Source organism: Rhopalosiphum padi, chromosome 1, assembly GCF_020882245.1.
Source record: "Rhopalosiphum padi isolate XX-2018 chromosome 1, ASM2088224v1, whole genome shotgun sequence".
Lineage (NCBI taxonomy): Eukaryota > Metazoa > Arthropoda > Insecta > Hemiptera > Aphididae > Rhopalosiphum > Rhopalosiphum padi.
Window position 1 is genome coordinate 38,687,550 of NC_083597.1, and position 239,777 is coordinate 38,927,326.

The following is a 239,777-nucleotide window of genomic DNA, read 5'->3' on the forward strand; positions in this document are numbered from 1 at the left end:
TGAGTGTGCTAACAGTATAAAAAAAAACTAAATAAAGCCAATATGATTAATCTATTCCTAGCTAAGCTTATAAAATTATTACTACATAATGTCCATCAGCATTACCAATAATATAATAACATATAAATTTAAAAATACGAATATTAAACACATACACTACAATCAAATTTTATAGGAGGGAGGTTAAGTTAAAATTACATTTTTTTTTCATTAGCAAATATTTGGTTTAACAAAATATTATTTACTACTTGTGTCGATCAGTGAATGTGATTATATTTTTTTTAATTATTATGTAATTAAAAAGTTTACGAGACTTAGAATTTATTTCATAATAAATTAATTAGCTCAATATTAACGAAAATTTTAATTTACATACGGTTACTACATTCTGGGAAAATTGTACGAAAAAATGCATTTATTATAGGTGCTTACTAGGTGTGACTTCATGGAACCGGTAACCGTATATTTTTACATTTATTTAAAATTCTAGCAATAAATTCTATGTCAGTATGTGCATCATTATTGTCACAATACTTACTCAATATTGTGTTACTATAATAAATAAAAATCAAACCTCTTATTTATAATTATTTAAACAATTTTATTTTTCATTCAATTATTAAATGTTTCCACAAGTTATAACTTATATTTTTACGAATCTGAACGAAATCAAGTCGAAATGATGAGCTGAAACGGAAGCAAATAATAACATAGCGATGAACCGGAATGGCATTCCAGTGCATCTGGTACATTCCAAGAGCATTGACTTAAAAAAAATTTTTGTAATCCAGAATTGTCTATTATTTATTCAATTACATGATATTGTTTTGTAAAACAATAATATAAATAACAATATCAATAATTCTTTATTTTTAATAGAAAATAAATTATTCAATTAGACTATATTTTTTAGACCATTTAATTTCAGTTATAATATGCATTTTTAAAATATACACTGTTTTTTTTTTTTTTTGTTCAATCTGATAGGATTATTTAAAATACCTAAGAGAGTCGTATTCCTCTATCACCCAACAAAGGTAAACAAAGCCTTCTAAAAATAAACAACTTTTCTTTCTAATTAGAGTAAAATACAAATCTTTAATCATTTTAAGTTGTAGCCTTTTCATTATTATACATAAGTCTAACACTAATCCCTTGTAAAAAACTTGGTATGTTTCTCTTTTATCCTGATTTTACTTAATTTAAAATTCGAAAACCAAAGAAGTTGCTCTGCTATGTAGTAGATTTTGAGTGTAATACGACGTTCAGTAAGTCAGTAAATTGGATGTGTTAAATTTAATTTTAATCCAGTGATAAATAATTATATACAATAGACGATTTTGTGTAAAAAATGGTGTATCAGAATTTATTTCTAATAAGGATATTTTATAATTGACTTATAATAATAATTTATATTTTCATTAGTCATACCAATTATTTTAAGTCTTAGAAATTTTTTTCTTTTAACCATACCTCCTAGTCCCCTACCAATTACAATTCGTTAATGCAAACCGCTCTTAAAGTTGAAGATTGATCCATTCTCACTATTACAAAATATACTGATAAACTGATAACGAACACAATTTATAGGTATTGTCTATACATTATTTAGGTATTAGTATATGCGAGTTATTTTCAATGCGATTCCAGTGTTAGCTACAACTAGTGATGACGACATATCAGTCGATTATCTTCAGTAAAAAATCACATTTTTGGTTCAGGTAGATTTTGTTGATTTGATAATATTATATGTATATATTATTGATGTTTATCAATTTCGTTTTGATAATTTATTATTCTATATAAATAGTACATTGTTGTGATTTGCAGCAAGTGATTGTGCATTACTCCACGACAATTTCGCGAACTCGGAAGCGTCGAGAATAATATTAATGACGACAAGATTGTTTTGAAAACTGATCAAAATAAAATTACTATTAATAATAATGCACCCTTCGTTAGTCCTATCGCATTTACGAATAACGGCGTAAAAGAAAATCGTTTACATGAAAAATACGCTCATACTATTATACTAGGGTGTCCATATTTTTTTTTTTAAATTAAAAACAGGACGTTATTTTTATGATTTCCGATTGAGATTACTGCGTTTGGTGCGCTTGCGGGCAATCGGCGCGTCTATTCAATTATATTATATTATATTGTCGTCGATGTCATTTCCTGTGCTTATCACTGCGGCTCCGCCAGTCGAAAAAATATCGAACAATAGCAGACACTACAGTCTATATTATGACATCGTCGATAAAATGGTTTTTTTATCGGTACAAATGAAAACTCAAAAATATAACAACATATTTTTCAATAATAGAAAAAAATGATTAGTATAATATTATATTTTTACAAATAAACGCTTATTTAATTGCAGTGTAGCTAAACTGTATTTTTGTATGGTGTAGACAGAAAATCTTTATAAAAACGAAAGAAAAAAATTCAAAAAATTGTAACTACAAAGCTGCAAATCATTGAACAATACTATAAGAAAGAGTGCTGTGATCAGCGGGTCACTTCTCGTCACATTTTATTTTGCTCTTTTATTTCAATAATAAAATGTCATCCGATAAATTTAACTACCGCGTGTAATGAGCATAAATTGTATAGATATTCTCTTTTTCTTAAGTAATAATAATAATAATAAAAAAAAAAAATTGACTCGTATTATTCGACTGAGAACAATGTCATTAGGTTCCGACGTACGATCACGCAAGCTTATTTTAATCGTATTTGTCGTCAACATCGGTGAGCGAAACAATCCAATGGAAATTAAATAACGACCGCGATAAAGGGCTTAAACGAACCGTATACGACGAAAGTATTTAATGTAATAATATACACACATATAATACACTTAAACAGGTGTGAGTGTGTGTGCGAGTGTGCACAATATATCCATAAAGGTGTGTGTAGATGCGACGCCATGAGTAGCTCCTTTAATGTAATGTATCTCCGTCGTAAAGACCCGACGGAGATAAACCGACGGACACGAAAATATATTACATTATTGTATAATATATTGTCATAAAGTGTTCTGCCAGCTTTCGGAATCCGTGCGAAATAATTATAGTAATGCTGGCGAAAGAAGAAGGAAAAAAAAGCGCCACATACAACAGCCCTGACGATATATGACGTGAATAATAATTAGCTCTCCCAATCGGTTTTCAGCTTAACTTTTTAACGTTACGAGCGGGGCTGTGAATTTCACGCGTTTTCTCTTGTTGTTTTTTTTTTTTTTTTTTGCTACCGAGTCGAACGAATTATAATATATCGATCAAATTGCGGTTTACATTGCCACTATATAGGCATAATATGCACATAATATTTGAAATATTCTGATTTGAATATCTTGTCATACTTGGCGGTCGGCCCATAATTTGCACATATTATATTAAAATATTCTCATTTTACCACATTTTTCGTACTTCGGTAGGTTATTATACCCGAATCGATATTAAGTATTATTTACTTTTTAAATTTGGAGTAATTTTTAGAAAACAGACATTTTTCAACACTGAGATTCTTCTACAGTGAACGTGAATTCGAAATTCGAGAATTGAAAGTCAGGTATCAATTTAATTTTGTAACACATAAAATTTCGTCATTGAATAGTGACAACAATTTTAGCAGTTAATTTATTGTATCGATAACAAATTAAATATAATAATAATAACACAAAACAAAAGGCTATTGTTAAATGAAAATCAATAAAATATTAATCATCAAAGATTAAATTCAAAATACACAGTTATTCAAAAGTAAGCTGAGTAAATTTATGATAGAAAATCATTCAGTACAATTCGTAAAAAAACACTTAGAGTGAAGGAATTTGACACCACAAATCGCTGCTACCCTTATAAATGGTTGTTTTGTATGAACTGATTGAAGACGGCGTTTACGTGTACTTGGCAATTCGAGTCGCCAAACGACAGAGTGTATGAAACACTATAGTATATATACTAGAAGGTAATGATTATTGTGGTTTCCTTTAATGGTCCCACGTTTGAAGATTGTTTTTTTTGTGAGTTTTTCTTTTATAATATAGTTTGAAGTCTAATTCGATTATATAATATACAATACATTAAACTAACTACGGGCAATTTATAATATTCCTGCGTTTAGTCCAAACCCCGTTTTGTGAACACTTCTCTGTCATGGTTCACAGACATCAAAGTAATTTTGAATTCCCCATGGGTCTTATAATAATTGTTATTAAATTCTTGAATCCGTAACACATTATATTACATAAAGCTGTTTGGTAATGACCATCGACTTTCAATGTTTCTTTGTGATTCTAATAAATTCATTGTGATTTACCCGGAAAGTTGTTTTTGAAGTTTGTGTACAATAGTAATTTTTTAATTATACCATAGTTTTAAATATATTTTTTTTATATATTATATAGTACTCGGTTTTTTGTTGTTTTCGTATTAGCTTTGATATAAAAATCTCTGACTGTGTGTAAATACTAATATACAGTTTGAAAAGAAAAATAAACTATTATATACATCATACAATTTCGACGTTTTAAATAGTTTTAAAAGTAGAATAATATAAATAAAAAAATTAATTAAGTACTTAGGTACGTGAATGTTTTTAAATATTAAAATATCTTTTGTTTGTATGTTAAAAAATTACGAGATTTTCTTTTCAATATCATAGTTAACAATTCTACAAAAATTTCAGACTAAAGACTAAAATCATAGTGATAGATACAGTCGATACGGACATTTTATCTCGAAGAAAATATCTATCGTTTTACACTTTTTATTCCTCTCAATAATTAATAACTAGGTTCGAAATAAAGATAATGGAAAACATTTTTTTTTTTTTTTTACTACAACACAATCTGTTATCTAACCTATTTACATTTGCATTAGATAAACGAATGAACATTACTAACATTTACTATTCAATGGACAAAAGAAGACATATTTTATGGGACGCGCAAGAAGATATTTTTTTGACAGTGACATATTTTTTTACTTATTTCTACAATCTATTTTCGCCACTCTTTTCGTAGCAACTGTGTGCAAGTTCTTGTTCAATTTACAGTGAAATTCAACCTTACTCCCTTCACACTATCCTTTTCTAAAAGTGACAATAGTACAACCAGTACCTACTGAGAAAGTTATTCGATTAATTGTTACTATGGTTATACAGTTGTCAGTTACAAATTACAAGAGCTATACATCAGCCACGGGCCACGAACCCAAAAATTTCGACTCATTTATAGATATAGTGACCGGTCACAACGCTGTAATTGTATCAAAGATTGAATTTTGACTCATAGCTTAGATAGAGATTCGAATATAACACTTGTATAGACTATTTCAAACAAATCATCCGATCATCGATGAACGATTTATACTTTATAGCGACCAAAAAATGGCCGTTCTCGTGGAAAAAAAGTTTGCATTTTCACAGGACGTTCCTTCAATGGTAAAAAAAAAAAATATGTGATATTGAAATTTTATAATTTTAATATTTTATAAAGACGTCAAAAATATACGTCTTAAAAATTCCAAAAATATGAATTTGAAGTAATATTTAATTAAGCATTGTCGTAGTTTCTCGATGAATCACTGTATGCCTACGCATATATTGTGTAAACGTGTATATAGGTGATGTATGAGCTTTGTAATATTACATGTGATTTCCGACGTGGTACAGGTGCGTAAAGACAGTCACAATGAAAATAATAATAATAATAATAATAACAACGAGCATCATTAAACGAGTAGGAAGTGCGCGTATACATATTATTATGATTATTATTATTTACGCGAAAGGCCGTGGCATAAGAGAAAGACGCTACGACGGGGGAAAAAAAATAGTAATAATAATAATAATACTAACAATAACGGCGACGACGACAATAATAATAATAACAATAAAGTCGTGGTGGATATCACACGTACCTATATATATATATATATACATACATGTATATATAATACACCTTAAAAACGTATACACATATATACACGGTTGGCTCAGGTGTGACACGTGAGTATTTATATATATACACACATATGTATATATATATATTATATATAAAACGTCTGACCGAGAAACGTGTTGTATATACATATATATATATATATACATAATATATATAGTGTCGCGAGCGCCACACGGCTTGTCCGAGCGTCCTGTGCCACAGAATAAATGGCTTTTCGGTATATATAGAAGGTTTTCCCCTATATTTTTTCTCTCTCTCGCTCTCTCTTTTCCCGCCGCCGCGCGTCCTGCCGTCCTAGTCCTGGCCACTTCTCATCCCCGCGAAGACCGGCAGGGGTCGTGACGCGATCCTCCGCGTGCGCGGGGGGGCCGGGAAGGATTCTATGCGGGGCCGGGGAGGGTCGTCGGCGGGGGTGGCGGCTGGGAGTTTCGTGCGTAGTGCGTGTGCGCGCGGACGCATAAACGCGCGCGCGCGCTTGTGTGTGTACAAGCGTGTGCGTGTGCGCGCGTGTGTGTGTGGTCTGCGGCGGCGGGCAACGGTCTCTATCCTTTTGGTCGGGGAAAACGGCGACAGTGCTGTGCGAGTGTTGCGGCCGGATGAACGTGCAGGCGCTGTAGCGGCTGTGTGTGTATACTGCGCGCGGCACGGTCGGTGTGTCTATCGAGAGCTGCGAGCGCGTCTGGACGTGTAGACGACGAGCGCACCAGTCGGTCGGATGTGCCCGCCGCACGAGTCTAACTCAAACAGACTATATGATATAATATAATATAATTTATATATATATATACATACATACCGTCGTATCCGTGCGCTACGTGTCATAGACAGTGATAACTGCGACGACGGCGAGTTCGGTGGTTGTATGCATGTGCGCGACTTCGGGTCCTGCAGCCGGTCGTCGACGGGAAAAAGCGCACGGGAAACGACCGCCGGGCGGCAGCGGATACGCGCGTGAAGCCCCGGAAGTGTTCCGATAACGCTGCGCGCACATCACACGCGGCGGCAAAAGTCTCCGCGATAACGGCGCTCGCGGATCGGGTAAAAGCGGCTGCAGCAGCGGTGCAGTAGGTTGTGCAGGTGCAGTTGCAAGCGGCGACGACGGCGGCGGTGGTGATAAAATCGTCGGAGTTGCAGTAGACGTCGTCGTCGCGGAAGAGTGGCTCGCGTCTCCGCGTGACGAGAGACGTCCCGGAGAGGGCTATTGTTGCGCGCGGATGGGCTGCGATCTGGGCAAACTGGCCAGCTCGGCCACGTCCGGCGACGACCGCGGCGGCAAGCACAAGGATGCGTTGGAGGAACCGCCGAGCCCGGGCCCGCCAGACCCCCGACTCCCGCTGACGGCCAAGCAGAAATACAGCATGATCGCATCGTGGAAGGGCATATCCAGGGCAATGGAACCCACGGGGGTGTACATGTTCATCAAGTACGTACCGCTATAGTACCTATGTATATATTATACTATGGTATTACCGTGCCTGTTTCCGATATACCTACGAGGGTGTTCAAATAGTGAATCGTCCGATTTAAAATGCATATACATATTTAGTTTTTAAGTTTAGCGTAGGTATAGTTTATACGCGGGTATGTGTATTAAATAAATTAATAACAAAAATAAAAATGTATTTAACGGTATATATTATAAACTGCCTATGTAGTGACTTCCTTCAGTCACACGAACAACATTAAGTTGGATCTCAAATGTTTTCCTTGCACATCCGTCGTTAATTGACTCCTCTAATTTGTTGGCCCTCCTGTAGTTGTTGACGATTATTGTGGTATGTACACAGTATTCTCAAAATTAGTATAGTCGCATGGCGTAAGATCGGGTGATCTAAGCATTGCGTATGATTTATTTTGAATAATCCTGTATTACATTATAGAGCAAATTCACATGACTTCACCATTAATTGTTACTATTTTTATTCGTAGGTAGTTCATATGATATTTTTTTTCCCGCAATACAAATAATAATCGTGTAGATATAGATATATAATGTGGGCACATCTATAATGATAATTAGTTTCCCCCCCTAATCCACTTTAGAAAAATCGTTTAGGGACGCTACCGATATTGTAACGTTGTCATTATCACGACAAAATTATTCACGTCATATTTTATAATATATGCATATAATGTGGTCTTGGGTTTATGTTTATGTAGGTAAGGTAGCTACTATATTATAATATACCTAAACGCGTAAATTAACATTGGAGTTCAACCCCATTATACTGTTGCAGGCTAAATATTATTGAGTAGGTGTTTTTAAATATAAAATATTTTTATAAAAAAAAATAATAAGCAACCACCTTCAACAACCGTTCAATGTTTTACAACGACCGATCAAAGTTTCCTAATATCATTTTAGTGTCTACTTTATTCCAGTACATTGATCAGAAGTCTCGCGCTTCATTGGCTCTGGTGTACCTATCAAAATGTTCATAGTAATATACCATAACCATACAAATAGTATAACAACTATTTGTTTATTAGACTTGTGTTTGCTTAATTATTCGAGTATGGTATATGTAACATTCATTATTTGTTTTACTCTTATTCTTGAAGAAGATGAGTGGCAAAAAATTAATAACGTTTCAATCAAAACTTATGTTTAGGGATCCATTGCAGCGTGCATACCTCTGGGTCCTGTACAACCTAGTAAAGTTAATTTCACGACCGTCTTGGACCGTTTTCGTATATACAAATAGGTTATTATGAATTGTTATAATATAATATTGTAATAATACCAAAAATAATAATATTTTTCGGCTGTTATCGCAACTTAATAGGATGTGCTGACATGACCGTGCAACCATAGGGCCACTCGCCGGCAGGTGAGGTTTTTGAGACTGACCTCGACCGATTATAATAATATGCACCACGTTAGGTTAGAGCGATGTTGTGTAAAAGCTATTTGCACGCGTCGTCGACGCCGAAGGGATATAATATATTATAAAGAGTTCTCGGGCACTTTATATAACCACGACCGTGGTATATACGTATATACACGTATGGTGTCGATGACGACGACGACGGGCAAATAACACTTGACTCTTCAAACGTGGTATTTGCGTCTAGTGAATTATAGTTTAGTTTTTTTTCTCAAGCACGTCCGAACAATGACAGCGTTTCCGAGAAAAATAAAATAAGGTCGGAACGGAAAAGTATGCATCGTACTTTTTCCTGCACGAAAAAAAAATCTGTTGTTACTTACGATTATAATATTATAAAAAAAATTAATATTATTATTATTTACACTTTATTATGTGCAGATAGTCTGCATATGATTATTGATAATATTATAATACATATAAATCTATTCTACGTGTACGTTTGAATTTTTTACACACTGCTGATTGTGCGGAAAGGCGTATATACGTATATTATATTCAACTTGACTCACCCGACTTTAGGGTCTAACGTTTAAATCCAGCTGAATTACCCACTCAAAAAGCTCGGTATAATAATGCGAAAACGGAATGCGATGACATAACTACATAATTCAACGGGCGCATCAATACAATATATATAATAATATGACGCCACTCCGACAAAATGTTTTCTAAATTCTATAGCCAGTCTTTTTTATATATATATTATACTGGGTGATTATTTTATCAACTTACACTCGTTATTTAAAAATTTATTAACGTGTTTAAACATATTTTTTACATAATATTCAATCAAAATAAAACAAATTTTAATTTTTTACCTTAAATATTTAATTTAAAGTGTTACCGGAGTATATCAACATTTTGCGAGGTGTCCCGGCCCTGCGGGCGGCCCGTACCACTCTATGCCGCACTACTCTACTATAGACTTCGAATAATTATAACTCATAAACTGCTTGTCCGAATTTAGATTTTTATGAATCAAAATACTTTGAAAAATATTCTACTTTAGAATTATAAAATTAAAAACGTTTGTTGTAATTTAAAAAAGAAAAAACTTTAAAAATGTATATATTTTTTAGAACTGTTGTTTTATTTTGACTGTAAAATTATGTGAAAAAATATTTTCAGATACTTTAATAGATTTTGAAATAACACGAATGTTGGTCGATAAAAGAACCACCCTGTATATAATGCAAGAGATGAAAATAATTTCCTGATATTGAAAAGAAATCGGTATAATACTGTAGGTATACACGTCAAGGTGCGCACGTTTATATATTATAATAATAATAATATTATTATAATGCATCGGATCGAATCAATTCCTGGGTGGAGGGTTGAAAACGGAAATCGCGGCGATCGGCGGAGAACTCACCCGCGTATATAGATAACGTATATATACATAAATAGAATGAATAATCGATGCACGGTACCTGTCGCGAAGATATATCACAATGATAATATGACGATATGATTAATAATATTTAATAAGCAAACCGTAGCCAATGTGGCGAATGTTTGGTTGATGGTTTAAATTTTAACTAGACGTGTCAAACTACCAATACGTGTTCGAAGTTTCACGATATAAAATAATAATAACTGTAATGAATAAACGGATGTTCGTCAGTTATTGTGGTATATTGCAGGACGAACGTGTGGAGGAGAATTGTAATTTTTTAAATTGTGTTTCAATACCATTATATTGGATTAGCCATGTTGAAAAATGCAGTACGTGTTATTTCTGTGGCATCATTAAGTTTGAGTTTCTCTTAGAACTTATACGCAAGTGCATACAATTCTTTGCACGTTTCAATTACTATTATAATAAATTCTCGAAACTTAAAAGTATAAATATAAGTATTACGAAATTTACAATTATTTCAATGTACACAAAAGTTGTGTGATAAAAAAAAAAAACAGAAAAATATAATATTTTTGTAAACAAAAAAAAAACTTTTTTTTCATTAAATCAATTGGGTTTTTTAATTAATTTTCATCGTTTTCAGTAGTAATCAATATATAAAAAAAACTGAGTCATTCTTCGACGTACGCTATTATAGTATTATTCAACTCATACTTCATAAAAGTGTGTAACTTTTATGTTTTCATATATATTCGCTCCGTTTTCGAATAGATATCAAATACATTTGAATTTTAAAATTTGTTTTGTAACTTTATAAAGTCGTTTCGAAATTGATTTCAAAGTACGAAACATTCGAATATATAGTAGTGCTAAAATAATACTATTCATACAATAATACATATTGTGTTCATTTTTTGTTATATATGATATTATTTTATCTTCTTTCGGCCACCAGAACCAATGTCGTAATCTTAAACTCAATATTTCGTACATTTATGTTAAATGTTATGTATAAAAAATTCAAAACCTCTTCACAAGAGGATGAACCATAATAGATAAAATTTTCGTCAAGAGTTGTTAGAGTTTTTTTTTTTATATATATATAACTGTATTCAAAGATTTGGGTTGACTTGTTTGCAATATGGCCATAGTTAAAGTTTTATTTATTTTAAACAATACAATAATAAAATTTTATGAACAAACAACTTACAAAAATATGCAAACTATACAAAATACCTATTATTAATACAAAACATTGTTTGCAAATGTTTTTAATTTTTTAATACGTATTGGTGTTGACCTACTTCTTTTCTGGTTTTTATGGGATAGTCTTTTTTTTATTCATTTTATCCGATTATTTTACTCGTATAACTTTTAGCTTTATTATGACATTATTATTTTTTTTAAACACATAATAATTTAGAGCTTTTGTAAAATATACTATTTAGCTTAAAAATTATAAAAACTAACAAATTTAGCACGAACAATATTTAAAGGAAAATCACTATATGTCTATATGGATATGAACAAATTATAGTAGGGTGATGTTTGAAGTGGAATTCAGAAGATTTGTCAACTGTTAATGGCTATATGTCAGTTTTAAATACAATTCAAAATGAATCGAATCGATCTTGCGGAAATTTAATAGTCATTCGTCGACGTCGTCCGTGACTGCCTCATAAGTGTGCGTGGCCATAGTGCGTTTCAATGTCGAAATAATAGTTATTATCGTTGATTGAACTCACGGAAAATAGGTTTTTGTAGTGAATACAACAATAATTTGTGATTGGCTGGACGAGCACTATGACTATACGCGGGGCGCAATTTGCTGGTGATTCACGTGGTTTAGTACAACCCTCGGTCGGGTGAACTTTAATGCATTTCAGTATTGAGGGGTGTGCGCACAACCTCTGTACAAATATAACTGCTGCAATTCCGGCACGACTTACATCGAGAAAGCTACGAGGAAAGCGGTGGGGGTTTGTTTTCAACAACAATAGTTGAGAGTAAGTAAGTTGCTTTGATTATATTATTATGATAACTATGATGGAAGTCCGTGAAACTATATTTTGTGTATACTCGGGGAACGTGTTACCGGGCCATTCATTTCCTAACTTATAACTGTACTTTGCTAAGAGACATTTAAAAAGTATTCATGTTACAAATCAGTTTGATCACAACACAGTTCAACAAAATTAATTAATATTTTTTATATTCTTATTTTATCTAAGACTTTTACGTGTGACTTATGGTTTATAGTAATTGTAATTACTATAAATAATATATAATATCACCTTTGTTTTTGACAATACAATTTCATAAATAACACTAAATATTTTTTACTTGCGTTTTTATTTTTTAAATTGGCTGCAGATGTTGTACAATAATATTCAACTTAAAGACAAAACTGGCACAAAGCCATTTTCACGAATAAATTTTTATTTTATAATTTACTGTCACATACGAATGTTTCTTCAAGACAAAAAAAAATCATTATTTTTCGATCATTAAACTTTTAGACAATATAAGTATAAACGTTTTTGATTCGATTTATGGTTTAAATAAGTCTTACAAAAAATTATAAAATTTTGTATTTCGCAACAAATTTAAAATGTAATTATATTACTTTACTTATTGTTTTCTTTAGCTAAAACCATGAACAAAAATAACGATAATCGAGCGTAAACATAATAGTATATTATAGTATAAGTAATAATAATAAAACAATATCACGAGTATACGAGTAGGGGGAAGGGTACGTTGAACATGAATAACTTTCTTCCGTACATTTTTATAAACCTTTGTTTTGTTTGAACCAGATTTCTGTGAAAAACAACTCAATTTAAACGATTTTTGTCTCCCACCGTATAACTTTACCTGCGGTCGAAAAAAGGTAGGTGTGTTAAAGATATTTAATCAAGAGTTTAAATATAGTCATTATATACTATTTATAATTCTGTAAATGGATGCAATCTGTTCGACGACAGATGGCTTGGACCGGTGCGTCACATAGGTTGGGAGATTAAGTTCCCTATCAGTTAGTACCTGTAGTATGCATAATTGTTTGACCTCCTCCGAAAAAAATCATGTCAATGGACTTTGGTGTTTACGGTGCTTTATACTGCGCGCAGGAATAATAACAATGGCATTAATTATTTACATTACAATAACACTGCACTCAAACGAGCTACTTACTTAGTTCAGAAATTCGTATGGGCGTATATTTCGGCGAGTGACGGCTATGATTGATATTATATACATCATCCTACCGCATTAACAGAACGTACCTATACATCAAATAATTAAAATATCTACGGCGGAATCGGCAATTTTACGCGGTGAGGGGGGGGGGCTGCGATTAAAATATGTTGCGTATAATATCTCCTCCCATCACGCACGCGCTATGTATAATATTATTATTTTTTATCAAATATTTTACGCGCTCTATGCGGTTAAATCGGACGAGAATCACTATTTACAATTGGTATATATTATTATTATTGTTGTTATTATGTACTTGCGGCGAACGTTTATCCGATCCAAAGAAATTCCGTAACAAATACACGTTTTCGTAACCAGAAATGTATACCTCCTCCTGCTGTATATATTATCATTTTATGACGTAGTAGATTTTATATACCCTCAGCACCATTCGGAACACATAATATATATATATATATATATATACATAATAATCACATATAGCCGTATAACATTGCCGATATCGCGCCGCATCAGGGACGAAAATATTTAAACGATCGTAATTTAGTATACGCGTACGGTATACCGCCCGTACCGCCGCGGTGCAGCAATCATATCACGACGGCCCCGTCTTTAAGAATCATGAATAATTCCCCGATTTGGGGTTGACGCGCGAGGTGCATGAAATATACATGGCGGATTTACACGTCCATTGTGGAGGTCTTATGTTCTTATGTAATGGATTTTGATGGACCCTAACCGTTTGTTTACGGTAATGTTTAAATAATTCATTAGTTCATTACTGTCACCTTTTTTTTTTTTCGCCATATGAATATTTCATTATTATTATTATTATTTCGAACGATTATATAAAAATTAGCATTTTCGCGTAGACAATATTACGGTCACGAATCCCATTAGATTAATTTTACGAAAAACGTTCGGTCTTACTATATATATAGACAGGTAATGTAGGTAATCTTACATTATTCTATGAGTATATCCACAAACTCGCGATAATAATCTATTTCTATTATAAAGATTTGTGTTTTGCTCGACATAATCGAGCGAGAGTAAACTATATATTATTTCGCTTTGTTCTATTATGGCGGTGAATACCTGCCTTGGTGTATACAATATGATGTCGCGTCCATATCGTGTTATTTCCCATTTCGCGAAATCGAACTTTATATTTTTCAAACACATTTTCTCTTCACTTTGAGTAATTACACAATATGGTGGATAACATTTCGTGAAATGGATACTCGGACTATACTTAACAGACTCGTTCCATCATTTAGAGGTCAAAAATATATTTTATCAATGTATAGCTTTTGTTTAAACGAATCTCGTTTTTCATAATTTATTTTACTTGACGATCTATTGATTTGATTTATTATTATTATTAAACCATAAAACGTTTTGAAACATTTTTAAACTAATAATATTGTGAAAACGAAATTCTGTTTAAAAATGTATTATTTATTTATTTTTTTTTTTTTTTGGGGTTCATGAATAATTCGGGGTAGAAAACTATGCCATTAACACGATATAATATATTATTCGACATTTTCTTAAAACCTTGGCGACGTGAGCATTATATTGTAATGAGAAGAACCTAATCAACGGTAGGCGGAAAAAAAATAAACACACCCCGGAAAAAACACACAGAAATAAAAGTCCACGCGAGTGCCATATAATTTTTCTATTTAACATTTAGTTGATTATAGGTACTGTAATATAATAATAATATCTCATACATAATAACATAGATAACAGATAATAATCATAGGCATAACAATATAATAATAATAATAATCGTGATACGTGATTTGTCGCACGTCAGTCAATTTTCAATAGTTCGATGATAAAATAATACAAAATGTAATAATTAAAGTATGTACATAAAGTTAATCGAATAATCTGTCTATCTATTAAATGAAATAGCCTCTAAGAAATGTTCGATTGTTCTTTTTCCTTCGATGTAGTTTATGCATAACCGTTTTAATGTAGTTTGATTTTTTACTGTTAGTCTTTGTACTGCTTTATTTTGGTATCATCTACAGCAATTAATTTCTTGTCTTATTATTATTATTTTTTTATTAAAGTCCAAATAGAATATAGATAGATGGTTATGACTTATTAGATTGGAGAATCTATGATCCCATCTTTCAGTTGTATTATCGGTTTAAATAAAATGTAAAGCTCAATTTTTTTTTTTTTGTGGGTATGTTTTCCGGGATTCACAACCAATAGAACAGATTTAACACTAGAGAATATTATATTCACATATTAACAATATACAATATTTGTATAATAAATAATAACAATTATAATACATTAATACGTATCTCTAATTCATTAAGTATTTGGATTTTTTTTTTTGAAAACTTAATAGTATTATTTAAATTCTTCAAATTTGGGCCTAAACTCTCTACAATAATAAGATGGCTTATGTTGAATAATTCTTCTCTATGTTTTTTTTTAAATTTACTAGATAAATTACATAATATGTGTTCAGTTGTTATAATTATTGTGCCAAAGTTTATAAATTTAAAACTTATTTTTTCGCAATGTGGACATCCAAGCTATAACACAACCTGCAGTTCTTCGTATATAGTTTTTAGGTACCAATTTAATACCATTTAGTCAAATGCTAAACATATTATAGATAGTTATACAATTTGAAGTGATTGTTGCTCGACTTCGACAAAAGAATATTATTTTTCTTCGCGATATGAGTGCTATATAGATGTACATAATATTATAGATCGAAATCACGAGATTCGATGTTGTCCGTACATTGTAATGATAATATTATTTTAAGCCACTCAAACATGTTTGTATATTATTTATGTGAGAATACTTATTAATCAATTATTCTTAAGAACGTCAAATTTTATTTCCATACCTACTGCGCTCGTCTCTTTAAAAGACCGGTTTTAACTAAAAATTAATTATGCAACTAATAATGATCCATACCTGTTAAGTTCCAACATTAAAACAAGTGAAATATATTTATTATTTTGGATAAATTAATTTTCATTTTCACGATTTCCAATTATTTTCGTGAACTTTTATAGTACATGTTATTTTTATTATTTTATTATTGGTTATGCCTATTGTTTAATCAAATATATTAAATCGATAAATTTATTTCATAATCATTATTATGGTTTTTGATTATGATTCGCTCCTGAAAATTTATACTTTACTATATTAGATTTAAAATACGTAATCTCATTTCGTTTTTCGATACCTATGGATGTAATTAAATTCGAAATTTCGAAATTCAATTAATAATCCATTGCGAATCAAACGCGTTCTCGTGTTTATTATGCGTAAAATAAATAAGCGAGTGTTACATATAGGCAGTCCCAGCTGAGCATAATATCTCTTTCTCAGCATTCAGCTTTATATGTTGGCCTCGCTGTTTTCAAATTACACTTTTCGAGTGCTTCGAACCCTTAAAATCAACCAGGATTTTCACACGTACCATTATTTGTACCGACTCGAATATGTGGTTATAGCGAACACATTTTTTGTAGTCGCGCAAGTACTGTATGTATATTGTATATAAACCACTTGTGCGTGAGCGTTACATGACGTAGGTATACGACATAATGCGTATGATCGAATATTGCACGAATAAACCCATTATTTTTATTTTTTTTTGTGTACAATAAGCAAATAACAGGCATAAAACCAGATGCTTTACAAACGCAGGCAGCAGTGTTACATTAAGTTTATTATAGTAAATTACATTTTATAATTTACAAAAAAAAATTTAAAAATTTGTAATTAAGTTTCGTATAGTTACATAATATAATATTATCATTTATTATATTACAAAAACGTATATTATATAAATATACAGTTTAGTAAATAAGCAAATGTATAGTTGTTTAAGATTACAGAAAATTATTTTTTTTTTTCATTCCTCGATTGTAAATTAATAATCTAATTAGTTAATAAATATTAACTATTTATGTTATTATTTTAAATATAAGAAACGACTAATAACAAAAAATTAATAATTCTTTAACATTTTAGGCAATACATTGAAAAGAAATAGACTCATTCATAGGAGGTAAATTTTTGTTACGTAAATCGATTAAACATACATATATTACCATTGATTAAGTAAAGTGTATACTTAAGAAAACTGCACTTTTTTAAATACATTTATACACAACATCAAGTTATGATCAAATTTTAATACATAATATACTACGTTTTATTTATTCTCAATTAACATCAACAATAAAATAATTAAACAAATTAAACCGTGTTCCCAACAAACTACATACATAGAATATATTTAATTCTGAGTTTAATATTAAATTAATAGTTTATGAGTTGTACACATCACACAGCTCTTTATTATATAGTTGATAAATACTAATATCGGGATGAACTGAAAAAGAGAAAAACCTTTGTAAGAGCTCCTATTGTTATACTCAACTTTCTGAAGCTGAAAATAGTATTAGAAAATAATATTAATTAAATAATTGTATTATAATGAACTTACCAATTCATATAATTTAAAGAATTTAGTATAAAGTTTGATAATAATACTAAAACTACTTCATATATTTTACATAATATACAATATTGCAAATATATATATACATATTGTGCGTATACTATATATATTATATATTGTATAAAGTTTATATTTGATTTTCGTTATATTGTATTTGTTTTGTAGGGTTAAAAATAAAGTTATATGATTTGAATGATTGCGGAAATATAAATGTAAATTGTACAAAAAAATAAAATAAAACATCGTCAAAATTAATTATAGAGATTTATATTCTTCCTCAATTAAACGAATCTAAACATTTAAACAAAAAATCCAATTAATTAAAATATATAATTAAAGTAAAAATCCGTGATAAATATTATTATAGAACATAAAAAAGAATATTATTATTTGATTTTTATATTATCGTATTAATTTTACAACGATTTGATTATTTATATTTATATATTTTTTTTGTCTTTAAAGACACTTATTATTAGAATAAATCCTTCGATGATCAACTTAAAGAAAAGTTTCTGATAAAAACTGTACATAGCATATACTTTTGGGAAGTCGAAATTGAAAAATCTCAGTATTTTTTTAATAATCCGAAAACAAATACGAACATCTATAAAAAAGTAATATTAATAATATTATTATTAAAATAATTGTTTTTTTTAATTCAAGATTAAATTTTCATTTATTAGATGTTAATTTTTGATATTATAAAATTTTAACTAATCAAAACAAATACTTAGGTACTTAATAATAAATCATCGAAACAACAAAAAAAAAAAGAAAATCAAAGTGTAACGTAGTGAAAATTTAAAACAATAATAAGTGAAATATCGTAAAAAATATTATCTGTAATTAATAGTATTTTTATTATATTGAATAATTCAAGATATCGCACATTCAAAGAAACATCTATATAATAATTAATTTCTACAAAAATAATCTGTGATTATACTTTTCGATCATCCTATTCTAAAAATAATTTTCAAATAACTTAATAACAATTTAAACAGTTCATATGAAAAATTATTATAAAACAAAAAATAATACATTCCAAATATTTAGGTAAAATTTAAAAACATACAAAACTGTTATTCGATTTTTTTCAAATATTCGTATGAATAATTACAGTGATTAGTGTTATCTTAGATTTATAATGAAGTGAGAAATGTATATAAGTTATCTCTTGACGTTTTATTTTTTTTATATTTTATTAATATTATTATACATCTTTGTTTGCTAGACCACGAGTTTAAACAAATATAAATATCTTAAGAAAAGCACGATATCTAACACTATGAAACAAAAATTATTAAAACGCCTTTTATGATTTCAGTGTTTATTTTATTTTTTTTAATGTGATATTATAAAACGCGAAATTTATAATCAACTTTTGATTTGTACAAATAATGAACTACTATCATACTCTTTACGTTAGTGTCTATTTTTCTGAAGTTATCATTTTGCGATCTTTTCTGTTAACAATTTTTTTTTTTTTAATTTATTCAATTGGTAGTACATTTTATCGAAACCTAATCAATTTTAGATAATTTTATAAGACCAGAAATTAATTATTACATAATCGTATTTATTCAAAAGGTTTATGAGGTCTCGTACTAGAGATGGAATATTCTGAGGATGATTATATTGCAGCTTGCGGGCTTAGTGAACGCTGCCAATTTAATTTATTTAACCAATCGATGTTTATAAGACCCATCGACGTTTTACGTGGCTTAACTCATTCTCTTACCATTTTGAATTTGTTGGATAAATATATTTTCTGCGTACTTTATGTAACCGATAATGTTTTTTTTTCCAATAGATTTAAAAACTTTTAATGCTTATAGAAATAGGCCCTTGTAACACGTTTGTTTCTAACGTTATACGTAGATATAAGTGTATAACTTTAGTATATTATAAAGTTGTTTATACTCAAAAAATATATGACATACTTTAATTTTACCATAATATTACATAAACATATAAATTAAATATTTCCACAATCTATAATATGTTCAATTTCGAATTATATTTTATTAAGTTTTAATATGAAAAATGTTCTTAACATTATTACGCATTAATTATTATTATTAATATGAATTTTTACTTATTATTTATAATTAATAAATGTATAAATACATTTCACGAATAATAATTTCTATTAAAATACATTAAATTACTTTTTATATATATATATGTATCAGATTAAGGAAGCTTTTTACAGTTGTATGTGTGTGTGTTTTATCGTTGTATATCGCTAACATTTGCTTGGGGTGTATTATTCAAGTTCATCAAGTCCTTTATTTATATAAATCTTTTAATATCTATATTAATATTTGAATACATAATATAATATACTTAATAACCATTCAAATGTTTATGTACCTAGCTTCAATTAAACTGTAAAAATTGATGCAAAAAGGTGAAGAAATGTAAAAATATTGTTTTTTAAAATAAAATGTTGATAATTTATGGGTTAACGGAGATACACTAAGAATTGTATTTGGAATGTAATGATTTATTACTGCTTTAAAATGTCAAAATATCCTTGTAGCAGCTCATAAAACTTCTTTACAGTTTTTTCAATATTATATAAGTTTGAAGAATAAGTAATTTAAATGATTGATTACTCATAATAAGTTATCGAGTTTTTATTTTTAGCTCCTTTCTGTGTATTTTATTACTAAATATTAAATTATAAAATTATAATTATTGTGTTCAATTATTTTTAAATGCGGGTACTTATATATCGTGATATATTGTGCTAATATAATATATATATATATATATATATCTACAAATAAATTTAAATCAAATAACTATCTATAGTTATTTTGTATGTAGTTTTATGAATTAGAAAGGTGATTTTTTCAAGTATATGTGAGGCTAAACATTCACGAACGAAAACATATTTTACATCGATACTGTTTGATGATTACATAGGTATCCATTCAATATTCTTATTTCACCCTTGGGAATACAAAAAGATCTACTGACGGCATATATGTACCGTTACACGTTCGGCACGCCATTTGAACACGCAACTTATACGATAGATCCCTAGGGCTGCTTCGGATAAGACCATTGCAATATAATAATAATAATAATAATATAATAAAAAATACAATAATAAGTTCCAATGAGATTTATTTTAATGTAGATAACCTTATACTTATTTGAATAATTATTAAGGAAGATAAAAAAAAAATTTTAAAAACTATATTATGATTATAAAAAAAAATGACTGAATATAATAAAATATAAAAAATATAATGAGTAATAACTTTAAAACTTAGTAAATAATATAAATTTAAAAGTTATATTTTTTAATCAATACTTAACAATTTCCGAACGAAAAATAAAATAGTTTTTACAATTTAAATGATGCCATTAAGATAAATTGAAGGATAATAAATTTCTATAGATAGGAGTCGTGTGACACCAACAAAGTTATGGTAGATGAATATAGATACTAAGTACAACGATTTGTAAAAAAAAAATATATTTAAATAATTTAGGAAATACTTTTTTATTTAAAACTGAGCGTTAATAGATATTCATGTTTGTATTGATTCTCCTGCCTGAATTATCATTACTAATTAAAATATACAACTTAGTATAAATTATATTATATTTATGGATCAATAATTCGCAATTAGTATATAATAGAAGTATAAATTTAAAAATCACTTTCAACGCACAAAAAATATGATATGACATTTTGGAATTTAAATAATAAAATATATATTTAATTATTCGAACATTTTGATTTAAAACTAATTTACTAAAAATAAAGTCAGCTTAATGCCAAATGATTTGCTCATGTGAACAATTTTTACTAAGTTATTTACAATACTAAATGTTGTTTTAAATAACTCCTTATCGGTTTAATTCTGTTATAATATTAGTATTTGTATTATTTTAATTTGCTGTATAGTATAAAAAATTTCACAACAATAAAATTATGATTCACCATAATTCTCTGATAATTTGTAACCTTAAATATTAAAAATGTATGATAATATGCTAAGAAGTTCTAACATTTTTCTAGAGATGTACATAAAATATAAAAATCATAAAATAATGTAAATGAATGGTTCTTTTTCATTGGACTTAGTCTAACCATTTACATTTATTAATTAGTAACAATTGATGCTTATTTTAAAATTTAAAGAGATTAAAATAAACTTTAATTAAACTTTTGTAACTCATTTACATTCAAAACTAGTGAAATAAAAATGTATATTTTGAGTCATTTTTTAATAATTATTTAATCGTGTTCTTGTGGGTATAATGGGTACATATTATTATGTACTGTACAACGAAATATTCCTATTCCTTATTATACTGCATTTTATATACACCTAATTAAGTTACCTAATTAGTATTATTTTTAATTTAAATTCTTGTTTTTCTTTACTTTTTTTTATATAGCTTAAAATACTCGTGCGCTGCAATGCCATTTCGTCTAAATCCCGTTATATCGCAAAATGACGTGAATAGCAAGAGGACTAAATTATACCTATCACGCACACGCCGCATACGAAATGTTGAACATAATATAATATTTTAATATTTATTTGAAAATTCATACTCCGATGCCTATTTTTTTTTTTACGTCGTATTCTGTGCGGGGGCTATCAATGTACATCAAATTCAATAAATCAAATACTGCATTTCCGTGTCACCATTTGAAATATAAATCAATAATAATAAAAAAAAAAAAGTCGAAGAAAATATAAATACCAAACAAATGTTGATTTTCTACAGAATGGCTGGGTCGACAATTATATTATAGTTATTAAAAAAAAAAATCCTTTATGGTGGAAACATAAATCATGCATTAAGTGTACAACTATAAGCATAAAAATATTATTGATTTTTTACTACTTGCGTGTATTACGACTGTATAATAAAGAGGATGCTCAAGTGTTTTTATGCGGCTTAAAATTTTGAAATACGTATCGTGTATATTATATTGTATTCTCGTAAAAAGATTAATATTACGCGAGAGTTGTTTATTATATAAAAAAAATGGAATTATAATAATAATATGTAGTAATAATATTGATGATAATTCGTAGTAAGTTATAATTAACACTGACAGACATGTCCCAAACGACCAAACAGTACAAACGAAGTTTATCAGTAGGTTACCTATTATTTTGTAAAAATATTATCACAGAATAATAATATTTATCCGAGATAACCTTAAACATATTTAATATTGTTATATATTTTTAAATTATATTTTGAATTAAAACTTAGATTATGCAAAATAATATTATTTTATCTCTGAACTTTTGTATTAAATAAAATTTGTATTTTATACACAATAAATAAATACGAATTAATAATAAATTACTTACACCGAATGTATTGATTTGTCAAATTAATTACACACAACTGTTTTAAAAATGATTTATTAATTTTTAAATAATTTAAATTGTATCTAACTATACAAACTTTTGAATAAATGGGACACGGGGTACTAATATATAAATTAATATTAGCGAAAAACACAAAAAAGTTCTTTTTGTTGTACATGTATACGAATATATATATTTAGATTAAATAAACTAAAGGTTTATTTACATTGATTAAATGTCGAACATTTTGTTATATGAGAAGCTTATAATAATATTACATTTACATTTTTTTTAACATAAAAATACCTTGAGTTAACACATCAAACGAAACACTATGAAAAATATTAAATTATAATTATAAACATTTTAAAATCATTTAATTATTGAAATCATTTAATTATGTCTTTAAACCAATGAGTTTATTATTTAAAATTATAATGTTGATTTTTTGATTTTTAATAGTTTATAATTCGTTTAATTCCTTAATTAAATATTTCACAGAATACTAAAACTGTAGGCATTGCTTAAAAAAACTGAAAGCATGTCTTTTGAAAAATTTTAATTTACAAACATAACAATAGGTACATACTAATATAGCGTACTTTTTTTTTTATCCTACAACGTTAAGTTTTAATTAAAACGTAATATTATATAATTCTGATAATATAATGTTATTTTCAAGTTTAAATAATCGATAAGAAACTGATAAAATTATTGCAGTATTTTTTGTGGATTACAGTAAATTTATAAAATTATAATATTTTAATCCCTCCAAAAAACGTCATATTAAGCCATAAAGCCCTGTGGACTGTGGTATATTAATAAGCACCTGGGGTGTCTAACACAGATTTTTTAAAGATAAAATGTCGTTTGAAAACAAAAATAAACCCCGTTTAGTTTGTTAAAGCGAATTTATATTCACGTTTCATAATAATTGTGCAATAGATATTATTTTAAATCTCTTCCGCCTCATAAAAATATTGTCCTCTCCGTTGTAATAATTAGTCGGTGATAGATAAAATAAATTCAAGTTAAATAAGGCGTATATGTATTCGAAACATAAAATAATGATGTTTATTTCAAAATGATAAAGAATCAAAATCAAAAAAAATATATATATATACATTGGAACTACTGAATTGTATTGTAATGTACCAATATTATAATATATTTATAATTATAATATGACATGTATGCCACGAAATATAACACGAAATCGTATGCTAAGTAATACTACGTAAATACTTAGTATTATACGTGTTTAATTAAATACTTTGAACGTTTTATGATAGGTACAATGATGTCATTACCTTTGATAGTAATTTATTAAATAAACAAAATATGTAACACCTCTATAATTGGATACCTCCTAATAAAATCAATCATCATAAATTGAGATGAAGATAAATAATATCATATCGGTCGTTGGTACGGAATCAGTGATGTTTATTGAAGATATTTTATTTTCTGAAAATGCAAAGGATACCAAATGGTAAATATTTGACAAAACACAGGGAATGTAAACGTGTGTTCTTTGACATCAGTTTATCAAACTCGAGTCGGCACGGACATACTTTCGCGAACATTTCATCATTTCTATGGATTTTGCATTTTATGCACCAACGCCTAATCAAATATTTTTGTTGGTATAAATAATGTATTTTTTAAATTGAAAATCGAATATTTTTAACATATATATATATATATATATATACTCGACAAATCATCGGCACACCGTAAGAAATAATAATAAGTTTACATTTTTAGAAAAGTAAGGCGTAAAATTGGTTTCCGTGGAATTTATGTAACTACGTAATTTATTCCCATACACGATTACATTTCAATTATATTTAAATATGTAATACAATATAGGTATACACAAAGTTATCGTTGATACTTTATTATAATAATATACTTACACGACAAGTCACCTATAACTATGACTATGACTATGACTATCTATATTATAATTTAAGTGTGAGTAAAAAAAAAAATTTATATTATAATATTATAACATCATATTATATTTTCTAAAACAATTTGTCGAAAAACTGAAAATTGAATGGCGACGTTCACTCTACGCGCATTTATATTTATGAGAGTATTTAACTTGAATTCTCGTTAAGAACGATTTCACGGATTGGACGGTGTAAAAACGTTATGGCGTCATACAACACAATTAAAAAATAAAATCGAAAAAAATGGTACAATATTATCAAATATACAATAATAATGATAATAATTCGACTCTCTCTCTCTCTCTCTCTCTTTCTCACACACACACACACACAGACACACACGGTAGAGAACAGATAAGTTTCGATTTATCTAATAATTTCGTGACATATTAATTTGTCGGTACCTAATAATAATAATGTGCACTGAGAAGTTGGCTATAACTATAAACATATTTTGTTTTCGGTTAATTATTTGATAATTGCGTTTGGATTATTATGGTAAATTTTTTTTCTTAAATTTATATATCGTTTTAATATCGTCCATAATTATTTGTGTTTCCGCATTCTTCTATATATATAGTACGTTGCAAATCGAACATTTTTTTTTCACCCTAACTGTTTTCCACGAACGTCGCAAATACAATACGCGTGTTTTCACTACAGCCCCCCGTGCAGATCCTCTTATATAGACGATAATATTTAAAACAATAATAGTAAGATGTATTATCGTATTATAATATACGTCGACAATAATGTGAATCGTTGTCGAGTCGCGGAAGGAAAACGCGTCGGTATAATGCTACCGGTGTACCTACGTCATAAACGTATTATTGTGTTCCTCATCTATACTATGTCACTCTATATGAAATCCATAACAGTTAAGTGACGACACCTACGGAATTCTTTTATTTTATTTTTTCTCCTCACTCTATCGCCTCTGACACTTTGTCGCGAAATACATTGCTAAAGTATACAGTTGCACGTATCTATTATACCCACGTATCTTTTTGATCCGAATAAATCGAACACGCGAGTGTTTTATTTCTCAGGAGTTTTTAAACGTTTTTCTACACAGTGTCGGTTAGGTCGCCGTTTCTCTTGTTACTCTCGAGTCCCGACATTCCGTTCGAATAGTCGTTTATCGTTCGAATTCAACACTCAGCCAGACGTTTTGTCATGAATCGTCATTTGTAGACAAAAAAAATAAAAATAAACGATGTTCGGTTATATAGGTACCTCGAGAAACACGACTACAACACTTCACCTACTCGCCGTGGCTCGACGACGTCGTCACACACCGTTCATTAATAATTTACCTACATCATAGAATAAATAATCAATATAACGGACTATTTATATATACATAACTTATGATGGCTAGGAATCGATTCGTAAACTCGTGTACATACGTCACGAACGTCACGAACAGAGATGGCGATAACAATAACGCACTTTTAAATACCTATTAATAATAATATTTATGTCTGTTTTAATCAATTTCAATGCAATATATGATGTAGTATTACAACATATCGCACTGCGTTTGATAATAATTCAGCACACGTCATCCTTCTCTTTCCTGTGACATCGCCTCTCGACAAAATGGAATATTATATTATGTACAATGTATATTGTACATACCTAAATAAAAGATTGTTTTTTTTACGTGTGATAACGTCGTATCATTATAATACACTTCCGAGTAGGTACTTGTATACTTTCTGTATAATTATAGACATTTCATTAAAAAATAACTTTTCTTATAAATGTTATACAACAATAAGCTACCTCCAATGCAAATTTTCTAAGTACCATACTCGTATAAAAAAAAAACTATGACGTGTATTTTTTCAAACAATTTTATTTTAAAAAGTAAGCACAATTTGTTTAGTTTTTTATCTTGTTTGTATTTATCAATAATAAATAGATTAGTATGAGAAATCAGCTTAAAACGAATAAAAATCATTATCAAAACAAGAAATACCCTTTAAGAAAATATATTTTTATTATATTTTGTCTTATTTAAATCAACATTTTTACATAATATATTTGATTAGGTAAATATATTTTTTTTATTATACAATAAAGTATAAAATATAGTATAATTAAATTTTAATTACTCACTAGTCACTTTGAAGAATCTTAATAACCTGTAATGTTTAATTTTTTTGTAAGCTTATTAGATAAAATGTATTTTTTATTTAATTTTGTTTAACGGCTTCTAAAAATCATTAAATTGTATTATTATAATATGCTAATATTACTTCAGAATGTAATGGGTTGACTTTATTGTTTACTTTATGGATTGCGTAATATTCTATAGTATATAAAAACTATAACTGTTAAATTATTTTACTTCTTGTCTCCAATATTACTGTAACCATACTACTATTCATCTTAAATTATTTGTGGCACTATATATACAATACTGTTATGTTTTTCAACGTGCATGTTTCATGAGACAAACAACAATAATATATAGTTACGAGTATTATTATGACTATTATATCTTTCAACTTAAACTATACACTATATTACAGATTAGGGGCTTGTCGGCTGACTTTATTTCATGATTTGCATACAAGAATAACACTGATATTTATGTAAATCTGTAAATTATAACTTATTTACATATTTCTTTTTATCGAGCTTATAAAGAATATCAAATCTTTAAGGTTTAAATGGTTATGGTCACGTTTGTATTGCGTTACAATCTTCAAAAACAACGCTTGGTACGAATTTAAATAACAATAGATTCATTAACTCCACTGTCTGGTCTTGGTGAACTTGAGTTACACATATTTAAATTATTTATGGATCTACAAAATTTAATCTTGGAATATTTTTCATTGATTTTCATTACTGAGCAGATATCAAATTCTAAATTAATACCTATAATCTATTATATTACGAGCATTGCGCACCACTATACCAGAATTTATAGTTCGTTATGAATGTGTTTTATTTCATATCTATTTCATTAAATAAAATAAAGAGTTAAATTTAAAAAGAATAATGGGTATTGAAAAATCGGATACTGAACACTCATTTCACTTCGATTTCCTCATCGACGACAGAGAACCATGTAAATAAAACCATAAAACTCTCTAAAAACAAATTCTGAACAAAACTTATTAAATCCACGTTAGCTCGTTTAATTTTCTTAATTTATAATATATTTTGCAGTTCACAGTAAAATGTCTTAACATAGGCTACCCAAATCACAAAAAAAAACCAAAAAAAAATTTATCAATAAAGACGATTTGATTTTCGAACAACGATTAGGGCTCAAAAATAGTCAAAAGTATTAGTGTTCAGAAATAAAGAAAAACATTATAAACATTGCTAGTAAAACTCATAATCTAAAATTAATAACTTTAATTAGTTCCTATAAGTTTTCAATATTTATTAAAATATAAGTTTTAAGTAATAAAAAAAACTATATTAAGTAACACCTAATAATATTGTATTTTTTTTTCAAAGGTAGTACATTTTAAAACAAACACAGTTATATGATTAAATAATAATTCCATATAATATTATCCTCATAATACTTATAAGTATAAGATATTATGGTGGTTCATTTTTTAAATGATTTAAAAATTAATTAAATTCAAGCTCCAGAATTATTATTAGTTAACATTTTATTTGTAGTTTTATCAACAAATAATATAACATATAACAATTGATATTCTATATTTTTCATACCTATTTATAGTTTTTTTTATCTTTCTGAACACATATTTATGAAAACGGTAATCAACTTTAAATTTTCAAATGTTCGTCAATGATTCTATTTTTCAATATATTCAAAATTATGATTTTATGCATAAATCCAATTTAATCGGCTTTCTAGTTAATTATTTATAGATTATGATTATTTATAGGTTTAATAGGAAGATTAGATTAGAGTAGTTTAAAAATAGATAATATATTTGTATCTCTCCTTGTAGGTCTAAACTTAAATTAATTATATTTAATAAACCGTTATCTAAATCTATTCTAAATATATGCAAATCAAAATGTTTAGAAAATCAACCCTTTGTAGTATTTTAGATATTATCGGCTATTGATCGTGTACTGTGTAGCAACGAAAAACTCGTCTACGACTATAATATAATTTTTCATAAGTAGTAATATGGTAATGATGTAAACTTTTTTTTTGTTTCATAAAAATAAAACTTTAATTAACAACAAATAAATAAATTAGCGTAGACGATGGGCTGAATTCAAACAAATTCCCGGTCAATTAGGGTTTTATAAATTTATTGTTTGATGCGAACGCTCACTGTGACAACAGACGAAATTAACAACAGGTGCGCATTTACAACACTCAACAGATAGTCTAACGGGCAACGATTTATACAATTTACAATTTACAAGGAAAACGATCGCTAAAAGCATTATCCTTTCGTGTTTAGCATACGACATCGACTGAATATATATAATACTTAATATCCGATCGTCAATAAATTATTTATATCACGTAAAACATTGGAATGGCCAGAGTGGCAAAAAGTTTTCTCCTTCTTCCCAGTGCAGCCCAGTCGTTTGTAACAAATAATCATTCCTATATAAACACGAAACACCAGTACCCTGTGAATTTGCAAGCTCAAATCGTGTGACTTAACCCGATTTTTTTTTCCTTTCTTTCTGTACAGGCTTTTTGAAGAACACCAAGAACTTCTCCAGCTGTTCACCAAATTCGGCGAACTAAAAACCAGGGACGCACAGGCTAACAGTATGGAGTTAGCCGAACACGCAAACAAAGTGATGACCACATTAGACGAAGGCATCAAAGAACTGGACGACCTTGACAACTTCTTCCAGTATCTGACCCAAGTGGGCGCTACACACAAGACCATACCAGGCTTCAACCCAGACTATTTTTGGGTAAGGACAATATTACATGTTGTGCACTACGATTAGACGATATAATAAAAAAAATTAGGTACAGTTTATTTACAAGTGATTACATAGAGTAAGGCAATAGAGTAACCTATTCGTATTTACTACCTATACCTGATAATAAGATATAAATATTATTCTGTTATGATCTCATTTTATAGGTTTTGTTAGTTTGAGTAACTTAACCTAATCTTACATTTTTATTAATCGCTATTTTCTACAAATTTGAAATATTATATGAATACAAAATTATTGTAAATTTAAATATGTATATCTAATTTTATAATTTAATAAGATGATCACTAGATAAATACAATTAATGTTACCGATACTAAAAATCGATATTAACAACAACAACTAAAAAACCATTATTAATTTATTTCATCACTGGTTATATTATGTCGTTATAATTTTACTTTTATTTTTATTTTATGTATATTTAAAAGTGATAATTATTGTATATAATTTACTTTAATTATATAATTTATTGACTATCATATTATAATGAAAAACTAATTTATAATATAGGTAAACAATCTTGCTATACATTTTAGAAACAAACGATTTTAATGTAATTACTAAGGGAAGTTTTCCTAGCTATCATTATTTATTATGAATTATGACCTTAAGTATTTATAAAACACAGGAAACTTAAAATACTAAAACTCCCTCAACGCACAATTTCTATTTCTATAACTACCACTAATATGTACATAACAATATGAAAATTAGTATTAATGATATCAGACTGCATAATTGTTTATGGTTTACTCAAAAACTTAAAAGTTTAAACGAGATCATGTATTTGATTTATTTTAACTTCAATAATAATTTTATTGTTTTAACTCAGATTTTTCAGCAAAAAGTAATTAAAAAATAACAAGTTGCATTAGTGATTTAAATTTACTTGTATGCTTAAGAAATACATTTATATTATCAAAACAGCAATTAGAATTTTTTAAATGTTAATGTATTTCTAATGATATTTAAACTCAATAAAATGTATTTACTCTTAATATATACCTACCTAAAAATCTAAATATTATAATAGTATATGTTTTATACATATGATTTTTTATCTTAGTGACGAATAATTAAACTAAAAATAATATGAAACATGCTAAGAAAATTTAAAAATATTTTGTAATTAAATTATTTAGCATATTAAAACTTGATATATTTCAAATTTTAAATGGAATGATGGAAGTGTTGGTTTAAAAATAATATATTTTTCCTACCACACAACCTATAAGGTAATAGACAATAGAAATCACACATCACGTATTGTATAAATACATAATTCAAGTGCTTCCGATTGAGAATTTGAGACGTATTTCAATATAAAAATATAAATATATTATTATATGAATTATTATAATAGTTGTTAATTGATCATTACTTACATAATATTTTTTGATCTTAAAAAACTCATAATTATAATAACAAATTAAATATTTATTTACTAACATTTTAATGTTATGCTAAATATGACAGAATTTCGGTTTTAAAATTCATAAAATCTCCATAGTTTTTTCTTAGGTTTTTTTATTGGCACTGTCGTTTCAAATTTTAATGTAACAAATTCCGACTAAATACCAACAAGTTTCAATTAGTTATTATATACCCATGAGAGACGAGAGTCTAACATAAATACTATAAGTAGCCTAATGAACGTGCCTTTGTATTTATAATTTTTCTATTATTGGATTTAGTATAAAAACTTTTTATTATTTTACTGTTTTACATATTATTCATTAAAATTCATATTTATAAAACTCGAGGAAAAGGCGCTCATTTTTTTACGTTAAAATTAAGTTAACTTTTTGGCAACTTCTTACGTAAACCTTTTATTTAACTTTGAAATTTTGGAAGTTTATTATGCATATTATAATATGGTAATAACAAAGAACTTTTGATCATTTTCAACGAACTATGTTGATGAAATTCTAAATGCTTTCATGTATTTCTTATTTGTATTAATTCAAGCGGGAACAAGTAAACAACGTTTTAAAACATTTCACAAAAAAATAGCGTTTGTCTAAAAATAAATAAATACATATACAACCCAAGTGGTTGATTTCCGTTCACATAAAACTTCAATACATAAAATCACAAACTAACAGTGTGACCTGTCTAAAATAATCTGTACAAAAAATAAAAATCTAATTTTAATTTTTTTAATTAAAAAAATATTACCGAATTAAAATATGTAAAGATTTCTTCATAGTAAGTTATTTTAATTACATTTAAATATATAACAGAAATAATAAAATAAAAGAGCATTGGATCGAGCCAAAGTTAGTTTTGAACATATTTGGGGTTATCGGGGATTATTCTGGGAGATAGTCGGTTAATTATAGAGGGTTTTGATGATGCTTTAACTTTGAATGGAATGATAGCTAGAAGTATTTGGTGAATTTAGTTAGTGTTGGAATTTTTAAGTCATTGTGGAGATTCTTGATGAACCAAGGAGCATATTATACGTTAATATGACGATACCCAATTGACCGGAAGACCTCGATATTATTTTTTTAAGTTTGGAAATTTGACAGAGCTCCATATCTGAATGTCATATGTCAATGTTGTCTGATAATAAGGACCTAATTTCATATGAAAATAAACTACACCATAAAAAGTTGTTTTATTAAAATCGATACCCTTGACTAAAAAATATTCAGCAATTGTAAACTTGATGAAAAACTTTCGTCTAACGAACGAACGACAGAGGATTGAATGGAAATCGTACATCAACAAATCACACAATATATCTACGGACCGGAGTGATAATAAATCGCTCTGAGATAGGCCACATCTGTCACACCTATTTGCATTTAATGAAATGAGAAGAATTTCCATGCGTGCGGAATGTATTCGCCACCAGCCGCGGATAAATAAATAACTCTTACCGTTAAACAAACCCTATTCACTTATATTAAACAATTTAAACATCTGTGGCTTGCTTGCAAATTGAGATATCCTTAGAAATCGATGTTGGTCCCATTCACCACTAATCGAAAAATCTTCAGAAATTATTATAATATGTATCTATGTATGTATGTGTGTGTGTGTGTAATTACAATACAGTTTTTATTTTCAAATATTTTTGAAATACATTTAGAAAATATTGTTTGAAAAATAATCGAAATATGTTTTATTTCTATGGTTTTAGATTTAAAAACAACAAAAAATCTCGATTATAATTGTATGCTAAATTTTATAGGAATTTGTTTGTTGACCTTTGTCTTTGCTAAATTAAAATATATATTTAACTATCGTAAAATAACTAAAAGATACATGCAAAACAAATTCCAATTATAAAAAGCTTTCAATAAGTAAGCATCCATTTGCAGAAAATATTTACATATATTATATAGTGTGTATATTTACATACTTATTGAAAAATGTATTTGGGTTTTAAACGCTTATTTGAAATACATTTCAGAAGGGTTTTAAGAAGTATGATATATAGGTACATACACACACCTAACTACAATATAGAAATAAAATAATTAATAATAATATCATACATATTTGAAATAAAAACACAAATTGTATTAATATAAAGTCGACGTTTCGATTATCGTAATCTGCGACGTGTTTTTGAGTAAAATTAAAACTTAAAATTCAATACATAATAATAATATATAGCTCGTGTATATGACTTACTAAAATCGCTAAATCATGAATTATTATTCAGATACCAATATACCTACCATAATAAATTTTGTATAAAAGTTTTGAAAACTCGTTACAAATTACATTATTGCGTTGTATTATTGTTTCCTTTCTGTTATATATTTGAAATCATCGTCTTTATAACGGGCCATTGAATAATTTGTAGCTCCCGTTTAAATACGACAACGCTTTTTAACATTAAATTTACATTTTGCATTAATTTATTTTCTGAAAAGAGTGAGCTAATATTTGTATAGTTAAACGGTAGGTACATGAGATAACCCGAACTTCGTAGCCATCCTGTCATGGTTCGGCGAGGTAAGTATGTAAATTATTTCGGGTCGACTATAATTATTATCAGGCATCAGCGCAGTTAAAAAATGACTTCATTATACAATTATACTTACACGAATACAAAATAGTGCAAGGAGAATTTATAAATCATAATAATTTTGTTGTTTTTAATGTATATATTTTTTTAAGAAATTCAGTAAATTTTACGAATACAGTTACAATAAATATTGATATAAAATCGAGAATAATCTGTTATAATTTAAGATTCCGAGTGAAATGATTTCCACTATGCTGGTTTTTTTATTATCTTTTTTGAGAAACACTTTTTAAGTTCGAAGTTTCAATGACTCCCCTTTATACGTAAACGAGAAATCTTATCTAGATGGTCCTTTGAAGAGGTAATTTTTCGATTTTCTTAGTCATTGCTCTAAGCGTAAAGAAAAACCATTACTAACAATGAATGGGAGGATTTAGCCATATAGGAGTTGTAACCTTTCTCCAAATGTTTTATTATTTTTTTTTTTTAATTAAAATAAATTACCAATTTTTGAGCTATGCAACACAATAAATGAAAACTATTAGTATCTGCTGTATGATAATACAGTTATTATATATGGTTAACAATACGTCATATACTTTGATGCGCTATTAATATGGAAGTATTATAATTTAAATATTATTGTACTACGCAAAGCCGCGGATATGACTATTATAGTAGATAGAACTAATGGTCTATAGCCTGATAGATGATGACGAATTGAAAAATAAAATGTAGATGTCACAACCGTCTTATAGGTTTTAAGATTTATGTGAATAAAATTATTTGAATCAAAATTCGAATAATCTAAAACTATTTTTTAGTTGCAATAAAAAAACTAACTTACTTTATATTATGTTATAAATGTGTATAAAAAATTTAAGCAAGTTAATCAATTGTTTTTTTTTTACTTTTATAAGTTTTTTTTATTTCATACGGTTTTTTCTTCTAGTCATTACTTATCTAGTTATCTCTTACCTATCGTGCTATTATTATTATAGATTATATCTTTTAAATAATAATAAAAAATAAATAAAGTTTAAAACCAATATAATAGATTTTAATATAATAAAATTATAATTATAATTATTTTAAATTTGTCATTTTCTAACCAACAATTACAATGCAAATTATTTTTTAACTTAATCAAATATTTTAAATCCGTAAATAGTAGGTAGTGATTTTATCTTAGATATTTGAAATATCTTTCCAAAGAAATATAATATTAAAATACTTTTAATATTAAATTTCAATATCTTTGTATAAAATAAAAACGTCAGGTATCAGTGCATCCAAATTTAAAAGTAACTTTTTAAATAAATAACAAAAATAAGAAATTTCTTCAGTATTAATACTAAATTATATACCTACGTTAGAAATTTTACTTTAATTTTTTTTTTTATTATTTATATAATTGTCTTTCGGTAAAAATTAACGTGAAAATGAATAATTTACCTACTTAAAAATACCAACGACAGTATTTCCAATACGCATTACGCAACACACAGCGAGATAGATGAATGCGAAACTTTTAGTGCATTAATTAATCCAATTGAATATTGATTGTTAATGGAAACATAGATACAAAGTAAGTACATGACTCAAAACGAAAATAACTAGATACGTGAACAGTCGGGCTAATGTATTTTTCGCTGCGTTCAGAATCTAAAATCGATGATTATAATAATATTAGTGACAGCAATATTCACAACCAAACTGTATCTGTTCATCACCAGGTGCAACAGGTATACACCTACTTGCTGCTATTAAAGTAGGCGATTTGTCACCCATAATATATTGTGTTATTATTGGAAAACGGTTGGGTTTGATGAATTTGTTCGGGTAACGAGAATAATAGCAATAATATAATGGCAATCGTTTTTGGGGCACACATCAGTGGTTCCATTGTTTTTGGTTGTTCTTCGACATCGTAGAACAATTAACTGCACCCTGTGATTTGTTGATGCAATTACGTACAATATGTTCGATGGAATTATGGGTGAAACCATTAGTTTTAACAGTTCCATACACCATACAAATTGATTTCGTCGTCTGGTTAATTATTCAAAATTCATTATAAATATAAAATAAATCATGTCTAGCTGCGGCAAAAAATTGAAATTTCAAAAATTTAACAAAATTTAAACACTAGTATTTTTTTTTACTTGCCTAGGTTAGGTTTTACCGTTTTTTTATCGTGTGGTTTTATTAACACGAAAATCAGTAAACATCTTTAATTTAAAAGCTTGTTAAGCCTTTACGCATGCAAGAATAATGTTTGTTACGTGTAGATGTCTAAGCCTGAAATTTAAATGCATGCATTGATGCTATACAATGATTAAATATTTTATCGTTAAATATATAATATTCATAATATTATACATAGATTGAAATAATAACCGCTCATTAGCAGATAAAATTAATTACTGTTAGAATTTATAGGTTAGAACGTTTTGAAATTTTAGTGTCAAAAAAGTATCTCTGACAAAACACGATAAATATTGTTACCTATAGATAGAGTATAGATTTGATTTTACGTGAATATATTATTTTAATAGATATTAAAACTAGCGATGGTTAACGCGAACTTGTGCTTTAAGTGTAACGCACCTTGTAAAACGAAAACAACAAGACGATAAGGATTTGGTGTTCTGTGTAAAATACGATTGAGGACAGAATTTTTGATAACACGATTGAGAACGCTTGATTTTTATTTTTTTTTTCAACGTTTCCAAGCTTAATAACTGTTGTCAAACTGTAATTTGAGTACGATAATGTATTGATGTTTATCGGACTTTTATCGGATTAACCGGATGTATTAGTAACTTAGATACTAGATGCGATATGATATACCGTAACTCATTTGTCATTAATATGTCATATTTATTACTTTTGTATACATATATATTACATATCTTACATTTTTTTTAAGCATAATATATATTACATATTTTTATAAGTTCATAATTATTACTTATTAGGTATAATCATGGAGACCGTTCCAAATATTATTATTTATTAGATGACAGGTACCCCCATATATTTGTATGAAATTATTATAATCATTGACTTTTTTTAAGAATATTTATTAATGTTTATATTACTGAATCGTTTAATATCCAAATAAATGATATGGCAACGTTGCACATAAATTCGTTCGATAGCCGGTATTCTCTTATTAATTAATTTTTATTTTATTTACAAATTCCTTAAACGAAATTTACCTATAAATTGCTTTCGATTACTTCAATTTATTGTCCCGAGCTTCCGGCTACATTATTAATAAAATCTATCTCATGCTGAGAATGAAACAGACATCTCATGAATATGTTCAATGCTTACAATAAATTTCGTATACCAAGTTTCCCCGATAACGCATGTTTGTAATAAACTGAGGAAAATCTGTTTCATAACTCCGACACAGAAAATAACAATATATTGACATGCAATCACTGATGCTGGGCCTGGGTTGATAACGTCTGACGTGTGATTAATGTCCAAAAATAACAGACCGAAGAAAAACTAGATAATAATAACGTTTACAAAACTTTCAACTGTCAAGACGAAATGTATATACATTTATTGGAAGAAAATAATTCACAGCTATTATATTTGACAAAGCATTGCAATCATTGTACGGTTACCAACATTTTTTTATTGGTTTTCAATACATTTAGCAATGAATCTAATTGGAATAATGATATAAAACGGATGTAGATTGGTTCTATATTAAAAGCGGTTATAAAATGATAATTTAAAATTTACGAAGACAGTGTATTTATAATCAATAAATTATATAATATTATGGAATTGTTGTAGTTGTATTAAGTGTTTAGAATATAAATTGCATATAAATTAATTTTGAAAAAAAAAATACTGAAAAAATCGTATAGCTGTACAACAGATTTTGAGTATAAGAGTGTAGTACCTGTACCTACTACCTTGTCAAAGTGGATCACCGAATTTGATGTGTTAAATATAAATTCTATGACTAAATGCTTATGTAGGATAAACTATTTTGAGCGAAAACGGAATTTATTAGTTATATTATAATATGTTGAACTAATTCGACTGAAACATCGCATACATTATATATTATAATAATGGTTATAATATTGTTTTAATATAGTTAAATGATTGATTCACCCACCATGCCCACCCACCCTAATTATTCATTTATAATATTGAATTTATTCAAATTATTGAAATTTTTGTAACTATGTGAGGTGTGTGTTGTGGCAAAAGTAGACAATAGAAGGTTGTCAAACTTTGAAAAACAAAAGTATGTATATCTTCACTGAACATGCTTTAAGTATTACAATAAATCTCAAAAAATTAAATACATGATGTTAAATATATATTTATTATTTAAAAATTTAAATTTTAAATAACTGCATTATTAAAGACGAAAAAGTATGTGAGCATGTTTGACGAATCATATTGTGTATTATAATATTTTAGAAATATAATTCTGTATAGAAAATAATAATAAGCGCAATGGAGAAAAGACTTAATGATTATTTTCTTAAGTAAAACATAGTAACTAAAATTGTTAATTTGTATTTAAGTGTCAAAATTTAATCTTAAAACGAAAAATCATAGCTAAAAGTCGTATAACTGCTAAAGGTATAATGTACACCTTATGAAGAATCTGGTATTATATTCTGAAGTTTTTTTTTTTACTGATAAAAAATATTTATTGATATTTATAAAATAAAATAAACAAATTCTAAAATTTAAAATGCTTATAAATAGCTCAAAAAGACCTAAAATATTTTGGAAATTACATAATGTCTTTATAAATTTAATCAAAATATCAAACAACTACGGTTATTTATATTTGAACTAAAACAAATTAACAAAATCGATTTTCTTAAAAACTGATAATACTTAAATATTCGTATTTTGTGGTTTTGTCATAATTTTTTTTCAATTATATTGTTGAATAGTATAATGGAAATTTTTTACTTTGTTAAAACGTATACCAACTGGTAAATAGATACAATTCGCTAACAGGAACTTTCAAGTTGAAACTTTCAAAGCATTTTTACTACTCCAAAAGGTTATGACAGGTATAAAAATAAAAAATAAAACACTCATTCCTGTAAAATCAATAAATTCATAACTCCGTTCAGAGTTTAAAATAACTATTTAATAATCATTCAAAACAGTACCATAGATTCAGAATTCATTGGAATTTATGAATCGTTATAAAATGAATTAATAATTATTATTTAATAGGATTCTTATAGGTTATCAACCTAAATCATAAGGTAATATATGTAATAAATCGAGTATGATATTTAAAGGCAAAGTATTGTTTTGTTTCTGTTGTCTATACATTATCCAATCTGCCATAATACTTTTACAACATATTATACAATAGTTGGTGTATATAAAAAAAATACACATTGACGAATACATAATAACAATAATAATTAACAATTTATTATTTTTATGTTTAATAATATTATATTTAGTATAATATATTATTATGTTTTTTTTTTTTTTTAGAAAATTGAAGTGCCATTTTTGGAAGCAGTAAAAACTACATTAGGTGATCGGTTCACAGAAAACATCGAAACAATATATAAAATCACCATTAAACTCATCATAGAGACATTAATCAAAGGATATACGGAAGCCGCTGGGCCATGAAAAAAGAACCACACAGGAGCTTAATGAAATCGCAAATTTCATATCATTACAAATGTTCAAGTGACCGAACGTAACAATATTATATTCCATTGTCAAATAATAAGTTTTAATATGTCATTTGGAAATTAAATTTAAAAAAAAATAAATAAATAAACGATGAGCTCAAATTTAATTAACTGAGCGCAATTTGTATTAATGTCATAATGTCAATTTGATTATCAACGTGTACCTATACATATAATGAAATCATATTTATATAATTATAAACATATAAATAAAAATGTGTAATTATTGTTATTGATTGTTAATTGGCTATTATTATTTATTACTTATATTAAATCAACGTTGTATACATACTGTATGTTATATAGTGACGAGACTAGTTATATATATATATTATTTGTATGTGTATATACATATATATATATTAGATAAACAATATGATTTCGATTTGAATTGTTTTTGTTTATTTATTTTTTGATTATTTGCGTTTAGAAAGTAATTATCTTATTATGGCTTTACTGCAGCAGTCGTTACGCGAACGTTTGGTTGCATTTGTTTCAAGTGAGTTATATTACATTAATTGTGTGTCGTATAATAGTACGTTTAGTCCGTGCGTAGTAGGTACATGTTATTAACAAAGTACAATTATGATTCATAAGTCATATAACCATAAGATATTATTGGGAATAGCAATAAATAACTGATAATTATTACATTCGATGTTAGAAACACACATATCCGTATATACACATATTATTTTGAGTACTATATATACTTTCATAAAAGGTTTCCCGTTTCTTTTGCCCCTTGTTATATTTTTAACAAAGTATAGTTTGTCCGGAAACTTTAGATGGCGACCAAAGTGTGTACAAACGGATTGTTGACCAGTTGGAAGATCTACAGCGGTTTCACCAAGAGTTGATACGAACAGCAGAAAGTGGCGTCAGCGAAGACCCTAAAACGTTCGAAAGTAAACAAAAGGGTATTTTAACAATGTCAACAGGAAAAGGTCCTTCGACCACACCCCAGTAGCCGCAGGACCTTATAGCCTCATTAATTTCCCCTCGAGATCCCCACCGCCGGTGACCAATTTTTCAAACTTTCCTTGTTGGGATGAAATGCATTTCCAAAGACTTGACATAACTACCCGTCTACCCCGAAAAAAAACCCTAAAAAAATAAATAAAAACGAAGCCTATAATATTCTCTGTGTGACAATGATAAATCATGAATGCCACATAAAGTTAAAAAAATATCTTGGATAAATAAATAACTCTTAGACTGTATATAGGGTGATAATTGTTTTTAACATAATGTTTGTAATATTTCTTTGTGTTATCGTATTCATCGTCAATTAATGCATAATTTGAATAAACGAATTATATATGTTACTGCGAATGTCCGCAATTGGTGAGTGCTGACAGTCACCGGTTAATGTCGTCATACACCAAAGTTATTGGTGAATGTTGGCATATTGATTAAATTTGTACTGTTTGTAAACATTTACTAGCGAATGTTGAAATTTATATGAAGATATTGGTGAATGTTGGTAATGCCGATATTATTTAATCTAATCTTATCTAAAATTCTAGTGCCTACCTACACAAGATGTAATTGCAAAACAAAGTGCACCACAAAATTATGGTTGTAGAAATGATGGCATTTTATGCAGTTCAAAATTTCATGACAGTTTGTCGTGTTGCAATAAGTAGAACATTTTTCGCCGTTGTTTTAAAATAATAATTTTCGTATGGCAAAATAATCATAATTTAAATTAATAATATAGGTATAATATTGTTCAATAATAATAATCATAATTAATAAAAGTAATTGTTAATATTTATAACTAAACATATAATTTCAATTTTATATTATTGTCTATACTCTATAGTACTATACTACAATAGTATGTGTGAATACATAACTTATGTCAACATTAACCAAAACCGTGTTGTATATGTCAACATTAACCAAAATCCTAATGTAAATGTCAACATTCACTAGTAAATATCTATATTATTTTAATTTTTCAACATTCACTAATTTAGTAGGTGTATGTCGACATTCACTAGGTGATTGTCAGCACTCACCAATTGCGGACATTCACAGTAACATATATAACAATCATATTTTTTTATCATTATGGATGTTAGGTATTAACACAGAACAACTGTTTTTGTTCTTTGGTATTACTTGATATTATAAATTGCAGTGTTATTCATTTAAATTTCCGAAACCCCGAAGGACAGAGCCAATCTTAATATTTGTGCGTATAAATATGGAATATTGAAAAAATAATTTATTGTTTATACTTTATAGGCATATTAATATAGAAAAACTGTATTAAACATTCGAAGGGTATCTTTTGCGTGCCACTATCCTACTAATATCCAAACAATAAAACCCTTATAAATAACAAATTATTAGTTTAATATTAAACTCGTATAACTTATCATTTTCAGAAAAATATGCTACCTACTTTGGGGTATAAAATTGAAAATAGGGGTTATATTAAAAACAAAAACCTGAGGTGCACCAAAGCGCACAAAAAATGTCATCGTTAATTAAAATTGTATTTTCGCGTAATTAAATTGCTCTGGATCAAAGTAAAAAATTTAAAAACTTGAAAAATCATTAATAATAATACTATTTTGTTTTTTGTTTTAAGATATAATCATGTTATACCTAATGCTACACCAATGCGAAATATTGCAAAGTTATAAGTAACAAAAATCAAAAATAATAGTAACATTTTGGTTAGTTATTCACGATTGAATTCTTTACTATATCATAAATCTTAAACTGTAGTGGACGAATTAAATTAGTTTCTGCTAAATACTTATTACCTACACTAATATCATACGTCTATATCCATATAAAGTTACCATAGTTACTGCAGCAAACCATTATTTATAGATGAATAAATATGAAATAATTAGTTGGATACCCGAAGTAGAAGGGTATATTGACGTACCTAACATAGTTAATTAAATATAAGTGTATTATGATACAAGCTTTCCACCGGGAAGTCTTAAGTATTTTAAGCTGAAAGCACTACGAATGTCATTATACTCCACATATACATACATACATATATACATACATACATACGCATATACATAGCCAGAAGCAAAATTTATAACTGAAAATCTATTTGAATTTGTTATTATTTTTATTAATATTAAAAAATAAAATAAGAATTTTAAGATACTTTAATATTTATATTACGTGATTATAAGATTATGAACTAATATCCATTTTATAGAATTTTCAAAAGCATAAGATAATTCTGTTTATTGAAAATTGGGTTTCGATCAGTACAGTAGCAGACATAATAATCATAAAAAAAACCTTTGATTGATGTAACCTCGATAAATAAAAATAAAACCTTTATAGTGGCCTAAAATGTTTTTAATGCGGAATATACAATATACAATTTATTTTTAAAAATACATACAGAATAAATTGAAAATAATTCAATACCAAAATATGACCTATATTTGAGAGCAATTTTTTTTTGTTTAAATATAATTTTTATATTATAGATATTTATTAAAAGTATAAAGTATTAATAGCTGTTTAAACTGACTTCGCGCACCCGAGAAAAAATAAACAATATAAAATAACGCGCTATATTTCGGTTCACGGCCAAATCGAAGGCGGTGTACCTCGCTTTGTGAACTAATTCCGCTGAAATTATCAGATTTTGTCACAGATTGGATATAGAGCACTTGTTATAGTTTTGACTGTTTTGAGAGTAATCTAAACATTTCTAAAATTTCTAAAAATAATCTTTTAAATTTTCGTTAAAACCCATTTAATTATATGAGCTACAAATATACATTAATTAATTTAGACTATATATATAATTATCTTTTATTTCTGTAACCAATGGTAACCATTATAATAAATTGTATGAACAAATAAATATTCGATTTTCAATTCTAATGAGAGTATAGATTTCTAACGACATACAAATGTTAAAAACAGTTTTGAGAAAAAAAATGGATACTACTCTTTTCTTACATACATACTTAACCTATTGAGATTTTTTTTATTATTATGCCAGCAACCTAATACAACTAGTCTAACTTTTTTTTTAAAAGCGCTCATGATTTACTTTTAAAAGAACGAAACATTTTCACGTTATTATCAAAGTCATAATTACAGTGAGTCAAATAAATGAATATAATATTTATTTCTGTGAAATTTAAATGATGAACATTGATTAAGGAATCCTAAAGAATTCTAGAAAACCTTATTATTTTTATTTTTATCAAAATATAAAGCAATAAAAATAAGCGCACCACGGGATTTTGAAGGCTCTTCAACACACTACTTTTATTTTTTTATCACCAAACCGAACGTCCGATTATTTTTCCAAATCACGTACCAAAATCATATTGATAATCGTGGCTGACAATTTCATTTCCAATTAAACCATCTTGTTTTTTAAAAAGACGTCGTGATAAAATCAGTTGTCTCACCGCAGTCTCCATCACATCGTAAACCGTGAAATCGCATTTCGCATACTTCCAATTGTACTAGTCTTAGTTTAGCTTTTTAATCTACAATTCATTATATAAAAAAAAGGATAACTATCGCCGTTTTTTGAAATGTTTTTTTTTTTTTAAAACGAATTTAGTTTCAATATCTAATTATTTTTACTGTATTTGTATTAATATTAAATTCTATGTATTTCTTATTTACTTGAAAATTAAATTATTAAATTAATTTCGGAAACAATAAAATTCGGGAAATTATAATAAAACAATAAATGACTTGGTATTTATAAAAAAAAAATAAAAAAATTAGCTACACAGTTAAAAAGTATATTTTTACTATACCTATTAAAATAATACACAAATTAATATAAACACAAATAGCTATATCTAGGTAATAATATATGATTGAAGTTTAAAAATGTACAAGGCTTATGTTATATTATAATATTGTTCAACTTCGATTTTTTGCAACATTTTTAAATCTTATAAATATTTAACGAAAAGTCTACATTCTTTTTTTTATTTTGGATTCGACTGAAAACTTCGTCTAAAAATAATAAAAATAATTTATAATAGTAATAGAAATTAAAATACGATATTAACGAATTCATAATATGTCAGTTAAGTTAGTCTTATAGTTAAAGTGAAGAGTAGGATTATTAAAGAAAAAAAAATTAAAAACAATATGATCTAAGGGAAATAGAAAAAGACGATCAAAAATTAAATGGCAATAAATGACAAATTACTCGTTGTATAATGTGAATAATGAAGATTTAAACGAAAAAATATTAAATTTAAAAATTAAATATAATGTACATTATTGTGTATTTCAATTACAAATTAATTGTACTTGTGATCAAACAAAAATATGCCTGTACTTAACAATTAATAATGATACCGCTTTAGGAATTAGATAATTTAATTGCATTATTTGCTCGTATAATTGTCTATACTTATTCTAATTACAGCATTAATTTAAATAATTAATTTATTATTAAAAAAAACTCGTCCTATCAAAATAACTTTCCGCTGTGGCTTGTGGGTTCCATTTCACGCCTTATCAAGTCAATCACGTCTTAATTAATAATTAAGTTTATATAATGTACATATTATAATATAGACTAGACCACAATGAAAAAAATGAAGTAAAAATCATTTACTGACCGATTTTCTTAATTTAGAAATTTACATAAAAAACAATTTAAAACCAGGACATACACTTTAATAGAATTTCTTAATTAATCGATTATTGATTTTTTTTAAATATTATTATAAATAATAATAATACCTATTTAATTATTTTGACATACAGGATAGTATATAAATTATAGTTCTCGTTACATGCTAATGTAACTAAGGTTTTAACTAACTTAAAAATGTAATAAATATTCACCATAATTTATTTTATATAAATATTAAATATGTTTATTGTAAACTACAGAATTATTAATTTATTCATTTACAAAGATCCTAATAAAATAGTAATTTTTTGTTGATGAACCTATTTTTTTTCAAATCGTTTTAATTGATGTAAAAGAAAAGTTTAAATATACATTTAAATTCATTAATTTAACACTCAGAGATCAAAGTAAATTTCTGTTTTAAATAGTTGTCTCTATAAACGAACAATTAATAATAATATTATCACAGCATTCCAAAGGATAGTAATGTATAAATTAATATAAACAATATCTATTCTCTATCCATAGAAGATTTGGAGGGCATACAAAATGAAACGTTTAAATCAATAAAGTCTCTCTTGAATATGTTTGAGAATATGTGTGCACAGTATCGTCAGAATATAATTTCAGCAAAACCTTGTGTCTCTAATCACATAAATGAAATTGAACTTCAAACTAGGTGCGTCGATGTATTTTATTTTCATTGTGATATTATTTATGAATTAAAGACGAATATTTCAGATCCGATTCGCTAGCAATCACACATCACGTACAAAATGCGATTCATGAATGTATTAGAACTAAAAGTAACATTACTAGAATCGTCATGAATCACGATCGTGTCAGACACACAAACGGAACAATCGTGATAAAGGTAAAAACTAACTCTTTGATAAGTAATAAAGTTAGCTTTCACATTCTATTTTAGGAAACTTATACATATAGGAAAATGCTTAACCATGAAATTTTATTCGGCACGAAACATATCAAATTCTGCAAGAACTTTCTAACCTACAATATTATAAATAGATACACTTAACATAGAAACCTTTTTTTTATTTCTCAAATTAAATGTAAAATTAAATCTATATCAACGTCAATGATTAATTTTTGAAACCATTTTTACCCCAAAATTTTAACTTTGTGTTGCCAGGGTCCGTGACCTATCTTAAAACTGTATATATATATAAACTATAATTTGACTATACAGTCCTCGTCCAAACTTAAAATAATGATTATAATAATAATTAAGAGTTTGAATGTCAGAAATAACTATATATGAGTATTGAGTAGAACAAAAATAACTCTTTACTACGTGATAATGAGGCATACATTTCTACGACAATATAAATTACGTAAATTCAAATTTTAAAAACGGTAATTACTTCAAAATTCTATTACTGAAATAACTGTTGAATTTTACATTTTTAAATTGTAACTTTAAGTTCAACGATATTTATGGCACACGGGCGTGTAATAAGATTATATATACAGTAGTATCGTATCATAGCGTAACGTTGGTAACGTTTTAAGAGTTAATTTTTTTTCTTTGAAATAACTACTATGTAAATAGCTTTTAAAATGAGATTAAATAAGCTATATACATTTATTAAGAATGTTCTATTACACCAAAAACTAAACTTGTTTATAAATTACAAAAATATATTACAGTGCATAGAACAGGTATTTGTTTTAAATTATGGTTGAAATGATACTGAGACGTTAAGATATACTGATATTCGTACCAATATCAAATTATTATGATTCGAAATTATACACGTATAAATATTCAATATTTCAAATTAAGATTGCTATTAAAAAATAGTTAAAGCTCAACCATGTTATATTTTATGTTCACAATCCATAGTAATCAAATTTTTACGATAACCCGTTGATTCGGAATAATAAAAAACAACGTTCCGAGCCGAATGAAGCAGCAAATCGAAAAACGATTTCCTTGTGAAATAGAGTATATAGGTATAATATGTTTATGAATTGTATGACGATGATCGAAATTCGAAACCATTAAAAACACAAGTACCTAGTAATATTTGAGTTAAAATATGAGTAAATGGTTTGTTTTTATAAAACTACGTATTTTTTTTATGGAAATGTATTACAGTTTATAATTTTATTTCAAGTTGTATATCATATATTTATAAGTTAATAACCTGCAGACAATCTGGAGATATCCATGATATACTTTAAAAATCAATTGTATACTCGTGAAGTCGAGATTTCGAGACAGGATAACTGAAATGTAAAATGCAATATTCCTTAGCCCATAGGTATATGCTACAATGACATGTAACATAATAATTGTTAAATAATACAATTGTGACATCTGACGTTATATTTTATATTTTTTTTCCATTATTTGTTTTTTTACATCATAAGCTGAATAAATTACTTTTATATCCGTAAACCAAATTTCGTTATTAAATAAGTTTGTATGCAATTTGTAATACTTGTGTACAGTAAGTCTATATAGTCTGTACCTACTTGCTACCCATAATTGGTGCCTACTATATCTCAGCTAACGTATATTCAGAAATGATGGCGTATAACGTTTTGACTATTATAAATTTATAACATACCTAAACACATAAGAGAAGTTCCTGAAAAATATTTGGTGACGGCTAAGTATTTGTTAGCAAACAGATTCATTGGGGACTTGCTTCTATTATTTTAGAGCATTAAAACAACAGTTCTTTATAATAAATGTAAAATACATACACGTATAAAATAGTTATAATTTGTTTTTGTTTGTTTTTTTTTTTTTTGAAGGAAATAGGAAGGATTTAGACCACAAAAAATTATTTAAAGGTGGTTAAGCCCCCGTAAGACCCCTTGTACTGATCTCAGCCTACGCTTAAGCCTCTATTCCCGCATATTTCACCACATTATTACTTCAGCAACTGCTTCACAATAATAATACATTAAATCTGCTCTAATCAGGTGGATCTAAGCAATGGGGTTCAGCAGATTTCTCGTAAGTTTACTGGTCTTAAATTACGTTCATTTAATTTAAATAAATATAACTCATAAAATTATCTGTTATTTCTCGATCTTTCGCTAATTCAGAGTTGGCGTGTAATTTTATAAGTAATTCAGCTAAATTATTTTTATTGAAGTAATACTTGTTCACGGGCTTAATTAAAAACTGAAATTAAATAAACAAAATATATATCATGATTTCATGTTACATGCAGACTTCAATATCTGTACTCCACTTTTCCGTCACTGTGCGATAAAATTCCGATTTCAATAAAGCAATACCTACATCTATAACACCTATTGTCTATAATATGAGTTCAGACTTGTATTCTTTTCAAACATTGATTTGTATTTATCATGATAAGTTTATACAGGGACATACTCGGAATAATTGACAATAGAATAGGAAGAACAAACAAGAAAAATTAAGAAAAATAAAAAAATAAGAATATATTTTTCGTACATAATACCTCCGTTAATTATGTGTAACAACCAACATTTATTATAGCATGGTACAAAGTTATGCACTGTATAACACTTAAGATAAAATATATTAGTTTTAGTTTATATAATTCAATGAGCAATAATAAAATATGACGAAAAAAATAAATGTTTAAGCATACAATAATACATTATGTAAAATATGTGAAACCAGTCGAATTTAAATAAATAAAATATAATCAATAGCAACATTTTATTTTTAAATCAAAACTATAAATATTAAAAATTATCTACCAAAGTGTGAACTTTAAACGGTCTTTAAACACAGAACAACACGGGCTCGTTGATTAAAAACAAGCAACCTACTCCGGACTAAAGTACTAATTAATTGTTTTTACTACAATATAAGAAGATTATTTCATAATAATAACAGTATGCATTAAAACATTAAAACATTCAAGACTTCGTTAATTTCCTGTCGTACTGTTTTTAAATATTAATTTGAAAATTATAAGACAAGTTACCAATGATTAAAAAATCTAATTGTTTTAAATAATATTAATCAATTAAAACATTTTTTGTAGTACCCCAACTATATTATTTCGTTTAAACAAATTAACGTATACATATCATGAATAGCACGTACTCATTGCTTATGATTTATTCATGCGCTTTTATTCATTGATAATAAGCTAAACGCAGTTTATCAGCAAATATTTTAGTGACTGACACTCTTAGTCTTCAATCCAGTTTTAAAATTATTAGATACCGTTATTTTTTTTTTTTTTTTAATTTCTTGAATAAAAAATACCGCAAGAAATTTGAAAAATCATTATTTTTTAAGCGAGTTTTCCAAAAAAGACATAATAATTTTATCGATTCATATTATATATTTTATATCAATCGTTTCATTGGAGTCTCGAATACTGAAATTTTGTAGTTTTACGCCACTTTTACGTCATACGCGTATAATGTATTGCCTGTATCAATACAAACGTTAAACAAGGTGCATTATTAATTAGTGCAACACAGCTACTGAAGATAATATTAATTTAAACTTAATAACATTAATTAATTTATAAAAACAAACAAAATTTGAGTATTTTGTATTAACATACGAACAAAAGCGTGTGCTTACTCCCTCCTCACACTTAAATACAATTTTTAACAGTTTGCCGTTGTATTATATTAATTTGTGAAAACTATACAGCATAATATTATATACCTAACGTGTACTTATTCCAATACTAAGTAAAAGTATAAATTGATTTTATAAGATTATATGAGTGTCCTGTAGCCTTACAACTCTTTCTCAGAAAATATTATCCCTCTTTTTTTCAATAACTATTAAGTAGATTATTTTTTTGTAGATGTTGATGTATCTGAATTGAAAATAAAACTACGAGTTTCTGAGACATTAAACTTTATGTACTAAGCCACTAAGGATAAAAAAAAAAATGTCATACTAACTCAACCTAGGGTGACAGGTCAATACTTCGTTTAATGTATCAATATTTTCAATGTGTCTAAAGATAATGTGCTATGATGATAATTGATTTATCGATGTAAGCGTTTTGTAATTTGTAAAAATTGTCTGAGTATTAAAAATGCCAAACTATAAATCTTATGTATTTTATTTTAAAATATATGTTTTTTGTATTTACTAATAATATATATGTATGAATCAGCGGAGAGATTCTGATGATTCTTATTACATATACTTAAAAATTCTCATAATTAAAAGGTAAAATGGCGGAAAGCATGTTTGTAAAGTAACGAGTTATTAATTTTTAAATAATTTTAAATTCACGCAAGTTACTTGATCTTTCCGGCCTATCTGAAACAAAGCTTATATGTGTACACACTATGTGCGTAGAATATATATGTAGTTTTCTGAATTACACTCAGATGGTATATTTTTACCGTTGACATAATATATTATCGTAGCGATTGCATTAATACGTTATTAAAAAAATAAGGTGTCAGACTTTTAAGGTAGGCTTGGTGTACCCGGACGAGTGTATTAAATCTTGAAGCAATGATAAATGATCGCATTCGAAAACAATTCTGAATGGAGCTTAGTTAACTATGTTATTAATTTTACGTAACGTATAAATTGGTATTAACCTAACGATAACAACAATATAATGAACAATTATTATAAATCGAAATTTTCAAAAAAAAATAGCATTAAACCTTTTTTTAACACGTCAATGCTTAATAATCTGAATCAAAACCATAAATATCATACAAAAAATCTAAATGTTGTTATATAATTTAAAAAATAAAAAAAATACTGCCATTTAAATACGTGTGATAAAAATAAGTTGATTATTCAAAATAGAATTGACTTTCAATCATTTGATATTTATTAATTTTTAAAGTATTTCATAATATTACAAAAAAATAATTCCTAAGTCCTAATTGAGTTTGTTATAAACTAAACATTATATCGGATTAATTTTATTTATACAAAAGTTGTGTTTAAGTTTGTTAATTGCATGTATGTATAACTACTCGAGAATGAGTATATAGACATTATTAATAAATATTTCAATTAACTTAGATAATATACTTCAAAAATGGAATTAGAATAATTTCTTGGTATCGACTAAGCGTATAATTTAACTAATTTTACACAATTTAATAATTTGTAATATAAAATAAAAATGTGAACCCACGTTTTATTTGTTTTATTTAAAGATGACATTTTTATTCGGTTAGTTGAATACGGCCACAAGTTATAAAAGTTAGTTAGTAAAATTGAGTATCTAGTTACAAGAAAGAATAAATAAATATACTTTTAGAAATTTATAACTAGTTATTAGTTAAGTAACTCAATGCATTTACTAAATAAATTAAAAGTTACAAATTACTAAACTGGTATTTATATTTTATGCTTATTTCACTGAAAATAATGAAAACGCTAAATAATTAGTTCGTATGAAATTCAAGAGAAAAATGTGTTATGTAAGTTTTGTATCACTAAAATATTTAAGATTGTTATTATTGAAAAATATTAAAACATTGATTACGAAATAGAATAATTAATATATATTCATATATTATGATACTATTATATAAATATCAAAGAGCAAATTATAATATATTATTTTGATAGGAAATAATATTATGTAAAACTTCGTCGTATGTATACATTATACATAACATCATAAATCATTTAAGTTATATAATAAAATAAAATTACAGTAACTTTTAAGGTACATAAGTTAAAAAAACAAACAATTATATTTTTGATATTACTGATATGGAAGGCGAAGACTAAAGACAACGTAAAATAAGTACCTAGTTCAGTGTATATATTTCATACGTATAAAAATATTATTTTTTTCAAACTAAATCAGTAGATAATAATTATATTAAATTTATTAAAAAAAAAATCCATATTTCATATTGATTTTAGTTATACAAAATACTTAAATATTTGAAAATTATATTATAAATTAAAATTTTAATTTAACTTTATTATATCAGGTATACATAATATTATTAATTGTATTTAAAGTTACCGTAAAAACATTAACGACATACATTTTAATGTTACTCGAAAATCATGTCACTGACTATACAAGTTACAAGTTGTAAATTAATGTAACATTATTACATAGCTTTAATTCATGTTATTGATAACAGCGCAACCATATATTTTATGAAGTTTACTTTTGTTTTTGGCAAAACACATTTTCAGCATAAAAATTACGTCACATTAAAATTATACACTGCATTTTAAAACAATAATTTTCCAATCGCATAGTTGATAAAGATATTGATCCGTGTATTCAATATAATATGTTTTATAAAATATAATATTAATTAGGCAATTTAACATAACAAAATTCCCCAAGTGAACATCCCAGGTAGTTCATATGCGGCAATAAAGGTTGTAAAAGTTTAATTAAATGAATAGTTGAAAATGAAGATCAGGAATATATCGTTTATTTTTGTCAGAGACGAGAACCCATTACTCTTCCGAAAGTTTTAAATGAGGTAGAAAATCCCGGTCTGCGGGATTGGCTAAAATAATTTGAGTAGGTCATCTAAATCAAAAGTATAAATATTCTAGACAGCCTTAGGGGCAAAATCTTTATTAGCCCATCGTAACTTAGTTTCTCGAATAATTTTATATCACCCTATACTGCTCTCGATTTTGGTTTCTTATCATCGCATCTGAACAAGATTATCGCATGACATGTATTAAAGTACACCAGTATTATGACACTTTCTTCTGAGTAGTATATATTCTGAAAAAATGTGGAGTTGATGTAACATCGAGTACAAAATTGTGATTGACAATATGCACGATTTCATATTATTTTTTTCCCAAATATTATGTATTGAACCATATTTGACATTATACACCGAGAATATTTCACTATATTTGAACATCCAAGTTAGATAAATTATGAACAACTGTATAAGACAAAAATGTAAGTCACCAAAATCATATGTCACGCTTTTTAAATAAAAATATTATTATTATTACTAACGGTAAATGCAGTGTTTCTTAATATTGTGTCTTGAATGTATACATTTTACCTATACACCACGCCGTGTTAAAAAAAAACGTGCTACCTATTTTATTTTGTTTTAACTGGCAAGAACGAAATTATAAAATATGTAAATATTATTATAAACATTTGCATATCAACAGTTTTGTTCTATACCAAACCAAATATATTAATCATCTTTAAACAATCATTTCAACTTTGATGATTATCGTTTGTAAATTAAATTATTTTAAATTATTTGCATAAAATAGTAACTATTGCGTGACTTGATGTTATGGTTTTTTTTTTATATATAGTGGGATTCATGTTGTGAAAATAATATAAAAAATATAATAGAACAATTAGAAAGGCAAAAACAGTATTATGCAGACATCATTAACGAACTAAAAAATAGAATATTGTCAATAGAGGAAGAAAATCGAGCAACGTTTGCAGTGTTTTCACGGATAATGAGGTAAAATCTAAAAATAAAAATGTTTTAATATTATTTAACTCTGATTTAATTTTTTTTTTTAAATGAGTTAAATTATGATGATAAGTAACGAGGCTGCGAACAGCAGGGGTAGCTAAGTTAATACATATAACAACGAAAGTATTTCATAATCAGTATTATGCCTTTTTGTAGTATTAGTCCACGGAGGTGAATTTTAATTCCGTTTTTTAAGAATTTTTTTTTTCAAACCTACTTATTTCATATTTTAAAAAAATAAATAAATAAAAATATGTTCATCTATGAAAATTCTACAAACCGCAACCAATAAAATATTAAAATATGGTTTTGGACAAATTTCGAGATTGAAAGCGGTACTGATTTGAAACCACTTCTACATTTCTTTAATATTATATCTTCATATTTTTTAATATTATTTCGTCAATATTTATTTTGTTTAAGAATCCCTTGACTTCTTACCGTTGCCTAACCTCTTAAAAGAATATTATATTTTCTGAATAATGGAAGGATATAAATTAGAAATTTATTAGAAATGGTAATAAAATATGCACGAATGACGATCTCAAGTCTGAGTGTAAAATGAAAATAAATTATTGATAATTTATAATTGCATATAAATAAAATTATCGTTATGATGTTGACATAAAGTAAATAAAAATTCAATTGAAAACATCAATGATTTATTTGAAAATACATTAAAAAGAAAAAATGGAAATGGCTCGATGAGAAAAATTCCATAAATAAAAGATTAAAATAAAATATATGTTTTCGTGTAACAGATAAATAAAATATTTCTACCAATATATTTGTAAGAAATATACAATTTTACATTTACCAAATAAAACTAGGAAAGTCCAAAAATAAAACGAAAACAGAGAAAATCACATCGTAATAATCATTTCCTTTTTCGGATTACGACAAGACAAATGTATGTGGTGTATGGCTTTCTCGCTGTTATGTTTCTTGTCATTTCCTATAAAATATGCAAAGGCTTGGCGAAAGGAAAAAAATACATCGATTTATTCGCCGCAACGAAAATTAAATATATTACCGTATTATATACCTAATCGTGTTTAAATATCATCGCTATACACACACAATATCATATCTATTAGTTTATAAATATTTGAACCGTCTAACAGTGTATATATAGGTCCCCGTATATCGCTGTTTTGTACAAATTATAATAACAAACGAGTTCAAAATAAATAAACCGATAGATATTTTATTTCGCCGAAATACCCGACGGAATAGAGTATTATATATAACGTAACGGTATTCCGGGCCGTACAGCAATTATTTAAAAACAATAAGAAATGACGGGCTTGATCGATCTCGTGCTGCACCCGAAACCGCGCGCGCGAGTCTGCGCACGCTTAGAATATAATAATAATAGAGAGACAAAGACGTGTATAGCTGTCATAATTTATGATCGACAACGTTATGATAAAAGCCGCGGACGACCAATCAAACGTGTTTAGTGACATTTTTTTCTTTTCTCGTCACGCCGAGTAGACGAGTACGAATCAGTGGCGTACTCAGCTTTTTTTAAATGGGTGGGGGGCGATATTCATTTTTTACTTGTCACAGACCCTAAATTTTTTTTACATGTAGATAATGTATCATTAAAAAAAAAATCCATAGGGGGGGATATGACACCCTGGTCCCCCCTCCATGAACACGCCACTGGTACGCGTATATTACGTTTTAATTATTATTATCATTGTGCAGAGACGCCCGACAACGATATACCAGACACGGTCATACGAGACACAGTTGCTCGAGCTGTGTCGTCGGTGCGTGCGGTAGTGTTGCAATTTTTACACCACTTTATCGACGTCCCTCGACGGGAAGGTCGCGGCCGAAAAAAAAAGTTGATCGTCCGCGTGGCATTCGTATCTCTCACACGCGCGCTGTGATGATCGATTGCCACGCGTGGGCATAATAATAATTCATACGGTGCGCGATATCCGAACGACTCCGCGTTTTCAGACGGACGCGGAAAAAGAAGTCGGCTGACGTCTTGGCGTGACGAATTATATATATATGAATGATTGTTACTTTAACGGTTGACAGATTACCGAATAGTCTGTTACGCGTAATATTATGTCGTATACTCGTCGGTGAACTCGTCGTGCAATGCGCCTACGGGTTAACAGACACAACCGGAATGCCGAGTAGGAGCGTATATATATATTATTATTATATTTTATACTATAACAGTCTGAATCGGGAAATGGATGTACTAACGCTGAGCGTTGCCAATTACCTCCATAAACTTTTATTTAGGTACATATTATTATATATTGTGTGGTAAAATATTTTTTGATAGACAAACCGTATAAATTTAATTGTTCTACTCGTGTTTACCTATGCTCTCTTCGGTTGTATTATATTATTTTAGACATTAAATAAATCTTTGTATACATGTTGCATGTGCATTGTGTTTGTTCGAACACGGGTCATAATAAGTTTCTAGGACTTGTAAAATATAACTAAGAAAACATGATTTATAATATTATTAATCCAAGAACTAGGTTCTCAGATCGGTTAGTGAAATAGTAATTAGCCATCTGACTACCATTATAACTAACTACCCTATAACCGAAAAGGATTAAGTGTAATTATCAACAGTTAATTGGTTTGAAATAACGATGGAGATGTATCGCATTATGTATACCTACAAAAAAAAAAACATAAAGTAACCAGTGTGTTCATACAATATTTGATGGAAAACCCTAATTACCCCTTATAATCTGAATTTTCCTCTTTTTAGAAAACATACTCATAGACGGCAGCAGCTGGTCGTAATTTAGGGTGACAATACGTCCTGACAAATTTCGAACAGAACGTTTTTTTTACTCGTTTTTTGTGTATAATATAGTCCCGTTGGCCGTTATATGCACCTCCATATAATTATACGTATATAGGTATGCGAGTAAAAAAAACCTGTACATATAAAAAAAAAAAAAATTATTTTTACTGTTTTACACTGAAAGGTTATTGTAATGACAGTTTTAATAGTTATAACTTATAATTAATAGTTTTTGTGTAATGAACTATGAGCGTGGTGTATCGACGAACAGTTGTCAGCAATAAGAACGAGATGTGTCCTATAATAATATAAACGTATTTCAAAGCATAATATTATATGGGCTCATAACAAGGGCCTTAACCACACATTATAATAGGCAAACATTATCTACAAAATATCATTAAAAACATGAAATCACTATACAATAATCTACGGGTTTTTTTTTTAAGTTGTGCCAAAATCATTCGTCTCGTTTTATATATAAATAACTGTGGTCGCCCTATCGTAATTTGAATTGCACATTTGCACACCAATCACAATTGCCTTAACATCTTTCAAAACATGACATTAATCCGACCATATGGGTATAATTATTTCTAAACCCGTATTGTTAAAATTATTATAATATTGGGTCATGCGTAATATTTATTAATTTATAATAGCTATACACAATATAGTATTGCAACTCGTCGGTTTTTAAATTAATTCTATAACCAATCGAACTATCCACTATCACAATTCTATATACATAATATATTGTCAAACATCTAAGACACTCTCGGGTACAAACGTAATCAATAGTTTTCATCCCATAACATCCTATAATCCCGTGAGCATGTACTCCTTATGTATTTCGGATTATAATTACCTATTCTAAATACGAAAAATGTATGACTTAAGACCGAGTCAACATGCTCTATGAAAATAATTAGAAAACAGAATAAGAAATGACTGGCAAACAATTGCCGTTCTTTTTTTATATTTATGTCTTATTTTTTGACGCAACACAAAATATATTTCCAATAGGATTCGGACACAACTAAATAATAATAATAATAATAATAAAATCCAAAAAATAGCTCTAACATCGAAATTTGAGTAATTTAATTAAGTAACGAAATATTTTAGTAACGCGATGAATCTTCAAATGAAATGTGATTGTATACAAATAGTATGCGAAACTTGTTCAAAAGTGTACATCAAAGTATCGGATTACGAAGATATTTGCCGTCAGACTAGCAAGAATTTGACTTTAAAAATTGAAGACTGTAAATCAGAACTTTCTATAGCTGAAGAAAAACGGTGATTATATAGACTATTAGTTTAAAGGAATTTTTACACTAAAATACACAAACGTTTACTATATTTTAACGAGAAATTCGTCATGCCCAAACTCAAAAAATAGTAATTGCTGTTTAATTGTATTTATTACCTATTGGCTATTATACGCATTAAATATATTATAATCATCTATCATTATTTTTTGTTTCGTTTAATTCTATAGGAAATCAATATTGTCGGAATGGAATGATTTTCAAAAACAATCAGATGAAATATCAGTTAGTTTATCCGAAAACATCAACAAAGTAAAATTATTTATTATAATATAGAATAGAATTGACGGGTAATTTAAATAGGCAAGATTAAACATTTAAATTGACTGTTCAAAAATGTTCGCTCCTTATTATTATTCATACGGTGTAACGGAACTATCGATTCTCAGAACTTAGGGAATATGTTTGTTTCACAGTAACCGTAACAGCATTTATTTTATATAATTCGATACTGAAAAGTGATTGTAGATCAACGCGTATTAGCTGAATACTTTAAATTATTGCAAATATTATGCGCATGTCAACCACACAATTCATAAAATATTATTGCATAGCTACAAGCTTTGCTCGAGGGACATAATATTATTATACCTACACCACTCGACTGTATCCGCCATAATTAAATGGTATTTTTCAACGGTACCTGCCTACATTATTTAACAACGAATTAATTAGACACAATAATTTCCGTGTATTTACAATTATTCAGAATACCGCGTGCGTACGAGGCATTTGCTTTTCTGCTAATATAGGTACCGCATTATTATAATATTATAAAATAACAATAATAATAATTCTATACTCTCGACTCTCGAGTGTCTCCGGTGTTTAATTAATTTCATAATATTCTTCCAAGTTGTGCGTGGCACCTATAGTTAATGTTATTCAAAAATCGTGTTGTTGGGACACCAGGCGTGCACATTATGGAATATAGTTCATAAATTACATAAATTACACGCAGCTATAGTTTCCGGTTAAGAAAGCCACTTGTCAATACAATACTATATCTATCTGCAAAGGTGTTATATACTTTTATAATATATATATATATATATAGACATGAAAACATTGCCGTGCACGTAGATTTAATCTTGAGGTGTTGGAGTGGAAGTTTGGCGGAATGGTGGGATGTTCTCCCCTGAGATTTTATAGTTAGACCAAAGATATCTTTTTTTCTCATTTTATGCAGGTCGTTGCTCCGAATTAACCAGAAACACCTCTAATAACCCTTTAAAAAATCCGACACTCGAGACCCACATAACCCGAATAATTTTAGATTTTACAATAATATGTGTTATTTTTTTTTTCTAAAACCCTATTTTTAGTATAAAAAATAATCCGATTATCCAACTTTGATTGCATTCTCTTTTAGAAATAGGATCTAGTTGATATTTTAAAGATTTTAAAATTAAAAATATTTAAAACTTTTTAAAATAAATAAAAAAAAAGAAAATACGAATATTTATTACAATTTAAATATTATTATTAAAATAATTATTTGATAACCTTGGTTACCAAAAAGTTTGACATCTTCGCTCAGAATCATTTTTCATCATGTACAATGATTTATTTTTGAATTTAGATTAAATTATCGCATCAATTACTGTACCTACTAGATGATTAGGTATAATGAACCTTCTCTATATAACAAATCGGTTACATACTTTTTATTTTACGAGTTTTGTGTGATAATTTGTAACTTTAAATTTATTTATTGCGATTTCTTACATTTTATATTATACAAGTCATTTAATAATTATATTGTACAATCGATTGAAATTAGTTATTCAAATTATCGAAATACTTTATCATATTATATAATGCATTATGCTTAAAAGACATTCAATAATATTCTTGGACAGTCAAACAGTCATGTCAAGTATAAAGTAGCAACTGTACCAAAAATATTGGATAAAAAACTAGCGGTCCGCATACACATTTTTTTTTTTTGGAAAAAATATTGTATTTTCATTTAATTGTCCAATGATTTTGGTATCAGTTAGTCGCAAAAAAAACTAAGAGCGTTTTACATGCTCTTTTAGTATATTTCAAAGAATATTCCAAGTATCTTATAATCTAAAAAAAAAATGGTTTTCAAATTAAGTTTTTCCTTATTCTTTTATATTAACCCGAAAAATAACGGTTATGAGCACACCCAAATGTTTGTTTAAATTTTTTATTCTGGTGTTTGAACACCCAAATACACTCAGCACTAAAAACCCGAAACCCAAGTAAATGATTCGGGTTTAATGATCTCTGGTTTCAAGCTCTAATTTATTGCAGTATATTACAATTTACATAGCATTTTTAAAAGCATTATACTTGAATATTTTGTCTGTGTGCGTTTTATGTAATTACTTATAATTAGTCTTTAAAATGTTTGTATTGTATAAGTACCTAACTTAATTTTCACTAATTTTAATAACCTAAGACTCCTATACGGTATATACGTATAAAAACTTATTATTGATTAATTATTTTATATGTAAAAAGGGGAATTTGCCCCATCCCAAAATAATGCACTATAAATTATACCAATAGTTTTACAGTAACAAGATATGGATACATCCTCATTTTTTATAACAAAGACCCAAATAATAATAACAACTCGTATACCGATCACTATATGTCGTCACATTGCTTTTATTCTTGTCTTAGACAACTTTTTTTTGTATTTTAACGATACGCGTTTTAAACGATCAAACAACTTTTTAGGAATTCCAAATTTATATCTCATGAAATAATATTAACCAAGCGTTAATATTGTAAAACAAGTTTAAAAAACAGTTGCCTTCCTCAAATAAACAAATAAATAAAAAAAAAAACTTAAAAAATATTACCTATTACTTATAATTATTATAGTCTAACATCACGTAAAAATGATATTATTAGTAATGCGCTTAATGCGATTCGACACTAATTTAATAATATCGTATTAGTTCTAAAATAATTAATTTAATTAAAATGTCGAAATTTATACATAACTGTTTGTTTTTCCTGCATTTTTTTAAAAATAATATTTACAATAAACATATGCACAACGTGTTTACCTTATTGGCCCGAGATATTATCCTTCTCGCATTACATCGGGATAACGATTAGAATGATTAGATATAAGGAAATATATACCTTCGTGTTCGAATCCGGCACAATTCGCATACCAAAATACACTAAACAAACCCCCCAGTGGCCCATATTGTGGTTTATTTTTATACTTAAGCATTAGTCAACAAAACGCAGGTACTTACAAAAGTTTTCTAACTATAATATTATGCAAAATGGCGCTTTGATCATAACTATACGCTATAAAAATGATTTTAATATTCATCATAGACTTATAATTATACAATATAAATATTAATAATATCATTTTTAGTACATTGAAATGAATGAATCATTAGAAGTGTTAATACTACAAAAAACCAGCCAACTACATCGTTTGAAAAGTGGTAAGTATTGTCAACTAACTAAAAATTATAAATTATAATACTTTTATACTCCTTTTATAACTAAAAAAAATTTATTGAACCAAAATAATTCCTTTTTTAACATAATTATATTGCTATTCGCTACACTTTAAATTCAAATTATTAAAATGTAATTATATATTTTGTTCCAATGAAAACAACCTTAAAAATGATATTTATTTGAGAAAATATTGAGGTAATAAACATAATTTTTAGATTCTGAAAGGAACGAGGAATATTTTTAATCTATTTAAGGTCAAAATAATACATTTATATATATTTATAAAATAAAAACCAAGTTAAAAATGAAAATTAAAACTAACTTATAAACTTTTTTTTCAATCGCTAACTGAAGAATACGTGACATGCGTAATATCCGTCTATAAAATTTAAATAAATCGAGAGACGGAAAAAACTTCTATAAAATGCTCCAAGATATTAAACTTAAATACAAATAATACATTTAAGTCTATATAATAGGATATTGCATAGGAACAGGACCTTAGCGATTAATATAAGTTACGTTACCGAGTTAACAGGACGCCGCAACCACATGCGTTGTCTACGTCTTATAATATAAAATATCAAGTTTTTGTTCAGAAGTTTCAATTTAATATAGTTATCTTTAATAATAAAGTAAATTGCATTAAACATAATATTATAACTGGAAAGTAAAAACATATTATCTTTGGATTCACTTTTTTTACTACCTACATATATTTTAGTTTTTGAGCACGCTATAAGTATATTATATAAAATATTAAAATTCAAAATTTCTCCTATATTGCTTAAAAATTAAAATATCATAAAAAACTTACGAAAAACACAAATAATAATATATTCTTACCTTTAAATTTGGTAATAGCATGTCAATTTTCTCTAATAATATCAAAGCTTACTGTACAAAATAGAAACTGCTGAACACAAATTTTCCATGTTTGTAATACATAGATAACACATAATATATGGGTGTTGCATCCTCTTCTTAGAATCATATTATCATGTGTAGAATCGTAATAAAATATAATATTTTATATAAGTGTTACCAATATTACGAAATTAAGCTTTAAAAGGGAAAAAATATGATAAAAATGGAAAAAAAAATCAAATTAAGACGTTTTATATATTTTAGATTATTTATCCAGAAAAGTAAACGTGATAACTATACGTAATAAGTCAATGACTAATTATAAGTTTTATTGAATCGTAAGTTTTATTATTTTCATTTAAATGTATACGTTACATATTAGAAATTTAAAAGTTCATTATGAACATAAATTACGTCCAATATAAATTATATTACATTTTTTGTATCATATACGATACGATAATGCAAAGAAGTATTGTGAAATAAGAATATATAAGTACAAGACGACAATAACTCTTATCGGTTATCATCATAAACTCTTATCATGTGCTCTATGTCATTTCTATAAAATATAATATTCTTACAAATCGTTATGTATCGTTTCGAGCAAAGAAAGTGTATTAATTAGTGAGTACATTTCCGTGTATTTATCGTTAGGTAAGTTTTTGGTTGACAATCGTTTTCTTAACATTGAACGTCGGAAATAAAGATTGAATAGTATAAGGTGTTTTCGTATTTAACTTGTTTATTCAAACAAAATAAAATATAGATATACTCTTACAGTTCAAGTTGATTTTCCTTGAATTCCTTGTACATTAATGTTCAATATTGACAGACAATTCAAAAAAAAAAAAATAACATATGTACAAAAACTACGCATAGAGTGTCAACGTATATACGCACGTACTTGTAGTTGGTAACACACAAGTATTTGCGGTGCATTTTTTTTTGTTCAAATATAGTAGTCTAAATAAAACATAAAAATCTGAGAGATTAGAAAACGAAACAAAAAGGTTTTCATCGCAGGTAAGTTATTATTTTTACCAGACAAAAAAATGTCAGTTCTATTTTTTTAAATTATGGGCAGATTACAGTTATAAAATTATGTATTTATCAAAGTCGTGTTTTATGACATATTTTGAACATTTACAATTATATCATAATCATATAAGAATAAAACAATTATTTAGTAAACAACACACATCACATGAATTCCACGGCTAAATAATATAGTATAATATGCATAATCCGAAATTGGGTTGTTTAAAATTTAAATTAAGTAATTAACTCTCCAACGTTAGATTTGTATACGTCCGTCAACAAAATTAAAATTTGATTTATTTTCTACCTACACGTCTTCACATTGTAAAACTTTATTATTGACATATTCAAAATATAATCAATTTTAAATTATATACAATTGCACATAATATATTAATGTGTCATACTATCATAAACTTAATAACAGTTTTAAATAGAATTACTCAAGTTGTCAATTTGTATAGATAATCATATAATTATTATATTATAAAATTATTTATAATTAATGAAACAAAAATTAATGCTTGTTATAACAATCATTTTAAATGGTTATTTGTTGGTGTGCAATAAATATTTTTTCCAAACACAGACATCAATAAAATCAAAAAATCGAAGCAACGATTAAAAAAAAAAAAGATTTATGATGAAATAATCTTGCAAAAACTAAATACTACATTAACAGATTTAAGAAAATCAAAAGACACTTGCAAGACTCGGGCTGACGAGCAAGACGCGTCCGAAAAAAAATTATTGTCTTCGATAAAGTAATTTTGTTACAATATTATTATAGCTCAATACAATTAACCTTTTATTGTATTTTTATTATATTTCATAAAAAAAAAAAACGTTTATAATAGCAATATCTTAAACTTTCGTAGTAAACTAAAGAAGCAAGTTTTTTTTGATTGGTAATTAATGAAAACAAATCGACGGACATTTTATAAATTCTTAGAATAAAATAGATTTTTAATACGAGTATTATTATGGTTCGGTGTTCATGAAAAAAATAATATATGTCGAGGAAAATCTAAAAGATAATTTATTACTGCAAACCGTTTAGGTATTATTATTTATTTTTTAACTCGAAAATAATGTATTAAACTTGTAGATAATTTACACCCATATTATACCATAATACTCGCACATAAGACGTGTACAATATTAATGTATTTCCCTGTGATTATTTTCGAAGATATTGTTACCTGAACCTGTATATAATATACCTATACGTTTATTGTTTGAGAGACAATTGGTCATAATCAATTTTTAAAATGCGAATAAGTCTCAGTAATCAATATAAAATGTGCTTGCTATTAATATTATTATTACATTTGACTGTCTAGTAGGTAGGATCCAGCTTACTTCTGATAGTAGGACTGACTATTAAATATTTAAAGCTTTGCGTTGTTGTTTTTAAATCAATAAGGTATAAAAGCGGTAGGCTTTCCATTTCAATCATCAATATAACAATACGTTTAATTACTTAAACGATTTAAACGTATAATATTTATTTTTTATTATTATTATTATTATTATTAGATAAAACCTGTAGGCAACTATAGCCATTGGAAAAATTAAATTACAATGTTACTATTATAATTTATAATATATTATTTTTTTAATCAAGTAAAATAAATCGAATTATTTTAAATCGTAATATATTACATAGGTATACCTGTATATTACACTGATGTTATACCTATATATCCATTTGCAATGCACCGGGAGAAACCGTAAACCCAAACAACGACTCGGTATATCATTCACATTAAAATAACTATTTTTGAAAATCAAATTATAATCTTTTATTATAACATATCACAATATACCTACTACCTACCCCAAAGACTACTTCACGCCGCGATAAACGGATTTAAAACACAGTACGGTGTTTGCATACACAAATCCATATTCAACGGAAACGACTACCGAAAAAATCATGTAATTTTCAGGTATATACCTCCTATACCGCGTTAAAAAAAAAAAAAATAATAATAATAATTTCAGAAACACTACGCGTCCCACGTGCAGACGTGCGCCACATCGCGGGCATTCATTATTTTTCATTTTTATCATTTCTCTTCGTCGTGTATATTATTATATTCCGCTGGGCGTTATTATTAATCATGCGGACCGGCTGGATAGCGCCCGACATAATTCGTACGTTATAATATTACGTTGTGTGCGCTCGAGCCGTTTGTATAAATATTCGTCTATATATTATTATTTAATAGCACATTCGAGTTTGTTTTAATAACAAGACTGCACCAAAAACTAAATGGATAAGAGCGCAGCTGTGCGAGACGAGTTCGTTTGCGAGAATTATGACTGGTCAAAACAAAGTTACAGTGAATTCTTACGAAACATTTACGAGATATGCATAATACTATAATTTATAATATTCGCGTGTAGCCGGCAACCACCTGAATAAATCGTAGACCATTGTCAGAAACGGTTATAAAATTCTTGTCGGTCGTTGTATAAATTATTACCTATACATACGTGCGGAATTATTACGTCATCTGCGAGTGAAATGGAATCAGTTCGATGATAAAAGGAAAGGATTTGTCGGTCTCCAGACGAGTAGTATAAATGTATAACATTATGTTCGAACACTAATACCACTGTATAGCTTTATATATATATATATATATATATATATATAGTATATACGTATATATGTATATATAATACGTAGTTACGGCACTCGTCTGCGAGCTTTTATCGTCCGTTTTATTTTATCGCAGAAATAATACAATCGTCTTCGGTATATTGACAATAAATACATCACGCATTAATAATCCTACATAATGTTCAAGGGAGCTGTATTGTTTACATTTTTATTGCAACTGTATAGATCACAAGCTAAACGAGAATTCGGTCTTACGTCGGCATGATGTTTTTGTTTCTGCCGGCGCTCGTTTTCAGTTAAGGTTAAAGTTCATGTGGAGTATCGTATAACATATTTATTTGTAAATTTGAAATCTTATCTACACGCCATTATATGATGGGTACTTGTTGAAGACAATATAGTTTCGTATATGGTTTCCGCAGACAAACGCGATCGATATTAGATATTATCCTGGTTGATTTTTATTCAAACATTGTTGATGGAGAGAAATTTCATTATTCGAGCAATAATTTTAATTGGTGTTGATGTAGAACCGTCGTACGAATAATTTTATAATATTAATGTACACCATATTACTCATAAACATTTGAAATATTCTTGCCACTTATCCAAGCTTTTAATCTGAGACTTCTATACATTTTTCGAGCCCACTATAGGGTTAAATCATTGGAATAAATAAATTTACTTTGAGTTATACTTACTTTACATACAAATTTTGAATAAAGTTTAACTTGCTAATTGCTTACACTTTCATAATATTCTATTTCCAAACACTATTTTATGGCAGCGTTAAACTTTGCGATAAAAATGTATGGAAGAAATATATCACACTCAGCTAAATATATTTATTATAACTATTTTTATAACTTTTAGAGACTTGGATGAAAACATCGAGAAACTTACAAACAAGATGATTGCTGAATTTAATAAAGTTTTTATTGAAAATTACATTAGCAATCTTGTGGCATGTGAATTTTATTCAGAACAAAATGTGAAGTTAAAAATACCAAATGTTCTGTTTGATGAGATGACAATAAAAGTAAGAAAACAATATTAATCGTTGGCTAGATTAGCGCAGTACATTTATAGTATATACTATATATTGTATTATATATTTTAACACTATATGTTGAGAACAATGTTTTAACGAAACAATTATACATTTATAAGTATAAATATTGTTTGGACAAGATTTTTTTAAGAAGACCTAAAATATGTTTATATAACTCCTTAAAAAAGTTATCTCATCTATTAATAATTTTTAAATTATTTCATTTATTTAAATTTGAATAATATAGTATGTCAATTAATTAAAAACCTTAAACCAGTAGCCAGTTATATTTCAAATTACAATTCAATATATATTGCAGATACTGTAATACAGTTTTTTTCAATATATGATATAATTAATAACAACCTCCCTTATATAAATAAAATAAAATAAAAAATCATTTAACTTTTAAAAAAAACTTTTTTTGAAAAGTTCAAAAATAGCCGCCATTTTTATAATTACTTATTTTTAGTATAGAAAAAAAATAATTTTGAAATTAGTTGAATTTTGAATGCACGGAAGAAACTTATTTCAAAAAATACAGCATGATATGCACATTATTCTCTGGTGGCAAGAGATTAGTTTCCCGGAAAAATAAATTGGTAGAGATAACTATATTTGTACACTATAATTATTGCTACTTTTGAGAGTTATTTTTCAATTTTTGGACATTTTAAGTGAGAGCTTAAAAAACTATAAAAAATTACGGTAAAAATGATAAAATGAGTACCTATATAGTTATATTATAATTTATTCTTTATTGATGTTTAATCTTATGATGTTATATTAAACATACTGAACACATGCCCAACAATAAAAGTTATGCGCCAAAGCTTATCTGATTATCTCATAATCGTTTCATTGAATGCAACGGTACATAGCTTTCAATTTCAGTAGGTGCATATGTATTACATTAATATATTTAATAAGAAATACACTTTTATTTTGGCTATTTTAATTATATATATGTGTGTGCGTGTGTGTTTATTCGACCATGAACATATTTTATTATTGAATAGCTTTACTGGTATATATAGTATTAACATTACTCCTATAATACTTACATTTTCATTATCATCATGAGTCACCCTGTTTAATAAGTAGAATATGTATATATTTATCGTTCTAATATTTAAACGTTATTATTACATTAAATATTTGATGTTTCATAGTAGTTCTTCTAAACAAATTATAAAATTACGATATTTATATTTTATAACAATAATAATATCATAATATAAAAACCATAACAATACGGCGCAATAGATAGGCAATTTCGCTACACCACTGTTATGAATTAATTAATTGTATACCCAAGTATTATGGTTAACTGTTATAAGGTTAAACTTTAAATGATTGAATTATATTATTGATTATACTAATACATTTTTATGAAAATGTTTCATTATACAAAATAGTGTTACCCAAATAGTATCTTAGCACAATGTAATTTAAAAATTTTTAATATAATATACGTTCTACGATTATGTTTAGTCAATTCGGTAAAAAAAATCTAAAAAAGAATTAAACATCAATACACATATAATATTCCAATATTTTTTTCGTATTTTTATAAATAAAAATAATGACTAGCTTTAATCTTAAGAGGATGCCGCACCCACGTGTGTTGTAATCGTCTTACAAAAAAATATATAATGATATAATACAGCAAATTTTCGTTTTACAGAATCAATTTTGTCGTTTAATACTAAAAAAACCTATTATCAGTTATATTTATAAGTTATGTGGTTTAAGTATGATAAAAATCAATATATAAATACAATAATAATGGTACTTAAATAGTTATATTTTAATTTGATAATATGACCTATTCACTATATTATTATTAAAACATTGAACACATAACTGATTTCCCTCACACTAATTCGGAGTATTGTAGATAAGTTGTAACATTCGTAAGATGATAACTTTGGCACTCGCCAAAATTCCAGATAACATGAATATTTACGAGAATTTAATTAAATGGAATCAATTCCAGATGTAATAATAATTTTTTTTTAAATGTGTATTTTTTTTTTAATAATAGACGAGTACTATATATTTTAAAATTAAGCAATATATTAAAAATATTTTTTTTTTAATTAAACGCGGTATCCATACGAAATATATATTATTAAATAAATCGTTACTGAATCGTTCAAACATTAAAGTATAAATTGACTATTTATGGTTGAACTGATTTAATCTCTTACGAATTTCATTTTTATGATAGGCTGTATCACTTTATAACCGCAGAATAACAGCTGTTATTCTGCGGTATAACCAAGCTATGATAAGCATGGAAGGAATATTATAATTCATCAGTTATCAATAATTAACTACAAATGTTGGTCTCGTCTATCGTTTTAACATGATATTTTTAAATCTGAATTTTAATAGTTTGCGTACATGATACATCTTCAATGTTCTTCATCTTCTTCGTTTACACGGTATAATTAATTTATTATATATTTCAAGATGACATAATTAAAAGAAAATTACAAATTATTTTGGTTTTCACTTTTAATGCATAATATTTTAATAATAAATCTTATTTGATATACATCATTCATTTTTGTTTTTGATAACATAATAATTGTTATTTATTAAATACTAATTTTTATTACCGTGAATTCTTCAATATTCCCGGTTATTTCCAAAGTTCGTCAGTTACTCCCACGAATTTCCACAAAATTACGTTACCAAAAATTGACCAATCTAAGACGGGAGCAACACCCATGAGTGTTACTTCTACTTAAATTACAAAAGTTGAATGTAATTGGGCATAATATTATAATCAAAATATCGATCTAATTTATATTCGTTTAAGCAGTATAATATAATATAATCATTCTGAAATTTAAATCTTGCCAATCTCGGAACGACATGGTGATTTATAACTAAACCGTGCAAACTAAAAAAAGTGACAACCGCTTAGTATTCTTTTAGAAATCTACAAGGACAATATTTACAGAACGAATAAAAGTAATGTCGTCGTTTAACATAAAAACAATAATTTCTAATAGTGGGAAAAAAGTATAACTAATGGCTTACTGGTAGCATAGTTATTATTTGTTAACGACCCACATTTGTAAACTGGGTAGTTTTTAATAGTCTACCATTTCGTTAGCAAATAGCTTCAATAATAATACAAATAACTTTATACTCATAGCGTCTCATAACATTACGTTATGATATTCTCTTTACTTATTACGAAAAAAGAATGTATACAAGTTTGAAATGAAACATTAGTTATCATTATAACATTTCATCTACAAGCATAATATTATAACAATTAATACGCTGAAACAATAATATATATATATATATATATATTTACATTCAAGTCAACTCAGACAAATACTTTCAAATGACAACCAATTTAAATATAGTTCAGAAAAATAAAAATAATATTATGACAATGACATTATAAAATAATGGCTACAATATGAGTAATATACTTTAATGTTCTGTTTACAGTATAACTAAAGTGTAGTTTTTAAATTTATATAAAATGATGATATTGCAGGAATGTACACAAAGCAGATGTTTATTTTATAAAATATTATTGTATTTGAATATTATGTTTGTCACGGGACGCGAATCCATTTGATAATAATTAATATATATATATATATATATTTATAACATTTGCTATTTTATGAGATAATCATTGTAACACGAATATAATAGGTGCTTACCAAAACACAGTCACTCGAAAATGTTTTTCATTAATTATAATTAACAGTTATTGCCAAAAATTATATCGTTCACATTTCCATGTCTGGTTTTGTTTTGATCTAGTTTAATCGAACGAGTACGATAAATAAAAATAATAATAAACCAATAAATTAATTGTGTTATACATCATGCATTTATATTTAGATAAATGAATTAGAGATTGAAGCAAACAAACTACGAAAGTTGACCGACACGCGTGTTGACATGTTGAAACAAGAAAGAAAAAAGAACGAAGAAAGTCAAACTAAAATATTAAGTTTAGAAGTGGATGAAAGACGAAAGTCATTGAAAAAGTCTAATAAAATAATAAAAAATACCAAGGTCAAGATATCGCAATGTAAAGACCTTTTCACGGAAGCCGTTCACGTGGGCAACGGATTAGAGGGCTGCATCAAAGGTACGTGGTCTTGAATTATATATATATATAGTTGTTTGTCAATATGTTCAATTGATTTTTATTATCCAAATATAATTTAGTGTTGTCGAACTGTTCACGAAGTGTGATGATTGAAAACCATGGGAAAACTCTAGTGAAAATAATGGAAGAAGAAAAGGAAGTGTCTTCGTCCAACGTAAGATAATATGCCATATATCTATTATGATAAATGCGACAAAATGTAAAGAATATAAGCACAAAAGTACTTCGTGGAGTAGGGAATACTAAGAAAAGTAAAAGTCTGACAATCGGGAAAAAACCATCATATAGCTATGGCCGGGAAGAGTGGGGGTTAGTGTGGGCAAAGATCGATATAATGGGAGTTGGGCAGTCGGTAAGACATAACAAATAGCCCGTGAAGACTTGGAACTTGGAACTACCTACTTATAGTAATAGAAATGCTACTCTGAGATATTTAGAAAATCAGTATCAATTGATGTTTAAAGAGTAGTATTACATTTTAAACTAATACTATACATGTGTTATAAATTGCATTTAGGTTTTCAACATCGCAGTATAGAGTTTGAAGTTAGTAGTTATTACTTTCAATTATAAAATCCCAGTTAAGTTAATTAATACAAATAATTATTTTTAAGAAATTAAAAATTCTTATTAAATCTATATCGAATTATCTATTTCATCAGATTCATTTTATTTTTTATAATTATACTGATAGACAATTTGACACCTGTGAGCTGCATCCGTTACTATCTACATATTTTTTTAAATAAATTAAAACTTGATCTTTGTGGTACTTTAAAAATCAAGAAAATTAAGTACTTAACTATATAAACTGAATAAAGTTAATCGAGACATACTAAGGTTTACTTGTGTCTCAAAAATGATTAAGTATTACAGAAATATTATTAAAATTCAATGGGTGAGAGGGAAAAAAATAAAAAAGGAAAAATAAGTTAACAACCCTAGTAAAACTTAACTTTTGGTCTTGGTGAATCTACTTCCTGCTACACTAATACACCTTCTTTGGATGACTCAAAACTAGACAAACTAATGATTATCATTCATCGTTTACCCGTGATCTGTCCTGGTTGTCCTATTTTAAATAATTTATAATTCGTATATTTCGTACTAATTATCCAAACGCCGCATGGAACTTTTACTGAGAATTTCTTTACCTGTCCTAGGAACGTGTATCTGGTTAGTAGTTAAAACAATTCATAAAATAATAATCCTATATAAATAATATTACGTAGTATATAGAAACAAACTTCAAAAAATATTTCTGAATTATAATTTAATATTAATTCAAAAATTATAACCTTGAGGAAGTTATGCATTAAAATTGTTTTATTGTTCACTACAAAAGCTTAACTGCATTTGTTTGTGACAACTGAAGGGAAATTTAAGGGATGACAACGAACCGTTCAAACATAATAATACACTGTAGAACTTTGTGGAAATGAAATGACCATTATAGCAAAAGTCACAAGTCAAGCGTAGTTTTTTATTGATTAAAAACCGATGTGTATACCAAACATTACTATAGTAACTTTGATAACCACTATATTTAGAGAATTTTGATTTATTTTTCTTTCATTATTTTTTTTATATGTATGTATAATGTACATATATTATTTTACTTCTACGTACAAAATTTTCTATTTATTTTTTTTTTTTTGATTTTTAAATTAATTAAATGTGATCACTTATTATAATATAGTTTTTGGTATGGACATTTGAATCATCATTTTTATTCTTAGTATTGGTATTATTATTTTCCCCAGATTTTTGACCAGAAATTTTAATTTCTATTTTCTACATTTATAAATACTTGTGAATCTTATAACAAATTTGCACAGAAAATAAATCTTATTTCAATCGATAAATAAATAAATATCAAGCCAGTACGCGTGACGTTTTTTCTTCTTGAATTTTTTTCAACTTTAAATTTTATTGATTAAACAATCTATTTTTCAATTTATTTTATGTATTTTATCTGGTATAAAATAATTATTTACAATAAGTACAAGTATTCTATCGATATGTATTGGATTGATTGTGGGTGGATCAAGAGCAAGAGGCACCCAATTGAAGTTATTTCGATTTTTTCGTAATAAAATATATTAATATTACCGGGTATGTAGTATTGATACACGATATAATAATTATACAGTTGCTGATATTTCATTTGAAAACACTAAACGATAAATTGTCATTTAGTCAATATATACAATTAAAAAACTCTAAATCATAATATTTCTCAAAATTTGTTTATAATTACTAATCAGTGTAATCACAGTCAATTTATTTTGAAATCAAATTTCAACTTAATTATTCTTTCTTGCGTCAACACAAATTGTTGTTATATAAATAAAGAACACTATTGTTTTATCTTTCTACTCGATTTACTTGAAAATCACTTTTCATTGTCCTTAAGCTATTTTTACAACCCTGTACTTATAACAAGAAAACTCATTCAGTAGAAATACGGTATTAAAAGTATACACAAAAAGTTCATTAACTTTAATTCAAAAGGCTCATATTTTGGTGTACATTTTTAATACTCGCTGCTTTACTCCCTTATTGTTTAAATGTTTCAAGCAATATTCCATAAAGTCGTCATTTTTTAAAACAGAATGTTCTTTTTATAGCCATTTTCAATTATTTATTTATTTGATGCGCAAAACCAACAAGATTATTTATTCGGCTAATAGATTAACCTAGAATTTATTAAATTTACTTTTCCTACTATGATTAGCAGAATTATATGAACATTTTTGTGATATCATCCAAATAATTTCAAACATTATTTAAAAGCGATAACTTTTAAATGTCAAGAGTTTTTGTTCGACGATATTGTTCGCAAGCCATTAGTTTATCGAACTACGGTACCTATCAACCGCAACCACTTAGAGGGTCATAAAAAGAAGTGCATTTGAAATAAATTTCATCTTTATTGGTACGGTAGTTGTAAATTATATTGAAACGGCTTTATATGGATTTTGTAAAATCGTATCAGATGAAATTTTATAACTCGTAACTATACAAGTTTATTTGAAATACAATATAAACAAAATTATTAATTAAATAAACCTTTAAAAATTTCAAATTATGGCGCCAGTTTTAAATTATTATTATTATTATTATTTACAATTATACACATATACCTATCTTATATATATATATATATATATATATATATATATATATATGTATAGACTATGTTAACAGGGCCAGTGATCATTTTATTGTAAACCTGCAAGCAATACCAACAAATCAAAAAATAAGAATACGAAAAATTAAAAAAAAAAAAAATCTAAACGTTTAAGATCATATTATTATCGGACATTTTTTTATGATAATCACACATCAAAAATTGGAAATTCTTTGTATTTTCTAAGATATATTTCATGAATATCTTCGAACGAAACTATGTCCCCTCTCTCTTCAAACTTTTCACACTAGTTGAGCATTTGAATAGTATTATTATTTTATTTTTTTTGTCGCCCGCTACCAATCTCGGTATATAATAATATATTGGACCCAATAGCAACACCATCAACACGCACACTCATACCATTGTACGACTAACGGCGCTGGCGCACGTCCAGAACCCTATGGTAATTATAGACATGGTGTACCGCGCACATACACACACACACAGAAACGACATGTATACGCTATACGTTATACTTACACACGCACACACATTGTACATGATATGCACGTCCACATTCGGTGTCCAACGACGTTCGTGCACATCAACGCATACGGCTCTCGTTATTTTCTGCGCGCGAATAACTACGTATAATATTACAATAACGTCTAATTGTTGTTGTTTTTATTATTGCTATTATTTTCATCGTCATTGTCGACGTGTGCAGCTGTGCCTCGCCGACGAACTGCAAAACTTGAGCCACGCCGACTCGGGACAAAAAATGGAGGCACTGTTGGAAGAGAGGATACAACTACTGCAGGAACGCATGAAAGCGATTACTGCGCAGCGAGAACAAATCGAAGAAGCAAACCGCGGGCTCGAAGAAGAGCTCAACAAGTAAGTTCAATCGCTCGTTGTAGTGTGCACCGCAGATGTGAGTGAGTTGATTCCCGAGACTTAGTTAACTTAATGTCTTAAGTCCCAAATTAATTTAGGGGACATGCACAAGTTGATTTCCAGCACACATATTATAGTTGATTTCCAAACTTTCGGGCTACAAGCGTTAGGTTATAGGATTAGTTATTATTAGGTCGGCAGACGAGTGTCACGAAACAATATTTTCAGTTATATAATGTTGACAATCTTCTTCATAGTCGGCTTTTTTCATAATATAATATACTATGAGATACTATTGAAGTGAAAGTAAAAATACGAAACACATCGCATTCAAGAATTGATATCTGCCGATGAGGTTTTGATCATACTTGGGTATCATTTCTATCGTATAAATACTTTTTTTCTTTTCATTTCCCATTGATGTACTACAAACATTGAGTACTTCTGTATTTTTCTAACCATCCGTATTATTTTGTTAAGATAACTGAACGATTGAAACTCCTTATATTTACTGTCCGTCTGAATAAGCTTCTATTGTGCTTGCACTGTGTCCACTGAACTGCTAGACGGGCATTTAAGTGACAATAAAATATTAGGTATGTGATAGTCGTCTTAATTAAAATAAATAATCGTATATACTAAATTTAAGAGAGGAAAACTGCGGCCATATTACATTGATCAACACAAATACATTCGAATCACGTGGTTTCTTTCCCATGTATAAATAACACACCATTTCAACGGTTGTGTTATGTAATATATGGTACGCGATGTAACATTCGACCTAGCAATTTAATAAAAGTTCTGCAAAGCTGATTACTGCACTGCGCTGCCTCAGAATTAAACTTTATTGAGTTTGAAGATAAAGTTTTGCGTTTAAAAAAATATTTTTTCCAGGTAAACCGTAAAATAATATTCTTATAAACATAATGTTAAAAATAATTATGTAAATATTATTAACATCACAAACTTGTCGAGATGATAAAATACAAAGTGTCTATATGTATTCTGAAATACCAAACGGATTTTCCATTCAAATTTAATTTTTAAACCCGTCTCATTGCTTCTATAAATTAGTAATAGTTATATATAATTATCAAAGTTTATCACTGCCTACTTGTTTTCATTTATTTAAATATTATTGTTTTTATCGTGATACGTGTGTTCGTAAATTAGGCACTGTTTTTTTATCGTGTGTTAACAATACTCCTCAATAACACAAGGTCAATGTATATACGAGTAGATAATGTGGAATGTCACTGTAATGGTTGAGTAATATAATTCAAATTCATTATAATATGATATAAATCATTGCATACGGAAAACGGTTCTGAACAAAGATTATGTGTCAACCTATATTAGGAACTGAGTACCTATATTTTATTATATATTTCTATAATTCTATTAATAATTTATTTTATTGTTAGTAATACGGTAAATAAAATTTTATGCTAGCAGAATTCACCCTTGAAATAAAAAAATTGAATCGTTTTGCTTTAAAAAGTGATGATAGAAAAAAAATTAAAAATTAAAAACACAATCATTGTTTAACCAATGCATTCTCGCTCCGTTTAGAATTTAAAATCATTGTTTATTTTTCATAAAATCGTATAATTTTTTTAAGGTCTTTGTTCGTTTATGCACACCAATTTAAATATCAATGCGTAGTATTTGCGCAAGTACTGATAAATTGGTTCAATTACGGTTTACAAATAACAGTGAGAATTTAGAAAGAAAAAAGAAAACAGCGACATTGTGATATTGTTGTGGTACCTAAGGAAAATGACACAGACGTGACGGGATTTATTCAAAAGTCTGAAGCTTTTAACTCCATATAAAATCCCTCATTATTAAATTGTTTCAATACATATATTGTAACAAATATGCTATACAAAAATGCCAAATAGACAAATTCCTAAATGTCTACATTTGAATAATCACAAAAAATAACATTTTGAAAGTACCTAATACATTATACGTACGTACCCTAATCCACATCAATCTATCCAATCATTTTTCATAGTAAAATATCTCTGATAATTTTTTATACAAACAAAAACATTACGATATATATGTTTTAGTTTCATTATTTGCCATTTATCATCAACTAATGATTTAATAAATAAATAAAATAGCTTTAATATGTATCAATAAATTAAAATAATATAAAGTCTCATTAACTCATCTTCCGATATAATACAATCATTTTTATTGTAGATAGTGTATTTTATATAATTGCAAAATATATTAAACAACTGTAATATCCTTATATAATATAAAAAATATATTATTATATAATATAAAAGTAATATTATAATATACAACGCGCTATCAAAGTGAATGAAGAAACCAAAAATAAATATTTATGATTTATTCTAATTATTTAAGGTGTTGTTTTATTGGATCGACAACAAAATAATTTCTGAAGGAAAACGTGCAAGGGTTTGAGGACAAAGAATTTAATATTAACTCGTAGAAAAGAATAACTAATAAAAAGTTAAAAAACAAATATTCTATTACAACGCATATCGTAATAAATAAATAAAAGTATAAAATATCTATTGTTGTTGAAACAAACAATACATTTTAAATAATAGACTTTCTTTTAAATAAGAACTCAATTAAAAAATATTTTTTTAATTAACTTAAAAAAAACTATATTATTTACATAAGTAAAAGTAATTTATGTTACTAAGAATCCCTACAACTTGTGCTACAATCATTAACTTAATCTCAATAAATAAAATATAACTATACCATACCTATAGCTAACACATTTTATGAAAAAAAAAATAGAAAAAAAAATACGGTTAAGTTATATATGACAAAATTGTACTGTCAAAACCCTATTGTTTTTAAAAATATGAAAATATAATAAAAAAAACAATGAGCAAAATATAAGAAGTATACTATTTTATAAAAGTTTATTTATTAGATAAATATTACAGTACTTAACTGAATAACTTCATATACCTATATATAAATATATCAAAAAACAATACATACCTAAATATACCATGCGATTTATACCTAATACTAATATCACGCATTATAGAAATGTTGAATGGATTTTTCCTATTATTTAAGTTTGATTTATTTTGATTTCAGACTCAGTAAGAATTTCGTGAAAATTACAAACAATGTAAAAGTTACGGATGAAACAGAAGAAGAAAAAACGAATTAATCAGTTCCTTGATGTATTCAATTATATTAATTGGACTATAACAATAATTATTTAAAACTACTTTGAATTTGTTTGTATTTATTCAGTCTTTTCACCCAAATCGTCCAATAATCGAGGCATGCCTGTTTCGTCAGTTTAAAAACGTTGGCCGGATGACCGTCGCTGTACGCGACGACTACTAATCCTTCTTCGACCTAAATAATAAAATTGCATGATATATTAATAATTTTAAAAGCTTTAAGCGTGGATCTTTGCAAAATACATTCCATTTATATATGATAACAAATAGGCTTATTACACAAAAACAATTTCGTGGTATATATAGTGTAAATTATAGGTATACGACGAAACTTAAATAACGAAACCTCTGTCTACCCGGTACGCCGCCTACCACCAGTATCATAACCGCCTTAAATTACGGCGATTTTTTTAGTCCCAGAGATTTTTTTCACCGTCCGAAAAAAATGTATCACGGAACACGCGTATATGATGGCGAGTAATCCACTAAATTTTCCCAGAGACCCATAACTCACTCGAAAATAAAATAGGTATATCGTGTACATGGCGCGTATCATATATTCTATTATGCCAATAACAACACGCTCGAAACGTACCGAAAAAAAAGTTGCGTTTCATAATTAATGTTTATAATAGTAAAAAAAAAAATAATAATAATAACGTCTGAACATGAACACAACTTTGTAAAACGCGAATTCAGACAGAATCATCATCATCCATTATTTTTTATACATCAAACTTTGAAAGTAAATACGTATCATGTATACCTATATATACATTATATTATATCATAAACGTAATTAATTATCGGTAAAAAAAAAAAGTTTTTTCTAAAAATTTGAAAATAATTAATTCAACAAAAATCGCGTACTATACAGTTTACCTTAAAGTCGTAGGAAATATCGTTATTCACAGCTCCCATGTAAGCCGCCAATTGAATAGGCGCGTCATACGTCGCCTGCAAACTCGATTTATCACGTGACGACTTCTTCCATTCGATCACGACAGGAGTATTTCTATATGTAAAACATGACGAGCAATTATTGTCGTTTATGTATATTATTATAACCGATTTGCAGTATTAACGTTAAATATACTATAGTTTTGTCAGTTCATTAATTCATATTATGTATAAGTAAGTATAAATTACTTGTAAAACGCGACGCAGTCCACGATGCCTTTGTACGACAATCCGTCGTGTACGACCATTTTTTCCACCAAAATTGGTTTCGAAACGTTTTTTATAACTGCATCCAAACTTTTCCAACAGTTTTCTACTTCCTCGTAATGGCTTACGTCCGGTGGGCAGCCGGTTAAATGTGACCGTATTTTACTATGCATAGCGCTTCCCATGGCCATTAGTTCTGAAAATGTTACAACGAGTTTTACGTATACCTATAATTATTGTAATAGTAGCGTAGAAACATTTTGCTCGCAACACTTTTGTTTGTATAAAACTTGCTTTTACAATACGGTACAGGTACAATAAATTAATTTCGAGGATCCTGTTTGGTGTATGGTACCTACCTATAAGCCTAAAAAGTTTCAATCTACTAACATATTATACTTACATAAACTATATATATATATAATATAATTTCTATTACGGTTTATAAAAAATCATTTTAAAAAAAACCATCGTTGATAATAATTGAATAAAAATCTTGTAACATAAAAAGAAAAAATTAATTTAAAAAAAAGCACAGTTCACGTCGTGTAAAAAAAAATAAATTATAGCGATGACGGGCAAAATTAAATACCTGGCACGAATGAAATCAATAAAGTTTAAAAATAAGTATAATGCATATTATCTAAATATTTGGACAATATTATAGGATAACTAACAATGACAGTAGCTGTAACTTTTACCCATAATCAGAAAACGTAATCCGCACCTAATCCTTTTTAACCGAAATAATTAATAAAACTTAAACCTGAAAAAAATTAAAACCCGTTGAAACCATCATAAATGTCAATTGTATTCCAGCTCAATCATAATAAGCCAAACAAATTCACAAAATAATATTAGACCGACTTATCAATAAAACATTAATACATTTCAATACATATCCACAGTTAATTTTGTCAGAGTAGATATAGGTATTAAAACCTAAAATACGTAAGTACCTATATAAATAACCCTATAATAATATATAAGCCGACGATGTGTACGGGTTATGAGTAGAGTAATTATAGCCTTAAATTATAGGGTTTAGATTAATCGATATTGTTTAAAGAATTTTTATATTGTCAAAACTTAAGTGGCACATCGATTCTGTTGATATTTTACTGGAAAGTTTTATGATAATATATTATATTTTAATTTTAAACTACTATAAATATATCTCTCCGGGAGTTTATCTAAATTTTATCTTTATCGTCTGATAATTTATTTTAGATAAATATTTTATATTTTTTGATTTAGATTCGAATCGAATTCCAGTATGATCACCGCAGTGTCTCCCGTACAGGTAATTCTCGCATCACGATATAACGTACTTGCAGAGCTGCCTGCAGTAAGTACGATCATTCGAAACGAATAACTTGACACGAACAAATAATATAATTTGTATTTATTCCGTTGTTAATAAGTAATAAACGCCCACGGTGTGTGTAACTATATTATAGTAGTATACCGTATTTTGCAAAAACAGAATTTTATGGGCTGTCGGACTAGCTATTTCAACTTTCAGGTATTTCATAGTAGCGTTTTCTCCAAAATAAACTCCGCGGGGAATTATCTCCACTCCACGCCCCATTTTTATGAGTATTTTCAAAGCCGTGGAGACGATACCTAGCTGCTGCAGCACAGTTACAATCAAATTAAACGATTTTCCATTTGTGATTAAAACGGCTCACGCCGCTGTGCAGATTGAATTATATACTGCGCTGAATGAAACATTGTTGAAATAATTTTAGAAAGCTAAGTACTACTGATTGAGACATTCGAGCGCTCGCACGCGTACGTGTGTTGTTAATGGACATATTATTATCGTAAAGAATAATATTATGTATTTAATTTCGTCAAACAGTCCTCCGCCGATTAGCCGACGACTGCAGCAAACTAGTGTCGCAGTAAAAAAAAAAATTAGTTTGATCGGGAGGATTTGGAGCTCACAATACATAACTTCGTACACACACTGCTAGTTAATGCAAAATTATTATACGCTGTGATAATATGGTATAACAGCTGCTAATTTCGAGATTACACTTTTAAGCGCGTTGCACTATATAATGCATTTATTTTAATTGCGTAAACGAATTTGCATTTTCCGCGAAATTCAGTATTCATCATTGCTATGCATCGTTACTTGTTTAGATTGTGTACATTTCGTCGAACTTATATCGCCTTCGTGAATTTAATTCTGATTATGTGCCTACCTATATATACAAATATAATATATATACCTACTGTTATTCCATATTATTATACGGTAAGAGAGTACCAATAAATTATTATGAGTGCGACTTCTCTCGGAATTCACTCCAGCGGGTCAATACCGACGCCGGCGCTAAATTACAACAACGATGTTGAATTATAATGTGTATATTGGTTAGCTATTTATTTAGATGGACTGCAAAATTTCAACATAATGTATCTTTAAGTAGGTTAAATAATACGCTATATAACTATATATTAGCAATTTAAACGGAACACTTTAAAATATTATAGAAGGAAAATCACCCGAATTCTAAGTAAAAAATAACTATTAAAACGACAAAGACTATACCCGACTTGGAAAAATAATGAAATGTAATAAAATAAAATATACTGTACCCACTCTACGCGTTATTTCAAAAGCACAATACACTAAAAGTTAATAGTAAAAATAATATAAAGGTAAGTACTGCAGTTAAAAATTAATGACACACTTGGCGGTTTATTATAAAAGTATATAGTAAATTGTATTTAATTTTTAAGTGGTTAAAATAGTTTAATTAAAAACCTTTATATCCGATTAGAGGTAATGGGTACTAATAGTGCTATATTATATAACAGCTAATATTGTAGGTATTATAAATTATTATAGTTCTCGTATAATATATGGCAAAAACTATTCATAACGTCTACAATACATAATAAAGGTATTTTACATTATTTTATGAAATATGAATTGAATTATTCGGAAAAGCAAACTATAGTTATTTAGGATTGCGTAACAATTCACTGGTGCATTATTATATTATGTCCGGTAGTATATTGGATTTACGGTGTTAAATCGAATTTTCAAATAATAAAATTATTTTTTCATCCGATATCGAGATCGAAAACAAAATATGTATTATTAAATATTTCGTATATCGTATACATCTGCGTATAAATGCAATATAGAAGCAGTGGCGTAATTATGAGGGGGTGAAATATGCGGTTCGAAAAGGGGGATCTTTGAGCCGAGTTAATAGAGTGATACAGGGTGGTTCTTTTAACGATGAATATTTTTTATTTCAAAAAGTATTAGAAATTCGAAAAATTCAACTACCTACAATTCAGGATTTTTTTTGGAAAATAATAATTCCAAATACTAGTCGTATAATAGCCAACTATAAGTAATTTTTTGTTTTTGATTCGATTACAATAAACATATTAATTGATCTCGTATTTAGGAAACCATTGTTGGTAGTGATGCATCACTTAATCCATGGATTCACAAACTAAAAAAGTAAACAATAGATACCGCTCTGCTGTACCTACAATAAGTGTCAAATAAGCCATTGTAATGGATGTGTTAGATAAGATTCAAATGCTGATAAAAATAAATTATGCTCGTGTATTTTCAATATTTTTAAATAGTGATAATCACAATTTATATATAATAATAAACTTCGCATTAAATTTTCAAGCTTTTGGAACTAGCAAATTTAATAATTTTTTATCAATAGACAATAGTTATTATTAGTTAAAAAAAATTAAATTTGTAAATTTATTGTGTCTAATATAAATAGCTTAAAAAGTTTAAATATTTTGAAAACTTTGTCATGTAAGTATATAGATAATAATATAAACAGTTGGAAAAAAATTTAAATACCTACGGTTAAATGTTTTTAAATTACAATAAACCATCAAATCAACGTTTGAGGAGAAATAGTTACTTTACAGACGATGCAAATTTGAACTTTATTAACACGCTCATAATAAATAAATTGACTTTTCAGCAATTTTTTTCTTTTATTTTACGCAGAATAACTTATAAAGAGTCTTGTATTAAATTTTCAACCAATTGCATAATTTTTAATCGACAATTATAAAAAAAAAAAATTTAATGAAAAATGTCTAAAAATAGCTCAACAATTCAAAATATTTGGATTATTTTCCATAATGTAGAAATTGTTCACATAAAAATTAGGTAAATATGCCAATCATCTGTGGTATTTTATTTTTGTATATAACAGAGATTTTATAGAATATTTATTTTTCATAAAAATGACCGTTTTTCTTTCATTTTTTTTTATGAATTCCAGTTATTTTTTAAAGTACCATAAGTACCTAAAAATACTATACCTAAGTATTACTATATTTTTTACTTTCTAAAGAACATACTAGATTCAATTTCCTATCAGAAACCACCCTCCCCTCCAAGTTGGAAATTAAAACATATTTACTATCCCAAACGGTGAAAAAAACAGATCATTATAAAACCAATATATTTATCAGGATATTCAGAATCTAAAGTCACTGCATTAGATTAGGTTAAAATTGTATGTACCTATCTAAAATTAGCAAAAAATAAGATTTGCCAAAAATGTAATATTTTTGAAATAATAAATGTTCAAAGTTTAAAAAATGTTACTGTATATTTTAATATATTAAATTATAGGTCTTTAATACCTATAAATTAAAATAAGTTGCCTATATCATTTTTATCTTATTTACTCTAATCCCATTTTCTCTAACCGTAAAGACCGCAAAGAAGTATTATAATTTATAATAATTATGTAATAATAATAAATAATAATATTAATACATGGGTAGGTACTTAACATAATTAATTTGTGTAATCAGTAAAAACCAGATCATAAAAAAACCATTAAAACTTATTAATATTCAATTCTTGTAATTTTTTTGCTTCTGATAAAAATGTTAAGTGCGTTATTACTTATTACATTTTACGAGGATTTTATGTTTATTTTAATAGTTTAAAAAATAAGAAAATCAAAATTTGTAAAATTAATTTTAGACATTTTAGTAAAAATTGATATTTGAAAAAAACTTTAATTTATAAAATGAAGCATAAGAAATTATTATTTTTATACTACTGAGTCGGTGTATTATAATTTAATCCAACGCATTTTTCTGTTTCGCCGTTTATAGAAAAATAAAACTATTTATATTATTATAAAATAATGACATTTTCCGAATTTTATATAAGCCAATAACATGTTATTTTTTTTCGTTCGACTACACAATAGTAAAAGCATTAATTCAGATGTATATAGTACTTAAGTATAGCAGATACCATATTATATTATTTTTTTTAACCATTAAAAAAATTTAGTTGCTTTTCTAAAACACAAATGTTACCTCTGCTGTATTTATTAAAACCGTCTTCTCCCAGCTTTTCAATCATACTCTTTTTCCAATTTTCTAAAGCTGCTTTTGACTTCTCTGACATTGTGGTATTAAGAATGTTTGTTACTGAAGGTAGATCACGTTTTGGGGTTTCGTGAATAATCATTTCGGAAGGTATTTCGACGGTGAGCTTTTCGTAGTATTCTTGGTTTAAATTCTGCTTTGAATCATTTACCATACTATTGATACTATCTATAAATTACATTGTATAACGGTAAGATAAACATTTAAATTAAAATGATGTGTTTATAGTTGGCTGCAGGCAAGCCCCGTGTACCTTCCGCCGTCGGTTTGATCTTTGACTTTAATCGATTGAGGTAATTGTTTTCTTTTTCCTTCTCGTCGCCCACGATTTTCTCTGCCAATTTCATACGGTGTTTTCGCGTTTTGTTCGTTTCCAATAGATCACCGAATAACTGCTTGGTATCTTTATTCATCTGTTTAAACACGGTGCCCAGAGATTTTTTACAATCGGTTGTTTTAAAACGTAACGAAGACCGTATTCCGATCATACTGATGCCGATTAGTGATGACTTACAAGCGTCTGCTACTTAAAAGTCTAGGAATGCAGCACCTACACAAACAATTAAAACAATAAAGTGATTAAAAATAATGATAAAAATATATTATAATATAATAATCACAAATAAGACCTGATAATATATTTAAAATGCATACGTTACATTTTGAATAAATATAATAATGGGACTGAAAACACATTAATTGTATAAAAAGCACATTAAACAAAAGCAAATCGTATTATTTGTAATTTTATAATTAATTTAATTCTGTTCTTTTCCTTGACGTAATGAGGTCCCATGTCAAAATTTACTGTAAAAATGAAAAATTCAAATAATTTAAAACTCGAAATTATCCTATTATCCGTTACTCTCCCCTATAAAGAACATTCACGGTAAAATAATGTAGATTAAGTATATATACATTTTTAAATTAAATTTGACGGAAAAAATGTGCCTGATATAGTTACCTATGTGGCTATATAGTTTGAAAGTATTATAAACAATTTTTAATATTTTAACTCTTAAGTACTATTACAGCGAAGTTGGCCTTTTTCTCAACGTTTTATCTTTTAAGTAGGTTAAATTATAACTTATGGCATATATGATATTAATTCAATTATATGATACGTGATATTATATACATATTACATATATGATTATACGTAAGCTTGGTGAATTTATAAATAACGTATAATCAAACCTAAGAAGAATGTAAATGATTTAACTTAAAGTAAGTATATATTTTTTTTAAACAATAATTTGTAGACACCTAATAGAAAGTAGTAAAAATAATGTTAACATATTTTAATTATAAAAATACCTATCACACCTATGCCTCATCACTATAAGAGACCAAAACTATTATAATTATTTATTAACCATTACTATTAAATGCCATAAAGTTCGGTTCAAAAAATAACACAAATAAATTCGTGTAATTGGATCAGATACTTAGATGTGATGAACAGAAAAGTAAATTTAAAATTTTTATAGAATGTGATATCATAAAAATTTAAAATAATCCATATTTTTCAAATTAACTATATTAATGTTTAATGCTTTTTCTTATCGCCAAAATGAATACTTATTAAAATTCAGACAGGTAATCTATTCAAAATTATGTGACCCCGATTAAATAATATTTCATACCATAAAATAGCATAATGATAACATGCATTAAAAAACAAACGACTGACGAGTGTTTGACAGTTTTACTGTTGAGTCTCTATTAAAATGCTGATAATCTATTTCGCGAATCAAAATTAAGAATCCTCCTATAGTAAAATATGTGTTGTTATTAAACACAGAAAAAACAATCAAAATAAATCAGATAAAAAGTTGACTGAAAACATAGTGTAGGAAATATTAGAAATAGTTTACAAAATTACGCAAATTACTATTTTAAAAATTAATATGGAAATAAAAAACAAATTTTTATACAACTAAAAACAAAATATACTTGTACATAAAGTGAATACAGATGATCAATACTGAAAAAAATTAACATAGGTATTCATTGAATAATCTTTAAAGCATTAAAAATTTAAAATATACAAAAATAATTTTTCCTCTATATGCGTATCACATACAAATTTACAGAATTGCTGCATTTCGTGGTATTTCATAAAAAAATATGCAAATCCGTTATCCGAATTTATTTATAACTATTACAATTCAATTTTACCTGCACACAATTGTTTATATTTAAAAATATAGACCTGTTTAAATTAATTTAAAAATAGTCAGATTCATTTTATAATAGTTAATATATAATTATAATATTTAGTTTAGTTATAACGTATAATATAGATAAGACTAAAGACATACGAGTAAAAATATTGTACCTACTTAAACAATCATTTAATGTCAGTTTTAATTTAATATACAAATGTAAATTTGAATGTCTGACTTAGGTATTAAATGATTAAAATTTTATAATCAGCCAAAACGTAACTGATTTTAAAAGTTGTATTATATTTGTTTACAAAAATACTATTCGTCATAGTAGCTATTCGATATAATATTATGTACATACAATTGTTTAGAAAATAAAATCTATAGGGAACCTTCTCCAAACCCACTTGAACAAAATTGCACACTGGGCAAATGATTGAAAAATAAAAATAAACGAAGAGATATCAATTCAAGTGAGTTTCACTTTAAGTTGCAATGAATATTTCCAATTCCAAATAAATTAAAAGCCAACCCCAATTCAATTATCAACAAAATAATATTAGGTCTATTTTCTTAAAAAGCAACTCACGGCTCACCATAATAAAGCTTAACGTAAGCAGGCTAATATCCAACTCGATTTCCTTAAAACACTCTTCAGATCAAAATTTCGTCACAATCAAAAACCATGTTTTATAGATTAATATTTATTTTATGCTTCGTTTCAGGTAACACTTAACTTCAAGATCATTTCACCAAACGGCAAGTTAAATTTATTTTGCAAATTTGCTGTTTTAATAAAGACGGTGTGTGCATAACCAATACCAGTTAATAATATTATTGTTCTTACCTAACACGCCTTTAACGACTATAACCTTTCTCGTAACAAATAAAAATACATTCGTAATATCTAATGTCTAACTAATTTCTTTAAAAATACATAATATATAAATGCAAAATGATAATTCCGTTAAAATTGTTTCAAAATAAATTAATAAAAAAATTAAAAATATCTCATAGTAGTTACAATGCATAGGTGTACATGTCTTTAAAAACATTATATCGTCTTTATGAAGTTTTATGCACAAATATAATACGAATACCTATATGCATATTCATTGCATATTCTCGGAATTTAACGATGCACAGATATGTGCATATTCTACAATATATTTTGCATAAAAATGCGGTCTCTAATTATTATGATACAATATTATTTATATTTCATCATGTACGGTATAACACGTACCTTTTATCTCTATAATACTTATTGGTACACTCGTACACTGTGCCATATGTCAATAAATCTGTATAGCTTATAGGGGTATAATTTCGACAATATACTATATTTTCATTTAAAGTAAATGGGAATACTTTTGTAAATTTATTGTAAATGTTATGAATTTTATTTACCTACATAATATGTATACAACTGCAATGATGGTCAATAACAAATGAGTTGAACTTTTACAAGACCTGTACATACCTGTACATGAGTATTGGGTGTGTGATAATTTTTTTTTTTTTTCATAAATTTCTTTTGTTTATTTTAAAATTCAAACCAGATATATGTACATAAAAATTCGATTTAGGTACCTGTTCTAAATAATTCGTTTCCGTCCACGACATCGGGTTACAACATATTATATTATTCATTTTGTGTGCACACTAATCGCATCGGTAGTTTATTTTTCTAAGTTAATATTGTTTTAACCTCGCTGTTATTGCAGACACATACATAAATTATAAATGTACTTGCGCGTCATTACTCATTCGAATGGGCATATTATAACCTACATAATATGTAACGAATTAATAAATTATAATATATTATATATTATGTATAATTATATAATAGTAATATCTATTAATTAAACCTCCATTAAAACTATTATTTTGTCATTTATTAATATGGGTAATGAAAACACCAACGATAAATTATATTTTTATTTGCCGTGAATCCAATACAAAAATAATAAATATCGTCTGCGGTACGAGGAAATTATACCTAATTAAATGTTGAAACAAAAAACATGATACTTTTTTACAACAAAAGCTATAAACGTATACCTGTTTACACTGCAGTTGCTATCGAGGGACACGAGAAGAGTATAAAAATAGGTATAGATAGTTAATAAATATTTTATTTTTGTATAACAAACATATTAAGGAAAGTACAGTATAAACTGTTTACAGTAAGACTGGATACAGTTCACACTATAGACACCATAATATAGAATGTCGATTGTATATTGCAAAATGTGTTGTGCGCAATGATTAAAAAAAAATACTGGTTTCACATCAACAAATATAACGAGCACAATAATGCGTTCTCGTTGGATATGGATTAGGTATATGCGTTGGTTTGTTTTGCAAATTATATAAATTTATCGCGTGGATTAAACAAAATTGTTTTTGCGGGCCGAAAGCTGCAGGCCCTCCCCCCCCCTTGTATATAGTGTTATTCGTGCAGTAACTGCATGTACGAGTTGTTTTTGTATAAAAATTGTTAAATACTATCCGTATATAAAATTGTGCTCGATCGAGGGCATCAGCTTCGCAAGTGGGTATGTATTTATTATACGCAAAAGTGTTTCGGGCACGCTAATAATACAATTTTAGTCACTAAAAACGATTTTAGCAGAACATATTCGTAACATGTCTCGAAGTATAATATGAGGTAGGTAGAGGCGCCTATTTACGATTTCGGCGATGAGGCTAATTCACGGACAATGGGTAGGCGTTTCCGACAGCGTAAACGCCACCACACATTGAACGCGTAATAATAAATTAGGTATGTCTCGAGTTCTGCGATAATACGATATTTTTTTGTTTTTTCGCCTACGAAGCCGTTTCAGCGACGTACTTATCTATACCCATATATACGTATTACGTATAGATTGTATATATGCAAGACAGTATCCAAAAAATTGTTCGGGGATGGAGGGAATTCCAAAGCATGAATATTGTGATTTTACTGAATTTAGGTTTTGACTTTTAAAAACAAGACAAAAAAAATATTTATCTTCTTATGAACAAATAATGTACTTGTCACGATTCTAGCGAACGACGGTATAATATTATAACAATATTTTCAATTTACACAAATTTAATAATGTTGTTAATCGTCGCCGACCGACGTCGATAACGGTGGTTGTCCATCAATCAATATTATTAGACGCTATAATAATATTTTCATATAATATTATGATACATAACAGTGAATAGTTAATTTAATTGGAGTTTGAGCCATTTATAACTGAAAATATTTATGTTGGTATTAAAAATAAATAGTTATTTTAAACATAATATGGAAAACATAGAAGGATTTTCGGGTCCTGACACCCTCCCTTCACACGGATACGGCCCAGCATATTATATATTGTGTTATAGGTGTATCTGGTAAACCACTAATATCGTAGCACGAGGTTTTACGTTTACGCCGGTACAATATACAACAAGTATCTGACGATTTACATGCCTGCCTAATTTAAAGTATCTAATGACTAATTTCGATGTACTATTATCAGATCTTCGCGTTACACGCTGTATATACAGTGTGGGTAAAGACTACAGACGATGAGAGAGTCCGTTCGCCCACGAGTCCAATTAAACCGAATTTTTCCGCCACATTAAACGATTACAATACACGTATTATAAATCAACAATGTCCAATTCAATTTATTATAATTTAAAGTCCTATAATGGCCCGCGCTTGTCATATAATTTTGTGTATACGTGCTCTATGCGGCGGGACGCTGGTCAACCCCTATGCGCACAGCAGGGCTGTCCTCGAGATGATACTGATGATAGTGGTGATTCATACTCTCACCGACCACATGTTTTGAGACTAGCTAGGACAGAAGCAATATTATTATTTCTAGTTTCCATTATATTTTATGTATAGGAAATGTAAACGACTTTTAGAATGTGCGGGTGATTGTCCATAAAGATAATAATATAAAGATCTTTAATATCTATGATCTATGAACATACATATATAATAATGATACTTATATAAATATATGTTGCACATAGTCCGGAATCGTACATTTATCAATGTGTACAACAATCGTTGTAAAATTCAAAAAATTTAAAAAAAAAACTCATTCTAAAAATCACATTTTAACCACGGTTATACAATTTTTCATAGAAAAAAATATATTATTATAAAACTACATATTACTAAAACCATTAAAAATGTATTATGCAACTCTCGCTGTCATAACTCACTTGGTTGTTAGAATAAATAATGATACAATAATATGTAAGAACCTACATACTTACAGTGATTTTTATGCTGACATATTTGACAAACTATATGAAATTATATTTTATTTTAGTAGTACGTAGTTTTATATAATAAGTAATATTTTTTTTACATGAAAAATTTTATGATCGTGGTTAAAATGTGATTTTTAGAATATGTTTATACATTTTGTGATTTGTACAACGATTGTTGTACACATCGCGAATTCGCGAATCGTATAATGTATGACTTGTACAATCTAATTACTTTGTACTTGTACAGCAACATTGTTCAGTTTAAATGTACAATTCCAGACTTTGTATAAAACATACATTACATGCAATTTAGTGTTTACATTATACGTAATCTACTGGTTACCTATCTGAAATGGTCAGACCAGACAAACCGTTCCGTCGAAAAATAATAATTATATAAAACCTAAAGCCCGGGCTGTAATGCCTTAACGCTATCTGAAAATGCACAAAAAAATAAAAATAAATTCCTTAATAAAATATATTTTAACTACAATAATGTTCTTAAAAAATGACCCAATATTTTTTTACATTTTTTATTCTATTTATTCGTAATTTTTACCTGATTTTAAAAATCTGAAAAACTTAAATAAATACGTAGACGATGATTATGAGTATTGATCGTCAAAAAACATAACTTTTAAGGTAAAATTACTCGTTCTAAATATATAAATTAAATTGTATAATTTAGTATATATTAAATATAATTCTACGTTTGTACGTGTTCAGAACGTATAACGGCCGTTAAACTGTTGAAAGACGTTATTAACGTATCGAAATCATTATCGAATGATAATAAATTATGATCGGAACATTTTTTGAGCTATAACATTTTGAATTACCAATTAAATTGTAATTACAAATCCATACAATGTAATCATATACTAAAAACTAATATGATACCTAAAAGATAAAAATTATAAAACGTGCTAAAATTATTAAACATAGAAAATAAAAGTTTAAATTTTTAATTCTTTAACAGTCTAACGTATGATACGGATTCGTAGGTACTTGAAAAGCATTACCGGGGACTTTCCATAAAATAATGCATTTTGTATTCAAATCGACCTCATACATTAAAGTTTACATAACAATTTTCAAATTTCATGGTTGTAACTATTTAAATTATTATTATTGAATCTGCGTTGTTTTACGTCTATATAAAATATTAATATAAGATTGACACTTATACAGTTATGTACTATACAGTATTACATATATTTTATTTTTTATATGTTGTGTAGTTATGCGTGCCATCGTTTACAGCGTTTTGCTAACTAAAATAAATTTAACATTACATAGAAATATCAATTAAATAATTATATTTTGTATTATGATTTTAAAATCATGAACAAATTGATGTACATGCATTGTACATATTGACCTATGTACCTACAAGAAAAAGTTTGTTATTATAAAAGGTACTATTGTTTATTTCTGTAATTGTTTTTAAACTCAATAGACTTTATCAAATGAATTTATTCTCTGAAAGTTATTATTTCTTCTACAATGTTTAGATAGGTAGCTATTTTATACACTTAATATTATCAATGTAACTACATATACGTATAGAAAATATAAACTCATAAAATATGAGTAAATAATAAATATACCTAAAAATAATGTTATTTTTTTACGAAACAAAAAAATAGATACCAAATTGGTCTCTACGCTTATAAATACCGAGTTTCAATTCAAAACCTTGCACAGTCACACCTTGGTACATTTATGTCATCGTAAACAATGTTAGACAACTTCGAGTTTCAGCTATCATTGAAAAATACTAATTAATGTGATAATTTATTATAAATACCTATTACTTGTTTAAAAATTCCAAACAGTATAGGTTACAACATTATTAATTGTTTAAACATCGTAGAAACAGTCACCAGAACCCTAATTTTTAACGTAGCTATAAAATAAACTTAATATAGTTATAAACCGGATAATCATACATCAAGTAAAGCAATGGAATGATTTATTCGAATGGTACATACATGTCATGGTACATATACGTCATAAAATTAAAATTTTAAAAATATACACATATAAGTGCATTATGTTAGTACTGTTAGTAGTACTAAACATACTAATAATATATATATTTAAATAGTATATTATACAGTATGCAAATTAAATTAAATTCAAATATAATATTATAAAATATAACGTGGGTTAAAATGAATGTTTTTTTAAAATCTGTTTTTGTTCTTGTGTATTTTTAACTTGAACTATAATATTTTTGCCAATGTAGACAGGCTTTTACAATTAAAGTACCTCCTATAGCAGGATATTACCAACGCTGGGCCAAAAAATTCTATTATTAACCAATGATTATAGTTTATAACTTATAAGGATTATAATATTATATATAATTTGAATACTATAAGCTTCAATAATATATATATTTATTCAAATTGTGATATAATAGATCAATATAATATAGGTAATAATGTAAATTAAGTCTTTTTATGATAAAAAAAAAAATTAAATTAAACAAATTTAATGAAATCATGAACTATAAGAGCAATTAGAATCAATGAGTATGATAAATTCCATTATAAATTATTTTTTTTTTCATGGTCAAATTGTATTTATTTTAACATATTCATAATCAAATTAAAGAATTATAAATTTATTGAAATGTGTCGTTTTTAAATAATATAGATGTAATCTTTAAAAAAATTAATCAACAGCTAATCATAAATTGTTTTACCAAACATTGTAGTCTCTTTCAATAACTTTATTACAACAATAACAGATTAAGTATACATTTTATAAATTGTTGATTTAAATTTTAAATATACCAGTATCCCCTAAAGCTAAGCTTGGTGAGTGGGCAGAGTGGTCCTTGTCAACTTATTTTTACATTTGATAATATAATATTAGTAGTAATTTAAAATAAACTAAGTACCCAACTGACTGTAGTAATTAAGACCTATATTTATTTTAATATTGTTATGAATTTTTAGTTTTTCTCAATTAAAAATTAAAAATTTGTCTTTATGATTCTTTAAATTCTGCAATTGACAACTTATAGCCAAGCCTTAGGATTAATAATTAATGTAAGAATTTTAAAAGACAAATTATTTATTCCATGAAGTATCTACTTACAATATAATTTTGAACTTCTAACAGGAGGTAGATCAGATAGAGCTATACTATAATATGGGTAGGAATTAAAATTCCTTATGCAATATAAATAATATTCAAGTATATTGGATAAGAAAATAACTTAAAAACAAAATATGATTGTAAATAAATAAATACTTAGGTAAATAAATATTGAGCAAAACAATAAATTATAAATAATAAAAAAAAATATTTTAATTAGGTAATTCAATTTTAGTTATTTTGTTCATATAAAATTTTAATTTAGAAATTTGTCTTAATTGTTATATCTTATTCTATGGTTTGGTTAAAGCAAAATACAAAATGTATATTAACTATAAGTGCACTTGTTTTAAAAAGTTAAAAATATTCAATCAACATAATTATAATGTATTAACAATTTGTTTTAAATTTTCTTAAAATTTGTTTAAAAATTTAAAATAATGTTTTTACAATAATGCAAGTGACATAGTATACAAAATATATAAATTAAAAAGTTAAACAATTACTAATTAAATATTATAATACTCATTAACACATAATATTACAGTCTAATCTTTACATGTGTATAATTAAAAAAATATAACATCATCACTTTTTAAGTTTTTCATTGCCTTGCGTTGTTCTTCGATTGCTTTTCTTCTAGCCGCATCATATTTTGAATTTAAAACAACTGGTTTTTTTGCTTTCGTTTTTACTTTAATAGTTTTGATAGGTTTCTCTTTGTTTTGGTCTTCGTCATCAGGCCAACCTTTATTACTTATATCAATAATATTTCGCATTTCAGTTTTCACCTGATTTACTTGTATTTTGACCATATCCCAAAACCCTTCTAAATCATTATTTTTTGGTCTAGACAAATCATCATGTGCACAAGATATATTACTCTCACATAAACCAACAAATTGTTGAATTTTTTTGGACATTAACAGATTTGATTTACCAATGATTGCTTGAATACGAGCCTGACCATGTTCAGGAGCAATTGGTAATAAGCATTCTACCTGTGATATTAATTTTTTTATTGCATCACATTCTAAGTTAACTAATTTAATAAAGTAGTTACCACCATTAATTTCTACATCACTACCATTAGTAGTTATTTGTGAAGGTTTTATTTTTGGAGATGGTGAATTATGATTTATTACTAGTTTTGCCCGGAATTGGGGGTTGAGCAACTTTAAGACAGGTAAATCAGCATGTTCTCTTTGTATTACAGTTGATGTAGGAATGTTGTTTAATCTTTTTTCCTTAGGTGACACTTTAACACTAGAACCGTAAAGTCTTTGAATTGTGTTTACAACTATTGAATTGGCAGATTCAGTTCTATAATCAACTGTATCAGTTATTGAACATTTCGTCATAATATTTTGGTCTTCCATGTTACAATTAACTGTACGTACATTGATAGGGCTACAATCCCTAGAGCGACTCTCGCGTTTCTTGCTATCGTACTGTGTTAAAGATGATGTATAACCATTTATAGATCTAGATATGTTGACATATGATGGTGACTTTACCTTGTAAGGTGGTTTTTTGCAAGTTCTGATAGGATCGTCAATATAGCGGTCATCTGTTGCGTCTCTAGTACTCATCACTGTCAAGATAGCACACTGGTTTAATCACTTGATCAGCTTCATCGTTCCTGTTGAATTCACACAATTAAAATATTTAAAAAAAAATGTATTTTCTGATAGGTACTTAAAATAATTAATAAATAAAATAACTAGGTACTGTATAATAATATAATATTGTTAAAGTTCTAAAGGAACAATGAGTTACTGAACAACTAAATAAAACAAAACAAAATCATCCAAAAATTGGGAAAAATTTTGTAAGAAACTGAACTAAAAATTAATAGTTAAATAAAATTGAATACCTATAACCCTATGTGAATGTACAAGAACAATAAGTTTTATAATTTAGATAAATAAACTAAAAAAATGCTATATGTATTCAAGTATTTTGCACATTTAATTTTAGCCCTAACCAATAAAAATAGTTTTAAACAAGTATTTTATTACAGAAACTTACGTTGAAATTTCCGTGTATAATCTGGTATCTCATTTTTTTCTAATTAACTTGATAGCTACTTCTAAAAATAATAATATGAAATAGATAAAAAAAAATGACTATTTTATATTTCTTAAAACTTGAAAGTTATTTTAATACACTAAACAAAAAATTATACTAGTTGACAGTATATTTAAAATTCTTTAAGAGGTTTCAACAAATTAATCTATTTGAATCAATAAATAATTGGTTTACACAAAAATATTTATTTGAAATGGTAGGTTACGTATAAAATAAATTAATAAAAACCAACTACAAGGATAACATATAGGTACGAGTATAGGTAGCTAATATATAACAAAACAATAAAATAATTTGGTTAATTTATCAATATACCTATATACCTATACTATACTATTTGTATGTTTAAAAACTACAAATAAAAGTTAAATTATTGGTTCATTACATCACAGCAAATAAGACACGAAAAATATGATTAAAATAAACAAATGTTAGTTAGTTCGTAAAAGATTTATGTTAATTCCAGTGCTATTCTTTTATTTTTTATTATTTAATGTAACTAACCACAACCATACATAATTTAAATGTATTTTCAAAAATATTTTGTTTATTTACTACCTACTTTAATAACAAATTATAATTTAAGTTTATAAACAACATAAATGTCATATAATATGTAAACATATAAATACCTTGCTAACTTTAAGTAAGCTTTTGAATAATAGGTAACAATGTAACATCCAAGGATATTAATGTTAGTTTTATTTATAAGGAAAACCGTGGGCGGTGTTAAATATCAAATATTTTAAATATATATATATGATTATTGTTAAATCTGAAGAGTAACTTTAAGAAAAAATGATACCTTTCACATTGTACATCAAAAAATTAGATTTAAATAGCAGAAAAACTAGTAGTGATATAAAATTTGGTGAGAACACATACAATAACAGTGCATTGGACAATTATTTGGCAAACATTACCCATAGAATGATGAGCGTACAGACTGGTAACGTTAAAAGTTTAGCGAGAGTGACTCATCAAAGGGCGATAATCCGAAATTTTTTTTGACCAAAAACAATATCCTTAATGCTTAACATGTAAAAGCAGTACCACAATCTACAAGATTACAATAAACCCATAACATTCATAAGGTATGGGAGGGAGGTAGTGGACCGTGAAAGTTAGATTTGTTGACAAAACACACCCCAAGGGGCATCATTACCTTGGAGCCCACAATCAGTTGCAGTGTTGGACAGCAACGTTCGCAATAACAGTAACCGCGAGGTGCACACACAATAGACGTCGCGCCACCGGGAAATTGATTACGTAAAAAGTCTCCCTCGAGGCGATCGACGGAACGGTCTATTATTACGATTATAATGATTTATTGTGTGCACCGCTACAGCTTCGATTATAGAAACTCAACCATTATGTACGTAAATTAGACTGCCACATGTGTGTAGGTAGGTAACAATATTCGAACGGTTATTAATTATTAGAATATTTCGAAAGAAGTACCTGTGTCGGAGTAATAAATAAACCAACAACAGTAAAATAGAGAGACTGCTGATTGGAACGTCTAGTATTCTACAGCCTTGAAAGCCAAAACGAGAGCACAAACTTTGGTAGATATTAACATTAAACTTACTTACTTGTTCAGAGATGACGACAACGACTTTAGCACGAAACCGAACACAATTTTATATTCAATATAATAATAAATATTGATATTATTTTGGTCGGTACTGTAATAGTACGTGATAGGTAGAAGACCGACTACGACTCGTCAACTATTTCTGTACGACAGACGACGATCGGCGAGTGACAACGACGACGACGAATTAGAAACTACTCGTGACTCGTGAGTGGCGAGTCATGAACTCGCGAATCGGTAGGTAGTATCCGATAATAAAATAATAACAATATTATCGTTATTCGAAATATTTAAATTGGCCCGATGACGGCAACGACTTATCGTCAATCGTCATTATTATTGTTATTATTATCGCCGCCGATTTAATTATTATGATTGTTATATATTATTTTTAAAAGCCACCTCAAATTTAACCTAAAATAGATAATACAACATTCCTATACACAATCATACCTTCACCGCTCTAGATGTTTCGACTTTTCGAGGTTATGTCGTTTCCGTTCTGGTTTTAGTGTCTTACTGTCGCGTCCGTTTTTGTTCTATACACCTACTTAACTGGCCGCGAAAATATTGATATTGTGTTTTAACAATATTATAATTTATAATATTGTCTGTAATTCCTCCCAACTGTTACAGTAAGTTGTAGTTCCCTACTCACTACAAATACTATAATTAACCATCTGGTACTCAGTGGTATAGTGTGTGGTCCCAAGACGTACTTCCAACCACGGATATAGATACTATAGTATCTATATCCGTGCTTCCAACAAGCAACACGATCGTCGGGGGCCCGTTATCACAATAATGTGTTATTCAATTTATATAAGTTTTTTATTTACTTATCCGTCGTGTAATTCATGTGTTCTCTTGTCTCTTATCACAACGTCGTATACTCGTATCTGACCGGCCAGAGTGCCAGACCCCGTTAACTTTCGTGTCATACCGGTAGTCACAGAATCCTGTATTCCTGTCCAGTTTGAAGTTTCCAGTTTTCCGCTGTCCACTGGCAGATGACTACTAGCCAGTAACTGCTACTCGACCCCGTGTTTACATCGTGTTATTCTACTGACTTCCGGTTATTGTTTTTTACTCAATATTGCAGCCGAAAATGAACAAAAACGTCGCTTCGGCGGTCCATAAGAACGCCAACGGCGCCAACAATTGGATAAAGTTTACGAACGCTTTACCGCCACCCGCCAGTAATTTAAACAATGTCGTCGTACAGGTAAACTTAATCCGAGTGTCTATGGTTGCAACCCGATTAGTGTAATTGATTTAATGTTTGCTTACCTATGCTTCTTTATGTTTCAGAAGCAGGAAAAAAAAGAAATTGAAGTTGTAGCCATTGACTGCGAAATGGTCGGCATACACCCTGACGGACAGGGAAATATGTTAGCTCGTGTTTCTATTGTTAACTCTAAGGGCGAAACTATTTATGATAAGTTTGTCAAGCCCACTGAAAAAGTGACAGATTATCGAACGCCGGTAAGTGGCATTCGACCTGAAGACATTGAACACGGAGAATTATTTGTCAAAGTAAAAAAAGAAGTCACACAAATACTCAAAAACAAATTATTGGTAGGCCATGCACTGGAACATGACTTAAGGGTATTAAGAATTTCACATCCCAAACATATGATTAGAGACACCACAACGTATTGGCAATTTAAGCAATTAACAGAAGGTCGAACGCCTGGTCTAAAACGATTGACGTTACATTTTCTTGGAGCTAGCATACAAGAAGGAGAACACAGTTCTGTTCAAGATGCCAAGGCAGCACTACAGTTATACATGTTAGCTAGGAAAGATTGGGAATTATTATTAAAAAAGAGAAGAAGCCGTCCCAGAAATGGAAATAGACCACATAATGGATCACAGGGAAAGCATAAATAGTATATTTTTCTATTTATACTAATTAAAGTTTTATTTTGAATAATGATAAGACTGCTTTTATGATTATTATACTTGTAAAAACATTTAAAATGTTGTTTAATACATTTTGTTGGTTAAGTATATAATATTTTGAACTTATTTCTCTTAAAATATAATTTGTTATTTCAATTGAAATCCACTATATGTATTATTTTAATATAGATGTCTTTAATACATCAAAAAATCTGGGTAATGTCAATTGTTTTTCAGTAATAATATTGTTCTCTACATCTGAATCACTGAAGAAATGGGAATCTAGGGGTACTTTTGAATTTTGATGTCCCTATAATATTTGTAATGTCACCTACACTAGATTTACACAATGTCAATGTTTCACAAGAGTGAAAAAAAAATGCATGTAAATCAGACTAATATATATTATATAGATAAACAGATAATATAATATCTAACATAAAATTAATTATTTTGATATGATATTTATTAATTTCTTTTAGAAGTCTGGAAGAAAAAAACTATTAGGTTGTAAAATACTAGGTAAAAAGTAAGTTAATTAAGTATTTTTGTAGAAAATGCTGTTACTACAAAAATATTACTTCAATGATACCCATTACACATGGTTTGCTAATTATTGTATTATTTAAATGATGCCCTTGTTTAAAAATTTAAGTTAAGCAATGTATTTGGTGACAAACTTGTGCAAATTCAGTAACAGGTATTCTTTCCATAGCAGTCATACAGATAATACACTAGATCAAGATGACAAACATATTATATTGATTGACCACTTTCTTACATAAACAAAGTTTGTGTCTTTTAAGTAGAGTGATGACTAAATGGTATATCATAATAAATTAATTGATATTTGGCAACTTATTAATAAGCCCAAGGCAAATTCAAGCATATTAACAAGTTCCAGGACTCATTTAGGTAAGGTGTTCAATAATAATAATGATTTGACATATAGATTAAATCTTAGATCATATACTAGATTAGGTTACATTAAGTTGTATATTATCTAAGGAAATAAATGAAATGACAAAAAAAAAATTAATACTAAAAAATATTGATTTCAATTTATTTTTTATTTTTTCAAATCAATGTAGAACATTTTAAACATTATTAACAAAAAAACATATGCCATTTTACACCTATGCTGAATTAAATCAATTATTTGGGTCCCAACATATCTTCTGGTCTGACCCATTTATCAAATTCTTCTTCAGTTAAGTATCCAAGTTGTAACGCTGTTTCTTTCAGCGTAGATCCATTTTTATGTGCAGTTTTTGCGATTTTAGCAGCCTGAAATAAAAATTAATTTGATTAACAAATTTGGTTGGTTATGTATTTAAATTAATTTTATAAAGATTTTCTTACTTTATCGTATCCAATATGTGGATTCAAGGCAGTAACTAACATAAGAGAATTTTGTAAAAGATGAGAAATTCTCTCCTTATTAGCTTCAATTCCAACAACACAATTATCTGTAAATGACATACAGCTATCTGCCAAAAGCCTTGTTGATCTTAGCACATTGGACACAATCATTGGTTTGAAAACATTCAACTCAAAATGACCATTACTGCCACCAACCGTTACCGCTACATGGTTACCCATCACTTGAGCACACACCATTGTCATTGCCTCACATTGAGTAGGATTTACTTTTCCTAAATTACAATAATATGAATAGAATTAATAGTAGTAAATACATCATAATATTATTAGAGAATTTAAATTATTGTATAATACCAGGCATAATACTGCTCCCAGGTTCGTTTTCCGGTAGTGAAAGTTCGCCTAAGCCACTTCTCGGTCCAGATGCAAGGAATCTGATATCATTTGCAATCTTCATTAAACTACATGAGAGTACATTTAGTGCTCCTGATACTTCTACCATGGCATCATGAGCAGCCAATGATTCAAAGAAATTTGGAGATTTCTTAAATGGCAAATTGGTTAACTGACTAATCTTCTCAGCACATTTTTCAGCAAAACCAATTCTAGTATTCAAGCCTGTTCCAACAGCAGTACCACCCAACCCCAGTTCATACAGATGAGGTAAGGTATTTTCTACTCTTTTGATACCATTATGTAGTTGTCTGACATAACCACTGAATTCTTGTTCTAAAGTTAACGGTGTGGCATCCTACATCAACAATTCAACATTAATTTACAATTCTATCATTATACAATAAACAATACAACATATAATACATTTTAGCATTTGAAATTACATACAACTATATTTTCATATTATGTATTTTTTTTTTTTTTAATATTCATGCTAGAACAATGTGAATAAATATATTTTAAGTTATAACCTAAAAATATTTTTTTCCAAACTTTTCTATAAATTTCTTTTAAAAACGAGCTTATTTTATTTATCCTACTATACATATTGTAATTTAAATTTTATTAATTTTATTTATTATATTATGACTATATATTTAGTATTTAGTTTATAGATACTTTTGAAAAATAAGATGAATTGTCTAGATTTTGATATTTACATATCCTTGTTTATGTATGCCTTTTTTAAAAAAAAACTTTTAATAATTTTTATGCAAATAAATATTTAAAATTATTATTTTACCTATCCATGGGTTTAGTTATAAAATGTATACCATTGAGGTTTGATCACTGCGATTATTCAATCACCAAATATTATGATTGTACATAAAAATTAGTGTTTAAATGTTATTTTACTATTTATAAATTTTAATTTTATATAAAAGTAAAATTAATTGCGTAATAATTAAATAGCTATGGTTTTATAATTTTATCCAATAACCAATAGGTATCAGTAGTTCTTAAAAATTCATAGGAATTGTCTCATTTTTGGATAGGAAAATTATATCACATTATTCATAACACACTTTAAAGCTAGGATTAGAATAACTGGGACTAGTAATTACTAATTAGTGAACAAAAAATAATGAACACTATTGTCATTTGGATTGTTAATGAGCTCATTCGGAGAGATTTAACATCATTTAGACTTGTACGTATAATTTCAAATGTATTGAAATAAATTAACTATTATTCTTACTTGGGTATGTGTTCTACCAATTTTTATTATGCCAGAGAATTCTTTTGCTTTTTTATCTAATTCCTTATGTAGATGTTTCAATGATGGCAACAATAAGTTGTTTAATTCCATTGCAACTGCAATATGCATAGCTGTTGGGAAAGTGTCATTGGAACTCTGACTTTTATTTACATGGTCATTAGGATGAACTGGAATTTTTGATCCTAATTCTCCGCCCAGAATTTCAATAGCTCTATTACTAATCACCTGTAATACATTTCATTTAATTGGTTTTTTTGCACATTAAATTTAATTAATTGCTTTCAGCTTAGTACATACTTCATTTGTGTTCATATTTGATTGTGTACCAGATCCAGTTTGCCATATTACCAAAGGAAAATGTCCTTCATTATAAAGTTTTCCACTGATTACTTCATCTGCTGCTTTGCTTATTGCGTCAGCAATTTTAGCATCTAAGCCAAATTCTTTATTTACTTCAGCTGCTGCTTTTTTCAGTATACCCATTGCTACAATTACTGGATACTAAAAAAATAGTAATTACATAATAATTTAATCTATTTGAATAAATTTAAGATGAAAGTTTACATATTAAAATCCTAAATAATTTATGAATGTTTCAAATTTTCAACTATAAATAATTCTTAAGACTAATATTTAAGTTTAAAAAAATTCAGAATTCTAATGACTAAGATTACCACAAAGAACACCCTAGTTCTATTGTAAAAATATGAGAACTATTTTTTAAACAATCTAAAGAAAAAAACTATCTTTATAGGTCAGTGTTTTCCAAAGTATGTGCCTAGACATTTTAAAAGAGTGCCATTATGCCGTGAAAACTTGTAACACATTTTTTTTTTTTAATAAGTTCTAAAGTGCTTATTAGACTAGTATGATTAGTGTGATTTATAATAAATTAATAACTAATAACATCATATATGCTACAATGAAAAATAGTTTGGGAACCACTGTTATAGATTTATATTATATATTGAATTAAGTTTATGTTTAAAATAAATTGAAATGTAATAAGGTACATTGCAAGTAATATTTTTAAACTCATCAATTATTTTATTTAATATTGATTAATTATTTTCTTGTAATAAATTAGCATTATAACATTATGGCCATAAATTGTTGATTTAATATTTTCATCATTATAATTATCTAGTATAATTATATTTTATAATACATAATAATAGTACCTATTTAAATAACAAGATATTTTAATATAAAGCTAATAATATAAGCTTTTTTTTAGTCTTATAGTCCATATATCTGAAGGTATCTTTAGTATTAGATGTTAAAATTGATTATTAAATGTAACACTATAAAGTTTACAAATCCAATATAAATTAATTTCATTATCAACACAGATATTTAAAATTAAATTTTTGTTTTTACTTAAAGTATGGTTTCCCTGAAGCATCAAACAGTGGAACAGCACAGCATCATGATACCTACTATGTCTGGACCAGTAGTTGATGCTAGGTGTCACGTTCATATTCTGCAGAGAAACCGTACCTTTAGCCATATATTATTGCGTTAAATAAAAAATAAAAAATTCTACTAAACACTCTTATTCTTATTTATCGCCGATTTTTTTATTTAAGCCACTACTTACGCAATATATTTAAAATATAATATTTTAATATCAAATAACTAAGTACAAGAACTGCACATACCGGCATCTGTTCTTTTTCGCCTCCAATACGAAAGTTCATTGTCGACCTGACTGTTTGGGCACCATAGTAACGATCGCTTGGCACTTCCAATTCACCAAAAGTGTCGGATTCCTTGCGGACACCAACATCACACTTGGAAGCCTTAAACATTTTTATTAAGAAAAAGGTAGATAACTAAATTAAAAGGCGATCTTTTTTATTTACACAAGTCCGTCGTTCAAACTAATATATGTAAACTATAGTAAGAATATAGTGACTACAAAAATGGACAAAACAACATACAACTCACCATAGATCTTCTGATCGAAATCGAGGGCAGTCTCAAAGTCGCACAACCACCGCCGTGTTCAAAACCGGTCACGAGCGTTGGCTTGATATGAAGCGTTTTGAATAACTGACACGCCCTCATCATGGATACTGCGTCTGTGTACCTACCGGTTGAATTAATTTTCTATTCGGTGCACTGTGAAAAATGGAAAAACGATAAGAATAAATGGACAATTACAGAGCCGCACACATATTATAATGATAAATAATTACAATTATTTTACAATGATAATCGCAGGACAAACTAAGTCAGCGAAAAATAATCAACCAAGTCGTTTCATCGTATAATAACAACAAAGATCAGCTGCTACACTTGCTGATAGAAGGCCCGTATAGTAGGCGTGATTAAAGATAATAGCTATCTTTTTATATCTAAAAAAACATTGCGTGATACTATACGGTATAGAAGGTAAATCTGTTTTCCCTCACGATACAATTATTATTCATTCACTTACACGTAATGACGTCAATGACGATGGACCGCGGGTGCGCGAATACATGCGGTTTGTAGTTTGTAGTATTTGTACAACGAATTATTGTCGATGTCGGCTATAAACCATATCGTCCTCTTAGAGCTTTAGTGATGCTGTACTATTAAATTTAAATGGCGAGCTGTGCACAGAATATGTGAAATATCCATTATTCTAACGGCTAATTTAACGTAAGACCCTATACTGTCCGTTACAATTGCTACTACTTTATTTATAATATTCCAATCTATCAGCTCTTGATTCATTACTTGATACTTCCGATTAAAAAATATCAGTATGGTTAGACACCAATGTTTTTATACTAAGAGCCATATTTCTTAGCTCTCTTAAATTTGTGTCAACTAAGTGAGCAGTTAAATGTCATGAAGGAGTATGTGTTAACTGAAGTCCAAATATCAGCGAACAACCAGACAAATCCGTGTAGTCTTTAACTTCCAATAATTATTGAGAATACGCCACTAAGGGAACTTTAATAAAGTTAATATTGTTGTATTGCCGCATTGGACCCTTTAATTCAAATAGGTATAAAGGATAGTATAGATACCTACAGTCAAATTCTAACGGTATCCGAATATCCGATACAGTAGTATCATTACTCAATTACTGTTAGAATCTAACTGTATACTATCCTTTATATTTGAATAATCATTTATTATATAAGATTAAATATTAAATATTCATGTATTTATTTTAACTTGCTTACCTATTTGGATCTTATTTAGGAAAAGAGACTTTTATTTTTCAATTTGGTTTCAAATTTTGAAATTTGTCTGTAATTTCAACAACACCGATGATCCAACGACCTAGTGGATGGGATGGGAAATAGGACGTCGGTATGCAGTTCAATTAAAGACGATGATGAGGTCTTCCCGTCACGGCTTCTGCCTTTGCGGCGTTGCTGGGAGAGTTGCCGGTGGTGGTTGTAACAGCGCTGACCGGTCGTTACGCGGTGCCTACACTTTGTACTGGCAACCGTCGGGTACCGCGTCAGTCTTCGTTGGTCATCTCATCGTCGGAAGAAACGTCAGAAATTGAACTACATACTGAAACCCAATCTCCCATCCACTCGGTCGTCGGATCGCCTGTATTGTTGAAATAACAAAATGGTTGGAACCAACGACGGCGGTCATTGGAAATTCTTTTAACTGCCGTGGGTTGAGTAACGCTTTCATCCAAACGTTTAATCAAATCTGACTGTATGTAAATAAAAACGTAGAATCCAATGAATATTACCAATGTGAGGAAGACCCCAACCAGAAATACTAAATTCATGAGTTGCACTTCTAGATGCAGAATAGCATCCGGTTCTGAGACTCCAGATTCGTGCATTGTGACTTAATGATTGTGAATTTATAACTAGAGAATATATTATAATATCTATTGACAATAAAATGATAATGTAGTTACTCACAAACAAAAAAAAAACCAAGGTGATACGATTACAATTTAAATATGGTAGCATAATAATATTATTTAAGTTTTCAAAAATAAAATATTTAATGTAGTTAAAATTAACTGAGTACTGAGTAGTATAATAAACGGTTTATTAAATATATTATATAATATATTGTTACAACCCTATGATATAATATGATATAAGTAAATCAAATAATATAACACACGTATATTGTACGGTGTGGCGACACGTTTTTATTAAATAATTATTAACACAAGCATGTTGATGCCAGGACGAATAGTGTGAATATAGTATTAATTAATTTAACCATTAAAGTACATTTACAAATCTCTTCTCTGAAAAGTCGAAATCCGATGTCCCACGGATAATGATACGAATCGAGACGCATTACTGAATCATGTTACGAGACGAACCTTCGTGTCAGTAGAGTCAGCAGTCAGCACCACCACGGTCCATGACCACCACTTTTTATGACCCGATACATTATTATGTCATAAATCATAATAATTGTTAATGAACTTTTTAGGGTTTTCTTTGGTTTGTTCTAGTTAAATAAAAATAAGTGTTGTAATATCCATTACAGACTACAGTAAAACCAATACATTTCTATTTTTGCTAAGCAATTATAGCATCTAAAATACTGTATGTCCAAATTTAAAACTAGACCTTTGTAGACATCTATATGTTATCTCCATTTAGACATCAAACATACATCGCTAGGGCATGGATACTGTTGCATTTCCAACTTTTTTTTACTTTTTCAATTTATTGCCAATTACGTTTTAAATGTGTGTCATGTAATTACGAACTAAAATCTAAAAGTTTTAAGTGCAACTTTTTGGAATTTTTGGATTTTTAATACAATTTTATTGAATTTACTCATTTATACAACTATTTTAGTTATAGTTATCAACCATCATATTAATATATTATAGATAAGATTATACTTTAATACCGCCAGCCCTAACAGATATTACAAGATATACATTTAGATATGTATGTTATTTTATAAAATAAAGATAATTTCAACACAAAAATAATTTGTGAAATGTGACTATTTGAGTATTTGACAATCATGCATTACAGATTATAATTAGTATTTATAATCAATGATTATACCCAGAATAGATTGATCATATCTCCGTCACCGTGCGGCTTACGTCATCTTGCAAGCTCATTCGAGCAAAAACTAATTCCGAGAAGTTGGGTCAGCATTATCTTATCGACTATAGCCTAACTCCAAGAATTAAAAAACTCCTTAAAACAAAAAAAAAAAATTGTTCACATTAAAACATATAGATGCTTAATATTTTCTTCGAGATTGCAATTTGATATATCATTAAAGATCATATTTTAATATACCTAAATAAAATATGCATTTGTAATTTATGTTTAATGTATAAAAAAATTTCAAAATTGACCACCATAGAAATTGCATCTCTGTCATAGACTTTGGGTCTGCACTCTGCAACCAATGTGTCTATTCACTTAATTACTTTTTTAGTCTAATGACTAATACCTATTTATTATATTTATAGACAATTTTTATTATAATATTCAACGTTAATAGTTTAATATAAGTTATAACTATATTTTATTTTTGTAAGGGTTTTTAATAAAAACATAATTTCATTTTCATAATATGTTGGTATTTGCTTTATGCATTATGCTAAATAATATATATTTAATTACGCTATAGGGATAGTTGGAACTATGTATTATTTTCAAATTCAATGATTTAAGATTGTCTAGGCAAATTTAAAACAATAATACCGGCATGTATATTTTCGATATATTTTAGGATATTTTTTTTTTGCAATCGCCCAATGTGTTACTTGTATCTACTCGTAAACGGTACGTCCGTAGGTACCTATGTTACATAGGCTATGTATTATATTTTTGCAAAATTTTCTTAAATAAAAAAACGATGACGGTATAGGAGTAATATATCTCATCCGCTGTCGGTTAAACAGAAAAAAAAGAAACATATTTATAAGATACATTAATTCAATTAATTTAATTATATTAAAACATTTGTTTTGAAAAGAAAATTACTAAAATGTAAAATACTCAGTTATTATTTATTTAATTTTATAAAGTTATTAATTAATATGTATTATTAATATTAATACGTATATACTCATTATTATAATACTATAGTCTACACTTCTACAGTATATAATATAATATATGTATACATAGATACGAGTGAAATCGATGTGTGTTTGTCAGAAATCTATGTATTGTAATGATATCTACATCATTGCGCCACACAGCTTCATGTTTTGATATCATCATAATACTATTAAATATCTTATTACTAAAAAACCACTTAGCAAATATCTGAACCCATGTACCCTGATATTATTCAAAATGTACAAAACCATTAATAAATAATAACTATACATATATATACATGTAAAAATGCCATTATATTACAAAAACATATTTTGATGTATTTATACAAAATAAACAACAACAATTTAATTTGGAACAACAAGGTATCAAAGATCAATACTATAAGTAGAGCCCCCTTTTTAATATTCTAGCCAGTCTGCTTACTTTAGCCATTTTCATACGCACCGTCTCAATTCACCACACTCATAAATAACCGCTTATTAAATTAACTCTGTTCTATTTCAAATCTTACAATATCTTGTTGTGAATTATTAAAGAGTTTTCTATTCAAAACTTAAGATTATATTTGCAATTATTTCAAGAAAATTAACATTATTAATATTCTCTTCACAAATTCTACAACTGTTCAAAAACATCAACAAGGTAAGAAATTATATTAATATATATTTACACAAATTACAAAGGTAAAATCCTCATCAACGACAAGTCAATTGAGACATGCAGACTCAGGTGCATCACCAATCATTATATCCTTCGTTTATAAATCTGTACTCACGATCCCAATCAATCGTAATAATTATATGCTTTAATCTATAATAAGAGATAGGATAAAGAAAGTCGACGTTCAGAATCCCTTTAATTATTATTCATTAAAATAGCTAACTATACCAGCTCAGTTAATATATTATTATAAGGTGAAGTTTTATCAATAAGCAACGTACGGGCTTATTTTTAATTCATCACATATATAGGTACCTATATAATAAAAAAAATGATCTATATCCGTAGTCTTCAACCGGTGGGTCGCGACCCATTTTTAGATCGCGATAAGTTTTTTTTTTTTAAATAAAAATTAAGTTTAATATAGATGAAATAAATGTCAAATAAATGAATACAGTTTATATAATTTATATTCTTTTATATAGTTATTTTTATTTTATATTATTATTATTATTATTATATTATAGTCATTATTAGGTATATAATGTATATATGATTGTCAATAAAAGGGAATTCGAGAAACAATTTCCTAGTATAATCTAACTACGAAAAAACATAGTATTACAAATATATAATTTTCAATTTTTTTTATTTTAATTTTTAATTTTTTTCTTCTTCTAACATTTTCTTTGACGTGTGTTTTTGGAGAAAGGTGATAATCATATTATTTTTTCACTACAGACACCCTAGCTTTAAGGTAAAAAGTCATTTATAATGTTGTATAGTTGATTTTTTTTATGATATTTTAGTTTTTAAATGTTAATATCTTACATAACTGTCCATTATAAATAATTTAAAATTTAAAATATCGTAAAAATCCAACAAATAGACAGATAACATTTTACCTGATTGTACTGATTGTAGGTTTAGTAACTAATCACTAATATTTGAGCTAACAACAAAAAATTGGAACTGCTGAAGTGCTGAACGTATTATGCGCAAAGAAGATGTATGATTGTGGATGCGCGTATAACGTTCTTTAGATTAGTATCTAATCTAATATGACACTTATTATGCCAAAATTAAAGACAACATTTATAACCTCTATAGTCTATATATATATATTTATATATACAATTAAGTAGGTCACGCACTCGTGTGTGACATAATTTAATGGTTGTATTTGTATGAGTACCATATAATGTCTATACTCCATATACTCGTACAAACAATCTTAATAAATTATAATATAGTATTATATCCTAATAATATATCTATTGTTTATTGTTGTAATACGTTTATACTGTTTATATATAATATATATGATTTATTATAATTGATTTAAGTTTAAAAATAAACATTAAAAAATCAGATCAACTATAGAAGTTATGTTAAATATTTAATTGTATCAATAATATTAGGTAATATATTATATAATATACTATATACTATAGTATTTTGTATGAAAAAAACTTTAAATGATATATCAAGTAATTTTTACCAAATATTTTTTTGGACAGTTTGTGCTACCAATAAACATATTTCAATTTATGTTGTAGGCATATAGTCAAACAGGACAATTTATCAAATGTCTAAAGAATTTAATTTTTATGTAATTTTACTATCCGTATAAACATTTAGTTAAATACTTATTTCAAGGTGACAAATAATAAATATGAAACATTTTGTAACTATTTTCTTATTAATTAATTATTGCAATTCTAAAAAAAAAAAAAAAAACCATGTAATATTTAAATAAATAAATATAGGTAATTACTAGGGAGCAGATGTTTATGTTCTAAAAAATTCAAAAATATGCATCAATAACATTTTTTATTTATTAAAAATTTTAAATAATAAATTATTAATAATTTAAAAAATAAAATAAATTATTATTAGTATTAAAAATTAAAAAAGATGTTTGCAAACGGCTGTTGTTGGGTATATATTAGAAACTAAGTACCAATACGAGTTAAAAACAAATATTCCCGGTTGGCGCAAATATTAGATATAGGCCTATAGCCGCGGGACATTTTAATCTATTAATGTTAGTCGTGCCAAGTCCGTTAATACAATACGAAAACTCTCAAATATGCACTAAAAGCATGATGAATATAGAATATGATCAATAAGTAAAAATCGAACAATTATGCAAAAATATGCAAAATTAAATTGATAAATTTGAATTCTTTGAGTGACGAAACAAATTTCTATCTTATCTTAATTTAAATGTTATTAAAAAATATGATTAATGCATAAACATCCGCTCCTTTGTAATTAGTAATTACTATAAGAACACCGATCGGTGATTTTGTTTTTTAAAAAAAATGTTAAATGTTCCAGCAAATTCCACCAAACAATAACATATAAAAAAAAAGTAATATAACTAAAAATTAACAAAACTTTTTAATTACGATAGGTTAAGTCTTTTTATTCGATTTTTATACTCATACTATCTCACCTAATTAGTGTAGTAACTATTAAGCAACTCTCGGAAAAGATAGACTCAGAAAGATTTAACGACAAAGTACACTTTATCGTAAGTCTGTTTCGGTACTGATAAGTTTGATAAATAAATAGACAACACTTAATGAATTTTTTATTTACTGTGGCGCATGCTGAGTTTAGGATATAGTGGTGACGATTGTTATCCTGGTTTGTCACTTTATCAGTATATGGTTCTAGAAATGGCAATCGATCTGGTGTTGCTGCGATGTGGTGCTCGTTACGGAGAACGACTGAAAAATGCATTGTTCTGAATCACACGTATAATAAAAATTGTTTCTCTGCTAAATACATAAATGATAAATAACTATGCATTTTGAATCTTTAGCTTATGAAAAATAATTGTATTAATTTGTATTTGTCTCAGCATCCTTGTACTTCAATAGAATCTTGTAATAGTTGCACCTCGCTTTTAGGATAAAATACATTAATTTATGGACATAAAATGAAATTTTGACCTGTTTTACATACTAAGTAATGAAATTGGTAATATCTATAGGCGTAACTAATGGGAAGTCTTGACTCTTGAGTGGCCTTAGCCCCTCCCCCAGATTTTTTGGGTAAATATATTTGATTATAAATATATTAGTATTAATTTTACTTTTGTCTATACATACAATATAATAATATAAACAAAAATAAAATGTTTCGCATATAAACGAATAATCATTCAAGTCAGTCTTAAACATCAATAGAAACAATAAATAATAATCAAATTAAAAAAAAAATTGATACAAAACATTTTTAAGAATCTACCCTTCTCCCCCACTAACTTAAATGACTAGTTACGCCTATGGAGATGGCTTCTCCAACTATCCGTGTACGATTACAAAATACATAGTTTTCTGGACAGGCGTTCAACATTCTAATGCCGACTGCTTATCACGCATACGCATGATTCAAGACTTAATATCTACTTCAGATACTAGTTCCACAGATTTCGAACTACAAAAAAAACATTCAATTATTATAAATTCGAACTTTTCGCTGACCAACGGGAATATGAAAAACGCTAAACCAAATGAAAACTTATTTTTACCAATAACTTGTATAATGATTAATGGTACGGTACACACAAGGCAATAAGGAAAATATTATTGGATAAAAGTATTACGAATGCAATCTTTGAGAGACAAAATAAATTAATTACTCATAAATTCGCTGACCAGTAAATCATTTTATTCCAAATCCAGAATGGCTGTAGCACCGAAGCGAGTGCACGGGCGTATTTTGACACAATTAACTAAATTAAGGAGTTTTGTGTATGCAATTAAACTAACGCATTTTCAACTATACGTTTGGAGAGGTTGACCACATTTATTAGTTTTAAGAGAGTAAGGAAAATGTTCAAATATATTTTCAAAGGTACAAATACCACCTAATCTAGGACAAACCGTAGTTATAAACACACCTACAAACTACAGAACAAAACGGGTCTACTCAATTATTTCATGCTGGACACACCACTGGAAGCAGAATATTTTATTAAATTACAATTTATATAGAAACAATTTACAAAAATACGTTAAGAACTTTTTTTTCATTAAAACATTACCATTTCACGGGTAAGTGTATGTTATCTCATCATTCTCATCAAGGATTGTTGTAAGTAGTATTATATAAAAAAATCACTGGTCACTAATCACAATAACGTATAAGACTGCATCATATAATATGAACTATAGTATTGGTATCATATTACATCAAAACAATTTATTACTATAAAAGTATAGACGTATTGATATTATTAGCTATGCGTTGATAGTCCAATAATAATTAGAATTGTGAATAAAAAATAAGTTTATTTATACAAATAAAATGACGCGTGCTTAATGCTTATAGCTATAAAATTTAAATTTAAATTATTAGCTACCTAACCTATGTGAAGTGACAAAACTTAAATCACTACTTAGTCTTGCAACATCTATTTTTACTTTTTTAAAAACCGTTTTTGGTATTGTTATTAATTATTATTATACATAGTTACTATATTAAAGTAGTGTATATTGTATAATAAGGTGCTATAAATTATAATCAAATAATATTTGATAAAAATAAATCAAATGCATTCATGACTACAAAATAGTTTTCAAATATATTCGTCTATTCGTTATTTTAATAAATTTGGTAAACATTTGAACTTAAAATATTCATTAAAAAATGTGCAACTTTGTCTTTTTGATGTTTTGTAACTATGGTAGGAAAAACTCGTGAGAAAAATCGTATATTTAATTGCCAAGTTTCTTCACTCAAAAATAAAAATTTAATCATATATAAAACATAAATAAACTTTAAAAAAAAATCGAAAAATTTTAATTTGTATTACAAATAATTGCAAATATTTTAAAATTATATCATTACTAAAAAATGCTAAATAAATATTTTAAGAAAATTAAATATACATTATATTTATTTTTAAATTATCACAAAAATGCGAAATCGATTTTGCCAAAAAAAATTCCATTTTCACTAATTTTTTTATTTTGTTTTTCCCAATTAAAGAAAAATACTGTGGGAATTTTTTACTTTTGATCTCCTAAAGTACCTACTATTTACTAAATCAGTGTTTCTTAACCTTTTTGATTTCACAGAACACAATCAAAAATTAATAAAATAAAAGCATTTTTTTACTAAAGGTAAATCGTGAACACAGAAATAATACACATTTAACACATATTAATACATTATTACATTCATCGTTCGGTTTAAAATCAAAAAATGGTTATAATATAGATAATTATTATTATATCGAATAATTTTATCGACAGTCAAAATTGAATATCGATACAGAAAATGTTTAATATAATGATATAGGACTCCTATAATAGGAGTATATTATTGTTACCATATCAACGACATAAATATACAGATATTTATAACAGTTATACATTTATTTCATAACATTTTAAATCTACCAATAACACTTCAGACTTCAAAGTTCACACATCAAGCAAAAATGAACACGAAAAATTTTAAAGCAAACGGCGCCGGGAGCACAGCTACAGAAACGGTTCTCGACCGGACGGCCACCGAGGTGGTGGCTACCGTAGCCAAAAAAATAAAGCGACGTGTGACCTACAAGGTCGACAGCGGTCGTGTGGGCGTGACGGAGAAAACGGTGGAGTCGACTAAGTCGGTCTGCGACAAGCCGCGCGCTCTGCGACGGTCATCGGTTGCCAGATTGCCAGCCAAAAAGACCTCCCGACGAGTGTCCAAATCAGCGTCCCGCGGCACACACTCTCAGCGTTATGGTTCTATGAAATCTCCCTGGTGGTTGGACGAAAACGTCCAAACCTATATGGAGTTGATGGTCGCGAGGGAGTTACAGGAGAAACTGCGGAAACGCTCGCGTACAACGAAGATAACAAGGCCGATTGATAGGACTTCGGAAAAGCATGACCTTGGAGTCAAGCCTAAAGACCGTCCTACACGGTTAAAACGCAAGGCGAAAATAACGATGGTGTTAAGGTCTGGTAAGTCTGTCAACCGCCGAAACCGTGCGCGGTAGTAATATAAAGGCGGTCTAGTGCAAGGTATCTCTCTACTGTACAGTATACAGATGTCGAGTGGGTCACTATTTAACGGATATCGTATTTTTGAATTCAATGATTTATAATATCGTTCTGTGAGAAAAATCATTCTGATCGGATGAGATAATATCTGAACAGTTAACCTATTATATATTACCAAAGTATATAATATTATTTCATGATGTGTGTTTTATTTTATATTCCTGTCGAAGTAATTTATTTTAATTTAATTTTGCCGAAAACATTGCATTTATCATATTATTATTGATACTTAATTATTAATTATTATAATAGTATTTATATTTTATATCATATTAATATATATTATTGTTATTAACTTTTGACTTAATATCACCTTATTGTTGTAAAACAATGTGAATAATAAGTTCATGGCTTAAATATAGGCAATAGCTTAAAATTAATCTGCATATTTTGAAAACTGTAATTGTGTATAATATTTTACAGTACAAGGTTTCTCTTAAGTTTTTCTCACCACAGTTAAAAATTATCGTAAATAGATTCATACTTTATAGTCTCCATTTTTTTTTTAAAATAGGCAAAAATTTATTTCCTTACGTAATAATATGATGCATATTATATTCGATTTGTTTTTGTGAAAATTAGTTCAATCCATAGGCGCAATTTGAGTTTTAAATTTTTTTTTTTTTGGGGGGGGGGGTTTATAATTTGCATGTATGTACTGTATGTGCCATTTGAACTTCAATCTACTGTAGTACTGTACTATAGGTACGGTATTATTATTAGCAGATGGCACCGGAAAAGGCCGAAAAGTAGATTATAACAACAACAATTAATAATAATAATTAATATAAGACTAGAACCACGAATAATATGTAGTGATTATTATTTATTTCACGATAAACAAAAAACTGTTTGGGGTGCACTTGGGTCCTGTGCCACGCGCTATTCTAGGATCATTCTTTACAACTCCAAAATTGCAATCGTTATATTCGTATAAAGCGGGGTGAGAAAAAAAGATGGTCATCACTCTCATTTATCATATTACTCGTGCTTGACATACCTAATTTGATGATGATATTTTATATTGCAATTAACAGATGGTTGTGATGCAAGACGCAATATGCGAAACTAGCTCCACCATCAAGCCTTTGCGCCGACGTGTTTTCGTCTTGCGTTTTCTTTAACCGAAGATGGCGATTTTTAAGCAGGACAATCAGATCGTGTTTTTCGGAAGTTCTAGCAATCGTCTTTGTTCTTTTCGTACGTGAGTGCAGTTTCTCCTGCACATCCTTCAAGTTCATCAACTCCATGTAAGTTTGGATGTCTTCGTCCCTCAACCAGGGATACTGGATCAGCCATAACGCTGCAAGTGGTGACCGCGTGACGCACATTTGGACAAACCTTGTCGGTGGGTCCTTCTGGCCGGCAACTTGGACACGGCCGGTAGACGGTCGCGGAGCGTACGGCCTGCTGCAGGTTGGCATCGACGACTCGACCATCGTCTCCGTCACGTCCGCCCGAGTGGCTCGACCACGCTGTCAATCTTAGTCACGCGCCGCTTTACTTTTCCGGCCACGGTAGCCACGGTAGCCACCACAAGCGCCGTCCGGTCGAGAACAGTAATCGTTTCTGTAGCTGTGCCTACAGATGATCGTTGGGCCTTCTTATTGCCCCTGGCGCCGTTGCCCTCTACAGATGCAAAATACACATTATATGCCAAAGCCAAACAGTTAAAATAAATAATCGAATTAGTTACAAACCATAAATTGTATGAATAAAATAAATAATAAAAACAAATACATTGTGAAACAATAGTCTACGTGTATTTATTAGTATAACTTGTATTATATAGGATCCTTCTAATTTGGTATTTCGCTCTTCTTTTTTGCACAATCATTGTATTTCGAGGAGATTCATAATTTATTAAATTTCTATTTGAAAATATTATTATTCTAGTTTTTAATTGAATAAAAATATAAAGTAATATGTATTATCATTACAAAAAAGTTGGTATATAAATACTATAAATAGCTAGGTTATATAAGTATATGACAACCATTAAAAAACGATTGAAATATCATTCAACTAGCATTCAAGATTTTATTTTATTTGGTATACAATATATTATTTATTTTATTATACACTATATTAATATATAGGTATCTACTCTATAGGTTCGGTTTCAAAAGAAAATAACCAAAACGATTTTTCTCGTTTATTAATTTATTATTATAATTATATAACAAGTTCGGTGTAAAAATTAGCATTGTCAGCCAGTTTAGCTGTACGTTTAGTTATAATAGTTATAACGTAGGTTCCTCTTCCTTATAGTCTAAACTATTCGGAATGTCATATTTATAAACATTATATAAACAACTAGATTCCCTGGATTTTTCAATAAGTCCTATACCATCAAAATACATAAACAAATTTAGTTGGCTAACATATTATAGTATAGCAGGCACCTATACAAATATAATATTATAATAGATACCTACATATACAATAAATATTTAATGAGATTTTGTAAGTCATTACTCATTATATAATAATTAATAAGTTATAAATATGATTAAGAGGATGTCACATACCAGCATGTGTTGTCTCCGTATTATCTAGTCTAGGACATCGTGGAGGCTTTAATTGATATTTTTATTTTAAAATGACTTATGAGCATTTAAAATTTAAATTTTACTCACTTTAAAATGAAAACATCATTAAAAGCATACGCGATGCCCTAGATAATATTCTCACCTAAAGTTTGATAATAGGTAAATTGACTCCAATTTGACTCTAGTGTTAACAACATAAAATGGGTTCTGCTGAACGCAACTTTGCTATGATCTTAGATCTACAATAGTAAGACGGAGACAATACATGCGAGTATGACATCGCTATAATAATATAGGTACCTGTTATAATATGGATGTATACACAGTGATAGTAACTTTTAACACTTGGCTCAACACATTATTTGTGTAGATACCTACCTACTTCTTAATGTCTCTTAATATTTTATCATATTTCTCTTCTAAACTAAAAATACTTACAAATATTTATTCATTCAATATTTAGATACCTATTATAATATAGGCAGATATTGAAAAAATGAAAACTGTAGAAAATTATACTACCTATAGGTAAGCGTCCACTGGGTAAGCAATATAAAAATTAAGTATATTTAGCTACTTCAGGGCTCAAATTAAAATCAAATAATAAACGTACCTATACATATAAGTACCTAGTAATATTGATTTTATAATAATATATTATAAAATAAATAGTATTACGAACTAATTGTCAGGGCGAATATATTCAGTTTTAGTTGTGAGCGTAGTTTTGCTATGACTAAGTATGACATCAATATACGTAAAGGATACTCAATAAACAAATGATCAAACATTATGTAACTATATAAATACATAACTTAAAAATAACGAATTCAATTGTTCATTTTCAAATATTTGGTTAACGTTTGCTTTTTAATGGACATCATGCACATATTTTTAGTAAATCCCTCCCTATTACGAAGTACATGGTTCTTCATTTCTTCGTATAACTGCTATAATTATAATATATGCACTTAGTTCAGTCGCATGTACAGTGTGCGGGGAAAACGCATTATTTATGGTACACAATTGGTGAACGACGATATGTTATACATTTAACATTATACTTATAATTTTTTAATTTGATTTAAATAAATTTTAGTGAAGGTTTGGTGTGCCGACCCATTAGCAGATTCCAGAAGCAATTGTTGTAAATTCATTGGGCTCCTAATAAATAATTTAACCACATTAATAGTTTAAATTACATATCTAATTACATATTGTGAGTAAATCGTTGTTGTTGTTTTTTGGTATTACGATGATTGTTGTCATAATTATCGGACGTCGGGAAAAAGAGCCTATACTCTCCAACAGTGATCGTCAAAGATGTGTGAAACAATAAAAAAACGTATATTAATCATAATAGTTGTTTCGAGTACACAAAATTAATATCAGTAGAAATTAATCAAATTATAAAACAAACAAATTCTATTAATATAATAGTAGTTTTTCAACCTAATTAAATTTAAACCGTTCCGTTCATATCATTTGTATCAGACATCAGTATAATAGTACCAATAACATCACAAAACAACTGTGTGTAAGTAACTTTATTGGAGGTAAGCTAATTATTATAAATAAACAAGTGGGTATAAATAATTTACTCCTTATTTGAAAATGAGTAATCCAAGGAATTTAGTAATCAGTCAATCGTTATGTAAATGAATATATATATTTAACAAAAACCACAATATTTAAAAAATTTTAAAGTTGTAATATTTTGATGAATCTAAAATGTTACAAATTACAATAAATAATTATAGACATTTATGTATGACTAACATTATTTAACTTCACACAGTCATTAATTGAGTGTCTACCAGTAAAACCACGAATCATTATCGAAAAGGTTATAAATTTATTTTTCGAATCACAATCACATTGCGCAGTGGGGTCGATTGTATCGATATACTTTGATACGATTCCTTGTGCTTGCATGTTTTTAGCAAACCAGCCCTATAAATTAAAAAAAATAATTTAAATTGATGCATGTATATTATTGTATTTAAATTCTTTAAGATATTACTTTTTTATAGAATGAAGCTGCACTATCAGCACACCAGTAAATATCATAATTGTCAGCTTCACAAAACTGAAATTTTTCAAACATGTTTTAAAAGATTATTTTAGGTATTTATTTGTGTATTTTTGGATGTATAAGTACCTAAAATCTAAATTCCTATAATAGATGATTAGAACGATGTATAAAATATTAATAACTAATACCTATATTATATAACCAATATATCAGCTATGGGTAATTATAATCAATACTAATAATGCCCTTTATTTTAATTAATTTGGAATAAAAATGTTTTGCTGTTTTAGTAGTAAATACTAAATAGTAATAATAGATATCAATTTAAAACTTATATTTCTTTTTTTTATTAGATAGATTAACATAATTTATTAGTATTATGTGTATACTTTTTTATATGTCACGCTACACGTGGGTAAATATTCAGTTGACGTGACATTAGGTGTTGGATTCACTGAAAACTCAAGATAAATTTTGTCCCTTGCAATTGTTGAACTATTTAAGGCTTTTTCGAATGTTGTCTGAAAAATTAAAAAATATTTATCAAAATTAAGTTAGATATCTATAATACGGTAGTATACTTAATATTTTTACCAAGGAATGAGTGCTATTTAAAACATTATTTATTGGAACAATTCCGCCTTTAAAGAATTCATTACATGGATTGAAATCATGAAAGCCAATTATAAAATAGTCCATCACATCATTTAATACCGTAAAATCAAACCCTAACAAAAAAACAACAAATACATAATGTTATTTATTTAGAGAAAATTTATCATAAATAATAAGTAATTAATATACCTAATTATAGCTAAATATAGCTATTGTAATGATGTGAAACCATTATTTCAGTATTTATGTTTTATTAAATGCGATCCACAGTCTTAAAACTAACAATCTTGGTATAATGAGATAGAATAACGGTCCCCACTACGTGGCCCTTGTGCAGTCTACTTTAAAATTGAATAGTACATTCTAAAATCTAACATAATATAATAATAATCACTCAAACACATTTCAAGTTTTTAAAAAATTTCGCTAATAGATTTCAGCCAATCAAACTTAAAAAATTGTATACTTTACAATTTTACATTTTTTACATTAATTAACATTTTTAACATTTTTACACATTATAAAGTATAATTTTAGCCAATCAAACTTTAAATTTTTTTTAAATTTAAATACTACCTATATTATACATTTTTTTATTTAGATTATTATTACATTATTTTTATTTTTTATTTATTTTAAATTTTAAATAATAGTTAATAAATTATAGAATTTTAAAATACTATTTGTCTATCAACCTTTTTGTGGTCAAAATAATAAGTGTGCGGTTTTTGGATACAACAATTTTAAAAATTGTGCGGTTTTAATATTTTAAATGTGTGCGGTTTTAACCTACCAAAAGTGTGTGGTTTTCTCCTGTATTTTATCAAAAGTGGGCGGTTTTAGGATTCAACGAAAGATTGACAACCACTGTGATAGACAATGGAATAAAAGAGCGTAAACTTCATAAATATTAACACTTGTATTGAATTCTAAATGTATTATAATTATAGAGATAGGTATGATAAAAATTCACAAAAACTAACTATTAATGAAATACAAATATTTAGAGAATCTGAAAAACACAATAGATGATTTAAAATTAAAATAAGATGTTCTGCCCATTAACGTAACAACGTATTATTATCACTTTAACCTCAATAGTATTTTGAGAGGTATTACAAGAAATTCAACTTTTCTATTGGTAAGTTCGTAACAATATTTCAATGTACCCACGTTAGGTTGACGAATAAGGTCTAACTAAATGTTTTATCTAATATTGTAAACATCAAAGTCCTAACGTTACTCTGTTTGGTATTGATTTGATCTATCACTCAACACTCAACATTTATACTGCAGTTACTATCACGTATCAATGTATCACTATTATGAAACATTTAATATAATAAATAAGTATATATTTATATTAGTTATATTACTAATTAGTAATTCAGGGGTGGCTTTAGTTCTTTGGCTGGGGGGGGGAATATTTTTTTTTACAATAATATTATACAAAAATATAACAATGAAAATATTTGACAAAATAAAGAGTAAGATGTCTTGGGGGGCATGGCCCCTATGTCTCCCCTCCCTAAAAGCCGCCACTGTAGTAATTAATGTGTACTTGAAGAAAAAAATGCTAAAAAACACTAATTTAATTCTTAATTACAAATAAACCATAAAACATACACATACGTTTTTATTAAAGTTTTTTTTATGTTAACTAGTGTACTTACAATCTGGGGACATTGAATTATCACTATAAAATATCATGTGACTTGCACTCACATATAATCCAATACTCAAATTGGGAATTTTGTTTTTCAGTAGAATTACATATTCTTTTAAACTGCTGAAGAAAGTTGTATCAAAATGAAAATCTAAATTCTAAAAAAAAAATATTAATTTATCAGTATCAATTAAATTGTACCCAGTGGCAGATCCATAAATTCATCAAGGCGGGGGGATAATTAAAATATATCCATCAGATACTATTCATACCTACTTAATAACATAATTATTAATATAAACATTAATTACTTATTATAATATTCATCATTTAGAATTTATTCTTACAAACTGATATTAATGACAACATTTTTATACTTTTATAAATTTATAAAATTTAAATATAATAGGCTTAAGGGGGGGGGGGTATTTACCCTTTTACCACTCCCTTGGATCCGCCACTGATTGTAACTATCTACATTGAATGGTTATGCTTATATATATCAGTGAACATATTTGTATACAAATATGCCATTGATGTGAATGCTATCTATACGTATTCATATCGTAAATTCGTACTACAATATCCTACTAAATAATTAATAATATTTTATGTTGCTAACATGGCGATATTATTATCCTATTAATTTTTAAGATCGAGTTTACGTAACAATTCGTCAACTATACCAATGCAGTATATCATATTATCACTACAGCACGATTGTACATTTGTACCTGAAAAAAAACGTAACAAGATTGCGTTCCGTAGTCCGTGAAATATAGGTATTCCGTCGCAAAATTACTTCGAGAATAGTTTACACCAAGTCAGTAAGGGTTGTACAATAACCCAACAAAGGACTTTGGAGATGATTTAGAGTTTAAACGTAATTTTAGTTTTTAGAAAGATAATAATAATTATGTTTTTATTCTGTAGTAGTGTTAAAGTGTAATCAATTTATCTTTCAATCTTTAACAATTTAACAGGTGCTTTATAACTTCCAATATAGAATATATTTAGAACTTTTATTATTATAACGCGGGTATCTAGTGACGATTCAATCGAAAAGTAATTGCACCACATTGCCTATATAAGTTTGTACTTACACTATTATAATCATAGTTTAAATTCTTTAGTATTAAACCCGATACATTAAAAGGAGTTAAAAAATTGCTTATTTTTTCCAATGAAACTGATGCATTTGAAGAACTAATTGCTTCCATCCAAGCTTCTTGGGTTGTATAACCATAATATAAATATAATGATTTCCCAGATGATCCAAGAGTATTTATATTAGCTGTAAATAAAAAAAAAATAGATTTTTACAAAAAATATAGTATCCTCATGATTGTTGCACTCAAACATTTATATAACCATATAGATAAAGGCACCTTTTTTTGTCTAGAATATACCTACCTCAATTATTTAATCATTAAAAAATAAGTATATTTAAAATTATATTTAAGTTAATGAAATGATAGTTGTTTAGATCTCAAATAAGTACCTACTATTCGTTGATTTTGATTAACATTTTTATTTATTTGTACTTAAAGTACATTAAATATAGATATATTATTAGTTATATATATATATTCAATTACGTAAGAAACTAGAGATGCACCCTATGATATAAATCAAACTATTCAAATTATAAAAGTTATAGGTAGGTATCCAATACAATGTATTGTATTTAAATGTTACTAGTGAATGATTTAATAAATACGAATTAATAAAAATGAAAACTAATTTACATTTTTATATAATACAAAACCTTTAATATTACTAATTATTAATAAATTATTTTGGGATTTTTTTTTTTTTATTAATAAATATATAAGTATTACAAAAAATATTATGAAAAAAGTAAAAGTAACTAGTATTGAACAAAAATTTAAAGTTTGGACAATTTTTTGTCTAACAAAACTAATTATTAGCTTACACTAAAGGGGCGTCATTTCAGGTTTTACTATACTAGGATAAACTTTAGACCATCTCTTTTACAAAAAAGTGTAAATAATTAAAGTTTGTTCCTCCCACAGCTTGTGCTTCTTACAAGATATGACTACCGCCGCCATCGGCGCCATTATGTTTGTATAGTTGTATCGCCGATCTGTTGAGGTAGTCTGTCGTTTGTTTTTATTTGTTATTTTTCTCCCATTATATTATTAATTGTATAAAATTGTATAAAACAAGTAAATGAAATATTAAATTATACAACTTAATAAACTATTTTATACTAAAATTTTTTTTTATTTTGCGAAGACAGTCATATCGTTCACGGTCGGCCCACTATTATAAACATTTAATTTGAGTTAGTGACAAAATACTATATTTATTCCACCCCCATGGTGCGCTATAAATTTAAAAACCTTATCCCGCTTTATAATTTGCATAATAAAAATGTTACTACTGTTACCTACACATCTATCCTCTATTTATAAATACAATTTATGATCATTTTTTTTTCAATGATAGTTTTTACTTACAATCATCATTTTTAGTATAACTAGACAATAAATCAGCATTAAAAGTTACTCCATCATAAACTAATGAAGTGCACCATGTTGATATCTCATTTATTGGCATGGGTTTATTTGCACAGTAGTATCCATATTCATCAAACTCTCCTAAATACATACACGGCGCTATTCCAAGTACTGAAAATATAATGATTTCATATTACCTACTTTATTGTCTTTTTTTTTTAATTATTTTCATTTCGAGTAAATTTAATACTTAAACCAATCATGGTAGGAAAGTAGTTATTTCTACAAAATATTTTCTTATTTTTAAATATTGGTACCATTAGAAGGGTGATTTATTGCCACGCCGTATTTTGAAAATTGTTGTTAGTTGTTTTCACTGTATTGTTAGATATTTATTTATGAGGTTGGTGTGCCTAATTCTTACTGTGGTAATTATGTCTAAATGGTAACTATGTTGAAAAAAATACTCATTTTATTTATGTCATTTTTTTTTTAACTATTGTAGCTTGTTTGTGGCTGATATTTTTTTACCCGATATTCTTTCCACATCTAGAAAATAAGTATACTTTATTTTTACTATCTTGGTGGCATAGAAGTATTATTGTGGTTTTGGATATGTGAGAAATGAGATGCTATAACCTCGTTTGATACTATGTCAACTTTTGTTTTTTATGAATAAAATGTCTAACATACTATAAATTAATAAATACATAAATAGTAAAAACATACATAAATGTTTCCAAGTAAAAATTTTTATCACTATCGGTTTATAATTTAATAATTTTTCTAAATTATTAAATTTGACTCTAACTGTTCAGTCATTGTTGCATCAATGACTTATTTATGAATTTGATTTTTTTATATATCATTTACTTTTAGATTTTGAACATTACGAGGAATGAATTTTTACAATAAAATATTTTTTGATTTGAATGACAGTTATCACATTATTGATCAGAAGATTTGATACTACAGTCTTTTAAAAGATATGGAATGTTGTTTTCAGGTGTTGGTATTGTTAATTTGTTGATTTCTTATTTTTGGAGACGGAAAATAAAAATTCTGAGTATTTTTCTTAACAAACGAATAAATCTAATTGGTACTTTAGCGGGTGAGAAGTAAAAATTTCAAGAAATTGGAGAAAAACAAAAATATGGTCAAGTGAGTACCGCTTTGGCGCTTTGCTATACATAAAGTGTCGAGTCACTGTATAGTGTTAATTACTGGGTTAAATTTGATTTAAATTATATATAATTTTAAATTAAAAACAATTCTGAGTGGCAACGGTTTGTATGAATTGTGCACTTGTACTATTCTAATGTAGTATGTTTTTTGATATTGTGAAAATCTTTTTATCGACATATATAAATTATATATAGAAAAAATTTTTTTTAAAAAAATGAAATTTCAAATACAAATATAAGAGCTCATAAAGAGTCAAAATATTCAGGAAATACTAACAAACTAACATAAATATTTGGTTAAAAGTTGATCAAGTATCAGCAATTATTCCTTTTGAAGTTATACCGGAAAAACAAAACCAATTTTGTCAAATTTCCAATTTTTCTTAATTTTTTTTTTTGTTTTTAATTGGTATCTATATAACTATACTTAATTAACAATATTACTTGAATTATAAGCGTTGATTGTAATCCTTTGATTTAGAAGAATAAAATTCATAAGTAATAAAAAACATTTCATTTTTATTATTTTAAAAATTATACAAAATAATGCAATTTAATTATAACACAAATTATAATTTCTGGTATTAGATTATCAAGTTGGTTCTTTTAATAACCAGATATTTATAAATTATACTATCTCGCAGTTGTATTTGAATAGTAATAAATAATAATATAATCATTTTAAGCAACTGTACAAATAAATAAATAAAATAAATAGCAATAATTACGTCCATTATATATATCTCAGTATATATAAGTAATGTAATCATAAAATACAATAAAAACTTTTTTCGGCATTAAAATAATCGAATTATATTTATACACCTAAAAAGTTAATTATAAATTATGAATTTATGCCATTCATCTGCAGTTGTATTTAAATATAAAATAATATGTTAATTATGTACATATAAATAAATAATCAGCAATTATTTAATTATAAACATTATAGTAGGTATTACACAATATATACATACATGGGTGCCGGGTTTTCTAATTTTCATGGGATGCCAAAAATCCCAAAATTATTTAACTTATAATCAAAATGAACAAAAAAATTCAACAAAGCTTTACATAAAAATAATCATTTCTATTCCTATGTCTATACATGTATAATATTAAGGTATTGAATATTTATATGTTTTATTTATTTCATGTGGGATGCTCGAACACCACAGCACCCCAATAGTCGGCGACCATGTATACATATAACAATATAGGTACCTCCAAAGAATAGTATATATCAGTAGTTTTCAACCTGTGCGTCCCGGATCCCAGGGGCGTCGTTGGTTATTATTAAAGGAGCCGCGTCCGTAGTATAAACTAATAATAAAATTGTAAACCATATGTTTTTATTATTATCATTATTCGTATGGGAGCCGTATATTTGATTCCAAAATCAAAAGGAGCCGTGAACCCAAAAAGGTTGAAAACCACTGGTATATATCATAAAATATATTAGGTATTTAAACTATTAATTCGTCATACATTATCAGTGACGTAGTCACGTAGAGAATTTAGTAATAGCAGATTAGGTATATCGTACAAAATACATATGATATGTATAAATTGGTATACAAATGGGTACCTAGGTAGGTCGTAGGTTAAAAAAAAAACGATGAGGCGCAAGGAGATCTTATGGTCGGATTCTCTTAAAAATGCATATATATATATATATGGTTATAACCAATTCACGAATATATAGGTTATTGGGTGTTTGCGCTTCCTCTCGCCGGATGGATTAAGCACAACGGATTTTAAAATTTCCGTCGACGACAGCAGCAGTGACGCTTTAAGAGCCGGTGGTGGGGTGGTGGAGACAACGGTGTCGTTGGTACCAAATGCGAAACCGGAGGTTTCGGCACCGATGACTTATTATTACTCACTGCATGTCGAAACTCCTAATGTATCTGGTCGACTGTAACCGTGGTTATCGGGGGAAGGCATTCTAGTTGATCCAAAGTCATGGCAACTAGCCAACTCCAACGCCTGATGGGACGAATAATTCAATGCAATGATGTTTAATTGATTCTTCATTACATCTCCTGCACACGCAAACATACAAAAACATGTATAGTAAAAATAATATTGATTTATCGTAAATATCATAAAGACGTTTAATAGAAATGTATTACTTTCTAGTTTCTAGGATTTCGTTCCAGGCTTTAAGTGATCCGCACTTCCGAATCGACTTTTCAGTATCACCTAAGCAAACGAACAACGTGTGGCATATAGCACGTACGTGTTTTTAATGTAAAAATAATATATACTAAAAGATTGTAAAACGTAAATTACTTTTTAGTTTTTATATAGGTAAGTCAATTCTATTTCAAAGTCATGAAATATTGTATTCGACATATCGTAACAATTTTTTATTGTTACAATATCGCACCCAAGTCTCCTGAGTTTATCTTCAATTGTCTCTGTTACCGACTGCTGGTCTTTAGACAATTTATTAATTTTGTCGTGTAAACACTGCACCGAAGACGTGTATGATTTGCCCGTCCACGTGTGTGATTGGGCCATGTTCGTTAACAAAGATTCTTCATATTGACGCAACTGAAATTGAAGTAAAAATAATTTATTATTTTGTTTATAATAATGTCCCACAATCATTTCGTAAAATCATATTTTTATTTTATAACTTATAAATTACAGTTTAACGGACAAAGGTCTTTAAAATAAGATTGTGATATCTCGATATTTACTATATTTGTTTTTCTTCGCTGTGTCCAACCATATCTATATAATATTAATCACATAAGATATTTCAATATTTGCATAATAACAATTAACATTATCCATCATTTATAACAATTATTACCTGATAATTCTGTCATTCTTTTTTCTAATACTAAATTGTATTTTTTAATTATTTTTAATACTTCTTTTAATATTTTATTATCAATACCTATATCCTGATACAGTATCTTTCACTGCCGGTAAATTAACTTGTATCTACTTCCGTAGCTTTATATTTATCATAAATAACCGTTTTAAGGTAATTCTGTAAAATACGATATAATACGATACGAATATCTTTCCTTTTGAATATCCCATACATGACAATAACGAATAACGCCAAGTAAAAATAAAATGATTAAATAAAGCATAGTTGGTATATCACTCCAAAAATCTCTCTGAAAATGCTTATAAAGTCAAGATTAAATAATCTGAAATGAACTTTTAGTTAAACAATAATAAAAGACAATTGTTTATTTTATACATATAGCTACCGCCTACCAATATACCATAGAGACTAATTTACTTTCTGTATTAAATAATTTAAAATGATATACTTAAAAATTTGAACTTTAAATGCTTATAAACAAAAATTGTGACCAACGATTTTTATTATTTTTTTTCTATTATGATAATTGATAAGTACAACTTATAATAAACCTTGTATTAAATTTAAAAATTTTTTTATCTGCATTTCAAAAATAAAACTTAGAAAAATCGAAAATTTAAATTGCCTATAAATAACTTAAAAAAAGTCAAATTATTTTGAAAATGTAATCGTAAATATATAACACTAATATAAACACGTCATGGTGAAAATTTTAAGTATTTATTTTTGAGTTACAACAAAATAAAAAAATCGATTTTGTCGAAAACTTTAGATTATGCGTAAAAATTCCCGTTCTTCTGTTACTTTTTTAGAGTTTTTCCTGATGCTTTTGAAATCTACTGGATTTTTTTTACTTTTGTCCCCCCAAAGTACAAACTAAATTCAATTTCCTTTTCAAAAAGGGCCTGAAGTTAAAAATCAAAAAACTATTATTACTCCAAAACGTGATGCAGATACAAAAATAATAATAATAATAAAAAAACATATTTCCTTGTAAAATCAATACATTCATCACCGTTCAGAATTTAATAATATTGTATACGAAACAGGTTTTGCTCAATTATAAATTATAATAAATAATAATATATGGTACTGATATATAAACTATAGTGCAAGGGTCCGAAACCTATTCGTGTAAATGAGATATTTTTTTCAAACAATTGAAAATTCATGTCACATGACTGGTTAAGATAAAAAAAACATATTTAAGTATAGAAAATGACTACTATTTTATTTCACTTAACAATTCCATTGAAAATTGGTAGAAATTAAAAACATAATAATTAGTCTTGAATTTTGAAAAAAATTTATTTTCATTAATACATTATAATTTTACAGTGCATTATATCATTATTATTATTGTTGTTAATACAAATAAGATATAATATTATTAAATTATAATATAGGTAATAACAGTATAATACTCGAAAATATAGACTTTAGAGGCACAGGTTGCATACGGCTCCGGAGCCGAGGGTTAGTTACCCTTCTATAGTTCTATATAATGTCGGTCGCTATTAGAGTTAGCTGTATCTATAAACCTGTTGTAACTTGTAAGTACTAAGTAGTATTGTACATTTGTACTAAGACAGTAAAGACACTAAGTACATAATAGCCATTAGTCTGTATTTTAAATATTGTATTGTAATATTCTGACCAGCTACGGGATTCACGGCGTTTACGCGGGAAATTTTTCGAGACGTTCCTAACGTCCATCCGTAGTCCGTTGACAGTGTGATAAGAGGGTAACGGTTTTCGTAACTCCAGCGTTCAGACTTCAGATCCCAGAAAGACGAGACTGTTGAGTCTTCGGAATATTGGTATATTTTCAATTTTTGATACTTGATACACCGCCACACCGGCCTATAATTAATTTCAATAATTTCCTTCTAGTTCAGAGTTCAGCCGCTGATCTGTGGATCGTGGACGTGCATATCGACTGTCGCTTTGTCGATAAAACTTACTCGGAACGGTCGGAAATCGGTGTTGTACTGTTGTTAGGCTGTCGCTGTTCGTGGTACAGCTGATCACTGTCGTTTCGGGTAAGTGGCAATAATTAATATCTACCTACCGACCGATATACCGAATCTTAATATTCCTCGGATCGGATATTCAAACCCGAATAACGACGGTTTAAACTGAACGAATCGGACAAAAATATATTTACGTGAATATCCGGTTCTCTGGAATTAAACATTTAGGTATGAATACTATAAGTCAAAAATGCAAAAACCGACAAGTACCTTGGTACTGCGTTTGTGAGCAGTGTGCTTTAATTATTGTATGTAGACAAGTGGACATATTAACATACAGTAAAATTTGTTTATTATATGACTATAATATCAAATTATATTTTAAAATGTTCATTCTTGTCACCACCACTGATTTTGTATGTCAATTTAAATTTAATTTGCAAACTTTTCCTTAAATTGTCCATAAATAATCTACAAGCCTAGTACCTAGTTTTTGACTTGATGATTTTCCATTCCGTCATTATTAGTCTATATCCATTTCCATGTGCAATCTGTCTAAAAAAATATCCACCTATTTATCTTAAGAAAATATACACATTCACTAATGCCAAAATATTAAATTCTAAATTATTTTGATAAATAATTTGATTAAATGTTTTAAAATAATAAATCTGATTATTATTGTGATTACTTTATAGTTAATATAATATATTATAATAAATCTATTTAAATCATAATATTTGCTTATTAAAAAATACCTACTTTTTCTTTAAATTAATGTATGCTTTACTGTTTGCTTAACATATGATTTTTCATTTTTATAATCATTATTTTATAAGTAATAAACCTAATATTACCAATATTAATAACATAAATATTACATCATTTTTCAGATAGATAAATTATGAAACCTCAAGATCTGTGTGATATTGATGACTTAGCTACATCACTTGTTGTTGATGTTTTCCTTGGATTTAATACCCACAAAATGAATATAGAACATAAAGATAGGTATAAATGTAAATCAGATTTAAAACCTATTATTGATGAATTCATAAAAAATCAAAGTATGAAAAAAGCTTTTGATTCATTTTGGAATCGAAAGTATATACCTGATCATTTATTTAAGGTATCTTATAAGAAATTAGTCAGAGACCATATTGAAAGATACATGGGAATGTTTTATTTGGATTCTGGTTTTCAAATTGAGCCATGTTATAGATATTCTTTAGAAAATAAAGTAGGAGCCAAAGTAAATGCTACCAGTTATTGGCATAAAGATGGAATCATTAAACGATTAGTTGGTTGTGTGGCTGAGTTGACAGAAAAAGAAGAAGATGAAATCTTACATATTGGAAAGAATGATTTTTCAGTTATGTATAGCTGTCGCAAAAAGTGTGCTCAACTTTGGCTGGGCCCAGCTGCATATATCAATCACGATTGCCAGGCCAATTGTAAGTTTGTAGCTAATGACAAAGGAACAGCTTGTGTTAAAGTACTCAGAGATATTAAACCTGGTGATGAAATAACATGCTTTTATAGTGCTAATTTCTTTGGTGAAAATAATGTTAATTGTGAATGCTGCTCGTGTGAAAAGTTATGTAAAGGAGCTTTTAAAACCAATGAAGAACAACCAAAACTGGGACGATACAACTTCAGGCAAACTCATGGTCGAACCAATACTTACCGGTCTCCAGATAAAAGCAAAAAAGTTAAGGAACCAAAGACACCTAAAAAGAAAAAGAATGTGGTTTTGGAACCAGTTACTCCTAATAAAAATCCTGAAGTTGATAAGGGTGAAGCTTTGCTTGGATCGCCATACACAAAAATAATCCAAAAAACAAGAGGCTTAGATTTAGATCAAGCATCAAAATCACCAGAAAAGTAATGTCATTACAATAAGGAAATGAAACATTATTTTTACAATATTGAATATACAATTAAATAAATCACTAATGAATTATTGTATAATCGATAAATTAAAATTAGAAATTAAATATAATTTGTACTTATATTTCAATTGAAATTTTAAGTCTTTCTAGTGCAACAGTTTTTTTTTATATATAAAATTGTTAATATTATTATAATTGTTTAACTATCACCGATTGTTTTCATTAGGCATTTATTGACCAGTAATAGAATTTTTACTATTTGATAAGTAATTAGCAACCACAGAAAATTATGTATCTAGCTCTCAATTTTAATTTTAATAATGATGTATATATTATAGTTATTTGACGACTGTTTGACTTTCTGTAATCTTTCAAATGTTTTATTTTTAAAATAGGATGGATACAAGTATCAGTTATAAAACTATAAATTACTTGTGAAATTCTTATTTTTGTCTTGCACGCCTATATTATATAGTTAGTACAGTAAAATCTCACTCAATATGGCTTATTAACAATAAGGTTACAATGGTTTTATGACTTATTATTTAATAGTATTAATTTTTTTATGCTGTTCTTCAATAACTTTCTATATACTTTAATTGTAATATTTAAACATTTTTTGTTACTGTTCACATTTTTACTTTTTGTAATTTAAATAAACCATAAATATACTTACCTAACATTCAAAATATTTTATTATACTTCAATATATGAAATTAAACTGCGTGTAACATCTTAAAACTATAAAACAGCAATTATGGGCATAGGTAGGAAATATTTTCGGAGGGGTTTTTTGTCAAATCCATATTAATATTATAAAATTATGAATAATTTATTTGTATTAATTAAATAATACAATTATTTTATTTTATTTCGGGGGGTGTTTGAACACCCACCCCCCTTACTTACGCCCAATTGTTTTTACAACATTGAATAATAAAAACAGTTAACATAAATAAGGTTAGGTTAGATTAAATGTTCAGATAAACAGGTTTTTATAATATATATGCATATATTTATTAATCAATAAGAATAAAAACATTACAATTAACTAGTAAGTACAGCAATATCATATAATATTATGTGCTAGATAATAAAAATGAACAGCACTTTGGCAGTCTTGTGAAGATACAAATCCTAATTCAACAATGATTTCACAACTCTAACCATGTGTTGATATTAATATTATATAATTTTGGACAAACTTAAGTGTTTTTTTTTTATAAAAAAAAAAATGAATTTTATACTAAGATGATTAAGCAATATAAATATTTGTGTGTAAATTGTATCCTAGTGTACAACTTAATTACTTAAAATAAAATTGAATGTAAAGAACAAAGTAAAAACTCATTGACTATATGGTTTTACATTTAAAATAGTTAAAACATTTTAATAAGTTTAACACTTGTTATGCTCAAGAAAAACATTTAATCACATATAAAAGTAATCAAAGTAGAATACTAAACAATCACAGCAGTGGGAACTTGTTCTCCGTGTTCTCGGACCTTGGTTATGTGTACCAAGCTTTTAGTCTATCTAAGTTTGAGTAGTGCACAAAGTTGAATGCCTTGATGATTAAACATAGTACAACCGGACTTTTGATGATGATATCAGTAAGTCATCATCATAGAAATTTGTTTCTATCACAATATTTCCACTGAAAAAAAAAATTTTTATTTATAATAAGCTTATAACATTTAATGTGTTTATCTTATGGAAAAAAACTATATGTGACATATTAAATGGAAATTAGTGATATAAAATAGAGGCATAATAAATGGTTATCATACATTCATACAAAGGATTAAGCAAAAGTACAATTATTTTTATTATACTATTTTTCATTTATAAAATAAATAATGTATTCTTGTATGTTTTTTAATAGTATTAGAAATAAATCAAAAATCTTAAATAATCACAAACTATACTAAATCATAATTTAGTAAAACTTACTTTAGAACATTAGCAGGCATCATTTGTGATTCTGGTGCTGCTTCAATAAGTGACTGCCAGGTGTTGGTTGAATTGGGAATAACAAACCCAAATTCAAAATACCATTCTTCGAGACAACGTCCCTAAAATATATATTTATATTCATAATATAAATTTAAATAGATTAAAATAATGTGTACGCAGAAATAGTAAATTAGTTTTGATTCTATTACAAAAATGTTTTGTTTACTATTATTACGTTAGGGCAATGGGCCAACATATTATCAATAGGTAAATTGTACATAAAAATGTATAATACAGAAAATTATTTATTACAAACTTTCCTACCTAGGCCATATATACATACCTTAAACAGTACTTTTTGTTGTAACCTCAGTTTTTCCATGGGTTCAACAGATGAAAAATTTATCTCCCTAGATACTGCTCGACACTTCAATATTTTTTTCGGTACTTTAGCTTCATGTTCTTTGTCAGGTAATGATCTAATAAAAAGATATTATAAATATTGAAAATTAGCCCATAACTGTATTGTATAGATGGTATAAGAATATTTTGAGTAATTTCCTTACAGATCCTCGGTGCCTTGCCATAATACAACTCCCGTATCAGCATCTCTTAAATTCATCCAATTTCTATGAGAACACAAGAATTTAATTTATGTAATTATTGATCAATACTATCTCAAAAGTTTGACTTACACTTGGAATCCACTTAAAATATCTTCAGGTTTTGGTCCCATAATTTTATTCACAATATAGCTGGTAATGACGCTATTATTTACGGTATAATATATCAACGACAACTCGATTTATCGTTCAGATCGAGCGATAAGACATTTTGAACGATCGAATAGCGATGGGAACAGACTACGAGGGTGATATTGAGACCGGGAGAAAGACGATAAGTACGCAAAAACGATCAAACATAAAATATTGTGTGAACCTTTTCGACGTCCCGTCGGAGTAATGGAAACGGGTGCGCCGAAAATGCGGTTCGTCAATAATGCTAAATGTGATATTAAATATTTATAAAATATGTATACCTAAATTATTACGTACTGTTGTCTGTTGCTAGTTGCTACTCATTAGTCATTAGCGTTATTAGGTCTATTATTATTATTATTATTATTATTTATATTGATAATCATTATCAGGCCGCGACGAATGATTTTTGACGACAGCCGCGATTTTGGTGCTGGAGGAAAAAAATAAACATTGCCACCCGCGAGTTTCACTTCCACGGCCTTCAGCCACACTCTCGCGCCATTCGATAATTTCCTGCAAGGGGGTGGTTGGAGTCGATGCTGCGCGGCGCGGCGCGGGAGCTTTGTATTTTTGCACTTTGCAGCACAGACTACGACGGCCGAACACGACTATCTCTGATCGATCGTACGTCGTGCTCGATGGTCTTACGGTATACATATTATGAAGTGTACGCGTTGATGCGTTGTTTCTAACACAAAATATAACGAACGGACGATTAATTAATTATAATCAATAGATAGGTATATTATAATAAATTATATCGTATCCGCCCGGAAATGACTTCGTCATCCGTCAATGTACAGACCGCCGGGATGTCGGACTCTGCGGCGGCGGCAGCAGCTATAGACGACGGGTCAGGGGCCGCGTCCTGTAATCGCAATCCGCTGCTGTGTTTCCTGTGCGAGGACTACTACGACGATCCTTGTATCCTGATATGTTTTCACACGTTTTGTGCCAAATGCATCCGGACAAAAAACCAGGATGGAAAAATCAACTGTCCCTTGTGCGGGTGAGTATTGTCTGCAGTAAATAAATATTATAAATTATAATATGGTTAAATTGGTAGGTAATAACTAATAACTAGGCAATAGTTAATATATATAGGTATATATAAATTGGCGGTTGGCTGAAATCCCACTAGCCTTCCCAAAAATTATAAAGTTTTAAATTTTATTAACACTTTATGACATAAATATTATATTAGTACTAAGTAGATAAATTGATATTATAGAACTAAACTATAGATAACTTATACATGGATTATTGGCTATATTGTATTGTATATCTAATAAATTAATATTGTAATATATGACATAATATGTAACTAGTGACTATACCTAAAAATATTTTCTACGTACTTACTACTTACATGTTAATTAATAGGTATAAAATTATATATATCATGTATAATAATATGAAAAATTCCCCCTCCCCCACAAAAAAAAAATCCCAAATCTGTCGCTGGTAGTATTTGATTATTATAATAGTTATGGAGTACCTACCTAAGTACCTATTATTATTATTATTATATTTTTTCAATTAGGTAATAAGTAGTAATTATTAACGAATATTTTATATTGTATACCGAATTATAATTATCGAACTCGTATCTATTTACGAATTATTTAGTATAATAGACTATTTATTATATTTATTCCTTAGTATTTAAAGTAGAATAACTCCTAAAGTTTTCGTTCAAATTTAAATTACAATACGTCAAAATTTTCAGAAAAATTACCTGATTCACACCAAGCTTTAAAACATATATATTTTCGATTAAAAAACCAAAATGTATCGCCACAGGATACTCCTTAAAAGTTGTGAAAAATCTAAGTACTAGAAAATATCGCCTTTAATTACATTTAAAAAATCCAAAAATCAGAATTTGAATACATCCATAACTTAAACATAAAAATGGGGGTGAGTATGCTTAAAAAATCACTTTGTATATATTATATATATATGCCAATGTGTGACTTTATAATCTATTAAAAACCATGATTTTATTTATTAGTTTTTATTTTTTGTGTGTACCTATGCAATAATTACTAATAATATCCTTACCTCTTATTACACCCTGTCACCTGTCGTATATTTTTGGCATTTTTGGCATAACAATAAGAAATAACTGTTTTCCTCTTTTATAATCAAAAATTTATGTTTTATAATATTTACAATACTGTCAATATTACAACTATAAACTAGTATAACATAGAATTTAAATAGATTTTAATCTCATTGTTATTGCTTGTTTACAATTTTACATATATTATCGGCACACCCGTAGTCACGTATCGGTTTCGCTAGGATTATACTCTATTCCTACTCTATTCTTCTTCTTTTTTGGCTTTTTACAGGCCTTTAAGGCCATTGCCGCAACAACATATTGTCTCCTATCTTCTCTATCTTATGCCGTTTCTTCAGCATTCCTTATTTCCAACATCTTCAGGTCTTCTTTTATTCTATCTGTCCATCTTTGTCTAGGTCGTCCTCTGAGTCTCTAGTATATAATATTTAATATTGATAAATTTAAAGTTTTGTAACTTAAGCGTGACTAGCCTAAGATAGTCACCTTTTTCTAACTCCATTTACTATACCTAAAGCATTTATGATAAAGCTCCTAATTCTTCATGTTATTTTTTATTTAAACTAAAATATCAACCGTTATTAAACTATTAGTAAAATGTTTAGAGAGTTTATTAAAATCAACAAGTTCTTATAGTGACGCTGAGTTCAAGGCCGCCCGCAGAGAGGGGGCAGGTAGGGCCACGGCCCCTCCGCTCTTTAGGATAATTAGTTTAAAATTTCGATGTTTTCTTATATGTACTTACTCCCTAATTTAATATAATCATTTGGAGTGGAACATTATACGTTATATATGTATAATATTAAGGGATATGTAGGCATTTTATATAATATATAGCATTTATGGAGGGCGATAAGGAGGACTGATAAGGTGATACGAAATTGTTCATCAGTTTTTAATAACATTATTCGGTTTAGCGCATTTATAAAAAAAGCATTTTGTAAGTACAAAAAGTTCCATGAAATTCCACAAGCTAAATCTCGTGTTAAAAGCGGTTGGCATAATCATTCAGTTCAGAAAGCTAATGATTTTATTTCTATTATGAATGGTAAGAAAACTGATGTATATCAAATGGTAAACTCTTCAGTAAGGCAAACAATTGAATCAAATAAAGATAAATTAAAATCAATTATTTCATCAATAATTTTTCTTGGAAAACATGGGTTACCTTTTAGAGGGACATAATATATGATGATACAGCTGTATTTAACAATTTATTAAACTTTAGAGTTGAAAGTGGTGATATAAAATTAGAAAATCATTTAAAAAAAGGCCACAAAAACGCATTATACATTTCTCATAGAATACAAAACACTATAATTTCTAATTTAGGTTCTTTTTTATTATATACATTTAAAACAAAATAATATTATATCCTAATTTATTGAAATTTTACATTTTTTTTTTTACGATTTAATAAAAAACAGAATTTATGATAAGTGTATTGTTTTTTCGCCCCCCCCCCCCGAGAAAAATTTCTGCGGGTGGCCTTGGCTGAGTTCGCAAATTTTTGTGAAACGAAATCTAAAATGTTTGTCTATTTGACTTCTAACTTCTATGTTTCACGCTATCAAGCATCAATTATAATATAATTATTATATAACACCTTATTTAACTTTATTAACTCCTAGAATTCACCTATACCCCCCCCCCCATTTAAGAAGTTAAGCGATCATTGTATATTTATCTTCAACATTGAAGGGGGTTATGATAGAAAATTAGTTTTAGTTATACCTTAAGAAGTTCAAAAGTTGGAAATTCCTAATACTTTCCAAAATAAATGTGTTTTTATGCTTAACTAATTTTTGACAAAATCGATTTTTTTGTTTTGTTGTAATGTAATACGAATAACTAAATTTTTGAAATTTTTAGGTTACTATTTTTGATATAATATACCTAGTATAATTTTCAAAATATTCTTTCAATACTGAGCTATTAATAGATATTTAGAATTTTCGCTCATTGAAAAAGACACATAATATGCACATTACAGTGAATTATCCAATAATGAGATACACTCTAGTAGTAGTTCCCAAACTTTTACGACCACGGCATCTTTGAGAAATAATTTGTGTTTTGCAGAACCCCCCTTTTTTTTTAAATTATTTAAAATAATGATTTTTAATAATATAAAATATTTTTTTTAATAATCACATACATCTGGCAGACCCTCGAGATTGTCCTACGGAACCCTAAGCAGTGTTTCCCAACTGGTGTTCCATCAGCCGGTGTCAAGGGTTCCGTGAGAAACTTGGGAAAATATAAATTAATTAATAATATTTTTGATTTGAATTATGATTTAAACATAGAAAAGCTCCAATTATATAGGGGTTCCACAAAACGTTCAAGCTCTTGCAAAGGTTCCGTGAGTAAAAGAAGTTGGGAAACACTACCCTAAGGTTCTGCGGTACACCCTTTGAGAAACGCTGCACTCAAGTGTAGTTATATTTAACTAGGTATGTATAATAGCCACCACCAAAGGAGTGGGGAAGTTCTAGGAGGACTTTAATAATATTATTACTTAAGGTTCATTTTATACTATTCTTTATTTTTGTCTTATGATTAAGTAATTAATAAACAAATATTAATGATTTATAATTCATTTAATAACTAATTAGGTATAGCTTTATAGGTACAAAATAGAGCATCTATTTCAATTTTTATATCACTTTTAATGGATAAATTGTCTATATTTTTAAGTCTTTCTGTAACATACTGCCCATATGCTTGATCTGCGTCTGTTGGATGTAGTTGCTTGTACGGTGTCTTAATATTGGACTGTGATTTGGTAGGCTGAATATTTTTAAAATTTTCTAAAAATAATTCTTGACTCATCATTTTATTTTCAAGTTTATTATACATCTAAAAAAAATCACATCAAAAATTAAATACTATACTTAAATTTATTCAAGTTGTAAAAATCGCATAGGTAATTTATAGTAAAATGTTACATATTTTCATTCAGTATTCATGAAATACATTTTTGATAGTAATACAGAAAAAATAAATTATTTGCTGTAATTTTCAATATTTGTAAAAAAAAAACAATATGCAAATCCAGTACGCAAAAATAACAAGGGCATATTTTTAGTTTTAAGTGCAAAGTGCATAACTGCAAGTCGGTACGCATAATATTAAATATATTTAAGTTAGTATTGGTAATAATTAGGGCTAGGATTTTTATGCAGTAAAAAATTGTAAAATATGCAAAAATAATTTTTTATTAAATATTAGTTAATATTATTACATGCTATTATTAAATTATGTTTATTTAAATTTTCAAATACAAATGGTCGGTGATTAAATCAAAAATTTGTATTGGCTGAAACTCCTTTACACATCACACAATGTTGTTGGAGCATATTTAAATGATGTGATTTGTCCCGGATTTAAAGTAATTATAACATCTTTTTCTTCTGTTTTATATTTACCGTTTATAATATTACATATTTTTAGAAATGTTTTGAATCCCTTAGGCTTCTTTAGTATTAAGTCCATTTTAGTTTAGATAGGTAGTATATTTACGATAATACGACAAAAACCCAATAATTATAGATTTTCATTAAATATATACCATTTAAAATTAACAAGATTCTCAAAAATGTATATATATGAAATTATATGCATTGTGTTCAAAATATGCAAAAAAAAAATTGTACTATTTAATCAAGAATAAACCAAATCGTGGACAACTGACAACCAATCAATTTGAACTTAAGGAAAAAACATGCAAATGCATAGAAATCCTAGCCCTAGAAATAATATTTGTATATAAAATATTTAATTATTTTGTTATTCTAAAAGTTATTAAATAAACAATTTTAAGAAATATAAACAGATATTCGTGATTTAGAGATATCGCTAAATTCTACATATTACCATTTATTTTATAAATATAATACTGTCACAAACGATCTATAGTTACAAATTATAACTTATAATATATACCCTAATACTAATCATTTGCAAAGCTGTATTCAGAACAAATTTTAAATTATTCAAAGTGTTAGTTTTTTTTTACGGCCATTAATTTGGGGTTATTAAAACCCATTTAAGAATTTAAAATGCTGAATGGTGCTTGACCGCAGCACCATTCAGTGACTACGTCAAAGTACCATATAATATACTGTAATTATCTGAGCTGCAATTGTGCAATTGAATTTGTGTAATATGAGAAAATTACGGGGGAGAGTTTGAACTTCCCCCCCCAAGTATAACCTTGATCATTTGAATGCTTAAAATAAAGAAGTACTAGGATATATATAAAAAATTTAAATGTTTTAGTATCATTACTATATTTTTCTGGGTCAGATCATCAAAACTCATTGATACATTTACATTATGCAAAGCTTCTTGAGCATGATTTGTTAAAATAATTTTCTCAGTAGAATTTAAATCTGCCATACTTATGTCATTGTCATCATCATCATCATCAATCATGTATACCTAAAATTGTTAATAGAATAAAATAGCTGTTTAAAATATAAATAAATTCAAGTACTTACATTTTGTTGTATGTTAGGATCGGTATTAGTAGATGAAATTGCTGAATGTGATTTGCCTTCATAAAAGTTTTTGAACAGTTTATTGTTTTCTAAAATGGTACTGTTCACTGACAATTTTCTTTTTTTAGTATTTGTACAAACTATTGAAATATAAAATCAGCTATTAAAATAAATAACATCAATTTTGTGAAATAGATACCTAGTTGATAAATTAAGGCTATTTGTTTATGACTTAGTTATAATTATTATACATTATTTTTTTATAAATAAAAATATTTTAGTTAAATAACTAATTATAAATTAAATAATAATATAATTTACTAAATACCAAACTACAGTTTACTCCCGATTATACGTGGAATAGGGTGGCTGCATCATAGGCATTTTATAATAAAAACTAAATTGGAAATTGAAATTGAAAATTATTATTACATATGTATTATTAAAAAAGATACACATGTATGTACAATGAATGTATGTATGTACATGTATAATGAAAAATTATAAATTATTTATGTGCAAAAAAAATCAGTCACAAGTTGTTTCTTTGTTTGAAAACTCTTCTTTTTAACTTGTGATTGAAGTTTTTTTAATAACATTTTGTCACACAGATACACAGATTTGTATAGTCTTGTATGACAAATTCACAACCCAATTAAACCTATAATGATTTATAATGGGAAGATACAATACGTATATATTTTTTTGTATACATATAGGTATGTAGACGATTCCGTAGAAGACAGTGGATAATCGAAAGTAAACTGTATATTATTATAATGGATGCAATGGATGCATAAAAGATAAATTTAAATACATAATTTATACTTTATAATGTATAGATACATATTTAATTCTTAACATTTATTATTTACCTTTATTTAAAGAAATTTCTTCTAAGTTGCTATTATCAGTTTTAGTTGAAGACAAACATTTATTATTTAAAGCTTCTTTGTATTTTATAAAATTTGTATTTGTAGTAGATGTTGTTTTTAAATGTTCATATTTAAAATTATGTTTCATAATTGAAGAAGGATTTTTTTGTGTAAAATATTTTAAAATTACATGTTCACAAGAAATCTCATGCAATTTATATTCATCATTACTCATGCAGAAAGAAATTTTACACACATTACATTGAACCGGAAAAAAATCTTTTTCGCAGGATTGTTGATCACTGTAATAGTCTATAAAGTCAGACCCAGGATGATTGCTTATGTATTTATAATTATCTTTTAAAACTTTCGATAAAAAAGGCAAGTCTGTAATTTTTGTTTTATGTTTTTTTTTCAAATGATTGTTAATTTGAATTTTGGATCCATAAATGTATAAATTGCAAATAGTACAAAAATATGAATAGAAATCATCGCTTGCATGACAACTTGTGAGATGTTTAGGTGAAATGACATGGAGCTTATAGTTACAAAATGAATTTGTATAAAAATTACATACTTTACATTCATAAGCTGTAATCAACATTTCATGTATTTCTGGTGTCAAATCACCTTTATTTAAACATAAACTTATATGGTTGACTATTTTCTGAATACTCCAGCTAACATTAACATTACAAAAATTACATTTTGCCATTGATTCTGAAGTTATCTGAAATCTATCTAATATAATTAATGGTAATTCTAATGATTTTATTTGTGTACGAGGATTATGTGTAGTTTTTGTTATTTTTTCTTGCTTTTGTAGTTTTAAACTATTTACTTCAATAGCTTTTTCTATTGAATAAATACATTTAAATGTTAAATGTTCTACACTTACTTCATGAAAATTTAATTGTTTTTCATTACATAAAAATGTGGCGTTACAATATTTACAATAATACAATGTTTGATTATGGTATTCCGCAGAAATATGAATTGGTTTTTCTGAAACGATATTACATTGGGCACAAAAATAAATATGCGTTGAATGACTATCCAAACAATTCATTAATTCAGACATTAATATTGATATACCAGATAAATTATTTTGGTCACCATGCACATTCTTTTGGTGTTGTTGTATAAGCGTTTCTGGGCCATAGAACAATGTTTTACAAGCTTTACAGAAATATGAACACACTTTGTTTAAAATGTGGCACTTGTCTATATGCTCTTTTGACATAATGTGCATTTTCCATTTCTTAAAATGTTTAGAATTATAATTACAAACAAAACATAAAAATTGAATACTTTTCATTTCATCTGGTCTTTTAGTTTCCCATTGATTGATAGTTTTTAATAATGGTAATATTATATTGCTATGTTCATGTGTTAGATTTATAGTATCACACAAATAACAATTTTTCAAATCTTTAAAATGTTCAACACTGTTTGTACGAATTATTTTTACTTTAGATCTATTCATTTTAGATGTCTTTAATTAATTCTGCAAATAAAAAAGTAATTCATAATTATTAGTTAATTAAAATTAAGTACTCCTAATTACCTATATCATTAAATACAAACTATAATGGCAGATACTTTTAATAAAAAATTACCTATTTATTTAAACTTGTTAATTTTTAAAAATAAAATCATAAAAATGATAAATTATTATATTTATACTATTTAAAATTTAGGTAAATGATTCCAATGAACTATGGCAATTAAATAGGTTACAAAAGGGTGCCTGCAGAAATATAAACCAGGGGGGGCAATGTCAAAGGTATAAATACTTAAGCAATTCAAATAGGTAATAAAATAGTTAATATTTAATATTAACTAAAATAACAAGGGAGCTATGCCCTCCCCTGCAGGCACTCTTTAACCCTTGAAGTTGCAGTAGTTATCAATTATACAAATCATTATCTAGTAAATTTCTTTTACTAAAGTATTTATACAATAACATAACTAAATCTACAAATTATGACACTCTGGAAAAACATAAATGCATAATAAGTTTATCAAAAATTATATAGCCATGGCCTCCCCTTATTCCAGGCTGGTCTATTTGATAGTTATTAATTGCATATTGGAAAGTTGAAACTTATGTTATAAAAGCATAATTAGATACATGACTTCAGAGTTAACTTATATATAATCAATTCAAATTTTAAAAAAACAGCAGGATTTAAAGAGTTAAATGCTTATTGCTTAATTAATGATACCTATTTCTTTTATCATTTTTAAATTTTAGGAATTGAAAGCAATTTTTTATTGATTTAATTTGGTAATGCTTATGATTATCTTGGTAATTAAAAATAACATATTGGTGAAAATATTCTAAATTAATATGAATTTAATTTAAGCTTCAAATTTTTGAAATAGGCGGAGTAGGTATATTTGGTGGACATTTGGACATTAGACAGTACACACTGTACACTTGTTATTTCCAATATATATATATATTCATTCAAATTTTAATTATATAGTATAATCAGTATATATATATATAATAGAAAAAATATGTTGTCCTAAACTCCTTCTAAAATATTGTTGTAAAAAAAAAATAATATTAATAAATAATAACAGTCGGTAGGTACTTACAATAGTCACGTTAAGTGGAATATGAGCTATTCAAAACTTGACGAATGGTTGAACTTCTGAACAATATAATGATATAATATAAAGTAATCGCGATTTGAAAAATATTAATACTATATACAATTTAAGATATACCTTATATTAGTAGTATACCATAGTATATCTTAAATCGTGATTAATACCCATTACAATGCTACACACTCCGAAGACAGCGATATTGTTGGAATTCACAGATAAAAATCGTTGGCCAAATACAAATCATGTACTACCTACAAATCGGCATAGGAATCGCATATATTTGGGTCCTCTTACGGAGTCGATATCAAAATATAGTGGTTGAATAATAAATAACTATAAGAATAACTATAGGTACTATGGACTTTTGATCGAACAATCAATATCGTCAACAGGACGACAGACGTCCAAAATAATTAATAACAATTATATTATAATGTTATATTCTGTGATATTAGTAAATACTTAATACTGTTTAATGTTTATTAATAGAAATAAGAAATAACTATTTATTATTATAGTTATGTCTTATGTCTAACTGACAAAGCATTCAAATTAAAAACATTCATGATCAGTACTTCGCACTTGGTAATTCGGCAAATGAATGATATAATATAAAACATAGGTACTTTATTTTCATATAATATTATTAAGATAACGTAATACCCGGCACCCGTATCCTGCATAGTGCACGTGGTTTCCATTCCGTCTTCCGTATACAATATGCATTAGGTATATTTCAGTTATTAAATTCCAAATTTTTCGTGCAGAATATTATTCCATTATTATTCTTATTATTTTTATTCTATAGTCAAATTTAGACCTATTTATTTTTATTACGCCCTTTCAGTATTTATTATTACTTATTATTATTTATATTACCAGTTTAGGTCCCCGCTTAGATTTGTGGCCGTTAAATATAGAACACTGTTTAATCAGCATCGGTATTCGGTTGTTTACATAATTTTGAGTTTTTGACATATTTATTATTAATGAACCTACACAGAATTGAAACCTGTTTCAAGTCACAAAGGGCAAGACTGGCAAGAGCGCAGCAAACGAATTGCGTCCCGATAATATATTTTAATAACTACATTAATTGCATCCGATATAAATACATTATTTTCAGAGGTGTTCCCAATATTTTTTTTGAGAGTATACTAAGACTCTAGTCAAGGTGAAGATCCATGATTTAAACAAGGGAGGGTAGAATGATACAAATAGAACCTTTTTTTAAGTATTTAAAAATACTCATAAATCTTTTTAAAATAAAAGTAATAAACATGAATATTTAATAATATACAAATATTTTTACTGTGGTCTATAATTATAAAGGATGTGTTAAAAATATGAAAAAAAAAATCAAACTTTTAAAAAAAGCTTGAAATTACCTTTATAAGTCAATAAAATATGAAAATATACAAATACTAAAAAATTTAATTAAATAAATTGTTAAAAAATAATTTCTGCATCTTATTTTCGTCGTCTATTTCTTTTCTTTCTTTACCTCTAGGAGTGGAAACGGCAGAACGGTGATCTCTTAACCAAATTTTAATATAAGGTCTAGGATTAAAATCTGCAATTGAAGGGCCATTGATAGAGATGAACATCAAATCTGACACATTTTCAATGTTTAAGCTAGTCCTTAAATCAGTTATTGTCAAATTCATATCGGAAAACCCTCGTTCACAATCAGCTGTTGAAGTTGGGAGTATATTTAATGCTTTCATGAAACTAGAAAAAACATTTCTTGAACGGAAGTCAACTACACTTTCAAATTCAGAAAAACCTAATGTCCGTGATACTCTTTTAACTTCATCTTCTCCCTTTGCATCATTAATTGCTACTTTGAACACTTCATCAATTACCTATAAAATAAAAGACGATTTATTAAATATTCATTTATTCTGTTTAAATAATCAAAATATTGAAATAAATTATCAAAATAATAGTTTTTTTCTTTACCTGAATGTCTTCTAGCATTGTTTTATTTTTTGAGTCATCAAATAAGCGTTGACGCATTCTGTCTACTAAATTTTGCAAAAATTGTAACCTGTTAATCCCTCCTGATTTTGTCATTGTAATATTGACACCTTTGTTAATTCCTTTCTGAATAGCTTCTATAATTTCCTTTTCTTTTTCCCCAGGTTCAGCTTTCAGACTTTCTAAAATTCTAATCGTTCTATTTATCTCCGACTGGGCACGCATTAGAGTTGTTTTTCTGGACTGTAATATACAAGATAACATTGCAAGCTCAGAAAGAACATCGTAAAAAAGTCCAAGTTCCTCCAAAAAAGAAGAGGATTCTAATTTTTTTTTTATGCCATTTGATGTCACATCATGTGTTTTACTAACATGTAAATATATTCCCGGATAATTATTCCATATGGCTTTTATAGTTCGAAAACTGCTTGCAGACCAGCGTACATTCAAAACACGACCTATTTTTTTCATTTCAATGCCTACTTCAACACAAGATTTATCTAAACCCATTGAATTTTTAGGACTTTGATGATAGTAAGCGTAGAGTTTGTCCATTAGACTTTGGAAACGAGAGACTCCAGTACAATCTTTTATTACGTCATGTACTGAGAGTTCGAGGCGATGACATAAACAATGCCAGGTAAATAGATTCGGAATTTTTTCGCGTAGTTTAGTAGCAACTCCAGCTTTCTTACCCGTCATTACACTTGCTCCGTCACTGGCAAAAGCAATCCAGTTGTTTAATGCAAACGATGTTGATATCCCATTACATTCTAAACTTAACCAAATAGATTTTTCGATAGTTTCAGCATCTTGTCTATCTAAGTCAATCAGGTCTAAGAATGCTACAACCGGCGATTCTACGTCAAAATATGATGAAATATACAAAATTAGTGTACATTTGGTACTCAGCGTTGTTGATTCGTCAATCATTATGGTAAATTTCGAATTCGACTGTATAAGGCGTAAAATAAGTCGTTTGCGCATCTCCTTTGCAATGACGTTTACCATTCGAGTGGCAGTTATTCTGCTATGTAAGGAAGATCCCATGTCCATGTAACCAAAACCAGTTTTTTTTTGTATATAATTTGAGAGTATACGCAGTATACCCATATTTCTGACAAAATATCTTGAGAGTATACGGCGTATATGTAGTATACCCTATGGGAACACCCCTGATTATTTTCCTTTCCATTTAATATAGACTTAGGAATGTCAATAGCAACAATACAACATAACATATTTAATTGCTAAAGGTAGGTTAAAAATATAATTTTTTTTATCATTAATTCGTTAAACGTTGAACTAATTAAAATAATAAAAATATATAAGCAGGATTAGGTTATTGTCTTATTATAATGTTATTATATTATTAAATTAATGGATTGGTAAAAATTTGAATGATACAGTTTAGTTCACGTCATTAATATTATTTTTTATAAATTCTGAATTCAGGGACGCAATTAGTATAGTCGTATGTCACTAATCGCAATTTTTATATTTAAAAAAAAAATCAAAAATCGTTAATTACAATTTTTGTTGATAAGCATTTAAAGTTCAAATATTTACGAAATATGTCAAAATCGCGAAAATTTGCAAGTAATTTTGAAGTTGAAAATTCGTAATATTTTTGAAATTTATACCTAAGGTATATAAAAATCCCAATACAAGGTTTTCCATAAATTTTTCTTCAAATAACTGTAAAAATAAACTCCTGCAGGGCTGCAGCATCTGCAATATAGAAAAAAAATTATGAGCTTATGAAATTTATTTTTTTACGAAATCGCGGCGAGTAAAATAACGATATATTACAATTTAAATATAGGTAATAATATAATATATCTTACTAATTACCCTAGACAGTAGACTGACAAATCATCTCCGTTCAGAATCGTTTTTCATGTATACAATAATACCTGTCATTACATTCAAATTTAACACATCCATTATAGTGACCTATACTCTTCATCTCTACTTTATACAGGCATACAGTAGAGCGATATCCACTTTTTTTTTTAATATGTTATATTTATGCTAATAAAGTAATTAGTCAAACATAATATGAATTGGTATTTTTCTGATAACAAATTTATTTATTTTGATAAGTATAACATTAATTTTAAGTTTTAACAATATACAGTAGGTAAATATTATAGCTTAAGTTTTTCACTGCTAGCCGACGAAACTTCCGATATTGCTGGCATTGAACAACTTTCAATTGGTGTTCGTTATGTTGATAGTTCAAAAATTATAAGAGAAGAATTCATAGGATTTAGTGCACTACAAACATCAGATGCAGTTGGTATAGCTACTTCTATTTTGACTTCTGTTGAAAAATACGGTTTGGATATGAATAAACTTGTTGGCTTGGGTTTTGACGGGTGTTCAGTAATGGCTGGAAAGGAAAATGGAGTTCAGAAAATAATTTGTGATAAATATTCTAAAGCAACATTTTTTCACTGTGCTTCGCATAGACTTAATCTGGTTGTAAATGATTTGAATGCAGTGACAGAAATACAAAATACTGCATGTAGGAGTAATTAAAGAGGTTATTAATTTTTTTCGTGAAAGTGTACTTCGTCGAAAATTGGTTACAAATATACCACTTTTATATGATACTCGTTGGTCTGCGAAATATAAATCTATTAGCATTTTTGCTGAAAACTTTATTGATATTAAGTCAGTTTTAGAAAAACTATCTCATAATAATGACTCAGATTTTAAAGTTAACACCACTACTCGCACAAAACCACACCAACTATCATGTGCGACATCAACATCACAATTTATTATATTTTTAAATATTATATCCAAATACTCAGCTCAATTAGAACCAGTTACAAATAAACTGCAGGCAACATCTATTGATTTATACTCGATTCAAAATCATATTCAAGATGTATTAACTATATTTAATAATAATAGAGAACAATCAGATATCGTTTTTAATGATATTTTTAATAACCTTTTTTATGGCAGAAAAAATTGGCGCAGAAATTAAAATTCCACGTATTACATCCAAACAAAAAAATAGATCAAATTACGAAACCGATTCTGCTGAACACTATTACAGACTTTCTATTTTTATTCTGTACTTAGATTCACTAATATCATCTCTTTCACGACGATTTTCAAGTACAAATAAAATAGTATTCTCAATAAGTCTACTGCAACTGCATCCTACAAATATTAAAAAATACACCATTAATGATTTCAAAGAAAAAATTATGCTGATTAGTGATCATTATGAAATTGAAAATATGATAGAGGAATATAATATTTGGTATCAGTATTGGATTGATAAAAATTTGATCGACTCCCAGTGTGATAAAATTTCGTTTGTTGATTTATTGGCTCATTGCAAATATTATCTTACAATTTTTCAAATACTTAATATTTTTATATCACTGCCTCCGACAACGTGCACAATAGAAATATCGTTCAGTACATTAAGACGAGTAAAATGTGGCTTCTTTCGACTACAGAAGAAGATCGGGAAGAATGGGTTATGTATGATGATTGATGGGCCTTCATCGTGAAAGAGTTAACGCAAACAAGGATACTTTCATTCAGGATGTCATTAATAATATGTTTTTAATAAAACGAAGAAATTTGCAGTTCTTATTTACTGATACCGAATAATATACTTAATTATATTATATAATTTCTATTTTTTTTATAAGTATACTTATTAAAATTATTATTTATTTATTTATTTATTCGTATGGCAATTATTATTAACAACTAAATGTTATAAAATAACATTAAATCTATATTGTCTTACATTCGAAATTTTTTTTATTTTGACTCCCCCTAAAATTTTACCTATGGGCGCCCATGATTATATATACCTAAATAAAATATATATTGATACGCTCTACACGTTGAAGTTATTATTAGGGACGGTGGGAAGAGGGTGGCGAGGCACAGCATTACATACGTCATTGTCATCGGCCTCCGGATCTGTTCTGTTCTCTAGCTGTTTTGCCTGCAACTTTCTTAATTTCATTTTATCTTTTAACTTTAAAAGATTTTTCCGGGCGCGGGCTTGTTGCGCCTCCGTCCTAACCGTTAGCACCGTTGGTTTGCATGGTGCGGGTACTTGTACCGGCGACTCTCCAGGCGAAATGCTGGTAGTCGCCGCCGGTATTTTCTCCTCCACGCAAATCAACGGTGTCGGTTCGGCCGGAGGCGTATAGCTGTAAGACGTGTTCTCCGGATCTGATCGTTCTCTTGTCTGTAACTTCCTAGCTTTTATTTTATCTTTTAATTTTAAAAGATTTTTTCGCACTCGGGTTTGCTGCGCCTCCGTCCTAACCGTTAGCACCGTTGGTTTGCATGGTGCGGGTACTTGTACCGGCGACTCTCCAGGCGAAATGCTGGTAGTCGCCGCCGGTACTTTCTCCTCCACGCAAATCAACGGTGTCGGTTCGGCCGGAGGCGTAGTGTCTTCTGCCGCCTCTACGATCTTCTTTTTGTCTGCAAATGACAGTTAGTATAATGCAATTTTATTTATTAAAATAGAATGCTGTGACGGAAAAAATTATCATAGCTACTGTTCGTTGTGTTAAACTACCAAAATACGCGCGCGCGTTCATTGCGTAATTTTTTCCTTGTGTATACTATCGATCGACACCCGTTCATATAGATACAGTTAACAGCTTATAAAAATTATTATAAATATGGCACTTACGTGTTAATCTGTCCAGATAGTTTACCACGTATGGTTTTATAAAATACATTATCGTAAGCATGTTATATTAATTGTCAAAAATATAATGATTATATATGTTTGAATATTTCACTAAATGTATATAATAATATGTGAATTGTTTGATTTAATTTCAAAATAAATATACTTAAATATTTCACCAATGCAAATATTCCACTAAATAATTTCTGTAGACCGTAATTAATATCACATTATTATGTTACCATGGAACTTAAAAGTATATATTCCTAGAATAATATGGATTGATTTCTTGGGTGAAAAATATAATATAAATATATTATATAATATATTAGAAATAAAAATCAAATATGTCCGTAAACATAATCTGAATACTAATAAAATTAGTATATGCATATGTCCTAGACATATATTCAAATCAAGCGTTTTACTAAACTATTCACCTAGGTCCTAGACATTTAGATTTTAGTTAAATATCTATTTCAAGTCAGTTGAATAAAAAAAAAAAAAAAAAAAAATGAAACATTTTATATTATTTTAGCAATTGAACTACATTTTGAATTATTTATTACTAATAAAAAATAACCTGGATACATGGATTCAAATCAAATTTTGTCACTAATGTAAAAAAGAAAATCACGTCATTGTAGCATATGTCGTATTGTCGTATAAGCATATTCATAACGAGAAAAGAAGAAAGATCAGGACGAATCTTCCTCTAATAAAAATTAAAATAATAATGTAAAACCGAATTGTGGGGTAGATCGAAAACACGTCCACACTATTATCTATACATGGATAAGAGAACACACAAAATGTACTTCAACGAGTTTTGAACCTACCACCATACAAATTCAACGCATCTATTAAAGTGACCTACTCTCCATCTTTACTATACAACAAAGCGATAACCCCCCCCCCCAAAAGTACCAACTAGATGAATTTTCCTTTTTAAAGAGGGGACTGAAGTCAAAAATCAAAGCGCTATTATACCTACTATTCCAAAACGTGATGACAGACACAAAAATTAAAATTAAAATTAAAAAAAAACACACATCATTGTTAAATCATTAAAATCAATACATTATTTACTCCGTTTAGAATCTAAAAGTATAGTTTATAAACATTTATGCTATATCTATACACTTAATTACCCAGTGTACGAAATATAACATAATCATATATTTGTCATTTGACATAAACAGTTAAAAAGAGTAAAATACAGAAATATAGTATAATTTATGAGGTACATAGCAGTAAGTAAATACTATTGTATGAAGCAAACTGCAAACTTTTAAATCTCTTTACTTATTAAATTATAACTAGGTAATTAGTAATTATAATAATAATATAATTATGACGATACATGATTGATATGTATAATAAAAATAAAAATAAAAATGATTAATTGTTTTTTTAATTTATTATTTATTTTTCAAATTAGAACACAAACGACGTTGAAAGAAGGTGTACAGTTACCACCTCCCGACTATTTGATGTGCAAATTGATCGATATGGTGAACGTCGAGAACCCTCCTTGTTCCAACTGCGATAAACGCGATCCGTCCTCAATGTATTTCTGCTCTACTTGTGGTAAGCCTGTGTGTTTTACAACAAATAACCCTCATCTCATTCAATCAACATCCTTGGATGGGTGTTTACACTGCCTTTTCACCTACTTAAAAAAAATGTATTGCCGGCTTTATAGGTCAAGCTTTATGCAAGCCCTGCCGAGAAAACACTCACCGTGCAAAAATGTTTTCGTCACATGACATTGTGCAAATGTCCAAGCGCTTGGCGGACAAAACAGAAATAGTAAGCTACATATGCACAAACATTTGTACTATATACTAGAGTACCATTAAGCTCGGATTAAGTCCTTCAGAACAGTGGTTTTCGACCGGTGGTTGGTAATCGATGGATTGTAAAATGCGATATATTTTTATAATAATTAAAAAATTTATAAATAGTTGAAAACTTGTAATGTATTTCATTCAATTTTATGAAGCAAATATATTGAACACAGTAATAATAATTTAAACTATTCTATCTTAACACATATTACATAATATTGTTAAACATTTTATTTCTTTGAAATTGGCCATAAAAAATAAATAATGACTTAAATGGGTTAGTGTAAATCCAATAAAATTGAAGACCTCCTAATGAGCTCCGTCATATAGTTAATATTTGATATATTATGTTATAAAAGCAAAATTAGGGCCAAACAGCTGCCCTACCTAAAAATAGGTAGGTAAGACAGCAGGTTGAATGATAACAATCATTCAAATAGGTAAATATTTAGAACAATTTAAACAGGATAAATAATAATAATTAATAAGTAATACAAAAATAAAACCGAGACACTATAAGTATTGCGATTTGGAAATAACTAATCATTCTATATTTGTTATATTATTACTCAATGCCCTGCAGAGGCGTTTAAACCTTTAAAGGTTAAGAAAGGGGTCCACTATTTAATAATTACTTTTTCATCTGGTCTACAATAAAGACAGAAGTTTGGGGAAATTGTATACAATTTAGTCCACATATACCCATTAATATAGCGAGCGGTAGAGACAGAGGTCAAACAAAATAACAATATTTTTATAAAAAGATAGCGTACAACTTAGTAGGTATACTATAATTTATAATAAATGCACCTGTATTGGCTGACATTTAATATGTATATTTATTTTTATTAAAGATGCAAATTATGCTAATGGTATAAAAACTTTTTTAAACTGATATTTTAATTAGGAGGAGCCAGTTATATAGATACGCCTTTGATTATACCTCTGCCTCAATCCGAGCTTATATAGCCATATAGGTAGTATAATAATAAACAATTAATAAATATAAAATAATATATTTTTATAGACAGAAATATTTAAATATTTCTATAGACGTTATAGTCTACAGTTATATACGTTCATTGAACGCATGTAAATATACCTAATAACATTGATTATAGAATGAATTAAAAAATAAAATAAGAATAGATTATTATAGATAGTCTATTCTATAATAAATGCTAATAATAAGTAGGTATCTAGTATAAAAGTGATATTGTTTTTAAAAAAACTGTATATATTATAAACGTTTCCGTAGTGTCCAAAGCACGACGAAAAGATCAGCTATTTTTCGAGTACTCAGAAACATGTGATCTGTACCAGTTGCGTACGCGAAAAGCCTCCCGAGAGTCGCAAGGCATGCGTAGACATAGACGTAGCTTATAATCAAAACTTGAAAAAATTAGATAGAGCACTTTTAGTAAGTGGTTTTCGGTTCTATCGTGATCAAACGCGTTCGTTAATTTTTAAATTTTTTTTAGTCGGTGTACGACATGCAGAGTACAATTCGCGAAGGTGTAGTGGCTTGTCACACACTTCTTGAAGAGCTGCGACAAAACACAGACACGGAAAAACTTACTATACATAATTTTGTGCAAACGCTCCACGACGCTATCAACAAAATACAAACTGATATGCACTTGGAAGTCCAACGGTAATATTTAATTTAATTTTATACATTGTTTTTATTCTATTATTATTGATCTGGACATGATTTGTAGATCGTTAGAGTTAATAAGTAGATAATAATATTAATATTTTTACTATTTCACCACATTATATATTAGGTAAAAGCATTGAGTACTAATGACCTATATATACTCAATAGTAATAGATGTGCCTTGTGCAAGTATGAATCGTTTATTTAAAATGTTTAAAACGAGTTAATCAACATTTTTGATTTAGTTTATTCTATTATAAAATAGATTATATAATTATAGATCCTTCATTACTCACATGAGTGTAAGTGTTTAATTATATAGAACCTTGGTTTATAAAGTGCGTTAATTAATGACCTCATTTTTTCTGTTTTCTAAAAATTTGATTATTTGTTATTTAACCTCTTTCGCGAATAAACGATTAATATTGTTTATACCTAATTAACCTAAGTATCTTATTCATTGTTATTTTTATATATATTATTTCTATTGTGTTTTCATATTTTGTGATTTAACTAGGTAGTAAGTAGTAAAAGTTTATTTTTTCAAACCAGTTAATATTTCTTACATTTCAGATTCTGAGTGGAGCAATAAATGTACATTTATAATTATTGATTTTACTTATTTTTACTGCAATGTTGTTTTATGAATATGTGTGTTTATTATGGGGTGACAAGACTTGACGTACCGTTTAAAACGGGATTGTTCCTTTTTTAATCAATTTGATCAATTCAATGACAGTTGTCCCAACAAACTTCGAACGGGATGCTTATTATCCCGTTTTTAGATATTATTACATTGTATTTTTAAAAGAAATCGATTTATGAAAGTATGAAACAAATCAAAAACTGTTTTATAACAAAAGTTATAAATTATAGATAATAGTTAAACAGTTTTCGTAAAACAAGAATTAATGGCCGACGCTCATGAACAATTAAATTAGCGACAGTGATTAATAACAAAAAGAAAATTTTCCTGATTGTTTAAAAAAACTGTATTAGTTTTAAAATGCAACGTTGTGTTGATTAATGATAATAAAAAAATATATATTCCTAAACATTTGAATACTTTTATTATTTAGGTTAAGTTAGTTAACTCAAAAAGGGTAAAGTAATAATAATATTTTTTTTTTGGTGGTTCCCCCCTCCCGGGTGTAACAACTATCTGGTTATTTTATTTTATAAAAATGGTCACCCTAGTTTACTATATACATATATAGTTGAAAAATACATTGATCTCCAACTTTTAGAGTGGTTTTTGCTAGCTAGAAAACCGTAAGTAGTTGTATTTCTAAGAGGTCAAAAAATTAAAGAAAAAGGGATTTATTTTATGCAAAATCCGTTTTTGACAAATTTTTTCAATTTTTTTTCTAATTGACAACTTACAAAATGTTCAATTTTTATAGCTAAGACTTAAAAATGTATTACAAGATAGCTATTAAATATTTCACATTGAAACCAAAAGATCTAGAAAAATGTATCAGAAATAATTTTTTTTTGTATATAATTAAAGTTTAAATTTGGATAGAAATATATAGAATAAAAATGTTATTTATTTTGTTATATTTCTAAAACATTATTTGCGGGGAGTGGGGACTTAGTACTGTTAGTTGCTACGCATATTATTAATTAATTATAGCCTTGTGCTCGTCATATAATAATAAATAAATAAATAAATAAATATACGTAATGATTTTTTTAAATATGTAGTTTGATTTTAATATTTAAACTATTCACACCATTTTATAGTAAGGCAGCAATATTGATTTAATAGTTAATAACAATAAATAATAAAATAATATGGTATAAATATATACTTGTATTATTGCAATAATTTAATAAATACAATGATTTTGATAAAAATTAAATCAACCTACTGTTATACTATACTCTATTCGCCGTAAGTTGACCCACTTGCGCGCATTCTGCATTCATACTGAGCCGCCAGAACGTTTGGTGTTCGGACCGCCCGGGTTCGTTAAGATAATCAAATCACTACGTAAACATCAGGTGCGGTGGTGATTATCACCACTAGCACTCCAAAAACGCGGTGGCCTGCGCGGCCGCGGCCGGTTTTCGTTGAGTTAGTGCGTCAACTTACGGCGAATAGAGTATAATAATAAGTAGTATAAAAGCACTTTTATAGCAATATCAAAAATTATCATGAAATATTCTTAGTGATATAGTCAGACTGACTATTTCTGCTCAGAATAGTTTACCGTATAGAATGATATATCATTGAATTCAATTTTAACTTCTCCATTATATACACTTCTTAACACCTGCCAACTGTAAAGAAGAATTACCTACTTGCTCACCTTTAAAAAAAAAATTATTTTTCATTTATTCTAATCTAGGATGGAGGTATAATGATCTAATTTTTAGCTAACATTTTGAAAGATTATTTGGACTCTCTTATATTTTTAGTCTTGAGTAAAATAATCACTAATCACAGTAAAAATAAGTTATTAGTTTATTATAATATACTCGTATTATTCATTGACCACAAGTGTCAATAATATAAGAAATTGAGGACAAATAAATAATTTAATGTTATAATATTATTTTCACTTAAGCTACCTATCTATAATTTACATGATATACTTGATAGTTGATGTAGTTAATAGTTATGATTCTCATTTGAAGCATAAATCTTAGAATGTTGTAATTTTAATAGCAGATAGCACTAATATTTATAATTTGTCATTTAATGAATTGCTACACGCGGTCAAGTGTCGTATAGATTCATCACGCTGTAGCCTGTACATATACATTACATTTTTCTTATACTATTACAATATTTTATTTTATTTTTATTTTTATTTGCAGACAATATGAAATAAAAGAAAGAGCTTTTCGTAATCAGCTTTTGACTTTAAGTGCAGTGCTTCCCATTTTGCAACACCATATTCTTCTATGTAGAAACTTTGTATCAACTTCAAATAAGTATCATTTTCTTGAAATTGTGTCTTTAATGCTCGACCGATTAAACACTATTGTGAAAATTCCACAGCCGACAAAGTAATCTATATACATGCTCATTACTCATAAACTTATCATACAATTCTATTGCAATTATAAATGAGTAATATTTGTTTACAGGCCTTTATTGACTAGTACAATAAAAACAAATTACCGTTCTGAGTTTGCTCAGTGTTTGGAACCATGGTTTGGTAAGTCAGATGTAATGGACTCTGGTATATATGAATCATCGAAATATATAAACAGCCTAGCAGCTAAGTCTAAAGAAAATTTAAACTTATCTCATTCTACATTACCGAGTAAAAGACAACATTCTGCTTTAAAAGCTAAAGCTTTAGAAGGCGAAGGTACTTTTTCTAATCATTGTCGAAGTTTTGATTCTCAGATCAAGGTAAATCTATTTAGATATATATATGATATACGTATTAATATTCTATAATATGCATTGTCTAATAATAATTAATATAGTTAATGTTATTAAAATAATATTATAAATAATATTTTTTTAGGAACTCGGTACTCAATTGAGTTGTGTAAAAGACCGATTAAATGAGTTGCAGAGAGAAGTAAGAGCTCTCCAAGGTACTAAATCTCCTGCTGTGCCTCCTTTGATTTTACGGCATCAAAATATTATTAGGGATTGTCTTCGTTTAAATGACACTCTTGATAAAAATCGAATAGAACTAGAAAGATTAAGATCAGTGTTCCAAACCATTTGGCAAGAGCAATTGTATAGAATTCATGTTGAACAAGATATATTCCAGTCACAAGTATGTTTTAATGATTTAAAGTATTTGAATTCTTGATTAATATTGTTTATATAAATTACTTGTATAATTCTTTAGATGACTGATATTACAAATTTGCAAAGTGAAGTTAAACAGTTAGCAACATTAGCACAACAATTAGATCCTTATGTCAAGCGATTGACGTCAAAACCAAATAATAATGAAATGGCAGATTTAAAGAGTTTATTGGATCGACTGAGTTCTCTTCAGCAAACTCAAAGGTTAGGTATCTTGTAAATGCAACATAATAAATAAAATATAGTTGAAATCTAATGAAATAAGAAAAATTTATTTTTATATTAAACATCAATACATTTTATTCATTTTATAAGACACTAAAAACAGTTTATCATTTTATTTTGTAGATTTCCAATGGGATGCCACAAAATGGAATCTCATTGTATGAGTAGTTCTTCACCTTTATCGGACACAATATATGCCAAAGAAAATAGACCAGAAACTCCGGTTAGAGAAAAAGATCAACAAATGCTATATTTTCATAAGACGCAATCAACTAAAAGTGTATTATCTCATATAGTAGACAAAGTCTGTGTACGGGACAAAACTTTTCAAGAATTTAGAGAAAGAAGCAAGTCTGAGGGCCGTATAAAAGATTGTCCAATTAGATCAAAACCAAAAAATGGTAGAATATTTAACAATAAATATATCTATATTTTATTATTATTTATTGTATATTTATGGCATACTCTCTTAATATTTATATCTTATAGTTGTAGGCGAAGAGTGCGTAAAAAATACAAGAGCCTGTTCTTTATATCAAATGATAGACATTCGTGATATGCAACATCTGGCCGCTCAATCAACTTCAAATATACATGAGAGGGTATATTATTATAATATAAATATCTTTTATAAACTAATAATATTTATTTAATCCTTTTTTCTAGGATTTAAATGCTGAAATGATGTGTGATAAGTTAAGAGAATATTTAAAAGATCATTTGAAAAAAAAACTAAATGTTGAGATCATCGATGACGATAAAGGTAATTTAAAAATTGTATTGCTGTGATAAATATGTTTTCCCTTTTGCTATAAATAAGTTGGTAAATTGTATTCAATACTTAATACTTGTATATTATTATTTATAGTATACAATGTAAAAGATATCTATCATCATCAATCATCATGGCATTATGTTTGTCTTGAAAATAAATTTATGTACTTTTTAGTATATTTACAACAGCTGTTAAGGGCATGTAGCCTTCCCATTGTTCAAAATTTAAATTAAAAATAAATGATTGTCGAATAAGCGTAGTAAAACAATAAAACATAATAATAATTTTTTTTTAAATTTTAATAATAATTTAAAATATTATAATATTATATTTTTATTATTTAAACTTTTATTTATTATATGTTTATACTGACATCCTAGCTGTTAAACAATTAATTTAAAATACAACTATTAATGAAATAGTAAACATAAGTGACTTTATTATTTACTGTTAAAATTAATTATTGTCAAATTATTGTTTATAATGTTTAGGATACCAAAAACAAGAACATAAAAAACCGTTTGAATACATTGAAGGAATGATTGGAGAAGTTGAAACTATCAGTTGTGAAGGAGCAAAAGTTTGTCGTAAACAAGGAGGAAGAATTCATAAGAAACCTATGCCACCACCCGCTCAAGATCCTATGCCTATACCTGTAGCTGCGCCGAGAAAATATAAGAGATATCCACATTCGGACACTGAAGATGGTGCAATGTATCAAGAATCTATGTCATTCCGGTTAGAAAATATTAATAATATTATATAGAATTATTTAAAATTAAAAATTAAATTACTTACTAATTGTTAATAATACATTTAAATATTACATTTAAATATTATCATCATATATTTAATACATAAAAAATAGAGGTATCGTATTTAATACATTTTAATTTTAGTAAATAAATAATAATATAAATATTACAATTTCATACTTCAGTATTCATTAAATTGCTGCTTATATGACAGCTAAAAAGTTACAATAAAATTACATTTGAATGAATTAAAAATTTTCTGAAATTGTTTTATAGGCATATTACTTCTCCCGAGGGTGATAAATGTACTCGTACAACAAATTCAGTTCGTTGTCGATCTAAAAAAACAGGACCTGTTCGGAAGCAAAGATCTTGGGAAACGTTTCCAACTCGAAAGAAATCAATTACTCCAGAACCAAGTAAATTTTGTCGTGATCCAGAATCTTTTCGTAGTCAATTTGATCTCAATACTTTTCAAGACGGTTTACGAAAAGCTGATAGTTTTGAAGGACATGAAGAAGCTGTAAGTTCACTTGTAAGAGAATTTCATAAAGTACGTTCTTTAGATAAGAAATCAAAGAAGGCGGAACAATAAAAATAGTTTATACTATTAATATATTCATATAAAAAAATAATTATATTTAAAGTAATTTGTGTTAATATTTTTATTATATGATTTAAGTAAATATAAGGTTTTTAAAGTTTATAAACTCAATTATAAAATAAGTATTTTTTATTAAATACTTTTTATTTAATGTTCACCCAGTTAATTATGTGTTGATTAGGTAATAATATTTATATATTTTTATTTTAGAAAACATGTCTGGTCCTAGTTCGATAAATAGATATGTTTTTAATTTTCTTTTAATTTTTATAGCCTATTATAACAGTTTTATTTTACATTCTAATTAATTTGTTTTTAAGACTTGTATCTCATATTTAATTAATTGGCATTTAAAAATTGTTTTCATTAAGTGGCCGCTACACTAACATTTGTTTCCTTTGTCTATTTCCTACATAATATAAGAACAAAGATATTCCGTATTTCCACGATTACGACTTTATGATTCAGTTTAGGGCAAAGGTATTTATTATAAATTTTATAAAAAAGAATATTTCCTGTGCATTAACCAGATAGATTTTTAATATTTACATTTTTCATAATTTTTTTTAATTTAAAATAATGTTGATTATTTTTAACCATTAATAATTTATTCAACAATGTAAATATTAAAAATCTATTATGGTATAATAACATATTATACAGTATATAATATATATAACTATATAAGTTTATAGCAACTTATAAATTTTATTTCCATTGAGTACCAGAGTACCTACCATGTCCATGTAGTATAGTATATTATATTAGGTACTATAGTTACTATACAAATACAATACGCATGTTTGACATGTTTTTAAGTATTTTAGATTATGGATTTTGTAATGGATCCATATATTTTAAAGTACCTTCCAATTTCTACTTTATGTAAATATGTAATAATGATAACATCTCCATGTTAAATTAAAACTTTTTCATATTAATTATTAATTAATATGTTTTATACCCTTGTGGCTTATTCCATTCAACAGTTTACCTTGGTATGATGTGTTTATAATTTTTTAATAATTAAAAGTTAATTAGCAAAATAGCTCTTCTTTTTTTATTTAATTTTAGGCTTATTTCAATAACTCCGCAATCCGCATAAAAACTTATACTTTGTATTGATGATTCATAAATCATAATAAGTTTAATGTGTATAATATCTGATTGCAATGGTCCTAGAATTTGTACTCTGTGAAACTATATTTATTTTATTTTAAACCGCAACCATGTAGATATACTTATATCTATCATCTATGAGTTATAATGTTAGTACCTACAGAAACAATAATAATGTAAAAGCTAAGTATTTAATTATATCATTAAGAGGACATTACATACTAATTTGATATATTTGTTTTACAAATATGACTAAATTTACTTTATGCACTTCCAATAAAGTTTTGTTGCTTTTATATTAGAGTAAATTAACATCACTTGTGTTATCTCGTTGATCTTTACTTTTTTTAATATTTTTTTTAAAGCATAATTATAGGTACACATATAGATTATAGATATAATAATAATAAAAACATACTTGTAATCCTCGCTTTTAATTAATAAGATAATTTTATTGTCTATAAGTTAAATAATAGATATTTGAATTTACTCCATTATTAAAAATAAAAATAACAAAGCTATATTGTAAATGAGTAATGTAAATGTGTTATTTATTTTTACCTAGCTATATATCTACGTATGTCAGAGACAACAAATGCGTATGGAGCGTCCTCTTTAAATGATCGTATAATACGTAGCCACGTAGGTACTTACATAATATATTATGTACATGTTAGGTATACGTTAAAATAATATTAAATTTATGTCTTAATATTAAAATGCTATATATCATCGTTAATTTATTGTTATATCGTATTATTTAAAATGTTTTCTCTGATGTTTCATATCAATTTAATACGCCTTGTATAATTTGAAATTGAATTTGTAAAAAAAGTATTATTTTTATTATTTGTATTTTAATAACCATTGATTATTGTATAAATAAAAATAATAAAAATGTTTGATTATTTTAATAAGAATAAAAGTTTTACTATAATATGATAATAAAAAAAAACGATTAGGTAACATTTTTTATATTTCAATTAATTATTACAGAACTCTTTTCTCCAATACATTTTAGAGATTGCATAATGTTATTTTAAAACGTTATAATTTTACTATTTAAAATTTCAGGATTTGTTTATTACTTATTTATACTTACATCAAGAATTTATTTATATATTTTTAATATTTTTATCATACATATTAATATTTTCTATCATTATAGGTGCCTACACAATACAACTGTATTATTGTTTCTGTTTGTATCAAATATTAATGTATAAAGCAGTTAAAGTTTTAAAACACATATAATAAAATACATATTAATTAATTAATAATATTATCAACCCCGATTAACTTTATAAAATCATGTAATATACTGATTACTGATATTTTATTATATTAAAAAATAAAAACCATAACGTAGGATAAACACCACATTCAAACACATACATATTTGTTTATCATCCTCAACGCTCAAATAACAAGGCACAGAAACCTAGTATTTACAATTTCAAAGAATAAGAAAATAAAAATATTATGAAATCACTGTATAGATTGATATACTATAATATAATATAATATATCAACTACTACTACCTACTAACTATACATAACAGTGTTATTTCTGAATATAGCTTATGTAGAATGTAGGATTAATATTTTCAGTAATCATATCTGATTCTTAATAAGTTACATTACCTGTATACTGTATTTAATTTAAGGTAATTATTTGTAAGACGATAAGTGAAATCAATTTAGTACTCAAATGGTAACATATTATATTGTTTCATATTACATAAATATGTAATAATCAAATGATTAAACCTAAAGGCTAAAATTGAGTAAAATGTATATTGAATCTATGGATACTTAGTTATAACTCATAAACAAACGAAATTTTTACTTCTTTGGTTTATATTATTGTAATTTTAAATTACTAAAAAATTAAAAAATTCTTATTTTTAAGTTTTTTCTCTTCTTCAAGACACTTAATTTTTTCAGATTATTTATATACCTAATATTGATTACATTGTTTTAATTTTTATACCTATCTATTATTGTATAATTTTGTTATAAATAAAGTATCTGCAGTATATTACCTAATAATATATCCTTGTCTGGGTTGTAAATTTTAATAATATATTATGTTTATGTATATTTACAATATTAATGATTTTAAAATACCATACCTGTGTTTTATAAATAAAAACAATAAAATGTTATTATTATTAAACAAAAATATTATTATGTACATATATAATGTATATGTGTATATGTATATGTATATGTGTTATTATTGCTTATTAATTTATTACATAATATTATGTTATAAATCTATTGTTGAATATTATGCACTCTGTTACGGTTAACCGGCGTTTGGTCATGCTATACTCTTATTATTGTAAGTCTCTTAAAGGGGCTACATCGCCGTGCTAGAAGTTAAATTTTTTATTATATTTTTGCTCCTATAGGGTGCCAAAATCGTAATTACGTCTCTGCTCATGCTAGATTATAATATAAACAATCTCTACACGTTTAATGAATCATATGAATCTATGAGTCTATAGTGAACTTCAATATGATTTAGTGGTCCATTATACATTTTAGTTAATGCATAAATTAATCAACTGTTTATGTAACCCGCATTAGTTAATAATAACAGTAATAGTTTTTTTAGATTTTTTCTTGTTATTATGATTCTTAAAATATATTATAAAACTTGCTTTCGTAGGGTTATTATAATAATGAATCGGAATTTCATGACTACAATTATAGGTACCTATTACCTATAATAAAAATCCTTCTGATGTACCAATGACTACATATCAAACCCTATCTGAAAATTGGTTGCAGTTGTCATCAAGGGGATACAGTTCTTCTATGTCAAGCGCTGAAGAAATGTTTCACGGACGTAGCCCATTCGGCTCCCGTTTTACAAAAAGGTTAATTCCTAAACGGTTCCCGTCGAAAAAGGTTTTACGAACAGGGAAATTACCAAACGGCTCCGGTTTTTTACAAATTCCTTTCCATTTCATACAGACTTAGGACTGTCTCAAAAGAGGTGTGGTTAAAAATGTGTTAGTGAACACTATAAGTAAATTATAAAAATTAAATAAAAAAAGCATTTACTATCAGTAGCTATTCAACGGTATGCCCGAAAAATGAAGAGATTAAGCACCCTCAGTATTTTTTTATTGAAATTGCGCCTATACGTATACGTATCACGTATCTAGAAGATGAATGGAAGTATTTTGCGGGTTGTCGGACGTCGGTGATTTTTTTACTATGAACCAGTCAATATTTCGGTAAGTATTAGGATTTTAAAATAATTTTTTTTTTTAACTTTCTAGATTTTACTGTTTTACACTGTGTTATAATTTTGATTATTTTAACTGCCCCCTTATTATTAGATAAAACACTATGAGCTTTTGATTTTCAAATGGAAATACCTATTTTTGATAACGAAAATCTATAAACATATTGAAAAAAATAATTTTAACGTTTACAGTACTTAATTTGAGTAATCCGTTTGTGACATGAACGTTTAAATATTCGTTCAATTGCAAAAAGTAAAAACCAGAAGTCAAAACTAAATTTTATGTCGGTTTAACGATACCCATAACGGCCATAATCGATAATAACTAATGAACAGTGCTCGGATCTTTATTCCTTTACGGCATATAAAAATCTGATTCGATACAAATTCGTTTCATAATATATACAATTTGAATATAAAGATTGATATGTTGTATATTTGGTCAAATTTACATGATTTTGTATATTTAAAGGTTTTAAGCATATTAATGCATATTAATTAGTAAATCATTGATTTAGAGAATTTTAAAATAAAGAGCCACCACGTCAAGCCTGCAGCTGTATCAGCTATAAAATGTCAATTTTTAATAGCTTTGTTAGGTGTTACTGTTAATTCTCGTTTATCTACAAACTTTATAAGTAATAAAACCGTATAACAAGAATCAGTAAACAGTGCTACATTATGTAACCATGATGGTAAACTGTAAAATGTTATTTTTATATTTTATAGCCGATACAGCTACAAGCTTGACGTTCACTTGACACTCAGTGCATAGAATAGAGATTAGACTCAGTGTTCGGGGTGGACACTGGTTAATCGACATTAAACTGTTTCTGAAATCATGTGTAAATTTCTCATAATCGAATATTAATTTATTATCATTCGTTTAAGTTTAAACGTTTAACCTCTAAATACATTTTAAGTAAATACTAAATCATATGTATATTATTTAAAATATTACACGTTACTACGATACCAAACACAATACTGGCTTAAAACATTGTGTTGGAAACTAATCTAATTTTCAACATTAAATTGTAAATATACGTTTTTTTCAAACATTTACGTTCTAGAAAACTTCTCGTTCTACCTGGAATCTAGACTCCAAATAACTCAATTAGTTATCTTGTAAGAGATATTTACTCGGAACAGAACCTAACCTGACGATAGACACCTATACGAGAGAGAAACCCTATGTAATCCGAGGATTGTCACTACTAGCGAGTTGACAGTACACCCGCGTCTGTGCGCGGATATAAAAATCATACCCATGCGACGTATGTGCGACAATAAGGAGTTTATCAATAATAGCGTACTGACGGTGCACCAGCGGATGCATATCGGTGAAAACCCGTACAATCGTGACGTGTGCGATAAGTCGTTTTCTCAAAACAACAATCTGATTAAACACATACCATCGGACGCACACGGGCGAAAAGCCGTACCAGTGTAACGCGTGTGTGAGATACTGAGATAGGACGGTGTTCTCTCAAAGTTCGACCAGTTAGACCAGTCACCAGTTACCTTCGGAAAACCCGTACCGCTGTGGTATATGTGTGACAAGAAGTTTGGGTTTTAGAGTCATTATTACGTCAAACTGCTGTTTTGAGAGAACAGATCTAATCACGCGCGTTACATTGGTAGGTACGGCTTTTCGCCTGTGTGCATCCGCCGGTGATTGATCAGATTGATGTTTTGAGAAAACGAACTATCGCACTCGTTACAGTTGTACAGTTGTTCAACCGTGTGCGTCCGCAAGTGACTGATCAAATTGGTTTTTTGAGAAAAGTACTTATCGCACACATCACAGTTATATAGTTTTTCACCCGTGTAAAAACAAATCATTGTAAAATAAATGCAATCATCGTTCTCCGCTTGGTCATTTAAAACATTATTTGAAGAAAAAAAAACATTAGACATAAAATAATTAATAATAATAATTTATGCTAAACACCTAGGTAGGCTATAGATAAAAATATGTATTAATAAAAGTATAAAATAAAAAAATCACAATTATCAAATAAATTGATGTCACGTGAATCGTGGTTCCTTAAGATCTTAAATTAAAAAAATGTTATGTAAACTATTAAAATTAACAAACGTTAAATGGAATTATAACAGGCGTATACGAATTTTTATAGGATTTAATTTGAATTAACAACTATAGCGGTATAAAGGTGTAAACTCTGCTGAGACAAGAAGCAGTGAATTGTTGGTGACACAAAACCGCATAAAATCATTGATAAAAAAAGTAAGTTTTGTTATCATTATTATAGTGCATATACAATAGTTATTAGTTTATTATAAAATAGGTAGTTTATTACACATGTATACATATCTGACGATGGTGTTAAGTTTGTATGGCTGAGATGTATGGCTTAAGTCCTATACGTTAAGAAGATTGATAATTTTTAGACTTTATCATGTTATTATAACAATTAAACAATAATTAGTAATTCAAATACCTGAAAAGTTAAAATAAACATTTACAAATTAATATTTTATTAATAATTAGATAACGAAGCGTAAACTTTAGGGCGAACAAATTATCTATTATGGATGGGCGGACACATTTAAGCTGTATCTGCGGTTGATTCAGTCCCGTCATCTGAAATATTGCCGTGTCGTTATATATCGTGATGGTCGATAGCAAAAATAATAGTGAATAGAACTATTAAAGTTTGATTTGTAGCACATGAAAAACAATATATAAAAACATTTTGCCAAGTGATAAAGTATACTGTTTGTAGGACGAGGAGTACTACCTTCTTTATTTTTATGACCCACGCGGGCACGCCTGTAATTTAACAAATCCAAATTAAATTAAAATATTTATAACATAGTCATTTGTGTAGATAATTATCTAACAGTTGTCGAAGAGTCTTCAAATTGCATTAATTTTCAACCTTTTCATAATTATATGTTGGCACTGGTCTAACCTATAAATAGTAATTACAATAAAATATATTTTAAAATCCTATGCACCTTTGTATGGTGACATGGTGTACATGTTTAATTTTTATATAAAATTAAACTTGTGTAATGTTACGCAGGAAGAAAATCTACAAACATTTTGAATTCATGCATGAATTGCACTTCATGAGGTTAAAAATATTTTTCTACAGATACCTACATAAAATATAACAAATTGGTAATTTTGAGCAGTGTACCCGTATATTATAATAATATATACAAACGGGTAATTGTTGAAATTAATAATTGCGAGTGGCTTTAATACAGTAATACATATAGTACACTTACTTCAAGTAGTCTACTAGTCTATATTTTATGGACTATGAGCATGCAATTCAGTGAGTAGGTTTTCTGTTTACGACGAACGTGTACGAGTCGTTTATTCGTTCTTAAATAACCATTTTTATTTACTGTGGACTAAATCTGTTAAATGTGCTGTTTTTGTGAACTGAAGATAAAAACTTTTTGGTTCCCAATATTTTACTGGAACATTATTTTTCACTCAATTATATAAAATTGTTGTAAATAAAATTGTACGTATGTGTGCTCAAATTTGCTTATTATGCCTTATTGTAGCATAGATTGTAAATATTCTAATAATAATAAAAAAAAAAAAAAAAAAAATTATATAAAATGAAAATGTTGACGCGGCCCGTCGATCGCTGTGCCGCGTGTATCTTTAGTCAGGTAAAAGCACGCGTATTTCGAACATTTACGCAATTCTTGTGTTAACCATTTTACGAGTATAGACGGAAATGTCCGTCATTTGGTATGTATATTCTGACGTATATTATTTCCGTCATTATTGTAATTTTTGTGTTGTGATATTTATCGAGTTGTAGCGATAGCAGTGATAGTACATTGATTTGTACAGATGTTGATCATATAATGAAAAATGTGCTGCTATCTGAATAATATTTTGTAATCTTTCTAAAATCATTACTACATTAGAATAATCATAGACGTATAATATTATACGTCTATGAGAATAATATTTATGACGAGTGTGAAGTTGGGTGACTAAAGCTAGGTGACTATTTTTTTCAGACAGCTAGTGATAAAAAAACATCGTGTACTCGCGGTTGCGTTTCAATGTATACAAGGCGCCAAACGTTTATAATTCAACCACAAGACAGGCGCAATGACAATGATCATAGTTCATAAGAGCACATAACGATTGTTAAGTATACTAATAGCTAGATATCTGTTGAGTTGTTTTATTTAGTTCGTTATTTCCAAATGTTATACTTAAGTCTAACTATGCGACATAGATCCATAGACGTATATTGGAATACATATATTATAATACGTAAGAATATTTTCTTTTTTCACGGGAAAAAAATTTTTGACTCAAATTTAATTTTTATCAATCATACATTTTCAAAGAATTGCCAACAGTTAGAAAAAAACTATGTGTTGAATTTAAATGTTTCAAATAGGCGAAAAAATAGTTTATACTATAACACGTTTAATATAGGTATATATACTATATATACCACATGTACCTTATTGTTTAAAATGTTAAAATAAAACAATTTTAAAGTTTCACAAAACTTATAGTTATTTTACGAAATTAATTCTATTAATTTTCTCATACTTATATAGGTTATAGGAATATACTTGCGTTTTAAATGAACAATTATATGACAAATCATCTCCGTTCAGAATTGTTTTTCGTATATGATACCTCATTGCATACAAATTTAACACATCCGTTATAGTGACCTACTCTCCATCACTATAATATGCAGCAGAGCGATATTCACTTTTTTTTAATATGTAATATACTTATGCTAATAAAGTAATTAGTCAAACATAATATGAATTGGTATTTTTTTGATAATTTTTTTTTTTAATTATTATTTATTAAGTTTTCCTGGCAAAATCATCTAAACTTAGGTATGAAGTACAAACATTTTTTTTAGCTATTTATAAAAACGATATTAACATAATATTATGTAGTAAATAACTAAGTTAACAAATTTGCGATGTACATTAATAGATTTATAAGATATATATTACAATATATTATATATATATTTACAAGCAATGAACGATCTACAAATAGTATTTACATACATCTAATTTAGGACATCATGAGGACGACCACGTTTTAGTCTTCGATTGATGGGGCTGACATTTAACTCGAAATGTTGTGGACCGCTTGTTTTGCGTAGATGACAAAATAAGCTTGCCGATAGATCCTTTATGTAGTTCTTAATTGTTGGTAAATTGAAGTCGGAGTGCAGCGCATCGTTTCGAACAAACCATGGGGCATTTGAAATCACACGGAGGACTTTGGATTGAAGTACTTGGATTTTATTTATGAGGGTTGGAGCACATTGACATAGTAGTAATGGACACTTCCAGCTCATTGATGTTTGACGGTTAATTAAAGGGTATACAATTTTTAATCGTTGGTATCTTTGTACTTTTAAGGATATACTTTTTGAAATAATGACGATTTTATCATAAAAGAATCACCCCGATGTAGGTTCCAGGTAAGTTTTTTGTCTTTTGATACGCCCTACATGTTAAAGGTATTATTAGGGAGCCTAAACCATTGGGGGCAGCAAAGCTGAGAATGAACGTTACAGGGATGGATAGTAGGGGGATGATGGGCATTGATGGTCCTGTACGTAGTACGTTATAGGGACGGCGTGGAGAGGGTGGCGAGGCCCATAGTGTATGTAATAGAAATTGACGGGAGGAGGGGCACTGGGGATGCCGTACGTTATGGGGACGACGGGAAGAGGCTGACAAGGCCCATAGCTTATGTAATGGGAATTGAGGGGTGGAGGGGCACTGGGGGTTACGTACGTCATAGGGATGGCGGGGAGAGGGTGGCTAGGCTCATCGTGTATGTAATGGGAATTGACGGGTAGAGGGGCACTGGGGGTGACGTATGTCATAGGGGCGGCGGGAAGAGGGTGTCGAGGCACAGCATCACATACATCGTTTTCATCGGCCTCCGGGTCTGCTCTCTGTTTTGCCTGCAACTTCCTAGCTTTTATTTTATCTTTTAATTTTAAAAGACTTTTCCGGGCGCGGGCATGCTGTGCCTCCGTCCTAACCGTTAGCACCGTTGGTTTGCATGGTGCGGGTACTTGTACCGGCGACTCTACAGGCGAAATGCTGGTAGTCGCCGCCGGTATTTTCTCCTCCACGCAAATCAACGGTGTCGGTTCGGCCGGAGGCGTAGTGTCTTCTGCCGCCTCTACGATCTTCTTTTTGTCTGCAAAAGACAGTTAGTATAATGCAATTTTATTTTTTAAAATAGAATGCTGTGACGGAAAAAATTATCATAGCTACTGTTCGCTGTGTTAAACTACCAAAATACGCGCGCGCGTTCATTGCGTAATTTTTTCCTTGTGTATACTATCGATCGACACCCGTTCATATAGATACAGTTAACAGCTTATAAAAATTATTATAAATATGGTACTTACGTGTTAATCGGTCCAGATAGTTTACCACGTATGGTTTTAAAAAATACATTAACGTAAGCATGTTTGTATTAATTGTCAAAAATATAATGATTATATTATGTTTAAATATTTCACTAAATGTATATAATAATATGTGAATTGTTTGATTTATTGTCAAAATAAATATACTTTAATATTTCACCAATGCAAATATTCCACTAAATGTTTTCTGTAGACCGTAATTAATATCACATTATTATGTTACCATGGAACTTAAAAGTATATATTACTAGAATAATATATAGGTTGATTTCTTGGGTGAAAAATAGAATATAAATATATTATATAATATATTAGAAATAAAAATAAAAATAAAATATGGTCGTATAATACTACTTTCGAACAATTAAAAATGGTAATAAGTCATGTATAATATTTATGGCATCTTACATTTAACGTTACTTATAAATTATTATTATTATTGAATAAACAAGAACTTAAGTTTGGCAAGTATAAGATACTTTTAGGTGACACATTTTTTTTTATTTTTTAGTCTATTTAAAAAATGTTTCATACTACTCAAAAATATTATAACATTAGAAAATAATTGTAGACTATAAAAATTAATATCTATATGTCGTTGCCATTTATTCAAATCAAGCATTTTACTAAATGTCCAGGTAAATAATCAAAAAATTTAAATTTTATGCAATTTTATTATTCACCTAGGTCCTAGACATTTAGATTTTAGTTAAATGTCTATTTCAAGTCAGTCGAATAAAAAAAAAAAATGAAACATTTTGTATTATTTAAACAATGGAACTACATTTTCTTATTAATTATTTATTACTAATCTATAAAAAAATAACCCGGATACAAATCATTAAATCAAATTATTTGTCACTAATGTAAAAAAGAAAATCACGTCATTATAGCAAATGTCGTAAGCGTAGTCATAACGAGAAAAAAAGAAAGATCAGGGCGAATAATCTTCTATTAAAAAATCAAATAATAATGTAAACCGAATTATGGGGGAGATCGAAAACATTATCTATGCATGGATAAGAGAACACACAAAATGTACTTCAACAAATTTTGAACCTACCACTAGACACTAGTTGCATGCGAAAGACTATATGGTGGTACGCGAAGGACTGTTTTTAGATAATCAACACATTTAATTATTTAATTCCTATCATATTTTAAAAAACTAATAAATAAAAAATAAATGTACTGTAGTTGTAGTATTTTACTGCCTTATTATTTTTAAAAAAATGTAAAATTTAACTGTACCATTTTGGATTTTGGATTGTTCTATTTGTAGTCATTAGTGGTACGCGACTGATTAATAATATACATAAGTGGTACGTAAAAAATAAAATTTGAGAACCGCTAGTGAATTGGTCCTGGGTTTTCAAAATAAAATATACCTGATTTTTGAGAAAGTTTTTCGTCAGTGAACCTCTGCATAACATCTGTACAATACTACAATGCATTTCGGTTAAATATTGTATGCGTGAATACTATAGTGGTAACTAGAGCTCTATTTCTGGGCAGGCTAAATTGATATTAGCGACCCGTGGGGATTTTGCCCCAAAACTACTAGTATTGATTATTACACTAACATAAAAAACTGGGTGGGCTAAGCTACCCTACTAGTTGTGCCTATGAATTAGTGGTTTACCCATCAGTTTCCTCACTTTTTCTTCCAAAAATCTTGATCCCTATAGAGCAGTGGTCTCAAACACGCGGCCCGCGGGCCACATGCGGCCCGCAACCCCTTTTGATGTGGCCCGCAATAAATATTTATTTCTTCAAAAATTGTTTGATTTTTTTGTTTTATACATTCGTAATAGGAATTTCCCAAAATAATTTAATTCGATCATGATAAGCACAATGCGATAAAAATAATCTATTAAGATAAGTGTTATTATTTAACGTGTATTACGTGTAGGTACGGGTTCTTATTATACTCAGTTCGTGAATGTAGTTTGTGTGCGCTACTCGTTCAATAAAATGTCAAGTGTTAAACGTAAAATCGGTCAAGAAGGACGTATTTTTCAAGAAAAATGGGGCTATGCATATTTTTTTACCAGTTGTAATTCTGTTCCTATATGTTTAATATGTAAACAAAGTGTATCAGTCATCAAAGAGTATAACATTAAAAGACATTACGACACTAATCATGGTAAGATTTACGATAAATTTGTTGGAAAGTTACGTGAAGAAAAATTTGAAGAATTAAAAAAAAGTCTTTTACATCAAACAAAATTGTTTGATAATATAAGAAAAGAAAATATCGAATCAGTTAAATGTAGTTATATCATAGCAGAAAAAATTGCTCGTACAAAAAATCAAGACACTGTACAATGTACATCTTTGTTAGAATTATAATCAATAAAATAATTACATCTTTCCTTAATTTATTTTGTTTATTTTAGATTTATTATTAAACTGAGTAAAAAAAAGTGTTTGGCCCGCAAACCTGTGAAGTAAATATATATGGCCCGTAGGTAATTTGAGTTTGAGACCCCTGCTATAGAGTATATAAAAATATATACGCCCGCTGGAGACCGTTTCAAGGCCAGAGACACCCGATTTGGCCAATATCACACAATGTCTATAGCCTGGTAATAAATAATAATAATATTTAATAACAATAATGCGGTTATGATGATGTCGATGATAATATATTGATAATATATTATGTGTGTCATACGTTGTTTTCAGTTTAATTCACTGCGAAACAGAATATTTGTCTGTAACTGATAAACACCACAAATAAAAAATTATTATGTAATAGCCACTAATAGGTAATAATAATGTACGAGTATATTGAATTTTTTATCTAATTAAATGTATATTTGATTCGTTTTTCAACTATGTATTGACTTATATTGTTCAACAGTCACCAATCTAGATCTGTGGCTGTATTTAGTATTATAAAATATAGTATTTTAATATAAAGTGAATTTAAACTTAAAATGTATTGAATTAAATTTAATAACATGTTTGTGTGTATGTTTATGTGTATCTATTAAGTTTTGGTTATGTATTTTATAAGTTTCTAACTATTTTTCATTAGTAATTTTACTCAGTGTTAGAATATCTAGATAGTATATAGATACCTAAATTATTCTTAAAATACTCATCGTAAACATTTATAATATTTTTTGATTTTTAAAGACTAAAGTTATTGGAATTTTATAACGGTAATTATTATTGTATGGTGATAGCCGTTTTGATGGTCACCCGAATTTCAGCACTCACATTATTCACTCGTGACATTTTCATTTTTAGACAACACATGGCGAGCGTATTACATTCTGATGAGATAAATCTTTAGCAAACAGACCGCTTACTATTTTTAAATTTTTCTTTATTATTTTATGATTGGAATTAAATAATTAAAATTTGGCATTTTTTTTTTTATAAACGTTTGTAACGACACCATTCGACATTATTTTAGATCACTTATACTAGTTTATACTAATAAATACACGTAGACTATTGTTTCACAATGTATTTGTTTTTATTATTTATTTTATTCATACAATTTATGGTTTGTAACTAATTCGATTATTTATTTTAACTGTTTGGCTTTGGCATATAATGTGTATTTTGCATCTGTAGAGGGCAACGGCGCCAGGGGCAATAAGAAGGCCCAACGATCATCTGTAGGCACAGCTACAGAAACGATTACTGTTCTCGACCGGACGGCGCTTGTGGTGGCTACCGTGGCTACCGTGGCCGGAAAAGTAAAGCGGCGCGTGACTAAGATTGGCAGAGTGGTCGAGCCACTCGGGCGGACGTGACGGAGACGATGGTCGAGTCGTCGATGCCAACCTGCAGCAGGCCGTACGCTCCGCGACCGTCTACCGGCCGTGTCCAAGTTGCCGGCCAGAAGGACCCACCGACAAGGTTTGTCCAAATGTGCGTCACGCGGTCACCACTTGCAGCGTTATGGCTGATCCAGTATCCCTGGTTGAGGGACGAAGACATCCAAACTTACATGGAGTTGATGAACTTGAAGGATGTGCAGGAGAAACTGCACTCACGTACGAAAAGAACAAAGACGATTGCTAGAACTTCCGAAAAACACGATCTGATTGTCCTGCTTAAAAATCGCCATCTTCGGTTAAAGAAAACGCAAGACGAAAACACGTCGGCGCAAAGGCTTGATGGTGGAGCTAGTTTCGCATATTGCGTCTTGCATCACAACCATCTGTTAATTGCAATATAAAATATCATCATCAAATTAGGTATGTCAAGCACGAGTAATATGATAAATGAGAGTGATGACCATCTTTTTTTCTCACCCCGCTTTATACGAATATAACGATTGCAATTTTGGAGTTGTAAAGAATGATCCTAGAATAGCGCGTGGCACAGGACCCAAGTGCACCCCAAACAGTTTTTTGTTTATCGTGAAATAAATAATAATCACTACATATTATTCGTGGTTCTAGTCTTATATTAATTATTATTATTAATTGTTGTTGTTATAATCTACTTTTCGGCCTTTTCCGGTGCCATCTGCTAATAATAATACCGTACCTATAGTACAGTACTACAGTAGATTGAAGTTCAAATGGCACATACAGTACATACATGCAAATTATAAACCCCCCCCAAATTTAAAACTCAAATTGCGCCTATGGATTGAACTAATTTTCGCAAAAACAAATCGTATATGATATGCATCATATTATTTCGTAAGGAAATAAATTTTCGCCTATTATAAAAAAAAAAAAATGGAGACTATAAAGTATGAATCTATTTACGATAATTTTTAACTGTGGTGAGAAAAACTTATGAGAAACCTTGTACTGTAAGATATTATACACAATTATAGTTTTCAAAATATGCAGATTAATTTTAAGCTATTGCCTATATTTAAGCCATGAACTTATTATTCACATTGTTTTACAACAATAAGGTGATATTAAGTCAAAAGTTAATAACAATAATATATATTAATATGATATAAAATATAAATACTATTATAATAATTAATAATTAAGTATCAATAATAATATGATAAATGCAATGTTTTCGGCAAAATTAAATTAAAATAAATTACTTCGACAGGAATATAAAAAAAAAACACACATCATGAAATAATATTATATACTTTGGTAATATATAATAGGTTAACTGTTCAGATATTATCTCATCCGATCAGAATGATTTTTCTCACAGAACGATATTATAAATCATTGAATTCAAAAATACGATACCCGTTAAATAGTGACCCACTCGACATCTGTATACTGTACAGTAGAGAGATACCTTGCACTAGACCGCCTTTATATTACTACCGCGCACGGTTTCGGCGGTTGACAGACTTACCAGACCTTAACACCATCGTTATTTTCGCCTTGCGTTTTAGCCGTGTAGGACGGTCTTTAGGCTTGACTCCAAGGTCATGCTTTTCCGAAGTCCTATCAATCGGCCTTGTTATCTTCGTTGTACGTGAGCGTTTCCGCAGTTTCTCCTGTAACTCCCTCGCGACCATCAACTCCATATAGGTTTGGACATTATCGTCCAACCACCAGGGAGATTTCATAGAACCATAACGCTGAGAGTGTGTGCCGCGGGACGCTGATTTGGACACTCGTCGGGAGGTCTTTTTGGCTGGCAACCTGGCAACCGATGACCGTCGCAGAGCGCGCGGCTTGTCGCAGACCGACTTAGTCGACTCCACCGTTTTCTCCGTCACGCCCACACGACCGCTGTCGACCTTGTAGGTCACACGTCGCTTTATTTTTTTGGCTACGGTAGCCACCACCTCGGTGGCCGTCCGGTCGAGAACCGTTTCTGTAGCTGTGCTCCCGGCGCCGTTTGCTTTAAAATTTTTCGTGTTCATTTTTGCTTGATGTGTGAACTTTGAAGTCTGAAGTGTTATTGGTAGATTTAAAATGTTATGAAATGTATAACTGTTATAAATATCTGTATATTTATGTCGTTGATATGGTAACAATAATATACTCCTATTATAGGAGTCCTATATCATTATATTAAACATTTTCTGTATCGATATTCAATTTTGACTGTCGATAAAATTATTCGATATAATAATAATTATCTATGTTATAACCATTTTTTGATTTTAAACCGAACGATGAATGTAATAATGTATTAATATGTGTTAAATGTGTATTATTTCTGTGTTCACGATTTACCTTTAGTATACAAAAATGCTTTTATTTTATTAATTTTTGATTGTGTTCTGTGAAATCAAAAAGGTTAAGAAACACTGATTTAGGAAATAGTAGGTACTTTAGAAGAACAAAAGTAAAAAATTCCCATAGTATTTTTCTTTAATTGGGAAAAACAAAATAAAAAAATTAGTGAAAATGGAATTTTTTTTGGCAAAATCGATTTCGTATTTTTGTGATAATTTAAAAATAAATATAATGTATATTTAATTTTCTTAAAATATTTATTTAGTATGTTTTAGTAATGATATAATTTTAAAATATTTGCAATTATTTGTAATACAAATTAAAATTTTTCGATTTTTTTTTAAAGTTTATTTATGTAATATAAATGATTAAATTTTTATTTTTGAGTGAAGAAACTTGGCAATTAAATATACGATTTTTCTCACGAGTTTTTCCTACCATAGTTACAAAACATCAAAAAGACATAGGTAGTTGCAATTTTTTTAATAAATATTTTAAGTTCAAATGTATACCAAATTTATTAAAATAACGAAGAGATTGTCCCAACCATTTTTTCAATTAATAATGAATTCATTCAAATTTTTATTTATAAAATTTTTATAAACTTACAAACCATGTTTTCAAATTTTTTTTTGTAGTATTAAAGAAGTATTCTGTATTCCTGTAATGACCATATACAAACTTATCCTACTTAGTTAAATATTATAGTTGTGTTTATAATATTAATTGGTAAAATATGTATTTATGTTATTTATCAGACAGCTTTTGTTGTACCAATACTTAACTGTATATTTAAACATTTATCTGAAATAAATGGTGACGGTCATCGTTCTGAGTGTTCTGACGCACTTGCCATAATTGTTGTACTCATGTTACAACGTGTCAACAATGTTGTAAGTCGTTTAATTAAAATTAGGATGTTCAACAAATTGCAATGACTTATTTGAAATTAAATTATATATCAATAGATGTTGAAGAGATGGTAGAACTCGAAGAAACATAAACCCTCAAGAGACAAATTATTGAAAAAAAGATACACTTACCATATTGTATTTGTTCAATTAACTTCTTGAGTTCAATAAATAGGTATTGTTATAAGTTACAATTATAACTTTATATTCTCAACGTTGAATAATCTTAATTAGACAACTATGACGCGCAAGTTAATTTTTTTCTTTAATTTCAAACTCCCCCACTTTTGATTTATTGTTAGTCATTTAACATAAACAATATGTTGTTTAAGTATAACTTTTGATGAATTACGAATAATTGTACACGGCGAAGTGGATTCATTAAAATGGGTAGGCTATAAACCTGAAATCGAATTTATTATAAACAATAAAACTATGGTATCAACGGTAAGTACATATAATCCTCTCTTATTTTAGTAGTTTTTAAAAAAAAACTTATACGTTAAAAGTACTGTTACTACATTGTCTTAAAAATACGTATATTTAGTTTTTCTGGCGAAAAACGGCAATAAGTGACTCGGGCCGTAATAATAAAAAAAAAATATCGATTATTTCCTGTTTTTTTTTGTGTGTAAACTGTTTCGGCAAACATCTAACAAAGGGTATAAAGTTTCAGAGTTCAAAAATAAATCCTTCACCGTAAAATAGTCACCTGGGACTTTAGACACTTTTATTACTGTGACCGAGACCCCAGTGGCGGGTTTAAGGGGGTGTCTATGGGGGCATTAGCCGCTCCCCCCGCTTGGACCAAGCTATCTTTTTTTATAAGGCAAGTATTATGATTTATCAATAATTATTATAAAATATCATCATAGAAGAATAATATTGAATGCTCTGACACACAATTATGCGGTCTTTGTAAAATTATATAACTGCCCGCCTAGATCCGCGTACAGCTAAGTAAATCCTTGAACCTCAATTAGCCCCCCCCCCCCTTGTTGAGTGATAAAAACCCAGCCACAACCGAGGCCCGTGTGCACTCCAGATTTATTTTCATCATGTGTAGAATTTTCCTATCTTTATTAATATGAAATACTTATATTAATTGAATTATTAATGAAGAGATAATTCAAGATATTAATTAAAAACTACAAGATCATACAAGCGGCCGCACGAAAAATAGTCACCTGGTCATCAATGTTTTTTTATCACTGTCTGAAAAATAGTCGCCAAACTTTACACACGTTATTTATATAAAAAAAATTGTTCGTTTATAATGCCAATTTGCTAATTTGAGTTAACAATGGTATAAAAATGAACTACAAATAATATAAATGAGTATATATATATTTTTTTGGGATTTGTACACATTTGGTTTTAAAATTATAAAATTAAAAGAATCTTTTTTTATTAAATTAATTAAAATAATGTTATATGTTCATATAACTTTAAAATAAAAATACTAATGTATTCAATATAAAAGCAATTCTTGTTTAAAAAAGGTTTTGAATCCAAATTTTAATTTAAGTAAAAACAAATATTTATCAAATTAATATTACTTAGTACAGGTTTTAATGATACATAATTTGTTTTCAATATAGATATTTAAAAAAAAAAATGTACAGACAATTAGTATAATTTAATCTTCAGCTCCCAGTTTTTCCATGTCATCAGCATTGTCAGTATTCAAACACTCGATGGGTTTACAAAAATGTTCTTCAATTTGTTTCAATACAGCATGATCAGAATTACCACTTACAAGGTTAATAGCAATACCTTTTTTGCCAAAACGACCGGTACGTCCTATTCTATGTAAATATGTATCATAATCAGGTTCACGGGTGACTGTCACAGGCAAATCAAAATTAATAACTATCGTGACTTGCTCAATATCAATACCTAAGATAATAAAAAAAAGTTAAAATAAATATATAATAAAATAATAATGTTTATTACCTCTAGACAATACATTTGTGGTAACCAGAACTTTTTCTTTTCCTTCTCGGAAACGATCCAAAACATTAATTCTTTGTTGGACAGTGAGTTCACCAGATAATAAAGCAACAGCATGTCCTTGTTCTACCATTTGATTAACTAGCCATAAAGCCATTTTCTTTGTCTAAAATAAAAAACAAAATCTTATTTAATGATACAATTTAGTTAGTTGTAATATGTATTAATATATACAGGACTGGATTTAAAAATGAAAATTATAAAACATAGTATGAGAACTACAATGAACCAAAGCCATCAATGTCATCCCTACTAAGCATTAAAAGTGATTTACTATGTAGGAACTCGATTTCAGTGAAATCATCAACAATTTTTCTTTGAAAAAATACTCAACGGAACCTCGTTGGTTGACAATAGAAATTCATGTCTCGTATTTTATGTTATTTTGTCATTTTATTATTTTTTGTTGCAATAAATTATCAAAACTCCCAAAAGAATTATTATTTAACCTATTTAAAAATGATTAGACCTTCCACACTTCTAAATCTGGCATTAAATATATAAAATGGAACTATATTTGTCTGGTTTAACCATAAGGTTAAGAAAAAATTTGTTTAGAGAAATAATAGGTTAAAGGTAGGCATATTTAGATGACACAGTATACATTATCTAAAGAATTACTAGTTACCAAAAACACAAAATATAATAACTATTATCAACAATTTTATTAACTTTTATTACTATAAGTTTTGTCATTTACTTCCACAATTTTGTCTACTTACAAATATTATATCCTTACTCAAAAGTCAAAATTAATATTTATTAATATAATACACAAATGTTATAAAAAAATGTTGCATACAACAATATATTATTTTGGGGTGCAATATTTGGCAACACTGAGATTTATCGTTTTCTTATCACAAAGTACAATAATGAATAAACTACATAAAATATAATTATTCTGAATTATAATTTTTAATCCAAGTACATTATTATACTTATTAGTTATTAGTAAACTAGTTATATAGTGAATAACTCGTTTTCATTAAAATAACTATACATTTATTGCCGAATATTTTTTAAGGTGAGATTTGTAGATTATATTTGTATTTAGTATGAGTATGACACTATCTCATATATAGCCATATAGATAGTTCATTAATGTTACATATTTTCAATTATTATATTATGTTACCAATTTACAATGTAACTTAAAGTGTATAGTTGAATAATTATTACATTAAATATTTTAAAATGTATTAATTATTTATAAAATATCAATTATAATTAATCGTTGGTAGGTATTATAATATGAGAACAAGTGCACTTAAGATTTTAATGTTTTAATTTTTAGGTTAATTTTACAAAATATGCATAACAGACTAAAAGTGCGTACAACAGAAGCACAAAAAGCTGCTGCAGATCGAGAAAAGGAAAAAAAACTTCAACTCTATAGAAATGCAATAAACGATGTATTTGAACGTCGATCTCGTAAAGAATATGATATTTTAGCATTGAAATCATCTGAAGGACTTTTACGATCCAATCCTGATATTGTTACCATTTGGAATTATAGAAAAGAAATATTATTACATATGAAACCTTCTGAAGAAATAATTAATGATGAACTTTATTTAACTGAAAAATGTTTACAAGTGAATCCAAAATCTTACTCAGCATGGTATCACCGAAATTGGTTACTGGATAATGTAGATCCTAATCCAGATTGGAATAAAGAATTGAAACTATGTACAAAGTATTTAAAATTAGATGAAAGAAATTTTCATTGCTGGGATTATCGACAAATTGTTGCCTCCAAGTGTCAAGAACCAATTGAAAATGAATTGAAATTTACTATGGAAATGATCGAGTCAAATTTTTCAAATTATTCTGCATGGCATTATCGATCAAAACTTTTTGGTGCAGCAGGAAAAGATGAAGAATGTACAAAGATTTCAGAATTATCATTGGTAGAAAGTGCAGCATTTACTGATCCTTCAGATCAAAGTGCTTGGATATACCAGCGATGGCTTATAGGAAAACTAGAACCATCAAAGATAATATACAAAGTTTCTCAAATAAAAAATACAGTTTATCTCATACTAAATAGAAATTTACCAAGTAATTATAAAATTATTGGACTAGGAGAAACAATTTGGGAACAATTTGATTCAAAAATTTGGTTTAAAAAACTAGACAATATCAATAGTACCAAAATTCAGATTATTGATGAATTAAACCAAGAAATAGATGATGTATCAATAGATAATGTTCAAAAAGATATATTTAATCTTGATATTAGTGAACAGCTTCAACTTGTTTTAAATGGTCAACTAGACAGTTTACGTCAACTATTGGAATTGGAACCAGAAAGTAAATGGGCTATACTCACTTATGTGTTACTTCTTTACACTTTAAAACCAAAAGATTATTTTGAAAATTGTCTTAAGAACATCAAATTATTAAAAGTACTCGACACTAAAAGAAAAAATTATTATCATGATCTCGAAAGCCGTTACAAAATTGAACATTGGATTGCCAACAATAATAACAATAATATGGATGATGTAAATTTAAAAGGATATGGATTAACAGCATTTTATCATATGCATATGTTTCTATTTAACATAAATATTGATTTGAGTGATAATGATTTATCCCACAGTAATTTAAACCATTTAAAATATTTAATTATGTGTAAAAAATTATCATTGAAGAATTGTAAACTGGTGAACTTGAATAATTTTCCTGCTCTAAATAATCTAGAAAGTTTAGATCTGAGAGACAATACAATTCAAGAAATTTCATGCGAAGAGTTAACAAAATGTAAATTGCTTAAAACAATTATTATTGATAATAAACAAATAGCTCTTGGTAAAATATTACAAGGTATTAATCAGTCTATTAATATAGAAATTTTGTGATGGTTAAGTGTTATAACTATGTACATACAATGCTACTGAAATTAAAATTGTATGCTTATATACCTTTTTATTTAATTTGATATGATTTAATTTATATTAACAACATAGAACATATTAGTTTATAAAAATATATAAATCTTTATAATTTTATAAATAAAAAATATTTCATTTTTATCAATATTGAATTTTTATTATAGTCAGGGACACGAAAACTGGCATGTGATTGCTGCAATCCTAGTGATAAAATCATTCTATTTCCATATCAATGGCTTAGTGCAGTGGTCGGCAACCGGCGGCCCACGCGACTATTGTATATGGCCCACTTTAAATTTTTTTTTTGATAAATAATTTGGAATATAACATTTTATTTTTGTCTGGCCCGCGAACTCTTATTAATTTATGAATGTGGCCCGGGAGTCCAAAAAGGTTGCCGACCACTGGCTTAGTGCACACTCATCATATATCCAGACTTAACATACATTTGGTTTGTATTCTCCAATTTATTAACTGCTTACATATTATATGAGTATATTTGATCATAAACATTAATTGTAAAGAAGTGGACTTTAATGATTTATGTTTGATTACAAAACAAGTTCTGTGATATTATTTTGTTTTCAATTATCTCCAAGTTTTGATAAAATAATGAGTTTTATTACTTTTATGATGTCTTAGCTTGTAATATAAATATAATATTATGACATAATAATTAAAGATCGTCAAGGAATAAAACACATCAATTAGCTGAGCTTTGATTGTTTATTTCATAGACCTAGTTAATTATGGTTCATACTATAAAATTAAGTTCCTCGGAGTTATTAATATGATTTCAAATAAATAAAATAATGATATAACTATTAATATGGTTTTATCTATTATGATAAAACATTAGATAGGTAATATTGAATAACAAATTATAAATAAACAATTTGCTAATTAGGTGTTTTACAAAAGTACAACAAAAATAAATTGAAAATTCAATTTTAATTTTAATTAAAATATTTAGTACACTATTTCAAGTACTCATAGTGAAAAAACTAAGAGCAAACCAAATGTTGGCTATGGTCAGAAATTCAAGGAAGTCATTTTTAATACACAAGGTTTGCGATAAATGCATTATAGATTATTTTCAATGATTAAATTATATAAAATAATAATATTGTGTTTACAAAAAGTAATTGTTATAAGTTAATTTTATATTATAAGTCTATATCTTACCAAATTTATTTTGTCACATAATTATAAATCCATATAATTATTTAAAAATGTCATTAAAATAAATATATTTTTAAGTTAATTTCAATTTATAAAAAATGAATTGATAAAAATTACTAAGTTAAGCTGGTGTAAATAAAGTTAAAATTTAAAATAGTCCTGCACAATTTCAATTTTGTGTAAAAAGTGTACACTAAGTCATCAATATGTTTTCGATTGTAAATTCTTTTTGCGCATGAAGTTTCCTATTCATTAAGAACCCTTGTTTGCTGACAGGAAGTGAGTCACAATATGGTGGTAGTATAGACTATAGGCCATGCCAGTATGTTTGGTAGTAAAAATTAAATTTAAAAAAAAAATGTTAGTGACTTAATCTCGAACTTAATAGAATTTTTGCAAATTTAAGTTAATATAAATAAATAAATATATTATATATTTATTTTTGAGAAAGACATTGGATCACAAACATGATTTTTGAAATACAAGATATTCCAAAACAAATTTTGGAAAGTATTATACATTATTTATGGGTTCATTAATGTAACAATTATGTCACCATAATATGGTACATTATATTAACTGATGAAATAAAAAGCACTAGACAAATTTAGATAGATATTCATGACAAAACTTAAAAGATAAATTAACACATTTAATACTATCAATGCATTTACACGCATTGCAAGTGTTCTTCTATTTAATGTAGATGTCATAATTATTCTATTCTGTTCTATCATTTTCAACGTAATTTCTTAAAATAAGTAAAGTAGACTTGACTGTAAGTTTTAGAAACTAAAGGTACATAAGTACCTATATGTATTTATACATAAGTATAAAAAAATAATTTTTAGTTGATTTAATGGGTTATTAGTGTATAAACATGTTAGTAGCATTAAAAAATAAGCATCATTAATTTAACATAACAATTGTGTGTTAAACATCACCAAAAAATACAAAGACAAAAGAAGGTGGTTACTTTATTTTAGAATAGAATAATAGATTTCAAAAAGTGAAAAACTAGGCAAGAAAAACATGTTTTTGATTAAAAATTCAACTTAAATGTTAGTTAAATAGTAAAATAAAAATAGGTTATCATATTTAAATTTTTTATGATTTAAGGTATTCAACTTCCTTTGACGATCAATTATTACATCCTTAAGATATAATAAAGTAACCAATAGACAATTAATAGCTATTTATTTATATTAAAACTTTGATTTAATTACCTGACAAAAGATCATAGCTTGTCCAATTGTCACTCCTCCATAAATATTAACTAATGCATTGTATTTGTCTTCTTTATTGTTGCAGTTAACATAATATTGTCTGATATTATCTAATGTTTCTTCTTCACGTTTTAATCTTATGATGACAGACATAGGTGCAATAGCATTAGCAAACCTCATAACATCTTCTGTGTATGTGGCCGAAAAAAACATCATTTGACATGTTTCTGGTAATAACCTTAATATGAAATTAAAATGTTGAATTAAAATAAAAATATTGGAGAAATATAAAAAAGGCTTACTTTCTTATCCGGAAACTTTGATCTTGATGACCTTGAGTATCAACCATAATATCTGCTTCGTCCAACACAAATACTTTGATATTTTTCGGGTCAAAAAATTTGTACTTTGTTGCCCAATCTAGAACTTTTCCAGGTGTACCCACAATTATTTGTTCCTCTATTTTGGAACCTTTTTCAACTAAAAGTGGATAATATATGTAGCATTGTCTTAAAAATTAAGAAACAATATACAAAAATACAAACCATCTTCACCACGAACAGCATACCTTAGCCTAATGTTTGGACAGTAGGTAGACATTTTTGCTGCAACTTCTCCTGTTTGAATAGCTAATTCATATGTGGGAGACAAACAAACTACCTATAGAAATATTAATAAAGAATTTAATGTATTGTTTTAAAAAATATTCTAGTCCATTTTACCTGTGGATACTGAAATTCTGGATCAACTCTACTCAACATAGCCAAAACAAATGCTGCTGTTTTTCCAGTACCAGACTGTGATTGTGCAATTAAATTTTGAGGTCTATAACATGTAATGAGTTTAATATTTTAGTCACTGTTAATAATATATTATATATTTTAATATTTATCAGTTGAAAATTAAATTTACTTTAACACAAGTTAAATTATAATTAAATTTAAATACTAATACAAAGATAATACTGATGTCTTACGATAGTTTGACTATTTGTTTATTATTGTATGTAATGTTTTTAGATATAATAGACTTACGGATTGGCCAAGAGTAAAGGCAATGCAGTTTCTTGAATCTTTGACGGTGCATTATAGCCCATTTCATAAACTCCTTTGAGCAAGTTTGGATGACTATAAAAATATGAAAACAAAAATAACTCAATATTATACAAAATAAATTTTTAGTTTAATCATAAATAATGTTGTTATAATTAAATTTTTAAAATCTTACAGTTTAAGTAACTCAAATGATTTGATTGAATATAATGGTGATTTTGGGTCTCGTCTTTGCACCTCAATATCATGTTTGGAAGTTATAAGACCCGTACGCACAATTTTTTGCAATAACGATTTTTCAGACGCTGGCAATTCTTTGTCGTCTTCACTTGAAGTATTGCTTCGACTGTCTGCAGTAGGATCATTTGAGTTATTAGAACCCAAGTGTGCATTAGAAAACTGTATAAAATAATTTATTAGATATAATTAAAAAGCAGGCATAAATTTACAAAACAATGAATTAAAAATTATTACTTACGTTTTTAGTGACTGATTCCATGACTAAAATTACTAAAAAATAATAATGGTAAACCTAGACGAGTATCTGCAAAAATAGGAAACTTTGATTACGTAAACGGAATGACTGTGAATTATAACCTATCGCTCATGACTTCATAATAAACTTATTTAGTAGGTGTACACTGTACAATGTATTAATACGTACAAAAATAGTAAACGCTTAAAAACTCGACTTCCATAAAAATGAAATAATATGAAAATAAATCACTTACAAATTTATAATACAATCTTTGTTTTGCTATCATCAAACCGCCGACACGAGCATTTTATTGTAGGTTATACCGCGGTAACTGTGCTGATAATTTTGTGGCGGGAACTATTTTTAAATTTTAATGACGCTGATATTATAAGACAATAATAATTGTTGTGTGTCGTTTTAATGTTCTATAGAGAGGTGAAATACAGAAATTTGAACTTGCTGCATTTGTCCATGATCAAGGAGACAAGGAAGTCCTAAAAGTAAAACCGATTGTCGTTCAAAAAAAAATAATAAAATTAAAAGATCATTTAAATATTATTTAATAAATTGTAGATTTGTAGCTAATAATAGATATTAAGTGATTAGTAACTTACTAGTTACTATACGTCTTACTAGTTACTACCATTGATTATGAATATTTATAATCAATGTTACTAGTTACTACTAACTAATTAACATAAATAGATACTTATCTACTTTATGGGCCCTATGCCCCTATGTGTCTATACTCTATAATCTATATACGCCTTCGAGTGTTAAACGCCATTTGAAAATAACTGTTTTATTTAAAACGCTGACTAAGATAATATTAGTCACATAGAAAAGTCATAATATTTAGTACGAGAAACAACTTGAAGTTATTAACATGTGCAAATACTTGGTACGCAGATGGAAATTTTGGATTAGCCCCTAAAAATTTTTCACAACTTTATATTACAAGAATTGAAAAATATAATGAATTCTTTACGGTTCTTTTCTGTATACTTGAAAAAAAAAGTCAATGCATTTATGAAATAATGTTTAATGCTATTTTATCAATCTGTGAAAAGAACAATCTTTTTCCAGATCCGCTATATATAAAAGTAGATTTTGAAAAAGCAGTAATAAATGCAGCAAAAAATGTATTAGGGGAACATTTAATAATAAATGGTTGTTTTTATCATCTATGCCAGAGTACGCGAAGAAAATTATCAGAATTAGGTTTAAAAAAAAAATATCAAGAAGATTACGATTTTAATGAATTCTGTGGTATATTAGATGGTTTGGCTTTTTTGACACTAAATAGGTTACAAGAAGGTGTTGACTATTTAAAATCAGTGATTCCTCTTGGTGCCGAGGACTTATTTCAATATTTTGAAGAAACTTACGTGAGTGGAACGATACGTCGAATAAATAAGCAAAACACTCTACATTTAACCGTTCGACGTTTTCCAGCAATGTTTCCTCCGGAAACATGGAATGTTCACCAAACAACTCTTAATAACAACCACCGAACCAATAATGTTTGTGAATCATGGAACAATCGATTTTGCCATTTGGTTGGAGGAAAACACCCCTCGATTTGGACTTTAATTACTAAAATAAAAAATGAAATGTCGGCAGATAGTGCAAAACTTACTCTGCAAAATATAGGAGAGTCCAAAACCAAATGTTCAAAATCGAAAACCATTCAAAAAAGATTAAAAACATTATGTGAACGGTTAAATACCAATCAAATAGAAGTGGACACATTTAAAAAAAAAATTTATTTCAATTTGAGAAAAAGATTATAAAATAGGTATTAATAGGTTATAGGTATTAATATATAATTTATATAATTATTTACATTTTTTTTATTATTATATTATTGAAATTGAAAATATTGACAATTTGTTTAAAATTATTTACGTTTTTTTTATTATTATATTATTGAAATTGAAAATATTGACAATTTGTTTAAAATTATTTACGTTTTTTTTATTTATATATTATTGGTTATTTTATTATTATTTTATTATATTATTAGTAACTAGGCGAGAAGTAACATTGGCAGATTAGGAATTCCATATTTTAACAATACAAATATAAATATAGGACGATTTATAGATATTAAGATATACCATATCTTAAGAGGACGTTGATCCCGCACTATATCTAGTGTGCTTTTATTTAACTTTTAGGTAAGATCATAATCTGTTATAATCTGATTTTTACGATATTTTAATTTTTAGGTGAGTTATAAGTATGAAAAATATTAAATATTTGAAAATGCTCATAATTCACCTAATAATTAAAATATTTTATAAAATATTCATATACACGTATTTATTAGAATATACATTTTAGTTTTGAATATTAGACAATTATTATTATTTAAAATCTTACAAAATCGCATATGGGGTTAATTTTTCTGTGGTTATTTTTTCGCGGGGTTATTTTTCCGGGGTTATTTTTTCGCGGTACCAGAAAAGTAAGTCACATCTGCAGATAATGACCCAACTGAGGGAAACCAGGAGAAGGTCATTTAATTCTCAAAATGCGTTATGCACATGCACTACATTCTGTTATTCTTATTCCATGTCAGCGCGGTGTACAATAAAAATGTCCATTATAATTTATAACGAAAACATTTAAATAACGTAAACATACTAATATGATTAAAAAGTAGTAATGAACTTTTTTATTTTTGTTTTCAATCATTTCAAAACAATTGAGTTGTTGAAACTCTATAAGGTTTATAGGTTTTTATGTTTTACACACTTTTATAGTAGGTACATTAAAACCTATTGCAGTATTGCGTTGTATGGTAGGTACTAGTTTACAATCTCAAACACTGAATAACTATCTTAAATTAGTGATACACCAACATTATTTTTTTACTATAATCTATCACATTTAAGTGCTTATTAATAATATATTATTCAAATTTCAAATTGATTGATATTATTTATGAAATATCTACCTATGAAAAAAAAATCTTATGATTATATTGTAATTTAGTTTCATTTGCTAACATTTAAAAATTGCATTGTTTAATTGTTTTATTAGTATTAATTATATATAATTAGTATTATTCATCAACTTTAAAAATTAATAACTAATATAGTAATTAAAAAATAATTTCAATAATAATTTTGGATTTGTAATCTAGAATTTATTAATAATAATTTTTTTTAGTTTAAATTTGGTATATAGATGTTAGTTTTTGATAATTTGTTAGGTACCTTAATATAATCAATTGTTCTTTATTATAGAATTTTTACATTGATTGATTGTTTCTTGATGAGTCATATCATCAATTGTACATATTACTTTGTTTATGAGTATAATATGGAAGCTATAAAATTAAAATTCTGTTAACTTAAACCAATATTATAAGCTTCATCTCTACATAATAAACCTATTTTTTTTTTATTAAAAAATAAAATAAGACCTTTGGTAACATAGGCCATTAGGCTTATAGATAATTTAATTAATTACATAATATATTATTGTCTACTTATTCTAATTATTCTAAATTATTTTAAATCTTGGTTTGAAGTTTGGCAGCTATGATATAATGTATGGTGTTGGATGATTGTGAAGAATTTCAGCTAATGTTTCAGGAAGGTTGTAACTTGTTCTGATGTTATGATAAATTCGGCATTCAGTGAGAATGTAGTTAATGGAGATTTGGACATCGTTGGTTGTACATGTTGGAAAATATATCTATTTTATGGCATTGAGATTTTTTTTATTTAGACACCATTTTTCTAGACAACCTTAGTGTAAGTAATTTTTTTTTCTAAATGTATGTTATCTTTGTGTATTTAAACATTCACAATAAAGTTAACATACAGTAGTATTATAAATTGAGCATTATTGACATCAAAGTTGGTGGTATTTGTGTTCCAACATACAAAATATAGAGAACATTTGTTTCATAATTTAAGTATTTTTATGAAAAGCAGAGCTCAACTAAAAGTATAAAGTTTTATTATACTTTTAATAACTTTATATTGAACACGAGTTTCTGAAATATTTAATACCTATATATAAATATATATTTATATTAAAATTAGCATTAATATAGTTAAATATAGTATTATATACATCAACTATTTCCCCCCTCCCCATATTGCTGTATGGCTATATTAATTGGATTATACATTAAAATTTGACTCTTTATGGTGTCTGCCAGTGCACTTTAAAATATGTTTCTATGATACTACTACTCTAGGTATCATTCAATTGAACATGCTTAAGTACACAATTAGATGACAAAGAGAAAGTGACTGCAGCTTTAGAGAATGTACATCTATCAATAGTTTAAAAAAAATGCATAGCTGTTGTATAATTTTTTGATAATCATTAAAAAAGTCTTTTAACATTTTACTCTGATCTATAAGATATAATGTAAATATACATACACATAATCATTAATAATTTTATTTATTATCATTAACCAATTTTATTGTTAAAATTAATTTTTAAATTATTTGATGATTGAATAACGATGTTTAACATCACTACTATAATAAAAGGATTTAGAAATAAGGAGTACTAAATAGGTATGCAAAACAATTATAACAAAGATTGATTTTTAAATTATTTTTATTTTATACAATCATGCATTTGTTTTGAACACAATATTTTAGGTAATGCAAAAACTACAAATATTGAAATATATTATTTTAGCTTTGTTGTGGTTAATAATCCCAAACCTTATTTATTTATTATTATTTACTTTTAATATAAGACTACATAAACCGAATGAAAACTTAACACCTTTAATGCATTTATATAATTGTGTAAATGATAGACAAAAAGTCATTATATTGAAAATACAGTCTCTAAATGAAAAGAAGTTAACATTTTACCAAGGAGAAAAATTACTAGAAAGGAATTTTTTAGAAACTTATAAATACCTTTTATTTGTATGATTTTATTAATATTTTAAATGGTTAACATCACTTTATATATAGAAACAAAATGTAATTAAAAATATACATTTTCTTAAGGTATTTATAAGTTTCATTTAAAAAATGTATTGTTAAATTAATTAATTAAAAACAAAAGATACATAAATTCAGCCAAAAAATTATAAAAATAATGAAATACAAATTTGAAAAATTAAAACTAATATTGACTGAAAAATAGAAACAGTCTCGAAGAGGAAGAATATTTTATATTAATATTGTTAAAAACTTCTGACAACTGTCAAAATTTTAATATTTTTGCAAATAAGGAAGCCATAGCTTCGTTTTTATTTCCATTAAATCTTTTTAATTCTTGAATAACCTAAAAAAAAAAAGAAAATAATGAATTATAATTATATAAATTTAATTATTTTCAGTATAACTATGTGTTTCATAACATTATTAATTATTAGGTTAAGTAACATTATAGTTTAATTGAATTACAATATTCTTTAAAATGATAGATTTGAAAAGATACCTTTCAAACAAAACAAATGTACCCATTTATAATAATGTGTGAACTATATAGGTTTGTTTAATTAGTTTGTTTGAATAATCATGTCTAATTGAATTTATTGGATAGTCTACAGATTTATACAATTATTCTATTTTATCATTTATTTACAGTTATTTTTTCTTAAGAATGTTAGTTAAAACACTCAATACAGTATACCACTATAACTTAAGTCAGAAACACAAAAAGTGATCCTTAACTATCTTGCGCCATGTAGTGATTAGTTTTGATAGAGCTTATAATAGAAGTATTTAACTTTAGACATCATTCTGGATATTATTATATTCAATTTTTATTTTTATTTACCTGCTCCCTAGAAAATCCTAAGTTGATCAGTTCTGTAATATCAGTTTCTTTAAAAGATTGACTAGATTTACTGGTACCTATAAAAATTATTAAAACAAATTAAATAAATAACTAAAAATTTGATTGTATTAAATAGCTTTTTACAATAACAAAATTAAATATTTAATATATAAAAAACAAAGAAATTACTAACAAATATAGATCGGAAAAAAAAAGGTACCTGGAAGTAATGGGAAATGTGTAATTTGGACAAAGTAGGCATCACGTCTTCTTTTGTCTAATTAATTTTAACAATAATATAAAAATACTTTATCTTAAAGAAATTAAGAGAGATTATGTTCATTTAAAAATAATTTTATGAAAATTTACCACTACTTTGTTGTGTTTTTTTGCTTTCATCTATAGCTTTTCTTAGTTCTTTATCTTCATTTTTAGTCCCATCATGATCACTGGATGTAGTTAAACGACCACAGTCTGGCAACTCATTTTCAGGTAAAAATGGTGTTTCAGTCCCTGTTGTTCCAATTTTTAAAACGTTATGTTCCAGGTCTATGCAACACTATTGATTTAAATAAATAAATAAACATATAAATCTTATAATCTTTCGATATTTAGCATTTTTGTCAATGACATTGATTTAATATTTTACCATATACAATTTTTTTTTAAATATAGGAAAAAATAAAATAAAATAAAAAGACATAATCAGTATACAAAATTCTGAATCAACATATTATGTTGTTTCTATTTTACAAATGCTTAACATAGCAAATTTTAATTCAAAAGGATTAATTTTGTGTTAACTATAATATTAGTTAGGTACTAATACTAGTATTTAATTTAATGATAATAATATTATTTGGGGCATATCGTAAGCTTCTACTGATATTTATATTTTAAAACGAGTTATAAATATTTTAAAATTGTAAAGTATCACAACTATTATTCAATTTAAGATTGAAATATAAATCAAAAATCTACTAAGTGTCCAAGATAAGATAATATTATTAACGTAACCTTTAAGTTTGATAACAGATCTATTGACACTAATTAGTAATTAGTAATATTCAAGCTAAAACTACAAAAAGTGTTCTCATTAATACAGAGATTTGTTATGTCTTATGTGTATTTTTATAATAAGAAACTAAAATGAAGAACGGGGAGAATGTAATGAATTGATATTCTTTTGATAAGAAGAATTATGATTAAAAAATGTTCATAAAAGGAAATGTTTATTAATTGTAAAAGTCTTTACTTGATGTCTTTTTAGCATATCTAATCCAAGAAGCATGTCCATTGGCTGATCTTCAAGAACAGAAAAACTGGTTGTTAAAAAATCATTTTCAATTGCAACTTGAACCATATGTATCCTGCCAATAATTTTTTGTACACCAACACCTTTAGCTAACCCAGCCCATCTACTGTCAACTAAACGCATGATGTTACATCGTTCAGCACAAGCAGATGACATTATTGTAGTCTGCGCTCCTGAATCAATAAAAGCTTTCACTGGATATCCATCTACTTTACAGTTTATATAAAGCATGACAACTGTTCCAAACATTTCTGGATTGTATTCCATAGCTGCTTCCATGTTAGCTTCAATGTTTTTTTGACGTATTTCTTCTGCTATTAATTTTTGTGCTTCAGAATCAAATGGATGAGCTTTCATCATTCTGATTCTTTGGTCCTCGCGCTTTTTTCGTTCTTCCATTTGCTCAGCCATCACATTTGCAAATTCTTCTATATAAAAAATTAACAATTTAATTTCTATATTTTTATCAATCTCAAAATATTTAGCTATACATAAAGAAATAGTCTATTTTATTTTTAAAATACTATTGGAGTTTAGAAATTAGCTCTTAGCTAAATCCCTTTAATTATTGTGAAATGTTTATAGACAATGGGTGGTCTAGATTTTTAATTTAATTAAAAGATCCTTTTTTAAAGAAATTTATATCATTAGTGAATGGGACTAACTTAACTATTTAATTTCATATATTATATATAGAGTGATTCAAATAAGCATACTCAATTCTAATTTTTACTTTAATAATGAATATATTCAAATTTTGATTTTTAGTATGTTTGAATATATATTTAAAGATAATGTTTTCTAATTCTTATAATTTTTTTGAATTACTTAAGGTCCTAAGGCGATCTAAACTTCTGTTTCTCAAATGAATAATTTCCCTTAATATTGTAAATTACTAAGTAGATAATTTTTTTTAGAAATGTTGGAGTTAATAATAAAACATTTGAGCAAGCAGATTTTAGTGATTAAAATATATATCAAGTATTAAAGTCTTTAAAAATGATTTTACAAAAATATAAAATAGATGTAATATTGAAACTAATGTTTATTATACTAGGGAAGAAGGGACCATTTTTACAAATTATAAATGTAATATACTAATATGTTGATAACATAAACCTATTAACCTAAGTTTACAAAGTTAATTCAAAAACTCATTTGAATTTTCATATTAATTCAAAAAAATCTGCGATAATTTAATAGAAAAGGGGAAATTTTATTTGAAAAATAGAAATTTGTATTTTTAAAGGGCATTTCATAAGACTTAATTAGTACAAAAAAATCTCAAGAATTTGAAAATGTGGTGTAAATGTATACCGATAAAAAACCTAAAAACGGATTTTGATTAACGGTAATATTGAAGAAAAAAAGGTGCGAATATGCTTAGTGAATCATCTCATTTATTACATTGTAATAATATTGAATATACTCTATAGCTCATAAGGTTTATTAAATTTATACGTTAGATAGCATACAATATTAAGCTTTTTAATTTAATAATAATTCAATCTAGTCTAGTGTGTTGTTGATTTACTATCATATCATCAATATTAGTACTTATCTACTTAAATAGTGAAGAAATAAGACTTTGTACTTAGTATTTAATAAGTGTGACTAGCTACTAACCTATTTTGTTAGAGGTCAATGTATCCGCAAGTCTGGGATTATTTTGCTTTAGGAGTGCTAATTGTTCTGGACTGGAGAGAAATAAGTTCCTAACATACTCTGCATCTTGCATTTGATGCTGTCTGCTAGTGTCTGTGTTGCTATTAGATGAACCAGGCACTTGAATACGGCTAAAGTCAAATTGTGGTAACATGTCTAAAAAACAAAACCAATTACAGATACAAGGTCCAATAAAATTTATTTCATTTATCCTACTATTGCTGGGACTACTAAATGAATGATCCATTGCAGTAGCGCTACTTGCAACTCTTTGAATTATGATAACATCCCCATCGTGAACACCCAAGTTTTTCATCGTACTAAAATCGTCAACCAAAAGCTGACCATTGTGTGTAAGCCCAGTTTCCTGTGATGGAATTCCGGTTTCTACTTCACAAAGTGCCTTGAAATTGATTAGTTCTAAGTCCTCGCTTACGTCGAGTACAAACAAGTGGTCGTCGTGTGTTGTTACAGTAATCTTCATTATGTTAAATTTTAAAAAAAATTTTCTAAAAAAATGTAAATTGACTAATTTAAAATTGTAGTGTTTACTATTATCTAATATTTATATTCTATTTTCTATCTATTTAAATAAAGAAAACCACCCAGTCATTCTTTGTTATTGTTGTCATGGCCACACGCTTATCAGAAAACATGAATTTACTGCAACGTAGTTGTAGAATAACAAATTTTTCACGTTTAGAAAAAATGTAAAATATTTTTTCAGAATTTATAACTTTTGTTAAAATTGAATATAAATAGAAATGGTATTGAAAAAATCTTGTTTATGTATCAATTTTTAATACGTTGTCCGAATAAATAATATATATCAATACATATAATTACCCTGAAGAATTTTATTTTGGATACACTGTCTTTAATCATTAAAAAAAAAAAAAATTGACATTCGTCTTAGAGATAGGATTCTTGACTAGGACAGGGGTAATTGGACATATGATTTGAGGTTTTATCGTTTTATGTGTCGATAAATTTTTCACGAAGTTTTAAACTTGAAACTTTTCTGTATAATTGCTCCACGAGTTGTAACTTCACAGAGTAAGTATTTTGTTATTTGTGTATGTTTAAAATACATGTATTAATATATAACCAATATTTTAGATTTAACATGTTGTCATTTAATTTATTACAAAAATTGAATGCCACTGGATCGGCCAGTCGATTTGTTCGCCGCAACATATCGGCTTCATCGGTATTGATGGCCAACGTTTCAGATCCCATCCAACAATTGTTCTTGGATAAAATTCGCGAGTACAAAGGAAAATTTGATTCCAAGACATTTGACCCCTCAATTGATAAAGGTTACAAGGCTGATCTAGAGAAGATCGGCAGACAATACAGCATTGGACCAAATGAAGATCCTACCAAATTCCCAACAATTAAATTTGATGAACCCAAAATTGATCCACAAGTTTGAAGATAATACATTTTGTGTGTTTTTATACTAATATAAGTAGTGATGTAATTATGCAGGAATAGGAAGATTAAGAGATGGTAAAATCATTAATAAACACTGATTTATAAAGTTCATTGTTGTTTAATAATAATTCAAGATAGTAATATACATTTTACTGTTACCAACATATTTATTCATTTTATGTATCAGTCTTAATAATCAAGTTTAACATTATCCAATAGGATTATATGATCCTCGTAATGTCAAATATCCAGTAATAATATCACTAGGCAGATTTCTTACAGTACTGAATTCTTCATGTCCAGCATAGTATAAAGATGTTTGGGGATCTTTATATTTGGCCTTTTTAAAAAGAAAAAAAGAGGGATTAGTTAAGTATTTATAAATAAACATTTTTATATTATTACAATTAATCCACTAATATCTGAATATTTTTTGGCTGGTTTGAATGATGGCGGAGCAGAAATACTGCTATCTGTGAACAGAAATCATCCAAATTAAATATGAGGCATAATTGCATAAAGAAGTAATATGGATTATTTACAATTAATTGAGTTATCAGGCCAGGGTAAATTTCTTTCTTGAGCTGTTATTTGTTTTAAAGAACGCCACAATTTTTTTTTTCCATTGATTGTTTTGGTGCTCTGAAACATTAATTATTAAATACTCATAAATAGCTTAAAAAACTTTATTTCTTACATAATTGAATATTAATAAATAAATCGCACACTATTTGTCTTTATAAAAAGATTTGCCACTTTCAGAGGTAAATCTATAGGAATGAAAAATGGCAAAAATATTTCAGTGGGGCGGTTATGAGCGTTAGATCATAATTAAATTATTTTTTTAAATAAAAAAGTTAGTACAAACATTAATAGAAAATATAATATAATTGAATTATTAAACTGTACAGTAGTTGTAGCTATAATCAACCGTTAGAAATTTTAAAACTAGGAGGTATGCTGATGGTAAGACAACATAATCTGATGAGATATCTAAATAGTTAAAGATTTATGGGAGAATTAGGCTGAGAATCCATGGTTTCTACTAAACTATTTTTTTTTCATTCGCTATACAAATAAATCAGTAGTAAAAACAGTAGTTACTTACTAATTATTTTTTACAAAACTATTCTACTGTTTATAATAGTACATATTTAATATATATTGACATATTGTTAATGTAGCTTAATAATATAGTTTACTAAACTACTTTTAGAAAGAAAAAAATTAAATTCTATTGAAGAATATGGGTAAAGGGTCAATAAGCTTTAAATAAATATGAATTAAATACTTGTATATGTGTAATAGTGCTATACTATTGTGTAACTACAACATGTACAATACTATTGATACAATTAAAACCATTAAGTATACCTATTTATAAATTTAGTATTAACTAATATAAATGATAAAGAATCTTTGAAATAGTATCAAATAGTATAATAAATATTGAGACTGAATTATCTATTAAGGTTGTCGACAATAATATTTTATAAACATTTTTATATAAATTTAAGCTTATACAGTTATAAAATATACATTTTAATTATTGTATTCATTACATTTAATTTAATGACTCTCAATAATTCATATTAATCAAAATTATTAAGATTTTTAGTAAATTTACTTACGTCAAAAGTTGAGTCCTTGAACACAAACTTTTTTTCTTCTTTGTGAGTTGTTTCGTCTACAGGATTATTTGCCATGAGTTATTTGAAGATTAAACCATTAAAAATAAAAAATGGATGTTCGATTTGTCTACTGAAAAAAAACTATTATGTGTTAATAGATTAATATATTTTATTTTTTATCAAATATTTATTGAATAATTCAATAATGTCAAATTTGTATTTCCAACTGACATAGTTGGTAGTCAATTGATGCATACACATTTTATTCCTTTATTAAAATGGTTTGTGCATCAACTTTTGCTTTCCTGTTTACAGCACTGTTATTTGTGTTTGTTATTTTCATAGTCCTTATACTCTGAGTATGAGTTCTATGGCTATTTTTATACATTTTTCCATGTGAATGTATTATCCATGGTTTTTTTTTACTACTCGGCAGCTATAATACTGTACAGATGAAATCAGTTTTTTCTAATATTTTCAACGTAAAACCACAAAATGTCAGCATATATACCAAGTTGTTTTAAAAGGTAAGTTTTAATGTAACATGGTATTTTAAACTAATTACTTTTATTTTTAACATACATTACTAAAATTAAGTATATATTATGTATATACATATATAATTATCATGAATTCCAATGAAATTAGTTTTTAAGACTATCATTTTGTTTTAATTTTTAAAAGGTGTTGTTTATCTTAAAAAACTCTATATAATAATATAATACTACACAGAATACAGAAAAATCACATAAAAAATGAAATCTCATAAAACCAAACTATTTTACTTTATTTTGTTTCAAAATTGTTTATTATTAATTTTAATTATTAACACATGATCTTTAATCGAAAATAGCAGATTTAATGTAATAGGATGATTTTTTTAAACATAAGATATTTTTTTGAAAAAAACTTTTTTACATAAGTAATTTAAATAAAATAGAAAACAAAAGGTTTATGAACAAAATATAGATTATACATTTTAAGTGACAGCATAGGAAATATTCTGCTTCAGAGTAAAATAAAAATATATAAAATGCCTTGTAAAACATTAAATTTACTGAAATATTACACTTAGGTAGTCTTATGAGAATAAGCAACCTTTAACCACCAGGCCCGGCTCAAGTGCTTAAACACACCTAGGCAAATTTGAGTTTTATCGCCCCTTACATGTAAATATTACATCAGTTCTATAATACAAAAATGTTAAATGTTGCCTTTGAGAAATGCCCTAGTCGTGGGCCTATATCGCCTACCCTATGAGCCAGGTCTGTTAACCACTAAAAATCAGTACCAGATGACAATTTTATTAAAGTGTGTTTATGTTTGTGTACACTTAATCTTGCTATGAACTAATGAACTAAAAAATTACCTATTATACCTATTGAACATTGATGTTCAATTGTGTTTCAATTTAATATATATTTAATTGAGATTATTATCTTAATGTCTTGCTTTATGTTATATGTATTTACTCTTTAGTCTATATATCTGTATTCTGTGCCCTAAGGGCTTCATTATTTATTGTAAAAAATTTTCCTCTTTACAACAAATAATAATAATTATTATTATTATTATACGACTATATATACTTACTCAAAAATAATTAAAAACACTAAATACTATAATTTATAGTACTTGATATTACTAAGGCACTAGTGTCTAGTAGTACTAGTTTCAATAGTCAATAATGTATTGAATTAGTTGAATTCACTGTAGACAAATATATGAATTACCAAAAGCATAGAAACTTTATATTTTAATTTAATTTAATTTATAATTTATATTAATATATTCTATTTTTTATGTTGTATTATTGTTGTTATATATTGTTATCTACTATTTCAAGTAGCAACAAGACGCAAAATAATGATAACTTATCATAAAGTTATCAATTTGACTCGTTAAATAATTGACCTTAAGCCCCCACTAGAGGTCATAAGTATGTCCTACGTTTTTATCACGGCCCATGTCAATACTTACGTAGTTACGTCCGCTATCAACATCAATTTTCATTCGACCACAAAATAGATTTGACGGTCGGCGTCCTTTAGAAAATCACTTCATCTCCATTTACCGTGCAGTGAGTTGCAGCATCCATTGTTCGTTGACTGTCATTTTCTATTTTTCTCTTCTAGATCGTTTTACTCAACAGCCATCATGTCTCGAAAATTCTTTGTTGGAGGCAACTGGAAGATGAATGGTTCAAAGAAAGTCGCCGATGAACTACTCAGCAATTTAGTAAAGGGACCCTTGGACCCTAATGTCGGTAAGTTCATGACACTAATAGATTGAGATGTGCATACAGTTCGATAAATTCTTTTTGCAGAGGTTTTGATTGGAGTACCAGCCATATACTTGAATTCTGTTAAAGAAAAAGCACCATGTAACATATATGTTGCTGCACAGAATTGTTATAAAACTGAAAAGGGCGCATTCACAGGAGAAATAAGCCCTAGTATGTTAAAAGATATTGGTATCGATTGGGTGATTTTGGGTCACTCTGAACGCCGGCAGATATTCAATGAGTCCGATACTGTGAGTATTGATGTTGAATTATACTGATAAGTAAAAACTGACTTTCAGTAAATACTATTCTTAAACACAAAAAATATATTTATTTTATGAAAACTTGAATCTTTCCCATCTTATTTTCATGCCATAAGTTACAAATCAATGCCTTATTTAGTGTAAAAAGTGCAGCATGTCTAATCGTCTCATTCCACATCACTTGTTAATTCTTTTTATGCTTTATTTATTTACTCATGGTTTATATTCATATACATATTACAAAGTGTATTTTTTTTCTCTATGGATCTACCAATAACTTTTTTTAATAAATATAATTGACAAAGATTTGCAAACATATTTTATAGGTTATCCACTTAATTATTTTATAATTTGTAAAGATATATTATACATAATCCAATAGGTACATTCTATTACTATAAAAATGTATTTATTATTTTTATTTTTAATGTTTTTTGTTCATTATTGGTTGTCAACTTGTGTGCAGGGGCGTGGCTTTACTATATAAACAATTATTACTACTTGGGTTATTTCTTAATATGAATAGAGTATAATTGTGTATTATTTATATTTATACAATTACAATGCTCTCAAATTTTGTTTTTATTTTTTGAATTGTTTAATAGTTGTTAATGTGATTATTAGACAATAGTCCAAACTTTAATATGTTTGTCTTATTTACTTATGATTATTAAATACATTTAATACAAAAATAAGATTCTTTATCATGATCATAAGTCCTAACTCTAAAGTATGTTTGATTTATTTTCTTATGATTTTTACAATATTGTTTTAGTACAGACATTATGTATAATCACTAAAAAATAAAACGAAAATAGCATTAGACTAAAGTCTAATAAATAATAATTAACATTGATAACTGTTAACTCAAACAATATAAAAAAAAAAAAAAAATGGAAAAAGACAAATTTAATGTTAATTATCATAATAATAATACATTTTATATTAATAGGTTTTTCCTAATTTTTTAAAAGCAAACTATCTTTAAACTTCTCCAGGGTCTCTTGACCCTATTTAATAAAATTACATATACCAGTTAATCTTTCTTTATATATTTATATTAATATTCTCTTGTGCCTAAATTATAATAGGAAATTCAATTTAGAATAAATATTTATGATTTAAAAATTTACAAAAGTATGAGGAAGGTTCTCTCTCAGATTAAGCCTTGATATTAATACAATACTAATACTAAATTATTTTTAATGTTCTAACAGCTCGTTGCTGAAAAAATAAATCATGCTCTTGAGTCTGGATTGTCTGTTGTTGCGTGTATTGGTGAAACTCTTGAAGAACGTGAAGCTGGACAAACTGAAGCTGTTGTAGCTAAGCAAATTCAAGCTATTAAGGAAAAAATATGCAACTGGCAAAATGTAGTTATTGCTTATGAACCAGTCTGGGCAATTGGTACTGGTAAAACTGCAAGCCCTCAACAAGTAAGTTATTGAACATTTCTAAAATGATTTTATTGTATACTTAAATTATATTATTTTCCTTCAGGCTCAAGATGTCCATAAAATTTTGAGAAAATGGTTAACTGATGAAGTAAATGAAACCGTTGCCAAAACTACACGCATCATTTATGGTGGATCTGTGACATCATCTAATTGCCGAGAATTAGCTAAAGAATGCGATATTGATGGGTTTTTGGTTGGAGGTGCATCTTTAAAACCAGAATTTGTTGATATAGTCAATGCTAATCAGTAATAAGTTTAAATCATAAATTTATATGTATAAATGAATACATTATTGTTGTTTTTTTATAAACTTAATGCAATAGGTATCTAACTCAATACCATTTAGAATTGATCAAAGCAACAGTTTTGTGAATAAATGTATGTTTATATTTATGTTAAATATTGCTTGAAATACTAGTTAATTTTCCTTTATTACTATGGTGAACAAAACTTAAAATATATCCATTCAAAATTTAATTGTTTGTATTATAAATTATTATAATATTATAACATCAGTATGTACTCATTATACTTATACCTTAAAATACATAGTTTGTATGTTCTTCCTAAATCATGTTATACATGTCTAAAATTACCATAATCATTACTCTGTCACATTGTTCTTAGAGAAGAAATCTTTAGGACACTTAAATGTCACTTTTCAGATTGAAAAAAAAAATAATGATAACTTTTGGTAGGTACCTATATTATCTGTCCAGATAACGAGAGTATAATAAAAGATAAAAAAGAAGATATTCATAGTAATAGATGGTTAGTCAGTTTATATCACTAAGCACGAATTAAAATATACTAATATATATAAAAATATATGTATATATGTATATTTTAATTCGTGTCACTAAGTATATATTTTTATTTTTTAATAAGTTTATAATGCTATCAAATAAATTTATTTTTAAATTAGTAATACCGTATGTAGAATTATTTTTGTTAAAATATTTTCACTAATCACTATTATATTAATATTTATTATAGCACATAGTTTATATTTATATTATTCATTATTTTCATTAATTTTTGAGTAAATACTGACTTACCATAGATTGTTGTGATAAGGTATGTGTAATAAATGGATAATACCTTAAAATTAATTTAAATATTTGAAAATATCATTGTGCATATAAAATATAATAATATACATTAACACGTACAAGTATCAAGTCCTCGCAAATAATATTGAATTACAACAAAATAACTAAAATTGTTAATTGTTATATCAATATGTATCTTATTTTGTCCAAAATCCAAATTTAAAGTTCAGATGTCTAAAATAAATTGTGCTTATACATTTTTGTAGATTTCTATTTCCCAGTAAAAACCATTTATGAGAAACTACAAAATTTTCAAGCTTTATAATTAATTTTATAAAAATTGAATATTTTATAAAATTTTAACTACAAATTAATTTTAAGATGTTTGTGATTTTGACAAATTTCAGAATTTAATCATTTGATACTTGTGAAAATAATTTTTATAGTTTCAAATATCTATAAATAACTTAAAATTCAAATATTTTTGAAAAAATTATTGAGTGAAGAAAATGATAATATGAGTAGGTTAGTTAATCTACGACCTTTTTAGATTACAATAAGAAAACTAAAACTGTTTAATGAAAAATTGTTTTAAATTTGCATTTTTAACTTTTTTTTTTATCCTCTAGTAGTCTAGTAAATTGAATTCACCACCACCCAAATAACAGCTAGATCTAATTTGTTAACAGAAACCTCTGATAAATTTGAGTTCCACAACAATACTTAGATATTGTAAATGGCGATACTGGCGGTGTATCGATGGTCAATGATGCTTAAGAATAAATAATATGAAAGGCGAAAGACAAATCATATACAGAGACAAACCAGGTAATGAGTTCAAAAATACAATTTTGAACATACCTAAAACAATATAGACCAAACGATTCAATAATTTGTAAGTGTTATCGACTTGTCGTATATTGTGACTTAAATATTGTTCTATGACTCCTATGTAATAAATCATATCTTCTTAAATCTTATAAGTTAATAGTGTTACATAGCTTTGTATAAATACTTTAGAAATGTACCTACTGAGAACATACATTTGAATGGTACCTGGTGTCATTTGTATTCAAATATTTTCTTTAAACAATTTTTGAAAATAAAATAAATAAATACTTTTTTTAGGTCAATAAATTTGATATTAAAATATTTCTACGTTAATTCGGAATAATCACGATATTTAACCTTATTTAGAAAATTAAATAGTTAATATATAATAAAACCTATATAAATGATTTAATAAATTCAACAATTTCAAATGGGCCCACCATGGTTTGCTTTACTGATATATTATTTGACGATATCTTAATACATATTCTTCGAACCATTATAACATTTTTTTTTCTAAAAACATAATTTAAAATATTTAAATAAGAAAATATTAGTCATATTGGAGTAGAAATGGTAGAATACAACGGTAAAACGAAAAAACTAAAACAAAAGGTACCTATCTATTTAGTATTCTAGAATAAGAATACAAAGAAAAAGTAATTAAAATACATCTGTCAAATATATTTTAAAAATGGGTACTTGAGATATCAATCATATTCAAATATAAGTATTCGAATACTTATCAAGATTGGTTATAACACTTATTATAACTTATAACCTATCAAACTATATACGAGTATATAGTATGGGTAGAGCCGTATATAGGACTAGAGGAGTTACCTACATTAAAATAAAAATAAATTAACTTGTTTTAAATTATTTATTAATTTATTTTATTGATGTAGACATATGAAATACATATTATATTGAATGAAATTCATAAATAACCAAAAATAGGTCTACCGATCGTAATGATATTTTCCAGCTTGTCCAACTTGAAGATTGTTATAAATATGTCTTAAAAGCATTCATTTCTCTGTATTACATTTATTTAATTTTTAATTTTTTAATAAATTTATCGTGTTTAGTTAGAGTAGGTAATTTTGAGAATATACTAAACACCGAACTGTTGATAAAGTGTTTTTCGAAAAGTGGTAAAAGCTAAAACGATTTGCGTCACGTGGAATATGTGTAGCCTATTTCGGTCGATTATTAAAAAAAAAAATAAATGTTACATTAATAAAAACAGAAAATAATTGTTATTAAATGAATTAATATTGTTCTGAAGACGTAGTTGTAGCCCTTGATTCTTGCACAACATACACTTGTGAGCCTGGGTGTGATGTTGTCACGAAGCTCCTGTGCTTGGCGCGGATCAAAGATAAATTGCTTTCAGCAGAGTCGGCCCTGTCTTCGGCAGCTTCCAATTCCCGCTGGAATCGCCTTACTCGAGTAATGCTCTGGGTACTCATACCTTCCTGCAGACGGTTAACCGAACAATATTTTAGAAACGATGAAACAATATAACAAGCCAATGGCAATATTTACTACACGGCACGTATGTATTTAACAATTTCAAACCTGTTCTTGTAATTGCCTCTTGTAAATGTTGACCTTCTGGTTGACTTTGTCTAGAGCTTCTTGTAAAAGCTGCACGTTCTTGTGATCTTCTTCGCTTTGGATGACCAGTTCCTTGAGAGAACGTTCCTTCTTGCGCAGAATCTTAACACTCTCGGCGTGACGACGTTTTTCTTCGTCGATTTCTAATTCCAAGTCACGGATCTGTTTGAAAAGAATATGTCATTGTCCGTACATAAGTGAAATTGGTACCTAATTGGTACTAATTATTAACTAAACTATCATAATATTACTCACTCTGGCTTCTAGTTTGCCAATAATGCGTTTGCCACCCACAATAGCGTTGGCTTCGACTTCTTCAAGACGAACAGAAATGTTCTTGACTTCGATTTCCAATGACTTCTTAATAGCTTCGATCTTAATCACTCTTTCTTGTTCTTCGTGCAATACTTCTACTGTGTGTTTCAATTCAATTTGTACCCGTTGGTAACGTTCATCTGATACCTTTACATTAATGATAATAAATATAAGTATGTAAAAAATTACAATAAAATTCGGATTTTACTTAGAGAAAACTCACTCTTAACTCCTTAGATACTTCTTCGTAGTCTGATACCAATTGGTGTAATTCTTGTTCAATCTTCGCTCTTGATGACGACAAGTTAACGTTGATAGTGGTCAATTCATTTACACGACTCTGCGATTCTTCGTACATAATTTCGATGGCTCGTTTGTTGCGCAACGTCTAAAATAAATATAAATTAAAGTTTTGAACTTTGATTGTACAAATTACGTTAAAAATTGTATGCTGTATAATTTGTTTACACTTACAGCATCGTAGTTTCCACGGAGCTCTTCCATTTCTCCAGTAAGAGATTGGATCTTGCGCTGAGCAATGGCCAATTGATCCAATGTAACAGCCAACTGGCGTTGACCTTCGTCGTAGTGAGCTTGCAATTCCTATTCAATAATGTAAATAATAATTAATATAAAAATCTCAATTAAAAATAAAATTATTACAATATTTAAAGAAGTATAATATTGAAATTAGCTAAGTATTAAATAGTAAAATTAAAAAAAACTTGTGTAACACTAGCATTGTACTATGAAATCGGTATAACTATTTTGATTACTACAGGGCCATATTTAGTAATGTACCTGGTAATCTAAAGCTACAACTATTTAAGCACCGCTTCCTCTTAAGCTTTATTTCCACATTGACTTGTCATAAAAAAAATTGCTCACTACTAGAACTAAAAATATACTTATTTTCTATTCATTTCTGACTAATATAATACTGTGATAAAATAGCATTTAGTAAAATATTTAAATAAATATAAAAATATAAAATATTTAATATTTAGTGCGTATGAAAAATAATTTTGAAATTACCAAACACGGTTTATAATTCAAATAAAAAAAATAATTACTATGCATTATTTAATTATTATCTTATTTTTTTTACTATTTTGTTGGCATCCCTAAAAAGTAGTGTACCGGGCAATTACCCACTCGAGCCACTCCCCAAATACGGCTCTGGATTGGTATAAATATTGCGCTCGAATCAATGTATTTTTATATAAAATATCGAATTATAAAACTTGGTTCTAGTGCTTCTTCTTGCAATCACTATATGTAATTATTACTTTAAATTAACAGTGACAATAGTAGTGACGATTTTTATAGTTTTTATATTTTATTTAAAAATAAATTTTACCGTTAAGTGGAGAGATTGCTTTTTGATGGTTTTTTGTAGCTCGATGTTGTTTTTGTTGGCAACATCTAATGACATTTCCAATTCAGTTATCTGAATATGCATCTTCTTCTTAATTCTTGTTACTTCGGTCTTCAATTTTGTCTCTGCTTCAACCACGCGAGCATTCAATTGTTCAATTTCGATGCTTGTTTGCTTGCTGAAAATAAATATTCGAATACATCATTAATACAATTAAAATTAAAAAAATTATACAATAGTAAAATTAAATCGAATTTCCGTTTTTTGTATTAATACCTTCCGTCTTCAAAATAATTAGAACTTTTAGCCTCGAACTTCCGGAGTTCATTTGAGATTTCGGTTAGGGGTTGTAGCATTTTGGTCTCGTCCAAAGAGTTATATGTATGGGTTAAATCAAAAATGGTTTTTTTCTTAATTTTCATTTCACCTCTGTAGTTTTCTCTTGTCGATACCTTTGATAATATTAAATCTTCAGCAATATTCTTATGTGCATTTCTCAGCAATGTAGTTTCGATGCTTTTAGCAGATCTACCCCGGAAGTTCTTGGACATTTTTTTATGAAGATTGAACACGAATACAACGTTAATCTAGGGATGGGTTACGTTCACTACTGATCGTCAATAATAACTGATTTATTTTTATGAATACTGGGCGATGTCGATCGAGTAAGTATATTTATAAAACAGATCGAAGGTCTTCAGTCTCAGTCAATGTCGATTTACATGAAAGCTTCTATTTAGCTTTATTTTTTCCCATACAGACGTCATTGGCATATTGAGCATTCTTTCACAATAAAATTCCAATAAAAACACTTAAAGATCTTTTTTTGTACATTCTTCCTATTTTAATGCTGTCTACATTGAGTGATTACTTATAGAGTATACACGATATTTTTAGTTATCTAAATGTTGGTTACATAGAACTAAAATTTGTTTTAATTTAATTTATTAAATTAATAAAAATATAGTATTTAATCAATTTTATACCAATAACTTTAATTAATATACAGTAGTTTAATTAATATATTTCTTTTTTTAAATAGATTTATTATAACAATAATATACGATTTATACTAGAAATTTATGGAAAAATTTAATAAATATGATTATGATGGTTTAATTAAATATTTCACAATTAGGAAATAGGTCAATGTCACTTAAAGGCAATTAATTACTTTTGAGCCAAATATTACGATGTTGGTAAAATAAGAAATATAAATAAATCAAATTAGAAAACAATTTTTTTTTTGATGTTTGTAGATAATTTGTTATTTAAGAAGAGAATAATAAATTTGGCGTGTTACAACATACTATCAAAATTGTAATTCATATGCTTTTATTTAATATGAGAAAAACAGCAAAATTGTCTTATCAATTAAGATAGGTAAACGCCCATATTATGAAAGATCATTGTTAATTATTTTTGAACTAATAAATCACCAAGTTTTAAAAGCACTTTACAAAAAAATATGTTATATTTTCTCCTAAACATGTATTGATGTAATTTATCATTCTGTTTTTTGTAATCAATATTATTATTAGAGATATAAAGATATTATATGGATAGGAAATTAACTTGAATAATAATATATACCTAATCTTTAATAATGAATTAATATTGTATGAGATTTTTTATAGAATCATTTTTCTATATTCAGTATAACACTATAGTGATTAAGTGTACCTAGTTTATGAAATTAGATTTTAAAATTCTCTACAACGGTAATTTCATAATATCAGAATATATTTGTAATTCGATTATGACGCGTACTTAAATACTAGTACAAGATCTTAGTATTACAAAACATAGGTATCTATATTATTATATTTCCAAAGCATAGGTACTATTGAAAATTGTGTTTTATTCCTTTTTAATGTATTTTATATTCTCAATTAAAAAATTTAAAGCGGTAAATTACTAGATATCTAATGACATTAAAAATTTTTTTTTATTTTTCAAGCTTTTGATACATATTAAAAAATGTATAAAAAATTAAACAAATTTATGACTCATATTATAATTTTGGAAGTTATTCAATTATTTGAATTAATGCCAAAATGTGTTTTTGTTGGGCGAAAAGTAGGTCAATACTTTATAAATAGGTATAAATACATATATAATAATGACCAGATAGGTATAGTCACTTAATATTAAATTAAATAATTATAAATTTATATTAATGAAAACTTGGTATTATACATTAAAAAAAAAAGAATTATTGTGTGTGGTGGTAATTTTATAATTAGATTATTGCGTTATAAAGTATTAAGTAAATTACTATTTTGGCTAAACGTGATACATAATTTATTTGATTGATAAAAGAGCATAAGAAATTATCAATAAACATTTAAACTAAATAAAAAAAAAAGAAAATAGGTTAGGTACCATGTATCTAGTGGCAGTGCTTTAGCCTATACCAGGGGGTATTGAAACACTTTAAATTTTCAAATATATTGGGATTTGGCGATAGGTTTTAAGTTTTGAATTTAGAATTAAAAGCTTCACTTCCATTATTCGTTATTCAAAGATTAATGTCTAAAGCTGAAAGTGTCCCAAAGGTGGTTGGAAAAATGGAATCATTGTCAATATAATTAATGACCAAATAGTCGCTAAATATGAACCGCTATTCGGACGGTAATCGTACCTTCAATTTTATTACGATCGTAATTCTTTATTCGTCTATTGCGATCGAAATTTGGAAAAAACGGTTAAAAATGTTTATACATGTTAATTATACACAAGTAACTTTAAATTATTTATATTATGTTATAGTTACATAATTATATAATAAAATATTTAATGTTTTTTTTTTAAGTTTGACGGAATTTAGTTAATAATAATTAAAACACGGCCTCAATTCGTATGGAGAATATGCTTCATATGTTATTTTGTATTTACTAATGTGATTATGAGCTATACTTAAAATGTTTAGTTATACGAAGAGGAATTTAAAAGTGTCAATGTACATGTTATACAAACATTTAACATCATATTATCATATTATTATGAAACTGAAGGGCTGTCACATATCTATACATAATCGTCAATCGATATACTTATGATTTTTTAATTGTTATTAAGTATATTTCAGAATATATAATGCGTTAATGTAGTACAATCAGATATAATAAAAATAATAACAAAAGTATATATGCTTAGACTGTTTACAGTGCAGATTACTATAAAATTAAAATTCTCTTTAAATTGTTTTTATACCGAAGTAAAATAAATTAAATTGTTATTATTGTTCAATTCATGATAAAGTGTCGTGGTATTATATTATTAAATATATTTCTAAATCTACTATTTTGGTAGTAGGTATCTGTCAAAATGTTGAACACACCAATATAAAAACTGTCATAAAAATCACAAAGATAATTTAATAATAATAGATTATTATCTATTATAGTATTGTGCAATGTCTTATGATTATAATATTAATTAATTAATTACATCAGTAATTTGTTTTATTTTGACATCTTCATCATTTTAATTGTTTATTTAATTCAACATTTTTTTTTTCATTAGAACAGTCATTAAACTTATCTGTAACTGTATGAATTTATAGTTCATTAAATATTTATTTAATTGTTAGTCTAATTCAATGTTTAAATATTTTTTTTATCCCAACTTTCTTCTATTATTTTTTGTTTTTATTAAAGTTAAGATAAATTATTTGTTCAAAAATGAGCCTTAACATTCATGATTGAAAATTAAAATTTCTACCTATTTCTAAATAATTTTTTGCTTCGGAATAATAATAAAAAAAAAATTTTTAGGTAAATGTAAATAATTGAATATTTTTGACAAACATTCCATCTTTTATGGTTTTGTAATAAAAATATAGTTAAATATAGTTTTGTTTAATAATAAGTATTGGACATTTATTTATTACTGTTTTTAAATACCTATGTCCTATACATATTAGGTATGATAAAATTCTTTTTTAACAAAGAAATGTTATTATGTAAATATTATTTACCAGTTCCAATATAAAAAATTTAAAATGTATAACAATGACTAGTTTGATTTAAAGTTCAATTTGCGTCAAAACCTTTTGCAGTTGCAGATAAGTATAGTTTTTAGATAATATAATGGATTATGGATTCAAACATTTTATCAACTCAATAAGAAATTAAATATAAGAAACTAGGTAAATACTTATTTAGATTTATTTTATTAAATACTTATATTAGTAAATTCATTTTAATAATATTAATTTTTGTTAGGTAGATAATTATCAAAAAAATTAATGTTGAAATGATCTACACACTTATTTTATGATTCATTCTTTGATTTTACGATATTTATACTTGAAAATTAATTGATAGTTTATATATACCTACATAACAGTTATGTTACATATTATTATATATTTATACGATATATATTATATATGTATCTTATTATTTTATGCATTATAAAGCTATTATTTGTCCGAACTTTAAATATTTTATAATTTAAAAATTATTGTTATTGTTTTGGTTATTTTCATAAACTCACTAGCCATTTAATTGGTAATATATAAGTTCAAAAATCTTACCGAATAGACTCAATTTCTTCATCTTTTTCAGCTAAACGTTTTTCAGCTTCATGTCTGAATTGAGTAAGTTCAGCAGACAATCGGAAAGATCTACCTTCCTCAGCTTTTCTTCCCTAAAATCCAAATATTGAATACTTTTTTATAAAAAACACTATTTAATATTCAAATTAAATACATACAGCTTCAGCTTCTTTATAAGCAGCGCTAAGTTCATCGCGTTCATTCTCCAACCGCCTGAGTTCTAATTCTAACTCGTGTAATCTTCTGTTGTATTCAGAAATAGTGTTCTTGGCGTCGTGCAAATCATCTGAATTAAATTTTTAGTTGTAAAATTAATTATATTATTATTTTAATATTTTGTTTAAAAATAATATAACTATACCAGCCAATTTCTTATTTTCACGAGTAAGTTGATCTTTTTGTTCTCTAGTTTTGTCCAATTCGTGGGTTAATCTTTGAATTTCATTTTGTTTGTTTCTCAAGTCCCGTTGTCCTTGTTCGAACAATGCAGTGGTTTCGTCAAGACGAGTCTTCAAGTCAATGTTAACTCTTTCCAAATGCTCAACACGTTTTTGTAAATCTCTTGCAGTGTTGTTAGCCTAAGTATACAAATACACAATATACAGTTATTATTTTATTCGAATAAACTGTTTAAATTTATAATAAAAAAAATAAAAAAACCTTTTCCAAATCAATAATGAGAACTTCAACTTCACTCTGGAGCCTAGATTTCTGTTTCTCCAAGTTGTTGACTTTAACCAAAAGGGTTTCGATGTGTTCCTCTTGTTCTTGGATACGTGCAGAGTATTTACGACTAGAAAAAAATTAACCAAAAACCTTATTTATGATTATTTATAATAATTGTTTTAAATTTTAATTACCGTAGCTCTTCAACTTCCTCGGCCCTAGCGCTTGCTTCAGAATCGTATTTTGATTTCCATGCTTGAGATTCACCATTAGCCTTGATTAATTGTCTCTCGAGGTCCAAACGAGCCTCAGATTCTTCTTCCAGTTGAACTCTTACCGATTCCAATTCAACTTCTACTGAATGTAAGTTGGATTCTAAAAGTGAGCGTCTCTGTAATAGTATTATAATGAGTAAATTTATTAAAATATTATTTAAATATTAAAAGTGTGCCCATACTCTTTCGTCTTCTTCTAATCTCCTGCGAGCGTCTTCTAATTGTCCAGCAATTTGAGACTTAAGATATGAGCTGTTCTCAATTGATACTTTTAAATCTTGAACTTCTTTAACTAATTCAATATTTTCCTAAAATCATAATAGTATTTTAGTTTCGCAAAAAAATTATAATTGATGATTTGTTCTAACCATTGACAAACGGGTCTTAATCGAAGTGATTTCTGTAACAGATCTTGTAATTTCTTCAATACGGATGTTAAGTTCATGAATAGTGATCTCTAATTTTTCAATTGTTTTGATCGATGTATACTGAAATAATATTAAACAATAAAATATATGATTGATTTGTTTTAATTTTAATTTTGGATTATTACTTTATCTTTGTTAGCACTTTCAATTTGTGCCAATAGTTCGTAAACTTCTTGTTGGAATTTAGCCTTTTCTTTTTCGGTCCTGGAAATGAAAAATATTTATGTAATACACAAATATAATAAATGTGAAAAATGTAATAAATATATTAATATATTTGGCATATTTAGGTTTTATTTACCTAGCTTTTGCTTTGGCAAGTTGATCCAATTGTTCTTGGAAGTCAGCGACGACTTCTTGATGCTTTTTACGCAAAAGATGAGCTGTTTCTTCAGATTCAATGTGGACATCTTCCAATAGTTTACGGAGCTTAGTGAGTTCTGTGTCACGTTTCTTATTGATTTCAAACTGTTTATACATAACCATACAAAAATAATGATTGTTAAAAATTTATAGGTATTTTATTCTCATAAAATATTATAAATTACTTGACTTTCGGCTCCGCCTTCAGCTTCTTCCAAACGTTCAGTGAGAGATATTAATTGCACACTCACATCAGCTTTTTCTCTTTCAATCTGAATAATAACAATTTACAATTTATTAATATTAACAAACGATGTAATAATTATATTATATATTATTATAATAAAAAGAATCTATAATATGGTTAGTTTTGTATTAGGTTGTTATCAGCAATGATTTATTTAGTTAGGATACTTGGTTTTCATTTATAATATATTTCAGGTAGGTACTCGCCAAAATTCAAAAATAAACATTTAAGTTAGGTTAGGTGAATCAAACGTGTCGATTGACACATGTCAATGAAACCAGGCTAAATTCCGTTTATAAAAATATAACTAGATGGTCAGCTTAGTGGTCGTTCACACTTCATTCGTCCCGTTCGGCATAGCATCACTTTCTTTATACTTATTTTTAGAGTACCTTTCCAAAGCTCTGTGCCAAAGAAATTTAACTTGCTACGAATAAAAAAAAAAAAGCAATAGTGATTTTGGAAATTGTTTAAACATTATAATAATATTATATAATATTTATGAGTTATTATTTTTACTGTAAAGTGTATGGTGTCATGCAGTTAAATTTTAAATTATTAACATTTAAAAATGTCATTGTGTATAAAAAATTAAATATAATGCATATTTTTATGAAAATAAAAAATGTTTATTATATATTATTATTGAAAATATCATGAGGAATTTTACAAATAGTTCTATGTTCTACAACTTTTATGCATGCGTAACATTTTCTGTTTAAAATAATATTTATTCAACAAATCATACAATCTTTTGCATTACCGCCGTATCTAAAAGATTAATTTAAGTTCCTACAAAAAAAAGTGAAACGTTAATTTATTTTTACTTTTTTAATTTGGCGCGTTGTCGTTAAAATATTTTTTAACATAAAATAGTACCTATACACATTTATCACTATTTATATGTTATTATTTTGAAAAGGGACGTATACAATATATATTTACATAATAATCTAAAAGCTAAAGTACAGTACAAATTATAAAAACATTAATATAGTGATAAACATTTTATTAACAGGGACTGGTTTAGTCTCTTATTTAAACTAAAGGTTTCAAATAATACAATTTTTTTTTTGTAAATCAATAATTTCGAATGAATTCCATTGATAAGCTATCAATATGTTTACTACACGTATCTAAAAGAATGTTTACAATAATACTTTTAATAATACTTATAAACTTATGTATTGTAATTATTATTATTTTAGTCAATTTTATACCATTATTCATCATCATCACCTATCTATATTATTTAGGATATAGAGGACATATCTATTATAACGATTAGTCATTTTATAATATGCTCAAAGTGTGAAATAAATTACCAACTTAATATAGGTATGTATTTTTTAGGAGTTGTAAGTACGCCAAACACAGAGTAAAAAATATATTTTTATGATTCAAGCAAAACATTTCTACCGCTTACTATTATGATTATTATTAATAATAATAATGGATTGCAGTTAGGTACTTAGGTAGGTTAAAAATGTATAAATAATTATAGAAATTATAGTATTCGCGCAGTAAAGGTAAATAAGATTCGTATTCAATCTGAACGTTTAAACTAAGTATAGATGAGTTCTTCTTGTCGAAATAATGACATTTCATAGAAAATTATCAAAGAATATATATTTAAGTTAAAAATTAAGTAAAACATAAATTCACTGTATTTTAATAATCAAAATCATTGAATTTTATTAAGAAGATTTGAGTAAATATATTTTTAAACTTTATTTTGTTACCTTATTTACAACTATATTTTTATCATTATTATTTTTTAAGAATATTATTAAAATTAAATTTATTATTTTTAATATTTTAATACTATCTTAAACTTATTTTAGTATTTTATAAAATATAAATGATTATTGACTCAGAATCATAAACAATGGCAATAAATATATAATATTATACAATTAGTATTCAATAATATTTTATACATATACCCAATGGCCAAAATTATACCTATTTAAATAATGATTATAGTTAATACCGAAAAAATTCGATTTTCGTTATTTATTAATTATTGTTTTTTAAAGTAGAGTGTACATTACTATATAAAGTTTTATTTTATAATTACTATAATTTGTAAGTATATTGATGGGATTTAAACAAGTATTCTTTAAATCTAACTATTATGATAACTTTGCTCTTTCTAGTAATATTATTATTGTAGTAAAAATATTTAATAACTAATTTAAGTTTTGATGATAACCGATTTGGATTTTTACGAGCATATGATGTATTTAATTTTGGCATTATTTCTATAATAATTTTATTTTTTTAACAATTTTTAAAATGTTTAAGTATTTGATATGTTAAATAATATATCATACTCAGTAAATAGAAGTCGCTGCTTATTTCGGATAAATAGGATAGAGATATATAATTTATTGATATGCATATATATATTATATATTATAAATGTATATATATATATATAATATTATAAAAAGTACGGATCAAGCGAAATCAAGCAAAATCAAGTGGCAGATTTATTGATTAGTATGTTTAATTTAGTCCTACAAATTTTGTCGAGGGTATAGATTTTTGGACTTTATTTACGATTAATATTTGCCAACTAATTGTTGGTTAACATTGCAAATATTCTTTTAATAAAGCACATATGGCTACGGTTTATGTTAGGTGTATTGAATATCGATTTCAATAATAATATTATTGAAATTACTATGCTTAAAAACATTAATTAGATTTATAATTAGATTGTTTTTTTTTTTTTTAGAATAGCGTGTAAAGTAATATTTAGGCATTTCACGGTGGCTTGAGCTTATATTATATAATTACTGTTGCCAGAATTCGAAGATCTGTTAATATTTCTCAGCATTTTTATACTTGGTCATTTGCCATGGCGAACGGTGGGAAAATAGATTTGAACTGTCTCATAATTCTGGCAACTATAAAGAAAAGTACTTCTTCACCCTGCCGCCGTTGACTATGGTAATTAAGCTGTCCTGCTGTTATTTATAACATAGTGTTGACTTATTTAAAGGAATGCATGTATTTTACTCTTAGGGATTACACATATTTTTGGATCCAATTACGATTGGTAACTATAGCAAAATCGAAACTGTGTCCCTCAATAATTTAAAATAATAACAAAAATAATGAAATCTGAAAAACTAAAGATTACAGAAAATGTGAGCTTTGATTAATTAGTCAAAATTTTATTAATCAGTTCTTTTTTGAAATTTTTTTATATATATAAAATATTTTTTATAATTTAACACAATTCACAAGTAGTAGATCTCTAAATATTTTTAACATATGTTCGTTTATAAGCTTGATTTAATATTTTAGAACTGACATTATCATACATTTTTAGTAAAATTGTTTTCTGCTAGTTATTATTTATCTTTTACACAAAAAAATAAAAATATTATTTTCAATTTAAGCATTACAAAATGTAATTTAACATAAATACACAATAAATAATTATCATTAAAACTAAATATTTTTAATGGTTAATTAGTTTATGACACTCAGTTCTGTCAATGCCACATTATGTACTTACACGTTGTCGGAGTTCGCGTTCCGATTCTAAGTCTTCTTGCAGAAGTCTGATCTTATCCTAAAGGGAAAAACAAACGCAGGATTTGGTTAATCAAATCAAAACATTCAGTTTATTTAATTGTTTATTATATTGTAAGGGCTAAGGAGGGTGGGCGGCGTCACACCGTGCTTCCTTCAGACTGTCAAGAAGAAGAAACCTCTCTTCACCTACCTCTAAAAAGCTATTAATCTCTATTCCGTGTTTCTCAAATCTGTGAATAAAACATTTAATAGCCTCATTTGGCTATTATGTACAACATTCGTTCTTCTTCTAGCAGCTGAAGACGATTAATATATACCTGGAAAATGTGATGTATTCTATTTTTATGGTACCTAAACATTGTGAGTTTTGATTTTGGAAAATTATAATTGGATATTTCATAACTCTATAATAGTTTTTAGTATACAATTTATTCAAAATTTACTTACTTCAAGCCGAGATAAAGCGCTGAGGTCATGGGAATAGTCGATATTTATGTCAGCATTTCCGCCTCCTACAGAGCGGTAACTGTATGTCTTGGTTGTCTTGGATGAAGACATGTCTGCACTAATTAAAACGAACTTCTTATTTTTTTCAGTATCACTAGAACTTTGAAATCGCACTTAAGGTAGAAACTAAAAAAATGTGACTATTTTTAGACTACCCAAGCGCTGAGGACGGACCGAGCTGAGCTGTCGTACTTAACTGAAGGCTGAGCGTCTGACTAGTACTAGCCCCCGTTTTGACGCCCACTCACAAGCTACTCCCTCCACATAATCGTTGTTTACTTCGAGGGCTGGAGAGTAACGAACTTGAACATTTGAGGTCGGCGTTTTGTGTCCTTGAAAGGAATAGTTAAAATTGTATTGGCCTTTAATTACCGAAAAGAATCAATCACATGCTTATAATAGTTACTATATTGAATATTATTAATATTATCATTTAAGCTATTATCAATAATTTGCTTATTTAAACTATTTCTATCAAAAATTATTTTATTTTTGAAATTTCAAATAATTAGCATCATGAAAATAGTTTACATCACTATGTACCATATATAGTCAAATAGGTATATCCTTGGTCCTTGATGTATAGGTATGCACTATGCAGTAAATTATTGATTATATATAATATTTCTTTTTCGACATTTAAAATAAGACTGAATAAGAATATAAGGCTATTAATAGGATATAAAAGGTTAAGATAGAATTTATAAGAGAAAATAGTAAACTTAATTTAATTTTCAATTCATAATTTATACAATACCTTATATTATAAAAATAGAAAAAGAATATTGATAAAGTAATAGTTGCTATAATTCAAAGCAATGCATTTTAAATAATAAACCATTGTAGTAAAATATGTATAATTGGCAATGCTCAGTAAGATTTAGTGTTAAACTATTTTTTTTTTGAAAAATATAAATAAGCACACGATTTTTATTTTTGGAAAAATGTTTTTATTTATTATTCTTGTTTTAAACAACAGTTGTTTATTAAAATTTTAAATATTTAGTATATTTTAGTATTAATATTAATTTTGTTCAAGTACATATTGGCTTAATAGAGTCATTCCGACTTTTCATAAACAATTTCAAATATGTTTTATGGAGTAAATAATATAGACTGAAATATAAACACATTACTCTATTACTATATATTTTAACGCAGTAATTTTTGAAAACTCAAAATATGTTTTATTATCAATTATTATATTGTTTTATTAAGTCCATTTTGATTCATCCACTTTGATCCGTTTTTATTAAAAGAGAAAAAAATCAAATTTTTAGAAGGTTTTCAATAATAGAGTTTTTATAAATAATTACCTAGTTGAAATAAAGTCATAAAAATGTTGTTTTAAAAACACTTAAGACTATTATTTAATTCATGTGTATGAGTAAATTTAACACATTGCAAGCGAGCATTTAAAAACTATTATTTATATTTTTTTTTACATTTATTTTGGCTATTGTTTTCTGAATTGCAATAAAATAAGAGCAAGTTTCTTAAAATATTTAAATATTGTAAAGTTAAATATAATATAAAGACCTCTTAAAAATTTTAGAGGGTTGACCTAGTTTTCATGATTTATTATGAAGTTTTTTTTAACATGTCTTTAGTTCTTCATAAACAATTTGAAACTCAAAAAATTATATAGTTAATGACAGGGAAACTGTTATTTCTGAATAATTTTTATTATAAAAATTATATGATTATTATTATTGACTACATTAACTAAGTATAACTCTTGTCAAGATGACAGATTATAAAAATTAAGAATGTCTCATTCACGTGTGGTCTAGTCATTTTGAATTAAAATTTAATGTTCAACTTGAAAACAATCATTATTCATGTTAACAAAAGATTCTTAAGTTGGTTCAACCAATTTTATATTTTCAGTTTAAATATTGCAAACAAATTTACCTGATTAGATTGTAAAAGTATAATAAATAAGTTGTTACACAACGTGCTTATCCTGTTGTCCCTAAACCTACCACCTGTCATTTTGTGCAGGTCTTGTATATTATATTCTGTTTACAACATATTATGTTTTATTTTATTCTCTCATGCACATACATATTTATATGTTATGCATTATACTTTAAATCTTACAAAATTATATGAATATTTTATAGAAATTAATAATGAGCTTTTTATAAATCAAATTATAATTATAAATAGTCCTAAAGATCGATTTATTTTAAATTTTTAAGTGCTTATACTTACTTTATTTTAAATAATAAAAAAAAACTTAAATTGATTTTTTAAATATATTAATATGAAATGTATTCATGGGGAAAACTATAGTGATACATTCTGGATATTTTAAATGCTTGAATATTATTAATTCTATACTATTATATTGTCTATTTTACGAATAAAACTTAATTTTGAACGAAGTATTCCAGTTAAAAAAGTTATTAGTAGATCTTGGCTTCAAAAGTTTTAAAGATAGTAAACTTTTATTAGATTTAACTATCAAAATTAATTATTGATTATCTATTACGTTTCCTACATATATTGTTTTTCACACAGAGATATATCCTATGTATTTTCGCATAGTCCCAATATCGTTTAATGGATTTATAATGTATTATAGTATAAAAAAAAAGCCGTGTAAATTAAAAGTTCTATTTCACTGGCGTCGGGTTACTGGAAATGAAAATAACAGTTTTATCATATTGTGTTTTTTTAGAATTATAAAAGAATAAACATAAATATTCCAACTACACGAAAAAACAAATCGATACGACTGTTAAAAATAAACAGGATAATCATAACGAATTCCTGAAATATTGAAACGGGTCCACTACACACGGCAGCTCAGTATTGTCATCTCTAGAAATAGAACGGAGTGGGGCGCAAAGGGCCTAATCTGGCTCGGTGGACCTCGTAGGCGTTGAAATATTCGCTGAAACGCCGTGCAACGGTCGCGGGATAACATGGGACATTAGTATATTTATACATTTTGCTTGATGACATAAGGTATCAGTGTCTGCTTGGGAGTAACGCAAGATGCAGTTACATTATTGATATTTACATGGTTGATATGAGTATAGGTACTATACAATATTATGACCCGATCAACTATAATAATGAGCTATAATATAATATGGAACGTAATATATATATTTTAATATGGTTCGTTAAATGACTATATATGTGTAAAATATATTATTTAGAATTTTTTTTTGTTGAATTTTTACTTAATACGCGAATATTTTTTCGGTTTTGTTAAAAAAAAAAAATTAATTTACATAGGTATTTTATCTTGGATCGGATTTAAAGAACTACCGCATTTTCCCTGGAGTAGCGCCAGCATAAAGGTGTTATGGGACCCATCAGAATAGAGTGGGGTAGGGGTTTTCTGAGTCAACTGGGTGGTGTCTATAAAAGGTTCGTCGTAACACGAACCCAACCGAGTGGTTCGTAACAAAATTATTTCGGGAACTTAGAACGTCCGTCTTCCCCCTCTGTATAGTAACAGCCGATGCTCTGGAGAGTGGTTACTTCTCAACACGCCCATTTGGCAAATCAAATATTTTTTTTTATTAAAACAACAACTTGCGTGCAGAATGTACTATAATACTATATTATGTTGACTTAAGATACTTTCATTTAATTTCGATCTATTATTATTTTTATCGGAATAATTATATATTTTCTAGCCTATTGTAAATAATATTTTAAATTATCTTACTTATACTTACTTATAATACTTACTTACTTACTTACTTGGTTTTTCCCATAGGCATTTTTTAATCAATTACTTTTTAAAATATTAATTTCATATTTTAATAATAACCTTATATAGTTATATTAACACAGGGGTTTTTATAAAAGAATATCGACAATTTTGTTTTCGTAATATAAATAAATAAGTATAAGTTGATACATCATATTGTTACATTATTAGTGATGTGTTTTGTTTTAAATATTCAATTCAATAATTATCGCATTCGAAAAAGGGGTTTAAATAGAATTTTTTTATTGTTATTTAGGGAGATTTGTCAAGTATAATACTGCAGCTTACAAGGAATTAAAAATATATATATTACTTACAATATAAAGATTAAAGTGATTTCATATGAAATGTTTTAAACTTATTAACAGTCTAAAAAAAGTAGATAGGGACTATAAGAACTAATACTATGATCAACAAAGCATTATAAAATATAACGGACTTAAGGGAAGTGGGTCATATTTATGTATTAATTTTGACTATTTGAGTATTTACGTGCTTAAAAACTCACTGTAAACTAAGAAATAGGTATAAATATTAGACACTGTATAGCTAGACGTCTATAATATTGACTTGTTCTGAGGTAGACGTAGTTATTAACACTATATTATACTGTAATTTCTATCAGGAGTGTCCTGTAACGTTTTTCAAATAAGAACCCTATAAATGCTTAGTTTTTTCTAAATGTTGATGTATCTAATTAAATATAATTTTACTTAAATATAAAATACATATAACTTTGCGTCTTAAATTGATTTGATTAGGACCATTTTTACAATTTATATAATATATTGATTGATATAGATTTATATTTTTTATTAAATTCATTATCATAATATAGACCTATTATCCTTGGAATATGGAGTTTAATAACTAAAAGATTACTCGTTCTATTATTGAGTTTGATATGTCAAAATTTTCAAAATATTTTTCGGTTATATAATTTACAGTAAAAAATGGATTCTCTTTTAAGAAACAGAAGTTTGTACTTCCATAGGATACTCTTTAAAGAATTTTAAAATACACTCAATCAAATTTTGAATAACTAGATTATTGAAGATAAAGGAGGCGATCATGTTTGGTGAATTATTCAGTATATATTTATGTATTATATACAATATACATGGTATAATTAATATTTGATTGTAAAAGTTATATTTATGATTTATTAATTATTAATATTAAATTAAAACGATTTATACTTAACTGGTAATTCGTCTTTGGGAATATATTTGTATTAATCCTGAAGGTACCAAAACAATGACCTACTTTCATGTATAAACCATGTCTAACTTTTTTTGTTGTTTATCTTTTATTCTTTTATTTTTATTCGATTGCGTTTAACATCTTTCATACAGTAACATGCAACATTGAACAGCATGTATACATGACTTATTTGATCTATTTTAAGATTTTTATAAAGAATTAGCATTCTAGCATACAAAAAAATTTAATTATTTTTAAGTTATAAAATAATATTTTTAACTATAAAGTTATCATGATTTTTATTATTTATAATTTTTAAGTAGAATATTTTAAGCTTTAAATTTTAAAATTGTAATTAAGAACACATAAAGTTTTAGAATGGTTTTTAAATGTATGTTTTATATTTGAATATTTGTTACATGAGATTTTATTTGAAACTTTGAAAGTGATTTATTGCTTTTTAAAAATCATGATGATATCTATATAATATTTATGCATATTTTTTCTACTTATTTTCAAGGACTTCCAATAATTTATCTTTAAAAAAAATATTGTGATTATTTTTAATGTTAATACAATTTATATAGTTGTATTATAGACGTATAGTTTTTATAGTTTGGTTTCATTATTTAATTATTAAAAATTCAATAAAAAAAAACAAAACAATAAAATTGTAAAAATTCCTCTCGAAGTTTGACTAATGAGTAGTGAAAATTTACAAAAAATTGTGAAATATTTTAATATTACAAGATAAAATACTATACTCCATAAGAAATCGGATAAGCATAGGCTTGAACCTTCAACCTATAAGTCTAAACATACAATTTATTTTCATAATAGCAAAACAATCAAAGTTATATAATTTACAGTTTTATACTTTATGTAAGAAAAAATAATTCTATAGTAAATCATATACACTAGAATTGTTAACAGTTTTTATATAGGTACTCTAATGCAGCGGTTCCCAAACATTTACGACCACCTTTGAGAAATAGTTTATGTTTTGTGGAACCCCTTGGCCCTATTTTTAAATAATATGAAAAAATAATTTGTAATAATATAAATAATCCAAATATAATATAAAATAATTTCCTCGATAATCATTAATCACATTTACATCTGGCGGATTCACTTTAGATTGTCCTGTGCAACCCTAAGGTTTTTATTTTTTAAATATTTATTTAAATAAACAAATACATAATTTTGACTCAATATTATTAAGATTAGGTTAGTTTAGGTTACAAAACATATTTAGCATGTGTTAAAAATATAAATTCAATATTATATTTACTTTAACACTATTTTATTATTTTGTAAATTTCGTAATGACGTTACGGGCGGCCCCCTTTTCGGCCAGCAGTTATAAGTTCCTTTATCGGCCATTACAGTTTTCTTTAAAACTTACAATTATAACTACTGAACATATGATTTAACATATATTATTAACACCTTTGTTAAATTAAAAATTAATTTTTGTTTGATACATTTTACTATTTTTATAGTCTTTACTTTTAAATGTAAGTTTAATTTTACCACTCATATACTTAAAATACACATTATATTTTGCTTATTACTAAACAAAAGTTATGAAACTATGTTTATACTATATTATACTTTTCATGAAATAATTAATTTGTTAAATAAATTGAGTATACAATATTCTTCAAAATGGGTCATGGTAATTTTGAGATAGCAATTCACAAATCTATCGAAATTGTTCGGCCTAACACTAAAATAGTGGATTGTAGACTATATTAATTTTTATTCGACTAATATAATTTATTATAACATTTTATTGACAATTATTTTATTTTATTAATTATTCAATAAAGTCGTAGATAATAATTTTTATAAAAAAATTACATTTTTAGATACAATCATATAAAGTTAGTAAAGTTAATAAAACGGTCAATTTTAAAGAAAACTGAGCTGGACGAAAAGTAAACGATAAGTTTTGGCCGGATAGTGATAGCGGCCGAAAAGGGAAGGGTACATTTTGGTTGAAATCGGTAACGCCCCTATTTAGATTTAAACATGGTAAATATCAATTTTACTGAAAAGTTTTCAAATTCAATTTTAAGTCACGAACTTTTTGGTTCGGAAATGAATAATTCATACCTTTTATTAATAATTAATTTCGTTTATTCATTATTATTTTTGTGAAGTTTATAATATAGGTACATATCATAGTTATAGGTACATACTGTAAAGAAAATTACATATTCTTATAATCTTTTTAAATTTTAAAAAATATCCTACACTAAATTAATATTACTTTAAACAACAGCATGCCGTATAATTATCCGTTCAAATTCTACACTATTATTTATCATAGGCATTCATTACATTTATATTTTCTATAAAACTAAAAATCGTAAATACGCTTATTGCTTATACATATTATAATGCTTTGGATCGTAAAAAGTTCTAAATTATTCTATAGCTTTTGAGCAAAAAAAAAATTGGAGATTTTTTTGCACTAATTGCCATTTTCTATTGGTATCTATCTGGCTATTTATATTGTTATGTATCTAGATATCAACATTTAACGAACATACTTATACTCGTTTTTTATATTAGCAGATTAATTAAAACATTTTAAATATAATTAACAAATTAATTTACAAGGGCGCCCGCTGAAATATAAACCGGGGGAGGGGGGCAAAGTCAAAAGTATAAATACTTAAGTCATGCAAGTAGGTAATAAAACAATTAATATTTAATATTAACTAAAATAGGGGGGGGGGAGCTGAGTCTGCGAGTGCAGACTTTGTTAATTGATATGTTGTCATATTTTTATGAATAGCAATTAAAATCATGAAAATTTGTTCAAATATGTACAACAATCTTAGCATTAGGAACACGGGTATTCTAAAAAAAATTTACACTATATGACATTAGTCACAAAAATACACACAATTTGATGGATCGTTTCCAAAACCCTACCTAAACATCTTGGTAAAATTGCAAAAATAATACAAACATATCAAATTTAATGTATTATTATTGTATAAATGTACTTATTCTAAAAAATTACACTATTAACCAAATATAAACATTCATCATTTTAAAAATAAAATAAGCGTAATGATATCACCGTATGAATACTGAAATATAATATATTAATATATATCCAACTTCAGGCTATGACTAATTTAATTTTAATATTAGTTTTACATTATATAATACCAATAATTGTCATTGCGTAATAATTTACGTTCATTTTATCGGATTTTATTAATCTCTCGACTGAACAATTATTGTCAGTGTTTGTGAATGCAGTTCTAGCAGTTTTATTATGACAAAATTATACAAAAATAAAAATAAAGCGATCGTATTGTAATCAAATTATGTATAGTTGTGTCTGAAAATGAGTAAAACTTAACTGTACACCAGCGGCGCTTGTCAAGCGCACTCTGATTTTGTCATTGATTATAAATGTATAATTTATTTATATTTTTAAGTTTACTTTGAAGACCACACATAAAAATGTTTTAATTTTTTATACAATTTGAAGAATGTGGCGATACTTGTAAATTGCTTTATTTCTTATAAGAACCAATTTTGTTGTTGTTTAGCATTATTAAGCAGATGACTTTTATTGAAATGTTGATATACCTAAATCAAAATTTAAAATTACATTGAGTTCCACTGAACGTGATAACTGGTTTATAGAATCAACCGTTTATTGGAATCAAAATTGAAAATCCCAAACTAGTTCTTATGTTACTAATGTTAAATTAACCTTTTATTCGAATCACCAAGTACCAGGTAATTGAATCATTTTTATGAACTTTCTTATCGTTTTAATGGTATTTCAAACTTTCACTAAAAGTTGTTCCAAAAGTTATAGGTACAATATGTACATACATTATTATTTATTTATTTTTAAATAATTAACACCATGTATATATTATATTAACTGAAATTAAATTACTAGATTCTCAAGTACAATCAAAAATAGATAGTTTTTTACTTTATTTTAATTTAATTTAATTTTAATCTAATTTTAAACATACATATAAATATAAACTCATCGATAAAAAAAAAATGTTTTATGGAATCAACCGGTTATTAGAATCAAGATAAAATCTGAACCAATGTGATCACTGATCACATTAAGCGGAACTCACTGTAATATTAATAATTATTATAATTTTCAAATAATAATATCCCCAAAATCATCCAAAACTATTAACTATTATTATCTTTAGTATATAAAGTTAAATTTCAATCAGGAATCATCAATATATTTAAAAAAAAAATCATTTAAAAAAGAAGCTGGTATCACTACAGAATAATGCTCTTTAAATGACACACAAGATCTAAGTATTTGAAAATATGATCCATAATAATACTAAAATATGCTAAATCAGTATTTAGAATTAATTTATCAATATATTATTTGAATCACACTGTATAGTATAGACAAATTAAAAATAAATATAATTTAACAACAGGCTAAAAATCTCGAAGTATATGATTAATAATTAATATGTTGTAAGTATGTAATTAACTGAAATTAAATATTGTACAATTTATTATGTGCATTAGTAAATATATATTTTAAAATAAAACAATAGTAAAATTTTTGTTTGACTTAAAAATAATTAAATCTTACATTATGTTCAACTATGATCTGTGGTATAATCTGCATACAACACACGTCACTGAAAGTTTCAAACAGAAGTTTTTGTCTTAAGAGTGGGGGGATGTATGTATCCTCTGAGCTCCACTTTCCTCAACGCCTAACTTCCTCCCCTAAGTTGTTACACGAGTGTGATAACAATTACCAATAACATTATATTATATGAAGAGTAAAGAATCTTTATTCTACGACCTCTATGCATTATATAAAACCGTTACTTGAGAGCGTCAATATTTACCTAGGTATATTATTATATTATTTAAATGTTATCAACTATAAGGCGGTATTTACTTTATTTTATCATTTATCTTCTCATACCTAGTAAATAATCATAGTTATTATCATATATTTATAGCAGAAAATCAAACTTTCGATTTTTGTAGACTTTATACTCATCAATTAGTAATTACCTACTTCATTATCTGGCAAAATGCAGGCGAGATGGCGATCACGAAAACTTGTCGGAACGAATGAGTCGCCTTCCTAGATCGTTGGGCTTCCATGTCAGATTGAGAAATTCAGGACTTGTAATAGGAAATGTATACAAAATATAAGTCCTCAAATTGAAGGTAACTAAATTGTATATTATTTATTTAAATACACCATGTTACAGGGGGAGAAGTAATATTCACCCGGTTCCCATTTATGCAACGGCTTAAAATCAGAAAAAAAGAGCCAAGACGGTATATATATTTAGAATATTCCGTGTTTATTTTATCCGAACCAAAATTGGGAATTTACGAATTATTTTTATTTATTATTCTAAAATGATGTTTATTTAACATTAGTCGATAAAATCCCGCAAACTACCTACTATGGACTCATGTATTTTTTGCATTATAACAATATCTATTTTTTCATGTCCTATTTCCCGTGTTTCACCGGTGACCTAAATATAGTACAGTATTATTATATAGAAAAACTTATATTGCAATTTACGTACTTTGACTCATTGGATTTTAAAATAAATCGTGACAATTGGCTAAATCATTTTTAATAAGAAAATAAAAAATTGTATTGTATTTTGTAAAAACAAAATACATATAAGCTATTATAAGATCATAGGTTAAATATAGGTTGTACAGTAAGCTAAAGTTAAAAAAAAGTACTAATTTTATATTTTGTAGTCATAATATACCAAGTCGTGTTGTAATAAATTAACATGCACCATCTGTAGACGATCGGATAAAATAACAGAAATTATGCATGTTGTGTTTAATAGATAGCGCATAAAATCACAGTAAATATATTTTTTGGTTTCGTATAACGATTATTTCTTCAAATGGAAATTTCTTGGCTTTTTTCGTCACTTAGTCTTTTTTCATGTATTTCACCACATAGTTATGAAAACGAAAATCTCTAAAATAAATAAAAACACATCTATTAATATATTTTATTTACTTCTACTTATTTTTTTACGGAAATTTTAGTTTATTGTTATGAAAAAAAATGTATGTATAGATACCTAATTATTGTTTGTACCAAAACCATTTTACTTACTACATAGGACTAAGTATGTTTAAATTGTTATGGTTGTCGATTATAAATATATCATAACATAATCAGTCATAATGTCACAATATTATTATTATTTAAAGTATATAGGTACTTAAATTACAAAAAAAAATAATAATTGGATGTATGAGCATAACCAAATAGGTTCACTATAGGCATATGAGTTTCTCGCACTATTAAATTTTGAGCGGAGCGATGAATGTATTGGTTGTATAATGATGTGTGTTTTTATTTTATATTATTGTATATTTTTATGTACACGATAAGTAATCGACAAAATGCTTAGATTTTCAAAAATGGAAGTAGTTTTTAGTAGAAAATTGGATCTAGTTTGTACTTTAAAGAGTTTAGATAAATAAAAAATGATCAATAAATATTTTCATAATCCGAAAACACACACCCACGCGCATCAAAAAATTAACAAAAATTAACGGAATTTTACGTAAATCCAATTTTTAACAAAATCAATTTTGTTTTTTTGGTATTGCTCAAGAACGAATAACCATAGATACTTGAAATTTTCACCAAATGTTTATATTATATTACGTTTTTGAGTTATTTATAGAATAATAGGCATAAGAAATTTTAGAATTTTTTAGTTTTTTTTTTTAATAAATTTAATACAGAGCTCCTCATAAGTTGTTGATTCTCAATTAAAATGTATTGAAAATCTTTAGTTACAACATTTTTTTATAAATATTTAATTAAAGTTAAAGAAAACTGACAAAATTCATAAAAATCATGAAAATTTGCTAATATAGTTATGTCTTATGTAAAAGTAAAATTATGAACATTTTCAATGTATATAATATATATGTATATAAAAAATTCATTTTCATTATATGATAAAATTTTTATTTTTATTATTTTAGAGTTATTGTAGCAGACTTGGTAAATTTTCAATTTTCTCATTTTTTTCTATAAAAAATATTCGTCAGATCAAAATTCTTAATAATTTAATACAAGATCCCACACAAGTTGTTCTGATAACTACCTATAAAAAATGATTGAAAATACATTGGCACATTTTTTTTATACACATTAATTTTAAATTAGATTTTCAACAAAGTTCATCAAAACTTTATTGTAGTTAGAAATTCATAAGAATTTTTCTTTTTATCTAAGTTTTGAAAATGTAATTAATATATTTTAAGGGTAATTTTTTTTAATATACATTTTAAGTTTTAATTTAGACAAAATTACTTATTAGATAATTATATCGATATTATTATTTTGTTTTATTTAAAAACATTTTTTCGGGGGAATTAAGAAACTTTTACGTATATTATATTATAATGACTTTTACTAGACGCAATGACATTTTTGATTTTTTTAAGATATCATTATCTATTTATACTATGAATCTATTTTTACTATTTTACTGTATTTACAGAAAGGTGTTATTAGTTTATTACAGTTTGAGTTGTATGGTTGAGATATAATATAGTATAGATATATATTATTATAATAACTAAATACTAATAATATAATAAATGCAATATTTTCAGAAAAAAATTTATCAAATTACTTAATTACCAAAAGTAAAATAAAATATAAATAACTAATAGCTATACTAAAAAACATATTATGAAATAAACTTAATTATTTAGGCTGACCGTCTCCACTCAGAATCGTTTTTTTGTATACAATGATAATATATCATTGAATATTTGAATTCAAATTTAACATACACGTAATAGCTAGTGACCCATTAGACATCTAATTGTATAACAGAGTACAGAGCAGTACCTACTGTCTACCTTGAAAAAAAATAACAGTTAATTTTTCTTTAAACTTATTGTACTTATCCTAGCTATTTTTTTTTAATTGGTTTCACATTAGTTATTACATTTTTTTTAAATTTTAATTAAAGAACAATAATTTTTATACTTATTTTTAGGAATATGATTCATTCTGGTCTTGGACATTGGTACGTTGTCTATAAATTTCTTCCACAAATCAGACATATCTTTATGTTTCAAAAATGACAATTCATCAGTAGTTTTTTTTTGGTATTCTGCATTTAGTGGCAAGGGTAAAATATCATATCCCGGACAAACTATCTGTGGTGGATCAAATTTGTGGTCATTATAATTTGGCAATGTAACTAAAAACATTTAATAATTAATTTAAAATTATTACAATATTAAAAAAAAATAAATACAAAATTTTTTATAAAAATTATATGTATATAATTTATACCTACATTAAGTATAATAATAATATAGTTGTAGTGAACATAGGCGCCTAATATGTGGCAACTCTGGGGATTGAGCAGTTAGCACTTACCTATAAAGTTTGTTTCCTTTTTACAACACCAAATACCTATTGTAAATTTTTAATAATAAAAATTTTCTTTTATGTATATAATATTTAAATAAGTATGTTTGAAATAGTATTTGATTGAAATATAGACAAATACATTTTATTATACCTATAAATATAAATTACTGACCTAATATTATAGTTTTTATTTTCGAAACATATAAAACATTTAAGTTTATTTTTAACTGGTAAATTATAACGGTGAAAAATGTTTGTAAAAAATGTATACAGTTTGTTTTTAAATACTTTGTTACATTTTTGATTGACCATCTATTGAAAATCCAGCGCCTATGAGTATATTTTACCTACTTTAATAGCATGTTACTGAATGTGATGGACTTTATATGTGTGTCCTACCACCTTCGGAAAAAATATCCTTCGTATAAGTTAAATAATATTCATTTTATAAATATAGTTTATAGGTACCTAATCCTGGCGGTAATGTACATCCCGAATATTCATCACTAAGTTTTCCTTGTAAATTTTCAATATCACGCCTTCGAAATGTACTTTGAACTGGATTGTATAAGTTTGACTTCACTCCAGCTAGTTTTATTCTGGGTAAGTTTTCTGGTATTAATTCTGACTTTAGTTTATCTGTTTTATTATTTTGACATCCATCAATCAAATAGTTTCCAAGGCGTTCCGATGTAATTTGTTTTGGGTTCTCAACTTCGGCTCTTACGTTCTAAAATAAAATTATTATATTTAAATCTCTAAATCTTAGGAATATAAATTGTATATGAAGTAACTAAATATAAGAGTTACTTCTGCAGCAGCATCAGCCATAGCGTTCGTTTTTATATTAAACCTTATAATCTCTATAATATAGATTATATATTATATGTATCTATTACTACGTTCGTGTTTTTTTTTTTTGTTATTTTATAAAATGAAAAATTAGTTCATAATATATATTTATTGTGTCCTTGGTTACGCTTTTTAAAAATGTAAAATATTAAAAATATTATTTTTAATTATTAAAGAAATTTAATAATAAAAGAAATATGCCAACGGCACGTAGTGTTCCCAAGCGGTCACCCATCCAAGTACTAACTACGCCCGACGTTGCTTAACTTCAGTGATCGGACGAGAACTGGTGTATTCAACGTGGTATGGTCGTTGGCGTTGATTTAATGTCTTCTAATTATATTTAAATATTTTATAAGTATGTATATGTTCAAGTATAATTGTACGGTTAAGAAAATTCTTATAATATTATATTTTGTAATAGCAATAAATTGGACAATTTAATCACTAGTTATGGAGCATACTAATGTATTGCATTTAAAAAACATAAATATTATAAAAACTTATTTAGAAACTGTCAAAATGATTTTTTTTATTCAATTAAAAATGGATGTTCGCTTGAATAGATACACTATAATATCGTTTGTTTATTTTGGAATTTTGTTAAAAACCGATAGGAAATTAGATCCAAAAAGGTTATTATTAATAAGTTATACTTAGCTATTTAGGTTAGTATACATTATTATTTATTATTGTGAATGAGAAATCAATATAGTGGGTAGTGAAGAAACTCAAGAAACCAACTAATTTCATTTACGATTTACCTACCATTTAGAATAAATAATTTGTAATTATGAAAATTAGAATTCAGATACATACATAAAATACCGAAAAGTCAATAAACAAAGACTGAAAGACACGAAGTTTACCTAAACTACTGATGGTACACACTTATAATAGTGCTGTATGTTAGTGTATATTATGCAAGGATTCGACATCGTATACCTATTTTTGTTTTTATTATCATTTATCAATATTCTGATATCCAACGCTTAAGTTAAGCAATTAAAAAATAACCTATTAAATAATGATCTAACTTATAATAATAATTAATTATTATCTACATATTTTGTAAAAAACATCACATGTGCAAAGATGCAGCTTTTGTTGCCTATATTAACTGTTAATAAGGCGTTTTTCAACATTTTGAATAACAAGGGATACTATAATATTATTATACGAGTATAATATTATAATACCCATGTTTTATTTTTAAGGTATTTTTTAATGACATGCTCACAAAAAATCTACAATCTATATAAATGTATTTTTTTTAAATAAAAATAATAAACTTAATACAATATATTTTATAAACGTAAGCACTTGAAAACTGATATAACTACCGAATTCATAACTATAGTAACTACTATAATAGTGGGCAATTTTTGGGCGTAATTGTGTAAGTGACAACATTTGCAATAATAATTAATGATTTTGTTACATAGTACTTTAGTACAATATTATTAAAACCGATAAGTATTTATTTTGATAATTCAATAGTATAATATTATGTATCTATATTTAAATTGAAATTATTCGTCACTGAGATTTTTATGGTTTCAGATTTATACAGTTTAATGCTCATTTACATTCAAAATGATATAATATTGCTAGGATAATTATGATATCTAACTAGATTTAGAAACCGGAGTGATTCACGCTTATTTTGTATAAGTCTACTGTATGTACCTAGTTAGAAATATTTTCGGTATAACATAAAAATGTTTTAAAAAATATAATAGACACATATTATGCTAACACTGTAATACGTTCATAATCAAATTCGAGTAAATAAATAGTGCTGCAAAATTATTAATTATAGAGAAAACGAATCAACGAGAATTTGACAGCGTCTTGCGACTGACGTAGTTAAACTTAAGGTGTTTAACATGTCATGCTTTTATTAGCGGCCTTAAAATATATTTTCTATTAGTAGCTTGCTTTAAAGGTTTATTTTTAATGATATATAAACTAAACGCTCGGGATTTTTAAATAAAATAGTTAGGTAAATAACTAAATGTATAAAGAATATTATGTTATAAAACTATTTATCGATATTAACTGACGAACAATAAATATTTTTCTTATTTAATTTGTAACTACATAATTAATCTTCGTACAATATTTTATGTACAAGAACAAAATATTAATTTTCTAATTTAAGTTAAAATCCCGTTGTTAGTATACCACTTATTCAATGTTAAGGAATGAAGTGAAAGAGATGGATTAATGTTTTATTCTCCGAATAAAAGGTAATTGTGTAGTCATTCAAACAATTATGGTGTAGGCTACTTGTAATCTATTCAATAGTGAGTGGGTGAAATAAATGGAAATTTATTAAATGGTTTTCACGTGGTATAAAATGTTATATTGTACAGCTACTAGTAAGTTTGATAATAAACTTTCCAGTGTTTAATTTAAACCAGACACCTGCGAGTTGTAAATTAATAAATTCTAATATATATATATATATATATATATATATACATAAGTAACTAAGTATACCCATTTAATCGTTTGTTATTTGATATATTGATTAATATTTTGTGTTATTAAATAAAATATATTTATTATTTATATTATTACTTAAAACATCATTTTTTGGATATGTGACATCTTTGCTATGCATTTTACATTTATACAGTATTTCATCACCAGTTACCACGTTTGTTCTCATCAAAAAAATAACGATTTATATAAATAAAAAGATAATATCTTAATGCTAATATTATGGTAAAGTAGTTGATAATTTGTCAGTGATAACTGATAAGCAGAGCTCGTAAGTTCATGCACTAAAAAATGTGAAAATGAGCATGCATTCATGCTCTAAACATTGGCAAAATATACATTAAAATATGCAGTAAAAAGTTCGGAAATATGCATTTATATTCGCTAATATTTTTAAAATGTGCACAATGTAAAAAATCATAGGCAAATTTTGAAATAATAAGATAAAACATCAATTCATTTTAAAAGTATTTTATTCCTTTTAATTTTTATACACTTTAAAAAAGTAAAAATTAATAAAAATAAATCAAAATTAATACTATTATTTAGTAAATAAAACAAAAAATATACTATATTTTTGTATGTAATAATATGCGCTAATAATTCTAAAAAAAATCTACTATATGACAAATATGCCTTTCACCCAAAATATGCAAAAATATGTACTTTTACACCTTTATATAATTATTACTATTGTTATGAAATTGATTTGTATCTCATCAGTTAGCATGTTTCCCCGTGTAGCAAAAATACATGCAAATGCATGCACTTACGAGTCTTGTGGATAAGTAATAAATATAATGGTGTAATAACTAATACATATTTTAATATACACATTGTAGGTATTACTTATATAGTATAGCTAGTAGATACACCGTATTATTAAATAATATATAATGTTTATGACTATTTAAAATTATTCGTATTTTATTTTTTAATTGGCCGGTTCCTTATAGATACACGCAGCGCAGCGATCGCGTCGATATTTATATTTTATATAATAAGATTGCATGCAACTATAAAGTTTAAAATACTGCAGTTATGAAGTTGTTTAGTAGAATTAATAAGTTTAAAAACTAATAATTAATTTAATTAATTAATGAAAGACGTCGGAGGCATACGTTTTATTTTGATTACCTTGATAATATATATATATAGGTATATATTGGATAATTTATCAATTGATTTAATATATTTCAAATGTATTAATATTAATATTAATGTAATAGTAATATTACATTTTAACTGTGAAAACTGAAAATTATTGTATTATGAGACATACTTTAAATTAATATTAAATAAGTAGGTTTAGTGATAATATCAAGTAATACTATGATATTTAAAAATATAAAATATTGATTAATAAAGGTACTTTAAATAAAATTGTTTTATGTGTTAGGTTAACTGTACTAGGTTTTATTGTTAGGATTTTCTCCAACTGCACATTTATAATTTTTATTACAGTGACTTGTACGTATGTATTATGTATATACATAATATAATACATTGCGTGATAGGTATACTTATTATTTTGTTTTAAAGTTTTTGAACTAAAATTTTTATATCAAGTTAATCAAGAATAAATTAAATATTAATATAACCAATTGGATATAAAGAATACATTAAAATTCATGAAATTAATTTTAAAATTGGTAGTTTATCTTTATATAAAAGAAAATTGGAAAACTTTTGTTTTTAATTGTAGGTATTAGGCATAACACAAAATAATATATTCAATCAATTTTATAAATGAAGATTTTGAAAAATATAAAAGTGATGTTTTTAATTATCTTTTACTTGTAAATTATTAATTTTTTGTAACTACAAACCGTCGTGATAATTTTATTTTTTAAGCTCGTACATGTAAAAATTATACTCAAAATAAATCATTTTTAATATGTGTATTCTTTTTGGAAATATAATTTATGATAAATATCAAACAAAAAAAGAATTAAATGTCTACATATCATATCAAATACATTTTGGCTAGAAAAATGCGTAGTTGTACAGTAATTATGGTGTTTTGGCAGTTTCTACTGCGGAACAGAACATATTGTATTCTCGGACGGATATATGTGGGTCCGGGGATAGAAGAGATTCATAATAGACAGATTGCTTGTGTGCCAAATTTCT

At 27.1% G+C, this 239,777-nt stretch overlaps 21 protein-coding genes and 1 non-coding gene across 33 annotated transcripts; 9 read left to right on the forward strand and 13 right to left on the reverse strand.

The window, feature by feature from the left end:
* Nucleotides 1-6,535: 6,535 nt before the first annotated feature.
* Nucleotides 6,536-40,324, forward strand: LOC132917528 (neuroglobin-like). Its single transcript, XM_060978308.1, has 3 exons — nt 6,536-7,397; nt 29,958-30,189; nt 39,725-40,324. Exons 1-3 carry the CDS (start codon nt 7,189-7,191, stop codon nt 39,866-39,868), a joined length of 585 nt encoding a protein of 194 aa, XP_060834291.1. The 5' UTR covers nt 6,536-7,188; the 3' UTR covers nt 39,869-40,324.
* A 29,192-nt stretch (nt 40,325-69,516) lies between these two features.
* On the forward strand, nt 69,517-71,504 carry LOC132925672 (uncharacterized). Its single transcript, XM_060990044.1, has 3 exons — nt 69,517-69,632; nt 71,068-71,320; nt 71,401-71,504. Exons 1-3 carry the CDS (start codon nt 69,606-69,608, stop codon nt 71,502-71,504), a joined length of 384 nt encoding a protein of 127 aa, XP_060846027.1. The 5' UTR covers nt 69,517-69,605.
* Nucleotides 71,505-75,020: 3,516 nt separating this feature from the next.
* Nucleotides 75,021-78,625, forward strand: LOC132918476 (uncharacterized). Its single transcript, XM_060979718.1, has 2 exons — nt 75,021-75,374; nt 78,483-78,625. The coding sequence occupies exons 1-2, from the start codon at nt 75,037-75,039 to the stop codon at nt 78,556-78,558; spliced, it is 414 nt and encodes a 137-aa protein (XP_060835701.1). The 5' UTR covers nt 75,021-75,036; the 3' UTR covers nt 78,559-78,625.
* LOC132918474 (mitochondrial genome maintenance exonuclease 1-like) lies at nt 78,374-98,866 on the reverse strand. 2 transcript variants are annotated; one of them, XM_060979716.1, is made up of 6 exons: nt 98,414-98,866; nt 85,422-85,718; nt 85,097-85,336; nt 79,727-79,940; nt 79,460-79,592; nt 78,374-78,752 (listed from the first exon to the last, which is right to left on the reverse strand). In XM_060979716.1, exons 2-6 carry the CDS (start codon nt 85,654-85,656, stop codon nt 78,606-78,608), a joined length of 969 nt encoding a protein of 322 aa, XP_060835699.1. In that variant the 5' UTR covers nt 85,657-85,718; nt 98,414-98,866; the 3' UTR covers nt 78,374-78,605. The 2 variants fall into 2 exon arrangements, with proteins under 2 accessions (XP_060835699.1, XP_060835698.1); XM_060979715.1 differs by having other exon boundaries at nt 78,555-78,752; nt 98,418-98,866.
* Nucleotides 94,920-99,008, reverse strand: LOC132918473 (uncharacterized). Its single transcript, XM_060979714.1, has 2 exons — nt 98,873-99,008; nt 94,920-96,373 (listed from the first exon to the last, which is right to left on the reverse strand). Exon 2 carries the CDS (start codon nt 96,321-96,323, stop codon nt 95,301-95,303), a length of 1,023 nt encoding a protein of 340 aa, XP_060835697.1. The 5' UTR covers nt 96,324-96,373; nt 98,873-99,008; the 3' UTR covers nt 94,920-95,300.
* Nucleotides 99,009-99,506: 498 nt separating this feature from the next.
* Nucleotides 99,507-100,486, forward strand: LOC132918475 (RNA exonuclease 4-like). The gene is made up of 2 exons (XM_060979717.1): nt 99,507-99,644; nt 99,731-100,486. The coding sequence occupies exons 1-2, from the start codon at nt 99,528-99,530 to the stop codon at nt 100,310-100,312; spliced, it is 699 nt and encodes a 232-aa protein (XP_060835700.1). The 5' UTR covers nt 99,507-99,527; the 3' UTR covers nt 100,313-100,486.
* Nucleotides 100,487-101,373: 887 nt separating this feature from the next.
* On the reverse strand, nt 101,374-105,727 carry LOC132918472 (fumarate hydratase, mitochondrial-like). 2 transcript variants are annotated; one of them, XM_060979711.1, is made up of 8 exons: nt 105,584-105,727; nt 105,333-105,506; nt 105,044-105,184; nt 103,680-103,883; nt 103,362-103,607; nt 102,062-102,458; nt 101,687-101,979; nt 101,374-101,611 (listed from the first exon to the last, which is right to left on the reverse strand). In XM_060979711.1, exons 2-8 carry the CDS (start codon nt 105,453-105,455, stop codon nt 101,480-101,482), a joined length of 1,536 nt encoding a protein of 511 aa, XP_060835694.1. In that variant the 5' UTR covers nt 105,456-105,506; nt 105,584-105,727; the 3' UTR covers nt 101,374-101,479. The 2 variants fall into 2 exon arrangements, with proteins under 2 accessions (XP_060835694.1, XP_060835696.1); XM_060979713.1 differs by lacking the exon at nt 105,584-105,727 and having other exon boundaries at nt 105,333-105,577.
* Nucleotides 105,728-120,470: 14,743 nt separating this feature from the next.
* LOC132925681 (uncharacterized) lies at nt 120,471-129,529 on the reverse strand. Its single transcript, XM_060990056.1, has 9 exons — nt 129,514-129,529; nt 128,576-128,734; nt 125,506-125,676; nt 124,126-124,316; nt 123,030-123,180; nt 121,336-121,469; nt 121,131-121,262; nt 120,730-120,795; nt 120,471-120,659 (listed from the first exon to the last, which is right to left on the reverse strand). The coding sequence occupies exons 1-9, from the start codon at nt 129,527-129,529 to the stop codon at nt 120,471-120,473; spliced, it is 1,209 nt and encodes a 402-aa protein (XP_060846039.1).
* Nucleotides 129,530-131,226: 1,697 nt separating this feature from the next.
* Nucleotides 131,227-134,094, forward strand: LOC132922835 (histone-lysine N-methyltransferase Suv4-20-like). 2 transcript variants are annotated; one of them, XM_060986559.1, is made up of 3 exons: nt 131,227-131,360; nt 131,434-131,582; nt 132,407-134,094. In XM_060986559.1, exon 3 carries the CDS (start codon nt 132,418-132,420, stop codon nt 133,399-133,401), a length of 984 nt encoding a protein of 327 aa, XP_060842542.1. In that variant the 5' UTR covers nt 131,227-131,360; nt 131,434-131,582; nt 132,407-132,417; the 3' UTR covers nt 133,402-134,094. The 2 variants fall into 2 exon arrangements, with proteins under 2 accessions (XP_060842542.1, XP_060842549.1); XM_060986566.1 differs by lacking the exons at nt 131,227-131,360; nt 131,434-131,582 and adding an exon at nt 131,589-131,741.
* A 303-nt stretch (nt 134,095-134,397) lies between these two features.
* On the reverse strand, nt 134,398-136,471 carry LOC132922852 (retinal rod rhodopsin-sensitive cGMP 3',5'-cyclic phosphodiesterase subunit delta). The gene is made up of 5 exons (XM_060986575.1): nt 136,057-136,471; nt 135,928-135,990; nt 135,705-135,840; nt 135,359-135,480; nt 134,398-135,062 (listed from the first exon to the last, which is right to left on the reverse strand). Exons 1-5 carry the CDS (start codon nt 136,095-136,097, stop codon nt 134,981-134,983), a joined length of 444 nt encoding a protein of 147 aa, XP_060842558.1. The 5' UTR covers nt 136,098-136,471; the 3' UTR covers nt 134,398-134,980.
* Nucleotides 136,472-136,678: 207 nt separating this feature from the next.
* Nucleotides 136,679-165,697, forward strand: LOC132922827 (RING finger protein 207-like). Its single transcript, XM_060986549.1, has 14 exons — nt 136,679-137,131; nt 154,325-154,473; nt 154,589-154,695; nt 155,992-156,153; nt 156,215-156,387; nt 159,220-159,411; nt 159,493-159,763; nt 159,882-160,142; nt 160,218-160,381; nt 160,526-160,803; nt 160,892-161,004; nt 161,069-161,165; nt 161,669-161,915; nt 162,209-165,697. Exons 1-14 carry the CDS (start codon nt 136,899-136,901, stop codon nt 162,525-162,527), a joined length of 2,766 nt encoding a protein of 921 aa, XP_060842532.1. The 5' UTR covers nt 136,679-136,898; the 3' UTR covers nt 162,528-165,697.
* LOC132918077 (uncharacterized) lies at nt 140,736-146,594 on the reverse strand. 2 transcript variants are annotated; one of them, XM_060979154.1, is made up of 6 exons: nt 146,196-146,594; nt 144,684-145,095; nt 143,589-144,593; nt 142,714-142,853; nt 142,502-142,654; nt 140,736-141,070 (listed from the first exon to the last, which is right to left on the reverse strand). In XM_060979154.1, the coding sequence occupies exons 2-6, from the start codon at nt 145,072-145,074 to the stop codon at nt 140,819-140,821; spliced, it is 1,941 nt and encodes a 646-aa protein (XP_060835137.1). In that variant the 5' UTR covers nt 145,075-145,095; nt 146,196-146,594; the 3' UTR covers nt 140,736-140,818. The 2 variants fall into 2 exon arrangements, with proteins under 2 accessions (XP_060835137.1, XP_060835136.1); XM_060979153.1 differs by having other exon boundaries at nt 143,589-145,095; nt 146,196-146,592.
* LOC132932151 (E3 SUMO-protein ligase KIAA1586-like) lies at nt 147,656-148,550 on the reverse strand (the record flags this gene model as incomplete). The annotated part of the gene is made up of 2 exons (XM_060998390.1): nt 148,173-148,550; nt 147,656-148,075 (listed from the first exon to the last, which is right to left on the reverse strand). Coding segments are annotated over exons 1-2 (702 nt in total), but the record flags the coding sequence as incomplete, so codon positions are not given.
* A 16,051-nt stretch (nt 165,698-181,748) lies between the features above and the next one.
* On the reverse strand, nt 181,749-189,547 carry LOC132931717 (ATP-dependent RNA helicase DDX19A-like). 2 transcript variants are annotated; one of them, XM_060997679.1, is made up of 10 exons: nt 189,455-189,547; nt 189,269-189,334; nt 188,966-189,189; nt 188,773-188,865; nt 188,461-188,563; nt 188,284-188,398; nt 188,041-188,218; nt 187,739-187,976; nt 182,374-182,536; nt 181,749-182,316 (listed from the first exon to the last, which is right to left on the reverse strand). In XM_060997679.1, exons 2-10 carry the CDS (start codon nt 189,287-189,289, stop codon nt 182,057-182,059), a joined length of 1,395 nt encoding a protein of 464 aa, XP_060853662.1. In that variant the 5' UTR covers nt 189,290-189,334; nt 189,455-189,547; the 3' UTR covers nt 181,749-182,056. The 2 variants fall into 2 exon arrangements, with proteins under 2 accessions (XP_060853662.1, XP_060853653.1); XM_060997670.1 differs by having other exon boundaries at nt 189,269-189,523.
* Nucleotides 183,315-185,475, forward strand: LOC132931686 (geranylgeranyl transferase type-2 subunit alpha). The gene is made up of 2 exons (XM_060997618.1): nt 183,315-183,457; nt 183,728-185,475. Exon 2 carries the CDS (start codon nt 183,744-183,746, stop codon nt 185,295-185,297), a length of 1,554 nt encoding a protein of 517 aa, XP_060853601.1. The 5' UTR covers nt 183,315-183,457; nt 183,728-183,743; the 3' UTR covers nt 185,298-185,475.
* A 4,296-nt stretch (nt 189,548-193,843) lies between the features above and the next one.
* LOC132931694 (protein DDI1 homolog 2) lies at nt 193,844-198,769 on the reverse strand. 4 transcript variants are annotated; one of them, XM_060997658.1, is made up of 7 exons: nt 198,243-198,769; nt 197,988-198,182; nt 196,302-196,786; nt 195,416-195,605; nt 195,263-195,323; nt 195,047-195,119; nt 193,844-194,548 (listed from the first exon to the last, which is right to left on the reverse strand). In XM_060997658.1, the coding sequence occupies exons 1-7, from the start codon at nt 198,508-198,510 to the stop codon at nt 194,468-194,470; spliced, it is 1,353 nt and encodes a 450-aa protein (XP_060853641.1). In that variant the 5' UTR covers nt 198,511-198,769; the 3' UTR covers nt 193,844-194,467. The 4 variants fall into 4 exon arrangements, with proteins under 4 accessions (XP_060853641.1, XP_060853632.1, XP_060853615.1 ...); XM_060997649.1 differs by having other exon boundaries at nt 196,302-196,789; XM_060997632.1 differs by having other exon boundaries at nt 196,302-196,789; nt 197,988-198,769.
* Nucleotides 198,770-198,930: 161 nt separating this feature from the next.
* Nucleotides 198,931-199,574, forward strand: LOC132931752 (ATP synthase-coupling factor 6, mitochondrial). The gene is made up of 2 exons (XM_060997734.1): nt 198,931-199,082; nt 199,146-199,574. Exon 2 carries the CDS (start codon nt 199,153-199,155, stop codon nt 199,459-199,461), a length of 309 nt encoding a protein of 102 aa, XP_060853717.1. The 5' UTR covers nt 198,931-199,082; nt 199,146-199,152; the 3' UTR covers nt 199,462-199,574.
* Nucleotides 199,562-202,915, reverse strand: LOC132931737 (INO80 complex subunit C). 3 transcript variants are annotated; one of them, XM_060997722.1, is made up of 5 exons: nt 202,688-202,915; nt 201,095-201,221; nt 200,006-200,105; nt 199,869-199,936; nt 199,562-199,803 (listed from the first exon to the last, which is right to left on the reverse strand). In XM_060997722.1, exons 2-5 carry the CDS (start codon nt 201,167-201,169, stop codon nt 199,672-199,674), a joined length of 375 nt encoding a protein of 124 aa, XP_060853705.1. In that variant the 5' UTR covers nt 201,170-201,221; nt 202,688-202,915; the 3' UTR covers nt 199,562-199,671. The 3 variants fall into 3 exon arrangements, with proteins under 3 accessions (XP_060853705.1, XP_060853695.1, XP_060853686.1); XM_060997712.1 differs by having other exon boundaries at nt 201,095-201,224; XM_060997703.1 differs by having other exon boundaries at nt 201,095-201,235.
* Nucleotides 202,916-203,023: 108 nt separating this feature from the next.
* On the forward strand, nt 203,024-205,575 carry LOC132931728 (triosephosphate isomerase). Its single transcript, XM_060997691.1, has 5 exons — nt 203,024-203,174; nt 203,230-203,360; nt 203,421-203,629; nt 204,859-205,077; nt 205,142-205,575. The coding sequence occupies exons 2-5, from the start codon at nt 203,252-203,254 to the stop codon at nt 205,346-205,348; spliced, it is 744 nt and encodes a 247-aa protein (XP_060853674.1). The 5' UTR covers nt 203,024-203,174; nt 203,230-203,251; the 3' UTR covers nt 205,349-205,575.
* Nucleotides 205,576-207,850: 2,275 nt separating this feature from the next.
* LOC132931677 (paramyosin, long form) lies at nt 207,851-221,108 on the reverse strand. 2 transcript variants are annotated; one of them, XM_060997598.1, is made up of 18 exons: nt 220,840-221,108; nt 220,373-220,429; nt 216,779-216,865; nt 216,532-216,698; nt 216,356-216,434; nt 216,171-216,290; nt 215,985-216,110; nt 215,722-215,918; nt 215,522-215,654; nt 215,223-215,439; nt 215,020-215,147; nt 214,841-214,953; nt 210,280-210,475; nt 209,394-209,522; nt 209,143-209,307; nt 208,860-209,066; nt 208,566-208,766; nt 207,851-208,462 (listed from the first exon to the last, which is right to left on the reverse strand). In XM_060997598.1, exons 1-18 carry the CDS (start codon nt 220,948-220,950, stop codon nt 208,256-208,258), a joined length of 2,640 nt encoding a protein of 879 aa, XP_060853581.1. In that variant the 5' UTR covers nt 220,951-221,108; the 3' UTR covers nt 207,851-208,255. The 2 variants fall into 2 exon arrangements, with proteins under 2 accessions (XP_060853581.1, XP_060853591.1); XM_060997608.1 differs by lacking the exon at nt 220,373-220,429.
* Nucleotides 221,109-231,796: 10,688 nt separating this feature from the next.
* LOC132925691 (uncharacterized) lies at nt 231,797-235,115 on the reverse strand. Its single transcript, XM_060990064.1, has 4 exons — nt 235,095-235,115; nt 234,753-235,014; nt 233,892-234,108; nt 231,797-231,845 (listed from the first exon to the last, which is right to left on the reverse strand). The coding sequence occupies exons 1-4, from the start codon at nt 235,113-235,115 to the stop codon at nt 231,797-231,799; spliced, it is 549 nt and encodes a 182-aa protein (XP_060846047.1).
* A 219-nt stretch (nt 235,116-235,334) lies between these two features.
* On the reverse strand, nt 235,335-235,453 carry LOC132918746 (5S ribosomal RNA). The gene has a single exon (XR_009660544.1). It is a non-coding gene; the product is annotated as a 5S ribosomal RNA (ribosomal RNA).
* Nucleotides 235,454-239,777: the final 4,324 nt, after the last annotated feature.

Excerpts from the sequence above, each read along its gene's own strand:
- LOC132917528 (XM_060978308.1), top strand. The coding sequence starts at position 7,189 with ATGGGCTGCGATCTGGGCAAACTGGCCAGCTCGGCCACGTCCGGCGAC. Across the intron at positions 7,398-29,957 it reads GGGGTGTACATGTTCATCAA|GCTTTTTGAAGAACACCAAG; the intron begins GTACGTACCGCT and ends CTTTCTGTACAG. Across the intron at positions 30,190-39,724 it reads TCAACCCAGACTATTTTTGG|AAAATTGAAGTGCCATTTTT; the intron begins GTAAGGACAATA and ends TTTTTTTTTTAG.
- LOC132925672 (XM_060990044.1), top strand. The coding sequence starts at position 69,606 with ATGTTCTTCATCTTCTTCGTTTACACG. Across the intron at positions 69,633-71,067 it reads TCATCTTCTTCGTTTACACG|ATAAATGAATTAGAGATTGA; the intron begins GTATAATTAATT and ends ATTTATATTTAG. Across the intron at positions 71,321-71,400 it reads ATTAGAGGGCTGCATCAAAG|TGTTGTCGAACTGTTCACGA; the intron begins GTACGTGGTCTT and ends AATATAATTTAG.
- LOC132918476 (XM_060979718.1), top strand. The coding sequence starts at position 75,037 with ATGATATGCACGTCCACATTCGGTGTCCAACGACGTTCGTGCACATCA. Across the intron at positions 75,375-78,482 it reads CTCGAAGAAGAGCTCAACAA|ACTCAGTAAGAATTTCGTGA; the intron begins GTAAGTTCAATC and ends TTTTGATTTCAG.
- LOC132918474 (XM_060979716.1), bottom strand. The coding sequence starts at position 85,656 with ATGATCGGAATACGGTCTTCGTTACGTTTTAAAACAACCGATTGTAAA. Across the intron at positions 85,337-85,421 it reads GATCAAACCGACGGCGGAAG|ATAGTATCAATAGTATGGTA; the intron begins GTACACGGGGCT and ends TGTAATTTATAG. Across the intron at positions 79,941-85,096 it reads TTTTAATAAATACAGCAGAG|AACTAATGGCCATGGGAAGC; the intron begins GTAACATTTGTG and ends TAACATTTTCAG.
- LOC132918473 (XM_060979714.1), bottom strand. The coding sequence starts at position 96,323 with ATGAGTACTAGAGACGCAACAGATGACCGCTATATTGACGATCCTATC.
- LOC132918475 (XM_060979717.1), top strand. The coding sequence starts at position 99,528 with ATGAACAAAAACGTCGCTTCGGCGGTCCATAAGAACGCCAACGGCGCC. Across the intron at positions 99,645-99,730 it reads TAAACAATGTCGTCGTACAG|AAGCAGGAAAAAAAAGAAAT; the intron begins GTAAACTTAATC and ends TTTATGTTTCAG.
- LOC132918472 (XM_060979711.1), bottom strand. The coding sequence starts at position 105,455 with ATGATGAGGGCGTGTCAGTTATTCAAAACGCTTCATATCAAGCCAACG. Across the intron at positions 103,884-105,043 it reads GCGAAAAAGAACAGATGCCG|TATCCAGTAATTGTAGCAAT; the intron begins GTATGTGCAGTT and ends CTATTTTTTTAG. Across the intron at positions 101,980-102,061 it reads TGGGAGCAGTATTATGCCTG|GAAAAGTAAATCCTACTCAA; the intron begins GTATTATACAAT and ends ATTGTAATTTAG.
- LOC132925681 (XM_060990056.1), bottom strand. Across the intron at positions 124,317-125,505 it reads TTATACTAAAAATGATGATT|CTAATATAAATACTCTTGGA; the intron begins GTAAGTAAAAAC and ends TTTTATTTACAG. Across the intron at positions 121,470-123,029 it reads TAATTCAATGTCCCCAGATT|GGTTTGATTTTACGGTATTA; the intron begins GTAAGTACACTA and ends TTTTTTTGTTAG.
- LOC132922835 (XM_060986559.1), top strand. The coding sequence starts at position 132,418 with ATGAAACCTCAAGATCTGTGTGATATTGATGACTTAGCTACATCACTT.
- LOC132922852 (XM_060986575.1), bottom strand. The coding sequence starts at position 136,097 with ATGGGACCAAAACCTGAAGATATTTTAAGTGGATTCCAAGT. Across the intron at positions 135,991-136,056 it reads ATTTTAAGTGGATTCCAAGT|AAATTGGATGAATTTAAGAG; the intron begins GTAAGTCAAACT and ends GTGTTCTCATAG. Across the intron at positions 135,481-135,704 it reads AACAAAAAGTACTGTTTAAG|GGACGTTGTCTCGAAGAATG; the intron begins GTATGTATATAT and ends TATATATTTTAG.
- LOC132922827 (XM_060986549.1), top strand. The coding sequence starts at position 136,899 with ATGACTTCGTCATCCGTCAATGTACAGACCGCCGGGATGTCGGACTCT. Across the intron at positions 160,382-160,525 it reads TCTCTTCAGCAAACTCAAAG|ATTTCCAATGGGATGCCACA; the intron begins GTTAGGTATCTT and ends TTTATTTTGTAG. Across the intron at positions 161,916-162,208 it reads CAAGAATCTATGTCATTCCG|GCATATTACTTCTCCCGAGG; the intron begins GTTAGAAAATAT and ends ATTGTTTTATAG.
- LOC132918077 (XM_060979153.1), bottom strand. The coding sequence starts at position 145,074 with ATGAATAGATCTAAAGTAAAAATAATTCGTACAAACAGTGTTGAACAT. Across the intron at positions 142,854-143,588 it reads AGAAATTTCTTTAAATAAAG|TTTGTACAAATACTAAAAAA; the intron begins GTAAATAATAAA and ends ATATTTCAATAG. Across the intron at positions 141,071-142,501 it reads ATCTGACCCAGAAAAATATA|ATGTATAATAAACTTGAAAA; the intron begins GTAATGATACTA and ends GATTTTTTTTAG.
- LOC132931686 (XM_060997618.1), top strand. The coding sequence starts at position 183,744 with ATGCATAACAGACTAAAAGTGCGTACAACAGAAGCACAAAAAGCTGCT.
- LOC132931717 (XM_060997679.1), bottom strand. The coding sequence starts at position 189,289 with ATGGAATCAGTCACTAAAAAC. Across the intron at positions 188,219-188,283 it reads TGCTGTTCGTGGTGAAGATG|TTGAAAAAGGTTCCAAAATA; the intron begins GTTTGTATTTTT and ends ATCCACTTTTAG. Across the intron at positions 182,537-187,738 it reads AAGCTATGATCTTTTGTCAG|ACAAAGAAAATGGCTTTATG; the intron begins GTAATTAAATCA and ends TTTTTATTTTAG.
- LOC132931694 (XM_060997632.1), bottom strand. The coding sequence starts at position 198,510 with ATGAAGATTACTGTAACAACACACGACGACCACTTGTTTGTACTCGAC. Across the intron at positions 195,606-196,301 it reads ATATGCTAAAAAGACATCAA|TGTTGCATAGACCTGGAACA; the intron begins GTAAAGACTTTT and ends TTAAATCAATAG. Across the intron at positions 195,120-195,262 it reads TTCCCATTACTTCCAGGTAC|CAGTAAATCTAGTCAATCTT; the intron begins CTTTTTTTTTCC and ends TTTTATAGGTAC.
- LOC132931752 (XM_060997734.1), top strand. The coding sequence starts at position 199,153 with ATGTTGTCATTTAATTTATTACAAAAATTGAATGCCACTGGATCGGCC.
- LOC132931737 (XM_060997722.1), bottom strand. The coding sequence starts at position 201,169 with ATGGCAAATAATCCTGTAGACGAAACAACTCACAAAGAAGAAAAAAAG. Across the intron at positions 199,937-200,005 it reads GCCTGATAACTCAATTAATT|ATAGCAGTATTTCTGCTCCG; the intron begins GTAAATAATCCA and ends TTCTGTTCACAG. Across the intron at positions 199,804-199,868 it reads CAGATATTAGTGGATTAATT|GCCAAATATAAAGATCCCCA; the intron begins GTAATAATATAA and ends CTTTTTAAAAAG.
- LOC132931728 (XM_060997691.1), top strand. The coding sequence starts at position 203,252 with ATGTCTCGAAAATTCTTTGTTGGAGGCAACTGGAAGATGAATGGTTCA. Across the intron at positions 203,630-204,858 it reads TATTCAATGAGTCCGATACT|CTCGTTGCTGAAAAAATAAA; the intron begins GTGAGTATTGAT and ends ATGTTCTAACAG. Across the intron at positions 205,078-205,141 it reads AAACTGCAAGCCCTCAACAA|GCTCAAGATGTCCATAAAAT; the intron begins GTAAGTTATTGA and ends ATTTTCCTTCAG.
- LOC132931677 (XM_060997598.1), bottom strand. The coding sequence starts at position 220,950 with ATGTCTTCATCCAAGACAACCAAGACATACAGTTACCGCTCTGTAGGA. Across the intron at positions 220,430-220,839 it reads GCGCTTTATCTCGGCTTGAA|GATAAGATCAGACTTCTGCA; the intron begins GTAAGTAAATTT and ends TTTTCCCTTTAG. Across the intron at positions 208,463-208,565 it reads AGAGGCAATTACAAGAACAG|GAAGGTATGAGTACCCAGAG; the intron begins GTTTGAAATTGT and ends AACCGTCTGCAG.
- LOC132925691 (XM_060990064.1), bottom strand. The coding sequence starts at position 235,115 with ATGGCTGATGCTGCTGCAGAA. Across the intron at positions 235,015-235,094 it reads TGGCTGATGCTGCTGCAGAA|AACGTAAGAGCCGAAGTTGA; the intron begins GTAACTCTTATA and ends ATTTTATTTTAG. Across the intron at positions 234,109-234,752 it reads TACATTACCGCCAGGATTAG|TTACATTGCCAAATTATAAT; the intron begins GTACCTATAAAC and ends AAATGTTTTTAG.